Source organism: Poecile atricapillus, chromosome W, assembly GCF_030490865.1.
Source record: "Poecile atricapillus isolate bPoeAtr1 chromosome W, bPoeAtr1.hap1, whole genome shotgun sequence".
Lineage (NCBI taxonomy): Eukaryota > Metazoa > Chordata > Aves > Passeriformes > Paridae > Poecile > Poecile atricapillus.
The window spans coordinates 48,393,633-48,652,720 of NC_081288.1; the positions used below are offsets into that span (position 1 = coordinate 48,393,633).

General features: G+C 37.9%; 1 protein-coding gene across 1 annotated transcript; it reads right to left on the reverse strand.

The window, feature by feature from the left end:
• Window positions 1-20,331: 20,331 nt before the first annotated feature.
• Window positions 20,332-170,354, reverse strand: LOC131592285 (contactin-1-like). Its single transcript, XM_058863696.1, has 23 exons — window positions 170,307-170,354; window positions 95,377-95,506; window positions 86,731-86,860; window positions 83,995-84,167; window positions 81,934-82,029; window positions 80,666-80,872; window positions 79,316-79,412; window positions 78,979-79,160; window positions 77,672-77,796; window positions 75,519-75,636; window positions 74,175-74,325; window positions 73,574-73,701; window positions 70,722-70,897; window positions 59,998-60,118; window positions 57,441-57,599; window positions 54,052-54,201; window positions 50,537-50,607; window positions 47,007-47,241; window positions 43,288-43,391; window positions 36,936-37,122; window positions 35,363-35,475; window positions 34,061-34,217; window positions 20,332-22,886 (listed from the first exon to the last, which is right to left on the reverse strand). Exons 2-23 carry the CDS (start codon window positions 95,483-95,485, stop codon window positions 22,807-22,809), a joined length of 3,069 nt encoding a protein of 1,022 aa, XP_058719679.1. The 5' UTR covers window positions 95,486-95,506; window positions 170,307-170,354; the 3' UTR covers window positions 20,332-22,806.
• Window positions 170,355-259,088: the final 88,734 nt, after the last annotated feature.

Here is a 259,088-nt window from a genome sequence, read left to right on the forward strand (position 1 = left end):
GGCATGCCAGCACTTCCACAGAGCAATATGTGAGTCCTGCACCTCCACTGCCAATCAACCTGTCCTGGAGTCCTCCCAGGGTATGTTTGTTTTCCCTCTGGATAACACCAGATAAACAGAACGGAGTGCCAGTGAGTGTCTGCTTTGTAGGTTTGTGGATGACTTGTGCTGGACAAAAAGTGTCTCCAAAATGAAGTTGTGGAAGGACATTTGCAACAAAGAAAATGTGCTCGCAGCATTTTAAGTTTCTCATAGCAAAAAATTTTAATAAATCTTTTAATTTGGGCACTCTTTTGCATACCATGCTGCACACATAAATGTTGGCGGGTATAAAAGCAGGCTCCTATTGCAGTCACAGGAAGAGAAGCTGAATTATTTACAAGGGGAAACTTTTTCAGTCTGGGAATCATAGTCAAATTAATAAAATTAAAAATCTTGACTACTGCACAGTCCAAAGGGTGTAGGCATAAGATCTCCCATCCCAATTTTTTATGTGGCTAAAGGACATCTATATTCAGCACAAACAATAATTCATATACAAGTGGATGCAGGGGGACCTGCTTTTCCCTGTTTTGACTCTTTATGCATTAATATTTGGTAAATACACAATTCAACACAGAAACTAAACAAAACCTTTGAATTGTTTGTCATAGGCTTATTTTTTCAGGATTCTGCTTCTTCTATGCAATATTACTACAATTTTGTTATCTTAATTTTTGAGAGACAAACTTGCTGGGTGCAACAACTCAGCTGTTTTTCTCCTCTTATTGCTGTATACAGCACACATAACTAATAGCAATGTGGAAAGCATAAAAGGAATGTGGAAGTCAGACAGAAAGCATGCTTTTTTTGTAGGCACATATATTCAAATATTGAATAATATAGATACATAAATAGCTATGCTCTTTGTCTATGTCAGCTCATAAAACTCCCGTTTTAAAGATGCATTAGTGTATTGTAACTAAGAAATAGTAATGAGCTCTTGTGTTCATATTACAGTGACACTATGGAAAAAAACCCAGACTTTACATTCTTTCTGTAGAAAAAAATGTGGTAAGGACAAGTCTCTTCTGTTTATTGGTGTTCACTCCTCCAGAAAAAGCTTTTATTAGAAAAATAGCCTTGGCCCTTACATGCCATCCCAAAATAGGGACCTGAACTCTCCTGTACCTTTGGATAAAGAAAGAGGTGCAGTTGCTTCAGCTTTCAGAGCTGGATTGCACAGGGGACCCATATTTAGATTCACGTGCTACCGCTTTTCTTTATCATAGTAAGCAACTAGCAGAAAAGACTGGGGATTTTTTCCATTTCTAATACTGTGCAGCAGCTCTGCACTTACTTTTGCTAATCTTTCCTTTAGCAGAGGAACTGAGTCCTTGAAGAAATCAAAAGCATGTATCTTCACTGAACCACTGAGTGGGGAGAAAAGCACTGCAAAATGAGAAAACACAGCTCATTTTGGTTTCTTTTTTACCTTCTAGACACTAAACCTGAGAGAGAGATCACAACACTGGCTGTACTCCTTGAAAAACTTGATTGAGAAGTGGACAAACTATACCAAGGAGATCCTCCAAGAATTATTTCCATAAATGCAACACCATCTCACCTGGCAAAAACTATTTTTCATCTGTTAAAAGTCAAAGGAGGAATTAAAAAAAGACAGAGTTAAAATTTGCATAATTTTCTTCCTTGTGCTCTCTCATATCCAATTTCAGCCAAGATCATTAGTGCTTATGAGGAAGCTTTGCTTTAAAAATATTACAAAAAAATCAATTATGACTGCTAGCTTTAAATAAAGAGGCGACACTTGGGAGCAATCTGGATTGCTTGATAAGCTGTGCTCGTTTGAACCATACACACTTGAATACAGTTAACATAATGTCATTAACCTTGACATAAGAACGTAGGTTACTGTTACAGAAGGGTGATTACATTTTGGAAATCAATAACTACGTTAAGGACTTAAGGGTCATCAGTACCAGGGAGCTAATCATGCTTTCCTAATGCAAGGCTGATCCTGATTTCACCATGCATTTGTGCAGAATGTGAAATTAACTCTTGCAGTTACTAAGGTCTAGCTGAATAAGTAGAAACTCCAGCTGGAAGACAGGAATGAATAAGAACATTTTAAAATACTATATTGCTTTAGAAAATATTAACTCAATAGTCAACTGCCTTTGCCTGCCCCCCCAGAATCATGCGGTCATATAAGAATTACAACTTGCATTAAAAGGTAAACAACCCTCCACCACATATTGCTGCCTAGTTCTGATTTCTAGGGAAAAAAGCCTGAAAACATAAACCTTATTTTTATTTAATTAAATCTCATCATGCTTGGACCTGCCATGCTTCCTATACACCAAATAGAGATAATGAAAGCAAGTTAATTTTAGAAAATATAACAAGGAGTAGCTAAAATTAAGACAGCTCTTAATACGAAGATACAATTTTGTTATGGAGTTTCAATCTTCAGTTTGTGCTTGAGAAATGAAGACTAGTACAGCAAAAAAGCTTCTGATTTGGTTTATGTATGTCTGTAGATGGTGAATAAATTAGGATAGTCCCACCTAACTCTAAAGTTTTGGAGCTGTCCATCTTTGGTTTTTGGTTCCAGGCAGTAGAGTAACAGAAGTTCATCATCTGTGCCAGCTGGTAATTAATCAGTTTTGCCAGCTGTCAGCTACAGCTCTGTCTCTCCCAAATCTTGTAACCTGAAGGTTCTTTTGTGCATCAAACCACTAGAGCCAGCTGGTGTTTCTAAAACACAGAAATCGAGGCCTACATTGGGGGACCATTAAAAAAAAGGCACGTTTGGGGCCAGAACTCCTGAGCTATTTCTTTGGGCTGAACCAAGTCCTCAAATACTCACAACACTTAGTCCTGCCACGGAATGGAACCTGGTGACAGGAGTTTTATTCCCTCTGAGGAAAGATCTGGGTGACCAGCATGGACTTTTCTCTTCCAGCCTTGTTTTCTTTCCAAGTCATAGCCTTGCAGCTAGGGAGGTGTGCTGGTTCTCTCTAGACATCACAGCTCCCCTCTGCAAAGTCCCCCTTGGGGTCACCATGCAACTTGCACACCTCTCTCCTCAAACAACAGTTAAGCCATAACCCTGTGAGTCAAAAACCAAAAACTCAGGGGGCCCAGCATCAGGCACACTCTTTCCCAAAAGGAAGACTCTTCCTGTACTTCATATCTCCTTCTGGTGCTCCTGGAGGTTGTCTAGGTGGGTAACTAGAGCCTACTGCTTCCTTAGGCCTCCAGACTACTTGACTTTTCCTTTAGCTTTTTTTGCCAGAGAGAAGCATTTGCAAGGCTTACCATGTTCCTGGCACCCCTCAGCTATGACCAAAAGGCCTTTTTTCCCCAGCAGTCCTCACCAGAACTCCTCTGCCTTTAACTCTCTGTTTCTGTGCCAGGATAGCTTGCAGGAATGGGGCTTATATGAGGATGTAATCGCTTGGGAAAGGAATGTAATTAAAAGCAACATATAAAGCAGTTAAAAAAAAATCTTCTGAGGACGCTCAGCTGGCACAGTGAGAATCTTGCTGAGAATATTTAATTGTTTGCATTATTAAGTGCAGACAGGTTGGTTTTAATTCAAAACAAACATGGCAATTAAATATAAAAAACTATGTCAGTATAACATTGTAGCTACAGAATTAAAAAAATGAAAATGTAGGAAACACAAATATTCAGGCTTTCAAAAAATGGGAGAGACTTACTGGATTAACCAGATAGTTTAAAAAAAATAAAAATAAAAAATACAGTCCTAAAGTTTTATATCAGCTATGTTGTAAAAAAACAGATGAGGCACTGATGCAGCTGCCTTGATCATTAATACTTTTTTATTCCTGTTTTTCCAGTTAAATATGCAGCAGAACATATTACATCTAATTATATCAAGTGCATGTCATAAGAAACACTTGACAGATGAATTTACATTTATTACATTTTCTTTCTTACATGTCCTGTCTTACTATTTAATTTTTGAAGTCTTAGCACATTGACATACTAATTTAGGTTTTTAGTTTCTTTTCAGAGAATATGTGGACTTGTTTTCAAGTTTGATAGAAATGTTTGATAGAGATACTGCCAAATATCAGATGGATAGTGAGGTAATGCCCAAACTGATCAGAAAAAAATCAAAGCTAATTTTTTTTTTAACTAATTGAGGAGGAAATCCAGAATTCCTCTGGAAGATGCTACATAGCTTTATCTACTATGTCTCTTCCATGGATATTAAAAAATTAACTTATTCTTACCTGAGAGAGGTAGAAGCATTTAACCCTGTTTGAGAAATGGGAAACCTAAATAGGGAGATTATTTGGCTACCATAAATCCAAAGAAGGAAACTCCTTTAATACTATTTATTATCAGCTGTTAGGAGCTCTGTATTTCTCACGATCTGCTCAATCCTATGACAGAATGATGCCATCAGATTCAAAGAAAATACTTAATATCTTATTCTCTGGAATGGAATATCATTAAAAAGTGTATCTTCCCCCAAACTGAACACTGTTCCTCTTTTGGAACTCTTTCCCAATCACCCATATTTATTTCCAGTATACTCTTACTCCATTCAGACACTGCCTAAGCCAAGTCTCAACACAAATCAATTTTTCTCTTTTGTCAAAACTAGTCTGGGGAGGAGGGAATGGAGGGTGCTTGGATGACAGTGTTGACACTTGAGCTGCTGTGGAGAATCATAAACATGATGCTCTAATACGTAATCCCTGCTGACAGGTTAGAAATCAAAGCTCATTAGCACAGAAGGAAGACAAGCATTTTAATGCCTCTGGATTCCATCCACTGCAATTAACACCACATACAGCATATTGTTCACCTAAAGCCATAAATCACAGTAAAAAGTGTCATATTATACACAGATCCTGAAACCACAATAAAGAAAATGAGAAATGGCTTAGAAAAACTAAGGAATACCACGTTTTTTCATATGACCAATTGGAAACTAAACCTAGTGCTGAAAATTCTTTAAAGCCTTGTAAGATGGATGGTCCTCATAAATATGTCTGAAGGTCCCCATTTACCTGAATAAACTGCATTTCTGTAATGCCTGTGGGTTAAACCCTACCAAAGCAAGTAAGCAAGAGTAAGGCAATGGTAATCCTGAAGTAAATATATGAGCTGATGTGCTTTAGTCTGTATGGAACTTGATATAATTTTTGGTAGAAGTCTAACTGAATTTTTTAAAGGGAAAATTAGTGACCCTTAAGTTCAAAGGACATCAAAAGCCAAATCTGAATGTGACACGCAGGTGCAGATTACTTAAAGTAGTGATTAATACTGAATATTTCTATTTACAGGAGTTGCACACCAGGAAGGGGGGTTATTAGCTTGTTGTTGCTGTTTAAACTCATCATCAAATCCACCGTGTTCCATTTTTTATTTTAACCATTTGATGCACTGCAGGAGGAGGCAGACCTCTTCACAAGTCCTGTGCCGTGTTTGACATCTTCCTGTGAAGATTGTCACCTAACTGGTCTCTCTTCCTTCCTGTTTAGGGCATTAGGTGTGCACACCAACCAGCTGAGAGAGCTCGGAATTGAGACAGAAAAGTGCTGGAAATGGAAAGCGTAGTTCTGATATGTTTTGCAGCCTGAATGCTGAAATGTGTTTTTTGGATAGCAGATTCAGTGAATAGGTGCAGTTGCCTGTGACAGCACTGGGGACACACATGGCACCCTGATGGCCAGCACACTGCTCAAGCCTAAAAAGGAGGCTTAGGAAGCACCAGCCTGCAGCCTCCACCTGCTCAGCCACGTCCCAAAGCCTCCATGGCAGCCTTGCAGCAGATGATATTCTGAATAATATTTCTTCTTCTACCCAGGTGCATCACTGTGCACTTGTTTCTCCCTTCTGCCTCAGCAAAGAGAAAAGCAGGATGTAGGATGGTGCACGACCCCACAAATTCCACATAAGCTACTTCACCCTCCCCAAGAAGGTTTCTGCTAGCCTATGTGCAAGCAGAGACCAGAAATATTTCAGAGGCCACCCCAGGATAGCTTTGGTTTTCCTGAGGGACAAACAGACCTTATGACCCCCCCTCTTTATCAGACTCACCTCTGTCCTGGTCTGGCCTGTCTATCAGACCCGATCTGAGTGAATCCGTGTCTCAGGAGGGATCGTGCAGCTGTGCAGCTCTGAAGGTGCTCTCTAGTTACATGGAAAATTTCTCAATAATCTGGGTTTGGCTGGGTGTGGAGGAGAGCACCAGGTCTCTTGGGAGCTCCTTGTTGTAGTAGGATATAGGCTTGGCACTGGCCATAAATGAAGAGTGGCTCTTTCCTCTGACTAATTACTGTTTTGAGCTGTGGGCCAGGAGAAGTGAGCTCTTGCTGCCAGTTCCTTTGTGTGCAGCTCCTGCAGAGAGGAGCTGTCTGGATGCCTGCCCGCTCCCTGGGGACAGGAGATTCATCTGAGAGGAGTTCCACTGCCTGCCCCTTGGCTGGGGGTGACTAAGGGACAGCCCTGTCACCCCCAGCCCACCCTGGGACCCTGCCTGTGGGATCAGGCTCCTTATCACTTGTTATTTTCCTGCTCCATGAGCCTTATGTCCCTGTCATCAGGGGCTGGGGTCTGACAGGAGCATGGGATACGAGCCTTTCCCTGTGCCTTCTTTTGAGGAGGTTTTGCTGCCTAGTGGTAAAGAAGAGGCATTATAATGCCTTAGGAGACAGAGATTACCCAGATACTGTCTCTAAGAGAGGCTGCAGATCAGATCCTATCTGAGCAAGAAGCTGACACCACCAGCAACCTCAGCACTTCTGCTCCCATAGGAGACCATTAACCTTGTCATGAATATGAAGGTCTCCATATTCCATGGACAGAGGGACAGAACACAGCCCTGAAGCAAGTGGCAGAAATTCAGGTGCAGTCCTTTGTCTACCATGCCCTGATGGTTACTCTGTCCTGATCCCTGCTTGCTCGACCTGTAAAGCTTTCTGGATCAAGGTTTAAAGGCAGAAATCTTTCCTTGAGTAGGAAATCTAAGTGTCTTACTTAGGTGGTCTAGATTTTCCTGCCAGATACCTCTTTCTGCCTGTTGTAGCTGTCTGCTTCATGTGTTGCAATCTCTGTCTTGCCCTTAGGCACCAGCTAAAGAAAAATAATAATCAAGTTTTATGTCAACAACTGGCTGGTAACAAACATATTTCTAACACACCAGTATTTCTTGTCAGGTGGAGAAGAAAGACCTATAGCACAGCAGTGAGAACAAGCCTCACAAATGCCTCTGCTTTTTTTCATGTTCCACAGGTATGCATACAGTCAGAAACAGGAAATGCATAGCAGAGTAAAGGGTGGCAAAAATTTGACCTTCATGCATGTTCTGAAGTGGTCTTTTCCTTGCTTCTCTTGTATTTCAGTATATTACCCAAAACACTCAATTACACATCTGAATTTCCTCAGCTTGTCAACAGAAATTTAAGAATTTGGCTCTTTTCCTAGAAGGATATGGCTGCAGCTAAAGGAGAGCAAGATTCTTTCCATAGTTTTCTAATCAAGTCTTCTCTGTGGGCAAATATTCCCTGTCCCACCTTTAAGTGTCTCTGAGGAAAGACACATGCTGTCCCACGCTCCACAGTCATCAATTATCTGAGCACTACCAGCAGCATTATTAAGATGGAAGAGAGCAGTTTCCCACAGATATGCTTCTCATTTGATTCTCATGTAAAAATAATTTTCAATTAGCCAAGCAAATATATGCTGCAGGGAGCACATGAAGACTGCTGACCACAGCTGGTGAGGGGATAACTCTGCATATGTGGAGAGGACCCAGCATGGGCCTGATAGGGAGCCCACGGCATCAAAGTACAGCCTGGGCTTCAACCACTGTGATTAATGAATCATTTTTTTTAAACCAGTGGCACTTTGTGAATGGCCTTCAGCCACTTCTCTTTGACTCTCCAGCCTCAGTGACCACATCATTTACAGCTGTAGATCCAATGATCATATGATTGAGTGTGGACAGCCTGTGGCACAAGTCCATTGCAAAGGTTTAGTCATGCTACCGTGCCACAGCCTACAGCCTTTACAGCATCTTTTACAGCTGAACAATCGCAGAAGGAGATTATACACTTGTGTTCGTGTATTTCTGGAATCTGAATGAACCTGTGACAGCTGCAGATGAACAAATGACTCCTCTGCATTGTGGAGAAGATTGTGGCCAAAATCCCTACAGAGTCCTTTGCTTCCCTCCCTGCCTTCTGCAATCATCCTTTTGTAGTAGCCACCACTGGCAGGGGTCAAGCATTTCCTTCCTTTGTCAGTCTTTGGGTAGGCAACCTGTTCCCTCTGTCAGTAATACTAATTTACTAGTGAGCATAGATGGCCCCAAGTTTATGGAAATCCATGTAGAAGAAACCACTAGATTTCTTAGTTGATCCGCATGCCTAAATCTGCTGTGACACTTTTGTAGGCACATATAATGAAGCCAAAAGCAGAGATCAGCCTGCCTTGACCTGCTTGCTGCTTTTAGGACTTTCTCCGCAGCCCTGAAGTTTTGCCTGAAGTAACCCAAATGCCTCTTACATTGTCATACTCATTCTGTGGGGCTCACAGAAGTTATCTGGCACAAACTAACCCAAGACATTTCCAAAAACAAATTAAATACAATAAAACAAGTACCAACAATCAAAGATGCATGGATTCTGTGGGCAAAACCCATAACAATTTATTGGCTGTTTACATTCCTTCAAAAAACTCACCACTTATTCTACAGATGTGTTTTGACGGCAGCATTTTGGGCAGCAGCCAAATAAGGATAAACACAGAGAACTGGTGATTATAGGGAAAGCACAAGGAATAAATGAAGGAAAGAAAAAACTGCACACACACAGAGAAAACCCAAAGGATTTTACAAGTAGATCAGGAAACGGGGACAATATTTAGAAATAAGTCTGTAGTCATTGAGCATTGGGAATGACTTTTCTGAGAGGAGCCATAGCAACATCAGGACATAAAAGGCATAAAAACCCAGTGGGCAGGCAAGTGTGACCTCTGCTGCCCACATTGACCTGACATGAAAGCACAGGCAAGTGCCACAGGCCTGTGTTAGCATGGCACTGTGCTCACGCTTAGAGGCAGCTGTGAGGAGAGCTCTCAGCCCAAACCTGGTTGATGTCTGAGCAGCCTGAGGGTACTGGGGATGCTGGGTTTGTCTGCATCAGTTTCTGTGGGCCTGGGTAAAATAGCTTGGCTGAGCCACGGACTCTTTACAGGCCACACTGGTTGATGAATTGGATGAATTGGTTAAAGTCTAGGATCTCCCAGAATACAATTATTTCATTATCAATCAGAGGGAAGGTATATTTGGACTTTCAAGGCTCTGAAAAATGTTAAAAGTTCTCCAAAAAGGAAAGTTTTAACCATGTCCTTTTCTGACAGCCATTTTCTGCTTTTCCACTACTTTAACTTCCTCTTGTCTCAGTTATACTGCTAAATCCTAGACCAGTGCCACAGACTAGTCCTTCTCTCCATCCTGGATCTTATGAACATTTTTTTTCCCAAAACTAATCTCCAGGTTTTTCTCTGACAGCTGTGCTTCTCACCTTTGAAATAGTTCCCAAATCCAAGCACTTTCCCTTCTCACTTTTCCAAAGATCTTCCTTAGAAACTTCTGCAAAAGTGATGGTTGTAGAGTAGTTACCTAGCTCCCAAAAGTATCTGAACAGATACCCAAAATCAAGATTTGGCATGTAGATGCAAACCTGATATCTGAAAATACCCACCAGTACCACAGAACAGTCAGGTGAAGATATGTCTGGAAGAGAAATCAAAAGTTAGGATGCTGGGTAAGTAGCTTGAATTTCAGAAGGACCAAGTACCCAATAAATTCTACTGAGATCAAGAGAATTATTGTCTGATTGTGGCTGTATTTAATACAAACTCCAATAAGAGAGACAGACACAAAAAAGGCAAGATTACTCCATCTTTGAATGTGAAAGCTGATTAAACGCATTTTCCTCAGTCATTGTTTGATGCTACTTGTCAGTGTATCTACTGATTGCTCATTCCTTCTGCATATCATGCTTGTGTTTGCCATGCTAAAGTACACAGTGTTATTCAAATAGCCCAGATGCTGAAACACAAGCCTGTTGCGTTTTGTTGGCCAGCTGCACAAGGAAGAGACAGTCTATGCTGTGTGTATATGAGGTACTTTTTCTTATCCTTCTATGTAAGGGAAAACAATGTATAATCTCCACCTTTTAGAAATAATTCTCATGCTTTTATTTAAGTCTTCCAGGGCCTTATCTATGAGGAATAATAATTCTAATTCCTTGCATTACTGAACTGTTGCAGGTTTCAATCCATTCCACATGAAATGCTCACATATCATTGTAAAACACTAACGACAAATACCAAGATATATAGCTTGTTACCAAGTTACATAAGTTAAAAGCCATTAACCTGGTTTACCAAACCTACCTATCTGATTACTATAATCTGATGAAAATACAACTTAACCCCAAAATATGTTGCCTCTGGATATTTTAAGATCAGTGACTGACGTTACCTAGAGACCACATACCTGGTTGCTTGTTAGGGTGTGCTGTGGAGAGGACTGTGACATAGTGAACTGCTGCTGGCAGAGGTTTACAGTCCTGTAGTCTAAGCTATAAGTTTAGCTCTGGTCTCATACGCCTGAGCTTTGCTTTTCTTTAAACTTTCTGCCTCAGGAATGCTCCCACTGCCACCACCCTTCCCTGCCCCGCATGCGGCTGGTGTTCTGTTCTCTTGCTGGGAGTCAGTGGGAGAGGCTCTGGATAGATGCTACAAAGGCCTTGACTGTCCTCTTTTTCTTGAGACCAGAGCTGTTCACAAGAACATAATTACAGGGAAATTTAATCTTGTTGGCTTATCCCCCTCTATCTGTGTATCAGCTCAGAGTACAACATCTAATGGAAATCCAGTATTTCCACAGTCCTCAGCACTGTACCTCAAGCATAAGTAGGAGGTGTGCAGGGTGTGAGGAATGTATTAAAAACATATATATATTTGAATGCCTAAATGCCTGTATTTTCCAGCCTTGCCTCCCTTGCCTCCCTTGATAGTCAGTGCAGACAGAGTGTCTCCCCCAGCGGGCAAGTCAGAGCCCATATCCAAGGCTCCTCTCTGAGTCACCCCCAGAGGTGTTACCTTCATCCCCTGACTCTGAAGGAGGAGAGAGAGATTTATTTCTCTATGTAGGCATCCCAGTTCAGTGCATAAGCCTTGTCAGTGTCACTGTTCTCCATCTTCATTGGATATTTTCTATTTTAGTTTCTTAAGGGAATAAAACATAGTGAAAGAACTGCAGGTATTACAAGCACTTGAACTAAACCCAGACTAGAGAAAATAGACTGTTGCCACATTGACTTAATGGAGAAACAAGCCCTGGCCAGGAATGTGTGACAGCAACGTCTAAATCTGAAAGACGGACTGGGATGATCCATGGTAAAGCCAAACTTCCTGACTTCTAATGAGTCCTATGGCATGTATAGGCCCATAAGCAAGTGCTCCGTATATGGGAGGAAACTGGTTGTTTTCCAGTGCATCCTCAACTCTATGTAAACCAGGAGGTGAGCAACTAAAGAAAGATCCAAAATGAGATACCAGATAGTTCTTTCATCCAGTTTTAAATATATGAATACATAAATCAATGTGCATGTTTATGTGTCTGGCTCCAATTAATAAGCACCCGTCCTATGCCTCAGGCCTCCTGACAAGCATCAGAATTAATAATTTAATACATGGAAGAATGATAATCTTGTGGTTAAGTAATTTGAAAGTTGGATCAGTTCTTGGCCCTGCCATAGATTTCCTGTGTGACCGTGGGCAAGTCACTTAATCTCCTTGGCCAAGTACCTCAAAGGTATGAAGGTGCCTGATTCCACCAGTTAGGCGCCACTGCTATCTTCAAAAAAGCATTGCTTAGCTGTTCCTTTAGTTGGTAGGTGTCTGATTTCTCTCAGTAGGCAAACAGGCTTTGCTGACATCATCCTACAAGTTAATGAGCCACTTTGAGGCCTCATTCAATTTCAAACTCATGGGTCCCCACTGTGTCATGGCTGGAAAACTGGCTTTCAGCTCATGGGACCCTGCGTGGAGGCACAGAGGATATGCCTGCCTAGCTGGAGAGAAGCAAGCAATTTTGGCTGGGGAAAGCACTCCTTTTCCAAGGATTTTGGCTGCTAGAAGTCTTTTCTCATCTGGGAAGGCTTTTTCCCATCCATCCCATATCTGGACCCCTGCACATTCCATTAGGTAGCAGGTGATCTCCGTACAGGGGACGTTAAAGGAAGGACAGAGGACAGAGGCGCTAGCCTGGGCCAGGGCAGTGCTCCCTCTGTGCCTCACAGGAGAAGAGCAGCTGTGTCTGGGCAGTGTCAGCCTGCCCACAGCAGCCCAGCAGTGCCTGAAGGCTGTGTCTCTTAACTCACTGTCTCCTCTTTGCTGTCAGCATTCCTTGCCCTCCCCTTCCCTTTCTCTTTGTGCTGCTGACTTCCAAGGGGGAAAGCTGGTGCTCATCACTGCTGCAAGTCCTCACAACAACGGCAATGTTGTTGTGAAATGACTCCTGCTGGGTCCCCAGGGAAGTTGGAGGTCTGATCTGAAACTCGGAGCAATTAAAAATAGAAAAATCCATCAGACATATTTGCGCTTGTGACAGACTGAGGGGGACATTGACCAACTCAGTGAGAGGAAAAATCATGCATTCCTGCCATTTCCAGGAGGAAATGTCTGAGGGTGGTGTGTGAGGCATCTTGGCATTCACTGGCCAGAGCTGTTGCTCAGAGGCTCCTGCCCACCTTTCCAGGACCTGGAAATCTGAGCAGCTCTGAGTAAACCCCAGGGTGCTGTGCAAAGGGGACAGCCATAGAGAACTACTTCCATATTTTGCTGTACTTTTCCATATTCCTTTGGAAAAAAGAATGATGTTTTTCAACTCAAGAGTTTTAGGCTTTGAGGACTGGATTTAAACAAGCCAGTCATGTTGTTCAGGTCTTTAGCATACCTTCTAAGCTCAGCCAGTTGTACTTGATCCAAAGAAAGAATGGGAGAAATTTTACATGGAGGAAAGGAATAAACAGTAAATACAGCACTGAAATTAATTGAGTGGTTTAAGAAATTATTTCAGCTAAAAGCTCACTTTGTCAGCTTTTTTAAGATACTGAAAACCAATCAAAATTATATAGAAAATTAGATTTTCCATATGTGCTTTTATAGTTTCCATAAGAATGTGTAGCTGCTAAATTTCATTAACCACACATGAGAAAATCGAAGATCTCTGAGAAATGAAGGCACTGAGCTGCCAAGGTAAGGAGATTTCAAGCTGGTGAAAGCCATTCCCTGAGGTCAGTGTACCTGTGGATGTGCAGGATGTGCATGTATTGTGGGGGTAGAAGCTTCAGTGGAGGAAAAAGCAGGCTCTAGTGGTTATTTCTTCTCCTGCTGAAAACACAGAGCTCTCTTTTTGTCCCTCTTACTGGCACAGCCCAATGGAGAAAGCCTGTTTGCTGCTGCTGCTGCCCACAAGGATGAGTTCCCAGCACAGGGGATGAAGACCTTTCCCAGGAAAGCTTTGCCTGTCATTTTGTGGACAAATGTCAAACTAACCCCATCCTCACTCAGTAACAATAGCAACTTGATGCTTCAGTCACGGTTTGTTCCCTGTTGTGCAGTTGTAGCTTCTCCCTTCCTTCTGAAGTGTACCCAGGGAGGTACAGAAGAACTACACAACAAATCTCAGCTGTGGCCAGGAGGGCAAAGGCTTCCCCAGCCTTGCAGGTGAGGCTCTGTGAGATGTCAGCTGGGATCACAACTCCCCTGGCTCTTGGGTAGACCCAATTAAGCTGGAATGAAAGACAGCTTTACTGAGTTCATTGTTAAATAGACCAGGGTTTGACAAATGCCCTCCCCTGATACATGTTACAGGAGAGAAGTTAGGTTCAAGGTTTCTCCTGTGCCTCCATGTTGTCAAGGAGTGCAGCATGGCAAAAATGAAAATTTAGGAACTCCTTTGTGACTTTTAAAGTTACTCAGAAGGTGCTTGGGGTGAACAGATTGGGACATTATAATAACAAACAAAACAAAAAAAAAAGGACAGGAGATTCATAATAATAGCACAACATTTAGAAAATAAATATTTTAGAGAGGAAAGCAATTGTTTTATACTTCTGCTGTATGCATCCTCCAGAAACAGTCTGCTGTCATTACTGCCATACATGCCTTCAGGCAGGATCAGGTCTTGTGTTGTCCTTCTGGGAAGGTTTATTTTAATGGATAATGTGATGACTAGAGTAGAAAATGTGTGAGTTAACTCTTTTCCCCTTCAGCCTAATCATAAAAGTTTATTTTTTTTGACAGTTGATCCAGCATACAGGCACTGATCAAATAAATAGTCAAATAAGGAGGCTTAGCCAAGAAATTAGTCTACCTGTAGGTGGAACACTGGTCACAAAATGTGGTGGAAAGGCTCCCATGACAGTGCTGACACTGCCCTGGGCCAAAGTGAAGGTTTTTCCTCTTATTTAACTGGTAAAAATCAACTGTTTTCTTATGGCCCTGAGCCACCTGTTCTAGTGGAACGTCTCTGCTGTGAAGAGGGGTTGGAAGTAGATGATCTTTAAGGTCACTTCCAACCCAAGTCATTCTATGATCCTGTTTTATTGTTTAAAGAGTATATAGCCAAAATATAGCATATAAGCACAAAACACTTTGTGAACTCTGACATTATTATACCTAATGATATGCATTTAAAAATAGTTTATTAACATCTGGCAGTCATCAGCTTGTAATGAGAGTTAATTTTAATACATCCATTATAGAAAATTACTTTTTGATGCTTAATGGACAGAAACATTGCAATCTATAACTGAAGGAATTTTTTAACATCTTCTTTCTACATATTTATTTTCCTTTTTCTTTAAAGCGAGTTACTTTTCACTTCTGGTTGACCACATATTTTGTGAAGGAAAATAATGGAGGCTTCCTGTCATGAGACAAATGAAGTAAAAAACAATCAAAGGTATTTTAAATGGGTATTGTCATAAAAACATATAATGCTTTTTCACATGTCCTTAATGAAGTGTACATTTGCTTTATCTAGATTTTGCTTGCAGTTATACCAGGGAGAAGCAAGGTGATTATATATTTGGTATAGCTACTATTTAATCCCTTTACACTGTTCCTTCAGTGATTTGGATATACAATTAACTTTAAGGTCCTGTCAGTATCTCTCATGGGATGAAGAGCTGCAAGATGTAATTTATTTTTTCATATTCACCCCAACAAGTCATCAGAGAACACTAGGCCAGTGAAAAACTAATATTTAGTAAATCAGGAATATGGAAATCAGAAAAGAAACCGCCACTTCCTACAAATAAACATGAAAAAAGAAAAGATTAAAATAATTTTAGAAAAGGATCTACTAGATGTGAGATCTCCCATTGTATTTTTACAAATGTTCTTTCTCATGAGGTTCTTTTCATCCTGTGTTTTCTTGCATTTTTAAAGGTCAGAAATGGAGCTGAACTTCCCTGGAGTTTGATTTTATATACTAATTCTCAGTAGACATTACAGCTTTTGGCATAATATCAATATTATCGCAGTTTATATGCAATAATTCTCACAGTAGGTTCTAGTTCATTAATTTTTGAGAAACTAAGTGTCAACAAGACTTTGCTTTTTTAATGCAATCATTAGAAATAATCCTTTTACTTCTCGGTTTGTTATTTCACCAGTGGTGTATTTCACAGTAGCAACTCTTTAACGTCAGTTGCCCTGAGTTTCATCTGTGCTAGGATGGTAAAAACTCAATTTCTCTTGAACAGCTGTCCCACAGGATTTTACTTTTGGTATAATAAGGTTCAAGTATTTCTCTGATAATCTAAGTTTTCCAGCATTTCAAGATCCTGAAGCAAAAAAAAAAAAACAACCCAAAACATATAGGTTGGTTGTTGGTTGGCTTCCTTAGGGCACATGATCTCCCTCAGCATCCTTTATAGCCCTAGGAGGTAGCCAGCCACGCAGGTGTTCCCACCTCAGTTCAGCACTGAGCACAGCTGAGGTGAGCTCTCCACAAGCAGAGGTGAGGGTGATCAGCCTGTCTCAGGGTTAAATGATTCACTGCAGCCTGTCTGGCTCCCCAGACACAGCACTGGTCATGGAGATACCTGAGATAGGCTGGAGCAAGTTGTCCATGGCATGTAAATCCTTTCTTGATCAAAACACCTTGTCATTCAACACAAAGCCAAACTCAGGTATATCCCCCATTCTGCTGTGCTGTATGTTAGAATAAGTGCTGGCATCCAAATATCACGTTCGTTGTGAAACTAGATTAGAAATTGCATGTTGGTCATTGGGTAATGCCTAACACATGTTTTTGTTTCATTTCCAGAGCACACAGCTTCAAGTTCTTTAAGATGTCCATGACACTGATGTCAATAAATCACTGGAATATATCCTTGATCCTCCAAATCTGATTCAGAGCTTAGCAAGTTTTACCTACCTCTGCTGGCTTACCTTTGCTGTACCAGAACTATCTGTGAAATTGAGTGCTTGCAAAATCTCTTGGACACCTGGATAGTCATTAAGGGATTCTTCCTTGTCTCAGAGCTTAACTAGTGGTAATATTCCCTACTGATGGCTTTTTATTACCAGTGTTCAAGTTCCTATTCAGTTTTTCTTTTGAGAGAAGGAAGAGAGGAAGGGAAAAGGGGAAGGCAAAGGAGGAAAAGGGGGGAGAGAGAATGGGGAGGGAGGGCTAAGTATTTTGAGCATGGAAATATCCATTTTTGTTTAAGTTTGCTGAAAGGCTGAATGCTGGGAGAGCAGCACTGGCCAGAAGCCACCAGGTTATCAAATTGTAGCAAGGACATCCTGAAAGATGCCAAGTAGGGAAATAAACTGGGTTCTAAAAGTTCATGCTCCCTGTGTTCCTGACAGAGTGAAGGCTTCAAGCTTGCTCAGCACTGACTAGAAAAAGACCAAGCCTGTGATTATGCTGTTTCTATATAAGAAAAATCCTGTTTTCCTACCTCCTGGAATCAATAAACCCCAAAGGGGCTGGTTCTCTTGTTGTATGCCAACACACAGTTACTAACAGTGAAAATTAATGCCATTTTCTAGGTCATTTTTATTAGCGCATTTGGCACTCAGTCTTGAGTGTTTGAATGATTGATTCCTCCCTTACTTACATAGAGTTGTTTTACCCTCTTCTCCTGCACTGCTGTCTAAGTCATCACCTCTGCAGCATCACAGAAGTCTGTAGGTTGGTGATAGAAACCTTTGCTGTGCAAAACTCAGCAGTTATTCTGTGCGCACTTTTTTGACTCTTGGAGCAAATAGTTTAACCTGTCTGTATCAAAGCTGACACAAAAAACTGCAGAGCTTTTCTCTGTTGTTTTGAGCTTGTTTTGCTTGAGGTATTAATTTTTTTCAGATTATGTTACAATCCCAGTGCATGCTTTAACCTACTTGCACAAGGCTCACATATATAAATACACAAGGCCCCCTGAAGACCTTTTTGTATCATTCCATCACAAGATTTTTAGTAGGGATAAATCAGGTACTGAAGCTGGATGAAGGCTCTTGTGATTTGATGCCAGAGGAGACATCATCTTGGCTTTGGCACATGTGCCAGAGCCCTGCAGTGGTACTTTGGTGCTCTGCCAGAGCAGGCTCAGAGGAGCATGTGGAGAAGTGACTGATTTTCAGCAGCTCTTTGAGCTGCAGGTAGATCCATAGGGAGTCTGATATGCATTATTCTGTCAGAGTACAGTTAAATAAGGATCCATAATTAACTGCTTCAGTCCTGTCACAGAGATCTGACAGATGCTTATTTCTCAGTACCTATAGCTAAAAACCTTCTGGGCTGAGAAAACAACATAGATTTAATGAATATTATTGGCTTGTCAGAGACTCACAAGACAGATAATAGCAGTTTTATGTTGAAGCATGAAAGGTGGGTCAGCAAAAGCCCAGGGTCTTTCCCTAAAGCCCTGCATATGTCTCCACTCCCTTTTGGATTGCAGATAAAATAGTAGTATGGACTGAGTTTTTGTGGAACCTACAGTAACCCTGAAGATTTTAAACTGAAAACTAAGAAATCCAACATGAAGCTGGTAGTGCCAGCCCTAGGACATAGACTCCTTCACTGCCAAGTGGTTGCCAAGGCCTCTGGCATGGCTCAGGGCTGTACCATCTGAAAATCAGTCCTGGTAGAAGCACTGGCCATGAACAGTGCCTAATGACTGGTGTGGGTACTACAAGATTTGAGCAGCTTGGAAACGCCATTTGGTTCCACCAGTCCAATTCATCTACCACTCATGTCCCATGAGTGCTACCAACTGCAGGGCAGCCATTCATAGAGATCTGCCTGGATGGGATGGATTCTCTGAATTTAGAGCCTCTGGAATTTGATATTTTTTAATGTGTTTCCTCCTGTGAGAATCAGAAATGAACATCAATGTGCAGCTAGAATAGATATTGGCATGTGGGTCCAAGTTGCTGTGCACTCCTAAAGGTTTTTCACGTCAGGGCTCACTGGATGTTGAAATCCTGCCAGTTCACATCATAAGGACCTTTATGCTGCAAGATATTGGCTTCTCTCCTCCAATTTAGAGAATTCAGTGGCTTGTGCTGGATGTACAGTTTCTGAGGCAGGGCACATGCCTGGCCAGAGGCTTTGTGCTCTAAGGACAGCAGCTCTCCTTGCCTGTGTGCTCTCCACTGCCCTGGGGCCACACCATCTGGGTATTTCCTGAAGGATTTAAGACCAGGCTGCAGTCAGGTAATGACCCCTGGTGCCATTCACCACGGTGGCATGTGCCCACTTGGAGCTGCATGCCACCAAACACCTTCTAAGCTTGCCTGAGCTGGACTGTCTCAATGCAATGGGAACACTTCTCTATGTGCTGATTTCTGCAGGTGTCAACTAACTGAAGGACAAAGGTGACACAGGTAAATAGCTGCACCATGACAGCCATGAGGAGGGGATGATGCCCAGTCAGTAGCTTTATATTCTCTGTTTGGATTTGCCTTTTTGCCAGCAGATTGCATTACATATTGTCATGTCTGCTGCCTGCTTTGAGAAAGAAATTATGTCATACCTTTTTGTGAAGCAGTTGGTGGCTGTGACAACACAGTAAAAGACCAAAAGCATCAGGTGTTAAAGACACAGTTAGATTTGTCAAATATAGACCAGAAGAATCAAATGATCAGCACTCACTGGGCCTGTTGAAGTTACCACCTAAATCACGAGCTTTTTAAGTGTTTTTGAGAATAAAAAACTGGCATAATCTCCAGTGTCATTCATTTATTCAACCAAATAAACCAGAGTCAAGACCCACTAAGGTGAAGAAGGTACTTTTCATGTGTCTTTTCATGATCCTTAGACTTGGTTAATCGGCGTTAAGGTAAAAGATGAAAGAAAAAAAAAGCCTTCTCCTTGAGATGTGAACACCATTTTTAATTTTCCATTCATGAGGACTTTTGTGCATTGTCTCCTTTCTTCTGTTTTTGGAAATAAAATGAATTTTTAAAAAGCAAAGCAAAAGGAATTAGTCATAGAAAAGTTAAAAGGACAAATGGATCATCTCTGGAAGAAATGTAGAAGGGTGCAGAAGGAGGTGGGAAGGGACAGATGGGACAGCTGACCCCAAACTGACCAAAGGGATATCCCAGATCATACGACACTATCCTCAGCACATAGAGCTGGGGGAAGATGAAGGAAGTGGGTAACAGCTGGAGTGATGTCTTTTGTCTTCCCCATCATCCTACCTGTGATGTATCCCTGCTTCCCTTGCAGGGAAAGATGGCTGAACACCTGCCTGCCCATGGGAAGTGATGAAAAATCCTTTGTTTTGCCTTGCACCTGTGCAATGCTTTTGCTTTTCCTATTAAACTGTCCTTATCTCAATCCATGAGCTTTCTCACTTTTACTCTTCTGTTTTTCTCTCCACTCATGATCAGGCAGTGAGTGAACAGATGTGTGGAGCTTAGTTGTTGGCTGGGGTTAAATCACAAAATATATCTACTGGAATAGAAAATATTGCCTGAGAAAATACTCTCCTTAGTTATCTCTTGCTTCCAAAAGTGCAAAAAAGCTCTCAGAATGCTCTCTGCTACTGATTTTAAGAAAATCTTTCTATCGGTATCACCTATAATCAAAGAAAATAATCCAGAAATGCTCTTGAACTCCAGCAATAGACACAAGAAGGCAGGGCAGGGATACACAGGACTTCATTCTATCCACGCCTTTACTATCAGAGATGACCACATCACTGTTATGAAATTAGAAAACTCCAATTCAAAAGACAGTTATAATACTTTGAGTAACATTAATACATTTATTTAATTGTCATTTACTTTTCATTCATAAAAAGGACAAAGCACAGTCCTGTTCTACTCATTTGAAAAGAAAAGATAAAAAGTAACTAAAAAACCAGTTCAATATTCATCAGTATCAAATAATAGCAATATCAATTCTCCTGAAATATAAAGAAACAACAAATATGTCTATCTATATAAACTTTAATTAAGAACCTTGCATTTTAAAGCAGATGATACATTAGTTAGTTTTTCTTGACAACAATTTGAAGCTGAAGGTCCCAGTCAAATTTACACAATTATGTGAAAGAAGAAAAGTCTCCATCTATCTGATCAGTATGTGACACCTACCTCATCCATGTTGCTGATTTAAAAAAAGAGAAGTGGCTTACCTTCCCAGGTCATTTCCATGCAAAAATGAAACAGTTTTGTTTTTTACACCATGTACTAGAAAAGTAAAAGGCAGTCATGCATTTGGCAAAAGATGTACTTGTGGTTGTATATTATATAAAAATGAGTCATACTGCAAAAGAACAAAACCAAATGAAACACAATTAAACACATTTTTTTGTACAGAAGGCTTACAGCATATAAGTTTCTTATGTATGAAGACAGCTCATTTCTCTTTCAAATAATTTATACAATTTATGAAACTCAGTAGTTTTGACACTGACATTCCTCTATAGGGGAGTTATCACTTTTGCCTATTTAAAAAAATTTCATCTTGTAACAAATAGTTAAAATTAAACTAAAACCATATTATTGATATTTATTAATGAAGACTCTACACTTTTACATGTAAATATATAGTACAAAATTATACAAATAAAAGAAAGGGGTGTAAATTATTAGTAGACCTATCCTTGCTTCATGTAAATATTATTATGGACCTCTACAGTATCAGTTCTAAAAAGATAAAATCTATTTCTAAGTAGCTAGCAAGGTTGTGCTAATAAAATATGATTCAAAGCTTATAATTCTTGAAGCATCAGACATTGCACTATTACTTGAGCCAGCTGATTCAACATCACTGTGTTTCTTCATCATTCACACTCAAACTAATTCCCAGCATACCATGGAAAATGAAAGGAATGTGCATTTCTTAAAAAAACCCAAACAAACCAACAAAGAAACCCAGCACTGAAACACTCTAGACACAGTCAGAACAAAAACATTCTCTATCTCTAATAGAGTTCCCATTTCGAAAAGGCCATAGTAAACATGTAGCTTTGACTAACAGTTGGGATCTGACTTTCACGTACTAACACACAGTTGGATCATCCAGTACTCTATCAAATAAGAGAAATGGTCTCAGAACTTTAAAACTCTTATTTACAACACTATGAACATTAGAATAATATCAAGTTCTTGAAAAAGCATATAGTTCTCCCAAATGTACGCCTTCAATACAGGAAGGTAACACCTGGTGTCTGCAGCATAAAAATGTAAATATAATAATTTTTTTTACTGTGCTACTCTGCTTTTGCCATTTATTGTATATCTTTTTCTTTCTTTATATTTTAAATCTTTTCATTTTAAAAAATAACATACGTTTCCTACCATTTCATGGTCCACCTGGCTGATCTTAGCAGGGACTTCATCTCCAAACTCCTGTTATATTGCTACCTTAATAATAACAATAGGAATAAGACTAAATCAAAACCAGTACATTACGCTGCTTCCCTGAAAGCTGACATTTGACTCCCAAAACCAGCAACAATTACCATAAAAGAATTCTTTTAAGAAAAGAATATAATAAATCTCGGGTCAGTGAAGCACAGGTAAATTCCTTTAAGCTGAGCATGCTATCCATGTCTCAGGTGTTCTGAATATATTAAAAAAAAAAAAAAATCCTTATCACTGACTTTTATTTAAATTCCTTCAAATTCTATCCAATAACCTCAAGAAATATAGCTCTAAGTAATGAAATGTTTTTGCTTTGACTGTCTCTCTAAAAACCAGTAATCTCATTAAATGATGACGGGGCTATTCAAAAATATGCAGTACACGAAACATATAGGATAGTACAGACAGACGTAGTACTCTTACATTTATCACATACAATCAACATTTCAATCTCTATTATATTTCACAATTTGTTATTCAAGTTAAAGCACCTACGTATGGTGATTTTACTTTCACTGTACAGCCTATGTTATTGGGTTTTAACACTGTAACTTGCCCCATTGGACCGAATCATGCAACTGTCACAGATCAGCATAAGTGTTTTATAAGGCATATTGGAACAAGTTAAAAATATTTCTTAGCCATTCAAAAGTTGATTTACTTCATGAAGGAGTTCCTGGATGCCTCAGTCCTATTAAAGTTCATAGGAAATCGGTAGGGTAATTCTTTTTAAAGTGTAATTTATTTGGCTTAGGATGGTGCCACAGGAATCAAAAAGAATTGTGGTCCTCATCTTCATAGGGAGTCCTTTGTGTTAGGTGGAGGACAAAGTGAATCCAGCTACATTCAGAATCCCGAGCAGGCAAGGACACCCAGAGCAGGCACCACTAGGACCAGGAGCAGAGTTGGTACTCCAACAGCGGCACCTGTACATAGAACAGAAAACAACACAGTATTGCTCTTACTTGGTCTTACTTGAGTACCACTTGCAGCAGGAGGAATAATCCTGAAGTGCACAGAGTATGGAGGCTGGAAACCAGCTGGCATATCTCAGCACAGCCCCTACCTGTACAGATAATCTGAAACGGACAGAGACTTGCTACAGTACGGCGGAGGACTCGCTCTTTTGTTCTGCAAGAGCTGCATGTTTATGCAGCATGTTTATACAAGAAACAAGGCCATTCAGGACACATCACTGCATTTTGATTTGGCCAGTCTGACAAGCCAGGAGGTTATTATACCAGGAGGCAAAAGGTCAAAGTAAATATTTAAGCATGCGAAAACAAAATTAATGGAGCCTTTGAAATGTGACAAAGCAAAGAGACACCTTTGGAAATGTTAATGCTCATATGAACAGCAATAATCTGAGAGATGTCAAAGAGCCTGGTCCGTTTGTTTACCTGCCAGATTACAAAGTCCAGATGGCTGACTTCTAGCAGTGTGGCATTTACGTCTATTAAAGTCACAAGGCTATTTCTTAAACAAATATTTTAAGACATAAAATATTAATCTATGGCTTACAAACTTTTCATGACTCGCTCTGGCAAACAGAAATAAGAATTGCTATTGTCAAGAGGTTTGTGTTGCGATGATCCAGCTCCCTTTTAAGAAGCACCTATATGAGAAAATAACCCAGCCAAACTGTGCCTGGCTGTCAGTCTTGGAGATGGGCCAAAGGAGCCTGGGAACTGGCTATTCTTTCATCCCAGAGAGGGCCTATCTATGTCAGGATGGTAGATGGGCAGTGCAGGACCCAGCTTACTGCTCAGCTTGCTGTTGAACACTAAGCACAGAAGTACTTTCAGCTGGTGCTGACAGCCCTGAGGTGCTGCTGGAACAGGCCCACTGGTGACATCTCTCCAGAAAATGTTAAATGAAGAAAAACCATACCGAGGAGGTAATACACAAACTGAACAGCAGAGATTTCAGCAGCATAAAAACAAGCACAGCATGACAAACTGTGAAAGCACAGCGGTATATTAATCTTATTTTTTAGTGATTTATGAGGCACATTAATATTTAGTTTTTATTCCTAAATATCAAAGTAGAGGTTCTTAATGAATGAAGCCATAGGGGGGAAAAAAATCAAATCAGGTTTTGTGTTTAAAAATATCCACAGAAAAGATATTCTGCTTTTGTCAGACCAGGATAATGCAGTTGAAAAGACACAAATAAATATTTTGAATGCTTCTAATGGAAGAAAACAAGACAAAAAGTTTGTTGAGTGAAGTTGAATGATGTACAAGTATGAGGAAACATCTGTTTACATGTTGCTATTCTACAAAGAGAAAGGAATAATAAATCATCCGCTGAGATGTGCTTACTGGCTCCAGAATAGTTAGCAATTCACCTCATTATAGGGGTCTCTTACAGGGTTTAGGCATTGTTGCAGAGATATCTTTACCAGCTTTCTAAAACAAGTCCTACCCTTGGACAGAACATTAACAGAACATTAGCAGGATAAATGCACATTAAACAGATCATCTTTTACTTTCTTGTTAGATTACTGACCTACATATAAGGATCCATACCTTACTGGAAACACTATTTGCCATTGCATGACAGCCAGTTCGCTCCTATGGCTCATGAATGAAAGTTAAGAAAACTTTTGACTAAGAACAGACTACAAGATTTAATTCTGTGCAGTAATGCAATTGTGATCTGTCAGTTTTAGGAACCTTGAAAAGCTAGAGAAATGCCAGATAAAGACTTAATGAATGTGTACAAATAAACATGTGGATGTAAATTAAAAGTGAAGGATTATTAAGCTCCCTCTGAAGTCTGGCCAGGTATGAGCTGGATATATGTAGTGCCTAAAGATTCTCTCCTCAGTGTTAAAATGTGTGATCTCTCCTCTCAACCAACATTTTATGGATGAAGTGTGCACGTAATTGCAATTGAAGCCATCAAAGTCGGTGTCAAAACCAAATCAGCATCACATGACCCAACTGCCACTCTAACACACCATGTGTGCACTTACTATCAAGAGTCCTCATTTCTTTTAAATAAACAAAACACCCGTCCTTCAATTTGGCTGGTGGATGTATTTTTTGTTTGTTTTGGTGCTTGTTTTTGGTTTGTTTGGTTTTTTTTCCCCAACAGTCCCAAGCAAAAACAGTGAAATCATGCAAAGGCTTTACTACTGCCTGGTATAGAATTCCTGTAGTTGTTTTTTCTAAGTTTAGGATTCAACTATCTATAGAAACATGTAGTCAGAATGTAATTTAACATCAAATATAATCTGTATGGGATGCATGCAGTTAAACTAACTTTTTTTCTGTCTCCTATTCTCAGAAGCCTTTCTCACACAAGTGGTTGTTTATCTGTCTGAGTAAATGAAAAGAACTGCTGGATGGTTTTCCTTTCAGCAAGATCTTTATGTATCACAGGAACTCCTTGTAAAGTCCCACTAATCCACAGCTTTCTATTAGTATTTTAAATTCTCTGTTTACATCTCAATCACATAACATCCAGGACGAAACTTTTACACTTCTGAAGAGAAATCTTAAATTTTACTGACATCTCGAACAGAATGCAAGTCTTCCAAACACACTCAAAATAAATTAAATCAATGCCTAAATGAACCAGGCATTACAACAGTTCAGACTTTGATGGATTTCCTAATGCTTTGCAACAATTTGTTACATCATTATTTTCTTTAAATGTTACTTATCTTTATATATGATATTTTTGGCCCTTTTTCCAATATCAGTGTCTTTTCATATTGGATTGTCATAAAAAAGGACCTTTGAGCTCTCTCAGACCACAGAAAGCCTGCAAACTCCCTCCTCTCAGAGCCAGCAAAAACTCTTGAGCTTGCTGTGCTTGGAGGACTGCTGATGAATGGCAACGACAGAACCTGGGCTGATAATCCCACTCCTTGAGGCTGAACCCTCTGCCTGTTGAGAAGATGCAAATGCATTCAACATGAGCTCATCACTGAACTCAATGGGAATTACTCACATACTCCTTTAGGTCTGTGTGCATGGGAGTGTGAATAAGCCACAGCAAATGTCCTGTGAGTGTTGCTCTCTTAGATTCGATAGTATGTTAGATTCCTAAGTCAGGCCTATAAGACAGTTACTGATGTGCTTACAATAAATTCTACAGAATATTTTCTTAAATTGTTCAAGTTAGGCTATTGATTAAGTGCTGTTAAGTTTAAATGCTGCTAAACTTTTAGGCTTAAACTGTTGGTCAAACCCAAGGCTAAGTTTTGTAAAAGGATCCCCTTGAAACCTTTTGACACAACCAGAGTCTCCCTTATTCCTTTTTATCTTTACCTCTCCCCATCCATACCTTTTTCCATTCCCTGCCTCCATGTAGATAATTTGAGGTTAATTTTAATTTTAGACTGATTGATTTTAGATTTTATTCTGATTTTTCCTGTGTGTTTTGTCCATCTAGTAAGTAGAAGAGTGAACCTTGCCAACAAACTGTCATGCTTTCATTTTTATGTTAAATCTGCTTTTGCAGATTTACCTTTGCTGGTGATTCTTTGAGCAACCTAAAAGCTCATTCATGACAGTCTGTCTTTGTGTCTGTTTTGCAAAATAGATTTCCTTTTTCCTGGAAGAACGACCAAACTTGTCCCCATTTTCCTGTAAGTAATACTCTCCTTTTGGTCCAGGATCCAAGGACCTATATTCCATTAGGGCTGTCTGTTTTTTATATCTTCTTTTTACCATAAGAAAGGTTAATTGCAAAGCCTTCTCAAATTCTGTTTCTCCTTGCGTCTGAGTTTGTCCACTACCATGCAAAAAAAATAGGCGACCTGAAAAAAATGAAGGGATTTTTGCCTGTTCCAGTCATTAGTTTCTTCATCATTAGGCTTCATTTGTATCTGTATTCTCAGTGTTTTCATATTTACTCAGGAAGAACAGAAAAACAGAAATGGGGGAGAAATATAATTTCCTAAGGTTAAACTGAACTGCATGAAAGAAAGAGGTGGGTTTGTTCTTCCAACTGGCTATTGAAAAGAAATTGCTCTTGTCCCAGCTGGAAATACTGTCTTCATAAAAGACTATGGCAAAAGAAATAGGTAGTATCAGCTGACATGATTTAAATTCTGTTATCCCTATTCATGGTAAATGGAAAATAACTGAACTAATTATAATATACTTATCTTGCATCACTGGCATCATTACTAAATTATGTGTCCAACTTTCCCTTGTCTAGGAAACCTTTGTTTGTGCACGAGGAAATTTTCCTCTTGCCTGTGCCATAAACCTTTCAAAAATGGAGTGATTCACAACTCTGTGATTTGCTGTTTTTGCAGCAGAGTAGATGTATGAGATGGAAACAAAGCTGTCTGTCCATCTTCCCATGCTTTCTGCCGTGCTAAGGTTTGCTGTGCATCTGGGGAATAGCTTCAAGTATCCTAAGAAAAACATATTTGAATTGCTGCTGGTGGTCTGGGTGGTTTTTCCACCCCATGATGTTAGTCTGTCCTCTCCTACTTGAAAATTCAGTCAAGGAAGCATTTTGTTTTGTTCTGGCAATAGCACCTGGAACTTTGGCATTGTCAGCAGGCAGCAGCTGGGGCTTCTTTTCCATTGACTCTAGCCCTGCCACACACCTAGGCTGCCAGCATGAAAAGACGACCTGGACTCCAAGAAAAATCAGAAATATTTCAGTCACTGGGTTATTACTTAGCTGGAAATAAACATAGGTTATTCCTCAACTACCTCTTCCCCTTCACATATGCTAATATTCATTACAGATTATTTTGCATGGAAAGTAGAAGACCGCTGATAATATTTTTTTTATAAAATGTACTCTTTAGAAGTTGTGCACGCAACAAATAATAGCATGAGGAGATTCTCCTGTGACCTAGGCAGAGGATCTTCTTTGGACATCTGGCATGCCTGAGTAAGGATTGCACTCCTCCTTGTTCAAGAAAATAGGGATTTGTGAGTTTTTCTTACAAACAAATTCAACCCATCTACCAAAGGTGTCACTCTTTTTGACTTGCAAGTAGTCCACATTTAAAAAACCACATGGTGCAATGGGCAAACAGCAGAAACTCTTCAGGTGCAAAATGGTGGCACAGCCTCCCTCCTTCTGCTCTCTAAGTACTGCAGCACCACAAGGAATGATCAGTGGGAATAAGCAGCACCTAGGGCTGGAGAGCAACATGAAAAATATGCAGACAATGAAAATAATGGACTGAGAAGCTGCAAAGAAAAGAAAATAGTCCAAAAGGACAGATAGATTTGGTCTTGCTCTTCAGCAAGACAGGAAAAAATCTTAAATTGGGCATTAAAGTCACTGCAGAAAGGAAGAAATGAAGCAGGGATTATCACAGGATAATGCAGACTAAGAAAAAAAACCTAGATATGAAAATACTTCCACTCTCTATCCAAACTTTCAGTTTGAATAAAAGAGAAAATTTTGAAATTAATGAGAACATGGCTTTTCAAAAAAACTCTTGGTCTATCACAGCAATGATTGTAAAGCATGGAACTGTCACCTCATTCAATTCAAACTAAGGCTTGGAAGGCGGCAATACCAATATATTAGAATTGTGATGAAATGAAATGTGATGATGAAGGAAAATCAAGAAAAACACCAGAGAAAAAAAAAATGTTGATTTTAGCATATGTATGTACCAGGTCAGAGGGCATTCTGAGTATTTTCTACTTAATTTTTGAGTAATGAGACATCAGCAAATGCATTTTGAAAATTACTCTTCTTTTAGAAGAGAGGTCTTTCAGAAATACACTTTTAATTTAGTAGAAGGTTTTTGCTATATTCTTGTACCAGATGCATATGAAGTTCCAAGGCAAGTAACAAAGGACTGTCATGCCCTGGCTAAATAGAGTCTGTTTTCTTCAGTATTACTTACGATTTTTACCTGTGTTCTCCTCCTCTTATTACTTCAACAATCTTTGCAACAGATGGATATTTTCAAATCACAATCAAAATATTGTGATTATACCACATGAAAAGTGAATGATCACCTGACATACTTGACACTAATATGTGCAATAAACATTTGTCCCCTTTCAAATAGGAATTGAAAAAAATAAAAGATAAATAATTAAAAGGATTGTGTAAATTAGTACAGGAAAAATTTATGGATTTTTCCTTTGAAAGAGCTGTACTTCAAAGTAACACTATTTCAGGATCCTAAAACATGCCTCTGGCAAATGGAATGCATATGTGTATATATATGTGTGCAGTGAACACAGAGAAACTGTAATTTTGTTCTCTTGCTGAAAGTATATACAATACATAAATTATTCTTTGTCTATGTCATTATTTAAACTGGGACATTAACCTGATTTCACATGTGAAGCTAAAGGTGTGTAGTATTTTCCTTTCTTTCCCAATATTTATCCAAATGAGAAACCCTCTCCTCTCTCCCAGCCTGAATGAAATTTTAAAACTTGAGAGCTTGATCTAAAGCTTTTTTCTTACTCTGGCATAAAGCAACTGCACTGAGGCCTGTGCAGTTACACAAGTGAAGTGAAAAAATAATCAAGCACCATATGGTTTTAGTTCCTACTGATTGCAAGATTGTTCTGATTACACTAATATTAGTAATATAATAAAGCACTGCTATCCAAAAATCATGCAAGAGACAAAAAAAAAATCTCAGCCTTTATTGTATTTCAAAGGAAACAGATAAGCCTATTATTAAATGTTAAAAAATACTCCATTGGTTAAACAAGTCATTCCAACTTTCATCTGGTTGTGGTAACTGAAGAATGAATTTTAAATTGTGCAACTCGTTAATTTACTATAATGGGCTTGAAAAATATCCCCAAGCTCCTTACTCTACAACAGGCACTGGCCAATAAAATATGAAATATCATGGCTGTATTTTACACTGATTATAGCTGTATACTGGAATGCACATATACAGAGAGTGACTTTATGATAAGAACTTTTATTTCAAGATGTTTGCTAAAAAGAAAGGCATAAAAGATAGCTGTGTTTGGTAAACTTCATTTACATCACTCTCAGCTGAAATAGAGCATCCTGTTGGAAGCTGACTGCTCACATGAGAGCAAAGTAGCAGCAGGATATTTGTGCCCCCCTTTTGGCAGACGACTGGGTTTTCTGTGAGACGGAACAGAATGAGGAAAACAAAAAAATCATGTTTTTCCCTTAAACAAGGAATTGAGATAGAAATAAAATCTACTTGTAGTTTCTTTTCCATTTGACTTTCAAATGTAATTATGTTACTTAAAACATGCTAAAATTTTAATTTCTGTTTTAGGACCTCAGGGCCAATTAGTCCTGAAATATAGGATAAAAGATGTCTTCTGGTGTCCTGTCTGGCCTCCACCTGTGTCCTGGGTTGGCCTTATGATGCTGAATTATATTCCCATTCATCTGTTTAGCCCAGAAATAAGCTTTGTGCCTTTAAAACTAGATCTGAGAGCAAAGCCGGGGAGAAGGAAAAGCAGTGGAATTTTTTTGCGGCTATATTCAAAAACATAAAGAAGCTCAGCTCTCTCTCTCTGTGTGCTTTCTGCAGCATGGACATGGAGTGAGACAGAGTTCTCCCTTGCTTTTAGTTATTTTTTTAGCTAGCTGAGGCAGGGAAGTTCCCCGGACTGTGTCTTTCTTTTCCTGGAACTATTCAAACCTGCTCTTGACTGAAAACCCAGAAAGAACACCGGGAGCTCACACCCGTGGCCCACTGGGGCCCAGGATGCTGCATTCCAGCACCAGAGGGACTGAGAGACACTCAGTGAGCCAAAAAACACCCACAGAGGACTCTGTCTAAACTACAGAAGGACTTTCTGAATTTGCCATCTCTTCGAAATAGCAAAAGGTTTAATTGTTTAATATTATTCATTTCCTATGCTTATAAATACTTTGCTTGTTAAATAAGCAGTTTTTTCCACTTCTCTTGAAGGAAGTTTATCTCCCTCACAGGTGGAGGAAGGACTGCTGAATTTTGCCCTTTAAGGAATCATCCCTTTGGAAGTTCCCTTCCAAATTTGTCCCAAACCAAGACAAACTGCCTATCCAGAAGGCCTCAGGTTGCCTGTATTTCATGTCATGCCTGTCAGAATTGTGTGGATGTCCTTAGTAAATTGGGGCATCTCAAATGCTACAGGTTTTTTTTAACATTCTGAATTATACCCTAGATGACAACTGATTATAATGGGAGCTTAGACACCTAACTCAGCCATGTTATGTAGATTACTTTGGATTTGATACCCAGTGAACAGCAGGAAAACACCCATCTGGAGGACACACTGGTGTTGTAGACACTCCTTATTTAAGATCTCACCATTCCTGGTCAGCATATAGGCTATTTGGAACCTATGCCCTAGCTGCTCAATTCTCCCCATTCACTTCTGCACAAAATTAGGTAGGTTTGCAAGCTCTGGAATCAGATGTCTAAAGGTCACGTAAGGCAATCCTCCTCTCTGAGTTTGGTAAGATGCCTTATGTTTTGCTTTAGCTATTGTTTACATCTCTTTGTAAATATGTAACTTCCATTTTAGTCAGCCAAGCACCAAAACAAGCATTCCTATCAAACTACATCTCTTCTTTGCAATTCTCTGAGAAAAAACATAATTAAAAAAAAAAAAAAAGAAAAATCACTATCATTCTTTTGGGGCACTTTATTTTAAACCCTGATGCATTACTGGAAGATTTTCCTAAGAATAAAAATTAACAGACATAATTTGCCATGCGTAGGTGTTAAAACTATACTTCTCCTTTTTGGAAAAGCAGCCTAGAAATAACCTGAAATTCTTGCCTGATTTGCTGTATAGTATGTATTCCAAAGATATTTCCTTACCTTTTGTCTCTTTTTCAAACTTTCCTAAGCTGAGTCCAGGGAATCCTGCCTCTGTCTAGGTCACCAGAGGCACAGTTCCTGTCTGTCTAGCTGGTGTATGGTGGAATTTATGGATAAGAGCTTGTCTGCAGTGCGGAAGACAGCTCAAGTCTGCAAACCAGCATTTGTAGTGTGCTAACTCTCCCAGTGGTGCTAATTCTGTACAGGCATACTTGGGACAGGTCACAGACTTGGCAAGACTGATGGACTTCACATTGTACTGACACAATGCTTTTGGTCTGGGAAGTAATCTACCAGCTGTGACCTAAAGGGTCTTTGCACCACACCAATGGCAGGTTGTAATGCATGCTTGATACAAAGACACTTAGGACATGTCCTGAAGACAGCAGGTGCCTCAACTTTTTTGCAGCTTATATAATATGTTAAAAGAGATTGTCTTGGTGTATGATAATACAACATATACAACATATATTTCAGCTTTTTTTAAGCACTTGACTTAGTACCCCAAAATATTGCCATAGAACATGATACATATGTAGCATGTATGCTAAATGGACTGAGAATTCAGTCACCAACAGATTTCAAAAAACAAGTATTGAAGAATGGCCACTGAATTTCTAGGGCAACCAGTTCCACACTGAACAGCTGTAGACTGAATGCAATCCAAATATTTTTATCAAAAGCAGCAGAAGCAAACACCTACGGAACTAAAATGGCAAATACAGACAACATATTCATATAAAAATTCAGACAGCACAGGGGCTTGAACCACTCAAACCAACTGTGCTTTGTCATAGTCACAGGCAAAATTAAACACAAAGTGAAAAAGAGACATGACACTGTGGTGGTACTCTGAAAATGATGAGACACTGTATTGTGGAAAGCAAGGATTCCAGGAAGGATTAGAGGTGGCGTTGGACAAACAAGATAAACACATAGCCCTGTGCAAGATAATAAATGGCTAATGAAAGCCTTTCATGAATAATGCTGCAAGTAGTTAAGTGTGGAGAGGCCAATAATATCTCTGCAGACAGTTGAGTTAAATCAGTGCATATATAGTATCTACAGTCCTAAAAGAAGTTTCAGAAGCTGGAGAGGTAAAAAAAAGTTGATAAAATTATTTAAGACCTGATGAAAATGTAATCATGGAGAAACTCAAGGCATACTGTCTTTTTAACATTTGATTATTCACTTGGCTGGTATCGATACATTTCTTAATGGGAACAATGTATTAGACACAAAAAGACTCTTTAACAACAGCTATAAAAGGAAACAATGCCCAGACACAAAAGCTAGATAAAAGATAAAAACAGGTAACAACTGTGCAGTTGTTCATTTGAACAAAATACACAAAAAATACAAACTTCATACAAACAAAAATGGTGAAACTCATGAGCTCACACCAGGTGATATAAGCTGTATATATTGTTGAAACCCTGCAGATGGGAGGTCCACTCCTTCAGGAATGGGCAGCTTCCCTCACAGTACAGATAATATGGCATGAGCATTGTTCTTTTCAAAAAGCCACAATAATGATTGCATTGCTTCTGTGACAAGAATATTGTTGACATTTAATCCTTTCTATTCCCCAAGTTCATTTTTTAATGAAAAAGACAAGAACACAATGTAAGTGTTTGAATCATAACCTTGCAAATACACTACCCAATTCCTTGATGTCTATTCATATGTTCTCTTTTATACTAAATATTGCCAAGGAACTACTTAAGATAAAAAACTAACAGGAAAGAGATGTGCAGACTATGTCTGAAATTGAATTTATAATTTATTCTCATTGCTTATTTATAATTTTTGTGCCATAGATGCCCTTTCCACTGAGTGAGAAGCAGAATTTCCCCAGCAAGTGGTCTGTAGATCACTGTGGAGCACACGCCTTTCCTCTATTATTTTCCTTTTAGCAGCAGTTGACAGTGGAATGCGATAGAAGCAAAAGGTGCTAAGAACTATGGGGTTATTGCAAGCTGACACCTAGATCTTGAGGCCTGCACCATGTAGTTAAGCTTGTAGGACACTACTAGAAGTGACAGCCTAACTGGGGCACCAGTAAAAGCAATCTGGTATTTGGAAGATTGGCAGTGCTTCTAGGATTGAGCTGGACTGCTACAGAAGTGTCCTGTGTGTGCTATGAGTCCTCAGAAATGTTTTGATACACTCTTATTCTCAGTACAGTCACTGCTGAAGGGCTACCTTTAACTATGGGCTACCTATCCTAATTTTGGATGTACCCATCTCTCAACAGCACGCAAGAGGAAAAACACTCAGTTCAAGATTTCCAAGAAGCGTGGCAAAGAAAAAGGGAAGTTATCTGCTCACCTGAAATTTTTATTTGGGCTACTTCTCCATCTCCTCCTTCACTGTGTGCTCGCACCTCAACAACATATTCACCATCGCTGGGGACTGGGACCTCTATCGTGTGCTTTCCAGTGGAAAACAACTTGCCTTCATGCTGTCCATCTGGCCTATAAAGTACCTAGGAAAGTCATGGCAAGGGCAAATACAGTTATTGAAACGTGACATTTCCATGAAGATACATTTCTATATGTGCAGTGTGTGAAAAAGTATTAGGTTATTATTAACATGAAACATTATATATATATATATATAAACTTGGTGGCTAATACAACTTTTTTGCAAATCTACACAAGGTGAATCTAGACAGGCTGTTTTCTTCTTTTCTGTCACAAAATTATACCACCTTTTGAAAAATAATTTCAGCACTTACACTCAAAATAAGTATTTAAGTGATGGAGAATAATAATGCAGGGTGGCAGAGACCATCAAATAAAAATATGAGAACTCATCTGGGTTTTCTGACATAAAATTTATAACCATTTTCATAAATGAAACAACTATTAATTTTATTATTAGCTCTCAATGATGCTAAACTATTGCAAATGGGATATCTTATGGGACCTTTAGAAAAGATCCCATTTCTTTCTGAAATAATCTCTGTGAAACACTTAGCAATTCCCAGGAAGGAGTTCAACTCCTCAATCAAATTTTCAAATGAAGAATATGATAATAATTTTCTTATTGCCAAACAAGCAGCAACATGAAACAGGAATAAATATCTGAACTTTTCTATATTCCTTATGGTCTGTATATATACTTGCTATGGTTACAGAGTAACTGCATTACATCCATCATCTAATGATAGTAGAAGTCCCTTCCCTTCCTCTACCTTCCCAGACTTTAAAAAAATCATGTTCCAGGAACTGTAGCCCCTATGGAGGTGGGAAAGGAAAAATGGAACAATGCATACTGATATCAGGAAACACTAAAAAGTGTACAACTTTTCTGTGCATTATATAAGCCAACAAGCAATAAATGTGATCATGTGGGAAATGACATTGTTGCAGCCACTGCTATGAACTTTCCCATAATATGGCTTACCACCCAAATGAATTTCACTGTTCCAATATTTTCTCATCATACTGACTAGGCCCATTGGCTTTGCCCTAGGACTACTGGATGGTTGGCATTGTTGAGCATGATACCTTCCTCTTCAGCATTCAAGTACAAGTAAGTCTGATTACGTACAAGGATTCAACACTGTCCATCAAATGCACTACATGAAGCATACATCAAGATAAAAAATATTTTCAGATATCATACTTTGTATCCTTCAACGGCAGACTCGTTTGACATTGCCTTCACATGATCCCAGGTGATGATGTACCTTGAACCAGATCTTATAGAACTGATAATTCTTGGACGCTGGCTTGGAGCTGAAAAGCAACATATGTATAACATACACATGAATGAGATTTCATAAATGCTCAATGATGTTTTTATTAAGACAAGTAATAATTTAAAAATGTGAAAATGGAAATTAGGCTGCCATATATATGAGTAAGGGATCGTCTTCTTCCTGGAATGAACTGCTACAGCTCCAGCTGGGCCATTTTGGATGGCTTTATGCAGTGTCTGCATTGTGGGTCGGCCTTTCTGTGTTGCCAGAATGGAAGTGGCCAACACTACCCTTCACTGTGTTGCTGACCACAAGTGTTTGCTGGCATGCAACTACCTTCAGAACCTCTCAGAAACGTGGTGTAAGTCACATTTATTCGATGAGATCAAATATTTAATCAACTATTTACTGCCATTTCTACATCACTTAATTCAGCAGAAATAGAAGTACCCCACTGCAGAGATCATTAATTATAACTTACACAATAAGCTTATAAAATGGAATCCTATTAATGAACCCTGCAGGGGCAAGTTGCACAATACACTATTTACTGGCAGAAATCCTCAAATTAGTTGTTTCCATTCTTAGCCCAGATAACCGTGTTTTAAATACACAAGATGCTTTTCTTACATTGCTCAGACAATGTAGTGCTAGGTATCCTCACTTAGTCAGGAGCAATATTCAAAAACTTGTTATGGTATGTTAATTCTAGGCTGAGATTTAGATCACCCACTGCTCAAGGCTGCCTGAGTCTGTTGCTCTGTTGTTGATGAAAATGGCAGTTGGTCACATTTTAATCATCAGAATCTTTCTTGCTATTGATTAAACAAAAAGGCAGTATATAGATGCCTAAATAAGAGCTGGTCTCAACTGCTTATCATTTAGAATATTGTGTCCAGCTTTGGGATTCCCAATACTTGAAAGACACTGGTAATCTGGAGTTAGTTCAAGAGAATACCAACCTGGTGGGGATCTGGAACACTTGATTTGTAAAGGAATGGTTAAAGAGCTGTGCTTGTTCACCCTGGAGGAAAGACAGTTTTGGAGGGGACCTGAAATTCCCCTGTCCTAGCAGGGGGCTTATTAAGAAGGATCTAGGCTCTTGGATGGCATGGCAGGAGGACAAGTAACAAAAACACACAATATTGATTAAGAGTCTCAGACTAGATGTTCAGAATAAGTCAGGGACTGGAGGGTTTCTCAGAGAGGTTGTGCAGTCTCTATCCCTTTAGGCTTTCAAGATCAAGCTACACAAATCCCTAAGCAACCTGATCTGAGCTTGCTCCTTTGAGCCTATAATCTTAGCCTCTTTTCTCCCTTTTGTAAGATAGCCCCATTATACATGGCAGCAAAAGAGAGGAAGGAGAATTTTAGCATAAATTTTCAGACTAAGAAGCAATACCACATGAGGAGAGAACATTTGGTATGTGAATGAGAAGCCATGTTTGAAAACATGATGGACATGATTATACTTAACCTAATACTCCATTTACTTACGTGCTTTCCTGGTAACAACATCAATGGTGCTGCTGGGAGGTCCATAGCCTGCACTATTGAAGGCAGACACATCTACATGGTAGCGAGTGTTAGGCTTCAGGTTTTCCAGTTTGGTTGAATACTCTTGATTGCTCACCTGTACCCGCTGTGCAGCTGCTTCTTTATCATGAGCAGCCCAGTAACGAATCTGTAAGCAAGCCAGTTGGAGGATTAAATTTAACCTATTGAATCATAGAGCAATTTTATAAAAAAACAATGTATTTCTATACTATATATTCAGATATAAGCCAGCTAAAAGAAATATAACAGCAATAGCATGGAATTCCTTCTACAGGCTGTGATTTTAAGCTTTGTATAGGCATAAAGAAAGAGAACTGAATGTAGAATTTATTATGTAAACTTTTCTCACAGTGGTTTAACTTGTTCCCAGCTAAGTCACTAGAAGCCTGGGAGCTGGATAATGCCTTCAAAGAACAAGACTTTTTTCTTCTTGCTCATTTGTTTTTGCATTCTACTCTGAAATTTATTATTATTTCTTACACTAGTAGAGACTAAACTCTGGTAAAGTTTTTGGTATATTTTGTTTTGAATGTCTTACAAATTTAGCCCTTTTGTTCTTCTATATACAGAATGCAAAGTATTCAGTCATGTTAGCTGCATGTGTAGGTCAGTATACATATACGTAACCATTTTCTACAGTTTTTCAGCTAAATTCAATCAAGCTTTATAGCACAATATGACATTTGTCAAAGTAGATGAAGAAAAACATGAAAATACTTAAAATATGGGAAAAACATGACTGTAAGCTTGTAATATCTTAAAAGCCAATTAACAGTACACAGAAATTACATGAGTTGCTTTTTTTTCCCAAGAACTTATTCCATCCTAGTTTAATTCATTATCCATTACAGAGCACCAGGTGAAAACAGTGTAATTCCTATGGAGTGATGCCATTCCATACAGTCCCTCACATACACAGGGTCCTATTCTGCATGGCCTTGTGAGATGCAAATCAGAGTGAAACAGTGTCAGTCTCTGCATTTTGTCTGGTTTATAACCATTTGCATTAAGACTAAGTTACTGCACAAACCTGAAAGAGCAGAAGGCCATGCAGATTGCATTTTGGTTCTCAGTGTTTTCACCCTCAACACTTCTGCTCAGCTTCTGCCTGACTTCATAATGATTTTTGTGCATGCTACATGAGGGTGCTTTAAATTTTTTAGGAAGAAGTTAATATTGTTGGTAAATTCAGGCTCTTGGAAAATTGTAGTTTGTAAGACATTATCGGTGACATGAAGTATACTGTCATCGTCTAAATTGTAACAGCTTAAATCTTCTGAGATTAGCTGTCCATGAAAACTTCATTTAAGGAATAGGTTAGATGAACTGATAGTCTGTCAAAGTGTTAATATCACAGTTCTCTTCTTTACAAGTATTGGGTGCAACCCTTGTTTGATGAGGCTTTATTTTCTCCCATTTACATTTAAATTACAATATTTAATAAAAATATTGCTTTATCTTAGAACACACGCTGTGGTTGAATAAGGAGAGATGCAGGGGATTTAGCAGGGAGATTTCTCTTTACCTACTACAAATGTCTTTGGACATGAGAAGAGTGTTGCTACACAGAGATTACTGTCAACTAAATACTTCTTGTACCTTGTCTCTTGTCAATGTTTTTTGCCACAGTCTTTCCCACCAGTGTTACAGGTTACTCACTCTGATTATCATAAATGTGACATCTTAGTGGCCTTTGTCACTCTTTCCTGCTGCAGGGAGAATCACACTGTATCTGCAGACCAAACTGGCTTCACTTTTTAAGTTCAGCATGCACACCTGATTTTCAGCAGGCACAAAAAGATAACCTTCAGTTCTATAAATGTATGTCCTGCATTCTGTTTAAAAAATATCATCCACTAGCATCCTAAACATCTGTAATGTACTGTAAGTTTGGCAATCACACTCAAAATTTGTACTTATAAAGGTGGCTATTTTCCTGAGTAAACAGCCTTTACCCTAAAATGAGCAAGGACTGTACCCAGCCCATTCTGCAGGCTTCAGCAGTAGAGTGGTAACCAGATGAATGGTTTCGAACTGGCGTGGATCTGAAACCATGACAGCCATTTCAGCTGAAGGTTTGATAGTGATCTTCAAGTCAGAGTTTCTTTTATAGGATTAGAATTAACATACTGTTGTAGATAAGCAGGTCTTGTTGAATGCAACCAGCTGTACACCATAAGGTGTTAACTGTAAATGGCTGACTCAGGTGAGAGAGGGTGTGTACATCAGAAGCATGGAGAACGTCATGTCTTTCTCTGTCTCTAAGTTCAAACAAGTTTCTAGCCTGCAGCAAAAGGACGTCTTTAAAGTTCTAGGTGGCCAAAAGTTTATTAACCATGACAGGACCAATATCAGCTTTCTTGTTGATTTTAGCTGGCCACTGAAAATTAACTAATCAGTTTTTAGTATGATCTATTATGTTAATTAAGTAACAGCTTTAGCTAAAGATGGAAAACACACTCTATATGAAGCTTTTATTAATCATGTGGCATAATCTGAAAGCCTTTGAATTCCTCTGACTTGCAAAGCTTTTTACAATCTTAATGCTCATTTGCAGTACAGGGATGCTAACGGTGTAATACAAGAGTAACATAGAACATCAAAGAAGACAAGTGAGAACGATGAATGAAAATGCAAATTTCTTCACTGAGAACATATTACGCTTCAGAAAGAAGTAATATAATTTAAAAATTAAATAAAATTTAAATCCCAGATACAATTGTTCTTGGCTGCAATGTTGTGGACTTTACTCCCACAGTGTATGAGCTATATGTCATGAACACAGAAAGTTCTTCTCTAATACACAGCCATACTTAAATATTTGGAACATTGTAACAATTCCTGGAAAAGAAAAAAATAAGATTACTTCCCTGAGAGCTAAGATAACTACTGTCTTCTTTATACTATTCCTATATTTCTCACTTTATATTTAAATAATTTCAAACTTTCTTGAAATAATTTGGAAATTTCTTTCTTGCCTCTGGAATTAAATGCCACACTGCTTCAAGAAGTCTCATTTCCTCACTCTACTGAGTAGCCCCTCTCTCTTTTTTTAAAAGAGTTTATATAGTAGCCCCGGACATCCTTCTTATGCCTGATGCTCTGCATTTACTTTGTTAGGGTAATCCACAGGCAATGAATCCCCAGAGGACACAGAAGGGGATTTCAACCAAGCTCTAGAGTTTTTGTGGGAAATAAGCCGATTGTGATTTGTGCGAAGGAATGCCTTAGCCATCATGAATTAGTGCAGCCCTCTGTGCTAAAATCAGCAAAAAACCTGTCTTTCATGGTCTTCCCCTCTATTCAAAATTTAAAATATTCAAGCTGTTTCTGTAAGTGTCATGAAACAAAAGCTCCCATATTCTTGAAAGTTCTACATAGGACTGACACAAAAATATACTTTACTCATATTAAGAAATAATGCTAATAGCATATTTCAGTCAACAAGAGACAATGGTGGTGAGTGGTGATAAATTTGTATAATAAAATAAACCTACATTTATGACATAGAAACAGCATGAAATACGGATAGTGCCACTGGTGCTGCATCCACTGCAGAGATGTGGCTGTTAGCAGTGTATTGTAAGAATACATAAATCTTAAATTCTCTATAGGGATGGAGATAGTTTTCATACTTTATCTCTTCTTTAAGTGTGAGCTGAGGATACTCCTCTGTAATGGCAAAACGTATCAGCTCACACTCATCACCATGAGGGCAGTCATCCTGACAGTATGCATTAGTGTCAGGAAATCTGACTCCTTCTGGTGTGAGAAGCATTGTGTCACAGGTGAAATACCTCAGGTTCTTTGCTCAGGGTACTCCCACCTCTTAAACTCTAGCATTCAAAATTAATCATGCAATTTTCAAATAATAATAAAGACCAAAAGGGAACTGAGAAGGTGATCTGGTGAATGATGGTTTCTATTAACCTGTGTTACACCTGAGCAGTAATTTAAAGGTAACTGTTGTATTATTTATCAATGCAAATAGACACAGAGCCTTCCAGAGATAGTCACTAGAATTTTATAATGCAGTTTGAATTCTCCTTCCACCACAGGTTTTATTGCAACTTCACAAATGCTATCTTCAGCCTTAACCTTCCAGAACAACCCTCTCTATTTAAGCCCTATCTTATGGCTCCTTCAGGGGTTCTGATCTTCAGGAACACAAGTGTCTCTTTTTTATTCTCAGTGAAGAAGTATGGGCTTTCCTTTTGTTGCCTTCCCCTCTACTAGAATGAGACTGGTGATTGCCCTGGGGGAAAAGATCTCAGAATTAACACCTTATTGAGCATTGTGGGGCAGTAATTTGGGACTATCCGTCTGTTTATCGTCTAGTCAGATGGAAATTTTTACACACCTGAAAATTAGAAGATTGTCTTAGAAAAAGAGGGAAAAAAGAGTAGAAATTGATATTCTAAGGTAGCTGTTCACTGTACACGTACAAGCGAGTCAGTTCACGATGGATTTGTGAAAGTGTATTTCTCCAGAAACAGGTGGATGAAACTACACTACTGCTATCAAAACAAGGCCACACCCTGAACATCCATAGTCCATGTAACAAACAGATGGTCCATTCCCAGGATATCCCACCTTTCTAATAGTTATTCTCTTTTCAGCCCAAAGATCCCCCACATTTCTTTCTGATTTTTTTTTCCCCTTCTTTTTTTATTGACTGTTTTGCTCATCCTGGTCTTTGCTGCTAAATCCTCTTCCTCCCTTCCTCCCCTTATGTCCCCTAACATAATTCAGATGTCTTTATGTCAAATAAAGTAAAATTTTAAAAAATGGCCAAACATGGGCTGTCTGTGGGCATATTCTCCTACCATGTACTTTCCACATTTATCTTTGCCCCTCCTGCTTTACTAACCTATTCCCCACTGTAACTCTGAACATCCAGCTTCATGGTCTATCACAACTGTAATCCCAGCCTCTGTCAGCCCTCCTTGTTGCTGCTCTATCTACCAGAGAGAGAGAGCAGCTGTCACTCTCCACTAGTTGCCATGTTCTACATTCCCAGAAGTCCCCTCCTGTGTGCCAAGTGTGTGTTCAGGTTATTCTGCACGTGAAGGCTTCAGTCTCTGGGCAGACTGTCCACCCTGGGAGTGCAGTGCTGCTACAGGGCTGTCCAGGTTGAGCTCACAGATCTCAGCTATGACCATCAATTTGTCCATCCTATTCTAGCTGCAAAATCCCTATGAGATACCAAACCAGAGAGGGCTGCTTTAGTAAATTAGGAGTTACCACTGATATTAGTGCCTTGATTCCAAACCCCAGTGTTTGTAATTTTAAGATTTAATGTCTGCACTGTATAAAATCAACCTTGACATGGGATACTATTGTTACAGTATCACAAAAGTTTTACATAAATCTCATGGAGACAGAAACAGACATCAGGAAATAAACCAAAAACAAGTACTACTTATTTATTCATAGATTTTAATTTTAAAAAATGCATTCCATGAGATTACTCCTCATTTGTATTTGTATTTGTACTTATTTTGGAACATAAAGGATATCTTCAAGTAGCTGAAAACTTAAATCACAAGGCAAGTCACTAACAAACTAAAGACCCAACCCCTATTTTGGGTAGCAGCCAAAGTAAGCAGACTACACTGCAGAGTTTGTCAGCATCCACTGTGCATGGATGATGTTAAGACTTCCCTGCTAGAGCACTACATGGCCACTTCTCACTGTACCCAGTCATCTCTGCAGAAGGACAAGAACAATTTTCACCAGCAATGCCATTGAGATGGCCCAGATGGAACATGTCCCAAAGCTCCTTTTCATGTGAAGAATAGAAACCATCAAGAAAACATCACTGTCTTGCACAATAGCAATATCTCTATAATACCGGATTTTGGGCATTTGTCAAGTGGTCCCACTTACTATAGGGTTTGTGGGTGAAATATATTAATAACTGCTGGTAATTTAAGTAGGCCAGAGTTAGTTAAAATTTCCCAAATGTGTTGAAAATTACACCTAAAATTTAATTTCAATGTTTTAAGAAATTATAGATAGGCATTCAATTACACAAAAGAGACAACATTATTTCATGAAATAATGGCACATTTTGTTAGTTGAAAAGTGCAAACATAGATTTCTTAATCTATTTTAGTAATGAAGTACATAACAAAAATAATCTGTTTCTCAAGATGCAAAATATGCACAGAACATGCTAACTAAAGAGAAATGAACCCTAAGAGATGGAATGCCATAGTGGGAATTAGTGTTGCTATAACTACTGACAGTAAATGAATAAGAAGATTGACAGTGTCACTACTAAACTCACCTGATATCCTTCCACAGATTTATCAGAAACATGGTGCCAAGAAACAGACATTTCAGAAGATGACAAAACTTTTACGCTCACATCTGTAGGTACTTCAGTTGGAGCTGGAAGATGAAAGATATGTTAAACATTCAATCTGATCCTGTGGTAATGTTATACTTGTTTACAGGGACTCTTCTCACTTCAGAGAAGTTATTTTCAGTATTTTATATAATTTTCCTGACATAACTGAGCCAAGTGTTAGTCTTTAATCTGTTTTTTCTTGAGTAAGCTTCAAGTCCAGTGATGATCTGTAAGAAATATGATTCTGTAAAAACAAAGCAATGATCCTGTTATACTTGGCTCAGACTATGTATTTTTACGCTTCAACAGATTTCATGCTGAAATTTGTGTAAACTGAAAACAGCATTTGATAAATAGAATGAAGCATCCAGTGGTCTTTTACTAAATGTGACAGCATCTCACATATAATATACATCAGATTTTTAAAGTTAGCTACACACAAATACTTGTGTATGTCAGTCCTAACAATACAATTTTTTTGTGAGAGCAGATATTAGATACACAGCTGTCCAGTGGCACTTACAAACTCAGACATAGGTGTGAAATAATCCAAAGCACCCTTCTGTAAGGCATACATTGTAAGGTTGATTTTGTTTGCATTCTTAGTTCTGAACAGAAGCCAATGCAGAGTACAGACTATCATAATGTGACAGACTTTCATCCAGGGATTAGAATACTGAGGTCTAGTTTCATTTCACTGCTGAATTCTCAATTCATTGAAATTCATTCACTTCATCGAATTTTAAACAAGGTAAGGAATTAAGAAAGGCATGAATTTAGCAATGTCTCTAAAAGACAAATTTTTCCAAGGTAACAAAAGCTCTCTGTCGTGAATCTTTTCAAACAAGTTGCAACAGACAGGCATGGCAGCCCTAGCTGAGGAAAGCTTTCATATACTTAATCTTCCAACTGGGCACCCAGTCAACTATGCATCAAAACAGCCACTGTTAAGAAAAAAATCACTAACATCTCTCATGAAAAGTATCCTAGGTAACAAAATAATCTTATATGCAAAGTTACCTTTTGTAATTGTCTTTCAATGGCTGTTAATAATGCAAATGTCTAATTAAAAAATTATACATTATTGCAAAATTGTTTTCACAATGACAGGAATTTAGATAAGCAAGAGGCCTGTGCACTCATTACTAGCAATCATTACTCACTACTAGCAATGGCAGATATGACTAGCAGTTGTCAGACATGGAACTTGGCTTATTACATGTGGGAACACAGAAATTCCCCAGTCACTGAAGAGAATAACAATACCCACAGTTACAGCTAGAGAAACACAGATCTATTATAGAATACACAATTCAGTGGAAAAGCTGTCACTATATCTATGTATATATGGATATTTATACATATCTGTATGGAATATTGCATGACCATACTGCATTTTCCTAATACCTTTGAGAACTTGTGTTGTTTAACAGTAATAATATCCCTTGATGACTCAAAGGTACAGAAGTACAGATGGAATAGTTGTGATCATCTGATCTATTCCCAAATCAGTGTCAGACTCTTCTCTATTGTATCAATGACAGAACTTTCCAAAAAATTTCATACTGAAAAGTTTAATCTGCCAGGGCTTTTGATGATACAATACTCTAACAATATTTCATCTGCTCATGCTTGTTTATGAGATGCAAATAATTTACATCCCTCTTTGTTATTTATGTTCTGTAAATACTTTGCAGCCTCTCCTGAGCCAGAAAGATGGCATCAATAGCTTTCCTCCAGCCTTCTGATTGTGTATTTCTACCAATAAAAGGAGAAATCACATGGTCATTACAATATATTCTCTTCAACGGAAATATAGTGGTCATCAGACAATTATCTTCTATGCATAACTACACAAAGTTCAGGCTGGCAGCCAGTAAGCACACTACAAGGTATGGAAGTGATTTTGTTCATGTCCTGATGCCAGGAGACAACTCTCTCCTCAATGCTCTTCAGAGCAACTTCCATTACATCTCCTGGAACAACTCCTTCTAACCTTCCCTGAAATTCCTTATTGGATATAGGCAGTAGTCAGGGTCAAAGCTCTGCACTGGAGCTGTGAGCACTACTGGTAAGGTTTGTACTCTTATGCTTGAAATCAAAGAAGTAGGTTCCCTGAGCTTTTATTTCTTTTGTAGTCTATATCTGGCATTTTTTAATCACAAATGTTTTTTATCAGGTGTCTGGACCTCGCTAAAGTCTGTGTTAGAACATCAGCAGCCACTCAAGTGACCTCTTTATCTGGAAGCTGGCACTACTGCACATTTGCTTTCCCTCTGTCTTTTTGGGCTACAAGGCCCTAACATGCCCCTGAATTTACAGACCATACAAACACACATGCCACTCCTGACATGGTATGGATAATTCTAACATAAACATGTGGGCGTTTATCAGTCAGTTGTCGATAAAGTGTCCGAGCAAGGATGGATACTTAAGTGGTATTTGACCGATACTGCTTTCATTACACCATAGCTATTTACTAACACGTTTATACAATTGCGAAAAAACCCTCTGTGTTGCTGCAGCAGCTGTTGAAGATGATTTCCTAAGGTGTGTTTTCCTGAGAAAAAAGATTAGCATTATCCTCATCAGCCAGCTTGGTATTGAGGGCTCTTTCGTCTTTTCTCTCTGTGTGGCCGATTTGCAAGCAAAGTTCCCATCAGTGCTAATGGGAACCATGAACATAAATCTTCCATAAAGTACACAGAGTACAGAACAGAATCGGAAGTGTGAGAATGTGGCCCTGTTATCATATCCCTCCTCTTGGCTCTTTGGTCTTCATCTGTTGACTTTGTGAAGGAGATTTTGCTCTATGGAAAGAAAAATATTAGCAATCTTTGGGTTTCTGTCAGAAATTAATGAACTGCATTTTTTTAGAACAGGCTTGAGTGATGATAATGCAATTAAAGATGTATATATTTCTTCTGATTTAAGGTAAACTTTCTTCCACTACTTTCTCTCTTCTGCTAAGTTTGAAAATGTTATTTAAACCTCAGTACTAAAGATCACAGCATGTGAAATAATTACAGTAAGAATAAAGAAAAATATTTTAATGGAATCTGAAAGAGTTTTCTATTAAATTACTCACTTGATAGCTCTAACATGCAAACCAGAATAAAGAATGTAACTAGGATAATTTATATGAGACTCTAAATATGCTGGAAATGTAACTAGATACAATTGAACGATCATTCCTTCACAATTTTGGGCTACATTCTAATACTGATCGACTAAAATTCTAGGCTTTAGTGTGGTCTGTTAAGAAGAAAAAAAAGAGTAAGCATATGTCAAATACACGTACTAAGATCACAGAGACATTACTGAATAAAGATCTAAATGTTTTGGGCAACCACTGTGGAGATAAGAATTTATTCTTCTATATTCTTAAATCTTTTAACAAGCTTTGTGAAGAATTTTGCATACTGCTGTTTATTGCTTATTGCCAGCAAGCGCAGTCAAGTGCTCCGCATCACACAGAAAGCAGAAAGTGGAAGTTGGCTGTTCAGAACGAGTGTTTTGTGCGAGCAATGCAGACTTTCCCTGCTGAAGGTGTATCCTGCTACATAAATCAGTGTCAAGGACCAGGTTCTACTGATGGTGGTGCTGATCTGGATCACTCCAAATGAGTGTAAAACCCATTTGGAACATTTACTCACCATCTTGTGCTGAATAAATGACAGCAGTGAGACTGAATGGCCCATCCCCTTTGTTGTTAAATGCTTTCACTTTTACTTGATACTGAGTTGAAGGTGGCATTGATTCATCCTTGTGGACATATCGGCCAATTTCAGGATTAGTAACTGTAACTCTTCTCCATTCTTTCTCACCAAATGGCTTGAAGGCCACTATATAACCAAAGTTATTGCCATAGTGGTATTCTCTTGACAAAGGCTGTAGGGACAAAAAAAATAAAACATTTATTATTGCTAAACAGCTAGTCCAGAACAAAATATAAATTATGCAGAAAGCATTGATATGTACACTGTAAAAACAATGAACTAAACCTCCATTTCACCCTGGTTTCCTTCAATGGCTTGCTTCCACCCCTTTTAAAATAGGCCCTCTTAGATCTGCAGTATTAGTGTATTTTCTAGGAAAACATTTTAAGATCTTTTTCCTCATCTGAACTCAGTGCAACACACATCATGTTACCTACCACAGAAAGAAACCAAGAATAATTCTGCAATAACACAGCTGTAGCTGTCAAAAAAAAAGACCTAGGGAATGAGGCACAGCAGATATTTAACACAGACATATTATGCCAGTATATGGGTCCATGTACATGTGGAGATAGATATTCTTGCAAAAAAAAATCACAGTGAAGAGAAAATCTATGTGGCTGGCCCAAATGATAATTATTTACTGAAAGTTTGTCACCTAGACAACTGGCACAGCTGATAAAGAAAGATGGACACATTCAAAGAATGACTCATCCTACCACTTTTCACTGATGATGGAGGGGATCCAGCTGCTGATTTAGATTACCTAGCTTCTAACTGGTAAATCTTTTCATGAAATGACTCCCACTTTCAGTACAGGAATCACAGGTACATATCCAAAATATTTCTTAAAACTATAGCTAACTTCCTACACCTAGGAATACTGGAAAATATGAAATTAAGGGAGAAAATCTGCCATAATGGATTTTTCTTCTTTTACCGATGCTCTCTATATTCAGTGATCCTTTCTCAGTTCATGGAGCTTTTACCACAACTATTATACACTGCACCCAACCAGCCAAAATCACATCATTCATCTGTGCATCAGGAGGTTGACCAGAAGCATCCTTTGAAAATAAGCTTTCTGCATCACCTTATTACCTAATGGAAACCTCAGAGAGATGAAATAGCTTATCTTGAGGCAAAGGTCTTGAAGCAGTGACACAGTGAGTCATTATTCTCCTTAGGCGCTTGCCCACTACTGCAGCACTTCAGCCAACATGTGTGGAGATATTCTGAGCAAGGTTTTATGGAACTTTGGTGTAGCTGATCTTCTGAATCTATCACTGTAACTAGCTGCTTAAAATAAACCAGAATCCTATCTCATATGCCAAAGTAAGGAGACTAGATGAGGCCCTCGCCTCAGAATGATTTTCAGCCAGAGCAAACTTTAGAAAGCCAGGACCAGCACTTAAAAAATATATTCTAAAAGGTCTTATATGAAGTTTGAAAGCAGCTTTCCCTCCAATGGCTGCACATAATGAGTAGTTATAAGTAGCTGAATAGTTTGCAGAATCCACTGAAAAGTTTGAAAACGAAAATTGGAGAGGGAAAGACAAATGAACAAAACTGAGAAAGAATGGGCATGCCACTCCTAGGTCTCCTTCTCAGTTCCTCTTTCAAAACAAGTCTTAGAAGAGCTATGATTGCATCTCTGGCTGTCTCATTCAACCTGGGCTTATGAATCATAGCAGAAGCTGAAAAGGGGTTGGCAGCAACTTGTGAACCTGCCATACATTTTGTTCTTCTCTTCTTAATTAAGGACTATTTAGAGTAGCATATGCAAATGTCAGCACATTTGGGGGAATCAATATATATTTTTATCTTAGCCTTACAGATAGATATACTGTTGTCTTTCAGACTCCATGAATCTACAGTCTCTATTTAAAAACCCTTGCTAGACACAGCATAGAAGATTCTTGGGAAATAAACTTGAAGCCATGCTTAATTTGTCTGACTAAAGTTGCTGCTCAGTACAGATGTGAAAAGCATAACATTAGGTAAGAGAAATAATGAGAATATAAATCGGCCTGGGTGTACAGGAAATACTAAAGTGGTCTTATACTTCTGATTTTGCATTAGTCACTATTCTCCTGATTATATTTCTTTGTTTAGTTTGGTCTCAGCCAGGTTACAATACAAGTTACTGTATTGGAAATACCATGAGTACCAGTCTTTACATGCAATCCAAGAAGAAGCTCTGTAGTTTTTAAAGTTTTTAGAATAAAAGCTTGTGAAGTAAAATAATCTAGGTCTTCTGCACCTGTCCATTGAATGCGTTATTTTGCTCTTCAAAAATAAGAGACCAGAATTAAGCCAATTAAGACATTTTATTAGGGGAACTAAAATACAACCTTTCCAATATATTGTAACAGAACTGTGGACCTTCATTTTCAGGATCTTATAAACCTTTTCTTCACTGCTAAAATAATTAGGAAGACTGAATAAATATTTTGTACTCAGTTAAAAAACAAAAAAAACCCCAGAACTCCGAAACAAAACCCGGCCAGGAATGCCCAAATCTGATAGCTCAAAGATATGGCTGGCTATTTCTGTCATACTTGAGAACTTTCACAGGCATATGATCAATCCTAAGTACAAAAAGAAGGAAATATGCATATGGAATAAAATCTGCATATTCATAAGGAGAAACCCTATACAACAATACATGCTATTGGAATGATGACATCTTTACATTACTTCCCACAAGAAAAAGCACTCTTCCTAGACATAATTCAGCTGCTACATATGAAACAACTATTCCCCAAAAGACACAAATGGCATAATGTGCCTTATGTATCTCATAGCCTTGTGACAGTGCACAGAGAAGTCAACAGAAAACAAACTTGGTAATTTTCTCAAGCATAACATAACCATCTTTCTTTGCCAGATGTAATGCTGCTGTAACTCTGTTTTTCCTGGATACTGATAGGCTCTGACATGAATCCAACAATTATTTTCTTAAGTTTCTTCTCCCTAGCTTCCCCAAATACCCTGCAGTAGATTTCAATTCTCTCTCCCATGCTGCTTCTGCCTATGAAACTTTGTTTATAAATCCTTATCCTCTCTTGTGCTACCATGTGCTTTCCTCTTACCTTGGTGTCTCCTTTCCCTCCTTGCTTTATCTATATCCACAGTATAGGTAAGTTTTCAAAACCATTGCTTCAATAGCGAAATGAAGGCGTCTTTTAGTGATGCATTATCACAGTCAGTATGTGTTTGATTCTCTTAGTCTTAGAATGTTTTAGATGATATTTTAGAGATGTCCAACACATAAACCCCTAAGGTACTCTCTTCCTCATTCCTTTTCATGTATTTTTTTATGAGAAAAGTCTGGAAATCTATATATTTTATGCAAATCCTTATCTCACAAGATCCAGGGACAAACCATCCACAGGTTTCAGGAGGAGCAAGATCAGATATGTGTTAGAATGGGTTTCATGCCATCTTGCATGCGAAATACTTACCATCCATGTTATTGTCAGCTCTCGATTGCTTCCACCCCCTCCTCCAACATCAGAAGGAGCCACATTAGGAGCTAGTGAAACAGAAGAGACACAAAAAATTACTACAAAGTATGCAGCAGACAGCTGCAAGGCCAATGAGCACACGTGGCACACACAATTAAAGTAATGATGGTGTGCAATCTGCCAAGACTAATGTATAGCTACTGCTTCAGGAAATATGCCAGCTGTAACCATAGCTAGCAATCATTCTTCCTTCTCCCTGTATTATCTACAAATTTTTAATTGAATATTCAAGAATGAAAAATTTCTTGTAAGTCTTAAGAGAAGCACACTGTGTATTGTTCTTGTGCTTTCTCAGATGTTGGTATGCTGAGGGCTCAAGCACCATGGACTTGTACGTGTAATTATCTTAGCAGACTGTGATCAGTTCCACCTACCTCAGTGGATTTACTTGCTATGGTAAGGTTAAACCCATGGGTCTATCTTTGAAGCACGGCAGCCTAATTGATTTCTAGATCAGTGGCACATCTTCTAAACGGTCATGTTCAGGATGGGTAGATGTACCTAACCAAAACTGGCGTAGCACTTTACAATTTACTAATTGCATTTTACACTGACATCTTGTGTAATGAAACACGATGTGTTGATCTATCATTGGTGCACAGCTGGGTGGCAAAGCAGGATACTTTCAAGGACATCATTCCTATATTGTCATTTCTCTCAGACTCTTCACTGAGTGCAATGATTCTATTGCTATTGTGTTTGTATATTTATCTGCTGTCACTCAATACGGACACGCAAAGTACTGAAACTTAAAACTGTCTACTGAAAACTTAGGATATGATAGCCTACCTAAAGGGCATTAAACATTCCTCAGATGTGCATGTATGAGCTACATGCCCTACCTAAATTAATGTGTTTTTGCATAAAAAAATTATGAACAGGATCAGGCATTTTCTCCACTAATCAGTGAAAGCTGTAAGTCATAGTGCTCGAGCACTATGTAAGTCAGATGTTTGCTGAGGCCTTCTCTGAGGGTCAGCTGAAGAGAAACACAAAGCAGAGCAGAACAAATGTTTCCAGACAGGATAAAAATATGTAAAAAAATTGGAAATTGAAATCAGCATTCAATGCATGGTTTGCATTATTTATTTCTGGCCTTTCTGAAAACGAATTAGTGGAGATCAAGACTAAACATACATATAAGAATTTGAGAGAAAGATGGAATTTGTTACTTGACCTTGTAGTCACACTATTATAAACATATAGCTTTAGAGCTACGTTAGAAGCAGAGGGTTGCTAGAATGCTTAAATAGTCAAAGAAGAAAAACAGGCTGCCAAAGAACAGAAGAAATCTGACTGTTTAAAGTCTAACAAGTCATTCTTTTCAAAAGAATCTTTCTCATTCTCTCAACCATTAAATTCAGGTTTCTCTCTCTGTTAAGACCAGGTAACTAACTTAGACAATTACTCTAATGCATCCAGAAGCTAAAATATATAAAACCAGACCTTCACTGAATTTCAAGAAATAACTGTGAAATGTTGTTGATGAAGCAAGCTGTTTCATTAAAAATAAAAAACACTGCACACAGTCTTAGCATGTTAATAAGTTACTGAAATCAGTTATCTACCAGAAGAGAGACTTCAAAATCGAAAAAGATGCTGACAACTTTTAAGTGTAACACATTATTTGTCACCCACATTTTATGACAAAGACCAGCACTGTTTGTTGCTGTTTAACATGGAAAATGTTAACAATAACTACAATATGTGGACATGTCTTGTAATTTGTTATTTACCTTTTTCAGAATTGCATGAAAATGCTCCTGCAGTCGGGCACACTGCTTCTGTAGTACCTTTGACATTGACAGTACAACCCAAATCCTACTGTTGCTTATAACAAATTCCAGATCCTGGCAGAAAACACACTTGGGTGCAGAAGTTATTCTGTAAACTGTAAATTATTTAATCACTATTTTGTCATGGCAAGAAGTGCTGACTGATGCCTAAGGAGACTATGTTACCATTTTGCATGGTTTGCCAAAAACTGTCTCACAGTCTGCCAGAGCATGGTGCTGTGTCTGGGGAATCAGACAACAGACTAAATAGACCACTTCTTGCAAAAGCGGTTTTTGCAAGTGGTCTATTTAGTCTGTTATCTGATTCCTGCTACAAAACTGGAAAGTATGCCATTTTTGGAGAGGCTACAAAAAATGGCATGAATGTGGCACACTGCAAACTGCAGGACATTACCCCTATTCCACCCGTTAGTATTTTTTCTCTCCTTATCTGTGACTTTTCTAACATTTTAGAAGCATCTATTGTGCACCAGATGTACACAAAGAAACATGTGTAGATTTCTCCTGTATACTCTTGGGCCTTCAAATACAGCTCTTGAGTCATAAAACATATTATGCTAGTAGTCAATTTTCTAAGCAGTGATTATCTTTTACTTCAGTATTAAAGTTCTGTGGCTCTTCCTTCCCTATCCAAAACATTTCACCAATTTATTTTCTTTCTCCTCATGCAACAACATTTTAATGGACCAAATTTGTTTTTAATGAATGTTTTGAAATTTACAATGCAAATATATTTTATTTTGAAAATACTATCTAATCAAAGTTATGACCTAGCAGGTGTAATTGCAAAAGTTGTTTTTCACACTTTGGGTTTTCATTTTTAGTTTCAGAACTCAGGCTATAGGAAACAATTGTAAAGAAATCTAGATTGCAAGTGGGTATAGATTACTCTGTGGTGTAGAGGATTTGTTGGATACAGTCTTTGTGCGGTGATACATTACCCCCTAGAACATTGCTGTTATCTCCTCTGTACAGTCAAACCAGAATGTATTATTTGGAATAGTAACATCTAATTCCTCATTTGGGAGAATTCATTATAAAAAGGATGTGCCTGTGCCTAAAGAATATCCTTAATATGCTCTGAGCTATTAGCACTGAGCAACCAGACAGATAAGAGAGTGCGTTATGTTGGATAATGTCACATATGTGACGTGAAGTAAGAAGACACCAGACCAAACCTTCAGTCTCAGAAAATTGGCAATATCCAGTATAACACACATCCTTTCATGTATTCTTTAGTTAGAATACAAACCAAAAGGCAAATGGACATTTTCCTTGTAAAATACATGCATGTTTTTTCCTAAGTCCTAAACCATCGTTCCAAACATGTGCATGCACTCATACACACACACAGCCTGGCTGACAGACACAGTGGAGATCTCTGAAAGATGCAGTCTGATTCTGTTTCAGTAATGGAGACAAATTTGCCACATGACTATGTTTCCTTTATATCTGCTTTGATGCTATCACATCTTCATAGTTTGATACTTGCTTACTACAATCTGGAGTAGTGGGTGGCTGAAAACATATTTCCTGCACACTGAATCTTATAAACTTTTTTAAAGTAAACCCTAAAATTACCAAATTGGTAAACAAAAATGTAAAAATTAAGGAACACATTTAAAAAAAAAAACATGACATTTTCTGTTTACGTACGAGCGCCTTCAGTTCTAATCCTCTGTGATGGCATACTAGGTTCTCCTGTCCCCAGAGTGTTTGTTGCTATTATCCGGAATTCATATTCCATCCATGGAATTAAATCAATCACTGTAGCAGATTCCATATTTCCTTCAATATCTGATGGGTCTAAAAAAAAGAATAAATGCTTTAGAAAACAGCACTTTCACACTTAGGTAAGCAACAGTGCGGTTGATTGTGACAAAACTTGCACTATTCTACAACCACACACAGACAACTAAGGGAAACTTGACATTGCACATTAGGAATATAACATTTTACGAGGCGTACCCACAGCAGTGACTGGGAATTTGGAAACTATGACACTATCTTGGATAAACCCTTATTGACTTCCAAGTTTTAACTGGGTGTGAACTAGTACATCTAGTTATGAGATTTCCTTACTAATTACATATTATAGCTGTAGAATTTCATTTTACCTACAGACAAATGCAATGAGAAATATGTAATGCAGAAACAGTAAAATAAAAATTCATTACATGGTCAGGCAAGGGCTAAACATGTGGGGTTCTATCAATTGATGAGGAGTGGTTTATAAAATGTGGTCCTAATTTGGTGTACTTAATTAGTGAGCATGTTATAACCTGCTATCTGATTCTGATCAACAAAGGTAAAAGTTCTTGTAATTCCTATGAAAAGACCTGTTATTGTCATAAAGATGAGCTTCTTTATCGTATATAAAATGAGTAACTCGTGACTGTCTGCAATTCACAGACAATAGGGGTTCTTTCTATAGCTGTCTGCAGCTATGGAAAGACAGAAGATTTTCATTTATATACAAACAAGAGTTGTTTGTCAAATTAGAGTCTTGTATGTAAGGATGAGAACTGAGAAGGATGAGAACTGAGATATTCTCCACTGGAAAGGCTAGCACAGACAGCTGATTTGGAATTAAAATATAAATGAAATGCTTGCAGAGAAAAACCCAAAAAACAACCAGGCAACAGTAGTGTAAGCACTAGATGGTGACACCACATCCCTCTTCCAAATGAACATTAAATTTCATTCCAAAGTGAGGTCCTAAAGTAGAAATGAACTCACTTTCCATTTTTCTTTCTATCTGCCCACCACCCTCCCTCATTCTTACTTAGATTATTTTTCTATCGAGTCAGTAAAGCTATTGCAAACCTCCCCTGTCACCCAAGTTACGATATAAATTTAACACGCTTTCAATGTCCTTCCTGGGCTACATCTGATCTCTTAATTTAATTTTACTGTCCCACAGATTCCCAGAACAATTATGAACACTTGACACAATGAGAATCTGAACCCCTTAACTGGAAAGAACAACGTAAATGTAAACAACTTATTACATAATCCATTCATACATATTTCCATACTGTGAAGTAGTCTATACTTCTTTCACAAAACACACTCAGTATTGTGAAACCTGAGATGAATGATTTGGTTGGCAGATAATGTTAGTAGAAATAATAACAATATTTCCAAAATGCAATGCCAAAGTATATTTTCTTGTTTCACACATTAAAAATTCACAACATTAATTGATAGCCTAACCATTTGGGGACAGATTAATTCGGACTGCTCATCATGCTTCATTAATCTGAAAGTTAACACTGAATCAAAATGGAAGTAACTCAGCAATTAAGTAAAAGCTTGCAGTAATGCTAGTGATAGTTAGTATGGTAATTTTACCTACTTTTAGGGAATCATCTATTTATCCAAATTCCTAACTGTGGTTCAGATGAAAATGTAACGATTTTGAAAACACTGGAACAGTTACTTCCAACTTTTCAGAAATTAGTAATGTGTATCTTTTGTGTTCGCATCTTTGAAAAGGAATTCAACAATCTAGATTCCTCACTGTCCCACCTAAGATGTAAATCCCACTCAGAATTCTTTAGGGTAAAATTCAAATATTATCTCAGTAATTCTGAGAATCAGAGAACTTCAGAGATGCAGAGATGTTCATCCCATCATGCTTACAACATTGCAACTAGGGAATCTTCCTGAGAAATGAGAAGAGTGGTTTGAAGTCTCTGCTCTGAATCAGACAGAATGAAGATCTGAAAACACTTATGTTAACTCTTACACCTCCAGTTCCAGTTCCACACAGCACAAAACAAAACAGTATTAGTTGCCACCTGAAATTCTTCACATTTCCTTTTCTTTAACTGAAATCTACAGAATGAGTAAGAAATAAAATTAACTTATCCTGAGAAAAGCAGAGGCTAGTCTAAAAGGATCCTCCTTCCTGCATGTATTGTTACTGAACCAAATAATCAGTTAGTGGAACAGCTCTAATTTATACATTAATTATTTTCTTAAAGTTCAAAGAAATCTATTGTACAGAAAACATTAAACAAGATATAAGTGATAAGAAGGGGCTGGGGAACCTTCTGGGTTTATTTTCCAAGCTACTTTGACATAAAAAATATCAGTGCTGGCTGATGGAGGCAATCATATCCAAGAGAACAACATATACTACATAATCTGAAAGAAAAATAAGATATAATACAGAAGGCCTACTATATCTGACTTTTTACTCTAAAAATTTTCAGTTCAATATGTCAATCTACTTCTTACACACCTGTAGTTTCAAGTGAAAAATTAAATGGAAGACAATCACTGAAACTATTAATATTTTTAGTATTCAGAAATGCTGAGTATGTGATATCTTAATTCCACAGGAAAGCACTTAAGATGAAATTTATAAGGGTGGGATAATGAAACATATTGATAGGAAAATTCTGTATAGCTTGTGACAATGCTATCCTTCATAAAGCATTCAGAGATACTAGTAGCTTAATTTTTTTTTTTAAGTTTATGTTTTTATGTAAAATGCTAAAAAAAAAAAAATTAGCATAATTCCTGTGCTCAGGTAGGTTGATCTTTAACTACAATGTTGTGGCACAACGATGACATCCAGTGGTTAGAAGGATAATCTTAGCTATGTTTTCTCTAGGGGTGCCAGTTTTAATGCAATTGGAACTTAGTCTGCTCCCAGGAAAAAGCAGACAATTTTAACCAGCTTTTTCCATAACAAATACAGAAATGAAAACATCCACTTTTCATCCAAATTAACCTGTAAATAAATTTTTGTGATTACACTAGTTGATGTTGAATGTTTCAGGCACAAGGAAAGAGGCAAAAAAACCAGGTAGCAACAACTCTGGCCGGTTCTTTTCTGTTATTTCTTGACATTTAGTTCAGGTCCTTCTAATGCTGGGAACAAAACTGTTGACAAGACACTGACAGGACAGTAAACCTGCAGCAGACATTAATAACATCCCTGGTTTCCTTCTGTGATTACTTTCTGATTAGTCACTTTCTAACAATCATATTTTAAAACTTACTGTCCTTATTACTTCTGGCATTACTCTTACCTGTTTTGGCATCTTTCCACTCTTCAGAAAGAAAGGTTTTTGACTGGATCGTGTATTTAGAAATAGGACTATGATTGTCTGTTCCACGACTCCAGGTAAGTGCTACAGCAGTGTCTCTAATTTCTTCTACTCTTATACCTCCAGGGGGGCCTGGAGGACCTGAGGGAAAAAACAAAAGGAAAAAAAAGAAAAAAAAAGTACAATTAAAAAATTAAATACGCTGTAAATATTAAAGTACATCAACTTTTAATGCTTTATGGAATGATTCAGAGGACAGCTGCTCTTGCAATTTATAACTACCAAATAAAACTTCCATGATTCTTGCCTAATCAATATTGAGATAATCTTAAGTGAAAAGATGATGCTTTGAAAATATTGCTGTTTTTCTTACCAAACCAAACTGAACTCAGAAAAAAAACCCCAAAAATTTTCCTTCGTAAATTCCACCTGATGATGGCCTTTAACCCACCTGTAACCAACACTTCTGCTTGTGCTATATAGGCCCTAGCTGCAAGTTATGCTGAAAACCCTGTAAATTAATTTGGAGAAAAATCATACCTTAAAAGAGATTTCTATAGATCTCTTCCCATTTTTCTTGGCCTTCATATTACCCCAAAGTGGTGAACCCCGCATCAGGTTCAAAGTTCCTACAAAATTCTGGTTTTGTTATTGTGCTTCTGTTTTATATGATACCCAGTTATTTGATACATATTAACTGTTGTGTAAAAACAGATACAATGCATTAAAACTACTGACATGTACTTTCTGCTTCAAAATTCACAGGTAATAATTGATTAATTGATAATAATGCCAACATGATTCAGATAATTATCCAACAACCTGATTGAACAAATCCCAGAGAATATTAAAAAAAACCCAACAATACCATAATATATTGCTCTGCACTATTTACAGAGAAACCACAGAGAATCAAAACATAACAACAAAAAAAAATGGAAGGAGATTTCTACATCAGATCTACACACAGTGTGCCAAATGTGTTTTCAGTTCTTGAGCTGTTTATTTTCTCCATACATCTGAGCAAAAGAACTCAAATGAAATATATCCTTCAAGGAAGCAATTTCATTCCTTGGACCCTCCTTTCAAGGTAAGGACAAAACACCTCACTGCATGTGGAAACAGCTTCTTACTCCTCACAAGGGATGCACAAAGCAGAAGTTGTTAAGTGCTGGTTTTAAGATGAGGGTTGTTGGTCAACTTTCCACCCTGGTAATATGCATATTTGCTATCCCAGCTCTAAGGACACCCATAGGTAAGGTCTGATGAGAGACCCATTCCCCTGCAAGACTGTTCACTTCTTCCTTACTAATGCAGTGAAACTACAATCCCACATTTGTCATATTTCATAAGATATTTTCTCTTGGCCTGGTTAGATGTTGAGTCTTACAGACACAAAAAAGGCAGCCATAAGAAAAATTGTGTTCATTGCATTAAAATCTGAATTTTGAGAACAAAATGAATGCTAATTTCTTCTACAAAATAGTCTCTGAGCAATGACTCTAATTCCTGGGTTGGAAGGGGAATCAGAAGCTTGATAAAGCACCTTGTCTTTTAATTTTTAAAAGGAATTGCTTACATAATACTAAGGCATATGAACAGATCCTACTCTTTTACTTCACAGACCTATCTGTAGTTTCATCACTTACCATATTTGCTTTGACATTTTATCCAAAACTGATGACATTTCATGGGCTGTTAGTACCCAGCAAAAATTAAATGCAGAAATATTTAACTGCACGACAACCTGAGATGACAGAAGTTCAGAACCATGACACTAGTATACTTCAGCTGCTACACATCTCAGTGGGCCAAAACCCAACAGCCAGGCAACACAACATACAAGTTATATCAGCTTTGAATTGTCAGCAAAACAGAGCGTTAGTGCTTCAGAATGTGCTATGCCCACAGGCATGAAAGAAAGCAAAATGCCCAAAGGAAATTAACTCATGCTATTAAAACTTCACATTGTAACAGATCTTGTAGGATTCATACTGTAGGAGCAAGAACAGAATTTTGAGACTGCAGTAACATTTAACAGACATGAATCAGATAAAAATTGAGTGATAAACTTCTCCTCAGATGTCTTGGTTTCTGTAATTTGAGAACTCAGAATTTTTTTAATGTAGGCCTAGTATTATACGCAATAATTAAATCCATACACCTTTATGAAAATTGAGAAGTGACTTAGAAATGTATCCAGGAGATACATTGAAATGATCCTTGAAATCTATTTTTAATAATGAACACCAAATTAAACTATGTAAAAATTGCTTTCACATAAGGAAAATACCCCTAATCAAAAAATCCTTATTTCTTTTCGGAAAAACACATGCTCAGTTAGACCTCTAAATGTCTGCAACCGAATTAGTACCCTGAGTAAACTTTCATGACTTTGCATGTTTATGCACCTCTCATTTTAATCTCTTCCATCTGTTGGTGAGAAATCACATATCTGAAACAATCAGAAACACTCTTGTCTTGGTGTCTTGCCTAGGTGAAAACCAGCCACATTTCTGTATCACCTGGAGAAGCTTACCTCTTACCACAAGGTCAGCTGAAGCTGAGGAGTTGTCCACAATAGTCTGAGCAGTGCACATGTACCTCCCTGCATGCCGCAGCTGAACGTTTTTAATCAGCAGCTCACCATTGGATTTAATCTGTCACAAAAAAAACAACCACTTAGTGAAACTGGCAAACATCCCTGTGCAGCTACATGATACCTGTCTACACATCCCTCCCAACTGATTTACAGTGGTTGCTATTTCTAAACAGTAAGTGCTTACTTTGAGAATGGATCACCCACAAACACACATCTGATTTACAGGACAGCTGTTGAAAGTGTCCTGAGGAGCTGCAGCTCTTTACTGGACATAAAAAAACAGACACCTTAGTAAATGATTATTGACAAGTCAACATTTCCCTCTTACTTTTTGAAGCCCATATCTAAACACTAAATTGAGTCAAGAATTTATTCACAAACCAGTCAGATGATTTTTCTGCACCATTACTTGTGGTTTTTAAACTCATTGGCAGGATAGCATGTCATGGAGAACTACTAACAGAGCAGAATGGTGTTTGGCTCTTCATTTTCAATCCTAAAGCTGTACCTGAGTTTTTATCTCAGAGAGGCTACAAGCACAGCCCAAACACAGGTGCACCAAGACCGGCCCTGTACTCCTCTGCCCTCCCTTGCTGCTGAGGCCCCTGTCAGGCTGGACATGCTCTTCCCCTGGCTCAGCTCTCACTGCACCTTGGCAAACAGCAGGACCCCAGGGGAGCAATTTACTGTTCAACAAGGCTCATACACTCATCATCCCAGACCCTAATCCTTCCCTTAAGACTCTTCACCAGTGCCAGATGACTGGGACATATGCAGCCATGTTTTCAGATGGCTATGTGGGCCACTGGCTACCTTTGGCTGTACAGAGAGGCAAACAGAATATAGTATTTTTATCCTATAACACTTCCAAAAAAAAAAAAAAAAAAAAAAGAAGAAAGTATTTAGATGAAGTGCTATCATCATTGCAGACTCTGGGTAACAAAAAAAGACTTTAGAGGCAATCTCAAATATTAAGGGCTGTATCTCTGCATTTAGACATTCAGAAGAAATGAAATAAAGCTAATACCATCCAGTTTATGTTTCCTGATTGAAAAGGATAAGGGAAGAAAGTAAGATTAAATCTTCTCCAAATTCTCTGAAACTAGAATGAGATCTTATAGTCTATATTTAGGGGAGATTAAAATACCCAGATAACACCATCCTTCTCCTTTCCAGTTTCCAGTGAAGATTTTGGTTGCCAGCTTCAATTTCTGCTGGCAAAAAAATTCAGCACAAACTGAGATCTGTTAAAATCTATTTTGTTAGGTCCAACATAAAAGCTCGCGGAAATTACTGTGGTGTATAAAGAATTGGATGAAAGAAGAATCAAGCACACATGAAAGAAAGTTCTTGATTCTGGCCTGCAATACTTCAGCTGATTGCCTTACAGGGTCAGCAAGAAAGGCAGGTTACACTGTGCCTTCTCTCTTTTTGAGTAACACAAGTGCTGCTAGCAAGGATCAAACTGATCTGATGGATCAGTGAACGATCCAGTATTCCCGATATATTCCAGATCATTTCTTTCTCAGTTATTATTAAACTATTTCCATGTGTATATATATTTTCACACTTTTCACACAGGGCTAATTATCCTTGAGAGTCTGTGATAGTGTCATTTCTGTGCTTGCGCCTCCCCAGTTTATTCATGAGAACTCCAAGGAGACTGCTGTAGCAGACAGCATCCTTTGAAAGTCTTCTGGAATTACTGCATAAGTGAACACTGTCTGGCTCAACACCTGACTAATCACATGTGAGCCCCACAGTGGGATAAGCAATTCTGTCAACAGCTTCCAGGGAGAAAAATCAAGAGTGTCAGTAGCTCTATAGGAACAAATAAAGCAGCTACCTGGTCCTCTGTCCTTCAAAAAATTACAACAAAGAAGCTGCAAAATATCAAACTTCTTGAGTTTTTAGTTACAGTTTTTAACTTAGTTGTTTTTTTGGTATGTGTTGTTTTGGTTTTTTTAAAAAATTCTGCTCTTATTGGTTTTGGTTTTAATAAAAACAAGACTAACAGTTCCCTATTTGACTGCTGTGTATTAACTCATTAACACTAAATGTCATCCTAGAAAGAACCACAGTGCCTGTGATTCTCTGATCATTGCATTTGCATTTTCATCTGCAAATAAACTTAAGCAAATGCTGGGCAAAGCAACAAGTTTTAGAAAAAGACTAGAAATTTCATGATCATTATCATATTATGATAATCATAATCAATAACAAATTCTTACAAATTCTTTCTAGGACTAGTACTCATTAATTTCTATGTTAGTACTTTAATTAAAATGCTTTATTGTATTTATTAATGATGTGTCCATGTCCCTGCTCTAACAATTATTTCCCTTATGGGGACTTGGTCTTATAACCTAAATCCTTAAAAGAAGATGAAAAAAATGTAACATAATTTTAAAAAATCATCAACCCATATATATGGTGTTGTATCTTGTTGCTTCAGAAGCTTTCCTGGAGCAAGGTTTTATGTAGTTGGTGATGAAGCTTTCCATACCTCAAAAAAAGCCTAAGTTCTTGGTGGTAAAATAAGAGCTTACCAAGCAAATAAAGAGCACAGGCATCAGCAAATTCTGTCCACAAATTAGATATGAATGTACTGTATGTTTTCGTCCAAAAACCTCAGCTTGGCTGAATTGAAAAATGCCTTCCTTAACTCAGAGAAGGCTGAATCACAGCCTGGAAGTAGTGATAGCAATACTCAGGGATGTTCCAAGGGTACCTGTGGTTCACCACTCAGTATTTACCAAGTTTCAAGCAAATACTTTCACCATATAAGTCCTATATTTATGATTTAATAGTGATGTCAAAAATAGCATTCTATGACCTATTTCTGATTGTCACTGGTATTTTGACCATCACCTTTGCCAAAAGCCATCATAATGTGCCCCTGTACAATTAAGTATCATTTACAGGAAACTAGTGTTTTGATTGAAAACAGTGTCTATCCACTTTTGTTGGGCCCTCAGAGACAATAATGGAACTTCTGTTAATATAAGACTTACAAGCCCCTTGTAATAAGAAAGCTAACTTGGCAGAAACAGAAGAACCTGGTAAGCAGAGACAGAGTGGGTTTTTAAATTCAGTTTCTAAAGTTAGACATCTGAGCTTCAGCATTGTTTAATATATAGCAGATGTAAAATGGTAAGAGAATCAGTAAGAGATAATCTAGAAGAGATGGGATTCTTGGTGATGAGATCAATTTGTCCAAAGCTAGAAATAATTTAGTAAATTGGTTTGATCCTGCCAGCGCAGAATTAGCTGTGTGGTTGCTAAAACCAGAAAAGATAATCCAACAGCTGTTGAGGTATGTTAATGTAAATATGATTATAGATGTTTTCCTGATACTGACATCAGAGACATGGGGACAACACCATCAGTGCAACACTACTGTCTTAATCCTATTCACCTTAGACCTTGTTTTGTTTTATAAGCCATAGTTACAGATAAATAAAAAACTCAGCAGGATAACAGTGACAGTCATTCCCACTAAAGAATCTTGTCCTTCAGTGAGCTATATTTATATGTAAAGGATATACAGTGTTAATTCTACCCTTGAGATGTGGACCAGGAAGTATTTCCAACAAATATATTACTGTTCTCCATTCAGCATACCACTGAGAATTCCTGAGGACACTGTGCTTTGTACCAGCATCCCTGTGGCAATGGGCCTTGTTATTTCACTTACAAGAACAGAAAAAGCCTAGCTACTTGCTCACTTATGCTCATGGCTCACAGCTTTATGGCCAATGACAAAAATTCACAATACACTGCAAAACCATTTCTCAGGTTCACACCTGGCTTTCTCAGCTCCTGCTATCTAACTACAGATGGTAGATGAATTTTGGTAGCCTGGTAAGTCTTACAAGCACATAAATGTTACAGTCAACTGCTTTTGCAGAGTATTTTTTAATTCTAAAACAGAAGTTGGCAGATCTTAATCTTCTAATGGAATTACAATATTTTGTGCTGTAAGTAGAATAAGTTTCCTCAAAGGGTTCTGCCAGAGAAAACTGCTCGTTGGCTTCGCCCTCAGCATTATATCTTCTGCTTTCCTTCCCGCCCTTGCTCTTAACCACTGACTCCATCCATCTCATTCCATGCTCAGTAGGCTATTATTAGGCCATTGCCTCTAAATACTACTCCAAACCTCCCCAAAATAGGGTAGCTTTGGAGTAATATTTAGAGTGACTTTCAGCTCACTCATATCTAAAGCACCTCCCTAATACATCAAGGCACTGGAAGCAGTGTATTGAGACAGTATCTTGAGAGAGTCCTGGAACTCTCTTTCATAAAAAAACCCCAAACAGTAGGCAGTTCATTTTGTTAGTTGGGCTTCATCGACAATCACCTGCTACCTTAATGCATTCAAAAACTGTACTAAATGAGCTCACTACAACTGCGGCTTTGTTCTAGTCCATAAATAACCTCTTCTTCCTAATCAGTGTGTAACTGAGCTTTCCTATTTTGAATAACCTGATTTCAAGAAGGTGACCTGTTTAGTGGGTGAAGGAAAGGCTGCGTATATTGTCTGCTGGACTTTAGGACTTGGACATCATTTGCCACAACATTATCCTGAAGAAATTGGTTTCCTGTAGCTTGGATGCGTGGACTGTTTGCTGGGAAAAAATTGTCTGGATGGCCAGGCCCAGAGAGGGCTGGTGAATGGAACTGGACCAGCTGGAGCTGGGCACCACTGGGGTTCTCCAGGGCTCAGTACCAGGACCAGTCCTGTTTAATATCTTTATTGACAATCTGAACAAGGGGGTCAAGTGCATGCTCAGTGAGTTTGCAGATGACACCAAGTTGGGCAGGAGTGTTGATCTGCTGGAGGGTAGGAAGGCTTTGCAGAGCGATCAGAACAGTCTGGATCAATGAGCCAAGGCAAATTTTATGAGGTCAAGGCCAGGTGCAGGTCCCACACTTGGGTCACAACAACCCCAGGCAGTGCTGCAGACTGAGGGAAGAGTAGCTGGAAAGTGATGCAGTGGAAAAGGACCTGGGGGTGCTGGTGACAGCAGCTGAACATGAGCCAGCAGTGCCCAGGTGGCCAAGAAGGTCACTGGTACCTGGTCTGTATCAGGAGCAGTGTGGCCAGCAGGACCAGGGCAGGGATTGTCCCTCTGTACTCAGCACTGGTGAATAAGCACTTCAATACTGTGCCCAGTTTTGGGTCCCTCAAAGCAAGAAAGACATTAATGTGCTGGAGCAAGTCCAGAGAAGGGCAACAAAGGATGGTGACTGGGCTGGAGCACAAGCGTGAATGGGGAGCAGCTGAGGGAACTGGGAGTGTTCAGCCTGGAGAAGAGGCTGAGGTGGGCCCTTATCACTCTTTACAACTACCTGAATACTGATGTGGGGGTATCTTCTCCCAAATAACAAATAACAAGGGAAAAAAAATTCTCCATGGAAAAGGTTGTCAGGCATTAGAACAAGCTACCCTGGGAAGTGGTTGTATTATCAACCCTGGAGGTATTTAGATGTGTAGATGCGGCACTTAGAGACATGGTTTAGAGGTGGACTTTACAGTGCTGTGTTAACAGTTAGACTCAATGTTCTTAAAGGTCACATTATTCTGTGATTCTATCTAAATATTTTACTCCAATTCTTCAGTTCTCTTGAACTAACTTTCTATTAATTTCCTAGTCTACAGCTGGAGCTAGACTAAGCACTCCACAAGGAAGATTACCAAGGAAAGTAATGAAGAAAAATGGAAATTAAAATCATTGTATATTTTCTGCTCCAGGTAACAGTTGAATCATAGAATAGTTTGGGTTGGAATACAGATTTAAAAAATAAAACTAAGTGTCTCCATGGAAATCTTTTGAAGCAGGAGCATGCAGTAGAACAACTTTGTCTATCCAAGTGCAGCCAATGAACTGCAATTTAAAATAATGTACAAAAAGCAGGCAGCTATAAATCTCTACTCCTCTAATCTGATTTTTATAGTTCAACTTGTTCTTTGCTGTCTACAAAACAATCAGTTTTGGAGAAGAAACAAACAAAGTGTTTTGGCAAACACTGTCTCCAATCTAGAATTCATCTCACCTCTTTCAGAAATCTGCAGTGTGAATTTTGGTATCTGGACTAACCACCTTTAACAATTAAACAAAGAAACAGGCTATTCCATGTGTTCCCCACTTAAATGAAAAGTACCTGTCTGGTCGTGTATGCCCAGAATATTATAAATGTCATCCTGGAAGACTGTAAAGCTTTCTGTACTTCAAAGAGAGATAAAGTAAGAGGAATATTTGCATAAGGAAAAAGCAAGCTTTTCAGTATTCAGAGAAGTCTACACTACTGCAGGTTAACCACAAGATAGCTGCAGGGATACAGAGTTGGTTATGCACAGACACCTTGGATTCAGAAGCTACTTCAAAGCTGAATAGAGCCTGAGCTATGGGTCCTGCAAATTCTACGATGAATGTATTTGTCTGCCTTTGTGCCATGTCCCTGGAGAGAACACTGCAAACTCAGAATTCACACTTCAGAGTCAGTGTGGATTCAGCAGGTCTTAATTCCTGCTCTGTAGCAGTCATGACACTGAGGTCTGTCAGCATCAGCTTGAGAAATGCCCCTTTCTATGAGAAAAGGTGAGGAGGTTACAAGTCAGTTGTCTCTATGACAAAATTCATCACCTGGCTTTACTCAATCTTTCCATCACCACTCATTCTTTCTTTGAATACTTAAAGAAGAAAGTTATTTGCAGGCTTATCAACTTCCTGAACACTTGCACAGCAATTCAATTTAACTTATTAAAGATAAAATGGTGATATAAGTATCAGGGTTTCAGATTCACTGATATCGCTAAAGACAACTAATACATAATGTAGCAAACAGAAATACTGCTGGTATGGAAAGCATTTTAAAAGGTAGTTGTGTCATTATGTCACTAAGACAACCACAACCTAAATTTGAACTCTTCCTAAGTCTATGTACAAGTTTCTGACTTATACCAGTTAAATTATGGAGTTCCTGTTCTTGACTATCTGTACAAATGGACTAGTGGAACCCATAAGTATTAAAAATATACTTTTTTTTGTAATGAACTTAAAGGAATGTTCTTACTTGGATACTGTATGTATTTTTTAATATAAATATCTTAAAAGTAATCTTTTCAATCTTTAAAAATATATGACAAAAAGCAGAGCTATAAATAATGAACAAAAACCATTTGAGTTTTCCAGATCACTTGAAGAGCTGTATCTTTTTGGGACTTGAAAAGGTGTGCTAATGTTTAGTTCCTCAATCAAATAATCAGAGGAACAACCATACATAAAGTTAAGAGTAATCTATTTAATAGTAAGATTTTGAAGAATCCATTTGACTCTGTGGAAGCAAGCCATTTTTTTTTCTTTTTTTCCCCTTTACATACTGCTGTCACAGGAAATGAAACAGAACTGACAAATGTCCTTTTGAGAAATTAATTTTAATACTAATGTAATGCAAATTAGCTTTGCCTTAAGCAATGATTGAGATACCAAAGCTTGCATTTAAAGAAAGAAGAATTATGCAGGTGTTTATCTGAATTTAATTAGCATTTCATTATGTCTATATGACAATAATAATAGTATTATTTTGAGAACTGAAATACTGTGGCTCTATCAAGTTTCAGCAACTTGATCTGTATAGTCACATAAATTAATAGTGATATTATCAGAGGGACAGATGAGGATCCTTCATCGACAGGAAATTACAGCACAGAGCATATGCTTCATATACCTTTATTCACAGTATAATATTTATCTTCATATTCACAGTAGATTATTTTTTCCTTTTGTGTTTGTGAAGTGCTGGTGAGCACGTTTCAAGCTCGGCAATTTGGGCTGCTGCTGTCAAGGGTACATCAGCTCACTCTTTTCATCCTAGAAAGCCTGAGCAAACCTGCCACCCAGTGACTTCAGCTCAGAACTGCCAGGGAGAGGGAAACTGGCAGGAGAAAAGAGAAAATCCCTTTGCTCACCCAGGAAGGAGAAAGACCCTTAATGTAGCAATACAAACACAAATTAATAGAACAGAAATACAGAAACTGCATATTCCTCTTAATTATAGCCTACATAAACCATTGCATTGGATTAGCTGAATTTGTTAAAAATTCTGCATTTGTTATTACTTAAGCACTGAACCATCTAATACCTACAAATGCAGACTTCAAATGCAATTCTACTGTCCCCTCTGTCCCAAATAAAGACCAAGGTGCCTATAGAAGAGCAATAAAGACTATTTCCACTTGCTTTGCATTTGAAAGCCCAGAATTAAGGCTTAGGAATGTAAAACAAGATGTCTCTGCTAAAAGAATTTCTACCAGTATTGACAGATCAAATGCAAAACAAACCAAGAAATATCTTTCAGAAAGAAGGATATCCTTCTGGGGTTATACACTGACTAGTAAATTAATTGATATTTAGATCTAAACTACTTAATTTTAAAGGTCTAAAGGATTCTTCAGCTTTTGAATCCTGTGAAGTATCCATACCTATAGTTTATTGAAAAAGGAAACATTCCAGGACAAGATCCAACACCCACATGAATAGAAACACCTCTTTTCCCCCCTCTGCAGACCATAGAAAGCTTGTAGACACCGAGGTAGTCTAGAAAAGTTAGGGTAATTTGGTTTTGAAATGAAGCACTTTAATAAAGGGTCTAAAATAAAGGGTCTAAAATATTGTGGAGATAATCAGAATTTTGAGATCAAGGAGTCCAGGACCACTGGGTATGTGGAAGATGAAACAGGTAGCTGGAAACTAAATAGTATCAATGTTCTAAGAGAATTACACATTTTCTGAAGACCTTATTAGGTCCCATATTTGTCAACTTGAAAAGCTTTGCTAGAAAGTGTTCTAAAATTGGTATTATTTTCTCCTAAAAGAAAAAAAAAAAAACAAACACCAAAAAACCACAAGCCATTTATTTCTATTTTCATTATTTGGAGGAAACCCCAAAAGTATATATCAGTGATATAAAATTTTTGTTTAACATGTTCAACACATGACCTACAGATGGAGAAAGATCAGGTTCCTTTCTCTTGCACCACAAACTCGTCTGATAAAACCATTTTTACCTTCCTTCCACAACAAAATAAGGTTCATCAACACTTTCAGTCTGTTTTTCTGTTATATGGAACAAATTTCTTTGTGTGACATCTGTCAGGTAGCTAAAAGCAATCAACTAAATAAAATCTGACACAGACTGATTTTATTTGCTCTTTTACAAGGAGTAAGTTTACGGGGGCTTTACTCTTTAAGCTCTTCTTTTGTCTGATATTCAGACTCATTCCAGCCTTTAAGGACAAACTAACGCAATTAGGAGGCAATTCAAGCTTTTCCAAAGTATTCCTATGCATTAATTACCAGAGTAGAATAAAGACCTGTCAAAAGTGTGACTTAATAGCCGCCTGCCAGAAATGTTTTGAAAGATGCCAGTGTATGTAGAATAACTGCATATTTATTAATTCCCGAGGCAATACAAAAGACACTGCAGACTACTTACTACCCTGCTACTGAGTGTGGACATAGACTTCCAGCAGATTTATTGCATAAACAAGTGTATGTCTTTGGGTTTTAATGTTTATCAGCTGGTCTTAGCATACTTCTACTGGCTTGTTGGACATGTTCTCTCACTGAAAGAGCAGCGTGGCTTCTTAACTATGTCTTACAACTCAGCAAATGAGGGGTTAAGGCAACTCTTGACTCCTCAAAGGGGTGTTTTGTTCTAAATCAGACTAAAAATAGTTACACTTTACACATCTTTTCACATGGAGATAAACAGATACTAAAATTAAAAAAAGGAATCTCTTGGTCCATGGAAAATAAGATAGTATTACCAGCCTATGAGGCACTGGTACATCATTTTGAACACAAAGCTAAATCTAAACGTGGTCCCTGGTGCTACCAGACACTACATCTACCATCAACAACCTTTTCTTTCCATAGCCACAGTTTCTCTTGGGGAGCACAAAAAACCCCCAGGTATCTAAATGTATAATTGTATAACTTAAATCCAGAATAACAGAATAAATATTTACACAAGCAGGCAACCACTTGGAGGTTGCTGAATATTAGGCAAATCAGCATGTGATTAGACATAACAAGAAAGGATTTCTAATAGAGATATTAATTTTAAATAAATCTGATAGAAGACTCTAAAAACATAACCATACATGCAAATAAAAAGGAACTATGATTGTTCTACGTGCCAAAATGAGTGTCTTTGTATTAACTTGTTTAGCCTTCACATAAACTGTTCTTCCTCAGTGTTTACAGACTGTATGACTCCTACCCACCATCTGGCCCAGTTTTGTGCCAAATTCCAGAAATGTTGATGAGAAAAACATGGTTTAGTAAAAATGAAGGCATATGCAAACTTTTTTTGAGGTAATTTGCACCCTGTTTACAATCAGGCTATCTACTTACCAGCTATTTTCACTAATAATCAGAGTGGGATTTCTCTGTGGTACCAAAACACTTACATCAATTTAGATATCTGATTTCAGGCAGATGCCTGCAAGTGTCTATTTATCTGTAAGGTGTCTGAATTGTAATTCTATTTTATGTTCTTGGCCTATTGGACTCAAACCAACACAGAAATGGCAGCTATTCATGACAAAGAAAAATAGGTTTTTATGTATTAAATAAGGATCTATAGTATCTTACCATAACATTCCGTTCATAATGTTCGTGTTCTTTCTCAAAGTCTATTACAAAGCCATTTAGAGACCAAATAAATGTCAGGTCTAACGTGGGATCATGGGATGCAATGCATTGCATGGTAGCATTCTCTCCAACGGTGACATCAACGTTCAATGGAGCTAAAGTAATCCTTGTAGCTTCTGTGAAGTTAAAAGACAAACATGGCCAAGTCCAATAAATAAATGTTTATTCAAATATAAGCTCAGCTCCATAACTGTTTGATCATACATAAAACCACTCCCTCAAAGTCTAGTTTACATGTTATTCATACAACTACATTTCAAAGGACCAAACTGAAGACAACAAAGAAAACATTTTACACCTAAAATACCTGACTTCTTTTTAGCTGTTTAAATCTCTGAGTTAAATTACAACTATTTTTATTCATTAACTATGTCTCAAGTAGAAAGAAGACACATGATGAATCTTACGTGACTTGTGTTGTGTTTCTTGTTTCAATTACAATATTTCCAATGTCTTAAAACCTGTCTCTTTAATGAATGAAAAGTTATACGTGGTTAGGCCAAGTCACATTTTCATTGGAGCATTGCAGGTATTGTGATCTTAATTTATCTACTGAGAAGCAATATAATAGATGCATAACAAATTGTGTAATATAGCTACATGTAAAAAAGAAGAGAAAACAATACAAAAAAAGAAATAAATATGTACATTTCTCAGCAATGTCTCATTATTACAGGAACGAAAAAGAAAGCAGACATCTCATGACACTTGCTCAAGCTCACATACATGAAACTCATATAGCAAATTAGCAACTATTCTGGAAGGAACTCACTGGATCAATGAGACTTTTCCTCTTTCTTACAATTATTATCATAAAACAAAAAGCCACAGAATATCTTCCTTATGCCATGACATGTAATATCTGTCTCACCAATATGACAGTGGTAGTAAGGTATCAAAAGTTGGAAGACAATAGCCGTAAGAATTATTGCCACTAGTTAAAACCTAGGCTTGAGCTTCCTCCAAGGAGCACACTCCATTCCATCTTACACAGAAAAAGAAAATATCCTCAGCAAACCCAGTACTTTATCAATCTGTCTCAGAAAGAAATCTTTCACCAGATCCTACTCTAGTAATCTAAAACCTGCTTAGTACCGAGACTATGAGGATGGCACAACTACTGCTGCCTGCTGTACAGGGCATCTCACAGTGCACTGGAGCAACCTGTTAACACCTGGTCTCCAGGGCTTACACATGGACATGTGCTCAGGATACTATCTCCATCCCAGTGTGGTGGAATGCGTGCTCCACCAGTACCAGCATCACTCTAAAAAGCTGCTGAAAGACTGGGCCAGGGAATGAACAGCACCTGGGAAAAACCATCAGAGTTTGCAGCACCTGTCAGATGCAGATTTAACTTTTTAATTTCCTATGTGTGCAATGTCTGGTAAGTTTTATGTGCCACCCAATGTGCTAGGGAATGCCAGTTTCAAAGCATTCTTCACCAACCCTCATCATTGCCCACAATATGAAAACAATTTTGAAATAAGTCAAGTGACCTTTATGTTTCTGCTGTGATGTCTTATACTCTCGGTGTTCATTTTTAGAGGAAGCAGAGCAGAAGTTTTCAAAATTTAAAATTTCTTTATACTAGTTTATAAGTACACATTGGTTTTTGTTTCACTGCACAAATTTAGTATGGAAATATTCTTTCTGATTTTAGAAGATATAACAATTAAGGGACTGGATATATTTATTTACATAAACTTTCAAAAGAATTAAACACCTGAGGGTAATATTAAGATATATGAAGCAGCAGAAGATAAAAAATAACTGCAAACATCAAAATACAGTTTTACATTTCATTTGGTACAATAAATTTGGAATGTATCAGCCAGAAAATTGCTTTCATATGATGCTACAGACTAATTCTTACATTAGCACATCAGCATTGAGCTGTCACACCCAGTATGATTCTGGAACAGAGATTAAAAACCTATTTGACAAATGTCTCTTCCACTATCAGTGGTACTTGATAGACGTAGGTGTTACAGAATGCTGTCCATTATTTAGTTATTTGACATCAGATTTAAAATACATACCTAAGTGTATCAATACTCAATCAGTAAATAAAAACGCTAATAAAGGAAGATAATTTAGAAGTGCAATAATATGGATATATGCCTTATCACATGAATTTCATACCTTTCTTTAACAGCAATGCTGTCTCAAACATACCACCACCACCACACCAAAACCACCACCAAAACAAACAAACAAACAAACAAACCAAACCAAACTAAACCAAACCAAACCAAACCAAACGAAAACCCCTACAAAACAAAACAAAACAAAACAAAACAAAACAAAACAAAACAAAACAAAACAAAACAAAACAAAACAAAACAAAACAAAACAAAACAAAACAAAACAAAACAAAACAAAACAAAACAAAACAAAACAAAACAAAACAAAACAAAACAAAACAAAAAACCACTAAGAAAGATCAGCATATTACTGTGAGTCATGGCCCCAGAATTACACCTTAGCATGAGTGCTAAGCTACCAAATAGAGTGAACATATTAAAATATGTTGATTTAATGTATCTTGTTTAGCAATCTGTTATGGAAAAATCAGCCCTGAAAACTGAGATACAGTGTTAGAACTGATGCAAACATACCCAGTTTCAACTGAGAAATATGCTTTAAAAGCATCAATTCATTGTTAATGAGCAATTAAATTAGAAAGACATAGAACAGCTTGAAAAAGTAGTGCAGTTCTGGAACAAAAATTAGTCATTTTGAATTAAGGGATTCTACCCATAACAAACTAATGCAATTCTGAGGCTTACCTGTCATTTCTAGAACACCAGTACTATTGGCTTTTCCTCGGTTATTTTCTGCAAAACAAGTGTAGCGACCTTCATCCAGCTTTGTGACATTGATAATTTCCAGGCTCCCATCATCCCAGATACGTATGCTATGGAAAGTGTAAAAAATACACTAAAAGAAATTAGATTTTATATTAGAAAGCAATGCTTCCTGTAGAACTGTAGTAAGTGAAAGAACAAACCACAAACATAATTTGAAAGCTCACACCTAACTACTGGATTTATAAACATGCCTACAGTAAAAAATATTTAAAGGGACTGTGGCATGATTAGATATCTCAGATTGCTGTAACAAGAGAATGTACTTCTATTCACTTGTACTCATTCAAGTATTTTTCTTAGAGTTTTATGGTACAATTCAGTTCTTAAAACAGACTGGGTAAAGTTGCATATCCTGCTAACTCTTTGAATATCCATACTGCCAGCAACATTTTGGTATATTATTTTCATGAAGTTGTACATTTCCCTGTCCCTGAAGTCTGCAAAATGGAGTATCATCCTAGATAGATTCATAAGGTTACATTTTTAAGGCTCAAAGTATTCACTAACAGTCCATACTAACCGGCTCCCATTTACAAGCAATTCTGTTCCTTTGCTCCAGGAGAATTTTGGCTTAGGAGCAGCTTTGGGCTTGCATTCAATGATTACACGGCCTCCTTTAGCTGCTAGGATTTTCTTCTTCATAGGGTTCAGCTCAAAAGTAGGAGGTGAAGCTGAAAGCAAAAATTAACACAAATACTACTGTTAGTGGTTTTAGTGCAAAACAGAATTTGTTTGCAACATACAACAAATGAAAGAACTATTGAATTGTTTACAAATGTTCATTATTCAGACTAGTAGAAAAATATTAATGATACAGAGATGTACTGGGAAGTACAGGGTGATCTACAAGAAACACGAAAAATCATTACATAGTTCTGTGCTGTGTTACACAAGAGGTTTCTTTCTATTGATTTCTGAACTTTCATCTGAGTTTAATCTAACAAGATCAAAGTCCACTAAAAGTTCCTCCCTTTCAAAAGGCCTTTTGATCAGCCCTAATAAAATTCAGATTCCTGGAGATAAATTTCTTTAACAAGTTGCTCACTCAATCATAATTCCAAAGAATAGTTTGGTTTACTTTTCAGTGGTTTTAACCCTCTCTACAAACTAAAATTGTGCCCTTATTCTTTGTGGTTTTGTTTGGCCGGCTGGTTTTAGGTGCACTCTCAGATGTACAAGAGTACTGAGACATGACTGTCATAAGCACAACACTTATGTCTCTGAGACAGATCCTTGCTCATTAACTTGCTCTTTATTTGAAACCAAATAAAAGAAAAAAAGCTTTTAATTATTTTGCATCTTGGCATCTTTAATCATGCCAGAAAGTGTGTGCACAGCCTGAGGAAATATGGCTATTATTTCATTACAGAAGTACAGAGCAAAACTCTGACAAATATCCAACACTGGATTTTGAAAATGCACATATAAAAAGTGCTCATTTTGCGTAGACCAAGCTGGTAGTGAGTACATAGTAATGGAAGAACAGTGTAGAATGAAGCACTGTTGTGCAATGGGTTGGGATGAGCAAAAATGAAAATGCTCCTTAACCAGTTTTGTAAGCTTAAAAATGTAGGCTGCAACTCTGTGTGCTTCATGTAACTTCAGCACTATGAGTTCCTCTGAGGAGGAACAGCAGGGAACAAGTATCATAAATACAAGCGGAAAACATGCCCCACAAGCTGGTAAATTTATTCCTCAAGTTGTCAAAAACCAGCTAGATGGCTCAAATAAACCCCACCTCACCTAGACTGAGTGAGAATCCTTAGTTTCATCCTCATAAGAATCTGTTACCAAAGAGTATTTGCAAATATGTTTACTTCTGTCATACTCAACCCTGAAATAGTAAATAAAGAGTCCCACTGACCCACAATCTTCAGTTCAGCGTTTGCATAAATAATTCCATGCATGTTTTCTGCTATGCACTGGTACATGCCGGCATCGTCAAAGGTCAGACTTTGCATTCTTAGTTCACCTTTCCGGAACTAAAACACAGAATTGATAAAATAACAAGATATTAACATAAACTATATAAGCTGAAGAATCCACACCCATCCACATTCTTTCTTTTTTTTTTTTTTTTTCCCCCTTTTTAATGACATTGGGTTCACCTTCTTTTAAAGAAAGATTCATTGTCATTCAATACTTAAGTTTCTGGAAAAGGCCTAGATGAGTGTCAGTAGACAAATTTACTCTCTAGTCCCCTGTTATCATATCAGTGCAAACACTACTGATTCAGAAATAAGAAACAAGGAATTAAATTTATTTTATGCACATAAGCTTTGTTATGATATGCTTACTGGTTAGTACTTTCTGTTGTTACATCATTGTACAACAGGAAAAAGCCAAATCAAGTCCCAGTGAGATAGGAGATTTTCAGGAGATTCCTCTGGGAGATAGTACAAATTATTTTTTATTACTTTGTTTTAATAGAAAAAGAAAAAAACAGTCCATCAAAATAGCTAGTTAAGGTGGGATATTTTGTAAATTACAAACAGATGTCAATCAGTTTTTGAAAGATCATGTTAATGTATTCTGTTTTTTTATGTGAAAATCAAGCTGAAAGCTTTAACTCTTGTATGTAAGTACATTGGAGTGCATGGAGCAGTGGAAGATTAAGAGAATAGTACTTAGCTGAAAAGAGAAATTAAAAGAAACATATTTACTGACTGTTTAATGTGAAGTTGTTTTAATCACATTTTATACAAGGAATCTTTGTTGTGCACTAAATGAAATGCTTAATTACTAGTTATCTGATTTAGAAACAAATTATATTTTCAAGGCAATTAGCATATTTCTGCTATCTTCCATTTGGAAATCATCTTATCTTAGTAACACACAGCATAATCTGGTGTACTACTGGAGATTTACCCACTGCGTTCTGCAATCCAGTATGCAGACTTTGTTAGTGAAAGCCAAGTTCAGTGGGGACCAGCAAATAACTCACTTGTTAAATTATTTGTCTGCAAGAACTACCAAAGCTAGACAAAAACATTGTTTTTCCCTGGTTTAAGCCACCTCCATATATATAGGAGATGGTGATATCTCTGTTTTCCCTCCAACATCATACATTTTTCTTAAGATATACAGTCAAAAACCAAGCTGCCTCACTGTCTTTTTTTGTTTGCTTGCCAAGATAAGGGTCACCACAGCTCAGCAGATTCAGAGCTGCATTGTGCCCTTGTACTCTCTTCTTTTTTAGTGGCTTCTCATATAGTATGAGCAATAGACTTTGAATACACTGTTGAAATGCCTGAATAGGTTTTTCTCAGAGAAGTTGGGAATGTCTCATCCCAGGAATTGTTCAAGGACAGGCTGGAAGGAGTTCTGAGCAACCAGGGCTGGTGAAAGGTACCCCTGCCCATGGCTAGGGGGTTGGAACTAAACAATTTTTAAGGCATCTTCCAACACAAACCATTCTGTGATTTCATGGTTCTAGAACGGAAAATCTACTTTATTTAAACCAAATATCCAATGTAATAGAATTAAATTATCAAACAGTACTTCTTTAAAAGTCTTTTAAACATCACCTAAACATTTGCAACACTCTGTGTCTAGAAATAAATGTGAGAAAATACAGGATATAGAAAGACTACTGATAATTTAAGAAATTATCCTTATTGTCATATGTCTGACTATTTTGACATATTTTTAAAGAGACATTCATGTTTAATGTTGTAAAAAGGATTAATTTTAAAGTGAAGCTGGTAGACATTTTTTTATCCAGAGAGAAGAGCATTTACTTAAACAGGCCTGGAGAAAAAGGGATATCCACCTTGTAAACATGTGGTCAAAAGTTTAGTTCATAATTCAAAGCTGAATACTAAATAGCCTGAAGAAATAAGAGAATACTGAGATGCAGCTTTAAAAAATAGATTTAATGCCTCATGCAAGTCGCATCAGCAAATATTTGGACCATTGTAATTAATTTTCCTTTAACCTTTTAATAATGCATGCTTCAAAAAACTGTTTCCATGAGCAAACCACTCAAGCCTGTGTTACCTACAGCAATACACTCACCGAGGCACCATTCTTCAGCCACCTAATTGTTGGAATAGGCTTGCCTGTAGCTACACAAGGCCAGTACAGATCACTGCCTATATCCCTTTCTGTGTCATTGATATGTTCTACCCACTCAGGAGCAGCTGCAGAATAAAATACATAAGACATTGTAATTACAGCACATACATATTTAATTAGCATTATTTTATATTAATTCCACTGCTTTTTCCATGATACTTAAACAGGCATCTCAAATGATAACTCAGCTATGCACCAGCACAAAAAAGAAATAAGGTATTTTTTTGTTTTGTTTTGTCTTACAACATAGATTCAAAAAAGCTTCAAACTACTTCTTATGAGAAGAAAATATGGAATTGAAATTATAGTTCCTGAATGACAAAAGACATAAGATATTACCACTTATATTGATCTGTAGATTATTCAGTGTGGAAATTACTCAGTAGCACTGTGAAAATGATTGTTAAATGACATGAAATTGTGCAAAACTGTACGTACGGAAGGGATCTCCAAGAAATTATTCTCATGGTCCAAAGAGTATATGTATGAAATTAATATTGAAAACAGTCCAGTATATTTGCATTTGCTAAGCAAACAAACCAATTTATAAGCTTTACTTATTATAAGCAGTAATAATTTTCCCACACTGATTCTGAGTTTGATCTACTGGAGTTCTAGCACTTAACTGAGGATCCTAACTCAGAAGATCTTCTGTACAGCCAATGAAAGAGACATAAATCTTCTGAGGGTGGTTCAGATGTTATGTGTGACCTATTCATGTCATGATTTTGTGGCATAAACCTCAGACAAGAAGCCAAGTTACTTGGGATGATTTCATTATGAGCAATTGGTTACCTAATTTAACCAAATGCATAAAGGGAAGTGACGGAGGAGGAATAAAGAACTGTGCATAGCTAATAAGACAGAGAGCTAAGACAGAAAACACAAACAAAATGAGAGAACAAGAAATCCTAACAAACCTAATGGTGTCTTTTATTCCCAGACGTTCTTTCACTTCGAGTACTATAAATTAATTTAATTTACATTATACATAAGTTTGTTAACGCAGAACTGTCAAACTGTATCTACCATCTATCATAATCAGACAAATTGAGTAATCTTCCAATTAATACATAAATATCATGCCTGACATTTAATGCAAGAATTTTGATGCTGCTCTATTAACTTGAACAGCAGTGTGTGAGGATGATAGTATGAATCAACACTGACACCAACTGTGAAAACATAGATATTTTCAACATAAGTAAAGCAACACATATCATCAAGAATAAAATTGTTCTTCCTACCTTGTACATAAACTCTTGCTTGATGTTTATCTTTTCCTTTATAGTTTTCAGCTTCACACTCATAAAGTCCTTCATCTTCATACTGAATATTGAAGATTTTAAGAACTGCACCAGACATGCTTATCTCAGCAGAGGCTGGCAAAGGTTCAAGGTATTTACTCCATCTGAGTTCAGGAACCGGACTTGAAAAGGTACAGTAAAGTACAAATCAGCGTGTTCAAGAACTGGCGGTTAAATTGCAGACTACAAAAAGAGCATTTGATCATGAAACATGTATTTTCACTCCCTGAAATATGAAAGCAATTCGTGCTGTACAATAACTTTAAAACACACTTACTTTCCAAGAGCAAAACACTCCAGTGTCACATTTTGCCCCAGGAGAGCGTATGTGTCCTTGAACTTCACCTTGATATCAGCAGGATATACTTTTGCTCCTAATATAAAAAAAAAAAAAGATTCTAAGAAAAGGCATGTCAGAAAGTTACACAGCTATTAAAATTTCCACAATTCAATAAAACTTTTATTAAGATTCCAGACAAAATTCTTCTTTACACTGAATAAGCAGCCTGTCAATCCATAAAGTCTGACTAAGCACTGAACTTTTACTAGTAAGGCATAATTGTTTTACTCAGCAACTAGTTATCTTTCTCTGGATGACAAACCCTAACATTTTTTCCAGAATTTCTATTTGCATTTGAAGCATGATGATGGACTCTGTGTGTGGGTAGACAAAAACCTGTCTGTTTTCCACGGGTTTTTTACTTGATATAATATTTTGAATTATTTTGAATTTAAGCTCAATTTTATCTCAGTAAGGGTATGAAGGAGCTAGAGCAAGCACATCTGCAGTTTAATGAGTGCACAGGGATGTAAATGTAATCAAATTTCCCTACTATCAACCCCTGTAGGAACCCTCTTGCAGCTCTAGATGAAGATGGCAGTGTGAATACCAGAATATTTGGTCAAAGATCATTAATTTAAAATTACATGCATTCAATCAGTAATATGGAAAACTGTACAGATAAAAGGGTCACTGAAAAATTGATAATCAATTTATGAGAATTTAGTCACTGACAGTCTGAAGTGGCAAAGGGAATTTGGTTCCTATTTGGAAAACATGCAGTTTTCCTGAAGAAATGGTGACAAATAATCCAGTAACACAAAGCCACAGAGGTGTTTTAGGAGATTGACCGTGAGACACAAAGCTCTTAGGCCACCGTTGGATAGGAAGTTTCATCAGGGGAAAGGGATTATCCTCTTTCATGGGGGATTTTCTAGGGGGAAAAAAGTAAATCCTGAAGCTGTTCATCAACATTTACATGAAGTTTCTGCTTTACAGCCATACTCCTTTGAACCAATGCCAAGACTAGAAAAGATATTGAAGATTTTGGGATAAGATCAGGGGCTTATCACATAAAAGAGATGGGAATTCTGGGAATAAGAACTCTGTTCTCAGTGTTTTGGAAAGAAATTTGAGAATTAATCCATGGAGATTTCTTTCAGAAAGTTTGCACTGTGGATGGGAATGGTTTGTACTTTTGCATCTGAAATACCAAGTAACATTGTGCAGTAAACATTATTACTTGCCATATAATTCCCCTTACAGAAAGGAAAGTAGGTATGAACTAGGAAAATTATAATACAAACACTTGAAATGCTCTGCATAGTATTTCCAATAAATACTTACGATCAGATTGCGGAATAAGTGGAATAAATTTACTGAATACACTCTTTGTTATCGAAGGGCTGGACACAAAACATGAGTAATTGCCCTTATCTGATGCTTCCACATTTGCAATGTAGAGATTGCCATTCGTCTGTGACACAAATCGTCGTTTATCCAAAGCAATGAACACTGGGAACTCATTTAGAAGCCAGCGATAACTGAGGTCATCTGGAGGAAAATGTTTTAGTCAATATTAAAACCCAACACTATCAGCTACTTAAACCAAAGAATACTGTCTGCATATAAATCATTTGAGTCTGATTTCTAGGTTATAGATCTTTTTTTTGGAGAGGCAACTATGTGAGAGAAATTTATACATCTTTATGTGTATATTTATTTTTACATATCGATTTACATTTATATTACTGTGTCAGCAGCCAGCTCATTCCTGTCTACACTGAACACTGGGGCACTGCTGCTGTCAGGGCAGGTTACTGGGGACCTGTGCACACCTTGTCCTGGGCACAGCCATCCCACAGGAACTGGAGTGGAATGGGATGGGACGGGACGGGACGGGACGGGACGGGACGGGACGGGACGGGACGGGATGGGATGGGATGGGATGGGATGGGATGGGATGGGATGGGATGGGATGGGATGGGATGGGATGGGATGGGATGGGATGGGATGGGATGGGATGGGATGGGATGGGAGAGACAGCTGGGTCTTGACCTTATGCAACTAAGAAGCTGGGAAATTTTCACCAGTCTTGTGATTTAGACAAAACCTTAGAATATTTTAACTAGTAATATGTCTCCCTTCTACAGTTCCTTGCAATGCTTAAACTGAGCATGACAACTAAATCGTTATTCCATTTTACAAGGTAGAAGAGATGCTAACAGCCAATTTCACATCTCATGATGGAACTCCAGATGCTTGAGATTACAGGTATGATCCCTGCAGAGCTCTTCAGTAGCTAATGATGAGAAAAAGTCACTTCCAGAGAGTAAATAAGCTCATCTCTGACTCTCTGGGGGTGCTTCTGCTGTTCCATGATTTTAATAGAAGCCCATGATCATAGCAGTTGAGGTGACTTTACTAGGTGGAATGAATGGGCAACATATGGTCAACAACAAACACATTCAAAACAGAAACCTAACCTAAGTGGTGCTTCTCAAGCAGCACAAAAGTTACTGTTTGAGTAAATAGAAAGGACACTTGCAAAAATAAATATTTATTTATCTTTTGCTCTTGAGACATTGAAAATTAAGCACTTTTAGCTGAATTACCTGGGTAGTGGTAAGGAGGCTCACAAAGAAGCACTGCTCCAACACCTTCTCGCACTTTAACCTCATAACGTTCTTCAGGTGGAAAGGGATCCAGATCTAGTTTTTAAAAAAGCAAGGGGAGGAGAATAGGGATTTTAAATACAGTAACTTTTTATTATTATCATTACTTTCAGTCCGGTAGAAATTAGTATAGAAATGCATCAATACATAGCAAATAGAAACTTGTTGACCCCTAATGCCAGTTTTGCTTATTTGTCATTACCAAATGAATTTTTATTTCACATTATTTTGTCATCATAATTGTAAATGCCAGGGGAAGGAAAAAAGTGATGCAGACTTTATCCCTAAGAGTAGTTAGGTTTAAAATATTTTAATGAGTTTTAAGGCACTGGATCTATAAACTATGTACAGTATTCTCAGATGGACTAATTGACAAAGTATATGAGAGAATGTGGGTTTTGTTCCACAATTTCAGTAAACTTGACAGCAAAACAAAACTACAGCTGGTCAAAACTTTTGAACTCTTCTAAATGGTGGTTGACATTTTTTAGTCAGTTTATGCATAAGCAAAAGAAAAAAAATACACTAAAGATCAGGTATTTTTTATAATAATTTTAGCAACTATATTCAGTTCTTTACAAACAGTGATTGTAGAAAGAAATGTTTTTATAGGTGATCATTAAAAAGGAGAAAGGAAGAAATACAACAGTATATAGAAGAATGAAAGCAGGTGCTTTTTTTTACAGATATGTATCAGTTTTCAGATATCTTTTCACTATTCCTTACCTCTTTGCCCTATTTTAGTTTACATATTGAAATACTGTACATTAGGGTTCTGTTCAGCATAATTTTTCAGTACACTATCAACATTCAGCTCATGCAGCCAGTGAACTGGAAGGCTCTGGAAACATGCCTCAGACTCTTTGGGTTCTATTTTCTTCATGTATTAGGTTTATTGGTTTAATTTTTTTATCCCATTGATAAAAATCCTATTCAGGACTGACACAACTGAAGCCTGCTTGAGGTATAAATAAATATCCCATAAATGGAATGTTGATGTTTTCTCCATCAAAAGGAAGTAACAACCTGGCCTTCAATTTTTTTTCTAGAAGATACACTAGGTAAATACAGACTAAGACTTATCAATGATGATTTGATGCACCAGCTCATGACAGCTTCTGACTTTCTCTAATATTTGTGGTCCCACATTCTCACAACTATCAGAAAGCTGAACTTTTCAGTACATGTTTGATCTTACACAGCAAGGAATGAATTCTACTTATGGAGGCTGGTTAAAGACAAGGGGCACCAAACCCTCAGTGTCAGGGCACCCAGGGCTTTGTGAATGGACCCCAGTTAGAGTGGATTCCTTTTTTGGGGGATTCCCTTTTTTGCCCTCTGATGATAAAATATATCTGGGGAGAAGGTAACTTAAAGCAAAATCAGACAAAAATCCCAAACACTGTCTTAAGTCCATAAAATTCTGCATTACTCTTCATTTAGTACATCACTTTTTTACAATTCACGTATTTGGTGATATGCAGTTCTGTACATGTACATGTCTTCACAAGACTAGCTCCTGACTGTCAGAAGCTGACAGAAATTTCCCCCAGAAGGTTTTTTTCATTGTAGCCTAGGAGTGGGGACATAATTTACTATCAAGTGCTGTTCGTTCCTCCTGCAGTTGTGTTTGCACTACACCTCATCACCATATGCCCTCACTTGAGTCTTTCATCTGTGACTTTTTCCCCTCAGGTCCTACCATGATTTTAAAAGAGTCTGGACATTATTATCTCCAGATCTGGCTCCATGAGTCTCTTCAATTAATAATTCAACAATAACTCACTGGGAAGGTTGTAATGTTATGTCAGCTGAATGCTAAATATAAAATGCTTACAAAGTTATTTTGTGTCAATCTCTGCAGACTAAGGCACTTAAGGTGCTGTTTTTACAGAATAATACATATACAGCACATATTAGCAGAATACACTGCAGTGTAAAACATTGGGCATTCCTAGCTAATCATAATTTTTCTATATTCTGATATAATCAATGGCTTACATCCAAAACTCAGAGTGGCTTCACTGCTTCTGACAGTTCCAAACTCATTTGTCACTACACAGACGTATTTTCCAGCGTCCCTTGATTTCTCTGGATTACTGATAATGAGTCTGCCTCCCACCATACTGTAGCGCTCCTTTGTTAAATCAATATCCCAGTTGTTGAGTTTCCACCTATTAAAAAAGAAAAGCCAGATGTAAGATTTTTCCCCAAAAAGCAAACCTGGTAAAAAACATGATGTGAAAAATAACATAGATTCTGACAAACTATTCAGGAAGTTATTAATATACTTCTATGCAAGTTTTAAGTTTTCTTCCAGCAAAAGGCACAGATTTGAAGTCCAGAAATCTTTTAAACATAACAGTGTCAGTTCTTCCTTCTTAGAGATGTAACTTAGTTAAAACATAGTTGTTCACCAAGCAGTATGAGATACTTGAGATGACTGTGAATGAGCAGCCACCATACACATGGACTTTAAACCTATCTCAAACAAATATCTAAGGCCAGACTGCATTAAAAATATACTCCCTCTGCACTTTTAAAATATGCACTAATGAGAGACTTTTTTAAACCTGCTTCAGATAATGAAAATGTTTTATAAAACATAACATGCCAGTGAAGTCAGTGCAAAAACTGTGGTATGCTTCATATAAGACCTATTTACTGCTACTTCAGTAAATTGCTGGACACTCTTCCCTTAGTTATGGTAAAACCTCACAACCAATATAGTGAATTACGGTAATTTTCACTTAAGAAATTAAGACGTTAATTGGCGGCCCAGTTCTGATCGATTTCTACTCGTATTAAGAAATGCTAAAAACCACGGAATGGGTACCAGGACTCATGATTTATATTTGTGTCTATTACTAAGTCCACAAGAGGGAGCCCGGTTACCTTAGAAAGGACCTGCCTGGTTCCTGTGCACAAATCGCAAAGATGCAAATTTAATACATTTAAAAATCATCAAATCATTTCCCCATAAATATTTTCTTTTTTCATAAGGTAAAGTTAGGAATTAGTATTTGACAATGATAACACACACACCACCTATTCATTCACTATTGAAGATGTGCCAAAATATGCAGAGTTCTCATTTGGAAGTGGAACTTGCAATTGCCATAGAAAGAAATAATAGTAAGAGTGACATTAAAAAAAAAAAAAAAAAATCTAATTAAATAGAAGAATTTTAAAGATACAGAAAATAGCACTTTGATCTGATAGAATGCTAGAGGTATCACTTCAGTCCTGTGAGACATGCTATATGTCTGTGTTAGAAAAAATAAATATATCCTCTGTTCAGAAATATCTAGGTATAAATGTCCTGAGGACAGCTCATCCTGCAACGAAAATGGCAGGAAGGACTTATTTACCTCTGAGACAGAGGAATTTTGGCTTGATAAATGTTAGATGGCTGAGATGAAGATAACGTATTGAGATATACTATATAATGTGTCAAAAAATAAGAAAAATGGCCTTATTCTGTACTGCAATTATCATCACATCACCTATCAGTGCTAATTGTCAAATCTGTACCTAGACAGAGAAGCTCTAGAGGTGCAATGCAATTCTTTGAGAGTGATTTTGCTAGCTCAGATTTTGCTGAGCCCAAAACAGATATAGGAGAATGTCAAAATTTATTTAGAGACTGTAATAATCTATAGATGGTGTGTTTGCAGTCTCGCGAACAGGGTTTGTGGAGTCTCTGGACCAGCTGGAAGGGATGAGGAAATACATCAAAGGGTATCAAATCTTAGTATATGTAATCTCTCCACACTTTCCAACAAAATGTCATGTAGCAGGATCATATTCAAATGGTGGGTCTGTATAGGGAGGCAACCTGTTAGCATCTTTTAAAAAGTGGCAATGAAGATGAAATAAGCTGCTTGGATGGAGGAATACCAGAGCTGACCACAATATTAAAAGAATGCAGATTAAAAGAATGGCCAGTAGACTTGATAGGTTTTTCTGTTCTAGAAACCAGTCTGGGAACACACATAAGTGAGTACTGAGGGCAGGTCATAGGGTAATTTACTGAAATGGATCTCTTTTGCTGGTAAGATCAGATTGTAATTTAGTCACAGTCTTAATACTGATAGTCTTAAGTACGTTTCTCTTTACACAATGAGCAGATAATGGCTAACAAACTCATATGAATGCACAACAAAGCATTGCCTTCTACAATAATATAAATATTGCGAAAGAAGTCATGTGGGAATCTGTATTAAAAGTAGTTTCTGATGTTTATTCAGAGCAAAGTTTTTCTTGTCTTCAGTAGCATAGCTGACACATTTTTGATCACTGCTCTGCAACACATTGGATGAAAAATCAACATGGGATGTAGAATAACCAGGTTCAACAATCAATACTTCTCTTTTCAAAGCAAAAGAGAATAAAAAAAAGCCATTCTGAATCAAAACCAGCAAAGACTCAAATCTCAGTCAACCTGAGGCTAAGATAGAAAGATAACCTCTTTTTTTTTTTAGTTTACATATGGATCAGTGTTTCCTTCAAAAGCTGAAAATATTTAACATAATATTGTGTTTTTAACACTGATTAGACATTTTGGCAAATCAAATCAAGTTGGGGTCTTTCTCAAAAATTGCATATCTCCCCATTTTTTCCTGTCTTGAAGACTTTGCTGCAACCTTGTAAGACAGTCAATTATTTAATAACACAATTTGAAACAGCTGCTGAATCAAACATGCAAGATCTGAAAATCAAAGCAGGAGATGTTACCTGTAAGTAGGAAAAGGAACTGCTCGAGCTCTGCAGTTCATTGAAACTTGTCCATCTGAAGATTCTTCTGGATAGATGGTATCAATAGGTTGCTCTTCAAAAACAGGTCCATAACCTTTGTTTCCTTCCTCTGAAAATAGAACAGAGTTTCAAATTAATCACTTTTTAACTAGCAGTCAAACTGAAGACAAACTTGCATCACACATTCAAGAATCAAAATGTGAAGGCAAAATAGTGACTCACCCGAAGTTAAATTCTGTGTGCTTCAGCAAAACTGGAGCGGTATGGGTAACAAAAGTGCTGTCTGTCCTTCACTGACTCCTGCCTTCTGAGAACCAAAGTAACTCACATTCTGTTCCTCTAATACTACCTTTTGTGCCTCCCCTGATGAAATTACTTATTAGTCACTGTTTAGGCCAAATGTAGAGATAATTAGGAACTGAAGATATGTCCCTTAGAAATACAGTGAGACCAACTTACTTCACCAAACAGAACAAATTCTGATCAAAAAAGTCCACATCCAAAACAACTACTCATAGTTATTCCTTATCTTATAACCTAATCATCGCCAATGATTTTATGTGTTCAGAAAGAATCTTTTTTACATCAGACCAAAAAAACCACCTTATGTTTGGTATCAAAGCCAAAAATTACATTGTTTCTATATCACACCTGTCTTTCCTTTTAAGCTGAGATATGTATTAGCCTCTACACTCCAAAATACAATTTTAAAAGGTCCTACACTGAAAAAAATTTCAGCTTGCAAAGCCAAGCATTTGAAGGTGAATAAATGTAAAATGGGTTTGAACACAAACTGTGGTTTGAGATCTTTATCCTTCATTTGTGGATGCTGTTGTAAAGTTGGTAGGGTCTGCCAACCCCTGCTGCACCCTCTTCTCCTTTATCTCCTCCAAGCATACAAGGTTGCACTTTGGGATCTAAGAAGCAAGACTAAGGGCAAAGGTGGAACATTCTGGGAAAATTCTTAGTAAATCTAGGATGTAACTGGAGTTTTTTTCCCTGTAAAAATGTCAAATATGCATTCTAGGTACAGAATGACTCTCTGAGGAGGCAGTGGATGCTCCATATAGATAAAATTTTGAGACAACACACTTGTCTAATTCTCACAGGTCTCTACCGAGACTGAAATAACAGTTTGGACACTTGTAAACAAATTCATGGGAGAACAAAGGTGAACATGACTGCTAACGGGTTCACTTTCCATTCAAGTTCAGAGCCTGGCACCAAGTCCTAGAGATGCCAGAGACTTGTGAAATGACTGCAAGAATCTTCTAATACAAGGGAAACACAAAACAAACATAATTTTTAACTAATAAGATCTTCAGAGATGGCTGAATAATTTAACTCAAAAGCCATGGTTATGGATGGAAAAATCCTAACTTTTTGCAGTAGTGTCTGTGCTGACTATAAAAATTTGCTACATATCTTGTAATTTAAAAAAAACCTTCTCAGATAAGTAAATAAATTGGCAATGTAAAGTATTAATGTTCTTTAATAAAATTATGACTTTGTACTCATTCCCTTAGAAGTCCTAAAGTTTGGTCCTAAAACATTTTAGACTAAATTAGACAGTTTTTAGGAAACCTATAAAAGAAGAGTCTCTCTATATATGTAAGGAATGTGAATTATACCAGTGTAAAAATACCATATATGCATAAAACACTCTTTCTGCAGATATCTTTTTTACTGTTTCTAAATTCCCTGTTCATAGATGGACACCGGATTACAGCACTAGAAAAAGACTGCAGATAAAAAGCAAGTGCCCTTTCAAATCTGGGGAAGAAAAGTCACCATTTCCGTTGAGGACAGCAGCAGGTACAGAAGACACTGTTACGCTCTGAAATATATGGTCAGGCAATTTAATTTTAAAAAATTAATTAATGCAATGAGAATTGTTTCAAAGAAGCAAAGCAGAACAGCTAGAAAGGCAGAGCTTTTGAACAATGGTCTGTTTTTTTTCCATATTTTAAAGCACAACACAATGTAAAATTCTACATACTGCTAGACCAAAAGAAGAACTAATTTCAGACCGCAAAGTCAAGATTCATGTACTTGCTCAGAGACTGGAATGACTAAGCCAGAAACCTGATGGCATGTTCTGTGCAGTGCTTAAATATGAATACAGAATACCAACAGCCTCTAGCAGCAAATAGCCATATCATATGCAGCTGACTCTTCACCTTAGGACTCAAATGATGTTACAGAGCACTTAGGCATTTCATGGCATGCATTTTTAATGCTGCCAGCACTATTAATTATACTGAGGGAATTCCTGCTTCTCACACCTATCAAATGTGCTTTATAAAGGCACTTCTGCTGAAATCTATTATGAATTTGGTTTCAGGTGTCTGTCTGAGCAGAATAAGATGTGCACACTGAATTTCAGGTGTGGCAAACAATAAACCTTTCATTCTCAGACACAATAATATGAAACAGTACATAGAAGAAAAGAGAAGAGAAAGGTGTCATGAAAAGATCAGCAAGAAATGTTCCCACTTTAAGTGAAGTACCATGACTGTGTGACAAAATTTGGAGGGTGACAAAGGGAAGACTAAGAGTACAAGGAAAAGCATCAGCTCACTGAAGCTGTTCCTACATGAAAAAGAGAAGTAGAGAAAGAAGAAGAAAATGGATATACTAGGCAAACTGAGGACGTGATGAAGCACATTTCCTATGTTTGGGTCCTGCTTTAGACAAGAGGATGGACTATATATGACCTCTCAAACAGTGCCCTATGTTATGGGTAAATTTCTTGTGATTTGTATTTTAAATTGGAGCAGAAGCTATCACCTGACTATTGGAGGTACTCTTCAGTGAATACTGAAACCAAGACTCAGACCTTTAAATAGTGCTAAAATGTATTAGGAAGTTTGTGCAAAGGTCAAGAAAATCTTTTCTCAAGTGATGAGATTATGGATCCTGTACAGGAATCTTTCCCTCTGGAAGGCGGTCCTGTCATCCATTCTCTGTGACATTTTCTAATGAGTCCTCTTTTATTTCTGCTTCCTGTACACCTATCTATTTCCCTGGCACTTAATATTGCCAAAAGTGGCTGCCTGAGACAGTCGTTGGGTGTGAATATTGATCTACCCGAAAGTGTTGTATCCAGTTACATATTTTAACATGAGAAGGGACAAAGATCTGTTAACATGGTGCATGGCTAGATTAACCTTGAGTGCTAAAGGATGCTGAACGTAAGAGCCTTGGAGTCATTCATTATCAGTTTAACTAAGCTGTCAGGCTCTGCATTAGTCTTGCAAGACCAGAAACCATTTGATATTTCTTGTACTGCTTTCAATATGTTAGAGAAATGAGGATCCACTCGTGTCTGAGAAGCTCATGCTCAGAAACAAGATGGTCTGGGAATGAGCCAAAGTACCTCTACCAGGTGTGCAGGAACATAAGCAGTGCACTTCCACATTTCTGAGCACTGTGATCACCAAACACATTATGGTTATTTATTTATGAGTGTGAAACACTTGACAGTAGCATGAAATAGTCTTCTAAGATCCAAGCAGGGATAAGACAGAGAAGGTAAACAGGTATTAAGTATATCGAGTATATTAATCCACTTCTTTTTTTTTTGGAAGAAAATTATCTCTCTTTAGAGAATGTGAATCATTCTGTATGCTGTGATAAAAAGCTTTAAATAATGTAGATTCTAACCCTTACTTCAGAAATGCCTTCTTGAACCTACTATTCTGGAAAATGTCCAAGCATGAATAATTTAAGGTTTGGGGGCTTGATTGTTCTATTTACTTCTCTCAGTCATGTGGGGAAAGTTGTACTTGGCGTTCATGGGAAGCTTATGTGCTGATGCAGTGATGTGCTCACGTTAAAACACTTCATAATGTAGTATCATGATGATGGAGAAGAGAGGGGCACATCATAAATGTAAGTCATCAAGAGGCTAAAGGAAAATCATTTTCGAAGAGCCAGCCAGCACTAAAACAGAAAAGGTAACCACTCCAGCACTCTCACTTCATATTATATGAAAGACTAAGATTGTTTTGGGGAAGGCTGCCTCTATTTTTCAGGACCCAAAGAAGCAAGAGAATTACTTCTATATCCTATGTGCCAGTGAGGACATTGAAGAGCCACATAGTTAATGATGTAGTTTCTCCTTTATAACAAGTTTCAAGTATGAAAAGCTTCAGCCTCTGGCAGAGCAAGTTTCTCCACTTGTGCCTAACAGGGTACAGTTTTCTGGTCTTCTCATACTGCTAAGAGGAATGTCAGCCAATACCAATTAATGTATTTTAAACATATTCCCATTTGCTTATTCAATATTTAAATTTTTAGGTGGTTCTTCCTTAAAAATCTAAGTGTTACTTCAAAAGTGACTGAAGAGCCCAACATGTTGATCCCATGGGATTTGCCAGTGACCAGCAAATTAGGGTTGAAGCTAAAGTGCATTAGTTATTCTGCACAATCTCCCCACACAAGCCCTCCTGGTGCATATGAAATACCAGCAACACACTCAGAAATTCAGCATGCTGTCTAACAGCACCCCCATGTACTCATTAAAACAACTGCCTTGCACTGAGAAGTCTGTATCTTATTGGCTTTCTTGTTTCACCAGCCTCCTCTACAGTTTCAGTTCCTTGTGATTTTTGGAAATTTTGTTGCCTAAAAAGCAGAAGGGCTTTTAACATTTTTACCCCTGAACTATTGCCTCATTTTGCACAATTCAGAATAGTTTACTAGAGTGACAAGCTGCCTTCTAAGGCATGATCTGACCTAAACTCATAGATACTGTCTGGCTTCTCACTATCAAATCCCAAAGCAAAAAGTAGAACAGTTTTATGAGAAATAAGTCATCAGAGGGACATTTTTCACTATGGATTCCTTTCAAAGCCAAATGTAATCTACTATTCATTAAGCACAATAAAATACAGGGTCTTTACAGCTTTTGATTAGTCTTTTGCAAGAACAAAACAAGCTGTAGCTGAAAAACAGTCTTAATTCTTTTGGTGATAGGTTATTATCCCAAGTGAAGATACACTTTAGTTCGCTGCTTTATATGGAAAGTAGTGGATAACAGAAAAGTTTGAAATTCAGACTTAGCAACAGGACAGGAATCTAATGGGGAGTCAAAGGCAACTTGGAAGAGCACTGGAGAAATGTCAGGGGGAAGCGAAGAAGAGTCAAATATTATCAGTAATAGGCATGAAATAACTTTTTTGGCAGTGGACTGACAATCACTGACATGTTCCCTGAGGAGGGATTTGCTGCTCTCATTTGCCTTGCACTACTCAAAGTGCACTCTGAAAAGTAACCCTTGTAACAACTGTCTGTTCTATCAGTAAGTTGAAGACCAAATTATTTATGGCTTTTTCACTGGTTTATATCTGCAAGACTACCTTTCAAGCACTAGTTTACCTGGAAAATAAATACTTCTCCTGTCTCATTGCAGAAGATGATCTCTGCCTATACCTCTGATGCACTGATTCATAAAATCTTTGCTTCCCTTCAGTTAAGTAAGTGCACATTCACCACTGATGAGAAATAGACAGTCAATGCAACAGTTCTCAATTTCTGCCTTTGATTACCACAAAATAGAACTGTCTAAAAGAATTAAGGTGCAAACTCCAAAGTAAACTTTAAATTTCCTAAAAAATTGTGTTTCACTTTGGGAAATTTTTTTAGAATTTCCTGCAGTGAGAAGAAGAACAATTTGAAACCAAATAAAACACCTCAACTTATAGAGTCTCAGAATACCTGTCATCACTTCAGGCCCAATTCTGAACATCTCAAATCAGTGCAGCTTCAGCTTGCCAGCTCTCTGTTTCCCAAATCCTTCTAGCTGTTAAAGTCTAAAAGCTCTTAACGCTCAGTCAAATACATGAATTCTGAATACTTCCAGGTTTTTTGGCTGATATCTTTGAATTTGGGGACACCCATAGGGTAAGGCATCTCAAAACACAATGTATCTGCAAGTTATCAGTTTCCTGGGTCCAGGGTAGTTAATATCATAGTTCGTCTGTTTAGGGAGCACAGACCGCAAAAACCTAGACTACAGAGTCCCAGATGAGTTTGCTGAAAGCAATTTACAGATTAGAAGCACCCAGAATTGTGGATCCAGCACCACAGAAGGCAAGAGGAGACAAATATACTTGCAGAGAAATTGTGTTTTGTTAAAAGGTGCTAAAACAATTTCTTAAATACTCTGCATTCAACATCTGCTTCCAGTTAACTGGTCTCTTCACTCTGGAATGTGGTCCGTCTTTCTATTTAAATGAGAACTCATGCTCTTTACTTAGAAACTGTCCCCAGTTTACATATTCTCCCTTACTGTTGGCACTGCCAGAGTTCCCCTTGATATCATGTGTGAAAGAACACCTCCAACTTGATCACTCTACTTGTGCTCCTTCCTTCTCTTCAGTATCTTTCACTTTTTAACCACACTGAGAACATTTCGAAGCAACCCGTTATATTTCATCTTGGTTACTGCAGGTACATATTTTCTGGATACAATGGCGTTTTCATTGCCAAGAAATATATTCAAAAGGAAAATTTGCTAAGACTAACTGCAAGCAGCTCTCACACCCATTTGAAAGGAGAAAGCCTCCAGCAAGATTCAAGCACTGGGGCTGAGTAAAGACTGCAACACCAGACTTATATAACCTAGATGGGTGCCATAAACCCTAGATGATAGAAGCAGATTTTCTCTGCACTCAAAAGGTTACTTAATGATTTATGCAAAATAGAGCAAGTCCAGGAGCAGAGAGTGTGTGCACAACTCAGCCTTGCAGTAATACACTGGCTGTAACAAACACACTATGATTATATAAAACTAGGAATCTTCCACATTGGAGGGCGGTGCCATACCTTTAGAGACGGTCACAAGTCTTAACTTTGGCTTTTGATGTAAAATGCAAGCAAGTATTTATTCCATACCATGAGATAAGATAGGAAAATTCTTTGAACAGTAACAGCACTATTAGAACCTGCCCTGGATTCACAATCCTTCACACCAAAGGCTTCTATCTTGTCGTGGAATCTAAGAGTGCCAAGAACAGTCCAGTGAGAGATCAAACAAGCCTTGCTATGACAGTGTAAGTGTGTACTCAGGCTGCACGCAGTGTCACGATAGCCCCCTTTATTCTTCCTATGTCACTTTGTTGTGACCCTCATGGCACTCAACCTTCCAGTGCCATTCTCAGGCACTTGCCAGCAGCTATGTTATGGTGCCAAGGTTTTTTTTGGCTAATGGGCACAACAGTGATGTGTATAATACACAATAACATTAATAATTTGATCCTGCCTGTCAAGAAATTACCTGAACATTTTTTCATCTTGATTGACTCTTTTATCAACCAGTATCCAGCACTTGTTTGGCTACTGCAGGTTTTGTTTGATGTCAACAGGTCCAGAGCAAAAGCATGTGTGTAACATTACTGATAGCACTTCACAGTCTTTTTTGTTATTATTTTTATTCTTTCAGGAAAAGACTAGTATTGAATTAAAATGGTGAGTTTAAAGTTGTAATTTTGGTGCTATCAGCAAGCCTCATATCTTAACAATGAAAAAACTCTTGAAATACACAGCAAATATATTGTGAAGGTATTGATTTCTATTAGATATCAGTAAATTCTCCATCCAACTCAGACATGGAGTATAGAACAGCATTCAAAATTACAGAATAAAATAATGTTTCTGCTAAACCAGAAATCATCCCTGTGAGCTCTGGACTCATTTCTTAAAAGCAATGAGCTTACATCACAATATAAATCAGATTTTTTGACTCAATAAAAAGGAATGCAGTCTCATGGTAGTGGAATTGAGGCAACGCCTGAGAGGATATCCCAGATCAAGCAAGTCTGTGACCTTCAAAGTAGGGAAGGATCTAAAGCCTACCTTGAAATGAACCAAAGCATTAGTACACAATGTTGGCACTTTTCAAATATTGGTCAATATTTTGTGCATGCTCTGTTTATACTAGCCTAAAATTAATGCCAGCAACTAAAACCCAGCATTCATTTAAATTGGCATGGAAATCTGAAACAAGCTTTGCAAATCCCAAAGTTGTTAGGAACAGTTGGAATCTTGCCTTTTCACAGACCTCCCTCTATCTCTCAAAATAGAACTAGAATTTCAATTTCAAACATTTCTCTAAATGCAGATGCTACAAATACGACTCCAGAATGTTTTATTATCTATGCCCCACCTCTCGTTATGAAAAAATTTGTAATTTTTAATAATAAATTGAAGTCAGAATATGCAGAACTGCCCCACTGTATTATGAAAACTACCACTACACTGGGCTTCTGAAAAATTACGATGGTGTCAATAATATAGAATTTTGTTTCTCATTATTCTAAACATGTTGATCATCTGTGCACAATAGGCAATTGATATAACTTTTACAATTTAGAGAAAGATTTAATTCTGTATATCAAATTAGACAACGCCAAATTTAAAATCCGTATCTGTCTTTTTTCAAACTTTTTACTATGGCAGGCAGTCTAATAAATATGCTTCCTGACAGTTTAATTGTTCACATTAAGTAATTTGGTGTACCTGCACAAATAAAATAAAGCCATACAAACATTCTAATTGTCCTTGAAACACATAAAACTAACAACAGTTACTTTAATGAATTAACACAGGAGATCATCTTACCTGCCAGGGAGTAGACAAAACAAGGTGTAATAAGATGATAGATGAAAAACCAAATGGATATCTTCTGTTCTGCCATTATCTCAAAAGGAATTGTGCATTGCAATACCATCACTCAGAGAACTAAAAATGCCTGTTACAGAGAAAGAAGAGAGAGTGAATAATTCTGACATAAGGTTTTATCCCATATCACATTTGGCCTGGCAGATTTTGTGACTAAACTGAATACTTTAGAGTTAATATAAGAGAGAATCTTTTGAATAATAATTGGATCATCAGAATTTCTGGATTAAATAAATTATCTCTATTATTCAGAAAGCTCTCAGTTTTGGAGTACTGAGATTTTCTGGTGATAGTATAATATGATAAATATTAAAACTGAACATCCTTTTTTACACTTCTGGGTTCTATCCTCCATCTCAGTAAATACTACATTTCAATTCATGACTTCAAAGTCTGTAAAAATTAGACCACAGTGAAACTGAAGTACATGCATCTCTTTCAGATTCATTTTGTCTAGTATATCATTATTTTAAACTTTTACTATACAATAAATGGTCCTTCACAAAGGTGGTTTTATTTTTTATGAGTTTCCTTTAAAATACTGAATATAATCATTATTGCAACATTGTTTTCAAAGGTTTCTCTCTTCCACAGTGAGAAACTCTGCCTGTATATATACTAAAGCCAAACTAAAAAAGCATGGAGCTTCTTTTGAATAATCTAAGATTTTCTAAATTATTTTTCAGACACTTCTGTAAGATTTGTTACTACATTCAATCAGAATATTTTGCAAGTTTTTGTTTCTTGCTAGGGACTAATATCTATTTCTTTATGGAAATGTGTCATCATGTTTACAGTGTGCAATTCTCTAGGCTTTTTTGGTGGATTTCTTGTCATGAATATATAAATACACTCTTTACATCCATCACACCTTGTTCTTACTTCTTGATTGGTTGTGCTCTAGCACTCGTTAAGAACTTCATACAAAGCAAGGCTCACAGCTTATTACTGACAGAATATTGTATCTCAGGCACATGCTGATATCATCCAGTCTCCTCAGTATATTCATTTTGTTACTATTTCATAATAAAATATGCTTATACATACTTAAACACCTTTCAGTAATACACATCCCAGGACACGGCCCATGCTATAAAAGAAGACTTGTAGATTTGGGACATTGTTTAGTGGTAGATTTGAGCAGTTTTGGGTTAGCAGCTGGACTCAATGATCTCAAGAGATCTTTTCCAACCTAAATTATTTTTTGATTCTAATATTGCACTCTCACTTTTTGCAACGTATAATCTCAATGCTCCTGCTTTCCAGGCCCCCATGCCAGGAGTTGATGACTCTGACAGAGATGTCCACATTTTACCATGACTCTTTCCCTTTCCACATCAAAATTTTTACTAAATTGTTCATTTCCAAAATCCAGATATCTTAGATTTTGTTTTGAAACTGCCCATTTCCCACCTCCAATACCAAGAAAGGAGCAATTTTAAATTACAAAGCACAAGTAAAAATACACTTGACTCCCTAAGTATGTTTGGGATAAATCCTGCCCATATTACAGAGAGCCTCTCATCTGAGCTGCTGCCAGACATGCCTGCTGTAGTGGCTTAGCCATCGGGGCCTTTTACTTGTCCCCTCTTTCTCAGAATAATGCTAAGATGTTCACTTGAACATGCCTCAACAGTGAACTTCCTTAGAACAGAGTTTCAGGAGTGTTTTGATAAACCCTAAATGCAGGAAAATTACAAGAAATATCACAAGAAAATCTTCCAGCTCAGAAATTACAGGAGCTGTTGCATGTCACATTTTTTCCTCTTTTTTTTTTTTAGCAGAATAAATCCTTAATAAAAAGTTAAAAGCTACATGACCTTACAATTATGGCTGTTATATGAAAAGTGAGCTCAGCAAAACAGACAAGAGTTAAACAGTGATTCCCCAGAACTGAGATTTATTTAGAAATATTCCCTAGAAAAAGGCTCTTACATTGGCAACATATATGCTTAGTGTAGCTGGATCCAAGGAGAAAAATTTACTAAACATCTTTACCTTCCCACTTCTGTTGGCACTAAAGTTTCTTGAGAGTCTGTCACACAAATGATATCCACAACTATTTCAGGCATTGGCCTTGACCAATGTATGAACTGCTGTGTCTGTGTGATTCATCCAGAAGACAGTGGTGGGTTAGACCAAGAAATGACTTTGTATACTTTTATAGCAGCCATGCCCTGACTATGACATCCTTGTGATAAAACACTGCCTTCCCTGAAACATTTGTTTCCAAATGACATGAGTAAATTGCATAGTTATGCTGAAATAATTAAATAGCAAAGAAACAGGAACCCTTTAGGGAACAACGGTAATTACACAGCAGCTCATGGTGATAATAACTGTGTTCAAGTGTATTGATAGAGGAGACTGTTAAGAGCACTGTGTTCTCTGAATTATAGTCATAGATGGAAGATCCCTCCTCCCTCTCTTCATCAGAATTTAAGTTCAATTTTGGGAAGATACAATGTTCTCTAGTTCTTAAAAAATCCCTTTTTGCTGGCTCAGGAAAAAAAAAATTGGTTTGAACAATGGCTTCAATTGCAGTAAATAAAAATTGTGTCAGTAAATGCTATAAATACTTCATTTTATTCAGAGACAAAAATATCCACCCTGCCAGGATTTAAATCCTTTCCCTACTCTCACTTGTTTCGGCTGAGTGGGTTCTGTATATATAGCACAGCCATCCCTCCTGATTCATCTCAGCTTGTGGGTGAGAAGCTGTTTCACTTCGCTCTGCTGAATTTTGGCAGAACTGGCTGCTACAAGATGAGACAGCACACAGGTCATCGCTGTGTGTGTGAGGTGCTAGAGCTGTGCACGGTGTTACCACCCAGCCACCCAAGGAGTCGTCCAGCACATCTGAGCTAGCAGCACTGGTGCCGCAGGCAGCACCGTGGGCTGCAGTGCTCAGGCAGCATGATCTGCTTTTGCTTTACAGCTTGCAACTTTTTTTGCTTTGCAGAGTGAGAAGGATATTGCTGCCTAATTAAAAATCATTCCTGAACAAATGATCAGCAGAGTCACTCTTCTCTGAAAAAGCTGACTACATACCTAGACATACTTCCTTCAGTCTGCACAGTACAATCTTTCTTCTTCCAAACAAAGCATCAAAATTTTAGCAAAAAAATAAGCCATTTGAAAAATATGTAATAAAATGAGCAGGCATTTAACTGCAACCATGTCATGTTTAAATACTAACTAATGCTCATTAACACACTTAAGTCCCTTTGGACTGTTCAGTTTCCCAAGAGCCACTTACCACTACAGAGCCTTTCCTAGATTAAAAAAAAAAAACAGGTTCTGGTGAGCTGTCTGGAGTGCAATCCTCCCAGAGGAGGTGGAAAAAAGTGGGGCATTGGTAGCTGAATGGTAAGCACATTCAATTTTGAACACAGGGATCTGCCAGAGTGTTTCTGGAAGCTTGCAGTGTCTCATGTTGCTTCATTAGCATGAGAGGTGCTCCCAGGACACAAGGCTAAACCTGTCTCTCTATATCCAATTGTAAGGATTCTTTAATATCTCAAAATGCAAATTAGGGAAATGTCTACATTTACTGCCATATCCTGTGTGGCTTTCTTCAGATCTTCAGTGCACTTTGGCACTTTTTAAAGAGAAAAAGACACCTATTTTACAGCTATGGAAGCAGTGTTTTCCATCACTTCCCAGCTAAATCCAAGCATGCAGATGACATCATCATTTTGCAAGGACATAAAGCATTTATAGGGTAGACACAAAAAGAAATTACAAACAGCAGTGAATTGAAGTCATTTGAATAAAGATTTTCAAGATCAAAGGCAGTAAAAATAAGGTACATAATCTACCAGATTTGAAATCAAGAAGGGATAGGGATAGACAAGGGACAGCAGAGCAACAGTAGAGGATGCTGAAGGGGTGAAGAGGAGACAGGGTAAAGATCTCAACACTATAGAGGGAAGAGATGTCATGTGAGACATGTAAGTAATCCGTGGGAAGATGGAAGCAATAAACCAACCCAAAAGGGGCAGTAGAGAGAAAGTGAAGGAGATATAGGTAGATAAAGATGTACGAGAATTACCAGTTGCTTCTGTCAGTAAATCTCAACACTTACCATGGAAGAGCCTTCCTGAACCTTGCTCTGGCAAGGCTTTCAGTGTGGGAACACTGTGATTACTGTATCAGCCCCTGACATCCACTCCAGGCTCCAGCCAGGAGCTCCAAGTGCTGAAGGGGAAGTGAGGGGGCAGAAGAAAGTGTCTAGAAGCTCTGGCATGGTACACTTAGCTAGAAGAGGTAAATTGAGATGCCTGTTATGATCTGCATTTCCTGGTATTATGATAATTACAGACATTCAAGTTCTAGAATTGGTAGAGATTCTGTCCAGATTAAACTGTAAATAGATACAACAATCTAGTAAAAATATGTGGTTCTTTACCCTTTTTCAAAAAAATGAATATATAATTGCAATAATTCACTTGCAAATTAACACAGTGGCAAGTTATAATCAAAGTCTTTTAGGAGTCACACAATACTTCAGTCTAATCAGTGTTTTGTATTTGTTTTTACTTCAGACTCTTTCAGTGATTTTTGTAAGCATGTAATTGCTCCTCATCTTTATTTTCTTAACAGAGTTGCATTTTCTTCTATGATAAGTAACTCCTCACAAATCTTACTAGTTGCTCAGTGTGTAGAAATACCACAAAGCATTTTAATTAAAAAAAAACTATTACGTGCATTGCATATTATTTATTTTAGTGCTTTTTGTCCTTTTCTGCTATTTTGTCCTTTGCAAATTAATTTTGTGATCAGTGAATGAGTTCTGACAATCTACATGACATTAAAAAGGGCACTGAATCTTGTTCATAAGTCTGGCTTCTCAATCATCACCCACACACAATCCAATTTACTTCTGAAGCCAGTAATTTAGCCACTAGAATTTATAGCTTTCTCTGTTACTGGAAAAGTGATGACAGTCAAGATCCTTGCTATTGCACAGATTTGTCTCATTCTAGTGGTCTGGGATTGCTGTAAGCAAAGTTCCAAGCCAACCCTGCTCTTACAGCATTGCTGCATCCGCAGAAGATTTTAGGTTTTAGCTAGCTCTCACTTAGGAGTCCAAAAGTGACTTTAGTTCCCTTCATAAAGGCTTGTAGAAATACTTCACTTCCTTATGATTTCTATAATTATAATCTTTGTTTTTGACAGATTTGTTCAAGTGGAAATGGAATCTCAAATCCACCGCTCACAATACTGCCCACTGGCCCAAACAGTCCATCACTAACAGTCGTGCTTCTAATATTTTCCACTTCATCCTATACAAAGAATATAGCTACACCCTCCCTTTCACATGAATGAAATCCAGCTAAAAAGCACATCAATTTGATAGCCCATAAGTAAGATACTCTTCTTGAACAGAATTTACAATTTCAAGGACAATATGCAATGACATAACAAAAAAGCACAAAGTTGGAGCAACTTGCAGTCTAATCCTTCCCCTCCAACAACTCAAGGATTTTTAACTGCTTACAGGTGCTAAGTAACCAGTAATAAAACAAAACAAAACAAAAAAAACCAACCAAGAATCAATTTATTAATATATTCTAAAAGGCTAAATTAGCAAGTGATTCTATCGCTTGAGTTGGATAACTCAGCCAGATCTGTGATTTTGCTTAATAAACACTGACTTGGAAATACAAAGAATCAGTATCTTGGAGGTGATCTGGAATTAAATGTGAACAAAGATGACATGGCAGACAAGAAGGGATTCTTCAACTGCACCAATAACTAATGGAAAACAAAGAATATAATGTGGATCCATTAATAAATGTAGTGGGAACACTGGTTAGAAGAGGATGCTCAAGAAGAGTTGATGGACAAGGCTGGTTGAAATTATCTTTGAAAGGTTGTGGTGATCAGAAATGGTCCCTGAGGACTGGAAGAAAGCAAAGCCACCCCGGTCTTCAAAAAAGTCAGCCTCATCTCAGTCCTTGGAAAGCTGATGTAGTGCCTCATTCTGGAGGCCATCTCTATCCACATAGATGACAAGAAGGCAATTAGGAGTAGGCAACAAAGATCCTGGGAAGGAAAATCATGTTTGACAAATCTTATTGCCTTCTATAATAAAACAACTGCCTGGATGAATGAGGGGAGAGCAGTGGGTATTTTCTAGCTCGACTTCAACAAGGTTTGCAACACTGTCTTGCACAACATCCTTATAGGAAAACTCTGGAAGTGCAGGCTGGATCAGTGGACAGCGAGGTGGATTGAGAACTGGCTGAACAGCAGATCCCACAGTGTCATAATAAGTAGCACAGGGTTTAGTTGGACTCCTGTCACTAGTGTCCTCCAAGGTTCAGTACTGGGACCAGTATGGTTTAATGTATTCGTCAATGACTTGCATAAAGATGCATCCTCAGTAAGTTCACTGACAACACAAACCTGACAGGGGGGCTGATAGCCCAGAGTGCTGTGAGCCCTTCAGGAGGGACTCAGAAGGTTGGAGACAAGGACAGAAGAATTGTCTGAAATTCAATGAAGGCAAATGCAGGCTCCTGCACTTGAGAAAGAATGCACAAACACAAGCTGTATCATCATTCCCATTTTCATTATTTCTGTTTTGTCTCTTTCTTGTAGTTCACACAACTAATAATAAGTCTTATGTGGACATGATTTCTGAGCCTGAGAGAGTTTCAGCCTATCACGGGCTCATCTGTTTCCCGGGGGAAAAGTTCCTGGGAACAGTTTTCTCTCAAGGACTGTTTTATTGTAAATAGATTATATTTCTCAAAAAAATACTGAACAGATGTTCTTAGTGTGTTCTCTCTTATCCCACCAATGGGATGAGAGAGGTGCTGTTCCCTCTACCAATCAGGGTGACCTGGTTGGAGAAGGATATAAGGGTTAAGAAAAGCCCACAATAAAGGCTTTTGCCTCACGATGAAGCAGCTGGTGTGTGTTCGATTATCTGGGGAATCCTCAATACATCGTGTCCTTCAATGACAGTCTTATTTTTGTTATTTGCATCCACCAATTCATTATGAATCAACATTAATTCTCTTCCCTACGAGGGCCTTAGAGCAGCCACACATCTGTCTCAGCCTGCAGTTAACCAACACCTACATAACAAAGGGTCATCTGGTAATACTGTTACAAACGTATTTTCAGGAACATTAGCCATCTTCTAATCTGTGGCAAGTTCAATAACTCATCTTTACTATTAATCATTAATACAGTTTAGTTACTTTTCTTAAGTCAGCTGCAAAAACATCGTTTTGAAATACTTTCAGATGATGAAGTGTTGCTTAGTGGTACTTATGCACTGTCTTTAATTATCACATCAGCAATTAAGGGTCAGACAGACAGTCCCTATCCACACTATTTGATTTATCAGCAACTGGTTGCTCTTCTAAGGTAATAAATATGAAAAAGATCACTTAAGACTGTCATAACTCACAGGCATTACTCACTTTTCTGAAAGCTTGCTGTAAGGCCTTTGCTGCTTAAAGAGTGCCTGGTAAAGTATTTCAGCAACAAAAATTAATAAACCTCCTTTCAAGTCCTGAGCATCCCACAGAACAGTGTATTACTCTGCTCCCATATGTACGAGTACCTTCCACTTGTGTTTTCAAGACTAAGCATTTTAAATTTGACTCCCAGGTAACCAAACATACCCAAGTATCTAAAGTCAGCACAAAAAAATCAGCCATGAATACAAATAAATATCTATTACTAAAATTGGGTATTCCTTCATGATAACAGAGATTTTTAGATTACTTTGGCCAATAACTTTTAAGGGACAAAACACATTACTTCTCCAGAAAAATTAAGTGTATCATTGCTGTTATTTTTTTGAGCCTTAAATTTTGTTAAAGTTTAAAAAAGAAAAAACATATTAATCAGAATATGATATTGAAATTAAATCTCAAAGAGATTTCTAAGAAAAAACAATAATGTTTCAGAAAAATGAAATGAAGACTGTACAAAAATATCATGCTCCTGGCATTTTCATTAAATTTTCACATTTTCTTGAACTTAGAAATACCTTGTTATTCATCAGTAAATGGAGATGCTGGAGTGAATCATGTATATTCAATAAGTTCACAGCAGATGTATTTATATACATAAAAATTTAACAGTTTATCCATATAATCTGTAACTCAGGATACTCTATAAAATACTTCTTATTATACAGCCAAAGACAAGCTCAGTGGGAGACTTCATCTTCAAAATGCATGTTTCCTAGCAACTCTCTTGAAATCAGAGTAGCATTTTTTAAATTTACATCAATCACTTGGAAATGTTGAGAATACTTAAAAACATCTCTTTCATCCTATGAATAAACAGTTTGAATCAGACTAGCAGCTGCAAAAAGGAGAAAAAAGGAAAATCAACTCAATGTTTACTAGAACTTGCTGGTGGATTTTGGAACAATACATTTTTTGTGCCTTTTGGTTTTTAAGCTTACACATTTCAGAACAGATGTTGGTGAGATCCATTGGTGTTTTTTATAGGTTTTAGCTGTCATGACCATCTCAAAGATCCTCTGTGTTTTAAAGACTACTTTTCAGGGATACATACTCATGAGGTAGGCTTAGCTGTACTCTGAAGATTTTAGCAGACAAGTAATGGCTTCATTCTATTGATTTCATGACCTACAACCAAAGCGGGTTTTTTGTAGTCTTCAGATTTTTGGGGAGAAAGCTTAGTTTTGAAAGCTCAGTTTCTTGCCTCCTAATTGTCAGTTGATACTTTCAATACATGAGTTATCTACCAATGCCAGTAGAGTCTCAGAGGCACACCGGAGGTACAGAAATGTCTCTTAACACTTAGTCAACAAGGAGGGATACAGGGACATGCACCATCAGAACAGCCTTTGGAAATCCCTGTGCCAAAACCACTACACCTGACATAAGAAATCATATTTTCCCAAAGCTGTTCAGAATCTTGATCTCATGAATGGACTTAGATTAAATCAAGGAAGGTCAAGGAACAAATTAGATGGGGAAAATGGACAGGCAATGGGACAAAAGGGTCTGGTTGTGACTCCTCTGGGTGGCAGGTCTCTTTTCTGTGTGCATGTGTGTGAATAGCCAAACAGGCGCCCACCACTGGGACGGGACCATGAGCCCAGGTCCCTATGGTGGCAGCAGCAGGAGACAACAAAATGTGTCAGAGGACTGAGTGGTGGCAGCTGGACAAGGGACCACAGGCTGCAATACTTTGTAATTCTTGATTTCCAACTTCTGGATAAAAAAATAGAACTTTTTTTTTCAATTATTTAGGTTTATTTGGGGTTTATATGTGACCAAAACTGTTCAGAAAGCAAGGCTGGTCATTCAAACTGTACTGTTAAGTATTCACACAATATTAATATTCTGATTTTTCATTGTCTGGTACCACAATTGAAGGGCAAGAAACCCATTACCTAAGAACAAGAAGAGCATATAATCATTGACAGACATTGTTCTACCCAGTAAAGGCAAAGTAATCAGCATATATTCTAATATCTCTGATGATATGCTGCTGGATCTACAAATTAGAAACATCCACACTTAATGTCTTTCAAGGAAACAATTTATAGATGCTTTAATCCATTAACTTTTACACATACTTTCTACAATGCCTGCCCATGTCCTTCTTTCTTGACCTTTTCCCCAAAGTGCTCAACTTTTCTTAATTGATCTAATTTAAATGGAGAGGCATGTAAGATACTTTTCACATTCAATTTATTTGTAAAAAAAATTGATAAAACTAACTCCAGATGTACAGCTGAAATGGCAAGAGAACAAAGTGTTACTCACAGTAACCAATACAAAAATTAAATAGCATCATTATGTTTATTGGAATCTCCGTGCTTTCATACTGACGGAGGTATGAGAACACAGTTCAGCATGTGTAAGAATATATTAAAAGGCTATGTGAAGGATGATGCTATTTGTAGGTACCCAGAACTGCTGTATATCACATTCTGTGGTCTGCTAATGCATCTGTCAAATGAATCATTATAGCAACACAAATTTAGCACTTAGTATTTCCAGTTCTCAAAATATTACAATAATTCATCTTTTAAATGTACAATGTACAATGTTTGTTCTGTAACATTCTCTGGGGTATTTGCCTTCTTTTGGTAAAAAAAAAAATAAATTACAATTTCCATCACAGTACCAATATGAAAAAAATCTTCTAGTGGAAAAAAATTCTACAAAATATTCGATATACACAATAAAACTCACCTTTTTCTTCTTGTAAGAGACTAGCTACAGAGTACCTCTATGTCACAGCACAGATAGCTTCGTGCTGATGGTATAACAGAAAAATCCTTTTGTAAGACACTGAAATTTCAAAATAAGTCAGAATTATATATCTTATGGATAGATCTATATCTTAGATATACCATCTTACATTACTATTTGCTTTGGTAATTTATTTTAATGCTGTAATCTTGCTTTCCTTTTATAGCAAACACAGAAATGCAAGGGCAATTTTGAAGAGCTAACATTTCAGTATTTATGATCCAAAGCATGATCTCAAGTCCCAACTTCTGCAGATCATTCTTTGTACTCCTCAGCAGAAACATGACAACAACAGGAGCAATCCTTTGTCAGTATGGCATATTAGCACTGAAGGATTTAAGTAGAAGCACGGGGGAACAAAGGAAATAACACAATTGTTTAAGACCCCAGGACAAAGGTTAGGGTCTCTATGGGAATAAAGTGTTATCAGATTGTCATGAAAAGATGAGGTTCAGAATACATGCAGCAAATATTGAGGCATGAGATCCCCTTAACAAATCACGTACCAAAGAACTGGGAAATAATGTACATTAATATACCCCTTTCTTGTGCATGACGATTGAATAAAAGCTAGACTTTTCCTGGTTTACATGGGCAAACTCTCCTTTGTCTGTGACTACTATAACATGGGCAGATTTTTTTTATACAGACAAAAAGAAAAATTCTCTTCATGTCTGCTCTCATATTTGCCACCTGCGATTACAGGTGAAATTATTTAAGACACCCTGCTATATTCTTCAGTAAATTGTGTGACTTCATACTTGTCTACATGTCTTATCAGAAAAAAAGCAATTAGATTGAGAAGAAAACATAAGGAGAATTTAATTCCTTTGCCTACCATCAACCTTCTTCTGTCTTGATGTATACAGTTTGAAGAAAACAGTCACTAGTGGACAAGTTTACTATTCACAAACTATTATAGCGCTGTGTCAATAACATATAATGTGTCAGATAATTTCATTAAGAGCTCCTGTTAACACCACTAATTTATGCTTCCTGGCATATCTAAAGATTATTTCTTCTAACATTTCATTAGTATTTTTTTTTTTAAAAATGTTTGTGCTTGGCAATTTGAATTTATCTTGAAAAGAATGTGAACGTACAATGATCACCAAATGCATCTGAATCAAATACAGAGAGAAATGGTCAGATGATGGTCGTAAGTGACCAATATCAGGAGCTCTTGGACCTCATTATGTTTTAAAATAAATGTGACTCATCCAGTGTCTCATACATTTTATTGCAACCATTTATCTCAAATAAAATGCAAATACATAATAATAAATTAAAATAAATTCTGAGGCGGGTTATCTGAAAGTGATTATCTGCTGTTGTGAATAAAATTTAATGAATTTCACTAAAATCATATATATTTTGAAGATTTTTTGAATACCTTTGTATTCAAAACTGGATATATACCTTGAAGATGGTTCTAAACAGTTGTTTTGTGTTTGAATATCCAACCTTTTGTTATTTATTTTGCACATTTAATTTTTCATTTCCTATGTTGAATCTCTTCCTAATTCCCAACAGACACAGGTTAGATCTTACAGTAACACTCAGGTGGAAGAAGTCTGACAGCCCTTGTTACAGAAGAACTCTTACAGAAGGCATTGTGAAAGTTTCCTTCAATTCAAGAAGAGACTTGAAAGTATATCTTTCTGAGGCTATGTTTCAGGGTCACTTTGACACAGCAAACTTCCTTTCTGATGTCTTCCCTTTCAGAACTGTATTGATGTTCGTGCTGCCAGGCAGGCACACAACTGCAAGATACAAGCAAAGCTCTGAAGTCTTGGGTCTTTCCCATGTAATAGTGCCAAAGGAAGGACATGGAAAAAGAAATTACATTTCAGAGGAGGTTTTTGACCTGTTCAGCTTGGTAATACTTGTCATTTGGAAGTAAATGTAAATTCACCCATGGTATAATTGCAAATGAAAAAAAGTCTGTTTTTTAAAAAAACACAATTATCAGTAAGTACAAAGCAGCCAGTGTTCTTCCACGCTTAGAAAATCAAGGCTTTCAGTGCAAAAAGGAATAAATTATGGAGGTCATAAACCAGAATGGGTGCTCTCTGGACAGCAGAAACTCTGAAAAACATCTAAGAGATACAGTGGACAAGCAATTTTACTGAGGTTTCCAGGACAATGCTGTAGCTAAAAGAACTGCGTGACCCTTAGGGATTAAATGACTGAGAAATACAATTATCATGTGAATTTGCTTGTTAGAAACAAGCAAATTTGATTTGAACTAGCATGACCCATTTGTGAACACTACCAATAATTGTGATGCTGGGTGATATTTATTTGAAGAGCATGGAGAGATGTAAAATATACAAAAAAATATAAAAAAGGAGTGGAGAAAATGCCTTGTGGCAAGAATTTTGCTTGTTCAACTTGTCTGGCATACCAAAGAGATGAGTGGGGAATATCCTGGTTACAGGACATAAGTATGTTTTGAAAATATGGGAGACAAATGGGTACTGCTATGTTCCTGAGAAAGACATAATAAAACTAAAAATCTGGAATTTGATTCTGGAATGATTTAGATGGGATGTATGGCAAAATTGTAGCAAGGCATACAGAGACATTCCCAGCTCTTGAAGTCTTCAGTAAGTACTAAACCCTTTCTTGCAAGGCAGAAAGTACCAACACTGAGGCAGCTGGCTGAAGCTCACTGACTTACCTCAGAGCTCTCACTGCCTTTCAAGACCTCGAGCTACAGACATAAGGCAGATTATGATGTTCTGGCATGGTGTTTCCCCAGAGTGGGATCCTTTCAGACTGACAAGCCTTGTTCCCTGTTCCAAACACCATTTTTCAGCACCTCCTTTTAGTGTTTTACACAAAGGAAAGTGAAAGTGAGTCCAGAAAATAGTGTCATGCTCCAGTGAGGTTCAAAGTAGATTATTTTTCAGTGAGCAGCAACTTTTATTGCTCCTAGAAACTAAAAATACTCCAATCTACTTCTTTTCTGAGTGAGTATTACAAACAGCTGTGGTAGCTACAAACAAAGCTGTGATCAAGAGATCAAAAATATAGAAAGAAATTATTGTAAAAGAAAAACTTCTTGATAATAGCTACATCAATTACAAAAGGTCTGGAGATGTTATTGGGTTATGAATTATGGTGAAAGATGTTCCACTTGCATAGAAATAAATTATCTGCTTGAAAAAAAATCTTTATAACCAGCACACTCATCATTTCATCAGCAGCAAGATAAAGAAACAGACCTCCACGTATTATGGATAGATCTCACTGCTTCTCTCTTAAAAAAACAAGTTTCATGGTATATTTTAAATTAATGCCATAGACCATATGTCAAAGAGTATTCAGAAACTTTTAACTTGATACTTCAAATGCTACAGGCAAAGATTTTAAAGACTGATTTCTATATTTATTATTAAAAATATACTTTTCAAATATTTTTCAAGTATTTTTGGGTGCTCTCTCTTTCCTCTTTTTTTTCTAAACATTTTACCCATTTCCACCAATTAATTTAACACTGAAACGTCATATTACAGTATTTAAGATGAAATGCTGCTCACTCTATCTATCTTCTATACTCCCACTCTTTCCTCAAACACAATTCACTTCTTATGTCTCATTTTTCACTTTTCACACAATCACAGAATCTCTAGGTTGGAAGAGACCATCAAGATCATCGAGTCCAAACCATGCCCTAACACCTCAACTAGACCATGGCACCAGCAGTATTTATAAATTCATCCAGGGATGGTGACTCCACTACCTAACCAGGCAGACCATTCCAGTACTTTATCACTCTTTCCGTGAAAAACTTTTTCCTAATGTCCAACCTATATTTCCCTTGGTGCAGCTTAAGACTCGTTAAGCTTGTGTCCTCTCATTCTGTCAGTTGCTGTCTGGAGAAAGAGACCAATCCCCACCTGACTACAGCCACCTTTCAGGGAGTTGTAGAGAGTGATAAGGTCACCTCTGAGTCTCCTTTTCTCCAGGCTAAACAATCCCAGCTCCCTCAGCCATTCCTCACAGGGTTTGTGTTCCAAGCCCCTCACCAGCCTTGTTGCCTCCTCTGGACATGCTCAAGCATCAAAACATCCTTCCTGAACTGAGGGGCCCAGAACTGGACACAGCACTCCAGCTGTGGCTTCACCAGTGCCAGGTACAGGGGAAGAATGACCTCCCTGCTCCTGCTGGCCACACCATTCCTGATACAGACCAGGAGCCACTGGCCCTCGGCCACCAGGGCACACTGCTGGCTCATGTTCAGCTGCTGTCACCAGCACCCCCAGGTCCCTTTTTGCCTGGCTGCTGTCCAGCCACTGTCCCCAGACTATAATGTTGCAGGGGGTTATTGGGGCCAAAATGCATGACTCAGCTCTTGGACTTAATAAACGTCATCTTACTGGACTCTGCCCACCCATCCAACCATTCCAGGTCTCTCTGGAGAGCCCTCCTACCTTCCAACAGACCAACACATGCTCCCAGCTTAGTGTCATCTGCAAATTTACTAACGAAAGACTCAATTCCCTCATCCATGTCATCAATAGAAATATTGAACAGAACAGACCCCAGCACAGACCCCTGAGGGACACCACTGGTGACTGGCCCCCAGATGGATGCAGCACCGTTCACCTCCACTCTCTGGGCCAGACCATCCAGCCAGTTCCTAACCCAGCACAGAGTGCTCCTGTCCAAGCCGTGGGCTGCCAGCTTCTCCAGGAGTGTGCTGTGGGAGACAGTGTCAAAGGCCTTGCTGAAGTCCAAGCAGACAACGTCCACAGCCTTTCTAGCATCCACCAGGTGGGTCACCTGGTCATAAAAGGAGACCAGGTTGGTCAAACACAACACACCCCTCCTAAGTCCATTCTGTCTAGGTCTGATACCCTGGCCATCCTGTATGTGCTGCATGATGACATTCAATATAAAATGGTCTTGGCCATTTTTGCCTAATTTCAAGCACATTCAGATAAACACATGTACATCCATTCAATTTTTTGTCTGCATCTGTCTATTGCCAGGAACCAGTAGCATCAAGAACCAGCCTTTTTGTACCTTTAGCTACTAAACAAAAGCTTCCTCCAATAGTACTTTACCATTGCTTTTAGGTAATAGTTGAGTCATTGTAAGTTAAATACTCTATGGTATTCACCCCATATGGTAAGGCACGCTTTCAAATAGTTCCATTATTCTTATGATTTTTCTATGAAGACACTCAAATATTTTAAAATCTGCCTGAAAGGCATCTGCAATGCTTACCTCAATCTTACTGAATATTTCCCATTTTACTGTAATTGAACATCAGAGAAGAATATTTACACATAGATACTGATTATCTCAAAGACTCCCCATGTCTTTTCTAAAGAAATTCACCTCATGGAGATGATAACCTAAACCACAGAAATGTCTGAATTGTACAGATATCTACCTCGGGGAGGGGGAGGAACTGAAAACCCCAGGAACTGCTTGTCTGCCTATATTTCCATTCTGTTCTGCATGGCAGCTATTCAGCATTAAGGAAGAAACTGTTCATTCTTTAAACCTGTTTTTAAAAATCATGTGGCATGCTTTCGGTTCTGTGAAATGCAGTTAATGAACTGTGCACAATGATTTTCTGTTAGATCTTGGCCTTCCCTATTATTTAATTGGCAATTAGTTCAACACACTGCACTGCATGCACTGCTAATGTTACCACGTGACCCGGACACAAAGTATTTTTTTAGAAAGGAGTAAAAGCAAAGAAAAAGGGTGTATGAAATTCCAAGACTGGAAAGGATGTCTGAAACTGCATTACTACCAGCCCTTGGCAAAGACTAAAGAAGGCTAGCAGATTGAAAATAACCTGTCTCCATAGGGAGCATCCTGCCAAAGGTCAGTGTGGTGGTGCACAAAAGAACAGAATAAAGGAGGCTTAAGAAGTGACCGCAGCATTCTTCAGATTTCTTGGCTGTAATCCACTTATGAATATCACAGTTTTTATTAGTTTTCCCTTCTTTAATGAAAACTGAAATACAACGCAATCGCTTATATTTGCAATATCTCTAGCTTCAATGTAACATGTGGAGAATAAGGAAAGAAATGATGAATACCTTGACTGCTGATTTTTCTGCATGAATAAGACCATTATGGCTTTGGACTATAACCTGAATTCTCAGACAAGCCAGTCTAAGCGAATCACAGATTTTGAAAGCGTCCTGAGAAGCCACGTAATTCACCACTGTGCTACTACACCTTCTGGATAAGGTTATACAACATAAAAATAGAAACAGTGCAGCACTGTACTTGAAGTATGTTTTAGCTGTTACAATTTTCTGTTTGTATTTAAATAATTTTTCTAGACTGTTTTGTGGCATAAGAGATGTCATTTCAAGAGTTAAAATAGAAAGGAGATTATTTTAAGCACTGTATGGACTCTATTTTTCATAGTTACAGAATTACAGGCAACAATCTGTCCCAATGTCCTGTAGCAGATAAAGAGTAAGTGATGTATATAACTACTGTGCATCCCTGCCATGATGCAGCTGCTGCTTTTGTATCACTAATGGACTCCTCTCTTGGCAGAGAAGGAATCTTCAATCCTTTTTCAACAGGTGACAGGCAAAAATAAATTGCAGATCCTTAAGTTGGCCTGTCAGGGAGCCAATTACCATTTCAGCTGACCAGAATCACTCGAAAAGAAAAACAAGGAAGAAGAAACATGACAGAAGATGACAAAAAAAATGAAAGGAAAAAAAACCAACAGAACTGGGTGAAAAGGAAAAGTGGATTCAAGGCTGAAAATACAAGCAGTCTCAAAATAAAATTAGTATAGCCTCCTAGTAGTTGTGTTGTTTTCCTTGCTTTTTCATTTGATTGGAATAAATGCAAAGACCAGGCCCCTGTGGATCTTTTCTGGTATCTTAACAAAACACACTTTGCCCCTGGCAAGTTTTTACAGTTCATTATTTCAGTGATTTGGGTTTTAATGGAGTGCTGCATCTTATTCAGCAGTAAATACTGGCATGAACTTGAGAGACAGCATGGGTGGAAGAAGGGGAGGAGACAGAGGGAAGGCTTTCTCATCCTCCCTAATTCAATACACTTCAGCTTCATCAGAGGAGGGAAGGGTACTGGCCTCAGGGACAAGGGTGCAAAGTAAAAAGGGATAAACATGGTGATTTGGCTTAATAATATGCTGCCTACTATATCAAACTGGATTAGATACAGTTCATTTCCTGCAAAGGTTTCCCAAGCTTTGCTTTACATTGCCTTGTGCCAAACTAGAGAGTTGTTTCCTGCTATCCCATAAATGTGGGTTTAGTAGAAGGATACAACTTTAGTATGAAGCTGGCTGCTGCATGGTCCTGATGGTGAGTCTCAGCATATGACACCTCCTACATTAAACCTTGCTCCTAAATTGTCCCCCAGCACCTCTGCTGGGTAAACAATGACACCCAGGGAAGATGACAAAGATCTCTCTCACAGATGCAATTTTACCATATGTTAAAGCTTAAAGCAAACTAATTTAGAGACTGTTTAATGAGTGGCAGTCCTAACAAAATACCTACAGGTTTCTTTCCTTCAGAGTTTGCAGAAAGCATGCCAGTACATATGGTGTTGCTGGCTTCATAATTCATAGTGTAAGGTGTTTGATTTGATTTAATATATATGTAAAAGTGGAGAGAAGCGTAATTGAAAATCACAAATTTGCTTCCAGCTCTTATCTTCACATTGGAATGGGTATAAAATATGAGTCCTTTGGGAAAGGAAATGAGTGGTGCCATTGGAGGCTTGCCTGCACAAGGGTCAAATGTTAGGAAACTCATCAGCTGCTCAGGGTCCTGTCCTTCACCTGGCATCCCACTGAGCTTCCTGCCATTGCCTCCAACAGTAAATAACAGCAGATTTGTGGATTCCTACACAGAGAGCTTCTATCAGGAGGGAGTGGCTTATATTACCCAGATTACACAGAAGCAGCTCAGGGAACTTTAAACATTTGCAGCTCCTGACATGTCTGGTATCCTGCTTTCTACCACAAAGAAGCCTACCAGCTTTTTTCAAAATGTTTTATTAGACAAAAATAAAAATTGCTCTTTATCAGATCTGAAAATACTTTTCAGAAGCTATCCCTAAAACTTAATTTCAGGTAAAAAGATAAGGTTGTATCAGTACTCTTATTCTCTAGCATAGAAACACAGGGCTAGCACTCACTCATTGTCACAAAACGGGGGAAATAATAATGTGTGCTTCTGTCTACCTCTAGAACTTCTGTGCAGGAAATTACCAGTAGAATTGAAAAAGAAGAGCTGGTACTGAGCAGTACTAAGTGTCTAGTAGTAAACTAGTATGCTAAGTAAACCTGGTATACTACTAAGTATACTAAGCAGTAAAATAAAGTTACAAAGTTTCCAAATAAAAATAAATAATAAAAAACCTGAAAATTGTCTTAAAAGCATTATGTTCTTGGGATAGGGGTGCAGGCTACATGGAAAGAAGACAAATATCTATTGTTTTTATAACTGGGATCTATACAGAGTATTTGGTACAAATTGGAAAGTTGTTCAAATTCACATATTTTCAGATGTGATTCACGATTCTGTTTTATCAATGTATATCAAAGTTCATAAGATTATATTAATATCAAATAAACCATAAGTACATCCTCCCTTAAATCTCAAAACTTATTTGACCCATAATGTTTATGTTTATAAAATGTTGACTGGGGGCTTGAGGACTCAACACACCTCACTGTGCCAAGTTTGCCATTAAGAAGAGTAGGGCGAGTTGCTCAAACAGATGGAGCTGGTTTGATTCCATGTCATGCTAAAAAAAAATGCTTACCACAGATTCTGGGGATGTCCTTGATAGAAGTGACTTTTGCTGTTCTTGAACTGTATCTTTGTATTTTGCACACCTCTCTGAACACACTCCATGGGTCCCTAACTCAGTTATGAGAATGGGCTGTGAGAAGCCTCCCCGAGGCCTCCACTACATGTGCTGACCCTTGGGCTGGGGGCTATGCTGCATTCGGGCTCTTGCCAGAGAAATGCTGCAGACACCTGTGCCCACACCTGACCTTGCCTTGCTGACTTCAGTCCAGACTGGCAATCCAGACTCTTGCCTGTTTCCTGATTTCCATCACTGGACCTCCTCTGCTCTTCTTATTCAGTTATAAATAGCGAGGTATACGTCTATATACAAGTACATGTACTGAGTATGGTTTCAGCCGTAAGGAATGGAAGGATCTGCATGTTTGCATGTGTCTGTGTGTATGAAAGGTGAGTGGGGAAGGCTGTTGCAGCAGGCTGAGTATGTAAATGGGGACTGTAATGAGGTGATGCGTGTGGGCAGCACAAATGGTTCTGGTGTCATTGAGGACACTGGCCCAGCCTTGGCTCACGCAGTGCCTTCCCCTGCCGAGCAGCCTGCTCTTCCGGGCCCTGAGAAATTGCATCACCTCCTTCTGAAAGTACACAAAGAGCTGAACTTGTACACAAGGGGAAAGAGACACAGAATAGGTAATTTTTATAGAATGTAACAATTTGCATCAGACATGATGAGGTCAAGGAAAGATATTTTGAATTTATTGTATCCAACAACTTAAATAGCTTATTACATTTAAGTTAAGATGAAAACTGGCTAGCTTTCATAACCGTGAGACACTTCTATACTTTGCATGTCTGCAGGAAATTAAATGAAATTAAGAGTTTAAAACTACTGTGCTCTCTCTAAGCATCCGAAGGATTGTTACAGTTTGTCTCCAGCCAAACTTCAAGTTCCATTTGTAAAGCCAGAGAAGAACTCCAGGATGATCACTGAAGCATTATCCATGCTTTTGTAATCCTGTGGCAAGTTTCCTATGTCATGAAAGCAACTGGAGACTGCTTACTTCCAATGCCCCAATGCCAAGTTTGTTTGTCCCAGTTTCAGAATGTTACAGCAAAACAAAGCCAATTCACACACTTTATTTCCTAGTTTTCTGCAACACTTCAATCTTTACTAGTCTGTTTTGAACTACCAATCTTTAATAAGTGAAGATGATTTTTATCACTAAGGTAGTTGCTCAAAAGTTAATTTTGGAGATATCCATCAACTGATGTTGTCTACTGCTAGTATGTAAGACATTTGATGACAACCCTCCTATTGAACTACCTGTGAAAGTACATATAAAATAAAAAAGGAAAACACACATGTACAATAAAAGATTAATCAAAATTAATTGAGTTTTGCTAGTTTAATGCTCATCTTGCCTGTAAAAATTCCATCATTTTATTCAACCATGAAAATGTTAAAAGCATTCTACCTTTACTCATCATAAAAACCACAATTATTCTTTTTTTTACAAGTTTAAAAAAAGAAGGGTAAACAATAGTGGTGAGAAAAATCTATTCTCTTTTAGCTGATGTTGCTAACTGTAAGCTGCCAACACTTAATTGCCATTATTCTGCACACACTGATAGAAACTATCTACCAAATAATCCTATGGTTTCCATACATTGAGGAATTAGAATAATACTTGTACTTAATAAACAAATAATTTTAAACCATTCATAAACAGTTTTAGCAATTAGTTCAAGAAAGAAAGTATGTATCCACACAGAAATTCAGATGAAGATTCATTCAATGGTTCTGCTTCTCCTTGTTTCCAAAGCTGCAATCTTCTACGTGGCTTAGACTGAACAAAAATCTTCCCACATACTGTATTTTTCTTTGAAGTGTGATGTCACTTTAAAAATCCTGCTACAGTTCCTATCTTTCCAGGAACACCTAAAAACTCAGCAGTCACTGTTCTGTATCTCACTGTTCTTTGTATTATCATCCTATGTATCACCACCACCACTATGTTCCTTCTTTGACACCAAATCAGGCCTGAAGACATGGACAACTGCTTTCCATGGAAAGTAACCACATTAACACAAACTTTTATTTGATGGTAAGGTAGTAAAAGAAAGAAATCTATTTTTGAATAGATAACTGGTACACGGCCTTTTAATTCCCTCCTGAGATTCTAACTTTTCTTTGTCATTCAGCCTGTAAGGAAGGATTTCCCACACGCTTCCTTTTTAAATATCACAGAAAAGCAACTGCTTATTTTTAAAAAGCACAATAAAAAGGTCCATCTCTACAATTTAAAATAAAATTCCATCATGGGATTAAATCTGAGTTCTATCCACTTCATGATGTGTATGAGGTCTTGTACCTCCTCAAAGAAAAATTGCCTTAGGACAAATATACCTTTTGTCAGTGCAAGGAAAGACTCACACAAACCCACAAATTTCCTCTCAAAACTAAACTATAGTTTTTGCAGCAATAAATTAACATTCAGTTCAGGAGGATCATCTGCATTACAAATGCCAAAACAAACCCGAACTAAATAAGGAGGCACTAGTGATGGAAGCTAGATCCTACAATCTGTTTTGTTCTGGTCTCTGACAATCAGAGAGAATAAATATTTTATAGCCTACAAACTCAGGGTGAAGTAACTGGACTTAGCCTGCCATAGCTGCCAAGCCTTGACTGGGCTGTGCCCTCCTCAAATACTTAACTTCCAGGAGACAGTTCTCACTGTTCTGCCAGCAACTGACTGCAGCAATTCAGAGCTAATAAAGGGTGTTGTCATGAAAGGACATTTTCTACAGGAACAAAATCCAGGAGGCTGCCCATCTCCAATAAGAGACAGAAAACGCCTTATAACACCTGTTTTGGTATAACCTGCTTTTATCATGGTGAAAATAGTTGCAATGCCTCTGTAGTTCACTTCTTTGCTATGAAAGTACATCAGAAATGATGGTGATAGTGTTTTTCTGGACCTTAACATTAAGATAATCAGGCATTTCCAGCAAAGTTCACACTTTCCAGCACACTGAGTTGTTCAGTGATGGCAAAAGTCTGCCCATGTCCATCTACTGCGATTTGGTGGGCCTGCAGGCCACCTTAGCAATGCGTTCTATGTGGAGGCTAGCTTTGGAGCAAGCTGCAGGCCCCATGGCCTGCCAGCCCTGCCTGAGAAGCTAGCCTGGGAATTTCATGGGAGGATTCCAAACAATCCTCAAAGACAGAAAACAGCCTGCAGGTGCTGTTTGTCTGTTCCCGTGTTTTCCTTGCAGGAGAGGGTCAGGGGGGTGGTGAACCCCACTGACCAATGATGGTAATGTAGCACTTTACTAACCAATAAGAGTTTCCTTTCTGTACTTTCCACGAACTAGTCTATATAACATGACTGAAGCAATAAACTAGAGATTCTCTCCTGTTCTGACTCCCTTGAGAGTCCGTGTCGTTCTTCCTGCCGTTCCTAATTAGAACGACACTTTCTACAAGCAGTTTTTGCTTTTAAATATGCTATAAGCATGAAGGGGAAAATGATGAAAAGTTCTAGACAGTACTAGAAACAGAAGTCCAGAGTGGTTTAAAAGCAGTAGAGGAAACACTGATGGCAATTCCACCATAATCCTTTTCTACTGTGTTCTGAAGAACAGAAGACAATTGGCAAAGCATCTCATCTGCTGTAGTCAGCAACATCAGATAATTGCAATGGAGTTTCCTACAATGGGACTCTTACATGGTTTTACATGGTTTACATGGTTTAGACTAAGGTTTTACTGTAAATGGTATGAAATTTCACTACGTAACTAGCTGAAAGCACCTCCAATCCTTCACTGCCTCAGCTTTATTATCTTACAGCTATTCACATTTAGACATTTATTCCATTTTATTATCATTGGCACAGTTTCACGAAATTGGCACCTTACAGTGATCCTTAAGCATAATAATTTAGACTGAATTTGGGGACTGAGTCATGGATAAAAATTGATTTGTATAGAGATTTTTTCATTTAAGCTGGAAGATGAACAGTTCCAGAAGTGGAACATGGAGTCTACTTCTTTGATTACTTTGATTTTTAGTAACTGCTTTGCTGTAATTTCTCAGCAGTATCCAACAGCACATTCATATGTTTCTGTAAATAATTTTGGTACAAACAGTAATTTCAGTAGAGTCTAACTCTTGGGCAAATACCTCTTTTATGGAAGGACCTTTGTAAATGTTTGAGAGAAATGGGACTGAAGCCTAGCAAAAGGTATGTCAGTAATTAATTATTATACAACAGAAATTTTCTTAAGGATCTGTGTGAAAAAAAAAAGTAACATACACTATAGTAACAAACTGTAGAGCTCAGAATGTTATTTAAGTAGCATAGGCTCTCTATTAAACCCCTTTTACTTCTTGCTGAAGAAGCTTAAAGGGACAAACTGTAAATCTCATGGCTTCTCCTAAAGCTCTAGAAAGATGTGCACTTACTGTTGAAGACAGATGGTCAGTTAGGTGTGACAAGCCTGGTCCCTGGCTTCTAACACTTTGACATATTAAAAAATGACAGGGTCTGTATCTTCTATTCCTTTTAGGAGCAAATCTGAAAAGAGTCAGAAAAAGTGCTTATAAAGAGCATAGTTTTGAAACCACTTCTGATTCAGTGATAGGGTCTAGTTTACAGATTTATCTTTGATACATAGCATGTCTGTCTCTACACAGTCTCAGTTATGGTCCCTCTCCAAAAAGAATACGGCATTCAACAAAATAATGAAGCTGAAAAATGGAAATAAGTACATGATTTCTCACTTTGCAGAACTGGCCTCTTCATGTAAGATTGTGCCTCGGGGGATAATACAAATAAAGCAATATAATTTCTGTTGAAGAGGCTACTTTCAAGTTTTTATATATGCAAAGCCCTACTACAGTCCAATATTCCCAAGTCCACTGATAGCAGTAAAAAGACCTAACAACACTAAGATACTTTAACTACTCTCATTGACATCTCCAACAGGAAAGAGCAACCTCACGAACTGTTTTCATTAAATTATTTTTGAAAATGTATGCATTTAAAAACTAATCACTCATAATTGATATAATACACCTAGATGGCAGCTGAATGCCAGACAGTTGTTACTGCCATGAAATTTTCATCTACTAAGTGTGACAATTAACATCCTAACTGCATTTGTCTTGTGCTAATGCTGAGTATCAAGAGACCAAATTGAGAACAACCTGTTAAAAACCTGAAGAGAAATTTAATACAGGAATAACCATTTGTAGCCAGCTGAGATTTACAATTTCTCTTACGTAAAGTAGAAGGATATATGGTTTCAGCTTCTGTTGTCAACACTACACATAAACATGAGTTCATCCCTAATAGGCACTGCAGGAAGTCAGCTATGCAATCTTAATGATCCTAGACTCTTTTGCTAAAGTATACAGTGTGTAATCGCAAGCAGATTCCACAATTCTATGTCAATTAGGATATCATGCAGAGCAACAAAAAAGGCAACACCAGCTGGAGGCAGTCATTGAATCTCATTGTCAATGCAGCAGTAAAAGAAATCCTGCTCTTCCAAAATGAAAAGCATAAAACAAAGATAAGATGAATTGGGTCAGGACGTAAATCCCAAACTTCCATCTTCAAATGGCTGAGTATTAAAGATCTTTGGGTAACTTATAAATCAGCAGATTGGGAGCTGTCTAACTGGATGCCACCACCGGATGTCACTGGTGCTTCTACAATAAGCTGCTGAACACACATTTATCAGGCTGTACAGCTTGGAAATGGCAGTGCTGGGAGTTTGAAAAACTGTCATGTTAACACTTTTTATTTCAGTTGCTTTTCCCTTTTATCATTTCTCCGATTTACTCCAGAAGAGGAAATTACTCAGTAAGCCTCTATAATACTTGAAGAAATTAACAAAGAAAATATAATTTTATAGTTAGCAACCGTACTGATGCAATTATCCTAATCCTAACATCATGTTTTGTTTTCCTTTAAAGTAGGTACAGCAGGCCTTCTGGAGTATCATCTGTTGTACTTACTCTTCTGTCTACTAAATACAGAATTGAAAATTTCCTTATTGTGTGCTAGCTTCTTCCTGTTCTATCACACCATGAATTTTACTGGCCAGGTAAAATGTGATACACACTTACCACAAATCTAAACAGCAGGTATTTGCAATAGATGGATCCCAAAAGTTAAAGCTGGAAACCACCAAATTTTATGGATCTACTGTTATCTTTCTTTGGAATTCAGTCATGATACAAGCTTCCTTTCACCTAAAATGATATAGCTATTGTGAAAGCAGCATTTTTGCTCTTCTGATTATTTACTGTAGTCCACTGCCAAATCCAGAAAGAAGGGGAAAAGCCAGCCTAATCATATAAGTGTTGTATAAAGCATCCTTCTCTGCTGATTGGCTCTGTGAAGGATGCAAACCCAGAATCTCACAAAGCAAAGAACACTGGAGACCTACATACAGCCTCTACCCACAGCTAACAGGGTACTCCCCTGGAAAATATTGTTTCCTGCAAGAATCTCTTTTTATAGATAATAAGTAGAAAATAAGGGGAAAAAAGTGTAGACATTATGGGTTGGTTTTGACAATGGAACAAGGGTACCAGAGAGAGATATTTTGCTGTGCAGCAGATCCATAAAGGTGACGACAGAGAGCATAACACTGAGATGATAAAGAATGCTGAAGACAGAATACTCTCCTTCAAGGCAGTAAGATCTAAGCTATCTGTGAAGAATGACAGGAGATCATGATACCAAGTTACTGAAGGTAAAATGGTAAAATAGCAGATGAAATTCATAATCTGATATTAGGTCTGATAATATCAAGTGATGAACACTGGAAAAAGTAACTGCACTACAGAAAAACAGGGTCTAAATCAGCCATTAGCACTCAACCTCCTCCACATTTTAGCATGAGTTAAGTCTCCAAAAATAACAATCCACTTTTCAGCAGGAGTCAAAAGGAACTAGACTTGGGTCCAGTTGTAGCTATGATGAGTCCTAGATAGAGGCAATTGTAGTTTCACAACCAGAGGAAACTCAAATGGGTGGGAAAAACTAAAAAGCCTTCAGACTTTCCAACTCTTCTCTGCCTCTTAGCAGTAGCAGCAGCCTTCTAAGCTTACTACAAGCTGAGAACAATAATTTTGAGTTCAACTTAACTATGTCATGCAGTTACACCATGTTGAGCAGAAAGGGAGTGTTAAGTATGCTAACTCTAATGGGCGGCTTTAAATGAGCTCTGCAAATACCCTGCATGAACTTGCTTTGATGGACAAAGAAGCCTCACACTGTCATATATCCACAGATGTCACATACAGCCTACCAGGAGAAACCATACAGAATAATAATTTACGAACAGTAATCCACATAGAAAAATGATCCTACCTCATGTATTTTTCATCTGCTTCTACTATTCAAGCAATGACTCAGCTTTTCTAAGCTCCTGAATGGAAGCAGCCTCTCCTCACACAAACATACACTGCCACTGGAACCAGCTCACACTAGGGCAGCAAGCACAAGACTTGGTGAATATCTGCACAAACTGCAAACAAAAGTGCTGCTCCGACAAGAACCACCCCTGCATCTGCACAGCCACCCATACATTAGTACAATGTACCAAATACCCATATCACAGGCATCTACCTGGCTAATGCTAAACAACCATTTTGACAAGAACAAACAATTTTCCTTATCAAATCACTGGAGCTAAGCCAGTATGAACATTCTTGTTGATCTGCAACCTGGAAAAAAATTTTTAAGGAGAACACATATTAGTGCCTTGCTATTCCGAGGAACTGGAGAGAATGTGCCATATTACATGCAGGCATCCTCTCCCTACATCTAGTTCATGTTCTCTTAGGTGTCTGTCTTTCAGATAGAACACAGGCTACAATGCAAGTGAAATTCAGCATGCACAGATAGAGAGATATTATTCAGACACAGCAAGCCATTAGCTTCTGCTTTCTCATTTAGAAAATGGACACTTCAATTCTCATAAGCTTCACATTCTTTTGGATTTATCTGCTTTCTACCTCCTCCAGCTCATGAAGAAAACAGCTATCTTTCCTTGAAGCCATGGCAAGGTCACTTGCTGCAAACTGGGAAGAGAAAACTGGCTGCAATTACTGGATGTAAGCACAAGCACTCATTCTCCTCACTTGAGAAACTGAGCTGTTGCTATCAATTACATGTATTTAGCTTTTCCCTGGCAAGCATAAATGCTTGCATACAGTAATTACCGCTGCTCCGATGTCCACAGAAGGAAGTAGGGGAAGTAAAATAAACGATAATAATTTGTTTTTATTGCTTTCCACTTAAGTTTTATGTTTTTAATTACATAATGTTACAATTAATAATTTAAAACATATTTTCTTTTTTTAAAAACAGTTTTGTCTAGTGTTTTGTAAATTGAGGCCACAAAATACTGTAGCTTTGTAAAAGCTTCTCAAAATCAACTGCATTGTTTGTGGGCTCAGAATAAATAACTTGAGACTCATGGTTAAGCATCCTAATTGACTTGATAGACCATATTTCATATATGTGCATTATGTCTAAGAAATTTACCACTGTAATTAATAAAAGTGCAGTAAAATATATTATTTTACATCAGATATGTTTAGTAGTTAAGACACAACTGAAATTTAGTTACTAAGAAGTATTTCTCTGTAATAATTCTTTGTGCACAGACTAAAAACCACAGCATTTTTATATTCCTTATGTGTCCTATATTCTTTTGCAGTCATTGATGCTACATGTTTAGTAAGAGTAAGTTAATTATTAAGAATCGAACACAGAATGTAATGGTATTGGGTTTTGTGAAAAAAAAAAAAAAAAAAACCAGCAAAGAAATTAGCATATTTATGTATGTTATAAGAGAAAGTAGCAATTATTTTTTAAAAAATTAAATCTTCAGTGGAATGGTAACCCTGAAATGCATACAAATTCTAGGATTTGTTAAGTTTGATATACCAGGGAAGATTAGTTGCATTAATTAGCAGGCAACCATCCCTCCCATTTCTGCTGAAGTTCTTTGAGGAAGCCAGCAAGATAATTAACTTATCGCTCATTAACAGTGAAAAAACCTCAAAGCTGATTACTAGGAAAGAAACAGAAACCTCACAAGAAAATGTCATGATGCCATCCTATAGACGCTTAGGTGCTTCAAACATTTCTGGGATTTTCATTCTCCTCCACTCCAAAACACTAGCTGGAAGGGTGTCAGTGACAGACCCTGCACAGACTCCAGGAGCAGTGAGGAGGAAGCAGCACCAGGACCTCACAGATCACACCACCTGCACTTCTGGTGTTCCACTTCTGCCCAGCTCTAGTGTGGTGGCACAACTGAACCCTGGCCATGTACCCTCAGCTGAGGACTCAGCTGTCTGTGGTGCCAGACTCAGCACAGCCCAGCTGTGCAGCCGCTGCTCCAGTTTATCCATGAAGAGTGACAGGAAAGTGTAAAACACTATGTAACCTACAGTTAATGTGAGGTAAGAAAAGTGCAGGAAGAGGTGTTATTGTTGAGAAGGTAAAACACAGCATCACACCAGTTCATAAGGAAAACATAATGGTTTAGAACTGTTAGGCTTTTAAGGTTTAAACCCCCAAGGTTTAAAACCCCAAGAGTCAAAAACAGGACTTGGAAGATGGCAACTCGGGAAGATAATAAATCATCATTTCCCCACACGACTGATGCCCACTGTGGAACATCAGGGCACATGAAACATCTTTTTGAGAGTGATATTCTGTAGCTTTTTTGTTCTATCTATTGCATACACTAAGTAATAAATTTGAATTCCCAAAGCACATATATCCTGCTTGCAGAGTCTCTTGAGGAACAGGTTACTCATGCAATGTGTCCCAATGAGAATATTCATTTAAAATAGAGATGCATATGAAGCACAAGTTTCACATCAGTTTCCTCAGAAGAAACTTAGTTTGTGTACTCCCCATGCCTTTACAGGGAAAAAGGAAAATCTGGCGATTGCTATCAAAGCTCATTCCACGGTAGGCATGTGTACTGTGGATCTCACTACTGATTATGTAAGGATATCAAGTTTCTTTCAATTAATTTAAAAGCAATTACACAATCAAGCAATACAGAAATATCTAAAACAAAATTAAGCCCAAAGATGGCAGCTGTGATTTGGGAATTCCCAAAGTAGCAAACTTCTGGGGATAGACAGAATATTGTAGGAGTACATTATGCAAAATTTTATAATTTTTTTTATACTCTTCCATCTTAATATGTTATTTCAATGTCCTGGAGAGAAAATACTAGGGCAGATAGATAGACTGTTTTAAAATCTTACATAATTCCTGTTTCCCCACAGTTTTGATAGCATATACTCTGTATACAAACCAGTAAAATCTTATATACATGCCCCTTTGCATCCAAAAGTAAAAAGCAGCAGTTTTTTGTTTCCCTTCCATTTTTCTATTACAAAATATGACCTTTTTTAGAGGTGGCCTCTTTGACTTTACTTTGCTTGTCATGTCAAACTGCTGCCTCAGCCAGATACATGATTTTGCTCAAGTACTGCATAGAAGTTATGTGCTATTTTATAGCTATTTTATAGTACTTAAATATATATATATTTATATACATGCTATAAAACCTCTTTATGAACAGTAAAACACTCAAATGTCAGTGTCAAGAAAAGCCAGGATAACCAGGCCTCTTAGTTTAGCCACAATTGCACTGGAATACATCTTTCCTTGCAAGCTTAGAGGACTACCTAACACAGACAATTTCCTTTCAAGACAGAATATTTTTGTACTCTCCCCTGTTCACTCTGTACTAAAATGACAAAACAAACTGAACTCAATACACACTTGTGTATTCACCATAAGTTAAAATTTCTAGCATCATGACCAAATGCTGGCTGTGTGAGACGCTGTCCCCTCTCCAGAACTCCATCCTATGATTGATTTCACAAGCTCCCTGGTAAAGGGAGAATCAAGCTGAGAACAACAGGGTCACAGCTTCATTACAGAACTCCAGGCATTACCACAGGAATAAGGATGGCTGCATATGTACAGTAAGGCAACTGCAATTACTCTTTGGATGCATGAGGTTTGTGTGACAGTCCACACCAGGAAGAAGGACAGGCCTTTGGTACACACTCACAAAAAAATTAGTCCTCCATGGAAAACAACTTTCTAAAAAAATTAGCCATCTACAGAAAACAATTTTATAAGATGCATATTTTGGTTTCAGAGGAGGTGAAAAAGGAATAATGTTCAATCAGGTAATTTCAAAGCCAATAACTAAATCAAATGGATTTGCAGGACAATGAAGGTAATTTCTTCTGTTAAAAGCCCTCATGAACCAAACATATATCATTCCATCTGAAATCAGTCATTTTATCTTTGTAAAGAAAAAAAAAAAGGTTTTTCAGTCCCCTAATTATCACATAAAAACAAATTTATTTCCACTTTGAAAAAAGACCAGAGGCAAAAATATTTGTGTTAAGAAGGGTTGTCTAAAAAGATAATTAGTGTATGGAAACATTGATCTTTTTTGATGATCTGGGTGAGGGGATTGAATCTACCATTGGCAAATTTGTGGACAAGCTGGGTCAGTGTGTTCATCTGCTGGAGGATAGGAAGGCCCTGCAAAGGGACCCGGACAAGCTGGATTGATGGGCCAAGACCAATGGCACCAGGTTGAACAAGACAGAGTCAGGTCCTGCTCTTGGGTCACAACAACCTCAGGCAGCACTACAGGCTGGGGGCAGAGTGGCTGTAAAGTTGCTGAGAAAAAAGGGGCCTGGAGGTGTTGGTTGACAGCAGCTGAACATGAGCCAGGGTGTGCCCACACGGGCAAGAAGGCTAATGGCATCCTGGGTTATATATATATATATATATATATATATATATATATATATACACATATATATATATATATATGTATATGTATATATGTATGTATGTGTGTATATATACATATATATATATATATATATATATATATATCAGGAACAGTGTGACCAGCAGGGCAGGGCAGTGATTATCGCCCTGTACTCAGCACTGGTGAGGCCAGACCTCGAATCCTGCGTCCAGTTCCAGGCCCCTCACTGCAGGAAAGGCATTGGGTCCTGGAGCGCATCCAGAGAAGAGAAATGGAGTTGGTTAAGGGTCTGGAGCTTGTGTCTTACAAGGAGCAGTGGAGGGAGCTGGGGTTATTTAGCTTGGAGAAAAGGAGGCTGGGGGTGACTTTATTACTCTCTGCAACAACTTGAAAGGAGGCTGTGGACAGGTGGGGGTTGGACTCTTTTCCCAGACAACCAGCTGTAGAAGAGGGCTTAGTCTTAAACTGTGCCAGGGCAGGTTTAGGTTGGACATTAGGAAGAATTTCTTCACAGAAAAGGTAATTAGACATCAGAATGGACTGTGCAAGAAGGTGGTGGAATCACCATTCCTGCAGGTATTTAAGGAAAGACTGAACATGGCACTCAGTGCCATGGTCAAGTTGACATGGCAGTGTTTGGTCATAGGTTATACTCAATGATCTCAGGTCTTTTTCAGCCAACTTGACTCTGTGATTCTGTAATTGTGCACAAACAAAGCGGGAGTGCCTGCACTGCTCTAACAGGAGAGCTTCTATGTGATCCAGTGTCAGGTATAACTTGTAGTTCCTGTTTCAGGAAACCTCGGTTCTTAAAGGTAGGTTAAAAATTTAAATATGGTATTTTAAATAAAATGTACTTACATTTTAATGTCATGAATCTACATATCCATTTGGAATGGAATTAGCTTGTCAGCATTTCTGAAAGCTTAATCAAGTTTACTTAAAGATTTGAGAAGCTGTCTTTAAAGGCTCAGAATGGTTTCTTGCTTCTTGAAGCTGCAAATGATGTAAGTGCTCCAACCTCAAAAGGTCCAAAGGTGACAAAGCAAATCCACTGACATTTATCTTCAAGACACCCATTGATGGAAGGCTTCCATTTGATATTTAACACTTCCAATCTATCCATTTTCTAATTTTACTGATCCTATACTTTACTGTGTGCTTTTGGCAATATCACTAGATTTATGTGTAACAAAAAAATGAATCTTTATCTTATTATTTTAAAATAGAATCGTAGAATACCCTGATTTGAAAGGATCCCGTAAAAATCATCAACTACAACTCCTGGCCCAGCACAGGACCATCACGAAGAGTCACAGCATGTGCCTGAGAGCGCTGTCCAGACACTTCTTGCACTCTGTCAGGGATTGGTGCTGGGACCAGTTCCCTGGGGAGCCTGTTCCAGTGCTCAACTACCCTCTGGGTAAAGAATATTTTTCTAATGTTTAACCTAAACCACCCTGACACAGCTTTAGACTATTCCCTCAAGTCCTGTCACTCGTCACCACAGAGATCAGTATCTGCCCCTCCTCCTGCATTCATGAAGTAGCTGCAGACTGCAATGAGGCCTTCCCTCAGTCTCCTCCAGGCTGAACAGAGCAAGTGACCTCAGCCACTTGTATGACTTCCCCTCAAGGCCCTTCACCATCTTTGTAGCTTTCCCCTGGATGTTTTTTAATCACTTCAATTTTTCTTATATTGTGGCACCCAGAACTGGCCCTGGCACTCGAGGTGAGGCTGCCCCAGCTCAGAGCAGAGCAGGACAATCCCCTCCCTTGCCTGGCTGGCCATGCTGTGCCTGATGCCCCCCAGGACAGGGCTGGCCCTCCTGGCTGCCAGGGCACTGCTGGCTCACATTCAATTTGCCCTCAACAAGGACCCCCAGGTGCCTTTCTGCGGTGTTGCCCTTCAAAATCTCATTCCCCAGTCTGTACATCCAGGGTTGCCTCATCCCAGTTGCAGAATCTGGCACTTGTCTTTGTTGAACTTCACACAACTGGTGATTGTCCAGCTCTCTAATTTGTTGAGGTCTCTCTGCAGGGCCTCTCTGCCTCTGACAGAATCATCAGGTCCTCACAATTTAGTGTCATCAGCAAACCTATTTAATATATCTTTGCACATTCAAGTTATTTATGAAGATTTTGAAGATTTTGAAGAGCACTGGCCCTAAAATGCCCTCTGGAATGCCATTGATTACTAGTCGCCAGCCTGATGTCACCCCATTCACTGTAACCCTTTGCACCCAAACCGTGAGCCAGTTGCTCACCCATCACATGGGGTGTTTATCCAGCTGAGTGCTGGACATTTTATCCAGAAGGATCCTATGAGAGGCAGTATTGAAAGATTTACTGAGATCCAAAAAGACTACATCAACTGGCTTCCCTTGGTCAACTGAGCAGGGACAATTGAGCAACTTAGTTAAGTTCTGTAATGTTTTTTTAATTCCATTAAGTTTTAATATCAAGCATCTGTATAGATAACTCTTACATCAATTTCTAATCCATCCAGGCTGCAATTTTGGGAAAAATATACTGATGCATTATATAACTTGAGATCAGAGAGGAAAGTACCCTCATCCAAGCACCTACTTGCAGACAATCATTGGAGACTCTGCAATTTGGGATGCAGCCCCAGCTGGACTCCAACCTAGGGAACTGATGTAGTCTAAAGCATGGCAGATCTGCAAAAGCCTGAAGCACTCAGAAGACACACAGACAACCCAGGGTCTGGCATCACTGCACTGCCAGCTTCCTGTGGTATACTGCTGTGCCCGGCTGTGATACGTGGTGTAGGAATGGCCTAATACTTAATGTCTAAGCACTAACTAATATTCATATAAAACAGATGGGTTGGAGGAGATCCCAAATGCCTGAAGCTCTTTTTTGTCCTCATCCTGCTCCTGCATGGAGTATCTGGCAGCTGTAATCTAATGTTTTCATTTGTTTTGAATTAAACTTCTCTCTGCTCTTGTCCTATCCACTTCTTTTTTCATACTCTGCTTGTGATGCTCTCTGAATGTGTCTGTTTTAATTATGAGTCTGCTTGAGCAGGGAAAACTGGGCTTGGCTTTTCACAGTATTCACCTGTAGGTCCAGTGAGATTTTTTTAAGCCGTACTTTCAATGCTAGATTAATCTGTTACTTTGTTCTACACTAGAGCTTGCTAGAGAAATTCTCTTAGAGGTCTTTAAAAAAATTTTTAACCATGGTTTAAAACAAAATAAAGGTTTTTCTTTTAATATGACCTGTGAATTAAGCAGATGAAGTTAAAAACACTTCTGCAAACCTCTCTGGTTTGTGTAACAAAGTAATTCAACCCCTAATAATTGAGTTCCTACATCTCATGAGAATTCTGTAATTTTCTGAGCTCCTTTTATAAAAGTCTAATCAATCTGAGCACATTTCATTAAAATCAGAAAACATTTCATTAAAAAGTAAGACAGAAAATGAAGGCAGTCTTTTAATGACTCAAGCATGTGTTACACATATATGTGAGAAATTGTGTATATAGATCTAGATGATGTAAAATAAAAAAGACTGACTTGCCTATTCTCTGATCAGATCTCTGATCTAATTCATCACTCATTTATTATTTAAATCTGTTAAGTATCATAGTTTGATTCAATGTCAGAAATTAATTTTTCTATTAATGTTTAATAAGGCATAAAAGTTACCATGAAAAAGCCCCTCTGACCACTGAAACTTACAGTTGCTAGGATTAATATTAAAATGAAATTATTTAAAGAAAATTGCATGCCACTGAATTACTGAAATTTATTTTCTTTTTTTTTCCTGTGCCATTATTTTAAACTGAAATCCAGACTAAGATTCATCTGTATACTATGACTTACTTCCTAATGTCCATTGCAATTCATTCAAGTCCCTCTAGCCCAGTTGTTTCTTTCTCTGATTCAAAAAATCAAATTCTCATATTCTTAACTTTTTATTCTAAGTAAATGTTAATAACAAGTAGCTCAAAGTTGACAGGAATTCAAGCAAGCATGCAGGACAACCTAACATAACATTAGAAAATTTATCTAGATGATATAATAGGCCACTGCAAAGTAGTTAAGTGATGGCTTATGAGCAGGAATTGTTAATCAATTGATTTACAATTACTCTTCTTCTATTAGTAGCAAATTTTGAACTAAAAAAAATAACAATATTTGCAGTTAACCATTTCTTGGAAAAGACAACAAAAGAAGTTTTTCAGTGGTTTTATTGCTGGTCTCCTTAGAGAAAATATTTAATTTTCATTTCAACATCTTTTTTCTTTTTTTAATTATATTCAGATAATTTACAATCTAAACATCATTTTAAAATGACGTTCTGGAGAAAATGATGTTAAAGCATAGTGCATAAATCACATCCTGCACTCTTTCTGGAGAGAGAAAGAAGAACATTGCTTGCTGAATATGAAATCAGCCCAAGTTCTATTACCTCTACATCAAAAGAAATTAAAAGAGCAAAAATTGTGATTCTCAGGGTACAAAGCCTTAAATACGTTCTGCATTTAGTTCTCAGCCTCATCATAAATAACTTATAAAAATCAATTGAGTGCATTTTAAGTAGACTGCTCTACATTGCATGAATGCTGTATATATTAAGAATATTATTTACAGAAATTAGCAGGAAAAACCTTAAAGCTACTCTTAAAGTTTTAATTTACCCCAAGCTATCAAAATATGAATAATTTTAAAATTAGCCAGTTGTTACCTAATTTGAGCTGTTTCTGAACTGTCAAAGAAAAAACATTAATTAATTTCTATTTTTAGGGGTTTCTTTACCTTTTTTAATACATTTGAACCAATAAGAAAACCTTACTGGAATACAGGGGAAGAATTTAGATGAGGCAATTTGCTTCACACTTTCTAACAGTTTGCTTGTAAGCAAACCCTCACCTTAAAAAATGGCTGTGACTTTACACCACACCACTCAACCTCAGCTATTGAGAATTTCTAGTTACATTTTTTATATTAGATCAAACAAACACAACTTGAAGATGCATTTTGGTTTTATTCACTCAAAAGTCATATGCGAGCATGACATATGGTTTGATAATGAAGAGGGCATTGACCTTACCATCCTTCAGATCCTCTGGCTATTCCAGACCCTGGTGGCATTCCCAGAATCTCTCACTCTAGTCACACCACAGGCCACAGCTTCCTGCCAGGTGTGGCCCCACAGCACATCTAACTGAGTTTGCAACCTGCAAAACTGGGTATCTGTCCTGTGACTGAAAAAACATTAAGTGACTAAGTAGACTTTTTTTAAATCAAACTACTCAGTATTTATTAATGACAGAACAGAAATTGGATCAAGTCAGTGAAATGACCACACCCTGAAATTTAGCAATCACTTTAAAACTTGCAATTCATCTTAGAAATCCCTCATTTCAATCTGTTCCACAAAGACATCACTTCTTCCCCTTATATTCTATTAGTCATTATTTATAAATTATTATGAATAAATAATTTCATTTATTTATTTATTCAGTGTTTTGGCTTCCATGAACATATACACCTAAGACATTGGTTTATATACTCTATCTGGTATGTTCCAGCACACACATTACTGCAGAAATGTCTCTGAATAATTAGGTACAGTGAGTGAGTTATATGTAACCATTATCAGCTGAGCTCCACACAGAAAGAAATACTGACAAAGATTATAGAATATTCACAGGAAGAGTTCTGACATCTCCTAGTGCTTGAGAAAGTCATTAAAATCAAGGATCCAGCTATCATCTGAGGTACAGTAAAGTCATAAGACTCCCAGTGAAAGCTCAAAAGCTGATGTTCTGCATGCAACAAAAACTATAATAGAGCTTCCCAAACATTTTATTTCAAAGAAATAAGTTTAATAAACAGGGAAAGAATGAAGCATTTCTATTCTCACATTAAATTTGATGAACTTGAGTAAATCAAGAGCTTAGCATTTTTGATTTGTCCTTCATTGCAACCAAGATCACAGCTCAGTCCTTGTATTTATTCCCTGTGACAAATCCTCACTCAGGAAGGAGGAAGGATTGCACTGTACAGGTACAGGGCACCTACATCTAATGACTCAATTCACAGCACCAGGCCACTGGGCAGGCAATGGGTCTCATTACACAACTGGCAACCTCTAGTGACCATTCTCATTTTGCCATTTACTCATTTGGTCTGAGAACCACTGTTGTCAATCACTTGAAGTACCTCTTTCATCAAAGTTGTGGCTGAAATTTCATTTAATATAAGTGAAAGGTTTTGGATGAGCACAAAAATCAGGCTAAGCATAGAAGGCCACTACAAATGGAAACTATAGCATTAAATGTTTTCTTTCACCCCTGAAAAAAGATATCTGGAGGTTTTTTCTTAAGTCTTATAATAACTTCAACTTTTTAACAGAATTTCATAAAAAAATTATTAGTGCAAAATAATAACTTTTATATAGGTCTCAGTTGTCCATACTTCTTTCAGGCTAAGAGAGAAAACAAACATGGAAAGCACAGAAACAAGCAGAATACATTTGCTTCTTCTCCCCCAGTCTCTGTTAAAAATAGCTGACAGTATAAGGAATTCTATAACTCATGGTAAGATGCAGGCCAGAATTAGGAAAATAAAGTCACCTGTGAAGTGTCTGCAGGCACAGCAGAGATACAGTAAAAGAGAAAAACTCCTAAAGAGTCACCTTGAAAAGTACTAAAGCGCAGCACTCATCTCCACTCTGGGGAGCAAAGAGGAAGCACATTATAGCAGCAAGACACATTGTGGTACTTAAGAGAAGGAAGTTTCTCTGCAAAAGCGCATATTTCTGGTTTGGAGATCTTTTATCTTCATATTTTCCCTATTTGAGGTAGCTTTGACAGAATTTTCTAAACTCCCATTGGATTGAAAACAAGAACATATTACAAGTGCAGAGAGAAGTGTCTTGAGAATGCTTTTCTGAGCATTTGAAGACAGAAACCGGTTCAAAAAGAGATTAAACAAATTCCTGGTGGACAGGTTAATCGGAGACTACTGAACACTCACCAGCTGGCTCTGGATCAGGGATTCTCTAAGTAGCTGAAGGCTGGAATCTGGAAGGTAAAGCAGGGGAAGCATTTGTTGCTAGTGACTGTTCAAGGACTAGACTGAACAAGACTGTTCATGCTGGACTAGGTCTGGTCCAGTAGAGCCCTCCTCATGGCCCTGCATTAGGCTCCCCAAAAACTCTGAACTGTATCAACTTTCACCCAAAATATTCTGTGTGACAAGCTAGTCCTGGGTGTCTCAGAGAGGTACAGATACTCTGAAGGAATGATGGCAGCAAAATAACCAACGCTACCAGTTTTCTGAATACTACCAAATGCTTACTTAGATGAAGTCCTTGGCAAAGGTTCTCTACTAGACTGGAAAACAATGGTTCTCTTTTTTCTCAACAAAAAATTTTAAAAATCTTCATGGTCTGGATTTTTACCAGGCAACCAATGGACTTCTGGTTGCTGTAGCTCAGGCAGATCTTTCTAACAGAAATAACAGGTAAGAGGGGTCTATATTTTATGCCAGATGGTACTCAACTGTTCAGCATCTCCTTCTTGCAAGTGTTACCTCATTAATGACTAGATTCCAGGTGCAAATCAAGGTAGTCTGTTTTATTTTTAAATGTGTCCCAAGCAGAGATTAAAAGGAGAAGATGTTGGGGGGAACAGGAGAAGAGTGTTTCTGTCTTCTTAGTATGTGATCCTAGATACAGCTTCACTATAGTTCCTGCAGTATATGTAAGCAGTACGTTCACACCCAAGTGTGTCTGTGTCCATTTCAATTTGGACTGGTTTACTTTATCTGACTCCATGTGTGAACATGCCTTTGTTTTATAGAACATGCAATGTCTAGAAGGATTTTTCATTACTTACTCTATAAGATTGTAGCAAATGAAGCATTAAAACAAACAAACAAACAAAAAAGTATCCAAAATGCTAACCTCAAAATTACAAATATGATCCTGCTCTGTAAATGTACTAGTAAGTGAGAGAAGGTACACATCCTCTGAAGAAACTAGCACCAATGCCAGGAATAGCAGCCTCCTGATTTTGAACTGTAGTTTTGGCTCGTGACACAACCCAGAAGGTCCTGAGGAGTTTGGCTGCATCCCAATGCCTGTGATCAGCTGCATATGGACAGTTCTACCGCCCAGAACCTCCACAGCACCACACACCACAGCTTGTTTGGCCGTCACCCACACCGCTGGCAGAACCCACACCTAAACACCTAAAAACAACATGCAAAATAACACTAGGGACTAATCTAATCTGCCAGTCCTGTCCATAACAGGGCCCCAGAAAATCTGGCCAGGGTGCTACCCCATTCTTCCCCAAAACACCCTGTCCTTACAGAACTTGAGGATTTTGGAATTTTCTACATCAGAGTTAGCATCTTTCTGCCTAATAGTCTTTAATGGATTGCTCCTCTGCAAATTTGTCTCATCACTTTCTCAGCCTGTGTAAGAACATTTTGCACCTATACACCCTGTAGCAGTAACACAAAAAGTTTAATTGTTCCTTAAATAAAAAATACTTTCTTTCACTTATTCTGAAGCTTTTCTCACTACAGAGCAAGATTTGAATGAAATAATTACAAGAAACAGCGACAGTCATTTCCTTCTGCACACTCTTTATGCCCCTCTCACCCCATTCACCCATCTGCTTCCAAGGCTAAAGACATACTTTACATCTATGCAATTTCATTTGTTTTCCAAGAGTCTGGTTATCACACTTCATAACAAAATTCTTCCAGTTTTATATTTCTTGCAATGTCATATCAGGCTTTCTTCTCTCAGCAATACCAAAGAACTAATTAGACTAGATATGAATAACTTGAATATAGAAAATTATATATGATTAATCAAGTACTTCCCTTAGGTGCTTCCTGTATATAAACTGAAGACCACTAAAATATCTAAAACAAATATGGGGATGATTTGCTTTATATGGGTAAAATTCAGGAATTAAATGCTCCAGTGTACAAGAGTCAGAAACTTTTTGTAAAATATACATGTATGTCCTCTGCTGCAATCAGTGTTAGTCCCACCTCAGGAAACAAGCAAATCTGGAGGACTTAACTGAAGTACAGCTGGAAAAGGCAGAAATCAGTGCCCTGCATTCAGCAGTGAGCTGTTATTTTTGAGGCAGATCCTGCCCCCATCTCTGCAGGCATGGCTAAAGCCATGCTTACAAAAACCAATCCCTGGGCATGAAAGGAGAAGTATCCTTCTCTTGGCAGGCAGAAATGCCCAGCAATGGAGTATTCCAAGTACAGAAAATTGTTGCATTTTCTTGTTTTACTAGGATCATGAGGTGACATAAAGCCTCCTTAGAAAAACTTTATTTACATGGTTTTCCTTATAAACTAATTTTTCTCAATTCTGAAGCCATGTTGTGGGTTGCAGCCGCTTGTGCACTGCCATCAGGATGAGAACTCTTGCCTATTTAGTGAATTAATCAATAAACTACAATTTCATACAGTACATGTGAAACCCTTGGGATGCTAAAAATAGACTGAATGATAAATTTCTTTTTCTGGATTTTTCCATGCTTCTTACTACTAAAACCATGAAGAGAAAATACACAGGAGAGTATAATACATCGTTGGTGTCAAATTACTAATTAGCAAAGTTTAACTTTTCCAATGAGAAAGCTGCCTGTAGATTTCAGAGCAGCTATGCAGGCTAGGAGGACAGGAAGAGAGGAGGGGGTAACACGCTTTCCCCATGTGTTGGAGCTGCCTAGTAAGAGGATGAAGAGCTTATGCTCAAAGGTCAAAAGGAAGGATGATGTGCCATGGCCCCAGCACTGATGCTTGTGGTGCTTTGGGGTCTGAGGTGTTCTCACTACATGACTCCTGGGACAGGGGAGCAGAGGAGGCAGAGCAGAAAGAGAGGTCAGGAGGTTAAGGATGAGGAGTTGAGAGAGGAGAAGAAAGGAAGGAGAGAAACTCAGCAGAAACTGAAGTACTGTTTTTTCTCCTGGTACCTTGGCTCTGATAAATATGTTTCAATGCCTATAGCAGGCTGTCTCAGCAGATTAAATGGACTCCATGCACACACTGTGTGCAGGGAGCCATCATGTGCTCCTCTAATTAGGGTGGTGTAAAAGGGCAAAAAGCCCCACCTGCTACCACTGGAATTCACACACCTTTGGACTGTATAGCTCTTTATTCTTTAGCCTCTAAGGAGACTAGTAACTAACAAGTACTTCTCTAACTCTAGCAGCACAAATACTCCCTTTTCCATCCCGAGGTACTTTTCAAACAGATGCTTCAAATCAGGGTAAAAAAGGAAAAATCACATCAGCAGTTCTAAAAAGATAAACAGTGGAACATTCCTCTTTCCACTGCTATGTTCAGTTCTGGTAAAGACAAAGCATTTGAACCCAGTAAATAGCAAAACTATTATTCTTTTCTGGAATATTAGTAGAACTATATAACTGTTTTCCAGTATTTTCCACTGTTTCAAGTGGAGTATAAAGCCAGTAATGAAACAAAGTGCAGTACTAATTCTATAAATACAGCCATGATCAATAAAATGCTACATTAAAATCACAAATGTAGTAGTGCCTTTAAAAGCCAGATTGGGTTTTCTTTCTGTCTTAAGATAAAAAAGCACTTATTTGTGTGGGTTGACATCACAAATTTTCTTCCTTTCCATGAAAAAAACCTGCATAACTCCCAAGTTATGATACTGCTGCAGACAAGAGATCAGAAGCTACTGGTCAGGATATCAGTGCAGGCAGTAGTAGCCAATGTGAAGACCCTGAACTACAGGTAATTCATAACCAGTTCAGGTAGAGCTCCTAGGCTTGGCTTACAGCCACAACCACATGGACAATGTGGTTGTCTGAAACCTTAGCTATTTCCTTGGTAGGAAATCATCACTATGTTGTGTTGAGGCTGCCACTGCCAGTTGATATTGAGCCCCATGAATCTCAGTGCAGGGAAGCAGAGGAGCTTACATTTCTGTGCCATTATTTCTATTCATATTGAGCTTTGTTTTGAAGTGTCTGATTCACACAAGATGTAATAATCATAGAACAGATTATTGTGCTGCATGGACAAATCAAAATCTGTACACATGTAATTCTTCATAATGAAATACCTGATCAATACCAATCAATGCTATCAGTAATTCATGTACTCCTCATTTGTGATATTAGATTCACAGAATCATTCAGGTTGGAGAACACCCTATCCTAAATTATTATGAGAACCTGGCGAAGCTGTGACTAAGCAAGAGGCACTGTACTCATGTAATAAAACTGCTCGTTATGAGAGCTTCAAACCCTAGGTCAACCTAAATAATCTTCCAATCACTCCAAACAGACCACCCTGATAAGATTTGAGGGAATCTGGAGGTCTTTCTTTTCCTTGCATGGCTTCCTCTTTTCCATTCTACAACCTCTTCCTTCTGCATCACACTGAAAGACTGCAGAAGCAGCAGCAATGGAACCTTCTACTGCTTTCATTCCCATTAAACTACATGTGAATATAGCAGAAAGGACTCAAGTTACTTTAAGAAACAGGTTTTCTAAAAGAAGTGAAAAAAAAAAAAAAAGTGAAACAAAGCAGAAATCCTTCTGATACTTCTGTCCTATTTGGCAAGAGAAAGCTGTCTGCCAGTTTCCAGCTCACAGCCTTTGGCTGTTTCCCGGCTGAGACTTCTCCCTATGGCTGTCCCTGAAATATTCTCATCAAAGAGCACAAGGGAACAGCATGCTCTGCCCCAGGATGAAGACAAAGACTAGCCAAATTTGTGACCACGCTGCAGTCATTCCCTGCAGCTATGTAATCCCACTCATCCCCCACTAAGAGCATTTTCAAAGGGGCTCAGTCTTCCAGACCAGGAAACTTAAATCAAGAGCAAATTTAGGAAAAGTTCTGGTTTCCTACCATGAAAGGCTACGTATCTTGGTCCATAAGAGCAGTTCAACCTTCTCTGAAGAACATAAACTGGAATATGTCACAGGCTCGATACAAGGTCCTGAAATTTCTAAGCATTTTCTGATGATGGTGTCTAACATGTAAACTCACTGTTTTGCCTGTCTAATGAGTTAAAAGACTCAATTTTTTTGAAATGTCAGTGCTTTCCTATGAGGAAATATGGCCTAAACTTTCCCCAATTGTCTGCTGGGATATCAAAGTGAACATCATCACCAGAACTAGATATGTACGATTAATAACAGTTTTTCATTTCCATCAGTTAATCCAATGAAATCTTGTATTTCATTTCTAACACCATTTTCTGGTCAGTAACAACAAGTATGAAGTCTGGTGACACAAAAATGTCAAACTGGTGGCATCCATCTGATGTCAAGAGCAGCAACAACACTTTTACAGTCTGCTGGGTTTCTCCACACAGAAGCAAACAAACAGCCCAAGGGTAATCTATTTCATCCTGTAACAGGGTGCAGTGGGAACAGCCTCCTATCTAATGAATAAGATCATGGTTTCCATGCCTTTGAAGAAGGACTCAGGATGCGAGACTGGTTGCTGGAGTGCACAGGAACAAACATTGCGGTCGTCATATTCCAGCACCCAGAAAAATGGCTTGTGTTTGAACTTCCTATGCTGAAAGGTAAATTTCATTGCCATTATATTATGTAGTACACCTGCTTCCAACATCAAACCTTGAGGAACAGATTTTGCTGTCTATGACTATCTTGTTTTCTGCTATGCTGTTCCTCCAGTCCTTTGTGCTTTACTGTACACATACCTGACCAAGTTTTCAGATACTAAACCCAGTTTTAAAATAAAGAATGCAATGTAGCTCAAGAATCTCAGCTGAAAAATTTTAAGTAATTTCACTGACCTACATTAATCAATGAATTTATAGCCTCCAGCCAACAGGCAGGTGAGTAATTATTTTTATAAAGTAATCTTTAGTGTACCAGCCTATTTTTTTAGTAAAAATGCTACCAGTAGAAATCCTATGACACAGGCTTCTCTTACCAGTTTCTCCTAAGAGACTAAAGACCTCATTTCCAATATACTGAAATATTACTGTACTGTGAATAACGTCTTCCAGCAAATAAGATAGAGAAGTTTTAGTTCTCAGTCAAATGAGTTTTTGGTGCTACCAGTGAGTGAAATTTAATTCAACTCTGTCGTCCTTTTAATTTTGTCTACAAGAAAATGCTAACAGAAGGAAAACTTGCAGATTCTCAGTTACTGCTGAAAAATCAGTACTTAGGGAACAGACTTGTTGAGCAAGCAGGTATTATATACAAATATATTTTTCTGTTTCTAGGCACTGGTAAAGTATCTGTATGTTATGTGCTTTAAATTATTTTATGCAATTGCTAATTGTTAAGTGTCTGAAGACCTATTTAATAATTCAAAAGCAATCTCATTATTCTTAGAGATTATTTCTGAACCATGAGATGAAATGTGAAAATAAATAAATTACTAATAACGGTGTATAATACAGTGAATTACAGGAAAAAACAACACCCATTTTTTAATGGGCTATGAGTAATTTAGGAGTATGCTCCTGCTTACAAAGATACATGCTGAAATACTTCTTTACAGCTAATCTAGTATTTTGCCACTTTTGGAACAATACCAACTGCAGGATAATTTAATATGCATTAATTCCTGTTATTAATTCCTCTTACTAATATGCATTAATTCTGCTTTTCCTTTATAGTAACAAATGAAAACCAGTATCTAGCAAAATAAAAAACTTTCCTTTTACTTATCACAAGGCCATAACTCAGAAGCATGACAATGCTACTTTACTGCAACAGGGAGTGAGAACTGATATGTGTTCACTTGAGTTCACATGATGCCTAAGCATCAGCTCTTAAAGCTCCTGATTATTCTACTAGTCACCCCTTTGGTCACTAACTGAACTGAATGAATCTCTCTACAGCCCAGAGCAAGTACAAAATCAATAAGATTTGGTAGCATGCATCAATTGTCTGATTGTAAATGTATTTATCAAAAGACAATTTTCCATAATTAAGTCCAAGTCAGTTAAAATTCACAAAGTTGCAATTTGAAAATACTAAGTACTATAATTGAATCTTTGGCTTTATAATGAGAACAAGAAAGACAATATTCCAATATGTTATTAATGGACACTTCCATCCACATTAAGCTGGTTTTCTTTCCTAACAATATCCTGCTTGCAAGATTGTCCCTTCTTGACCCTTTTCTCTGTATAGCACTATGGATTACTTACTGGTATTTTAAATAATTACCCAGTTATCTGAGGAGATTGTGGACCAGAACAACATTACCACCACCACCAACAAAAATCTGTTCTTCTCAAATTACCTATATTAACAGCAAATAGTTGCTGGGCTGCCTCTGATTTCCTCTCTTTTTAATCAGGCTGTTTGCTCTACAGTGACTAAAATATTTATGTATGCTCCTCTGAAAAATCTCAGCCAAAGCAACTAATAATCATGGTCCCTAGGCAATTTCAATGGGCCCTGGATACCTCTCAAATGTGTTGGAAACCCAGACATTATTTTTTAGAGAATATTTGTATTTCCAATTCTTTATCTTTAATTAATATATCTGTTTCCTCATTAAACAGGTAATTTAAGTACATCACCTTCAATATGAAAAAAATGAGAATGTTGTTATAAGATCTATGTCACTGTGATTATGGCTGTGATGCTTTTATTTATGACAGTCAAAGAACACAAGCAATGTTCATTCACTGATACATCTTGATATAGTAGCAAAGCACAGCTGAGCCATACTTCAGTAAATCACGTATGTTCCCTATTCAGTATTTGAATGTGCAACCCTTAAGTGCACACATGCGAAATTGTCTCTCATAGATATGCATTCCCATTAATTTACTTAGTTTCCATGAAAACTGGAGTTAGGTATTCCCTAATTAACTGAATGAAAGGAATTTAGGAAGGTTTTTTTCTGCTGTTAGTTATTCTCATTTTTACACCTGTTTTCACAGTCGAAAACCTGTTTAATCTGCAAATTACGCATTTCAGGTAATGTTTCATGGCAGAAGCACAGAAAATGGAGTAAATCCTCCATGGCAAATGAAGACTGACTAGCATGTGTGCGAGTAGCCAGCTATCATACGCATCTTCCTTGTTAGCATCATGTGAGCTCCTCGCTGCTCTCCCCGCCGCCTTCCCGGCCCAGAGCTCACACGCCTAGGGAGGGACGCCTTCGCCTTCAGCACACGCGAGATACCGGCTTTGCCAGGAAGGCTTTTTACCCCCCCTCTCCCCTCTAGGTGTGTTTTCCCTCCCCAGGCGGGATGTCGCTGCCGGCAGCCAGCCCCTCCCAGCCGGGCTGTGACTCAGCACCCGCAGGCCGCGCTCGGGGCCGCCGCTGCCCCGAGCCTTCCCCGGCGCACGGAGCGGGCAAAGGGAGAAGCCCCGGGCATGAGCAGGTGGGGTGCGGCTCCGCACAAGGAATGCGTTCCCAGACACAACGGCGGCTTCAAAACTGCCGCTTCAGTCCGATGATCGCTTGCTTTCAGTCGGGCAATACCAACTACGCCTGATCTCTGGTGCAGCGTTTTTCCAGCTGATTATTTGTTAATTAACAAGCAAACACATACTGTTCACTGAGGCAGGGCTCCGTATGTGTTGCTGTGCGAATGTGGCATAAGGACTCGGGGATCCAAAACTGGCCCATCAGGCTTTATTAGATGCAAATGTAAAATTACAGTGTAAACTCAAAATAAAAAGGCATGTACCCAAGGAAGGGTAGCATCCTGTTGTGAATGCCTGTAATGCTTATTGGCAATGCCTTGCTCTTTGAGATTAGACAGCTTTCAGGTTTATTGAACTAGCTATTTCTCAATACTCTCTGACAATATATCTCTCTGAAAGTATAGCTCTGTCTTCAAGCTACTGAACACAAAAGCTAAAGCGTTTGTACTCCTTTTTCCAAAATACAAAAATCTACAAGTGCAAAAAAATATAAATGATATCGAATATTTCAGCATTTACTGTGGTAAATAATTTAATTTAAAAAATTAAATTTAACTTATCTTCTTTTAAAAGTCAGTATCTTTACTGTACATCTATATTAGTTAGACAATTTTCTTGAATATATTAAAAATGGTCAAATTTTAAAATGTAGAATGCTTTTAATTTTTTTTTTTTTAATTTCCAGCAAATTCCATAATTAGAAATAGCTGTACTTATATGTAAAATTTCTAAGGCTGCATAGTTTTCTGAAGGACAGTAAGGACAGGCTTGTCTATTCACTGAATAAAAGCCCAGATTTTTATTCAAAATGTAACAGTATGATCATCTTCGTTATTTACATGACAGACAAGCAATAGATTCTGGGATGCATTTTCCTGGCACACATTTTACTGTAGCTTGCAAATGTTACAGAAAATGTACAGAAAGAGGAAAAAAGTCAATGAAATTTCATTGTCATTATTCAGTTAGGACCTCTAATGAAATAGATCATGTTATTATATTGATCAGCTCAGTGACTGTCCTGCCCCTCCCCACAACACAGTCATCTACAGCAGACAAAAATTGATCAGAAATGTACACTCTTGAATAAACTGCAGGATTCAAACACAATATATTTAGTCTCAGCAACATTTAAACAACCATTTTAAAATAATCAGACTAGTAGGATCTCTGCAATTATATCCACCTGAGAACCCTGACTCTGCATTCCAGCCCAGGTATCTGAGTCAATGCAACCACACTGCATCATCATAATCTTGTCTCAGCATATTCCCTCTACTGCACTCAAATCCACAAATTAAAAATATCCTTTTTTACCTTAGATGGTGAATTCCTTCTTGTCCTTTTGTTCATAGTAACTATTCCAAGTTTGCATCTTTGAAAAAATACAAGGATGGTTAAACCAATAAACTTCCCAGATCCTCTCCTGCGGCAGAAAGCAAATTACAAGGGAAAAAAAAAAAAAAAAAAGAAAAAGAAAAACAAAAGGACTTCAAACTGTGACCTCAGAGCAGAGCACAGCCGTTAGCATCCCTCAGCCAACCTTCAGTAGAAAGCAGGTTTAGACAGCAAGAAAACTGGCTCTGTACATGGCTGCAAAGCTTTCAAATCAAGCATTCTGTGCTGTAAGCTCAGGGATTTATATCTTCTTAAATAGGCCGTCCCACTCAATGCTGCTTGTGTGCATGAAAATATGAAGCATTTCACTGCAGTCACTTTATGCAAGAAACTACCCCAGTCATCTTTACAATCTCTGTCACTATGCTCTGAGACTAAAGAATGAGGACAGCATGCATAATTCATGCATTAAAATTTTCTGTGCACTTCCTGCAGCAACTGTTACATCCAGTAATGGGGTATCGATCAGCTCATCGCTAAAACAATTGGGGCTGGGCAATTGCTTTGCTGCAACAAACAATATTCCATCCAAAACAGAATGCAGACACGAGCTTCCCCCTGCAGCACTCAAGCCTAACTCCAACATACATGGCATGGCATTTACACATTGCAGAGTGCTTAATCTGGACTCTGTATCTCTTTGACCTCCAAAAAATGCTGCGTTATCTGAGCCTTTTATTTGAAGTCTGTATTCTCTTCAGACTGTTTCTCCTTTAACTCTGTGCAGCATGAGAAGCAAGTATGTTTTCCTAACCCCATGCTGAAAGCACAGTGAACCTCTGAAAACACAGGGCAGATGTAAAAGGTTTGATGACACATTCTTTGCCCTATACACACCTGAACCATGTTTGTACCAGGAAACAAGTCCATTCTCACTTGAATCCTTTTATTAGAGTGCATATATTATATCCTATCTGCATAGACATGCATAGATACATCATGTTCGTCTAGCACAACTCACAAAATTTGTATCTGCCAGATCAATTAAAACATGTCCCAGAGTTTCTACTTCTTCCCACAGATCTGAACATCTTCTAGCCTTTTCAGCACACTCATTTTTCCTGCACCCCTGCCATTTAAACAAGCTTTACCGACAGCATATCAACCCTGTCTTCAGCCTCTGTCTTCAGCAGCCTCTGGGCATTCCCTATCTCTGACTGCCACGTGCTTCTCCTCCCATACACAGGAAAACCACAACTGCCACTGTTTCATAAGAAAAAGATGGACAAAAGGAAAACATAAAGTCATGACTGAAGTGAAACTCCAAAGCAGTATTTAATAATAAAATAACAAGGATCTTTGATTACCCTGGTGTTGCCAAACAGCATAGTCACTGGTGTGTGAACCACACAGACCTGTAGTTTCCTGAAAGGTATGGAATTATTCTCTACCCTTGGCAGTTTGGGTCTGCTCCTTAATCACTAAAAGACATCAACATCACTAAAATAAAGAACTCTTACTGAGGTTTGTTGAAATATATTCAAGAGGCTAGTAAGATAATAATAATAATAATTATTTCTTCCTGGCGAAACAAAAAATCTTGATGGAACTGCAGCACAGAGACACTCACATATTGATGAAAACCTGAATCTGGGCTGAAGTATCAACTCTCCTGCAATTGTACACATTCAGAGTCCTCCCAAGTAAGTTAATGGAAAATTGTCTGGAGCAAGCAGGATTTGGCATACAGTCTGGAAACTTGAATGAATAGAGGCTTTTTCAGCAGAAATTTGGGAAGAAGTTTTCCTTTGTTTGTCTCTCACCAAAGCAATCACCTTTCAGTACATCCAGCATCTACTGCATGCCCATACATTTCAGTGGCCTGGCAAACGTATCACCAAAAAGTTCCTGCATGTCTAGCTGGTAAATCCTTTCTCAACAGCTACCAAAGCTGTAACAGAACAGCAGTTAACTTTGGGATGCATCAAAATCAGAAGTTTAGTTTGTCAAATTCTTAACCCACTACCATACTTGAGTGCTGGGTGACAATAATCTCTGACAAGCATTAAGCTAGAAGTTACAAGTCATATCAGAAAATGTGATGTTGTGAACCTGACTGCTTAATTAATCAGATTGAAATGGGAATAAACCTCACAGAGTTGAGATACGTGCCCCAGGTCATGCAATCCCCATGAGTTCACTCTGGTCTTACTCTAATCAGTTCTAAGTGGGGAATTTAATGGGAAAAGAATGCTCATGTAGGCACTGCAGACTAGTTCATCCTGCACTTACCATTACAATGGACATCTCCCACTTCTTGCTATACTGGGAGTGTGCTCCAGATATATGTTTAAATTTGGACAGCAGCACATGCCTATGCAGAAGTAAGATGCCCATTCTCTGTCAGAAATCTGTCAGAACCTGTTCAACTCCTGTGGTCCATTTAAGGGCAAGTTGAATCATTCTTATGTCTGTGGACTGTTGATTAGATTTCTGCCCAGTAGGGTCAGACTGAGAGCATGTCAATCACATGTAGTTACGAACACGTAGACCGTTCAATTTACACATTTCATTCTGTCACTGTATCCCCTTTTCATGTGGTTTAACAGGGATATTTCCCAGACATAGGGTAGGAGACACGGTAATTTTTGGAACAGGATCACTTTCCCTATTCAAGCTATGTTTGAGATTCCTTAAAGAAAATGAGCAATTGCTTAAACCTGATTTCATATGTAAATGCCACAACACAAGTGCCACATTGGACAGTTCAGTCCAGAATATTGATTTTGATCATTGACTCAGAAAGAAACTAACTTTCCGCATTCTATTATGAGATAAATTACTCATTGAATTCAGAAACTGAAAATGGAAAACATCTCCATGTCAATTGTCATTGGTACTTTAATACATCAGTTAAATAACTATTTGTGTGGGAAAAGACATTTTTAAAATTTCTGCAATACTTGCCTGATATTTTAGAACTTGTATGTAATATGGTGGGTTCCTCAAGGGAAGACTTAGGAACTCTGGAGAATAAAGTAAGTCTTCCATCTATTAGAGAATTTCATAAGAAGCACAAACAATACAAATAGAAACTGGTATACTTTCTTTGGAAAATAACAAAGATAAGAAGGGTTTTACAATTTAGAAGGGCAAGAGCTAGAAACTGAGCAAACTAGTCTTTTCTTGAAGTTACTAGCATCAGCAAACACAAATAGAAGTGTTAGAGGTACCGTTACACTGAAGTACTGCCTAGGTATTTCATTGTGTTAGACAGGCATCCCAAAAAAATCTGACATTCAATGCTGACAAAAGCTGTGACAATATGAAAATCCATGCTGATTGCCTTCTCTGTGTATTTAATTGTATTTTTAGCATTCCCTGATTTGCTAATGATGAAAAGGAGATAATGAAAATGCCCTGCTCTCCTTGCTTTACTCCTCCTATTCCACACTTCTCATGTAAATGAGACATTCTCATTTTTACTGTGCCTAAATAGATGTCAGAAACCCACAAGAAAAACCACAAAGATTTATCATTCATCATGAAAACCAGTTCCAGTACAATACACAGTCTCCTAGCCCTCCTGGCAAATTATCCTTTCAAACTAGAAGCTCTAGAATTGGGAACTTCCTCTTCCATTTGGAATGGGAAAGTACTCATGGCATGTAAGGTTTTAAGACATGCTATGCAGTAGACTGTCAGGTACTCTCAATCACAGGATCCCATTTTTAGCAGAGTATATTCTGAGACCACAAAACCATTTAATGCAGCCATTTCTTACAAACATCTTACAACTCTTCATTTTATTTCAGTAATTATTCAAATACTGCTCTTTCATGCACATTTATTTTTCATTTGTTATTCTCTCTTACTTTAGTCTAACCTCAGCCTTGATTTTGAGAATCATGCAAGCATTTAGGTTGGAAAGATCCTTGTGATCATCAAGTCCAACCATTAACCTAGTGCTTCCAAGTCCACCACTAAACCTAAGAACCACCTCTCACCATCATCATCCTCTTCCTACACTGAGAAAAGCTTCTGTTTTCACAACAAATTAATTCTGTTCTACCCATTTTCTAGTTATAAATCTTTTATTCTACCATTTATTTATAACATCCATGACCATCATTTCAACTCCAGTGCTCAAATCCTCCTTTCTCTTCTTTCCACGTGCCTATTTCTCCAGCAGAAATAATGGCATAATAGAAAGACATAATAACAATTTTATTTTTTTCTTCTACCTTTGCTTTCCCTTTCTTTCCCTACTTCATCCTTGAAGCACAGAAAATGGTTATGATCAATCTATTTGTTCTACTCTCCTTAGAGCCACATGCATTTCAGTTTCCCAGTCCTTCAGAGACTCATTTCCCCACTGATGTTTCATTCTCTTCCCATTCTCACCACTTTTTCCTTTCACAAAGGAAAAAGTAGCCCTAGTGTTTCCCTTAGGCACCAGTACATCTTCCTGCTTTCCTGTTGCTCTTTAGTAGCTTTAAACTGCTGCGTGAAGTTATTCTCTTCCTTTCTTTATGGCTTTTACCTTTTGCACTCAAAATGTGTAAATGGAACTCTTTAAATATCTTTCATTTGCAGTTATTCAGGCCTCAGGAAGTGGGCTCATTTTTCATGCTTTTTAACATACCAATAGCTTTTCATGTTTAGGAGTTTTTACTTTTGATATTTTGGCTGCCCTGGCACAGACTTATCCTGATGTCCCTAACTGTTGCTCTGGATGTCATTCAATGAACAACTTCATGGTTTCTTCTGTGCTTTCTGAAGAATTTTTTGGTCTTTTTTCCTCCTAAAACTTTTATCTAGTATAATCTCATCTATAGACACAGTGTCAAGTACTATCTCCTCTTTAGATGTTGCATTTCTACTTCAATACCACCTCATTCTTTTCAAATTGGTATCTCAGACAGTATTTCTGATACTGTAAATTCAGGCATCAGCTTAGGCTCCACATAGACAAATTAGGGTTTTCATTACCCACCCCCACAAACTCATTCTGCCAGATCCTTTCTGAGTCACTGTGTACAGTCTGAATGTTATCTCTAACCCAAATCATCCTTAGATCATTAAATCCAGATACGCAAAATCTTTATGCATAATATTGCTCATATAAAATCTTTTAATATGCACTTAATTAGTACTCTTGTCCAGATTCTCATCATCTCAGAAACAAATTAATTCAAAATCTTGTCCTCCAGCCTGGACAAACACACCACCTTATCAGAGCGCAGCTGCTCTGAGTGTGTGATTTCTCTCCTTGCCTCCATTTCTTTCTTTGCTATGTCAAATCAAAGCAAGTTCACATTGGTTCCATGGACCACTCTCATTATTATTCTCACTTGGTACTGAACAGCTAACTTACAATTAGTCTGCAAGTTAATTTTCATTATGCCCTTGTTAAATTCTCAGTGAACCACTTCTATGCTTCCTCCCATTACATGCCACACTTTGGAAGAACTCTGCAACACCTGCAAAGTTACTTCATTGCCCTCCTTCAAATCCTTTCTTAAATGTTGTTTGCTATGATAATTGCAAATTAAATTGACAGCATGTAGGCTGCTCTAGAAAGCTGAGACCACTGTCCTCAATGCCTGATTTTCTTTCACTGTTTCCTTGCAACTCCCCATCTGTCTTTGCCTTTTATTTCATGCTTCCACTCATAACTACTATGAGTAATTCTCTCTGGGAGAAGTACAGACTTCTTGTTTGTTCAAAGGGATCTCTGTTTGATGACTCTGACTTTTCAGCACTGCACTAATGGAAAGCACCAGAGGGCACAGAACAATAGAAGTTTAACCAGGAATATGTCACAGAACTTACGGAGTCTGGCATATAATTTGAGCTGGCCCACAATTCCTACTGAGAAGTCATATGAGACTGCCAGTCATTTAAGCTGACCTCGTCTTCTGTGGAACACTTTGTTACCAATACCTAAACATGTACCACAACAAAACCACAGCTTGTTCTGCTTTACTGTTTAAGTCACTGTTCCAAGATGTCAAAGATGCTAATAATATGAAAATGCTTTCTTCAATCATTATTTAGAAACAATCATGATATTTAATACAGTTATATAAATTGCATGCCAATATGACTATCCCTACTACATATACTATACTTTATTCTGTAATACAGCACATGCTTAAAATATCATACTATTTATTTATAGTTATATTATAAAATAAAAGAAGAATAGAATAGAACAGAATAGAACAGAATAGAACAGAATAGAATAGAATAGAATAGAATAGAATAGAATAGAATAGAATAGAATAGAATAGAATAGAATAGAATAGAATAGAATAGAATAGAATAGAATAGAATAGAATAGAATAGAATGGAATAAGATAGTAACCATAGTTATTGGTACAACAGACTACAGACTACTATCAGTATCAGCCATATTTAAAGTGTAAAAGAGATTCTATATATACTGAGAAAAATGCCACTCCAAATGTCCCAAGAGCTCCAAGAGCCAGTTACAGATACAGAGCTGTAGAGAGTACTACTTTCATGTTCTCCTAGGCCTTTGCATTCAAAAAGCAACAAAGGCTGTATCCAAGATAACACGCAAAACTTCCCTCCAAATGGTTTACAGCGTTTACAGAGTGATTTACTTCAAATCACTTCTGATCCAAAACTAGCATCAAGTGCAGCACAATTTGCTGCAGTGTATTCCTCCACAGACTGTAATACTGATGGGAAAATTCTCTTCAGGTCTTCTCTTCACATGGTTTTTTGGTCACATCCTTGTCCTTGGGCCAGCTGGCCAACCCTTAGAGCAACTGAACTTCTTCATACATTTTGAACTTAACAAACAATCTGTTTGATATGTTTTTTTCCTGTATTTTTGATACTGCTGGTTTTGCACTTTACTATGCATGCTTCTTCTATGGTTCCTGACCTCTGGATTGATTGTTCTAGCTGTCATTAGTTAAGAACTCCCTTCATTTGCTTTATTGGTCATCACAGTAACAACTTACATCACTGGATAGACAAAGCAAGCCTATGCTTGACCCGGCAGCAATTCGATGTTGGCATTAAAGCCAGACTCTTTCCCATTTCCTTATCCAAGGACCTACAAAAATTCAGGGTACACCACAGGAATCAACTGAATTATGTGTTTAGCTGAAAAGTAGAAAAAGCCAAGTATCCATTACTGTGACCAGAAATTCAGGGCCACTGCCTGTGCAGAGCATAGCAACAAGTTCAGAGCTGCCAGCTCTTTTTAAGCATGAAGCTCAAGCCAATGAATGTTTCCAGCTGACTGAAATGCTTTAATGACAAGCCTTTTACCATACAAACAAGAGACAAACTGCTGCATCCAAACATTTTGCTGGGGTTGGGTGGGAGGGGGCCGCTGGCTGAGGGAAGGGCATGGTAGCCAGGGGCTACAGGCAGCCCTTGCCTCAGAGACACAAGTCCATGGCCCCTGAACAAGCAGCCTGGGGCTGGGCTGATGGCAGCCAGGGCAGCCGTGGATCTGCATCACTGGACAAGTCCATTGCAACAAGGCAGGCCTGAGGTCGTCCCCAGAGCACAGCACGTGTCAGAAGGGTGAGAATGAAATCATGACAGTGCCTATTGTGCCCACAGTGCCTCTGTCTGCTGCAGCAGAGTGCTCTGCTGAACGCACCCTGCCAACTCCAGAAATCTGGGGAGCAGAGTGGTCCAGACTCATAGATCTTGTGGCCACAGAAATCTGGCGCCCTGAAAAAGTGTTTCGGATGCCAAACCACAGAAATATTAACTTATATTCTCTCTGCAAATTAATACTCATGACAAAGTACACAACAGTCAGAAGGCATTTTCTCCTGCTGACTTTGTAATCTGCACATTTGGATTTTTGTCTCTTTTCTACTCAATCTGCAAACTCAGGGAAAGCATATTATATAGCTGCTTTTTAGAGTGGACTGCTGTCCTTGTCATTGCACTGATGCAGGAAATAAGCAGGCCTTTTCCCACAATGAGCCACTAGAAGGCTTGAAGAAATACATTATTTGCTCACTTAATTTTATTCCATTCCCTACTAATTCTGCATGTCATACTACATTTTTGAATGAAAATGTCAGCGTGATTCCTAATAAACAGCATGAGATAGCATTTGGCTATCTATGTATGAAAATCACAGGAAAACTGAAGGTGGAAGGCCAGTATTTAATCTTCATCCTCATGTCAAACATATTTCCCAGTTGGTACCACCAGGTGATTTCAAATACAGGTCAACCTAGATCAGTAGCATGCCAGTAAAGAAGAAAAAAGTGACACAAAATAGACAGAAAGCCTCCTACTTGTGTGCCACCAAGAGTCTGCATTGTCAGTGAACAATCATCCTCTGCTATTCCATCACCAGCCCTTTCTCCTCTTTGCCAGAGCACGGCTTTTGACTTTTTCATCTATATTTGTTCACAGTTCTCTGAATCAACAGCTCCATCACACAAAACACAGCATTAGCCCTATCTGACCAGAGCGAAAATAAACATAAAAATACAAATAGAGAAAAGAAGTAATTTTCAGCTTGGGAACAACTGTGTTCCTCCAAATAAAAAACAAATCAGATTTGTGTTCTCCTAGGAAGGATCTTCCCCTGCAATAATATGCAATAATATTCCAAATCCAGGAACAATCATGTTTTTAATCTTCCACCTTAGAAATGCACTATGAGAAATTGCTAACTGCAAATGAAGAGAAATGTAGAGTTCTAAATATGCATCATAGATTGCAGGGGGAAGAGCCTAGCAATTATTAGAAGCAAGAAAACTCTGTTATCAGTGAGAATTTAGTGGAAAATCAATTAAATATGTAAATTTTCACCTTTGGGGGAAAACACAAAACTAAGCCAAACCAGGACTGAAAGTTCTATAAAAAATGAGAATAAGAAGTCTTCTTTCCTTTTTTTTCTAACCTATGCCAATGTAATTGGCTTACATGAGTTTTCACTTCTTCCTCCTTAAACTGCAATCCTTCATAAACTTCTTGGGGTCTTATATGATTTATTTTTTTTTCCAACAAAAAGCAGATTTGACCAGCACATACAGAATAGGCTACTTCCATGGGGTGATGCTGAAATCTGAATGAACAGACTAATGTTTAAAACTTTGTCTGAACAGACAAAGGAATAGTAGACAGCACTTTGTGAGAAGCACAACATACGATATGAACTACAAAACATAAGGGGTTGCAACCACTACATGGGGTATGCAAGCTCTTTTGCTTGTTGTAGAAGAAGCTAAAGCAATGCTACTAAAACCAAATTCCCAATTGGGAATTCCTCCTTTGAGGAAGTATGAGCTCAGTTTCTAGTCCCAAAGTAAAATGCTACCATGAAATATACTGTGAGAATATTGTTTTTGAATGAGTAAACAGTAAGTATGTAAAAAAACAAATAAAGGATACTTTTGAATGGGTGTGGTCTATTTCCGAAAGAATAATACTTTTTGGTCCAATGACTGTAACATTCCAGTTTACTTGATTTTAGCAGTAAAAATCAAAACTAAAAATGATGACACAGTATCAGAAATGCATCTTTTGTACACATTTGAATGTTCACCGATTTTTTTAATACACAGAAATCAAGCTAAACATTTCACAGATTTAAAAAACAAAACAAAAAAAAAACAAACCCAAACTTAGCTAATTTAATGCTAAATAAGTATTTCTGATCATTGGTCAGTGGTTTTTTCTGACATAGTTGCAAGACCAAACATTTTTTATTTATATGGTCGATGGTGGGATTGCGGAAGGACTGCAACATCCTCCTGCTGTTTGCAGTGACACTCACACAGCTGCACATAAGTGTGGATGGTGTTATGAAGATAAATTAAAGAAAATTTTCCAAAAGTTCTTTCAGTTACTGAGGTCTGCAAAAACTAACAGCAGCTCCTTGACAAATATAGGAAATGTTCCATAGGAGTTGAATCACCATATAAGACTAAATACTGCGCTTTATGGGACGCAGAAGTTAGAAAACAGTCAAACTTCCCCCCCTTCCAACAGTTAAATTACTGCCTTTTTGTAGTTGTCCATCTTATAATTCTCCATCTGACTAGTGAGATGAATAATTGAAATTTAAGTATTTTGGCCGTTAAGTTGACATAAGTTGTCTGTTAATTTTTTAGTTACTTTGCATTTGAGATATTAGTAGGCATACAGAGACTATATTTTTGAAAGAAAAATGCACAGCATGTCTCAAATGAAAGGCAGCTGCAGTGAACAGCTTAATGGACATATACTGTAACTCCCCATAAGTATCCATGAAGGAAAGTAGCATAAACATAAACAAAAAGTACAAATATGCAAGTCTTCTAGCTACCCCCCATGAAAATTCTTAACTTCTGAAGAATATCAGAAGATACTATCCTTTTGTGTTAGTTAATTGAGTGTTTGGGGGCTATAATTTTAAGGGCTTACAAAAAGTGATGGACTCCATTCTGTGTTTAAAGCTTTTATTTATAACAGCAGTAGAAGCTATCGGTACCGACAAACAATGAATCTATGGCCAAATCCTGAAATAAATTGCAAATATACCATCTGGCACTTAAGATTTAACTACATGTCACTGATACAGCCCACCTGTTCTCAGAAGTTTCATTAAATTGAAGTTTCATCCAGTTTCTTATAGAATTTATTCATTTCTTTCAAGCATCAGGATGGTCTAAAATAAAACAACTGCAAGCATACAACTATAAAAGTAAATAACAGAATTTATCCATTATAGAAATAAATATAAATATATTTAGTGACCTCTAAAGAGCAAATTAAGTTAGTCTTGAACTTAAAAGTGATATTGGCCATATTCCACCTCTTCCCTTTGTTTTCAGTGCACTTTCTGCCAAAAAGCACAAAGAAGTGCTTTTCGTTCCTATCAGATTAATATTCTAAGATAACCTGACAATGAAGGACAGGAATCCTCTAACCAATTCAATTTTGATCTTACCAGTGTATTTCCAGACTACTGATACGTTATCACATCTTAAAAAGCTAGTAATCTTTTGCAATAGGAGCACTGAATTTGATAGATGTCTCTTACCAAAATCTTCCTCTTATTTCCTAAAATAAAACAAAATTGCTGCTGCATTGCAAAAAAACACGGAGCACAAATTAGTGGCATTCAAATGACTACACAAGTTTAAAACTGTGGCCAGGGTTTGAAAAATCATTTTTCTAGCCTACAGGCTCCAATTTTGCCATAGAGCTACTGGCAGTTTCTATAAACTTCAGCAGGACTGCAGGGTCCTGCACTTGTTGTAGTGTGGGAAATGTTTGTTTCCCACAATCAATGGGACAAAAAGACTTTTCACTTACACCTATCTAAGGCTGGACTGAGGAGGTGGGTTTGCACCAGCAAACACTATCCTGCATCATGTGCAGTGTCTACAATGTTCTGACATAAATCTGTGTAAGGGACACCCTGCATGGAGGACAACATACAGTCTGTCAAAACCAAACCCTATGAAACTCACCAATGACAGAGTTTTCACTTGCTCTAGTTGCTCAGTGATATGTGTATCTTAAATGATGATGTTTAGAGTAAAAATACTGTGCATAGTATGTTCTGTAGAGGGCTGAGGTAACTGAGTCAGCTGCCTATAGTTGCACAGAGGAATCTGGGGCCTTCAGAAGAGAAGGAGGGAAAGAGCATGACTTTTCCACAGGCTTTGCTCCTCAAGCTCAACAAACTCACAAGGAGCTCTCTGCCTCCTTGGAGAACCTCTGTCCCAGGATGTCACCTGCCCAGAAGCTGCCTGCCATGCAGTGTGGGGTTAGCTGCTGTAGTAACAGGGGTGTACCAAGCTGGGGCTGTGTAGCCCGAGACAAGCAGGAAATCCCAGATTGGACTGGAAACTTCTTTCACATAAGGAAGGAGCAGAGATGGTTACAAAATGAGGGGAAACAGAGGGAATTGCATACATGTTTCACCATACCAGAGGAAAAAGTCACCTCTGCAAGGGTACAGCAGGAGTGAAGGGTATTCAAAGCCTTTTATTTTTATGTGTTAACCTACAGCTTTTCTTATTTACTTAGAGTTTATCAATTTGTGTTGTAATGAAATGACCTTTTTAGTCCCACTTGGTCTACTTGAGTAAGTCATCAGATAGGGAGAAGGTAAACCTGTGATACTTACCTCTGTTCTCCAAACACAAGCTCGTCACATAAATGTGACTTCTCAGCCCATCTTTCTGTTATCAAGGAACACCTCTCAAAATGTAAGTATGCTTGATACCTTGTTCAGTTTGATATATGGTCTCATCCAAAAAAAAGAAGCATGCAGCTTCTGTTAGAGGAAACCAATAACCAGTATCAAATGCTTGGAAGTGTGGGACCTGTTAGAAAGATGGCACAAACAAGACTATCTGTATCGATATTAAGACCAGAAAACAAACCCATCAGAGATAAACTGAAGAAAATGTGTCTCGTTCAACTCTCTCTGCAGTTCTGCAATGTGTCTGGGAAGTACCTACAGTGCTCACTATAAAATAATTCCCCAAAAACATGTCTAGACATAGGGCAATACAAGTAGTTGTAATATTGCCCTGTGACAGCCTTTGCTCTTCTTACCAAACCAGATCACTTTTCTGAGTTTTCCTTTAAAGATTCAGACTCTGACTATTTTTAAAGAAAAAATCCTAAACCAACAAAACAATACAATTAAACCTAGTTGCATCTCCAGCTTTTGTAGTTCTTGACTTTTTGCTCATTTCTCTCTATGTGTGGTACAACAACACATGACATTTACTTCACATGTAACTCCAGCCACTCACTTTCTCTATGCCCTTTCCAGTATTCCTTCCACAACATTAAGCTTCTCTTAGACAGCAATCATCCCGAGACTGGGAGCACTGCTGGCTTGGGAAGCTGAGGTGTAGGACTTATGATCATAACTTTGGCACCCAAGCCTTGGACTTTATCAGAATTTGCTGCTAGGAGAAAGAGCACCAGCTCCCCATCGTCCAACTGGATAAGGAAAATATATGAATTCTCCTGGTTGCTGACATCCAGAAGTTTCCTTGCAATCATCCTAGGCTTATTAAAATAAAAGTTAAAAAAAATTCCTAAATATTGTTCCATGCAGGCAAAATGAGACCTGCCCTGAACTGTTTCAGCAGTCAAAACTGCCACTGACAGCAACGGACACTTGCAGTAAAGACTCTTGCCTGCATGTTTATCACAGTGGAGAGTCAAGAATCAATGATGCATAAGCCACCAGGAAAGATCAAGTGTGTTAGTGCTACCACTTCTCTTCAGTGTTCACCTCAATAAGCTGTAGAAATGTTCATTGAAAAGTAGGAACAGCTTGTCAAAATGACCCAGCCTTGGTTTTGTCACTATGTAAAGTCATTTTCATTCTCAAATTCTCCTTTTCACTGACACAAAGACCTAGATCCAAGATACATTTGAAGGTTCTTAGCTTCTGGGTCTCCGGTGCTTTTCTTCCTATTGAAGAGAAAGATTTTTACCTTTTAAACTCAGACTGTTCAGACTTTCTTGCTTTCCTCAACAGGGAAAATTTTGCAGATTTATTATCTACTCCTATGTGATCCAAATAGTCCACCTCCAAGTCATAAAGGATTTATTTTTACCAGAAATAGTAATAATTATCAGTAAGCAAGAAAATAAATAGCATTAAGATTGCTAAGGCACATTTATAAATTATTGGAACCAATGAACTAATTCCTATATGCAGTTAGATTCACAGGGGAATTTACACAGTAATAGTATTCATTAATAATTATTGCTATAATTCCCTTATTATGATGATCAAGGAAGCTTTAATTTGAAGATGTAACAATCATCTGGGCCCCAATCCAGCAACACGCTTAAAAATGTTAATTTTCATCATAAAAATAACAAACTGGATTTGAACAGGACTGACATGCTTAAGATAATCTTGACTTTGTTAAGCCTATAATGGGAAAATCAAATAGAAACATTGTAAAAGTAGTCCATGAAGTCCTGCCAGAACTTTGCCTCAATATTACATCATTACTATACATTCTCCAAGGAGCTGCTTTCTGCTAGGAGACTACCAAGTAAAATGAAGAACTTCTATAGGAACTAATTTAGAAGAAAAAGATCCTTTATGGAGCCAAGGACTCTTAAAACAAACATACAGCAAAGAGCCAGATGAATCACAGGATCCATATCTGGTACTTAAGGCCACGATTTAAATGTCTGACCTGAAGCCAAACCCTGAACCAGATCTTCCACATCTGATTTTGAAACATGTTTTCTTTTCCTTTACTCACATTCTCCAAAAAGTAGTTGCAAAAACTCCTTCAGAAACAAAGACTTGGGGTAGGTAACTGCGGGTTCAGTTGCAATTTATGTAAGAAAAGGATGAAACACAGGAACACGTTTTATTTAACATCTTGGTGACATTTGCCTTTGGACTGGGTAGGAGCTGATCACAGTAGTTATGGACAAACTTCCAAGCCTCTGCATTTTTTCTGGAGAATAGATCAAGACTAGCCCTGGGAGAAAGACTTAGGAATGTTTTTGGACGAAAAGCTCAATATGACCCAGCAATGTGCACCTACAACCCAGAAAGTGAAGCATATCATGGGCTTCATCAAAAAAAAGGCATGATGAGCAAGCCATGTTAGGTGATTCTGCCCCTCTACTCTGCTCTGTTAAGATGCCACCTGGAGCACTGTGTCCAGCTCTGAGGTCCCCAACACAAGAAGGACACGGACCTGTTGGAAGGAGTCCAGAGGAGGGCCAGAAAGTTGATCACAGAACTGGAGCACCTCTCCTATGAAGACAGGCTGAGACAGCTGGGGCTGTTCAGCCTGGCAAATAAAAGATTCTGGGGAGACCTTATAGTGCCTTCCAGTACCTAAAAGTTGTCACAAGAAGACAAGAAACGGACTTTTCACAAGGGCATGTAGCAACAGAACAAGGGAGAATGTCCTTAAATTGAAGGAGGGTAGGAAGGTAGGAATCTATATCTCTGATTAGATATTAGGAAGAAATTCTTTACCATGAGGGTGTGAAACACTGGGACAGATTGTCCAGAGAAATTGGGCAGAGAAAAGACTTCCCATCCCTGGAAGTGTTCAATGTCAGACTGTATGAGGCTCTTGAGTAGCTTGGTCTAGTGGAACATATCCCTGCTGAAGGAAGGGAAGTTGGAACTAGACGATCTTTGAAGTCCTCCCACAAACCACTTTCTGATTATATGAAGGGATCCAACTACTTTTATCTTACCTGATACAGCGTGCCGGCCTCTAGCTGTGAGCTTGTCATACCATGTCAAGACTCCCAAAAGCTACCCACTCAACTGCTTAAAAGAAGCAGTGCACCTATTCAGAGCTGCTTATGGAAATATGTTCTCTTTTGACCAAAGACTTTCTTTAGTACACTAGAAATTTTCAAAATATCACCAGACATAGTGTGGTCAGCCTTAAATTTAGGAAAGGCATTTTGGAAGCACAGACCTTCCTTTTTTTTACCACCAACCAGGAAAACAATAGTGGTCAAGGAAGAGTGTCTCTGAATTTCTGTAATAAAATTTAATCTGCATTTAGGTGCAGCAGAATTCTGAATTCTGTAGAGTCCAAATAAATAGTCAGCAGTTTTTGAGAACAACATGAACAACTTGCTGCCTTTTTATTCTACAGCGTTTGATCGTGCACTCCTTTTACTTTGTTCTTTTGCTGTTATTTCAGACAAATTATATTCTCTGATTATATATTTAAACATTTAATTTTATGTATAGAGTCCACGGAATCCATCACCACTATCTGATAATAAAACCTCTGCCTATGCTTCTTGGCTCTTGCCCTATGCTAGACAGAGATTTCTCCTTCTAAATGAATTCAGCATAATTAGGAATGAAACACAATGAGAAGTTTCACATAAAATCACATTTCAAATGCTCTGCCCACATTGCAGACACTTTTATAATGTAACCTACCAAATCTGAAGTGCAGGTTCTGACCTCTCTTCTCCCTGAGTAGCTAGTGACCACTAGATTCTATTCCAGTGTACACAGCATTTGAAGACACACATTTCCTATCTCTCTTATCCACTTCCCATTTATATAACACACATCTTTGATTAGCCCTCACACCTACCTTTATGCTTAGATTCTAGATGTTCCTAAAGAAATGTTGATGGCTTTCAAACATTACACACTTAGAAGCTTTAATTTCAAATCATACCACTTCCCTCTGCCTGCCCAGAGCATAAAAACCAACCAGAACAAAAGGGCATCATATTGAGGAGGCAGAAAACCAGGATAAGATGTAAAGGGCATTTTAAGGTTTATATATTGCATGATGTTTCAACTCTATTAAATATAGCTCAGTACCAGAAAATACGATTACATATATCATTAACTGTACTAAAACAAATTATATTTGAGTTGCTGAAAATATAGTGCACTGCTAGGGGAACATAAGTGGATTGCCTGACTCATTCAGGCTGAAGGTTAATCCTAGAGGTTTCAGAAACTAAATGGGATAAAAGCAAAAAAACACCACATCACCAATGAAGAACATTTCACTAATTATATGCACTTTTATACAGCTCCCAAACTTTCTTTACAAAGAAAAACAGGGTGACACTTTAGATTATGAAGTTTATGTGTGTGCCATGTACTCAGCCAGCTCTGGAAGCAGCAGCAGGTGACCTGTCCCCAGCCTGCTGGGAGAGCCCAGTACCTGATGTGCTTGTTCGGCTACGAGTTTACCTAACACAGTCTTTCCCACAACTGCACTGGTGGCACAAACATTGAACATCTTGAACATGCCATGGCATTGTATAGGTTGGCTCATACAAAACAACCTATATTCCCTATTTTATGACTGTGTTGACATTATATGCCATGCTCTAGCTATGTCCTAATTTGAGATGCTACCTGAATGATAACTCCTCTTTGCTGCCTTTTCTTCTCCCCCTCTTCTCTCAAGGCGCATCACTTTCCTAATATATCAAGTCTGGAAAGAAGCCATGTTGTATTTAAGGAGATCCTCTAAATTAAAACTCTTACAGGTGAAGATTGTTGGAATGTGCACAGGTCCCAAGATCAGGATTTTGGAGAATACCACAGATAGCATGAATGCTGCAGGTATCCAAAGCTTAGCTTCATATACTCCAACATCCTAAGAGCAGAAACTAGGAGCCTAAAGAGAAAAGTGGTTGGATTTCCTCAATGAACACCTTGGTCTTTAATCTTTTCTAATCTTATGCCCGTAAACACAAAGAAACGTATTTCTCTTAATCTCTATCAGGGCTATCAATAATCTTTGGCTGTCCTTTGGAATTTTGTTAACCTCTTTAGATATAATAAACTGTGGTGATAACGTCAATAAATAATTTTGAAAAATATGTTTCCTTTTATTAATTTTAAAATACTTTTGAAATAGTTGGATTACTATGTCACTTCTTTGTTAATATTATTTGAAAAATTAGGTGGAACTTCATATACAGATGGTCAACTTCTGTTGATCTAATTGTAGTTTTCCAATTATACCTTCATTGGAAGTATACAAAATGAATTGTCCTAAACAATTACTTTGCAAAATAGTTCAGCCGTGCACCAAAACACTTCTCTAAAATGTCTACCTATTCATATTTTTGAAGTTATTGTCTAACCTATTCTAGATGCTTTTATGCCTTTTTGCTGACAGATCATCTACCTTTGGTTTTGATTCCAGGTGTCTCTTTGCACTACTTCTTTATGTTTCATTCAAAGTATGCTATTTTTATTAAAACTGATATCCTCTAGGGGCAATACCAGTTTTTCTGTGTCCCTTATTTTACTCCAGGCTCTCTGAAGAGCTGTCTGGCACACTGGTGACTCCAGGAGGACAAGGGCAGGCTAATGGTAGTCACATCTCCCCACACTAGGAATCTACATCTCTGACTGTCAGTCAGATGTCAAATTTAACAAACTTTACAGCACTCATAAAGGCTTTTTTCTTCACTCAGCCTGGATTAGGTGCATTATTTGATTTCCTTTTCTTTGTTTTGGTTTGATGCCAAAGGCCATTCCAGCTTTTATAAAAGCAAAACTTCTGAACTAATGTTATGCTTTGTTTTTTAGAAATTATTCATAGGATTCAAATCCTTTTGTCACAGTATAAGTAAATATATTGATACGAGCAAAAATAAGAACATAAATTACTAGCTTTCAAAAGAACACCAATGGTGAAGGCTTTCAATTCACTGTGACTCCATATAGAAGCCTGATTTTTTTAAATTGTCTTCTGGAGTGTCATTTAATGGGGGCTAATGTTAATCTGTTGAAAGACCAGACAGAAGTATTTCTGAAGCTGTACATCGGACACCTGAGCTGTGTTTCAGACTTCTGTCAGAGAACAAAAACAAAGCATGGTTCACAGCTAATAATTCTAAAGATAAAATATAAAGCAAAACAGCTCTAGCTGCATTAAGTATAAATGTACAGAGACTAATTTTCCACTTGTTCTCATCTCATCAAAAACTACAGGATTGGTAAATTCAGTAATGACGTTACTTGAAAACTGAAACATGAGTGGTGAAATAAAATAAAAAAAAAGTAAAAATTTGGTCTGTGGTCAACAGATGTAATGAAACAAGATTTCCTACAGACTCAAGTCCTATTTCTCATGCTTCTGAAACAAAATAATTTCAGCTTCTCTCCCAGCACATGTACTTCCCAATATCTCTTCTGGGCAGGAGACACCACCTGCTGTATATTTATGTTGATTGCTGCCAAGGAAAATATATAACAGCTTGCCACTTAGGAGGGCACTGACTTGGGTTTTTCCTCTTTACTGAGCCATGGACACCATGAAACTTGTAAGAACTTAATTCAAGGCTCACAGAAAACCTCTGTCCTATTGGCAGAAGCTAGTACAGCAGTTCAAAATTGGACTGACAGGAAGAAAGCAGTTGCACAATCCTTGTGTCCTTAGGAAACAGTAAAATGTTAAACCAAATTACAGTTCCATTACATTAGCAGTGCTGGCAGTACAAGCTCTATGAAAATTTTATCAGCTTATTAAATTATTGAATTATGTAACATAAGTCTGTTATAATGTAGTTAAATATATGTTAAAAGTATATCCTAAAATGCTTATTTTGAATTTTATATGTACCTTGCACACCATAATTTATATATATGATGTGTCCTTGTGTGAAATAAGTCTTCAAAAGTATTTTAATTGCATTTGTGATTTTTTTTTTCTCAGCTGTAGTTTTTCATCAAAATAGAAACCAATCTAAATGGGTGATGAGATTCTCTGATCCTTGCACACCTCCAAGGCTGAGCAGCTGGAGTATGAACTGACAGTGGTTGGTACCACAGTTGCATCTGAATACAGCCCCAGGGCTCTGCCTAAACCAGGTAGAGCAAGGAGCTGGAGTGGTTCATAAGCCAGCTCCAAGAACTGTTCTGTTAGCAACTCACTCATGAGTCTTCACAGCTTCCACATCTTGCTTAAATTTTATGATGAATATAAAGAAGCTTTAGTTTTACTCTGTGTTGAAAGTAAAGTTCAAACAGGATTCATGTCTTTCCCACACTACTGCTGTCTTTTCCATGCCTTCCCCAAGGGTGGACTGGCTTTCACCAGAATCTCATCTCTGAAATTCTGCTCTTTAAGACCCAGAGTTGCTTAAGAATTTCCTTTCTACAACCCAATGACTGTTCATTCCCTTCTTTGTTACACCCTTGAGAAGCAACTCGTCCAGGTTTGGTTTGAGCACTTTGGATAGATAACAATCCTTGTTTGCTTCAGGTGGTTTCCATTCAGGAAAAGCCTCTGAAAAACCTCCTGACACCTCCTGGTTTCTCTGCTTCTCATGAGGAATTTCCAGGTTCCCCTTCCCAGCCCTACTTTGTGAGGCTGAGCAGTTTTGCTGGCAACAAGCTGCTTGTTTCACCTGTAAAAACATCCACAGTCTGATTGCTCCTGTCACAATTTCCCAGATGTAGTCTGGCTATTACATGCAAATGCCTCTTATGAAATGACTATAGAAAGCTAAATGAAAGCCTCCTGTCAAAACAAAGATTGTGATAAAGATGCTGCTTGCAGAACCAACACTGAATTCACATAGACATATTCCCAGCCTGCACAAACATCACTCACTTTGAAAAGTATTGTTTTTCATTTTCTCTAAGACAAGGGGAAGAGATCAGGAATTCTCTCAGGAATCAGGAACAGGTTCCATCTCCCACCTTAAATATGATCTTCAAGACAATTTCTCTAAGAATTGGTTATCAGGAGACAAGTAACTAACAGCAACTTAATGCAGCTCAGGAATGTACTCTTAATAACTCACGCGTGGTCTACTGAAGCACCTGATTTAATACTTGAGCTTCCTAAACAATAGGCCTGACATATCAATACCGTAAATTTCACTCTTCCAGGACTTCTCCACACAAGAATGTGACCATTCAGAACCAATGGTTCAGTATTGCTCAACTGACTTTCACTGCAAAAAACAATAATGTGAATTTTGCAAAGTTGCAGGCACAAAAAAGCGCACACACACAGAGACACACACAGAGCTGGAATGTACCTAAGACACACATGCAGCCACAACAGTGAGCAGGGCTCCACAGCCTAAGCAAGAAGGAGACTTCAATCACAAGCCACAGCTTTCAACTGAGTTTGAACTTAGACATATAAATGAAACAGAAGTAAGGCTGACTTTCCTTAACCACCATCAAATTAAACATATAACATTGTTCTCGGTTTCTATTACTGTTAAATTTAAATCCTTTATTAATTTCAATGCATGTTGTCCATGCATTGTGCATTTTAATTTAGAAGAGTAACTTCATCTTCAAACTCTGCTATGAAAAAGAAGAAGGAACACTTTCAAGATGCAATCAAATCTGTGGCTATAAAGCAACATTCTGTCCAATTTTGCTTTTTCCTGTGCAGACCTGGTAGAGAGATGGTAGCTGATGAGTTTTTCACCCTCAGTGTTCCATACCTGTGATTTTTTATGGAAGAAAATTACTCACTGCTTACAGGATTACCACATTAGATAATTTTTTTCTATGGTTATGAACAGGCTGACAGGAATCTGTGAGATTTTTAAGGGATAGATGTGGTTAAAGAGCCCATACTTTCAATCTTCTTTGCCTTTAGACAAGCGTAAGTGAAGAGAATAATCGCTGGTGGGAGTTTAGTGGCCTAAAATTCTTTTTTCTAATGTCAGATAATTGAGGACAAGATTTCATTGGAAGTAATTACACCAGAAGGATAGAAACAGAGACAGAAAGAGAAAACTGAGCTAAGAAAAATGGGGTAAAATGGAAAGGAGGGGAATGAAACAAAAAATCTCAACAGAAATACAGAGATCGAAGCACTTGGGCCACCTAGATCAGTTTGTATACCTCAGCAGTATACATATATCACCTTGCACAATTTCATACTTTGAATACCTATTTTTGACAGCTCTATAAACAAACTCAAGTTTCAAAATGAAGTTATTCCTAGTAAAAACAATAAGTCACTGCAGGCCACCACCCCTCTTGTTTCTGCAGAGAAGATCACCTCTAGCAGTATTTTTTTTGGCAAAGCAAAAAAACCACTACTCAGATGAAAAATGTGACCACCTCTCCGAAAATGCTCTGCAGTTACAGATTCTGGTGATGGCACACTCAAGTCTATCAAGAACCCCAGCCAATCCAGCTAACACCAGTATCACTGGCTGTGGAAGCCACTTTTCTGATTCATTATCTATGCCATAGTTGATCTCCTGGGAGAACAGCCCACCTGGCTGCTGCCAAAACACTCACTGCTTTCCCATCAGCTCTCCACACAGCTTTTCTCACAAGAACAGCACAGAGTAGATAGCAGATGGTCTCTCTCCTGTCCACACATGATGCACATGTTCACCCAAAAGCGGAGCTTTTCACCATTATTTCAACTGATATTTTTTCTGTTGCTTCAGCAATATCACAGTAAGTAATAATCTAATTTTCAGAAGCAATTGCTTAAATCTTGATGTTGTTCTGGCATTTTCAATGCTCTGCACTTTAAGGGAGATGCTGATAAGTTTTGGAGAAACTTTCAAAGGTTAAAACAGTAGCCAGGATACACTCTGTATTAACCAAATACTTAAAAGGAGATTATTGAGGTTCTCTGAAGCTTATTCTGTGAGAGCAATCAAACATCCCATCCTACTGCATCCATGGGAGTGACTAAAACAGGTACCATCCAGGAGAGAACAATTCCATTAAAACCTCTCATTTGTGTGTATGCATTAATTTATGAGTGTATAGACATGTAGGTATATGCAGATGATATTAAAAAGAGAAAAGAAACAGCACTGCTGTTTAAATTACCATGATGCAGGATTAGCAGAGCACATGTAACTCTGCAATTTGTTATACCTCATCTGCAAAATCAGGTATGCAGTATTCAGTCATTTATAATTAATGTTTGGATCAGATTGTTGTCCTGCTCTCAGCTACAAAGTACTATGCTTCTCCTATTATTTTCAATTTCAGGATGGCATTATTTTGAAGAATAAGCATGAAATCTTATCTTTAAAATGGAGAGCTATATCCCAAAAGGCTCTCAAGCAAAGTCAGCAAGGACCAGGAAACCAGCTGAAGGTGCACTTCTAGTGTACAGTTTCAGCCATCCTTAAAGTGATGAACAGGAGAATTATATACTACTACATAAATATGCTTATTATATACTAACACATAAATATTCTTAGAATGAATATATAATTTATGCTTTTGTATTTGATATAATTAGGACAGTACATGATATTAATGAAGTCATTACTAGTATTCTGCATTTAGTCCTTGAATCAATACCTTAAAAGAATATTTAAGACCAAATGAAAAGTTTAGTCACAGTTGTCAAAACCCGCCTCAGGCAGGACCTAGAGAACTTTAACCAATCTGGTCATTCAAAAGAAAGCTAAGATGAAATTGTACACTCCATGAATACCAGCAGACAATAATGGATTTCATACTATCTGCAGTGGTTTTGGGGGGGATTGTTAAAAAAGTCTGTAATGTAAACAATCTCTGATCTCTTGAGTTACTTTTTAGTGAATAAGCATTTTTAATAATGCCAGTATCAACTAATGGAGCATCTTACATATTTAAAAAAAACCAAAACAGATGCATTTCAAATTAATGTCTGTATCAAGGAAAGGTTCTGTGGTCTGCAACTATCTAGTAATTGCTTTTAGGTCTTAAAATCTACAGTAACAACTGTTTTGCATAATTATTGGAAGGTCCAGTAAGCATTATTTTGCACAGTCAGTCTCTTTATAATGAAAAACACACACTGTTCTTGATGCAGAGTGAAAAGCCACATATCAAAGATATCAGAGTCCTGCAAGGCCATTTGGCACACTCTATTTTCATCCATATGAATCACATTTTATTAACTTGGGAAAACTGGCAACACATGAAAGTGCATTAATGTCCTTGATTCAAATAGATTTCACCACACCTGTGTTCAAACTGCTTGATACAGATGCTTTATTCCTCAACAAAAGGAGGTGGTGTTTGACCCCAGCATCCATTCCAGCGGCTGGCTAGACAAATATCTGGATAATCTTCCTCCCACCAGCTCTGCCTAGGGAGTTCAGAGTGTTGACACATGAACAAAGGAGACGTTCTGAGTATCTGCAAGTATTCTGCTCCTAATCTACAATAAATTATTTTGTTTATGCAAACAGTGCTTAATCTGAGAAAAATATAGTTTAATTTTCTTTTGCGAATGAAGGGCTTGTGGGTTATTTTGGGAACTTGTATATACCATCTCTGCTACTTCAGTTACCATGTTTCCTCCACTGGTTTTTGTTGTCCACTCTTGCAAAGACTTCTCTGGACATCCATAATTCACAAATATCTATGCCTGACACTTAATATTTGCTGTTGTTTTGATAATGATCGTACTCACTGCTTTGCAGTAGCTACTTATGTCCTTCCATACTGTCCTACCAAAGTCAAAAGATTTTGTCAGCACTGGCAGTAGCACTTGCAAGGTGCCTTTCAGTAAGATTCAAGTCAAATTTTAACCCCAAGCAGGGTGGAAAAATACTCAGGCATGTTAAGAAACTGCAGCAGTGACTCCACTGAAGTATGCATGTAGTAAACACAAACCTAAAAAAATTAAATGTCAAAGGTACACAGTACTGCCTGTTTCACAAGAAAACTATTCAGACACAAATACAATTGATTCAGACAATCTTAGCTGGACATACTTCATCTTTTCACAGTCCCTACTGTGTCAAACACCTGAGCAAATTATAATCTTAAACAAAATTTTCTCAAAAGAAAAATGGCAAGATAAATTATCTGGCCTGTTCCAATGTATCAGTGAATGAATCAATAACTCCCCTCTTCAAATCTGCAGCAGTTCTGTAAGATACTGCTGTGCACAGTGCTATTGAAAAAAAAAATCTGTTTGTTTTCTTTTAAACATGAAAATCTTAAAAGCACAATTAACTGCACTGCTGGGAAAACTGGTGCATATCCGAAGCAGCTCACAGGTGAAGATCTTTTATCAAGGAGACAAAGATAGAAGATTAGATAGAAGGTAGAAGACAATGAAACACATTTACATTTCTGCCAGTCTGCTCCATAAGAGAAGCAGACCACTCCAGTAGTAAAAGAATAAGAATGTGGAGCAGAAGAAGCAGAGGCAATTGAGTAATTAATCTCTCTTGAGAGGAATAAGACGTGATTGCACTCTGTACTGGCTGGCACAAACTCTTGAACAGAAATCTACTATGTGGAAAACAGATTGGCCTTTATATTTTGCTTAGGCCTTTACCAAGAGCATCTTAAAACTCTTCAGTAATGTGAAAATAATGCCTCCAATATAAAAGGCAGATGCATAGTTACAGAAATTAATGTGCTATAAGCAGAATCTATCCTATGAGAGCCTTTCCAGGGAAATTATCATTGGCCCTGTTTCTAGTAATTTGAAAATATCCAACAGGAATTCTGCAAGACTGTTGGCAAGTATGTAGTCTGAAGTAACAGTTATAACCAGAGAGATCTAATCTTTCATGCTTAGAGGCATTGCAATGAGGAAGAGACTGCACTGCTTCACAGAAATACAACTATATATGAAAAGCACTAGTTTTGAATGTCTGGATATTTAATTTGCTCATAGCATGCCTCAAAGAGATTTCTAGATGAGATGCTCCAGCTTATGCAATAATTAACACACCACCTTTACTTCTGCTGAATACCTGAAGAATGATATACTTGCATCTCAACCTTCTCTTCGAATACATGAGAGCCATCGTGCTTGGTCTTATCACAGAATCATGTCTCTGAGTCAGACACTCAGGCACACAACAGGCACTTTGTGCCTCTCTCCTGCAGTCTTGGCCTCGGTGTTGAGTTCTGCCAGAGTGCTCTTCAGTGGCAGCTCAGTATGGCTCAGCATCTCTCCCACACCTTAACCAAACACAAATGACTGGCAGATCCTAAAAACACTGGCTAATCCCATAAAGTCAGAGAGTAATAGGGAGGCTGCAGTGTTGCACTCCAGCTGTGCTGCTCTAGCCCCAGCCTCTCTGTCATTTTACATGACAGGCACTGTCTAAAGATGGTGATCAGAGCCATATGCTTAGCATGTGACCTGCTCCCTCTCCTGCATCCCTCCTTGTCTCCTGCATCCCAGGAGCTCAGCAGAGAGCTGTGCAGGAGACAAGTGGCTTACTCCCAGCTGCTTCCTTCCCTGAGGAAAAGTACTGAATTACATTACACCTGACCTGCGGCTCAGTGCAGCTGCACAGACCCACAGCACTACCTGATGAGCTTGCAGGCAGGTGTCCTCTCCCAGAGATTAAGCAATGCTATCTGCCACTGCAGGGAAGTGCACACTCCTGCACTTACATCTTCCAAACCTCTGCAAGTTTCTTAGTTCTTCATTTTCCTGGTTTTTCCCAGGCAAAGAATAAAAGTGATATTCATCTTTACTGATGACAGAAATAAATTAGAAACAGCAGGCAATTGTGGCCATTTTGAATGAAGACAAAAAGCATCAGGTATATCCAGCTGCTCCTGGGATCACGAGCTCATTCGTACAGATAAATAAGCAGTTCTTTAATAAGACAGCAACAGCATGTGTCATGCCAGTTATGGGTTCATAGGTAAGGAAAGTATAACATGTACTTGGAAAATTGGGTGTGAGGAAAGATGCAACAAGGGTGGACATACTCTTTCTCAAACAGAAAAGGAGTGTGTAAACAATTTCAGGGATCTCATGTCAGATAGGGAACAGGTTCCAGGAATTAAAGATCTGTCTCAGAAATACATGTCCCACAGTAAAAAGATGCCCTTGTAAGCACAGAGGAGAACATCTACTTGCAGCAGTGTGCATTTGCTGCAAGTTTGAGAAATGCTAATGGCTCCAACAGATCTGGCTGATAAAAAGTTTCACTTGTATGTGAATCATACTAAGAGCCTGAGCACACCTGTGTAAGGACTGGAACTAATATAGTGAGGTATGATATCATACTCATAATCCAAATAGAAAAGCATTGACAAGCTTCCAGAACTCTGATCAGACAACTGGAATCAAAAATAACTCTTAATAAGTGGCACTTACATCTTTGTTAATGAAGAAACCAGTTTTATAGAATGTAAATAAAAACAGCTTAACAGAGGAGTTATCTCTCTCCAGAAATTATGTGATAAATCAAGGTACAAAGACTGAAATAATTCCTAAAATATATGCCATTTAAATAACACTGAACAGTCATGTCATACTATACAATATATATATTTTAATGAACCGGCATATAATCTACATTTGTCATATATACAAAAAGTCATGTCATAGTAATTTGGAAATGGACAAAAGATCAAAATAAATATTTGACTCTATAAGAATGAATTAAACAGTAAAACTGGGATTCTTGGAATATTTTTCAGACAGGTTAGCTAAGGATGACTAAAAACTCAAATCTGATCTACATTAATTTGTTTAAGTTACAATTAACTGAAGCAGTACGTGAACGAGAAATGCAAGGAGGCATTTCACAGAAAACCCCAAACTGCAAAGAATATGAAGAATTACTGCCATTTGCTTATGTTAAACACATCCTTCGGGTCCAGTCCTAAAGAAACATTCAACAGAACAGCTTGTCAATGTATCAGCCAAAGACACCAAGGTTCAGCCTCTCAGAAAGATTACTTTAAAATTGTATGTAAGAGCTGAAAAATAAAACCACCAACCTCTAATAAGGTAGACTCTGTTTCACTGAAGATCCAGAGGCAGTACCTAGAATTGAATAAAAACCATGTTCACTTGTTTGCTCAATCCTCAGTTTTTCAGTTACCAATTGTTAGAATTTGTTAGGCATATTTTCATAACATTCTCGTACAATCAGCTTTTCTCAGATATTTCAAGCATTCAGAAATATGTGGATTTCCAGTTCAGTCACTTTTTTGTATAAAGATAGGACATACCTATAAAATTCTACTACAATTAGATTTTGAAAACAGTGAACTTGTGTGTTTTTGTTTTTTTTTCTGATTGCTTCCCAACAAGCTATTATAGCCTACCTTTACAAACTGGCTTGGGTAAAGATTTAGCTACTTTTCCAAGTTATTAATACCTTACCAGAAACACTCTCTCCTGAAGTAAATTACACTGAGATGCCTGCACAGACACATACTATCACCAAACTCTTGCTTTCTCTAACACATAAATTCTTGCCTCCGTGGTATCTCTTCTGACCCCTCTTTATATTTGTATCCATCAAATTTTGGCATGGCCTTCCTGAAAAAAAGAAAGGTTACATGACTTTGGGTATGACTTCTTCATCCCAACCCTTTTCTGATTCACAGCTGTAAATGCTGTCAAACTACCTCCAAATCTCAATTGCCTCTCTTAGCACTTTGGGAGTAATATCCACGATACATCTTTATCAGTGGATCAAAAGTAAGAACTACCCTATAGTGGCATTGCTTGCAATTTTCAAATGCTTCAAAGATCTACAGCAACCTCAACCATTTTATAATACAGAGAACTCACTTCAGAAGTTTGCTACATAAAAGGAACAGATTTTCAGCGCATTCCTGTCTCTGCATTTCCTTTTGTAACTGTATTCATTTGTAGGTAGGATTTTTAATTTGTGTTAATAGCCAAAAGGTCAATGATTTAAGTATGTGAGATATGGAATTATTTTAGATATATAAAGTCCAATTGCTAATTCTATGAGTGCCATAAAAAAATTCAGGCACCCAGGCTCCAAAGCTTTATTATTCAGTAGGTACCTTAGTCAAGGTGAGCTTGTTACTCTGTTTCTCTCGTACTCTGACTTATTGTATCACTTTCACTGTGCTGAGAGAAGAAGATCATGACTGTACTTTCAGGTTCATCCCTTCTCTCTGTTTATAAGTCAGTCAGTGTACATGTTCAGACATCCAGGATTAATCCTTCTGCTGCTGCTGACATGGACAGAATATCAGGGCAATTCCTATCTATAAAACTTTATTATTTCTACCTCCTTGTAAACTACTACTGAGAATTATGTGGATAAAACTAATTTTAATAATTTTAACTACCCTTACAGGGCCACAGACAGAAAAAGACTCACTTTGCCATGCCTAAGTTTTATTATCCATTCACTTCTTTGTTGAATATGTATTTGCATGGTCAGAAGTCTTAGTAACTCTAAAAACTGTTTTTCAAGAAAGATATTTATTTTGAGTATGAAGGTCTTGGAGTAACAAGTTATTGGGTGTACCATCAGAATAATGCAATATATTCTGTCATTTTTTCTGCTCGAAGTAGAAAGATGCTTGCTTCAAAATTGATTAGCTGGGTTGGAAAATAAATTAAAGCAGAGAAAAAGTCCAGCATCGGTGTTCTGAATAGTTTTCTAAAATGTGAAGCATTTTAAGAACATATTTTTTTATTAGAGCTCTCTAGGCTAGTTATGTTTTTTTCCTAAAGCAAAGGAATGAGAATTATTTACTACCACATTCAGTGAAATTCCCTAATACTACTAAACAATAGTCTTTCTATAACTCTCTCTATGTTATTTTCCATCATCCCTTTATTTTACACCAAACTTTGCATTCATTTATTTCAACCAAATTCATTTATTTCATTTATTTCAATGCACATATTCATTTATTTCAATGCATTCAATGCATTAATTTCATTTAATGCATTTAATGCAATTCATTTATTTCATTTATAAGCATTCATTTATTTCAGCCAAAGCTTATGACTGCTGTGCAATGTAAGAAGAAAAAGAAGAATGTTAAAGAAATCACCAGCAAATTCAGTCCTCACAGCTCAGCAGCTCCCCTGCTCACACACCAGGACACAGCAAGGGAAAGAGATGCTCCAGCACGATTCACTCCTGGTGACTAAATAAGCATCTTCCACAGACAACTCTGGCAGCCATCAAACCATACTCCTCTTTTATATTTGAGGAACAGCACTGAAGTCAAAGTATTTCTGTCTACTGGTACCTGAATTGAGCCACTGAGTTAGCTGGGAAAGTGATCGTATTCATTTTACAAGGATTCACAATATTGCATCAGGTGTCATGAAAATACGATTTGATAATTTTAGATCATAACATAATGAAGACATTCAGAATATTTTTTTTTTTTTTTAGTTTTACCCCACTTTTCCCATTCACAGTGGGCTGTAAAAGACAATGAAGTGATTTGCATGAATCTTTGTACATGCAAATTTATAGAAAAACACACAGAGTTTTAGAATATCTCTTCTTCAGCCTTAATCACACTGTGAAGCAAGCGAGAGAGCTGTGATGGATAAAGATAACTGCTGAACTCAGTAATGCCAAAGCAATCATAAGGAGACCTTGAAAACACCACTTTCAGACTTTGCTAATCAGAAGAACTCATCAGTTCAGCACCAGGCACCGGCTGTGCACAGCAATGGTAAAAAAAAAAGGCCATTATAAATTAACCTCCACTGAGAGAAAAGCCCTTTTGTAGTACTTGTCACATATGAAAACATTGTGGATGACACTATAGGAGTATGTCATGCAAAACATCACCCATGGACAAGAAACACAGGGACAGTAAGAACTTTACCAAGCTCAAAGACGATTACTTGGTTTGTATCAGAAAGATACTTGTATCTCCATGATCTACTTAGGAATGGCTTCTGGATGGGATACAGTATGAAGAATCCTGCATGAATAAAAAACATGCATTGTTTTTTGTGCAAGTCAGGAGCTTAGATACTCCAAGTTTCAAAGACACACAAAGCTGTTGCCTACCTAGAGATATTAAGGTTCAATTGAAAAATCAATATGCTAGTTTGTCACACTAAAGAAAAGATCTTGGTATGAGCCATTAGACAAAGCATTTCTAAAGGTATAAATTGCATTAAAATTTCAGTTCTGCCTCGGAACAGTAAGGACTTCTGACATCTGACATATTTCTAGTAGCTTTAGTCAAACTGTTAGCAATAATTTCCCACCCTCCCATAAAATCCTCCTCTGCATTTCCACCTAACCCTTTTCTTCCCACACACATGGCCCTTCCAACAGATCCTTCACGGAGCAAAAAAAAAAAAAAAAAAATCTTGAAAAGTGGAAAAAATATTATGTAGCTTAGCTCTTTCTGGGACTATCATGTAGAAGTCACACCAGTGTTCTCCTTAAGCTCAGATGTTAAGTCACCTCATATGCTGAAAAACAGGCACATTCACAGGAAGGTATGCACTGGCATAAAAAATTTCCAATCATCAGAAGCCAAATATTGAGAAAATTCCTTCATAAACTATTAACTGCAGTGTCATGGAAAAAATCATAGAATTATCTACAACCCTAGAAAAACCCCCAAAGTGTAGTACATCACTGACACAGGAAAATACCGAAGGCATGAGCCAGAAAACATAAGTTACGGTGTAAAGGTAAAATCTGTTTTAGCAGCAGTAAACAGAAGAAAAAGTACAATGTGGAACTGAGAATCAATTAAGAAAGTTCAAGTAAGCCAACCGTGCTAGAAAAAGTGTAAAAATGTCTCTTAGTGGATTTATGAGATGGCAGTAAGGGACCCCCCCACCATTAGCATGCCACTTGTCCTTGCACCAGTGTGCTACTGACTCACTGTAACCTCACTCATCTGCCCCTCCAGTTGTCCTTGAGAAGTATTGACAGCATCAGGCTGCAGACTCAAAGGATGCTGAAAGGGTGAGTGTAGACCAGAGAATGGAACACATACCAGAAACTCTGTGTATTAACTGTATCAATAACTGTAAGGAGCTGGACTGAAATAAGAAAGTTAAGACTATACTAAAGATAAACCGTAGCTCCTCACATCACTCAGGATTCCTCTGTCCCTGAAACAGAGGCACAGCCCCTGCAGGCCCAGGCTAAGCACCAGAACCCTGCCTGCCTTCAGCAGAGCTGCTGCCAAAGACATTAAAAAACACATTTCCAGCTGCCACCAAGTTACAATGCGATTAAGCAATTTTTAAAATTGCTTTGGTTAATCATGGCAACATATCATCATCTTCTACTGGCTGCAGGCTGTTCCATTAGCTATTGAGGTCTTCAAACAGGGGCAACCAGATCCTTTAGCAGTGGAGAGCCAAGGTCTCACCCTTCTACAGATGAGCTCATTGCAAACCCAGGCTATAAACACATCAACTCGACATTGCAAAAGAGAACTGTCAGTGTGCTAAAAGCCTCTGCAATGCTTGCTCCCTGTTTATTCTGATTTTCACTCACGGCCGGAGCTTAAGTCACTGCTTTCGCAAGGAATTAAAATTGAGTATTATAAGTTTATTCACACTGGAGGTGCATCACAAAGCAAAGAGACAGATATGGCTCCTGCCTGGGAAATTACAAAGGCGCTTATCCTGAAAACATTTACATATCAGGAACTTTTTTCACATAAGTAATCATGCAGGACCAGGACCTCATTTAATCTTTCTTCAGAAACTGATCCTATACAAACAGCACATGGATGCTGCCTCCACTTGCAATAGCAAGTCATTCACTTTATTATCGTTCTACCACTAATTTAGCTGTAGTGTTACTAAGAGGATTTCCAACATATTAAAGTATTATTGAAATAATATAAACTATTTGCATTTGAAGAGTGTATTGTCTATTCCAAACAATATGGCAGGAGATCCCCTCCATGTATTAAGAAATCTCTAACTAATCACTTTACGGCAATGATGGACCCATTGGACAATATGAAATTCTGTTCAAAACCTCCCTCATACACCATTCTTTATGCAAGACAGAAATGTCTTCTGGCAAAGGCAAAAAGATCTGCCTGTGGCAAGCTAAGTGTAAGTATGAATTTCTGTTGCTATAAATACAAAAAAGGCTAAAAAATACCGACCAAACCAAAAACCAAAAAGCTTGCTTTTTGACAAAGACAGAAAGTTTCTTCTTTTTGATTACACCATCCTTTGTTCTACAGAATCTTGCTTTGTTACTATTGTTCCAGAAACCATGTGATAACATGAACTTTAGTTATGTAAGTTACCGTCCTACCACATACTACAGCACTAGAAAACATTAAAAGTCTCTTTGTATTGTCCTCTGGGTGTGAGATGCAGTATTCTAAATGTCTTAGCAGGGAACAAGTTAGAATCACTCTAAACTGCAAGCTTCCTCATTTCTATTTTAATGATGAAGAAACACCAGAAAACCAAGATAATCCTCTATTTCATAGCTACCTTCACCACCTACATACTATTTATTGACAGTTGGGCAATTAAATAATTTTTTCTAAAAATATAGTAATATTTAAATGGTAACCAATATGTTGCAGGAATTAGTAAATTTTATTCTAAACTCAGCATAAAGAAATTCACTTTATGCTATTTATTGTTAAGTGATATTTTCAGGCTCTGACTTTGGTGATATTTGTGTACCTTTAAATTGCCAGTTCATCGAAGGACAAAACTAGATTATTAGTTATTGGATTTCAGTGATCCAATGAGCATGTTGGACAGACATAGATTTTGCCTATACATTCTACTTAGAGCATTAGAGGGATAAGATTTTGTGAGGTGTCCCTGTTCTAGCATGGGCTGATTATGGCTGGGATAGTTTGTTTTCTTCACAGTAGCTGGTATGGAGCTGTGTTTAGGATTTGTGACAAAAACAGTGCTGATAACACAGGGATGTTCCAGCTGTTGCTGAGCAGAGCTTACCCAGAGCCAAGGCCTTTTCCACCTCTCACCCCACCCCAGCAGTGAGGAGGCTGGGGGTGCACAAGGAGCTGTGAGGGGACACAGCCAGGACACCTGAGCCCAAGTGACCACAGGGATAGCCCAGAGCATGTGGTGCTGTGCTCTGCATACAGAAATGGGGAAGGAGAAGGAGGAGGGGGATGTTTGGAGGGATGGTGTTTGTCTGCTCCAGTCACCATTACCTGAGATGGAGCTCTGTGTTCCCGGGGATGGCTGAACACCTGCCTGCCCCTGGGAAGCGGTGAATGATTTGTTGTTGCTTTGTTTTCATGCACAACTTCTGCTTTACCTATTAACTGCCTTGATCTCAGCCCACTAGTTTTCTCACTTTTACTCTTCTGATTCTACTCCCCACCCTACCAGGCTGCTGGTGCTTAGTGGCCTGCAGGGATTAAACCACAACATAGCTCTGTCTGAACCACAAATGATTCAGACTCCCTCCTGTGAACAAGTTTCATTCACACTGAAGCAGTAACAGCCACACAAGTGAGATCACTCTGTGCACTAGGTCATTATAAAGGTACATCAATAAAGAATTAGGTATTTCAATGAGGTACCAGTATTTCAGCGTAGGGTGGTAGATCCAGTATTTAATACCAAGGATGTTCTTCACCATTTACCAGAAAAATTACCAGCCCAGTTAAGGCTAGATTTGAAAAGTGCTTTTTGTTTCACACAAAATCTATCAGGAAGTGGGAAAAAACCACATGTTTACTGACTCTCTCATTTTCATGTATTGTATTACTACTGTATTTGCTCTGAAAGATAATGGGACAGCTTGAAAAAACAGCTGCAATAAAAGCATTTAATGAAACCAAAAGCATCAAATCAAAAAGGTTTGCCAGAGTGAACCAAGCTCAAACAATTTATCAAGGGCCTCCAAATTTAGGGTTGTCAAAGACCTGTAATATATTTCTCCTAGTACACAAAAGGAAAATCATCTTTTACCCTCGAGAATAATGTTAGCAAAGTGCATTCAACCAGCTCAAGCTGAGTTATGCTAACAGCCCTGTTCACCTCTGGACATGGAGACCTTCAATCCATCACTGTAAAATTTGATAAAAATGTTCTGGGAACTGCCAAAAGGTTCATATTTAATTATCACCGGAATCAATAAAAAGAAATACTGAAGAAAATTACATGTTCTACATCATTTAAGTTTTCTGATTCCTGACTTCTGGGCTTCAGAGGTAGCCTGCATTACCTTCTAAACCCTAACCCATCTGGTTTAGAAAGAGTAATTAGTTTCTACTCCAAAGAACATAAAACTGTCACCACTTCAACGTATGTTCCACAGGCCTGGATTTACTGGGAAGAACAAGGAGCTGGATCTGCCCTTGCTTCTATCATGCAGAACACCCATTAAACAAATGATTCAATTCTTCATTACAGGCTTTTCAACTGGTGAGTCCATGCCCAAGAACTAAAAAGAGATGTGGATTTAGCTATACTTATGAAAAGATAAAGGACATTGTATCAGCCCCTTGGGAACAACAAAAAAATTTTAGTAGGAGTTCGAGAAGAATTGCCTTAAAATTTCTGCCAGGTAGCAGGATACTAAATAACTTAGTCTAAGAACTCCAATTAGAAAAACAAAAGCACTAATAATTCTGCAATCCTTAAGGTACTAATAAGTTTCTCTGACAAAATCAGACGTGATATTCAAAATACTGCTGCCACAAGTACCAAGCCTCGGGAATAAACATACTAGTGCTTAAATGTTATGCAATAAAATAACCTAAAAAAAAAAAAAAAAAAAAGGAAAGTAAGAAGTAAGTATTTAGGTATTCATTTTTATTTTTTTGTGCATGGCACTGAACAGAGCTGCTAAAAGCATGATACATTAAAAGCACTTCATTTTTATTTGTGAAATGCTGTTAAGACATTTTCATTAAGAAAAGTTACCCGTTTACAAGACACAAGAATATACACTTCTAGCTGTACTAGCAAGCAAAAATCTTTTATATCTGACGTGTGCCTCCATCTTGCTTAACAATTCACCTATGTGCACTAAACGAGACAATACTTAGGAAATTTTCTTTGCATTTATTTAGATACTCATAGAGCAATGCAAATTGCTGCATGAGCAGATGACTGAAGATGACTAAAGAAACCTTAGATATATGAATCCTGCAGCTTCTCTTGTCTGCCTTGCCTCAGTAAGAATTCCAGCTCCTTCCCTTGCCCTGCAGAATTATCCACTATCCCACAGCACCTATGACTGATGTCCAAACCCTGTAAGTAAATTGCCCACCAGCTGTGCCCACAAACTGTTGTATACCTTGCTTAAGAACTCAACAAGTGTAGCAGTTCTGCAGGTATGTGTGCTTCCAGCACAACAGGTAACTGTGAGGTAACACTCCTCCTTACTGGGGTCAGTTGCAGTTATTTTAGGAAATTGAATTCTTCCTCAAGCTTGAATTAGAAATTGCACAACAGGTACAAAAGTTACCAGTGGAGCACCAGTGAGTGCACAGTACAGTCATCTATGTCTCATTTCCTTAAAAACAGGCTAAACAATATGCAGGCCCTTGTTTTTCATTAAATGTTTATCTGGAAAACTAGATGCTGATGAAACCCCTTAGCATGTCATGGGCTTTTCTGCCATTCTAATAATGTAAACCTCAATTTATACATAGCCAGGGAAAATCAGCTTCTCTTCGTCTAATAAGCAAAAACTTTTGACCTTTTATAACTTCTCTGAAATTAATGAATTAATGAAAGTATTACTTTATGTAAAATTACTTCACTGAAAAATGAACTATATCATCAATTCCTGTCACATGAACTACCATCTCTAAATGTTAGATATTCATTCTAGTCAGATACTGATCACTCGGACTGGATTCAATCTGAATTAAAATTCAAATCATTTCTATCATGTGCTCCCCTGATCAAACTACCTTTCCATGAAAGTATTTTTTGATGTTAAAAATAAACATAAACCAAAAAATGTTTCCTTTAAGCCTAAAAATGTTGTCAGTAGTAAACATTTCTTTCCTTACTGCCCGATTTCTGAAATGCTGGCTCATATTCTATCTTGAATGATTTAATGATTTTATCTTGGTGCCCAACTAACCGAAGTCTCCTCCATAGAGTGTATATGATTTCATGGTTTGGCAGAATTGGCATTCTAGACCCAGAAAATGCTAATGCTGTTTACCTCATCATGCCTAAAAGTCCATCTCCTCATTTTTCTACTGAGCCAGCCTGCTGGGCTTAAAAGCTGAGTTAGAAATGTACCAATCTATTAGGCATGCAGCCAGGTGAGAGCCTCACAGGACTTCTTGAACCCATTGGAGAATGCATTATACTACCAGAGAGTCATCTCCCTTCTGAACCAATACAGCAAAAACATCAAAGTAGCTCTCTTACTGTTATAGATTTGCACTTAAGATTAGCTTCATAATAAAAATGTAAGATCCTGAGTAACTGTCTGCCGAAGAGACTGTCCTGTGCCCCAAGACAAAGACAGAACTATACACTTTTACACCTGACTACCTCAAAAAATGTTTGAGTGAGTATAGGTGGAAAGGAAAAGTGGATGGATCACATTATTTTTTTTCTGCAGAGCTTACAGCCACAGTTAGAACTTCCCCAAACTGGAGGAAGTGAGAAGGATGACAACATAGGCACTATTACCTTAAATACAGGACAGATAATGTGGGAGAATAACTGTGCTGAAGTTCTGATCATCTGTTTTTCCTTTTCTGCAATTCACAGAAAACAGATTTCTCCACTGGCAAAAATAAATAAAGCACTGAATTTTAGGATTTTGGATGACATCACTGACAGGGGAGAAAACTATGATAAGCTCTCAGGCATATAAATGGGCCCATGAAATGAAAAATAAGATTAGGATTGTCAGGAAAGCATTTTGAGAGCTCTCCTGATTAACATTATGTATATTATGTCAGATCACAGAGTCCAGAGAGACTGGGGCTTTGTTGTCAGTATCATGTCACGCAGCACAACACAACTCAGCTTGTGAGATGCTTCCACCTAGCCGGTGGGGTTTTTTTTACCTGATCCAGAAGATGCAGATCAGCAGTTTGAAGAGTAAACACAGCTCCAACAGTCCTCCTGTACTTGCAAACGGGGCTGCTGCATGCTCTGAGAGAGCATGACAGGAGCTGAGATGTTCCCTCCTATCCACACGTGGACTGCTAAAACGCCACTGCTGCAGCTGCCAGTGAGTCATGAAACTTGGATCCAGCACAGGCTGAGCCATTCCAAAGTGCAGTGCTCAGTCCCCCCATAGTCAGAGGAAGCCAAAAAGACAAATGACAGTTGGGAAGGAATGAAGACACAGAGCAGTGCAGTAACTTGTTTGAGTGTGTACACATAAAATGTCTACTATTCTGATAATAAGTGGATATTTTCTAGTCCAGGTATCATGAAACACTAAGAAAATTCTTACAAAGAATTACAGTGAAATAATATTTAGCTGCTAGTTTGCTCTCATCTCTCACAAGGAAGATATTCTGTGACTGCTTTCAGAAACAAGCTAATGAATTATACCAATTAACCACAATTAATTACCAGTCTTGTTTTGTCCTCTGTCTCATCTGTTTTACTTTGTTGACAGCCATTGACAGCCATTACTTTGCTCACAGCACCATGAGTGCTCACCTGAGGGAAGAAAGCTTCTTTGAACCACAGAGAACTCCCTGATGTTTACCAGGTTAAAAAAAAAAATTACCTTTGCTTTGCTTTCCATCCCTTCTCCTCCTAGTAAGGATAAAAGAATAAAAAAAAAATATAAGGAACAAGCAATAAATCACTACTGAGTATTTATTTCTGATAAAAAAAGGACCCACATCCCAAAAAAGCCTTACCCTTATGTCAGAAGAAAGGAGGGAAAACAGACAAATCAGCAGTGGACTGTGGCCCCCATTTAAGAGAGGACACATTTGCTGCTCTGGCCCATCCTGAGAGTCATGGGCTAAATGGCTTCTGCAGCATTTGCCAGGAAAGGAGCTCTCCCAAACTATCCTTCACCTCCACCTTAGGAGAACATCAGACTGAGTAAATGCATCTCCTCTTCTGCAGAAGAGACCGTGACGGCAATTCCTTTCACTGCACCAACTCCCTCCTATCTCTGAGGAGACCAGCGCTTACTGATTCTCCTTGACAAAGAGAAAACAAAATCCTATGCACCTATTCCAGCCTTTACAACAGATATTCTATGGCTCTACCAAGTCTCAAGAAGTCTTCTTGTGCTTATATCCCATAAAGAGTAAGAATTAGGAAAGCTAAGTACTGATTTCATTATGTAAAGCTATGTTTATGTTACAATGTTCTCTTTTATTTTTAGAGTTATTTCTAGAAAGCCTGTGCCAATAAATAAATCACTTCTTTCATATGGGCTTTGATAAGACTTTGTAAAATAACAGCCAAATTCTGCTCTGACTGAAATCTCGGTTAAAATTTTCCCTGATCTAACTGGATACAACACCCTATAATAACTGTACGATCTCAACAGTGTCCACATCGTCCTAGGTTTCCCTTTAAAATAAGAACTTAGAGAAGGTCATTCATGGTTGCAGATTACAAAAACACTTCAGATATGCACTACTTAGTACATACCTCTCTGCAAACTCTTGCTGTCTCAAGCATGGTGCTTTGAACCTTGCCCTCCTCAACATGGTCCCTTGAAAGCAGGGAGCATATGTTTGTATAAACAAAAGATGATGGATTATATGATGTGGAAAATCTAGATCTGATTTATTGTTTGCTTTTTTCCTCTCAGGAGCACACATACATTAGGTGTATATTTATATATCAAGGCTGTTTCAAAATCAAACATTATATAAGACAAAATAACTTTAAAGAAAGTTATAATATGCCTTTAAACACTACCAAAAGACAAACTTAGCTCTGTTTACAACCCTATCAAACTTAAATTCTGTTTGTGTCAATGCTGAGTTGTGTCTCACAACTGGCTGAACCATACCTGGTGAACTTCCATGCCTCCTGTAAGTCTTGGCCTGGTCTGACTGGATGGCTTATGAAATCTGGCTATACTGCACCAGTTAGAAGGCTAAAAGCCAGAAACATCATTAGAAAAGAACATTATAAATGCACTGTGTTCCAGAGATTAATGGACTTTGAAACATGCCCTTTTTCTCCAAAACTAAGTGAATTTCTTCAATGTGTTATGAAACATTACTCACACTGGGACTGCTTTACACAACTGATACACTGGAAGTAATCTTCTCCATGGCCAAGGTACCATTTTTTATAGCAAGTGGGAACTGGTTTCTCCAATCTATTTCAGATCTCTCATTACTATGTTACAAAATAATTTCTCATGTTTTGTTTACACTGTAATTCTCAAAAATAACTCATATGATGGGGGAAAAAAGGCACAAATTTTAAAATATTTTCCAGTTGGAGAATGGGTTTTTGGATGTAAGAACTTTTTGAGTCAATAAACAAAAGCTTTTTGAAGGGGATTTGTCCTGTATGTTATACACTCACTAGGAAGAAAGTGGAGGAGGGGTAGAGGAGGATAAACCACAAATGATGATAATGAGAACTTTATGTGGATGGGAATTTCTGGAATTTGGTTTACAAAATATTAAGGAAGTGCCTGCTGCAGGAAAAACACTGCAAAATCTGTACAGACAGTTAACGTTTTTTACTTACTTATTTTTAGGACTAGTCATTTAAGAAATGCTTTTCATTTTTTCTCATTTTTAGTCTACCTCCCATAATTATATATTTTTAATTAAAAACTCCAAAAGAAGCTTGTTTCCATTTGCCTGAGTGGTCCAATCTGTTTATTCTTTTATTGCTTTTTTAAATTTTATTAAGGAAGCTGTAACAATCAAACTGAGCAGACCATGTTTTTCTCAAATCTAATTTCTGCTATGCTTTTTCTTTTTCATAGCTTGGAGAATAAGGGAGGGAAATAACTGCCCAACTCCTATGTCTATCCAGTATGGTTTGAAGAGAATCCTGACCAGAAAATCATTTTGCTAGATCACGGTGTTCCCTAGCAAGCAAACTACATTTCTGAAATTCACATAAATAACAGATAAATAACTGCCAAGAAAGCTATGTCTAGCAGAAAAAAAAAAACAAATAGGAGAAAAATCTTGCCACAATTCAGATGGATACAGTGACAGATTCATTGCTAAAATATGGCATAATCCAACTGGGACGGCTTTTATTAGATTTTTTTTCACAGTTTAATCTATTCAAATAAATAAGGTTCTAGGGCAGCTGGGAACCAGCAAAAAATACAGCAAGGGACTAAAATACATTCAGTTTAACTGACATATCACAAAATCTGGAGCTCAGTTCTGCAATGTCATCCGAGAAAAGTATCAACATTTCATGAACTCTCACTCTTTTACAGGTAGAATCCTGTTGTCATTGGTCTTGCAACTTCATCATCCTTAAATTTCATCTTCCAAAACCAAAGATATTTCAGATCAGGAAATCCACTAAGTAGCCTGTTACCTGGGTAAGAAACCAATAGTCCAAACTTAGATATTTTAGCTTTGATTTGATACTAGGTGAGCTCAAGCCAAAGACAAGATATTCCAGGCAGTCTACTGCCTAAAACTGTAAAACAGAGCAGCTTTTGTATAGTTCAACTCAACAACTAACTAAAGCCATCACCTTTGGTTTCTACCCCAAATGAGAATTTATGTTTATCATGAGTGATTTAGAATTGATAAAGGAAAATATCTGAAGATTCTTCTAAAGATTCTTCTTCCTTTATTCTCAAAAAAAATTTATATTCCTTCATCTCACTGCTTTTACCAAGGACTGCCTTGAAAATCTCCCTTGAGATTATAACTGTAGATGGAAGCTGAACTGTACTGCACTTTTGACAGATCCAACTAAACATCAGAAAGCATCCATGAACACTGAGGAATAATATTAAGCTTAGAAGCAGTGTCATTTTGGATGCTCTAAATGCAGAGTATTTAACTAGCTTAGCTGCAAATTTGAATCTTAATAAAATTGCATATAAAGTCTCCTGTGTTTTATAGGAATTTATAAAAACTTCTTTTACAGACTTCCCCAATACATGCTAAATTATTTCTCACACCTTTTAATTGCAATTTCTTGGCCATCCAAGAGATGCCTAACAGTCTGCATTTTAACTCCTCCCACAGTTTAAATATATACAAGTACAACTGTTTCTGCTCAAAGAATTTTAATTGGAATCCTCAGAATCTGAATTAAATAAAAAAGAAAACCTACTTTTCCTCAGTGAAAAGAGATTCAGAATGTAAGGCAGATAAGTCTTGCTTAGAAATATTTCAGTATTTATTTACATTTTTCACCCTGAAAACCTAATGGAAAAACATCCCCTTTCATGTTTTTTGTTTTGTTTTACTTCTGCTGCTATTTACTTTGCAAAAAAAATTTTCCACTATGGCCAACAAAAATCTTTTATTGTGTCTTCTAACTGAAAGACAGGAAACTATTATATTTTTCGCAGTTACTAACCCTGCACCTTTCCCTAAATATTTTCCAGAAATTATGAGAAGCTATTTCTTTCCTGAGTTTAAGTAGAAACAATGCCAATATTAAATCTGTAAAAACCGCCTGTAACTGTAACTTCTACTCTACAGATCCTCACTTTCATATCAATTTGTGGTATGTTTGGCTGCATATTTTGTGTTGTGCAGGCCTTTGAAATAAACTGGTTCATGTAGCATCCCTGAATGCCAAGTGGAGAAAGCAGATCCTAGGAGGAAGCTCATCAGTACTTTTCAACAGCATTTTTATTAAAGGACCAGTAATGTCTTCTATCTCCTTGTAATGTCTTTTAATGCAAAGAAAAAAACAGATACTTACTGGTCACTAGAGACTGAGAATGTAACTTTCCCTCAGTATTTTCTACGAAAATGATTGCTCTACATCTTCTTTGACTGCTTCATCAGTTTGCAGATCGCTGAAGAAAAGCTTCCTATTTTAGGCCATACACTACCTTGCAAAAGAACCCCATAAATGCAGGGAATAAATAGTAACAAGAATACAGTCAGCACACAACAATATTAACTGTTAAAAGGAACCCTTGATGTTCTAAATAATAATGCACTATCCATCTCTGAATTCTGACAGACAAGAGGTGACAAATGCTGAAGTTTCATCTAGCTTTTTGTTCAACAGCTGCTTTTCCAAACCATCCCCAGTTGAAGTATTCCCAGGACTCTGGCATACATCACAAATCCCAGCTTTCAGCAGATGTTGACAGCACAGTATCTCCCCTCACACAGAGACTTTTATTCACATAAAAGCTCAATAATTCAAAACAAACTTGACTATGCAGTAAATGAACTAATACAAATGAACTTGGGACACAGCAAGAACGGTTTATGAAGTCCCCAGGCAGTTATCACTTTACGAAATGCTTTCTAGCACGTGTAGAGGAAGAAGGGCTGATGACACCAGGAGGTGCAGCAGAAGCTGTACAGGACCCTCTGCCCCAGAGTGCAGGTGCCTCCTCAGAGGGAGGATTACACTGACTTCTGCTGACATTGGCAGTCAGCCAGTTCTGCAAGAGAGACACACAGGGTGCCAAGTCCAAAATTATGCTAAACATAGACACAAGGATGCTGAATCACACTTGAGGGATTAAAGTCCTTCTTCCTCCACTCCCTTTTCACATCAAAGTGGGGTCAAATTCTTCGGTTTCTGAACTATTTCTGATTTCTCTTTAGAGCAGCAAGTGCTACTCCAGCCCTCCTACAGATGCCCTGTGCTTCAGCTACCACAAGCTTTTTTATAGCTATTGACAACATTGCTGAAATTAGCCCTGACAAAATATACATTAGACACACCAGTAGGCTGAATTGCAGGGCTGGTTCTGGCAGTTGTATGACAGTTCTATTACAGCACAACTACACCAGAGCTTACGGGAATGAAAATCTGAACAAGATTTATTTTTCCTCCATTGATATAAAATACTTCAAAATTATATGATGAAAATAATGCTCAGCTCCTTGTTGTCACTGCAAATGAAGGCATACATAAAAATGAAATCTGTAAGACAGGCTACATTTTCCATACAGAAACTTTGGCCTGTATTTGGTGTTTCACTCTTCCAGAGTGCACTGGAGAATGCGTTGGAAGCATGAGCAACCATAAAAAGGGCACAGAACAACATGTCAGTGTGCATTTCTGTAAACTATCCTCTTCCTTTGGAAGATGTTAGGTCCTTGAACAAGGCCAACACGCACACACACACACACAAAGATTCAAAATAGGCAAGGAAAAAATTGGACTATGAAGACTACAAATATAAATGACACTGTGCTATCTCACATGGCTTTAACATATGAAATAAAATGAAAAGAGAAATATGAGAAATTAGAAGAAAAAATAGTCAAATAGCAGCCCAGACAGCTGTATGAATTTTGTTAATGTAGTGCTGTAGTGTTTGAATTTCACGCAGCATTTGTATGATATTTCTATATTGTACATAACAAACGTAAAACAATATTTTTTTTATATGAGGCTTTAAAAGTAGTATTTGGTTATTGGCTGCCAGAAGAAAAAGAGGTGAAGCATTCCTTAAACTCCTTGGGAATTCACATCTCACACCTTTTTCAGTCCTGTTTCAGTCTTCCCTATGTGGCTGGAGTATTTGATTGTTTACTGCTCTTAGCAGTCACAAATGCCACAGTCTGGAACATGACTTGCAACTAAACATACGCTTTTACAATGCCTGTAAGCATAAAGCTCAATGACTTGGCTTGGAAAAAAAAAATCCTCTTCAGTATTAAAATGGTGCAAAAGTTCTTCACAATAACCTGTCCATTGGAGACCTCAGGGAGGTGTAATTAGCCATCTCTGATGAAAAGGTACAATGACCAGAAATTTTTTGTTTTTCCAGATAGCAAGAGCCTTTCATTCAGGTTTTCCCTTGTAACTGATGGTGCAATCATTTCTTTGGTGACAACTGAGTCGCATGCAACCAATGCTGGAATTACCAGGCTTTACTTAACAGAATGTCAAAAACAGCTGCTGATGGCAGGCCTCGGAGTCTGCTTCCCCCACAGCTAGGGCTGGCACTTCTTGCCTGAGAAATGACCTGAGGAAGCCACAGGCTTTAAAATACACTGTCCTTAAATGCAAAGCCTCAGGTATCTTAGGAGCACTGTATTTAAAACATAGGATCAGACATCTTTTATTATTGTAGAATTATCAATTCTACACAATTTTGTATACAGGGGGATGATTACTTCCCGAGAGCAGAAATAAGGCAAGCAAACACTTGGACTTAAGCACACACACAGCCTTGCCAAGCAGAGCAGAGCATGCTTGTGTTTCACTCCAGAGCAGCACCACACCAGCAGATTCTACAGCTCCCTCAGGCAGCTTTTTCTAAATAAAAGTGGACTATCTCTGTCAGTGTTATTTCTCTTATGAGGCAGGGAAGAAGTTAGGGTCTGAAGTTTCCCCTGGCAGCTCTAGGCCCCCATTTCCAGTGCTGTTGTCACTGTACATCTGCTGGGGCAGATGTAGCTGGCAGCAATGTCCAAGTGTTTTGCAGCCAGATGTACTTCCAGTCTCAAACACTAACGCTTACACTTCTGAGGCATCTGTTTGGTTTTGATACAAAACAAAAATCTGTGGCTAAATAAAGGGCAAGAATATTAAACCATGCATCTGACCCCCCAGAATGAAATAGTAACGTAGAAGAATTTTCTCTTTGGTCTTGAAGAGACTGATCAAATCCTATCGTAAAGCTGAATCAGAAGCGTATCTTTACTGAGCAAAGAGAATTGATCAGCAATATAAAAATAGGACAGCAAAACAGTAATTTCTTCTCCATTATGGGAATCGTACAACCCAAAATAAACATCTTCTTATCCACCAGCTGAATGTAAGAGTTATTTTCAAGGCTGACAACTGCCTGCTCTATTTATGTAATTTAGAATTCTGAAGTATTTATATTATTAAAATCCAGCATGTGCTAGAGATCTGGTTTTGTTTGAACAGGTCCAGGGCACAGCCTATACTAAGATTAATTTTTTTCTCACAAAAAATGGGAAAATGTGACTTTACTGAATTTCTAGCTAGGAATTGTTTTATTTAAAATAACAACTCAGGTAGTATTGGAAGGACTAGTTTTATAATAAGACAAATTAAATTCAGAGAATTCTTCCTATGTGAATTGGAACACACTGCTGATTTTTTATTTTATCTGATCTTTCTTGGTCATCTGCTATTCTTATTATGTTTCTGTGTATTTTTTTCGTGCAGTACTTATTCTTGTACAGTATTTATTTTCAAAGCAAAATTCTCTTAAAATTAATGAAACAGCTTATGTTAACTGAACTCTTTAAGTGTAGATTGCCTAAATAAGGATATTAGAAGAGAGACACATTTTTGCAACCTTCTCCATATTTTAGTGTGGTTTTTTCATTATTAAAAAAACTCACGAAATTGTATCATTGCTGTTTTATAGAAAATATAAGAGTGAACTTAGTTTTTTGCAATGAAAGTGTAAACTACTGTTGTGCCAGGAATTACTACAGCCTTATAATTTAGTTTTCTGCATGATCCTATCAAATTTCTGTCAAACCTCCCTGCTACCAAATTTTGACCCTGTTTCCAAATTTGAGTGTTAGTAGCAACTTTGGAGGAATGGAGAGTCAAGAGAGGTGATAAATCTCCTCACTTCCTCATCTAGTTTGCTGCCCAATCTCACTTCATATAGGGAACTCAACTTTTTTTTTTCCTAAGTTCACAAAAAGAAGGCAAACTCTAACTCCAGCACAAAACATCTGTGGTTTTGCTTTTTGTATGCTCAAGCAAATTATTAAAATTTTTGTAAGATTAAATGCCAATTCTTTCATGGTTAATTGATATACATTATCCAAAGTTTATTTCTGTAATTTCATTTTGCTGTATTCCCTGCTCATTTTGCATTCTGAAGGAGAGAAGGGCAGTTTTTCAGCTGACCTAATGAAAACACTGCCATGACAAATGAGAAACCAACCTGTGTGCAGTGGAGTCTGGCTGGAGAGAATGCTAATTCTCTGCCTCAATACTGCCTTCAAAGAGATTATTCAAGGCTCCCTCTGACATGGAACACAGTGACCAGCCAGCAAATGCTAGAGATGAAAATAACCTTTATCTGTTTTAACAAAAAGGTGAACTAAAAAAAGCAGTCAGTCTTACCCTTAATGTTTACTATTAGCAATGAACGAAGTGACTTTATTTAGTGCTTATTCAGTCACTTTCATTGACAGAGTTTTTTACTGTAGATTTTTAAATTATTAAATCAGCAAAATTTATCTACATAAGTCAAAAGATGCAAAAAATAAGCAATAGTAACCCAACTTTTTAAAAAAAATTATCTGTTAGTCAGATCTAGAAAATGCCTAAGAAACCTGGAAAAGAGATTTAAGCTACAGTTTTGCCTACAAAAATACATACACCGAAGCTGTGAACTTACTGTCCTTGTCAACCAGGTGAAGTTGACAACTGAGTCTCTGAGTTCATAGACTTCAAGTATCAAATACCCAAAAGCATGAAGACAACTCAAATGAAAAAATGAGGCCCAGCCCCAATCTACCAATGATGCATGAATGAACCAAAGTTAGCAAATTAATCAAAATACTAAGAATAATGAAAACCTTCTTAAGGTGACAAAATGTACAAGTGGAGAAATGACCTGTGATTTCTAAACTTCTACCTGCAGAAAAACAGTGATGCACAGTAAGTAGCTTATGCTACCATGAACACACCTAACTCTTTAGTACTAACTTTTTTTTCCTGAGCAGCATTCTTAATGAATTTTAAACTTACAGTAAGTGCCTAGCCCTCCAGAGAACTGAATCTTGAAACAGGACACTACTGTGACAATTCTATTAGAAAGCACAAGTTTTTAATATCTAAAATTGGTGAAGTAATTTAAATATCTGAAAAGTTGCCAGCCTCACTTAAGACATATTTCAAGGGCAGAACTGAAAATAATACATATTGTGTAGATACAGCAGTTCAAAAAAATCCAAAACAACAAAGAAGTCTTAATACCTATAGCAAAGCATTTGGAAAACTTGCATAGTTCACATTGTTTTTAAATGTATTAAATAAAACTCCAGATAATACATAGTTCTTCTTGAAGCCTCAGAAATAAGGTGTATAATACTGTTTAGGAATTTGTCAACCCCTCTAATAGCCAGATACAGGTGGTGAACTCCATAGCTCAGATGTACTTCACATCCTTTCCTCAGGGCACCCAGCTCTCAATGCTGCTGAGGGTATTAGAAAAATATTGAAACAATTCATCCAGCAACAGCTGTTAACTCTCTCCCAAAATGCCCCTCTGACAATGATAGAGAACACAATGCTTCACTTGTGGTTTTCCAGGATAGATTCCCTAACTTGAGGCATTCAGCCATGTCATATGGTACAGGTCTGCTCCTGTATATTTCTAGAAAGTGTTTCCCCAAACTATTCTGATGCTCTGACAACCATATGTGGATGGACTGTTGTTCAAGTTCACATTCTGTATTACAATGATCAGTTCATAAAGCATTTAATACCCCTCAAGTGGACAACTGCTTCCTGATTCCCAGGAACTACTTTCCAATCCAAGATTTTTATTAGCTTACTGATGGCAGAGTTCTTCTACAAATCCATCCTCCCTATCTTTGGCCTGATGATTGTAAATGTCAAGGCAGCATTACTTGTCATTATTTATACCTCAGTGGTAAACTGATTCCACTAGTTTACTTTGCATTAACTTCAAAGGTGGTAATTTTTAATCATCATGTTTAGTTGTATGATTTGTAGTTTCCTATTATGTTTTCTTCCATTACAGTTATAAGCAGGAAAAGGTAAAAGCACTACCTTTCTACTGCCATTTGTTATCTTCATAACTTTACATCGGCTTTATATTAGCTCTGTCTTGCCTAAATGGTCTTAAGAGGTATTGAACCAAGGGCTTTGATATTTACTAAATGCTCTTTTTACATTATTCATGGGCAACTGTCAAAGCATCAATTGAGAGTCAGTAAACCTTTCTGCACATGAAAAACAGCACAACACGTTGGTGAAAACTGTTTTCTAGGTAAAAGATTTATATTTTGTATGCATCAAGATGGAAGTTTAACATGTTTCTAGGATGATGTGGAACATTGCCCCCGGAACCCTGCTGGCTTTCTTCCCCCCCATAGCAGTTTTGAGCTTAGCCATGGAGACACATTTGACCACCCCATGAGCTGCATTTGGCTGAAACTCTCTGGCTTGGCCAGTTTTACAGTAACAGAAAGGGCAGATGCAGTGGAGTGGAGAGACCTGTTTTCACCTAAAAGTAAAGTAAGAAAAAGGCAACTTGAGGAAAATGCCATTTGGCATTTTCATGTGATCAGAACTAGATTTCATCCCCTGAATAAGATATTAAAATGTCATCCCAGTTCATTCACACGACAGACTGGAACATGGATCATGTAAACTATCCCTTTCCTTCCAGGCATCTACATCTTTCAGAAATTACTAACGAAAGACATCAAAGACCCATCCCACACTGTTTTACCTTCTCATCTCTTTAAGATCAGAAGTTGATACTTGCTTCTGTCTTAGGAGATGGTAAAATAAAAAATCTTTCTTACTTGCTTATTTTATACAGGGAGACACTATAGCAACACTGTCATGAGTAGTCCCATGTCCCCTTCCTCTCTGACACTCAGTGACTGTAAAACTCACCTGTTTCTCTTCTTATTCAAAAATACCTTGACTCTGCTGTGAACTAGCACCTTCAAACACATAACAGGAGACTACTGCTTTCCTTGTGCTCCTGGGAAAATGTTTTTTCTGCATGAGGCAGCAAAAAAATTTACTGTGGGGTACAGAAACAGACCAAAAAGACTTGGACCTAGTTTTAAGAAGCAGAGGTAAGCAGAGGTGAGGCAAAAGCAATAGCTTTACTGTCTAATGGACATTTGGACAACTACACATGAGACAATGGAAATTCACTTTTGCTGCCATGCTTCAGCACTGCATATTCCCAGACAAGAAATGCATACACTCATCATAGGAGAAGACAGAGCAGAACCTTACAAATTCTTTTAAAAAGATTATTTTTGACACAGTAACATGTCTTCAAAACTGGGAGTCACCCCACATGCACATTCCCACAGTTTAGTTTAGCATGTAAGGAACTCATCTGAGGCAGAGAAACTTCAGCTGCACTGGGCTGAAAGTCAGGTCTTCCAGCTCTTGGTTAGTACTCTTCAGAAAAAGACAGCTAACCCATCATCTGACTGTAAAAGATTGTTTCTTTAAAAAAAAACCAACAGGCTGAAACTGTTCTGCATTTTGCCATAGGTCTGCTCTGATATGAAAGCATGAGAGTGTTCTTTGAACACATGCAGGACACCGACCTCTTCAGAGGATTTATGTAAAGCAATACTTAAATCGAGATTCATCCCATCTCATTACAGCACTTCACAGAAGGTCCAAATTACAAAAGCCATCATGGTCTGCAGGCTCATTATGTAATGAGTGGAGGGAGACAGGAATTTTCAGGCTGTGATTCATGTGTTAGGTATGTATTGGCAGCAAAGAATAGGAATGTTTCAAGATGGAACAAAATCAGTGTAGGAACCTGGGGGATTATCTGCTAGAGAAAATGCTCACTGTATTAGAAACCTCCTATTAAAGCAGGGATTGAGATTTGGGCAGCAAGCCCATTATTAGATAGAGCTCTCATTTAGATCTGTTCTTTTGCCTATTTCTTAAAACAAATTAAAAGATTAAGAAATAGAGTAACAGCAAAATTAATCAGTTTGTTACCTGGATTTGCAGATAAAGATGCAGTAAGTACCCTGGGCTTGACTCAATTTATAACAGTGTGCTAAGCCTTTCAAATTCTGAGGGCAAATATCAACACTGAAACATCTTATTCTGCCTATGTCATCTCTTTACTGCTAAATTAATATTTATTATTGCACAAAAATAGCTGCAAAGTGCAACCACTCATTTAAATTGTCTTTAGGAGTTATGAATAATGACAGGTACAAAATGGACTATTAACTTATGGTCAAAAGCCATTAAGGTAAAATTACTTTATTTCAGAGTAAAAATACAAGAAACAGCAAAGCTTTAACAATGAATCAGGTAGGAATTCAAGTAATAAAATAATTATTTTCTGGCTACCTGCATCTTCCCTGAACTTGTAAAAATTTTTTTGACAAGTTATTTTGTATCAAATAAATTTGGACAAAATATGTTCTTATTCAACTATAAAATAATAACTTGCTCTATGCTGGACAGTATATGCAATGCTGACAAATGATGACCCAATACAAAGATTCCAGAGCAGGAATGCAGGAATAGTAGCACTGTATGAATTATAAATACGTGGTATTATTATTGTTTGTAATATTAATACAATGTATGAATTATTAATGCTATTAATATCCAGTTCATAAATGACTCTGATTGTGTACTTGGGGACTGAAACAGCAGAATGTCTACTTCACCTCATTAATTTTTTCTCAAAATATGATATATAAGTATCTAGTAATGAAAGCTAGGTAGTCACTAATAAAATACTATTTTAATTAGCTCAGTTAGAAGATGGCTGTATTCAGTGAAAGAAAATGGCACTGCTTTTACAAAACTGTATAAGAGAATGATAACTCAATATGCAGCACTCCACCTCTAAACTGCTTCTCACAAATTCTTAAATTCCTTTTTCTGTCATTTGCTGATCAGTTGAATAAGTTAAAAAATTGTAATGTCAAAATGAGAATTACTCAAGAAAGTAGAGTATTAAAACTGCAAAGTTCAGAGCGGACATTCTGAGTACAAAGCAAGGCTCTCATCTAAACACTGCTGCCTAAAAAAGCTAAAAAAGATGTCTGCTTCATCATCTAAGTCAGTCATCTGCACTGTTGAACACCTGGAGGAAGGGCTGTCCTATGGGGGAGCCTCCTTCTCACTGCTGACTACAGAGAAAGCACAGAACAGTAGTTTAACTGGACACACACCTTCAGATGATTAAGATTTGCTTAAATGTCTAGATGAGTCACTGGTTGCCACCAGCACCATGGGCTCTTTCTAAACCATTTTTCCTTTTAACTGCAACAGTTCAATGATCCAGATTGTTGTGAGGGCTTCCAAGTACTAACACCAATATAAGCCAGAGGACAAGAAGATCCAGCTAAAACCAAGGAGGATGCCAGACCTTCTCTATTGATGGCAGAGCAGATTTATAGAAGAATAAAGAAAATTGCTTCTCACAGTACAAAGAATGCCATTATTTTCTCAGTGTTTTTGGAGCAGAAATTTGTTCTGTCTGTGCAAGCAGAGTAGCAGTTTCCACTTATAAGCAGAAAATTCTGCTTCTTAGTAATTTCTAATAGTTAAGTTTTCTGATGTTTATTTTAATTAATTAACTAATATTATGAAATAATATTTGATGCCAAAATTATACTCAATTAAATACCATTATTTTACTTGATCGTGATCAGTGATCTATATATAATTATACTTTTTATCACTATTTTGCAGGCAAAAGAAAATAATCTCAGCTTTACAGCTCTAGAAAACTACAGTTCTAGAAAAACCTTGACAGTTTTAAAAAGCATCAGTATCAGATACAGGAGTCATCACTATCAGATATGGGAAGCTAGATCTTGGAGCTTTAAGCAGGTGGATGGACTAAAATGACACTGAAGAATAGAAAGGAGTTTGGGTCATTGAAGAAATTGTCCTGGTGAATATGCAGCCTTATACAGTTACAGTCTATCAGCTACAACACGTATAACAAAATTCTGCAAGTTTGTTTCTCAAGTTTCAGAAATAAATGCATGATTTTAAATATTTAATTTTTATTAAATATAAATTATATTACAGGTATTTAATACTTTAAAATATTCCATTTATTTATTTATTTAAATATTTTAAATATTTAATTATAAGCTAAGGAAATTACAAAATCTGAAATGTTCGTGAACAGCAACACAAGTTATAACTAGTGGTCTAGACAACAACTGGCACAGGACTAACAGTAGCCCAGCAGATAATAAAGGTGGCAACAGTAAGATTACTCACAATGTGCAGCTGAACAGGAACTGGCAACATCCCACATATGTGTTAAACAGCTGGAAGTGCAATCTTTGCTCCTGCTCTGGCACAGGGCTTCTAACAGCATCCTTAGTGTTTACACCTCATTGGGGCTGGAGAAAGGAGGGGTGGCAGGGGAAGCTGGCAGCAGGTCAAGCAATGCTATGAAGGAGCTGTACTATTGCAATTTCTTCAAGGCATTAAAAAACCTACATCTCTATTTTTTGGGAGAAGCAGCTAGCCAATTGTAAAGGCACAGCACTCAGGACACCAGCTGGTAGGTGGTGCATGACCTGGAAAATAAAAAACCCACCCAAACATACATAGAGGAGAAATGTAGCTCAGGTGTAGGCAGCTAGACCCCACAGAGCAGCTCTTCAGCTGGGGGACACAGTATTCAGCTATCAACTTATCTCAGATAAAGAAGATTTTGTGACAAATCCAGGGACTATTTCCAGACAATACTGAATAAACCTAGTCCCAAGAAGAGAGAGGACAACACACAAAGAAGGACACAAAGCAAGTACCTCCTGACTGCACCTAGTAAACTCGCAGCAGACCAGAGCACCAGCAGTGGAGCATGGCCCTGGCACAACCCACAGGGGCCAGCAGGAAATACAGGCACAGGAAGACACAGTCAGAACAAGAGTACTCTAAATTCTGCAAACAAGCTTGTCTCCAACAATGGCCATTGCCAAAATGAGATGCCAGCTGTAGGTGGTAGATGTAGCTGATTCCCTCTGAACACTTCAGTTCAGGCAGAGTCCATTGTTAGTGTTTAAAATTTGGGAAACATAGCTCCCTCCAAAATCCACATGCTCCAAGGAGTAAACTGAGGGAACGGATGATGAGTACTTTGCTGGATCTGCACAATAAACACTTTGAGAAGCAGGAAAACAGAAAGAATTACAAAACCAGCAATGGAGTCAATATTGCAGAACAGCTGTCGAGGCAGCTTTGCAGATCTAGCTTCAGATGCTAAGCAAGCATAATGGCATCAGTTACACCTAATTCACATTTTAAAAAATCCGAGTGCCTACAGAAAAAGTACCAGTGGGGGAATGGTATTCTACATACTACACTGGACAGTAAGTTTCTTCAATTTCTTCAAGGAACTGCACTCTCTTCAAAGAAGATCCAACAGAAGATACTCTAGTCTCAGTATTCTGACCCTTTAGCAAGGGACAGGAAGCAGTAAACACAGGGTAGTTTCTTCAGCCTGAGGAGAAAGCTCAATAAAACAAGCATGTATGTAGCCACTGGCACAAACCTCCAGCTTCTCAGTTACTGTACATGAATCTGCCTTTTTTATCTCTGTTTGATTCAAAAGCTTCTCGGCTTGAGAAGACAAAAAAGAGACTTTTGAGAGACTGAAGAAAACAACTTTCCCTCTTCCCACGAGTGTAGTTTCCTCTCCACACTCTTCTCTGTTCCATTCACACAGAAACACAACTAAGGACCTTAACTTCAGTGAGCAAGAAAGTCATGTGTCAGCCCTGCCCCCATAAACCCCATGCCATGTTCCACTGTTACTGCCCGAGTTTATCTATTCAAATCCAGAAAAGGATTCGTTAGCTTTCTGCATCAACAATTAAAGATTATATTCACCCTACTCCAGAGTGCCAAAGGGTAACCAATTATTCCCAGGGAGCAGACTCATCACACCCACATCTCTTGTCTTAGCAAGCAATCACACATGCAGAGCTGATCATCCCACAGACAGGATGATACCTTTTATTCCCATTAGTGAATTTAATTTTCTCAATTTAATTCTGAAGCTCCCCTTAAAGGTTTCCTTAATTTACAGACTAGGCTATTTTTCATGCCACCATATCAGTGGGAAAATATGTAGTAACAAATTTGGTTCCATATAATCTATTTGATGGGGAGAAAAATCATTGTACCAAGCCCTTGTACCACTAAGAAAAATAGTAGTTTGTTTGCTTCATTTAGTAATACTGAAAATTCATTCAATTGATCATATATTAAAAAACATTGACTAATTTTCATAACAACTGATTAATTACAAAGATATTTCAATGTAACTGAGTACACAATCTTTGCAGCAACTGTCAAACTTTAAAAATAGCAACCGAATATGTTTCCCTAACCACCAGCTGGAAGTTTAATTAGTTAAATGGTAAGTTTTAACACTTACTTCCAGAGAGATAAGATAAATATTAATTATTTTTTCCAGTAATGTGCATACTATGCATGCCACTCAAAAAGACAGTGAACGCAGTTTGGGAAAGTTTGCATCCTGTCATATCCTTTACCAACCCCTGAGGCACATATTAAATATAACGAGGGTTAATGTTTTTTTAAACCATTTATTTTTCAATTTATTATGACTTCATCCTTGGTGACGCCATATTTTAAAATTATACTAGGTTGGTTTTAATTTAATTTTGTAATTAGTTCCATATAAAACCCAACAGTCTTATTGAACATAAAGTAATGACATTATCACTTCAGAGCACAAACTGAATTGAAGCTACCTAATAATTCTTTGAGCGAAGACAACACGAATCAGAGAGAACATTATTCTACCATTAATTTTTATTATATGAGCAAAAGTAGATCATGGCAGCTCATGAGCAAAAAGCAAAGCCAGATGCTGTAATTGTGAGCACAGTGTTTTAGCTTCTGTTAGTAAACAGAAACACTAACAGGTTTTTATGTGTTTATTATGTACATTTGTACGTAATATTTAATCTGAGGTAACTGGCACTTATCTTGGTAAAATGGGAGCCTTTTGTTCATTCTGCACACTACTGATGAGGAAAAATATATTACTCTGTTATAAGCAATGTTTTACAGCATTGCACATTATTTGTTTTTAAACTCTACTCTTGAACAGTTTTAACAGCACACAATATTTATTATCTTAGCCAAATAAACCCTCAATCATTGCTAATTTTATTTTAGATTTCAAGAGGAAAATTCCAAAAAAGCACAGTAAGGAAAAAAATAGAAAATACTGTCACAAAAATAACATTTTACCTTTTCTCATTTCATAGCAAAACACTACTCTATATCAATCAAAATTCAATTGAGATTTCAAAGAACTTTATATTCTGTGAATTAGCTGAGTTTATTTTAAAAGTGATTCTTCATTGTCTTGAAACTCTGGACCATCAAGTTGAAAGACTAGAATTTACATGCTAATAAAATCACATAAAAACACCCAGATAAAAAGCAGACTGCAAGAGCTCTGACAAGACTCAGTGTTACATAGCTATTTCTTCTCATTTTTTCCTCAAAAATGCCAGTTAATTTGCTGACAAAGTATTTCTAATAAAGCAGTATCTCTATGCATACAGTATTTTTTATAATATGTAACCATGCTTACATACTTACATTACTGCATTCTCAGTACAATTTCAAAGCACTCCACAAATAAATAGTTCAAAACTCTCACATGAAAACTTTTCTGCTATGTGAAAAATTACTAAAATAATTTATCATGCAGGTAATCTCTGTTCACCTTATACTTAAAATTTAAAAAAAAAATAAAATCAAGTACATCCAAAATGGTAACTTCAGTACCATTACAGCAGCCTTTTATACACACAGAAAAGCAGTAAGGAAATGTTTTACCAGGTCACACAGAAAAAATCCCGATCATCTTTCTTAGTCGAATCACATTTTAAACCTCAATAACCACACAATGTAAAAGAAAGCCAGCCAGCAAAGACTGGTAGAGCGGAAGTACTTCTTACTGCTAACACCACTAGTCATATGTCCTTTTGCATTAAGTGAAATCTTCAGTCAAAAAAACAGAGAAGGAATGGCAGTGAGGAGAGATGGACAGCACTGAAGTTGCAGATTGTGGTGGAAGAACATTCCGGACTCCCAACGCCTGGATGTACAAAACTGAGTTGGTGAATTGCCCTGAAACAGCACAGCAAGGTGATTGGCAACACATGAAAAGCAGGCCAAAAATCAAACATTTAGCACACTCAAGCTTAAAGATCCAACGCTGCATTTTCCGGCAGAGCGCTCTGCACAGCAAGCCACAGGCAGCCCCCATGCACGAGGTTTGCTGTGCGAGCAGGAGCCTCCCGTTCACACCGCGCTGCTCTGAACCGCTGAACACGTTCAGAACAAGCTGCACAGCACGGCAACATGGCCTAATCAACATAGAACAAAGCCATCACTGGCACTGGCAGCTCATCATTTACAAACATGTGACTAACATGAACATAGTGGTATCTTTGTTCTCATTCTCAAGCAATTATCAAAGAAGATTCAATGTGGAAAACTGACATAAAGGCATGTGCAAGTAGGAAATTCTTCACGGGATTTATGTGAACACAGGGTTCAAAGACTAGAGTTTCTCATTTAGGGTCTTACTATCAAAAAAAAATAGAGTTCAAACTGCTTCATTGTTCTGAATTCACAGAATGATAATGAACTTGCTTTGAAAGGTTTAAAATAGAATTATATGTTTACTTGACTTCTATAATAATATCAATTTAGGAAATAGGAAAACTGTGACTGCATGCTTACACCATTATGAGGTTAAGTATTTCAGTTAGAAAGTTCAAATACTGGCTTTTATTTGGAAAATCAGTTTAAAATGTGAAATATCAGCAGAAGCTGATTTATGACATCACTATCCTGCTTCACTAATTTCAAATGCTCATCTACAAAGCAAGCATTATCCACCTGTAGCTCAGCTCTTTATTTCAGAAGTCAAAGTACTTCAGTGGTCTGGTGAAAGCTGTTCTTCACACATCCAGAAGCAGAAGAGAGAATCCCAATGAAGCTCTCCTCCTCCAGCCTTCAGAGTGTGGAACATGAGATAGTTACAGTTCTGCCTACAGAAAGAGCTCTACAATTGACCTGCTAAGATCATTCTTGTGTGTGATGAAAGGTGAATCCAGGTTAGCCATCTACCTGCTGATCTGGATTAAAAATCTTAAGAGTTTATCACAAACTAATATCAGACTACACAGATTGACATATTCTGAAATGCTTATCAAATAAGTCCTAAAAGAGGACCAACATTAATAATAATACAAAAAAGGAGTGGGAAATACTATCACTTCAGAGATCTTTCTCTGTCCCTTATGTTCTCAGCCATTTCTAAAAATATTTCTGCCAACATATTGTTTTGTGCCACATAAAAACTGAAGACATTTGATGATATGATATTTGGTTTTTATGCCTCATTGTTATAAAATTAGCCTCAGATTCATAATTCAGAATAGGTTTTAAATGTTAAAGCATAGTGTGCATCTAATACTTGGACCTGTGTTTTACCTGAAGCACATTTTGCATCCTGTTTCAGCCCTAGGAATTTAATTTTATTATCTTAAAAAGAATTAACATAGTTTTGACTGCAGGAAAAGAGAAAAGCCAGCCTACATTAAATTTTTAATGCTGAAACAGGTCTGGTATGCAAGATCACTGTGCACAAATGCCTAGTCTATTTGTGTTTACTTTCAGCACACCATTTCAGAAACATTTTTCAAATAGCCACAATATTAATATCTGTTCTTCATTTATTGAACATTCATATTGAATAGTCCCTGAATTTTAAGAGTGTACTAAACTTATTTATTTTTCTATTTCATTTTCACGTACTCACAATTCTAAATTTCATTGTACTGCAGCAGGCATTAAAAAAAAAATAAAAATGTTCTGGGCTGGTTGGTTGGTTCAGGTTTATTTAGTGAGATGGGGGAACAAATGAAGCAATTGTTTTTTGCGTGAAAATCTACTACAGTCCACTTCAGAATTAAAAGCACAACCAAATCCATCTAAAAGTTCTTTCAGTATGGGCACAATTATGGAATGATCTTTCAGATGTGTATAGATGCACCTTGACATCAGCAAAAGTGTGTTTTCAGCCTTCCAGGCACACCTGCTTCAGGCCTCACTTAGCATTGCAGGACTACACTCCACAGGACTTTCTGCATGCTTTCAGATTGTCTGAATAAACTGAATGGTTTAAGTAATGCATTGGACTATTTAAGCATATTTATCACCTCCTATAACCAACTTACTTCCTTCAGAATTCCTGTTCTGGAGAAAGGGTATTTCCTATTCAGATTCTTGGCCTAAATCACACCCTGACATAGTCCCTCTCCCTTTCACCATGAGTGGGGAGTTAAGAGTATCACCCAGCCCTCTTTTATGGCAAACCTGGGCTAAACTCAGGTAATGCAAATATTGTTATCATGTATCTGCACACTGGGTAGCTTGAGATTATTTTAAAACATTAAGGTGAAAAAAGGCTTGAATTCCTCTGACCTCGTCTTTATTTTTTTTGTTTTAAAATACATGGGTCTTAGGCACTTACATTCGCTTCATGTTCAGAGAAAACTGGGTTAAGTGAATCATTATGGAAATATGTCTGCTCCTCCTGAGTGATTAACTCAGACATAAATATCTACATTTTAGATGCCTCAGTTGGGTTAGATGAGTATCAGCAAAATACTTAAGGAAGTATTCTGAGCAATCATGAAAACATCCCAGACCTCCCCACGCTTCCCAAGGCCTGAGCACAGAACTGCAGAGGAGCAGGGCTGCCAAAAGCAAGGGGAAGACAGCAGCAATGGCTCCATACTGTGGACACTGTCCAGATTTTCTCAGCTTCAACCAAAAAGAGAATTCTTTCTTTGCCTTTGAGACTCAGCTGACACAACTCTTTTGCCTTTAACAGGAAGATAAAATCATCTAAGGGCACTAACTATGGAAAGGAATCAGTGTATATCTCAAAGAAATCTTTTCTCACTTCCCCTGTTAGACAGGGTAAAAATACTTCACATTTCCAAAGAGTTAACATAATTTGTTTCCAACCTGTTTATGGACTATTATTCTCAAGAGATTAAATTTAATGAGCAAAGTTATGTCTAAAAGGAAAGGGACTACAGATCTGAAGGTACTTGACTGCAGCTCTCAAGCAATCAAGCATATGAAAATATTTAATAGGCATGGAAAGCTGGATATAAATGAACACTGGAGAAGGCATTTTTATTCAGGCAAGTAAATTCATAATGAACATGAGAGTAACCTGATTGGGATTCATGTAGTTTAGTATTTTTTACAGTATAAAGGCTTTCTCTTGCTTATTAGATTACTGAATTAGGTGGCTGAAGTCTAAAGAACTCTAATGTTCTTACAAGAACTTAGGTGAAATTCATGAATTCACCTGATTCTACTTTGAAAACTTCTCATGAGCTGCTACAACTCATTGTTAACTGTAGCATCACGCCAAGAACAACACTAAATAATATGATTAGAGGTTTCTCTGGCTACTCTGAAAGAATCTACTTTTATTCTGGTATTTGCTGTGTCACACGAATTGTACTATGCTGAGGATGTTGCATACTGTCACTGTTTGTTTAACTACTGGAAAATTGCCAATAGAAAGAAAAATGGGAAATTGTTTTAATAATGTAGTTTCCTCAACAATCTTGGATGAAAAATCTCTCTCCATATGACTTGAGCTGTACCTCTATCTAATACTAAATCTCTATACTTCTGTAGTCTATATCATCTATATCATTTAAGGATCATCTAAGGAGCTTTTGCCAATATTTATTACACTTCACAGCAATGTCATACGGAAAGAAACCAATCATATCACTCTATAGTAAATAAACAATGAAAATGTTGCAAAGCAAGACAACATTATGGTGGATTTTAAAATACTTCACTTTAAAAAATCTAGGCTGTTAGGTATTAGGTTTGTTTTCATATAGTATAGATTAAATTAATTACATAGATTACATTGAATCTTTTATATACAGATTCTGATAAATTAGGTTTTCCAAAACTGGTTTTCTGTTTGGACTAACATTACCACAAATCCAAGTTTAGTGCTTTTGCCTGTACATCTCAGCTATGAAGCTGAGTACTACTGCTGTACTACTACTGTAATTTGCTTTGCCCATAAACTGCCATAATATACTATGAAAAACCATATATGCCAGAGAGAGGGATTCTTGCTGATATACAATGCAGTTAACACTAAACCACAAATTATACTTTTAGTTTTCCATAACAACAAAACAGAGCAATGACAGGACCACTGGGACATGCACTTGAAAAAGACTCTATGACCAAAACAGCCATAGTAACAGTTTAATGCATAGTAACAGTATAATGCATGTATAATGCATACCACCAACCATCATCAGTAATTCTTGCATGAAAGTCTCATAACTTCTGAAAACACTAACACACAGCTTTTATTAAATACTCCATCTTAAGGTTAATCTAAGAGTTACTAAAAATAATTAATAAAATTAATCATTTTCTCTTTAAAAAAAAATACATTTTACTGTACTTTACTGGTATTTCTTGCATTTTCAAATTCCAGCTTTACAGTCCTGCTGCACTTTGTCAAATTACAGGGCTCTCTAACAGTAGCTTTCTCTTCCCAGTGCAGGTACTCACAACCTTTGATCAAGTCAACTCTGAACTCCTCTTTTTAAACTAAATAAATTGAGCTTCTTAAGTCAGTCACTGCAAGGTGTTTTTGCCAGATCACAAAATATTTTTGCATGAGCTATAAGCCTTCAGATCTTTCATAGTAGTGAAAAAATTTCTTTTGCTTTGGAATGTATGTGCAAGAAATAAACAAAACACTAACATAATTTCTTAATAAAGTTTGTATTTATTATTTCATATGATTAATAAATTAATTTGGAGACTTCTCATAAGGCTATATAGGCTTTCACATAGTTGTAGAGAGAGCTGGATTAGATAGTTCTTATGGCTCCCTTCCAACTCCGAATATTCTGTGATTCCATGAAGCTAAAAAGTCTCCTTTTTCTAATTCATGATTTCATATGTTCACATGAACATAATCCCATACATGTACACAAACACTTCATGTTTAACAGTGCTGATTCAATTACTTACATTTCACAATAACTTCAGGATTACTATTAAAGTATTAGTAACATTTCAACCCACAACACATCATATTTCCTCTCTGTTAAGGAAATCCAAAGGCTCTTTCATTTAATAGATTTATGGAGTATTAAATGCAATTAATGAAGCTTTGAAGTAATGAAGGAAACAACCACATTTTCACAGGATTAGCAAACTTCAAATTGTATTAAATCAAGAAAAGCATTAGTCATATTCATCTACCAGCATCTTATAATTTTTTCATGTGATAGAATTTTTGCTTCATCATTAATTTCCAAGAAACATGAATTACACTGTTGTGGATGCATTAAGTCATCATAATATTTACTTTATAAATGTTGCTTTATTACTAAGGACTTAGCTGTATGTATATGGAACCAAAATTAAATTATTTTTGCAGCTGTCAATGTGTCACACATTTCTACAGTACCAGATAAATCCATAATCACACTGCTGATTGTCAGCAAAACTACAATGGGCAGTTTTATCACTGCTGGAAAACAAATGTCACAGAGTCCTCTGAGAGCCATTCTGTGCCATGACTGCTTCATGCAACACACTGGAAAATCGTATCTCTGGAAGGGTTAACCACTACTCCCCTGCCACTAAGGACTGAAGGCCACATAAAAAATGAGATAATTGACAATTAAAGTGTTGGGAGATTGTAAGTGGTTCAGTCATTATTGGGCTTGATCCAGTTCTGAAAGAAATAACTGGAAGAATCCCCCTGATGATGCAGACTGTAAATAACCCTACTAAAATAAATCCTATTCAAGTATAGGCTTGAAGCTGTCTTCTATATTTTACACATATAGAACTACTAAGAAAAGCCAACTGCTACTGCTTAAAAGTTTTATTTTTAGCACATATCCCTCTGAAATACTTAATTAGGTAATCTAATGTTCCACTTTACTACAACATTTAGCTCTGCAGGAACACCAATAAATGCAAATTAAATGCAAAGCAAGGCTGAGGTTTTTTATGACACCTCTTCACAAGGCACAATAAACATCAACCAGTTCACAAAATAATTAAATATTGACACTTCACCTATAAAGCAGTATCTAGCACAATTGGTGATGAAATTAACAGGAACTAATACACTAAGAACATCCATCATTGCTGCCTGTGGTTTTTTTTTATCCTCTTTGCCTCTACCATCCTTTTTAATTCTTCATCCACTATCTGTTGTGAGCAAATGGCTTACTTTAAGGACCTTGAGGGATTCTCCATGAGCACACCTAGTCTTTCACCTGTTCTAAGTGATAGTGCTTTCCCTTAAAATAAATGTTACATTCTGGAACAATTTCACCAAGACCAAAAATGCATTTTTTACTTTAGTATCAGTTACATTAGGCCTTTCTGAATAGTTTTTGCTCAAACATATGGTTCAAGGTCATTTATTCAGAATATCATTTCATCCTAAAATCGTGTAAAAGTTAATGTGACCTACTTTATGATACTTGTATGCTGACACTGCTTTCAAATGAACATCTAAGTTGTACGATTAATGACACAGGTGAAGAGTTTAATGGGATATGGGAATTATTCACCCCGAACTGAACAGGAAAAAAGAAAAAAATCACTCCACAGATACACAAAGGAGAGGTGTCTGTTAGTGGGTGAGGTTTGCATGAACTAATGACAAAGCCTGGAACCTTGTTATCTGAAAATGTTTATTTGTAGCTTCCCCCTAATTTTTTTTAGGCAAAATTGTGCCAACTTAACAGTACTTGTTTTCTCTTTTATATTGGAGTATGCCACCAAGACCTCTGTGTGGCTCTGTCCCAGTTAATGCAGTCACTATCCTGGAGATGACAAAACAGAAGTGTTAGCTCTTGGCAAAAACAATGCCAATCTGCTTTGGCTAAAAGACATTCTTTCATAACAAACTAATGTTTTAATTTTATGGTACCATTTCTAAAACTACTTAGATCTGTGCTCTGTGCAAAATTATAATTGCAGCATATTTACACTATCTAGGTGCATTGTTGACAATTCATCAGTGTGGTAGCATGGAAGAAATTGTTGGTTAATTGCTCAATAATTTTTTCAGAAGCACAGGCATATTTCGCCGTTATTGTTGAGCATCATTCTCCTAGACTGTCTCCTTCGCAATTAACCCAATTAAGTGAATTTAAACTTAGGTCATGCAGGTTTATGACTGCTAACAGTACTGTTTCTGACAGTGGAAAAGGCACCTGCTGTTATGCACCTATATTGTCCTGAGTTTCCATGGGATGTAGTTTGTACTGAATTTTTTTTCCCGAAACAAGGATGACAACTTCCTAAACCAAAAGGATCACCACCTGTAGCTCTCTAGGAGCCATACATTTCCAGAATAGTAAGCAAAATAAATAACAGACCTTGAAATAAATTACTGAATTTCTGAATTAGAGAACTGAGGGAAGGGGGGAAGGGGCCAGTGTGGGTGAGGAGGGAAGAACAAGAAATTCAAGTGGAATTAAATAACTAAGAGCAACACAATTTTATCCAGAAAAAAACTCTTATATCCGGCATGTGGTCAGTGAATTACACTTCACTTGAGCTAGAGAATATTAAGGATGCAGTCTCTCACTCAGACTGTGCTGAAAACAGAGATGTGGTCCATGCAGATGAGAAGGTGGCCATTCCTTTTTCCTCATAGCTAGGGATGTGCCATTTTGCCTTCTTACAAATGCAGAGTGTATGCTTGGCCAACAAACACACTGAATCTAAATACTGAAAGTGACATAATCGGTATAGCTAGATCTACTATGCTGTCCTGTTTGTCCTTGCATAGGGTCTCTTAAATCAGCTATCGCATCTTTTTCTCATGAAGGACAACTCTTCAAGTGTTTCCTTGTATGCACTGCAGTTCTCCAGGTACTGGAACTCTCAATTTGTCAACACGACTGTTGGTGTGACATGGATTTGAGTTTGTCGCAGGCTGTGATACCACACTGTTATTTGCCATGAGTCTGTAAATCACTTCAGCAGTGTCTCTGAGTAATTAAAGAGGTGGTTAGGTCAGAAGCACAAGTACCAACTCAGAAACTTTCTTTCTCAAAACCCCTTCTTCCTCTTGAATCAGAAAACAAGCTCTCTTATTCATAGGAAGATATGCCTTGGGAAAGATCAAGTTCTAGTGTCATCTGTCAATCCACAGTGAGTCACTACAACTCTCTTCAGCTTCAGAACAAACTCCCAAAGAAAAATGTGATTAGCAGGTTGTTGGCACAGATAAATCCACACTCACCCAGACTCAGGAATTTTGTCTATGAATAGAGAAAATATTTCTCAGTCTCAGTCATTAACTTAAAGCAATCGCAGATGGCCCATTACATTGCATATGTATTTATAAGCCAACAAACACAAAGAAATGCCTTCTGTAGAATAATATAGAGCCTAGTTACCAATAAAAATTTTCCAGAGTGAAAGAAGAGAAAATTAAACATATTGTTCTGAGGGGTGGAAAATAATAGTGACAGATTTTAAAGACCTTCATATATGTGTCACTTCTGCTAAATATCTGATCAATGCACACAATACTTGGAATTTTTAAAAAATTTGGTATGTTCTTCAAGTTAATCTGTGTTATACAGCTGTGTCTACTTTAGAAATTAATGATGCTCTGAACCGTATTACCTGACATAGAGTTCCACTACCATAGCCCATATCCACACTGCTGCAACCTTACACACCAGAGCCCAGCAGACACAAACTCTCTCCTGGGAAATGGTTTGGGACCATATTAACACCTGAACTATGCTAAGGATTGTTTCTGCATGTCCCAGCAAGAAACCCTTCTTCCAAGTTAGCAGGACAAGCAGCTGAACATAGTTCTCTTGATTAGCATAGTACAGTTACAAGGCAAGTGTTCCTAAGGTTATTTCCAGCAAGAGGTATGAAGACTGAATATTACTCCTAAACATTTCCATATTAGGCAGAATCAGTATTCCAAAAATGCTGTGGTTAACAGTTTGTGATTCTGAGCACTGGTAGCACCTTGAGTCTAAATGTCTAGATACTATTTGTGAAACTTACTTTTTCTTCCATTTAAAAGCTCATAGTTTTCTTTGTTATCAGACTTTTGGCTAATCTCATTGGTAATATTCAAATGCTCACCCTTTTGTGTTCATTAGAGGACCTGCATATACGATTTCAGATTAGTAGCAAGTCTAACCACACAGAATTTAAGATTTCTTCTTTACCTATAAAGCCCATTAAAATTTTGAATGTTATCTCAATGTGGTCTCAGCATATAGACTTTTTTTGGTACCCACCCTGCCTCAGTAAAGTCACCACAATAGAAAATGGAGATACTCTGGCTGGCAGTGCTGAGATTGCCTTAAAGCTGCACAGCATCTGGAAGCAATAAGCATGCAGTTTTCATACAACATGCATACATCAATACACATGTATGAGTGGCAACATGAATTCTTAGCTCATGAAAATGTACCTAAAATTTGAAGTACAAACTACAGCATCATTACAAATAATGAACATTATTAACTAAGAACTATGTATCTATACATACTTCATATCCAGATGTACAGAGATATTTGTAGATATATCTACACATCTGGACCCCCACACTGAAGTCATTGTGCTCTGTGTACAGTCCATTACCATATGTATTGTTCTCAAGATAAAAAAGAGCTTGTTGTCTGTCCCAGACTACTTTCTCTGTAGACATTAACTTCCATCCACAGTCACATCTTTACAAGAGAATAAATTTTTAATTACAAAATGTCACTTCAAACACAAAAGGCAGTTCTTTTGGTCTTTCCACAGTAAAACTTAAAAACAGGATGAATATTAGAACTAATAACAGGACTTAAGATATGTTTCAGTTACTAGCAAAGCAAAATAAATTAATATCTCAGTATGATTCATGAAGCAATTTCTTTCAACTTTAATCCAACTTATGCACCAAACCACAAACAGTCACTCACTAGGCTCTGGTTGGAGAGGGGTGAGCAGGCCAAGAGCTGGCATGGCCAATGGAAACACTACAATCTTCAGTGTAAATCCAGACAGTGCTTAAATAAATAAATCCATTTATAAAGCAAAACTTAGATATGACAAATAAGAATAGAGGTGATCTTTTTATGCATTTTTTTTTCTTTCAGGATAAGAGTACCTTTACACTGCCATTGAAGAAAGTGAAAATTGCTCCATCAGAATGAAATAAAAATATACTGTTAAAACCTTGTTCTACACAGAAATTGATCAGATTAAAATTATCTTTAGAAGGTCACATTTCATGTTAGTGACTCCACAGAAATGAAGATATCTAAAAGATCAGTAATTATGCTGCCAGTAGCCATGAAGTAATACAAAATATGTAAAAAAACATAAATTTGGTGTAATACTAACTTTTCTTAAAGATAAACCAGTTGACATTGAGTCAAGTTTAACATGACATTAAAAAAAAAAAAAAAAAAAAAAAAAAAGTTTAATTCTCTCTTGGGTAGAGGAATTTGACATTCCAACCCTGCATGGTGACTCATCTACCTGACCAGAATGCACTGGAATAATTTGCCTCCAATAATAACAAGCAGCATATTGAGGCAATTACGATCAATTTGACTGTAACTCCTGTTTTACAGATCCTCTGGAATATTCTTGAGGAATCTTTTTTACCAGAAATGTCACAGGGGTAATGACAGGGAAAAAAGTAGTCATACCCCCTGGATACTAGTATAGTATATGAAGCATTGATTATATTAAATTAAACTACAAAATAAACCTTATGCAACAACAACAGAAAAACAGTTTTGCCTACTAAATTCATGAACAGCCAGCAGGACTGAAATCAAACCATTTATTTAAATAGATAGCTATTTGTCTGTATTAAAGGTTTGGCCCAAATCTAAGCTATAATGGAGCTGAAAGCACTAATGGTTAGAGAATCAATGTTTCTCCTAAATGATAAGGCAGAGAAGGTTGCAGAACATTTACATGTAGCTGAGATATTAATCCATATAATCATGCGGTTCTCTGTTTCCATGGCAACCATTACAGAAGAGTTTTCACCCTGAAGGAATTTTTCTTTCATGGTACTACTGGAAAGCTGCTATTGGAACAGTGTTGGTTATCTGTTGCTCAAAGCACAGGAAATTCAAGGCTATAACTATATAATTCAAGGTGTAATTACGCTCTAACCTTGAGAGAGGCTGAGCCCACTGAGACCAGAGGGGAAAAGTCAGGCAAATCCACATGGCCTGGAGTATCTAACTTTGCACCCCCTTTCACTCAATTTGCCCCCAAAACCCACAACTGGAAATAGTTGCATACAAGTTACGATTCATTTTACCTGAACAAGACCATCATAAGGAAAGGGGAACAAATTTGAAAGAGTAGAAGGAATCCCATGTAAGAAACACTTGGCATCATGTACGAGCAGAGTCCAGCCCCTCCTCCAGATGTAGTTTGTCTTGCTCTGGCAGTCTGGCCACCTACACCATGGGGGCTCCTGGCCACTCTGCTCGGGCGCCTCTTCTCTTGCAGTCCAGCCAGCCAGCCTTCATTCAGATGGAACGGCTGGAAGGAGCCAAGGCATGAAGTTTGCATATCACAACTCAGGAATGAACCAAGTAGCATGCCATTCTCACATAGTGTATTAAAAAAAACCCAAAACACAACCATTTTTATAAGGACATGATTTATGGCACCATAAATTAATGAGTTGAGACTTCCACAAATATTAAAGAACTGTAGTTTGAAGATGAAAAACTGTCATTTAATGTTAGATTAAAGCAGCTTCCCAGGAATTTGTCCTATGCTCTGCTATAGCAAAAGGTAGACATAGCAGGCATCTTCTTTAAGAACAAAGCCCCTGGAATGCCCTCTTCTGAAACATCTCCCAGACTTCATCTCATCTCTTGAAAGCTTTCTCATACCCTCCCATAGCCTGAATTACCAGTGGGGCAAGAGCTATTTACTGATGCCTTACAGCAGATCAAAGAAGACAGGCTGAATCTCAGGTGAAAAGTTTCCTGAAGAAAACATGGTAAAACTGATTAATCAAAAACTCTACAAGAAAGCCCATATATTAAAGCTAATTGTGATAGTTGTCCGTGGCAGAACAGCATTTAACAAACCACTGCAGAGTCTGCACTCTTCCATTTTTTGAGGCAGATCAACAGCTTACATTATGAAACAGAAATCATATAACTACAAATCATAAATATTCTCAGACTGAATAGGAAATAAAAATGTCAGTGACATCGGATTTTACCCCATAATCTTATTATTAATTTTTAAAAAAAGCAAATGATATTAAGGTATCATTTCCCCCAACTATTTAAAACAGCAGGTCATCTAAAAGCAAAGCGTGCTATCATACTGACATGCTCAAAGTTTTATTAGGAAGCATGTGTATTTTGCACTCTTGCCATTTATGTGTGATAAAAATACCAAATTTCTGTCCATTAGTCTACTGTCACCAGTACACTAATACTGCAATATGTGAATTCTATTAACTGAAATAACTTCTAGCTTAAAAGTATGACAAAATAATACTTTTATAACAAGCATAAAGTGGCAACTCAGACACGCAAATGCAAAAGATGTAAACAAAGAAAACCAACTACAAGAGTACAAAACATTGCTTCCCCACTGTCTTATGGTTCAGAACACAGAAGTTACCTGTGTTTTCTTGCTATCTATGCTGGAATACAGGATAAGAAGTATGCAGAAGTCTTTTTAAAAACAAACAAACATCACAAAAAAACCCCACAAAAAACTCAAAGAAACAAATCTCCAGAACAACAACAAAAAATCTGCACACAACAGCCTCCCACAAGAACCAAACACTTCAGGGGTTTTTTTTCCAAACAAACTTCCATTATTGTCTTTTATTTCTAAGATCACTTCAGATGCTTAGACAGAAAAGTAGCTGGTTTTGTCTTTCTAAATTAAAGAGAAACATTAAACTATCTCTACCACAAAGATGAGAACTCACTATAAAATATATTTTTTTAGTCAACTAGTTTTTTTAATGTTTTTCTAGGCATTTTATTGTACTTCTTGCTAAGTTCTACAGGAACTCACAAACACAGTTTGTAAACAGAATTTAGTTTCTCAGTTCTCAGCAGGACAGAAATATATTTCTAGGGAGCAGAAACAAGAAATCTATTACCTTCCCATTTATTAAAAAAAAAAAGTTGAATACATTTCCACATCTTCCACACAAATACTCAAAAGGAATGTAAAATTTAAGCAAAATATTTTAATAACTCTACAGTGCATCCATTTTGATTCAATGGGACATGTTTTGTGCCTCAGGACTTCTAGACTGCTGGTTGTTCAGATGGCTCACTCACGTTTATTTGTATCAACAAATAAACAACAAATCTCTACCAGGGGATCATTTCAGCAGTCTGGGGGTGGTTTTTCTGTTTTGTAAGAGATCTCTAAATGAGGTCTCTTAAGCTGTAATAAGTTGTACAAGGTGACAGTTTTCTTAAGTGATTTCTAATGTATTTTTCCTAGAATTTACCAAGTCATTAAAAAGGTGATCTCTATTAAAAAGGAAATTCTTCATATGCAAATAAACTGAAATCAATTTCACATCCACGTAGTGGAAGAAAAAGTCAAAGGCAACCCTCACTTATATTTGACTAGAAATTCAAGTTGAAACATCATCATCTCTTTTCTCATGAAACCAAATCATGTAAATACTTAATCAGTGACCTGACAAACTCCTCCTCATGACAGTATCAGTGTCAGCAAATGATGCCCTGAGGTTTCAGTATGCATTGACTTTTCTATTACTCCACTAAGTGATAAACCTAAAACCAGAACATAAACCATGACCTACTTCTTCCATTTTACAGATTTCATTTACTGCCTCTAGTGATAACCAGAAGACTAGTCTCCAGGGGCTACATCAGCATCTGAATCCGAGAGGGAAAATGAACGTAATCCCAAACTCTAAACAGTCAAAGCTGAAATGTAGTCCCTGAGAAAAGAACATCCTTAAATATACTGTACAGGACAACCATCTGTCTGAATACATTGACAGAGAATATTTTTGTCTGAACAGATACCAAAATCCCCAAACAGAACATAGAACTTGCTCCAAATTGAACATAATAAGCATTCTAAAACTACCATTATGCAAAAGAAACCCACCCCAAAACAAAACAAAACAAACCCCTGCAGCATTACTTATTAATTTAAACTGAAATAGATCTTCATGTCATCAGGCAATGAAATTCAGTATATTTCCTCCTACTTTGCATCTATGATAATTAATCAAACTGTGTTGTATTTTTTTCTGTGCCTACATCTTTAGATAGCTTTAAGTACTGGGGAAAAAAGGGGAAAAAAATACAGGACATCAACAAAAGCAGCATGCTCACAATCCTCCATGCAAGTATCTACAAGAGCATTACTTGGTATATCATTCGTGCAAGGACCAGAAACCCGTATCAAATGGGTTCACAGGAGATAAAACACTGTGCCTAGAAAGATAACAAATACAAGCACTGTCTTTAGGGGATTATGTGGTGAGACTCTGCATGTCTGTGAGCTAAACCAAGCTACAGAGGCAGCTGAAAGGAGATAAATGACACTGACATATAGTTTAAGGGAACTTGTTATTAAAGGACCATTGAGATTTGCATTGTTCAGACAGTAGTTGTGGGATCAGTGTGTTATTCCCAAAGTACTCAAACACTTATTCATAACATGTCCATATTAACAGTGGTGACAAATTCTAATTGTTTAGTTACATTAACATAATAACTCCAAACAAAAATTAAAAAAAAAAAACAAAGTAAGACACAAATATTATGTCCCTGAGAGAATACATCTTTTATTTAGTTTTCATTAAATCTAATTCTCTAATTTACTTGCAGGTTCTTAAAAAATTTCTAGATTCAGAGATATTAATATGCCATTTAAAAATAGAGTTTAGTAATTCCGAAAGAGCCTGAACTAGATTTTTTTTAAGAATTAATGGAATTCCCACTTCACTGTAGAGTTGCAAAGTATGGAATGACTCCAGAATTACCGAGCTACTCATCACATTAAATTGACAACCTCATATAGTGAAACCATCAACTGAACACTACAGACAATATGCTCAAAGGAACGTATCAGATCCAAATGGTTCAGGTAATTAAAAATCTAGAAATTAAATTAAAACATCATACTATTTCTCAGTCTATATCTAAGGATATCTTAAATACTAAGTACCCAGGAACACCAAAAAGCAGAGACATAACATACTTCTCTTATACAATGGTAAATTGAACTAGTTTTTTATCTCCTCCCAACACTCACAAGAAATTCAATTTTTTTCAGAGGTGGAAATCAGAACCTATACTTACCTGCATTCTCAGCTTTTACGACCCATCAGTAATGAAATGCATTAGATAATAAGCAGTATTTTAAGAATTCTTCTTCAAATATAGTAATTCCATTTGCAGCCAAATCAACATATGAAACAGAACTAGTGAAATGTCTTTTTCACAGTGATAAACAATTTCATCGTTGGTCTGCATATCTATCTATGGAAAGTGATAGAGTACTACAGGAGAAAACTCAGAGATCGTCTGATGGTGATCATAATGATGATGATCAATACATGTTCCGTATCATGTCAACAGTGTTTGAAAGAATCTACACTGATACCTAGAATGACCTCCCAGCAGCTAAGACAGTGGATTATAGGGGGATCGTCTTAGGAGAGGGTTTGGATATTGTTGAGGCATATGGAAATGCAATATATGGGAATAATTTTATGTAGTAAAAGTAGTTGATAGAGCAATATTGAATAGCATAGACAGAATAGTAATTGTAGTGCTCTTAACATTTACAGGTCAGATCTTTCCATCTTGAACAAATAGTACTTTGAAAGCTGTCCAATTAATAGCAGCCAAAAAGCTGAATTAATCTATACTTTTGTGGACAAAATAAGATGTTATGTAAATTACTTCTCATCTCCAAAGTTGTCTGCAGACAAAGCTCATTAAAAATAGTTTTATGCCAGTGCCGCGCCCTTGATATCACCTAAATTATTCCCAATGCATACTTGCACAAGTGTGATTAATGTCAGACCTAATAACCAGCTAATATCGGTGAAAATCCATGAAACCTTCTTCTGTATCTTTCTAGGAAGTACAAAACTTCAGAGGGTGGAATGTAACTTAAATAATGGTAAACCACTAGATTGAGCTTCTTTCCATTTTTAGCATCAACTGGAAGTCTCACAGTTGCAAAAGCTTCAGTGGCAGAAATTAAAAATAGAAAAGTTTGGAAAAGAGAAAAATAATTAATATTGGTGATTAAGAAAGGGAAAGAACAATCTCAAAAAGATTGCTTCTACAGAAATAGTTCACTTGGTTATAATAAATATATTTGTTTTGGAGTTGCATTAAAAGGTTAAATAAAATTGTTATGAAATGCATTTGACATGACGTGATGTTTTTTGTTAGTATTTTTGTAACAATTGAAAAATGGAATTGAACTCGGTCGCAGTGGAACAAATAATAGAACCTCCACAGAAGTAAATTAGAATACAAAAAGGAAATTCAAAATTCAAACTTATTACAGCTCAATTCTAAATATAATAGTAAGATTGAAAGAAACTTGAGAAAAGTGTTTCACAGGCCAGAGATATCCCATTGCAGTTTTTCAATGAAGTATCAGTTGTAAAAGGGTTGTGTTGCCATAAAAATCCAGTTACAAGCAAATTACCATGCAAGTATCTGCTTTTAATAATAGCCTTATTCTATCCATAGTAAAAGCTTAATTGATAAAAGTTGTTCTAATACATTTTCACTGGAATCTATCTCTCTCTGACTCACTCCCTTATCAGAGAAAAGAGAATTTACAAGCATATTTGGATGCTCTAAATGAGACCAGGAATTAATCTCCTGCATACCCTGACATGCATTATGACACCTCCAGAAAAAAGTATTTTGTCAACATGTAATTTTGTTCTTTATACAACTTGTCTCTGAAAATGTGCTCAAATAAATGGGTTTTTCACACTTACATTAAGAATAAAAGGTACTACAAACTCCAAGACATGATCAGGTCAGATGTACTATCTGATGCATGAAGAGACTCCACTGGCATAATGACAGATTCCTCTGAATTCTGTAATTCTGGCAATAAGTGCACTGCAACTTTTATCCATACACATTGCCACAATCTCCAATAACTGTTCAAAGCAAAATACACTTTTAAGGTTCTCTCAACAGTAATATCCCAAAAAACAACTCACTATTAACTTCACTGTTGCTCCATTACAAACAAATAAAACAACACACAAAGAAAAAAATCCCAACTAACCAAAAAAAAGAAAGAAACTAAAAATGAAGTAGTAAAGAATCATATTTTCAGATGCACAGTATAGAAATCTGATTTTTAAGAAGAGGAAAAGAAGACTTTTTTTGTATAACTGCAGACTGACAACTTTTTCCTTCCTTCTACAGCAATATCTTTTGCCACTCATTTAATTTCACACAGGTACCCCTGAAGTTTTTCCCAATCAGCACCCTCTTCAATTTCCAAACATTCTTAAACTGGTTTTCAGAGATAGAGGGGAGACTGAGCTGCTGGCTCTTACTGACACAAGTCATTCAGAGAGCGAGTACTTCTTCCTCATGCTGTCCACATGCATGCCCATTTCCTTCGAGAAAATTTAATAATGGTTGATTTTCTCTGGAAAAGGAGAAGAGAAAGAACTTGTCTTAGAAAGCCTGTATTGTAGCCTAAGAGAAGGAGGCAATTTCCTTACTCAATTTCTATGCCAATTTCCAAGCTGTGCAACTTACAGCTCTCACTGGGAGCCAGCACTTGCCAACTGTCACTAGACCAACAGAGAGAAGAGCAATGTTTTCATACACTTCTGCAGTCAGAATTAACAAAATTAAATATTTTTTAAAAATCTAACCAAAACACTATTTGCAAATATTTGTAAAATTGTAAGAGAGTATTTCTAAACATCTGCAACAAATATTTGTGCTTTTATATCCCACTGCACTGAGAAAACGGTGTCAGCAAATTTATGAGCAATCCTAATCCAGAGTAGAGCAAAATCAGACTAGTTTTAAATTGTTGATGTGAATTTAAACTCATGCAAACAACTCCAGACTGAAGAACAGAACAAGCTAGGTAAATTAAGAAATGTGCATTTGCCCTTGTTAGCTACTGCCTCCTCTGACCCAGCTTCTCATCACTCCCTATCCTGAGATGTGAGATTACATCCACCGAAGTTCTCAGGCCATCAAGAGAACTTCCAGGGAAGATGAAAGAACAATCCAGGATGAAAGCCTGGTTTTCAAGTTTTAATGAGCCTCGAATTTGGAGACAAGCATGAGGACAAACAATGCATCAAATTGATATATCCAGCAACAGAAAATTTTGCTCTTTTTCAGGAAGATTAAGTTTTAAAATGTTACCCAAATACACACACCGGAATTTTTTCATATGTACTAAACAAATTCCCAGGTAAAGATCCCATAGAATGGGAATAATGAAGTCAGAATCAATAAAAATTACCCTGTAAATTAAGAGACATAAACCCACAAAAATAAATACACTTTTTACGTAAGTGCTTAGCAACATCTTGAAGGATTGTTTAGTGGAAGCACAAGTGTCTGTGTTTTGTGAAGTTACAATACCTAAATATTGATATTCTATACTATGGTAAACACCTTCAGCCAGAGAGAGCTCAGTCCAATACCAAAGTTGCATCTGGATGATAAAGGTTAAAGGACAAATGTTTACAACTAAGAAAAAGTCCTCTCATGTAAATTTACCTATTTTTAACTCTGAACTTTGTGTTCTGACAAAACTTTCAGATGAGGAAGATCAAGCGACAAGCAAAAAATACTGAGAATGTGTATTTAACAACTGATTCTCCCAGAACAGGCAAGAATTAGCCCCTGGACTCTTTGGAATGATTACCTATGCTTTATGAAGCTGAACTGCAATTTCCCTGTTGGTACACCAAAATTTCAAAAATTTAACTTAGTAGCTACACATATAACCATATTTCCTTTTAAATTATTTTATTATCTTAGATTACAATGGATCCAAGACAAATGCCAAATAATTGTCCTTTGGCTGCTTGCACACCCCATTAAATAGCGCAGTATCTAGCCAGTACCCACACAAGAAATGTTTTATCCTTTTAGAAAAGTACTTGGTACTTATAAAAAAAGGTTTAATACCTCTTAAAACATGACAGTCCTTGAAAAATAGGCCAAGAATATCCTAAATGTTTGGAGTGCTTCAGTTTAGACAGTCACAAAAAAGTATCAAAACTGTTCTACCCGGAAGCATGCTAACCTTAAGCGGATGTCTAGAGAAGGTGCTAAACTGCTGGAATAGAAACTGCATTGCAAGGTGCTCTATGTCCTTCACTGTCCTAATCCAGTTTTCCTTCAAACTGGTCTGGAAAGAATATCTGAAAGCTGATTAGTTCTGTTCTATAAAATATGTAGGTGCTTTGGTAGTATTAAATAATCACAGAACAGTAAATTCTGACCTGTTTTCACTGGTTTAATGGTATACTAGCACTTTTTTGACAGTAGCTGAAAAACCACATATATTCCTTCCATACTCTCTTCTCTTGGCACTTGTACCATACCAGCGTGCTTGATGTTCAGTTCGGGAGTTTGGTTTGTTGATGCTTTTTAAAAACAAAAAACCACATAACACACACAGAGGAAACCTTGGTGACTATTTGCAGGCTTTATCCAATCACTGTCAGTTTAAATACTATGTTAGCAACATTGCCAAGGATAAGATCAGCTAAAAATATTTAGTAGGTCACAAAAGCCTGCTACATGTAGGCAAATAAAATTGAGGTAATACGTAAGTATATGGTAATGCACTGAAGTATATTTCTTTCAGAGCTGTCCTAGTCTAAAAAAAATAAATAAATCCTATGCAGCTACTCTGTGCTTCCTTTCAGTATATGCATAGGCAAAGTCTGGATTGTATGAAGATGCCGTAACTTCAGATACAAACATCACATTTGGCTGGAGTTAACCCTTCTGAAGAAAAGAAAAAATAAAGCCTTTTTATCTTTTGAATGCTTCAAATAAGATCTCATAGAAATGAGACAAAACAGGTTTTATGGTTCAGCCACATTTAAGACTGGGTCAGCTGGTCTGTAGAGAACCCACAGAATATATTACTATAAAAGAATGTGAGCGGAAGTGCCAACAGCTGTGCTTTATTACAAACCTGAGGCTGTTTTAACTACAAAACTTTCTTTATGCCTTTAGGTTTCTCTAGCAATCTCTGCCATTCTGAGCACCAGATAAGTAAACTCTCATTTTCACAACAAAATACTTGGTTTAATCAAATTTGCCTTTTTTCTATGTTTCACTTATACAGTTAAGTGAAAATTAACCCTTTCTTCTCACATATACCGCTTTCCTTTATGCCCCAAAATCACATTTTGGGATCACCCAGCCAAATAATAAATGAACCAAAAAATTGCTGGTAATAAAAATGCAATTATATCTTTTTCACTCAAACCCCTTTAGTTATTTCAACTATTCTTAGCTAATAAAACATAGATCACTATCACTTTAAAAACAAAAAGCTATTTGCTATTTTAAAACAATTATTCACTCTACTATCCCAGAGGGACAATTTGTACTGTTCTTTCTCCTGTTTCATAGTCAATGTGAAATTTCCAAGAAGAAACAGGGAAAAATCCTTCAGTCCAAGAAATTCCTTAAGTAATGACTCATTTTTGCACATATTGACAGAACCCCAAAAGAATAAAAAGCATCTTCTACCAAGTAAATGTACTTGTTCATTTCAGTAATAAAATGCTATTAATTCAAAGTAGTTTTTACACTGGCATTTTAATAATGAATATAGTAATTTCTAAATTCAATTCTTCAAAATTATCCTACTTGAGATTATCTACTTTGCTTCACTTTTGTTTTTGGTAGTATTTAATAGAGGTAAATTTCTTCTTCAGTTCAGTATCTTCAAACAAATACGAGTGCATGGGGGAAAGATCTTGTATACAGATAAAGTTTGAGTATATGAATATAAGTTAATGTAATAGTGACTGGATGAGGTCAATGTGTCAAATAAGAGTTAAGTATTTTTATCAATTAACGTTTTTTTAAAAATATTTTTGATTAAGTTTTTTCAGTGCTTTCCCCAGACTCTTATTTTATAAATACCAGCTACTTAAAAGGAAATTAATTCTTCAACTAAACTCATATATGCTTACACATATAATCTCTTTATAAAAAGACAAGAATTATCAGGTAAATTGGTTGTGAAAGGAATTGCCACACACATGCATTTTTCTGTTAATGCATTAATAAAATTTGCAAAATTATACTTTTGAACAGGGCAGAACACCAAGAAATGAAAGAGGCAATGAACAATTACTAAGAGGCAAAGGAATTAAGATTTTATTCAGCATTGCCTTAAACTCTGACATTAAACCTTCACTCCTACACTGACTAAAAAGAAACCCCAACTAAATCAAGAACCCACAACCAAGGTACCCAAAGAATCCATCTAAGAAGGACTTATGCAAAACTGAAACAGAAAATGTTTAAACAACAAAGTATCACCCCAGATGTTTAGAATGGAAGTCAGCATTGGCACCGTTCCAATAATTACCCTTCAATGATTTTTGTTTGGGTTTTATTTGCTTGTTTTACAATACTTGCAAAGTACTTATGTCAAGAAAGAAATTAAAGCAATCAAAACCAAAACCATACATAATTTTTAAAGTGCAGTAAGTGCTGAACTTTCACCTTTATTTCAAAAACAACCTATTACAGTCAAGTTGTAGGCTCATTCTGCCATTGCGGTGGCCTGCTTATGCATTTTTCAGGGATATCATGGCTATACCTAGTCTAAGGGGCAGAACTGGATATTTCTTCAAAACATGTTAAAAAATTTTGAAAAATTTCAGTGTCAGGAAAAATCAGAAGGAAAAGGTATAATAAAAATACAGAGCAAAGAGAGTTCAGGAAGTGACAACAAGATGGGGAAAAAAAGGAGCATTTCAGAATGACTGGCTTCCCAAGATCTATTTCAACAGCATCTGCTCTCCCTGGGAGCTCCTTTATAATGAAAATCTGAAGTGGACACTGTTCAATATTCCAAAGTTCATTTTTATAAAAGAAGTAAACTGTAGACTGCTGATGAAAGGGGAGCTGGGCTTCTGGCAATAGTACAAAAGAGAGATGACCTTATTCTTCAGAAGACATTCAGAAAACAAAAAAAAGTGTTATTTCTAGCAGCTCTTTCTCATTTATCTTAATTATTTTCTTTTTGCTTTGCTCAAAAATGATCATAGTGAAAAAAATGCAATGCTTCCTCTAAAGCAGTACTGCTAGTAACAGCAGGGAGTTCACATGTCTAGAAAAAGCAAGCCTTATCAACAGGTACATTATGCTTCTAGGCACTTTTACAAGTTTGCTTATAATATTTGGAAAAGGAAAATACAGCCTTGCTCTACAACAAAGATACATTTAATCTATTTTTAACTTTATTTAAGGTGTTATCAGTGAGTAGCTGGCAGGACAACTGATTGCCTTTTTCAAAACAAAGTCAGCTTTATTCCAAGTTTCAAAGAAGGCATTCTAGTTGGACATACATGTAACTAGAAGGAAGTCTTCATCAATAAATATTTGACATATATGTCAGCTTCTCTTTTCTTATAGAAAAAAAAAATGGTTTATTTCTCCTAAGCTCTGATCAATCTTAAACATTAAAAACCTCAAGAAAAGACATAGTGAAAAACAAAACTATATGTGAAAGGTTAGTTTATGGTATTCATAAAATCAAGACAGCTTTCAAAAAGTTACATGTTCATCACTACATCACATATTCATTGAATTAAAAGTAGGCACTAAAAAAAACAAAAATCACTGGTTTTGCAGTACAAAAAATTAAAAAGTACATGGATTTCTCTCTTGATGGTGGAAAATACAAAATTTCCCATCTCACTGAAGCTGATGTATTATAACCAGTCACTCTTCTGTTGTCCCTGTGCTTAAGATAAGGGACCTTGTCATCTCCCCATTCAGTAAATCCCAATCATTCCCAGAAAGATTAGCACCATAACTAGGAACAACATTGAGACAGCATGAACAGCCTGCTCCACTTAGCAGCATCAGTGTTTGTCTTAAATATTTACATTCAGATTTTGAGATTTTGTATGAAAAATATAATTTTCATAAAGAACAGCTGTATCAATAGACCTGATCCTTTTTTCCTATGAACTTAAAGATGAAGAACTATAACTTGTTACAATGTGTTAATTGGGAAGCTTCTGAATCCCACCCTGAAAACAGACCTGTAATAAAACATCAAGACTAACTAATCCACAGGAAATCTAGTAGTACATGTAAATACAATTACCAATAAAAACTATAAAGGGAATTCCATCTGTAACATTACTTCATTCACACATTGAATATTTTGTTATACAGCTATCCATCCTTTCAGAAAGTACTGTTCAGACTATATATTGACTTTCTCCCCCTGCCCCCCGAGAATTACAGAATAACCTCACAGGATATTTCAAGATGTAAGAGAAGTCAGAAAAAGGAATGCCATAGAATAATTCATAGTGTAAGGAACATCAGGAGGTTTGCAGCCTGACCTCCTGCTGAAAGCTAAGACATTTGGTCAGGTTACAGGGGCTTTATTTTTCCAGCCTTGAAAGCTTTCAAGGAGAGAAACTGCACAACTTCTCTGAGCAACCTGTTCCAATGCTCGACTGAACACATAAACATAGCTCTTTGATTTTTACAAACAAATTAAATTTAGCAGCTAGTAAGCTGAAGTGCATTATTCATATTTTATGGAGAAGAAAACCAATTTCATGCAGAATCTAATGCAGCAGTAAATTCAAGTCCACATCTAACAACTCTGAGTACTGGCTTGACAAGGAATAACTGATGGTAATTCTTCTGTTCAACTCTTGCTGAACTGGAGAAAATTGAATTGTCTATGGTAAAATAGGATGTTTCTAATAAAGCTGTAAAAAGATCACTCATTTCATGACTGTATCCTGATCTCTGTGCTCCAAGCTAACTCATTTGCATGGGAACAACATATAATCTGTCCACTATGTGTCAATTATAAAAAAAATTACATAAATAAAAGCAAAGAACTTGTCAAATATGTTTATTTGTATTTCTCCATTTTAACATACTGTGTTATACTAATTATTCTGTCTGTAGTGCTAACCATAGCTCAGCCACATCCCTTATTTCAGACACAAGAGCTACTAAGTTATTGCAAATACTATTTTACCACATCCAAAAGACTGCCTTATGTAAACAAAAACACTCTGGTGCAGTTCTAGTTCCACCAGTGTTATCCAGATCTCAATTCAGTGAGATGCTTACATCATCTTTTTGTAAGTATTTGTCTCAAGAGGTTGCAACAAATCCTTGAGATGAAATGAAAGAAATTAGTATGAATACAAACAAAACCCAAATCATCTGTTATTTTATTTGCCAGCACAGAACCCTGCAAAACTCAGCTGAGTTAAGCAAAAATACAGGATATGCTACAGTCAGAATTGCTGATTTCTCTCCATAATTAGGACTACTGAGGTTGCTTAGTATTTCTGTAGTTTACTATTACTTACAAGTTTGTAAAGTCACAAAGTGTCCTGTCCGTCCTTGCTCTCTGCCAATGCATATAAAACATACACTTACATGCCACATCAAAAAATTTAAGATTTTAATTTTTAAAAGTAACAATGGAGGAAAACCACAATCATTTTTCTTCAAAAAATGTTTGTGACTATGGCTTGAAGCCATTGGCATAGACAAGATTCAAGTTAATGCTATGCCCTTTCATTTATCTCTGAAAATATAACAAAGACCAACCAACTTCTAAAAAGAAAGTACTGTGCTGAATGGAAAAGAACAAAAGCCACCTTACAGTCTCTGAAGAGGAATAAAAATTGAGAGCAATGTCTGCTAAAAGCACAGAAAAAGTGACTGGAGACTGAGGAAAGGAGACTAGACTGGGCTGACATAGCAAATCAGGATAAGGAGGCTCCAAGGAATAAAAGCAAGTAAATGGAAGGAAAACTGACAGGAAAAAAGCAAGGAGACAGGACTGGGTGAGATACAAAACCAAAATTTGGAAAGGTCAAGACCAGGAATACATAAAACACTAAGACTGAGACCCGGCACAGGACAATAAAGGTGCCGTCATTAGGATACATACAAACAATGAAGTGAAAAGGACTGTGCTTGTAGAAGTCTAGCAAAAGAGCCCTCATGCACCACAACACATTCTAAAGTCTACAGTACAAAGAACTTCAGTCTTCCACCACTTTTCCACTACCCAAGCAAATGCACTACAAGTTACGCCACTGCTGTACGTAAGAGGGACTGCACTCTTATAATATCACTCATGATGGTAAAAGTTCAGGAGCTTTTTGCAAAGGATTAAATTGTTCTGATTCTCTTTGTAACCACTGTAGGTCCAATACAGTAAAACAGTAGGAAATTTACTTGGAAAACTGATTTTTTTTGGCATTTTCTTGGTTTGTTGTTTGTTGGCATGTTTAGTTGTTTTTTTTAAATTCCCTAAATTTATTTTACTAGGTTTTAAGTATATTTGTAGGATATGCATGTACGTTTTACTTCACAAACAACACAAGAACATTATTAAGTTTACTAAATCAAGCAGTCAAAAGGTATATAATGACAAACTGTTGTCTGTGCAACCATAATCAACTACCCTTGAGTGCATTTTTTTTTTTTACAGTACTTGAATAAACATGTGCTTCTTATTCAAAGTTACCTTGCCACTGAAGCTGATACAGAATTTAAGGCAGGTAGGACTTTTGTTTTATCTACTGAAGAACTGAGCTTGAAGAAAGAATAAGGGGAAGGGGCTCTGTAATATGCCACAAAGACTTTAATGGCTAACATTCTCTCTATTGTAGTTTCCTCATTCCCCTTACTGTCATGCAGCAAACCATTTAACCTAAAACTTCCGTAGTTTGTAATTAACTGTAAATTCCTCTTTTTCCCCATCCACTCTGCAGATACACTCACAGATGTGGAGCAGTCAAGACTGCTACAAAAAGCAGTAGCACATTTAACTTGAGCAAACATATTTACAAGAATTGTAGAAATTTCAAACTGGACACCAAAAATGGGTGAATACTTTTCACCTAACCCTCTTTGTGCCTTCCTTCACCATTTGTAGAAGCGTTGTCTCACCTCAGATAGTGTTTGATAAACTACTAATACTTTGTGGGGAATTCTGATCACATAAAGATAAGCACTTTAGCAAAGCTCATACAGATGTTATCAATTCTGTCTTCAAAGCAGAGCTGAGTAACACAGAATAAATAAATCATGGGCTCGCACAACAATCAATGAAAAATACTGAATTCTCTTAAGTGAGATCAATCTATCTCATGCAGTGAAAGATAGGATTCCTGTGGAAAAAAAATATAGTATGTGATCATGTAATTAAGACTGTATCAGAAGTATATGCTCAAAAAGGCACTTAAAACCTCTTTGTTCCATAACTTTAATAATGTGGGATTTCTCTATAAAAGGTGTTTAAGATACTCAATTTAAAATTCTATAAAATCAAGTAGGTTCTTGCATTACCATGAAGTTGTGTTGAGGTTGCATTACTTTTTAGCACCTCTCAAAAGTGAAATTGTAAATCTCCTGCTGGTTTAGAACAGCATTGTGGATAATACAAATATGGACCAAGACAGAAGTGTTTTGATTAGGTTACTTTTATTTTTTGCCAAATTTAGAGATGAAAAAGATATATTTTTTTTATGATGACAACTATTAATAAAGACAAAAACAAAGCAACTGATTACATATAACAAATAACACACATTTAAATGTAAATGACCAAAAAAAAAAAAAAAAGATTCATACTATCAACAGTTTTCAGAAACATTGAGCTCTTATTAAAGGAATTTTGTGTATCATCATTTATACAACATGGGCCAAAGATTATTCTTTCACAGAGATTTGCAGTATTACACTATTTGCACTACAAGGGCATTTAGAAGTTACTAATTGTAGACCAAAAAAACAGAATTTATATAACTTCAAGTTATTTCAGAAAGCTTTCCCCTGTCTTATGTAATTGCAAGGCTTGTGTTCATGATTTTTACTGGTTTACAAGTAATTCTATACAAAAGAGTGAAACTAAATAACATTCTTAATACCTGCTTTGACACAGCCACCTCTGCACAGGTGGCTGCATTTTAAAGGCTTATTTTTCTCTAAGTTGTACAGCCTAATAATTACATAATGGCTTATTTTTAAAACGTTAACAAACCCTTTTTATGTGCTTTAATATAACTGTATTATAATTGTTACATAACTATGACTGTGCTAGAATATAACACTCAAAAACATTCGCAGCTCGGAGGTCACAGTTTACTTTCATTATCAAATGGAGCATAGTTGATTAACTGCATAGATAATCTCCCGTAGATTTCATAAACAGAATTAAAGAGCGCTTCATAGAGCAGCTGCAATTCCTAAAGAGCCGCTCACCGAGGTGCAGCTCAGGCGCGGCACCCTCGGGCAGGCTCAGCCCTTCCAGGTGCCTTTAGCGGAGCTCAGCAATGGCATTTCTGCCCTCACCAGCAGCTTACTACAGCCGCCCCGAATTACTGACATTTGCGGAAACGCGGCGCTGAAAAAAGGCATTATTAGCATTTTACAAGGAGAAAACAAAGTGAAACGCTATTATTTTTACTGCAAGAAGGTGCATCAAAAAAACAAAAACAAAAAGCAACACCCTTTTCAGCCCGTCACCACTAAACACACCCAAACCGCAGATAAATCAGCGTAGGACGCAAGGCTGCGGCTGCTCCGGCACACAGACCATGGTGCTGAAATGATGCTGGAAGACCACGGTACGGACGCGTTTTTACACACGCTGCCAAAATCCATACGTGCGCCGTAGGAATCGGAGAGGAAACCGCGCAGGAGGCTTCCCCTGCGGCAGCATCCCGGTCCCTCGCCAGCCAGCATCCCCTGCCGAGCCCATGATCGGCGGGGACAGCATTCGCCGGGGGATTACCCGGGGCAGGCGGCTCACTTTCGGCAGCCCGGGGCGCCGAGTAATCCCGCGCCCAGCGGGCAGGCGCCCCGGGAGGGGGCGGCTTCCCCCTGCCCGCCCCGCTTCCCGTGCCCGCGAAGGGCCGCCGCCCCCGGCCGCCGCCAAGGAACGGCTTCCACCCCGGGCCGTGCCGGGGCTCGGGGCTGGCCCGCCGCCCCGCACCTGCCCCGGCTCCCCGGGCTCCCGGGCCGCACCGGCAAAGTTGTGACTGCCCGCCGCTGAGGGGACCCACCCGGGGCGGCGCCCCCTCCCCAGGACCGCGCGGTGGCGGTGGCCGCGCGCCGCTGTCACTGCCGCTCTAGCTCGGGACCCCGCTGGCGAGCGAGCCCTGCCCTACCTGCGCTGTGCCGCCGCACGGCCGGGCTGTCACCCGCGCCGTCCCCACCTCCGCTGCGCGCCGGGCACGTCTCGGACGGCCCTGCCCGGACGGCGCGGCTGGCTCGGCTCGGCGCGTCCTCGCCCGGCTCGGCTGGGCTGACAGCCGCCCGCGCGCCCCCGCCCCGGCCGCGCGCGGGGCCGCCGGGGCCGAGCGGGGCCGAGCGGGGCGCGGGGAGCGGCGGCGGCTGATTGGACGGGGGTGATGTCACTCGTGCGCGCGCGAGCGAGCGGGAGCGCGCGCGAGCGGGGCGGTGAGGCAGAGCGGGGGCGATGAAGGAGGAGCGGGGGAGCGAGCGGGAGCGGGTGCTCGCGTCCCCTGTTCCCGAGGCGCGGGAGGAGAGCCGTGCTGGAAGCAGTGTGGTGAAAGCGGGGTGAGGAATGCCGTGGGGTGGAGGCGCGCACCGGCCGGCAGCTCTGGCTGCGGTGGGCGGGATGAGAGGGGCCTCTGCAGAGCGGGAGGGGCGACGGTGAGCAGGGCCGGGGGCGAAGGGGGCTCCCGTCCCTCCGTCCGCGCCCGTCCCGCTGGCCGTGACACAGGAGTGCAGGTGGAACAGCACCCCGCGCTGTCCAGGGAGCTTGTGCGGCAGCGGCTGCTGCTCTCACAGACACACACACACACACACACACACACACAATCACGGACACACAGACACGGGCACAGACTGATACAGACACAGCCACACGGGCACAGCCGTGCGCGCTGCACATGCCCAAACGGCGGGTGAAGCCCAAGCTGCTGCCCCCACCCCCGAGCGTGGCTCTCAACTGCGCCGGCATCCACGAGCAGCATCAAAAATAGGCAAGAGACGGGATAGACCTCAAGGGTGCAGCTGGGCAAGAGTCGTGATGCTCGGGATCCCCGAGGGATGTGCTCGGCAAAGTCAGGGTCAAACTTTCAGTCCATACTCTCCTCACAAACTAGGATAATGATTTTGAAATGACACAATTTGTCTTCAGCCTCAACTTATTTTCTGAACTTTGTGTCTTCTATGTAGGACCGTATTTCTTAATTTTTTTTCACTACCACAGACTAGCTATTTTTTTTAAAAGCATCTACTTGTCCCTTGAGCCCAAGTCTTAGAGTATTTTCCACATTATAAATTGCAGAAATCAAAACTCCCAGAAGAGAAAAAAAAAAAAAGACAAATATGTCACTTGCTGCATACTGCCTTGCAGAAAGCAGGTCCAGTATATTGGCACAGTATATAGTCATGAACAGGTCCAGAGAAGTGGAGACGTGATCCACTGAGGAGTCATGAGCTACCAAATTTGTGACAATTGTTTCAGGAAGGACCCATGAGGGGCAGAACATGAGACCTGCAAAGTTTTGAGACATGAGTTCATGCTGTATATGAAATGCAATTTTTGATGGTATCAGGGGCTGCAACCATGACATTTTTTATTTACAGAGAGTGACAGATAAGACACAGTTACTAGCAGGCACAGCAGAAATAACACTTGACTAGGTTGCACCACCTGCATGACAGTAACAACCAGAGAGTGAAAAACTTCAGCTAGTCCAAAGCCTTCTGCCTGAGGCACCTTATTTCTTCATGATCAATCCTTATGGTGGGAGTAACACCAAAGCAACATACATTTCCCCTTATGAAAAATCAGGTTTCTGCAGTTTCTTTTCTTCCCAGCCACCTGAGGTAAGGAGGGGAGGACTACTTCACTTATAGCTGTCATCTTGGGTAGTTCTCACATGTCTGAAAGGATATGAAGTCTAAAACACAAGATATCACTGACTTTATGGCTTTACTGTTTTCTGATTGCACCAAATACGGTTATGTCAAGTTCAGTGATCTCATACTCTCACAACCATATGGATCTGAAGCTTGTTCAAGAATAAAAAAGATAGTTCATAAAAAACCCCAACCCAATAGATTTTCATTTAATCATTCCAGTTGGAGATTTAAAAAACTTGGGTCTTTAATTCCTGTGTCTTAAACCAATACTGACCATTGTATGTGTATAAAAACACTCAGAAGAGAAGAGCTGTCACCACTGGTGTGCTCTCAGAGCAGCAGGGACAGAGATTGCATGCCAGTGAGAAAACTGGGTGGTAAAAAAAGTGCAGAAAAAAATGGGAAATAAAGACTAAACAGCATATTAAGGTAAATAGGTTAGATTATGCATAATGTCCCAGTATATAGTCATGAAACAGAAGGCTTTTGAAGTATTAGTGAGCTTTGAATCTCTGGCACAGACCTTACATGAGCGTCAGTTTTTAGACACCTTAACTGCCTTCTTATGGTGAGGACCATGTTTCAGCCCTTGCCAGGATTTAGAGCAGTCTTACAACTGCTCTGAATGGCATTCAGTTGCCTCAGGCTGCATCTGCTGGTGGAAGCTCTAAAGCACAGAGTCAGCTCTAGGATGAGTTGGTGCAGAAGTGCTGTGGCATGTCCCCTCTGATATGCAGCACGGGCTGCTATATACTGCCACTGTGCATTTAACACTTACAGTACTGTCTGACGGCTCTTCCTCCCTAACATTCAGTAATTTCACTTTATGATTTCCTTGCCAGAAGTTAAGATGGCTGTCTTACACATTTTGAAGCAGGGTAATTTTTTACTTAAATATACCAGTGGGTGTCTCTGCACTGCACAAAACATATCTGTCTCTCTCTTTGCTTGATTCAAATGTCCTTCACTAGTCAGGGACTCTGTAAACCAAAACAGGATCAGAACACATGCAAAAAGCAGAAACAGAGTGCTTTCATCACCCTGTGCATTTGTAATCATCAGCTGCTTATTATTCTGTAACACTCTCCCTACAATCAATGTATATTTTAGTTCATACACATACCTACATCTCTGGGTACTTAATTCCTGTGAGGGGTTTGCTCCCTAGAGTCAAAAGTCATTTGCGATCCAAACATAAGGATGAAACAGACATATCTTCAGCCTGCAGAACTTAATGGAGGGACAGCAACCACTGACCTCACTTCATATTTTTACAAAACTCACAGCATCCACCATAGGAGAAGTGGGGGAAGGGATTATGAAGCAGGGACAACAGCTTTCTGTTATTGTAATAAAATGGAGACAGAGGCCAACATGAGCTTTATATACTCCTACCCAGTCTCAGCAATCTTTTAGAGGATTAATGAGATTAGAAGCCCCTATTGTTTTGCTTATGGCTGTTTATTTGAAAAATGGCTTTTCTTGTAAACATACAGATATGACCATATGTTACTCCATACTCCCGTGCTGCCTTGGGATACTACTAAAAGCAAAGAATTAATATCATGTTCTAACTGCAAATTTTACAAAAACCAATTAATTTGCCCTTCAACTCTGTCTATGGAGTTTTACCTGGTTGAGGGTAAAGCATTATAATAGATTAAGAGTATTCCTTTGAAGAATCTTGCTGCATCTTGTGCTGCTGAAAGTAGGCTAGCAATGCTAACAATCCATTCTAAAATCCATGGTTATTTGAATTCCACATGTATATTTGCAGAGATAATTTGAACTCTGGCTATACCCAAGCCTGTCGTCCATGAAATTGACACATGCATGTTCCTTTTGATTGCTTCCAAATGTTCCAAAATATTTCCCATGACATTAAATATTTTCAGATGAAAGGAAGTTTTCGAGTCAGACTTAACTGAGCTGAACACTACTCTTGTTGGATTCCAAGCTTTTCAGAGTGAATGAAACACAGCAGAAAGGTAATTTTAATTATAGAACTTAAAATAGAACATACGGCAAGACTTAAGGTTGAAATTAAATTCTCGATCATATGAGTCTATTCTCAATAGCTTGAAGTTTAATCATTGAGGCTGTTATTTTCTATGCTTGATCTCTTTCATGAATCAAATGTTTCTGGAAAATGGTTCAGACATTTTTGAGGATGCTAAAGGATAAAATTAGATGCTTTTAATGAGAAACAACTTTTTCAACCATTCTTGTAATGGCAATACTGTCCCTATATCCCTCCTCAGAAGGGATTAAGAACTCGAGGTCTGGCAAAAAAAGTAGCTTAAAGCTCAGACAGGTTTTTTGTACAAACAAAAATATTAATATCTGACAAGGAACTGGAGCAGGAGAGAAATTAAGAGGATGACATGATAATATGTTTATAATCACTGTTGATCACTGACTGGTCCCATATGCTCTGGATACCAGTCCAACTTTGGTCATTAGGTTGCTATAAGTTGCACTGGAGTATTTTTAAGGAGCAGTCACATCATGTCATGGGTTGGGTGAATATAAAATTAGATTTTCCTCTCAGCAGGCAGATCTCAACTTTCCTGTGAATCTACCCACAAATGAAAATACTGAGCTTTCCCTTGAAATTCTTTTCTCTATGAGCTATTACCAGGATCCCACAACACAGGCGACTCAAGTGCAGCTTCAGAGAAGCGGAAATGGCTCAGATTCTCTCCAGAGTCAAAAGTACAATCTCTCACCAGTCCAGTCCATATTCCATGGATGCATGTAGGCAGATGCATAGACACAGCCTTCTCACAGCAAAAGAAAGGAGGAAACCAGAACAAACTTTTTTAGAAGGTAGATTGTGTGGCTCTGTATCAGCCATTTCTCACATGTCACGTTGGTTCTATTGATTACTGTTGATGCCCACAGTTACTCATTTAGCCCGGGTGTCAGACCATCATCTCATGAACACAAAATTCTGCAGTTTATTCACATTTTCATATATAGGGAAGATACTTCTGTTTTTTTTAAGTATATGTGAAAATTGGCATAAACGCTATGGAAAAAGAGTACTAGTACTTAGTGCTGTTGCAAGTCTTTAAGAGGTACTGTGTTACCATAGTCTTTTTCAGCCTAATTTTTTTTCTCACCCTAATCTTATGCATTAGAGTTTTGCAAGGGCTCAGTGGGTTATCTTCTAAGCATTCCTGTGTCATTCACTATAAAAATTGAATGTATGTGATACGGCATCTGTGTAGTATTTCTTTATGTCCAAAACAATCAACTGGTTCATGCATAATTTACAGCTAAGTGGCGCTAATAAAAAAATTCCTCTTCTTTTTTAATTGTGTCCATGAGAGCATTTCCTGATGTTCTCCAAGGTTCCCATCTTCAAAACCTTTCTTCCAAAGAAACAGGTATAACAAGATTTTAGTATCTTCATTTCAGTATATGCATCTAAGATACAAAATGACATGTGGAAATTATTAAATAAATTGCAAATATCTCAGCAACTGGATACCCTGTTTTTTCAGAAATGCTAAACATTTTCCATATTCTTTATAGGCAAGGGAGAAGGTAGATAAGATTACCTAAAATCAGGGCTGAGACTGGCACTTCAAGCTGGTTGAATGGAGAATAAGGAGCACATCTACTGTCTTTGAAAATAAAAATGACTGAAATGGCTTGCACCGTAACACAAAGACTGTGAAAGACATGTAGTTTAGTTCTCCTGTCTTGATAACTTCTTTTAAACACTTTCTGCTATTGAAATTGTGCTGCAGTGTAAGGCATTCACAAGAAAATACACAGATTTCAAAGAAAGTCACTTCGTTCAAACCTCAGTAACAATGCAAAACTAATCTTTACTTTGGACTCTGGATTTTTTGTATTTTTTCAGCATCATTTGGTGAGGGAAACATATAATGCATATTTCTGTGTTACTTTTTATTTGCTTTTTAAAATAAAATATTCATTAGACATACAAAAAGAAGGAATTAATTTACTTCAAAGAAGAGGAATCTCTGTGCAGTAGGGTTCTGCATATCTGTAGAGGCTACAGCATGCTCCAGTTTTCTGAACAGTACTAAACAATTCTTTGATGATATTTTAAGAAACTCTTCTAGAAGGAGCATTTCTAGTGGAAGACAGTCACAGAAGGTACTTGTGTATTATATATTTAATATTAGTATCAGATGCTTTCCCTTGAGGTGTGTCAGATGCCTTGGACTTCTACAACATTTCTATTTGCAGTAGCCTGCTAGTCATTGCTTATTAGCAAACCTCCTCTTCCTAAATCTTATCTGAAATCTGCCTGACAGGACAAGATACAGAAGCCGATACAGTCCTGCCTGATTGTAGGAGGAAATGGGAGAAAGATTAGCGCTAAAAATTGCATGTCCTTTGTTATCTCTGCTGTTAGTTGCCATCAAGGTCAGTACTGGGTGGCTTTTCTGTTACTGCCATTGTCCTCAGCTGGGGAATATGGGCATGTCCGTGTCATGGCTGGAATGCTGCAGTGCTTGCAAAGCTACTCTGAGAATATTTTACTATTCAAATGTCTAAAATAAATCAACCACAATATCAGCTCAGCAGTAAAGACACAGACAAGTTTACTGCTTGCCAGGACATTTGCCTGATGATCACCAGTACAGGAGGTAAGATCTATCAAAATGAGGTACTGGAGCAGCATCAAAATACATCATCAAAGACTACCATCATTTTCACTTAGTTTTAATTCTTAGTTCATTAGCAGAACAGCCCTGCTTAAATATCACATTTTCTCTGTATCTTTTTTTAATTAATATCCTGTCTTAGGTAACCTAACCTCAGCTTTATCAGATTCAAAAGTTGTACTGCAGCTTTTCTTTCCTTGTGTATGATAAGATTGGGCATTGTGTGAATGCCATGGCAAGCTTTTATGTGACAATGTAGATGCTGAAAACCCTACAGCTACAACATGAGGGACATAGAAATCCATCACATATATGCTAGTGCTGATGAAAAGGCTACAACCCTGAAACCTCCATTCATATCTGAAATCTGTTCACCTGGTCTTGACTGCATGTGCATATAGGTGAAGATATAGCTTGATGACAGAGGTGATATTGAGATAGATACAGGCATGTATGCATGTTCCTGTGTTCAAATGGATTTAGAACAATTTTTGACTGGAAGAAAGTAACGAAAAGGACTATGTCCTAATTTTCATCCAAAAATCTTGTTTTTTGAGCTCCAAAAAAGTCTTTAATCTTCTCAATTAAAAATGACTACCTTAAAGAATTCTCATGGGACTGATGCAAATTGGTTGCTCAGTACTTGAGATCTTCTAATAAAAGGCTAATCTTTAAACTCAACCAGAAACTTCCACTTCAAAAGATTATATTTTTTTCGCTCATGTTTTTTCAAGCAAGGTATTTTTCTTCTAAAATGAAAAAAAAAGTAAATAAATAAAGGGAGAGGTAATAAAAAGCTCCACTGAGGGTTTGTTCCTTGGTGGTTTGGTGTGATTTGTGCTTAGCAGATACAATACCTCAGGGGACAAAAAAACCCCAACAATTACAGTTGACAACGAATGCTTCTCTAGTTCCTAACATTTTTGTGACTAATCACAACAAACTGTGTTGTTACACTGCAGTGCACACAATTCCTCTGTTCAAAGTCTAGTTTGGAAAGAAAAATTTAAATTCAGCCTGTTATCCATCTGTTTTGGGCTTTTTTTATCCAGTGACATTCTAATAGAACACTGTTGTGAACATCAACCGGAACTGGAAGGTCTCTGTCCAGGATAAATGACATAATTTCGTCTTCTTTATTTCTCTCCCATTAAATCCTCATTTATTTTCCACAAAGCTTCAGCTGGAGACTCTTAATCCTGCCAGGATTTAGGAGCTAAGTGTTGCTGGGGTGCAGGCTGTATTTGGAAAAATACACACTTCCAATAAGAAACACAAAATCCAGAGAATTTAAGTTATTACAAGCTATGAGTTTGTAAGATACAAGTTTTAGATATCTGAAATGACAGGTGGCACTTAGGTCCTTTTGTTAACCTGCCTGTCTGCTTCTCTGCAGATATGTCAAGACCAAATTGTAGCAGACTGGTCTAACCTTCTCATACAGCTGCCTAACCTATATTGAGGCATATATAAAAGGCAGCTGATGTTAAATACTAGAAGTTTTTTAAGGTTCCTCATAATAGATACTGAGAAAATTGGGGAGGATGATTTAGATAAAAATGCTGTTGCCTGCCTACAAGAGCAGTTGGAAAGGAATACTCAGGGTAATTAGCAGTGACTCAGAGTCAAAATGGGAAGGTATCTGAGAGATGTGACAAGGGCCTTCCTTGGCATGGTGTTAATACTTACATTGTTGGGAAGAGCAGTAGAGAATACTACATGGCTTACAGTGGCAGAATAGTGGCAAGAAGGCTCTTGGCCAGACATGAGAAGTAGGACACAGTGATTATATGGATGACTGTGATTAGATTTATTGCTAATACAGTATCTAAATATTGCCAGTGCAGCATGTAAATAACAGCTCTATCATCTATTACATGGATTATGGTGCACTCAGTTTGTGGTCCCTCCTGTTAAGAGCTTCAGTGAGACCCACTTGCTTTCTAAACTTCCAGGTGTGGCACAGTCAACTTAGTCTCAGATTTGGTCACCAGTTTATTTCTAAAGGGTTATAATACAGGCCAGTTCAGCTAGAAACATACAGGTTCACAGTCTTTGGCCTTTTAGAATTCACAAATAAAAGCAACAAAACATCTGTGTAGCTACTTCAGGATTTTATCTCCCTGTTTGACTGGATCTTGATGCTTTTCATTCATGCATACAGCAGGGAGTGTTTCCTGTGTTTGGGCTGAACACACCCAGCAGGTTTCTCTGCCGGGGTGTGTGTGGAGGGAGCTGTTGAGCTCCAAAGTAAATGGCAAACTCTTCATCTCCCCCCATTGCTGAAGCACGTTAATTATGTGAGCACCTAGATGGTTCTTCCTGCAATATCCACCTGGTGTTTGCATCTTTGGGCAAACCACACTGGCCATCAGAGATGGAGAAGGGGGTGGGGGCATCAGGGGAACAGTGCATGCAAAGACCCATGGTCTAGATGGCAGTGAGTTAGCCTGACAGAGGACAGGGTACTTCAAAGTAGAGTGGACAAGTGAAGAATCCATCTGAGGAAAACCAGTGTACTGCAGGAAAGGATCTGTGGGTCATCTGAGATGATTTCCAAGCACAGGAAAACAGTGTCATAGTGCTGCAAGAAAAATCAAACGTTGTACTGGGAGTTAGACAGCGACAGACACAATCTGTGTATGTTATGCAGTCCTTCTACCCACCATAGGTCCGGCAAAGTTTTAGAAGAGTACCATGTTTATTTTTGGACATGACAACAAATGGACATGGAGCAGTTGGATGGAGCTGAGACATGCTGAGAAGAGTCACTGTGTTTTATAAAAAAAAACAGACAAAATGGGATTGTTTAGCTTAGAGAACAGGGAATTAGCTGATGATGTGACAGCAGTCTGTTACAGAAGAGGTGGAGGAGAACCTGTTGTTCAAGCCCATAGTAGAGAATAAAAGAAGTAGTGGATATAAATTACAACTAGGAAGCATCAGCTTAAATGTTAGTGGTTTGAAGTTTCCAACTTGAGAGCTTTGTAAAGACAAAAATAATCTCACTAAGGATGACCTTGCCTCAGGAGTTTGTCTGTAGCAGGTGATCTCTTTAAAGCTCCTTTAGCCTTGATTGATTGTCTTATTGATGTCTAAATCTCAGCTAGACTGTTTTCCTGTCTCAAGAGCCACAGGCAGTAGCAAAACGAATTCCTGGGTATCTTCAGTGCCAATATTAGGTTGTCCAGGCCATAGCAATACTGTATTCTCAGGCTGTAAAAGTTTCTTTTGCCCATATTACTTTGCATAACTGAATGATGGTGAAAACACCTGCTACTTTCTATAAGAAGACAGTGCAACACAAACAGTGGCTATTTCATTTATTACCCTGCCTGGAACCTTCTCAGCCATACCATAACCTGTCAATTTTGAAACAGAGAAAATTGCTGGAAATGCCAAGGCAGTGTCTAGATTAATCTCACCTACCTTCCTGTGTCTACTGTATAAATGCCTACAACCACGCAACTCATGCTGATCTTCATTCATGGTGAACAGAGAAACTAGGCAATTTTAGTATGTAATTAATTTAACTTATTGTAGATGTCCATATTGGGTGAGATGAACAGAAATGCTTATTATTCTCCATTGACTAGAGCAAGATTTGATGAACAGCTCAGATGGAGACCTCTCCATGGTGACTATCCTCATTCTCTAAGAAAAAATGTATCTGGTGTGTCTGTATTCAGAGTCCAGCCGTATTGACCTAACAGTGTTAGATAAACAACTGTGATGACCAGCAGCTGTTTGAAAGACGTAATAAGGAGACCTCACTCCATCTCTCAATTAACTCCTACAGTTTCAACTGCAGATAAAACTAGGAGGTAGAAATTATAAAGATGAAATGACTGAGCCTGTAAGAAGGATGTGTGCAAATGATGTTAAAACCAGAAAATTAATATTTAAAATCAGAGCAAATGTCTTTCAACTTAAGAATCTGTTGATTGAAACTGATGTATACTGGTGTTTATTTTGAATTAAAATGACTGCATAGATTGAAAAGCATACGTCTCCTTCCCTTGGGCTCTCCAGATGAAGTGTGAAGGTTAGGTCTATGCTATGTCTAGAGTTACATATTCATTATCAGATCATTGTGTTTTCAATCTTTAAAAAATAATCTAAAAAGAAGTAGCATGTCACTTCTAGCCAATGAATTTTTTTCTTGAGAATTTCTCCCTTTCTTATGTTTGGATTTTCAGTAAAACACAATTTTTAACTGAGAAAAGATCAGAATGCACTCTTCAGCCTCCGTGTTTGAGTATTTAACCCTGCCTTCCTTTACAAAATCAAATTTCTTCCTACAAGATCACATAGTTTTCTTTTCCTCTGGACTCAACATCTGTGTTAAATTAAACAATATAGCATTGAAACCTTACCAGATTGTCGTGGTTTTGAACCAGTAATTAACAAAAAGGGGGAAAAAAGAATTATTTATTTCTTACTGTGAGATATGGATTAAAATAAGAGCAAACCAGGCATAAAACTTAAAAGGAATAAAGAAGAGTTTATTGACAAACTACAAGAATAAGAACACCAGAATAAACTTTTAGAAAAACCTTTTCATTTCTCACTGCTCACTATTCTTTTGTTCACATGACAACAGAGACAAAAACTGTATAATTTTGATGGTTTAAACAGTTCTAATCCTTTCTATAGTCTTTTCCTCAGTTTCTGTAGAGAAACAGAAGTTCCTTTCTGTTAATTTATGGAGTTTCTCACAAGAAAGCTATTTTGTTACAGTTTTCTGTCTCCTTGGTATCAGCTGCTCAGAGCTGCTGCTATCAAAGCTCACTCCTCCCATTCCACATCACTCTGAAATGTGTTATGGGCCATGAGTTTGAGGATAGCATTTTTAAGGATAAGTTAGTCAAAGGCAAACAGTATTTTTTATCTGTTTCTATGCGCTTCACTAGAAAACAGTTTTCTCATTGCCTCTCAAGGCTCCAAATCTCCCAGCACTTCACTATACCACAATTACTCTGCTTTTTACTCAAATTCACACTTTGAACACTCTATTCCTCCCCATACTCTATTATGAATTAAAGGAGTTCCTTTCAGGACTTCATTGTCCATCTCCATAGTTTTAACAGAAAGATATTTCAGCTTAATTAAAGCATCTTCTTAATTCTCTACCTTTCTTGAAGTCTTTTTTCTTTCTTGCCACTAGTAGTTTATAAAGTCTCTTTTCATGTTGATCACTCTCCTTTTCTCTCTCTGGATGAAAAGATTAATCCGCAAGTCTTATCTGGATAAGACAGAGTTAAAATCTTGCCCAAGCTTTTGTAGATGGTTCGGTGATCTCTGCTGAACAGGAGCTAGAGCTGTTTGCGATGAAAAGTTCCTCATAGCTGCTTTAGAGCGTGGTCTCCGTCTCTGCTTGCAGCAGGCTCAGAGCTCCTCTCTTTCTTTACTCGGCAGTTTTCTAGTGAATGTAGTTACAGCAAAACCCTGAAGCCGAGCCAGAGATCGGGCCGGGCCCGGCCCAGCCCGACCTGGCCCGGGGCAAGCCTCATCTCCCGGCCGGGAGACGAGAGACGCGGCGGGCCCGGCTCGGCCCCCGCCCAGCCGCATAGCTTGGGCAGAGAACCGGAGGCCAGCCGGAGCTCCGCCACCCTTCACAGTCAGGAAACAAAGAACCCCACAGGCTTCTGGTTGTACACTTTAAGGTGGGGTTCACAAGCTGATTCTACTTTTCAATGGCTAAAACTGCTGTCAATTCTCAGCAATGACTGATAATTGGTCAGGAGAAAAGACTCCCAGGAGTCCCCAGCAACTTTAACTTCCTTAAAGGTAAACTAACCCCATGACACAGATACACAGGTTTTTACCAGAGATTCCCTTGAAGGACCAGGCATCCTGACTGGTTGCATGATTACTGACTGTTCCACTTCGCCCTTCTTTCTTCTCACCTGCTCCATCTTCAACATTTGCCCCCAGTATATTTCTCTCTCTCTATTGCAATGTTCTGTTCTGGGATTGCCTATGACAGTCAGATCCCATGAAAATGGTTGCAGCATATGTACCCACTGAGCAGAAGCATTTAGTTACCAGGTTCCAGTCTGAATATTACCTTGCACAATGCTGGAATCATTCTCTGTCACTTGCAGGAGAAAAATAGAAGAAAACTGTTAGCTCTGGGGCTACTAGAGACAATGCTTCCTTGAGTGCATAAATTTTTAATTGTTTTTTATTGCTTGAGGATCCAGACTACAGAAGCCAATCAAGATGAACAAAGATCAACCTCTAGAAATTTTCCCTACACACAGACCCCTGAAAATATATATGGCATCAAACTGTATTTCTTTTTGCCATTTTAAAAAACCCCATCAAGTTTGTCAGGAAATAAATAGTTTGTATATAACACAGAATAAGTTCAGTTAATGGAATAACTAGGTATCACAAGAAGATTTCTGAGAGTTCAATGTATATTTCCCAGATGCATTAGAGTCCTGAAATAGCAGGTTGAAGAACCTTTCTCTGTACAAGAGGGTGTTATACAGCAGTCCCTAGAGCTTCATTATAAATGTGTTTTTAGATAGCTACTTGGAACTCGTGTTGAAATGAAAAAAGACTATGTGCAGAAAGAGATACTAGTTAATTCCACTCCTTTTATAACAGCTACAATAGTTTCCTGTTCTTTACCATGAAATTTTGACTCCCCAACAAGTTTCTATGGATTTTCCAAGGCAAAACCGCATAATCTTGCTAAAGGGAGTAAAAAAAATAAAGTTACCATACCTTATAAAGAAATATTAAATGTTTTTTGCAGTGTGGAATGTTTGCAAATTTGCTGTGCAACACTATTGCATTGTAACTACTCTGACAGCACATGCCTGTATTTCCTAAATATCAGCATAGTTTTAAAAATTAATACACTGAATGTGGCTTTGCTAAAATACATTTTAAAGCTGTTGTGTTCCCCTAAACTGCTAAGCACTGAAATTCAGACATTGTTAGAGAAATTTATTGACTTTCTTGTCACTGTCTTACACAAAGATTGAAAAGATCCTTACACACAAAGGCCTCCCATTGCCTCCCATTGATGAGGTTAATGAAACTACCTAAAATGGTGAAATTTTCTGTATCAAGCTCCTAGTTTCCAGCTTAGCATTTTAAATACAGTAGGAAAAATGATTCATCAATATTTAACGTGCATATTTACTTATTTTCCAGTGACCTCCAGATAACTGACATGTTCCAGGCTGCAGTCACTGAAATTGCATTATAAATGAACAATATAGAAACAAAAAGCCAAATGCACAGGTGGGTAAATGAGCAGATCCCAGAATGCCACAGGGTTATTGCTCTCTGGAGTCAACACTGAAAGCAACAAGATATCGCTGTACTATGATTTAAATTGTGTCCTCAAAACAAGCAGGTACACCAAGCAAGAGACCTAAATAGCCGTGAGATATTCCATAACACAGTAGGAATACAAAACAAACAAAAGATCAGGGAACAGACTGAGTGCAAATCAGAAGGGACGGCAAAAGTCTCTGCATATTCCCCCAGTGTTTGTCTCAGGTTGAAGCAAGATGCAGATGGTTCCTGTGTGGAAAAGCAAGGAACAATCCAAAGCATCTGCCTTGGAAGCAGACAGGGGCAAACACTTAGGGCTGTGGCCAGGCTACTTCTGATCTGGCCTTTGCAGTGCCAGTGGCAGAGAACACAATGAGACACCATATAACAGGCCCCAGAACACCCACGGAGCCAGGGTCATGTATGACTCGACATCATGTGTTATTTTTCCATTCAGTTTCTGGCTTTCAAGCAGAATCTGAAAATCAGCTGTGTCCAGTTAAGTCCAGCTGCATTAAAGACTTTTAGACACACGAGGACACATTTCAGGCATCAGCAGTGACACTGTCATGCTGTTAGGTGATACTTTCCAACAGACACAATCATTTCCTCAAAATGCTGCAGCTACATGCCAGAAAGGCTCCTTCTGTGTACAAACCTAACACCAGTAAAGCATAAAAGATGGAATTGCCAGTAATGGTCTCATAGCAAACTAGGATTTTAAAGCCATATAGACAGAAAGCAAAAAATCAAAACCAGAAAGTCACTGTTAGGTAGCAAAATAAAAAAAAATTAAAAATCCAGACACAAAATCCAACAAGCTAGCAGCCTGGCAGCAGTCTTTTTGGAGCTCTATACTCGTTTTCAGCTCACAGCTGCTGAACACCAGCTGCACACACCTTATGTGGCAGCCCACATGCTATTCCTGCAGCTTTCCGAAGGCCCCCCCTTGGTGAGCTGACCTTTTAGAGAGATTCTGGAGAAGGAATGAAATGCTTTCTGCCTGACCAAAAGGAAGGCAAAGCTGCTGAAAATTAGGGCTTTAATGTATCCCAAATATAAATTACTAGCCCGCATTGTGCTGGAGAGAACAGAGGGGCTGCTCACACCATGGGTTCAACACTGCTGAGGCTGATAAGCTCTCTGTTGCTGTGCTGGTGGAACAAACAAAAGTGAGTGTAATCTCTACAGCCTTACTAGATTACATATTCCTTATGCTAAAGAGCTTCCTACAGGTGTCATTATTGGAGCAACTGTACTACCAATGTCATCTTATATTTGCATTAGGAAATTTTATTCAGCTTGCTTCTATTATTGCCAAACTAGGATATTTTTAGGCATACAGCTTGACATTTTCCATGCCCAAATACAGTCTTTAACAAATTCCTAAAATGCTGATGTTTCTCTTTAGGAAACCCTAGAACTTTATCCTTTGGAAATGGTCTTGTCATTTGGTGGGGGATGTAGTTTTTGTGCTGTTACTTCTCTAATTTTGGTCGAACTGAGGCAAATGACTGCCCAAGTGAGTAAAGACTGACACTGTTTTACAGGTTAAAGGTATAATGTGTCAGGGCACAATAAGCACAACCGAGTCAGAATATATTCAGGCAAAAAAATTAAATGTGCCATGTCTGGTACAGAGACCAGCTGGCCTGACATTGCCCATGGCATCATTATAATCTCTCTCTGTACAGCAGGGGGGCCTCATTGCTGCTGCCTGCTGGGAAAGGTCCCTGGCTGTGCTAGTTTCTGAATGGTGCCAGTGAACTGTTTCTCAGAGTGCTTGTTGGTCCAGATCAAAACTGTGCCATCACTTAAGAGTGCAGACAGGTGGGTATCAGTACCTCTAGACCATTTAATATACTAGTACAGCTTGGACCTCAGAGGTCCTATGTGTCTTCCTCACATACAAACATGCTTCATACTCTCTGATCTATAACAAGCTTGAGTTGAATGAGCAACAGAGAGGGAATCTGTGTTTGCCCAGAATTAACCTGTAGCAAGCTGAACTTTCCTTGAAACTGCTTTTTTTGCCTAACTTTAGGATGCCCTTTTTCTTACTTTGGGGTTCTGGTATTGTGCTAGAAGCAGCCTGAGTCAATATCTGCTAGGTTTGATGTGCTGACCAAGGTGGTACTGGACTAGACAGGTAAAGGGGGACATTGGAGAGCTATCAGTTAGAGCTACTGGAGAGACAAAGAATGCCTGGGCAGGGGAAACAGTATCAGGTGGACAAAACAGATTGAAGCTCTGTGAGTAACATTTCCTGTTAAATAATGCCAACCCATTCCCAGAGTATGTCCACAGTGCTACTTTGCATACTACTTAGCACATGTTCAATGAGACAACATCTTGGTGGAGAAAATAGTTGATGCCTATTTTGTAAAAAATTACTATAATCCATGCATAAAAAAAGCAAATTAAGCTTGAGCAGAAAATTTTCATTTTAGCACTTTGTAACTTTTTAGTGTTTGTCTTTTCACATCAATAATGCAATTTTAAAACAGATTTTCTGACTTGACATTTAAGATAAAATGCATGAATATGTATTTATAATTTCTCTACAGAGATGCTATGAATATCCTGGTACTATGGCTAGGTCAAAACACTCTAGAAAAGGAAATTAAAAATTTAAAATTTAGGTAAAAATATTTTCATTTACATGGTTTAAACATTTTCACCAGTTTGTTTCAGACAAAATTGCCATAGGCTATCCTTCAGGCTGAACTCAGGAAGGATGGCACATGTACAGTTGCAGTGCTCTGTTTGCCCCTCCAAACTTTACCAACTTACAGCTGCAGTAATAAGCTGCTGAAGAGCATGTTGCTTTAGTATTGGAAAAATGAGTTTAGAACAAAGACAGGCTGTTGTTAATTACAAATGCACTCAATGTTCGCATCTGAGAGCTCTTCAGCAGTAATGAGAGCAGGTATTCTATATTTGGCACAAGACATAGTAAAGGAATTTGACAAGCTGTCAGTCTGTCTGATGGTAAATTAAGGACTCATTGACTCTCCAGGGTGCTTAGAGTTGTAAAGAATTGCTTTCAAATAGATTACTTGAACTCTTGTGTTTTGTACCAGTATCTGTGCAAAATCAAACCTGAGGAATTCAGTGTTGGTTTTATCCACAAAGAAGTCTGTCCTCCAGCAGCCTTTCCTGCTTTTCTGTTAGGGAAGCTGTGTCAAGCTGTCTCAAAACTTCACCAAGCTTAACATATGGAAATAAAAGTGATGACCTGAGAAAATACAAATGATATTTGTATCTTTTAAATATTACATCAGATGGATTATAAACTAATTAATATAATCAAGCCTTTGCTTTGCAGTAGCAACATAGGAGATAACTGAGATAATAGGTCAGAGAAGCAGACTTAAAAGGAGGCTATCTTTTAATACAGAGTTTATGGTAACTTTTATTTATTCATCAGATCCCTTACTGAAATTATGAGATTTGGAGGCACAATATGTACTCATTCTGTCACGATGGCATAAAACCTCCTTATTGTTCAGGCTCAGTTGTAAGTGTGTGTATTAAATAAAAAGCTGATGCAAGATTAAAAATTAGGTTAAAACCAGGGTGATTACATTTTTTGTCACATCTGGCATTTGGTGATTATTTCAGTGTCTTATAATGAAAGAGACCAATTCCATAAGAAATGGATTATCCATGCACATATCATGAGGCAAACCCAGACTCCCTCCTCATATTAAAAAATGTTCCCTTATCTCCCAAGAATACACTGTAGATTCTCCAAGATTCCACATACCTGTTGCTGTATTTTTGAATCAGGTGCAGTGATGAAATTGCAGCGCCACTGTGAGGACACAGGTTTACATCACCAGGAGACATCACCACCCTCTCCTGACCTTTGTTTTCCTTGACCCTTTTGGACACATTGGTCAGTTTGTGATTGGAATAGTCAGCGGGTTAATGAGGATTTGGCTGGCAGCCAAACAGCCTGTGTTCCTGGGGTTCACACAGTGCCGGTACAGGGCTTGGGGAAGTACACTTGATTCAAGGCTGGGAAAAAAACGGTCACAGTTAAGATTAAAATTCGAATGAATTGTGTCCACATGCTCACAAAGGGAACAGTTTGACAAACTGCATGGTTTTGCAGGACTGTATTTGTGAGAAGTGCTCCCAGTAAATACTAGAGATTAGCAATACAACTGATAACCCTTCAAACAATTTTTTTCAAAATGTCTGTCCCACATTAAAACCAGAGATTTCTTTTCTCTCATGTGTTCACTCTTTTTTTCCAGGACTCATTTTTCAGTTCCACAGGACCCTTATCCAGGTGCTTTTCACCAACTTTGTGACCCAACTTCTTGTCATCTTCTATGCAGCCTGAACCCTACACAGCTATTCACGTGCATCATTAAGGATTTCCGTGCCTCTTAAAATCTGGGCCTTAAATGGTTAGATGTATTTTCTTTTTATCAAAATGAATGTGGAAAGCCTCTGCAGGTGCCAGTGGGAGGTCAGAGGGTTAACATGTACTGTGTATTCAGAGTTGTATGACATGGGGAGAAACTGCATCTTAGATTTCAGGTTGCGTACAAGGACAAGCTGAGTGTACACGGGAGCATCTTGGAGGCAGTCCAGATTCCAGGTTCTCTTCAGGTTCCAGATAGCTCAGCTAAACATAGAAGGAATGATGGGGTCACAGTGAATTCAAACTTTTGAGGAAGGGAGCAGGTATTTTTATCAATAGGCCCTTTTTCTCACCATCTGCACCTTTATACAGTACTGCAATATCTTAAAGACCAAAAAAGGGAACAATTTTAGGCTCTACTTTTCATTGTTTCTACACAAACAGACACAAAGCACTCTCTGGAAATGCAGTGGTTCTAAATATTATCCTTGGTTGCTTCTGAGGTTGTTCAGGAAGTTAATAGCTTCCAAGTATTCATGAACAACTCTGCAGATCAGTAAAGGGAATACAAAACTGGTTAGAAATGGTGTCTCTACATAGAGCTGAATCCCATGTAATTTGGGAACTGATGAGTGTTTCTTCATTTGTAATTATGAGGGATGCCTTCTGTTAGAATAATATTTTGTCCAGCATTACACATTCCCTTTATCTAGGGAGCTGGCAGGGAGAGAGGACAGAAGCCCTTCCGGCAATAGAAGTTGAATTTAATGGGATTCACAGAAGAGATTTAAGGAGCTAATCATCCTTATAGCTGCTCAAGTTCAATTTTTATCCCTCAAAGCTACTAATTTTTTAAGCATGTATTTTTGGCAGTGCTTTGCAGCAAATATCTCCCCTTGGGGCACATTGAAATGTGCAGGCTGTATTACATAAATGAGCTTCTCTGCCATCTCAGTAACCCATAAATGACAGTGACACATAAAACTAAGTATTCCCTCATCTCAGCAGGCTGACCTAGTCCTAGCATTACACTTAATAAAGTCAGAGTAGGACACAGTGACAAGCAGAGCTACAGTTCTTAGATGGCAGGATCCAGAGTCAGAAATGGATCAGTATTGGATGCCCACAAAGTACACCTTCCAAACAAGAGGAAGGCTCTACACCAGGCACTTTCACCCTCTGTCAGCCAAAGTAAATGCCATAGATGGCTGTATGTTGGATATTTCAAACTTATATCAATATACATATGTATTCCATTTAGAAGAAAGGGGGTTAGAAAGTGCAAACCAAGGAAATTATTTTTTTGCATACATTTATCCCTCCCTCGGTTATCTCTGCTATGAGTTCAGTGTTATTTAATTTAATGAAGTAATAGGAATATTGTCCACAATTTGGGAGTAGATATTTTGGAACTATTTCAGCACCCCTTATGCCTCTGACACCTTGTTCTCATTAACACAGTGCTTGTCAAGGAGCTGCAAAGTGCTTTTAACAGGGAGTAAATAGGTAGAAAAGTGAAATAATTATGAGTTTTGGGGGTTTTATCAACTCACTTTAGATGGGAGAGATACACTGCCCTGCTTCCCTTGAGTTCCCAAAATTTCTGGCGTCTTTGAACCTATCTTGAACAAGTCTACTATCTCCATAACACATCCTCCTTAAAACACAAGGGCATTATTTTAGCATACTAAATGCAAGGACAGCTGAACAACTCACCTCACAGCAGTTTCCTTCAAAAGGAATGCGTGTCCTGTCTCTATATGGCAGAAGAGGGTCATTCATTGGTGTCTGGGCTCACAGCCCTGCACTGGGAGACAGCCAAGATTTCTCTGAGGCTGGCGGCCTTGCTGCCAGGGGAGGGAGGCTCTGGAGAGTTTCTCATCATCTGATAATTACTGCAGCACACTGAAAGAAAACTAGGGCTGAAATTGGCCAGATCTGGAAGGGTTGGGATGCCACCACTGTTTTCAGCAAATCTTACAAAACTAAAGGCAGCCCACCTGCAGATGTCAGTCTCCATTGGCTCTGTCTCTCCAGGAGTCCCAGAGGCAGAACTCCCAAAAACTCCTGAGCAAAGGAGGGAACACACTCTGGAAACACACAAGAGAAAAGTCCTTCTGCTGACCTCAAGTTCCATTTTAGACAGCTGCATAAAAAAAAAAAAAAAAAATAACATGGGTTTGACTGCTTCGGTTTTCAGAATTAGCACACAACCTATGCAATGATCCTCCCAAGAGGCGTCACATTCCTCAAACCCTCCTATGAGTCCTTACAGTTTTTCAGCTATGGAGTTCTAGGCAACACTGTCAAACATTTTCTGTATTTGTTTGGATAGAAGCAGTTTGAATCTTGTAGGTTAAGTACTGGGACAAGGCTGTGAAGGTTAGTAATGACTGTGAAGATACAGTGAAAAGCACTTGGAAGGTATTGGGAGGTTATACAAAATTTTTAGTGATTGTGGAAAGGCAAATAATAAAAAGACATCTTGAATAAATAAAGTAAATGAAGATGAGGAGCCAAGGCTATGGGGTCTTCCACCTGATTGGTATCTTGCATGTAGCAACTGTGGACATGTTGAGTAAGGCAGAAAGAGCCATAAATCTCACCAGATGAATAAAGATGGGGAGTTAAATGCCAGAGAGAATTCCTGGATATTTTCAATGTTTTTTAAATGTGTTTATCATGTAGCCACAACACTTCATTTATTATATCTTTTCTACCTAGATAGAAGGGCCACTCCTTAACCTCAAGAGAGGCAGGTCAATGTCAGTGTATATTGCTCATGCTACCTGAAAATAAAATATATCCTGTTTCAGGAGCATCCCTCTTTCTGAAATCCTTATCCTTACACTTGAAGAAAAAGAGATTGCCAAGATTGTCTGTGGATTCGGATGGTAAATTTGTATTTATCCCTGTAGAATTTAGGAAATGGGATGTTTCATAGCAGTTTTGAATTATATTATTTTAAAAGTTTTCAATTTATTTTCTTTGTGCTGCCATGTTGATAACCTGGAAGAGATGCAATATCACATAAAATAACAACAGAAACAACTATTACACTGGTGGCCTACCAAAGGCTTATTTTATCCCATTTTTATAACATTAAAATGCTCATTAGAATACATGATCATGTATATCAGATGAATGCCAAAACCCAGTAATCACACAGTCACTAGGAGCTGCTCCTGCAATCCCACAATAGCTGCACTCATTTACTTCCAAACATGTGGCTATGAGCCAGTGTACATGGGCAGCCTAAAATTATTAAACAAGGAGCTGCTTCTTCAGTTGTGAGAATCTAGCTGGCTGTAGACCTTAGGTAACTTCTTGTGCCACTAAATCAAAAGCCTGACACAATTCCTGATTCTGTGTGGGAACTTGCTTAGACTTGCTTCTTCTCACTTAACCAGAGTAGAGCTTGCAAACCTGCACAATTTCTGTGATATTTGTAAACTGCTGATAATACAGAACTATACTCATCAAACATTGTTTTTCATTCTGGTGAGAAAAATAATTAGCATAAGCATATGTCTTTAATTACAGTAAAAAGCTTTGCTTTTCATGGTGATAAAACTTATTTTTAATTGGATTTACAAACTGAATTAATTTTATATAATTGCCTTGGATTCTGTAGTTCAGCTGTTAAAAATCATTATCCCAGCTGGCCCCTAGCAGTCTTTCCCCATGTCTGACCAACCAGTCCTGAATACAGACATGTGTGAAGTGCTGCCTCGTGCTCCAGGGGCTGATGGAAATGCAGGAAGCTATCAATAGCCAGTTCAGGCTAATGAAAGCACGTCTCTGCAGGGCCTGAGCAAGCTGATGATCGGTTGTTAATTATATGGGGCAAGTTCAATGGCATTTCCCTGCAAAAGGTTATGTCTGCTTGACCATGATATCCACTCAGTTTATACACCCATTTAATTACATTACCATTTTCATACTGGCAAAATGAACAAACTCCTATTAAGTGAATAATTCAGAAATAAATGGGGTTTATGCAGTCTTATCACATAAACTCATAAATAATTATCACTGTGTGTGTATGCAATGGAAATATGAATGTCTACTTACTGTTTTGGTATCTAATGTCTCCAAAAGAGAGTTCTCAGCCTGTTCCATGTAGCTCCCCTTTCCATCCTCACCTCTGCATTTCTGCCAAGCACGCTGTCTGTGACTGCCCCTGAAAGCTCCTCTGCCCACATTTTTCCTTGCTTGTGAAACTTCTCTGCACAGACATTTTTCATTATTTATGGTGGAAGAAATACTGTGTCATGCAACTCAGTTTCTCTTTGCTTTCAACACATCAACCATTATATATTTACTTGGTAGCTCATCCTATGTGAGTTTTTATGCCTCTCTCTGTTCAGACTTGGGTCTCATCTTGTCTCTCCTTTGTCTGAATCAGAGTAACAACTCCAGACAGTAGCTGCACTTCTCTGACTCCCTCATATTTTTTTCTCTCTCCAAATATTAGTAGTTCTGTCAAATCTCTGTCCATCTCTTTGTCTCTTGGAAAAGGAAAGTTGTCTTTGTTATAGTAGAAATAAAGTCCTTTGAGGCCCATGCATTTTCTGCATTTGGTAATGTACAGCTCATGAAATTGGGAAGGGACTATTTTGGACCAGTGAGAGCGTCTAAGGGCTCCTTTGACACTGCAGAGTCCAGATTTGTCTAGTTTCCAATGCAGAGAAAGAGTGCCAGTCATGGAGTAGAAGCGATTTACTCTGGTATGTTCACTTAAGGTAGAGCCACAGGAAGTGTCTTTGCCCCTGAGACATGGTCTGAACGCAGCCAGCCCATAAACAAATGCTAAATGTTTCAGCTGCAGGTCTGTCTTCCCAGAAATCATTTTATATGTAGCTATGAAAACATTCCAGTTAAGCAGTCAGATGTGTTATCATAGCACCAAGCTCTGACCCCTGGGGTTACATAGGATCTGCCGAGAACAGGGGTCTCAATAATGTTTTTTTTCCTACTCTTTACAGACCTTTATACAGCTTCCAAATCTGAATCACAGTAGCTGTATTCAGTGCCTGAAAAAACAGTTTCTATTCATTATCATCTCTCCAGTACTCCTCAGGCTGCCAAATTGCCACCAGTGCTTTTACTCTTCGTTTGTATGTATCTTCCTGTCCCACTGGCTCAGCTTCTTCTTGTGTCCTGTGTTCTTTTAGAAATGATAATTAAAAAAGATACCATGCATTTGTTTGAAATAATACCTTTTCTCAATGGCACATCCAGCTGCTAGGGTAGGGTATTGACCTGCACATTTCCTACAGCCATTCATCGCAGTACACGACTATGAAATCACACCACTGATGGCTATGAACCCACCATGGCAGAGGGCTGTGGGACCTCACTTCTTTGCCATGCCAATTCAAAACAGAACTGGGCTCCAAGGGCACAAAAGAGTCAGGGTTTGGAGGTTTTCTTTCTACAGCTGTGTGGGCAAAACTAGAAGTTTCATGAAGTATTATTTTTTGTCCATCTTTGGATTTTGCATGGTATCTAGACATTCACACTTGATAACTAAAATGCTGGGTGATGGATTGTTGCCATCAATAAAATCTTGAAAATTTTTGTATGATACCCATGTGTGGTTGTAGCCATTTTATGTTCTTGGGCACAATGTCAGACTATTTTTCAGGTACATATCATGATTTATGCCTTTTCTCATAGAGTGAAACTTATTTCACGAGAGTAATCACAGTTTCCAGTCTACCTTTTATCAATGACATCAACTCATTCACCAGCCTAATGCTGCATTATCCAGGAAAATCACATTGTTGTGGTATTACCTTTCCCCAGAGGAGGCTGAATTGCTTTTATTACTTCCTGCTTGAACAACTGCTAATCTCATTTCTGGAGTTCTTCCAGCAGAAGGAGTATACTTCTGACACGATGGATTCAAATCACCCTTGCCAGGATTTAACAGACTGAAATATCTTTCTTCAAGGGCAGAGATTTGATTTCCTACAGAATCTGTGATTTAAGGACAAGTGTGTTTTTTGTACAGTCCCCTTTTATCCTCCTGTTTTAATGAACTTGCCCATATTTTGAGTTCTCTGATTCCAAACTGATAATTAATTGCACCTACAACCAAACTCTATAAAGATTTACAACCTGTAAGTTTCATGATTTCTGTCCCTATTCAAAATGTAAACTACCCAGAATTTGTTGTTCCTGCTTTCCTGCATTAATTTTCCAGACTGTAACATTTTAGTTTGCTAACCTGAACTGCTAAATCATCTGTTTATTTTTAAGTCTAATATTCAGATTCCCGAACTTTATTGATGTACAAAGAAGGTCTAGGGCCAAGAGTTTATGAGCAATCACAGGATAAATCCGTATCGTACCCAGCCTTCGCCAAGGTAATACTGTGGCTGTACCCTCAAAATACACTGAAGGGACACTCCCATTTCTAAGATAAAAAATTAAATTCCCCTGAGATTAGGCAGTAAAACTGCAGCAATGAACTTGTATTCAAAAAGCTTTCAGCTTTCACATTGAATACAATGCGTACAACAGGGCTCTTCTGGGCCTGGGGGAAGAAAAGAAATCTGAGGATGGCGGCAGAAGAAAGCAGGAGCCTTTCCCTTGACCACTAAAAACTCCTCCCCACCCCCATCGTTCCCCTTCTCCACCAGCCCTCACACAGTTCTTGCAGTGACAATTACATTGTATGCCAGCTTGCTCAGGGATCTCTAAACAATATTACTGAATAAATTTGCGTACTTTAACTGCTGCTTTTAGCTGGAGGTGAGTATATTTTTTATAAGAATCTGTCCCTTAAGTAACACCCTTTCAGTTCTTGGGGAAGAAAAAAATTAAGCTGGTTCCTTCTGCTATGAGGGACTGATCCAAACAAACATCTAGAGAAGTAACTGGATAGTGGAAAGACCCATGGGTCCTGCTGTGTCTCTATTTCCTCTCCCAGTCCATAATATGCATTTTTACCCTTAACAGAAGGATTTAAGACATGGGCCTGAGACTTACAGTCTCAGTTAAAGGCTGCTCTTTAAGAGAATTTGTAAAATAGGGGAATATCTTATCAGTGTGTCTTGTGAGAGGATAAAGATGAATTTAAAGTCAAAAGCTAAGTTGTTTTTTAAAGCAACTTAAATTGGATACAATGGGCCCAATCACATTTTTAGTATCACTTAGTCACTTAAAAGATTGGGATCTCTAAAAGCCTCACTGTGATTTTGTACCACAAATAATAACAACCAAAACAGATTCCTTCTGTTGATGGATCTGATCTCATGGAGGAAAATCAGACATAAGACAAGTAAAGAAAGACTTATTTAATTATGTTAAGATCTCTTTTCCAAGTTGCCTGAATTCTGACAGTCCCGGTTTCTCATTTTCATAAGGGGATTGGACCTTGGTCCAGCCTGTTCAGTCCTACTCAGTGGGAGCAGTTTGACATGGACTGAGGAGCATCTCTGCTCTCTTTCAGTACCAGAAGGGCACATGGTGGTCAGGGCAACACAACAGCAAGCTGAACTCACTGGAAAAGTATATGGTATGAACAGTGAAAATCTGATCTTCTTTCCAGTAACTTCACTGCCATATAAATTTCAATTTACCCTCCCTTAAGGTTATTACCCACAGGAAGTTACTAATTTTGAATAGCAATAGCATACATGCCTGTAGTCTACCACTTGTGGTTTGACTATCCAAAACATAAAGCGGAGTTTTCTCAGTTCAGAGGTTTTAGTGCTGTGTGAGCCTCCAAAGGGGGCTGGATTCTGAGAAAAAACTGGGCACCCAGATATTAGGTCAATTAACAGTGAGTTGCATTTCTAAACGGAGAGTGTGACATATTTGATTATCCATTTAGTGAGAACATGATTGCTGAATACCCTTTAGAATAAAATATTTAAATCAACTCAATTCTCCATGAATGTCTTATTAACTACTGTTTCGTGGAATGGCTATTACTTGGGTCTAAAATTGTTCTTTTCCCTCTAACAAAAACCCATGTTACAGCATCACACAAGTGTACATGCAGCAATGGGTAGGCAGTTTCCTTTTAGGCTTGGACAGTCAGCCATTCATCTCTTGCTTTTTGCTTCAAGGTTAATGCTTCCTTTATGTCTTAGTGGCAATAAAGTCTTTCTAGGTGGATTTATTCTTGTCTATTCATAGAAAACCAATGTGAAGATCCTATAGATTCATTTCTTTCAAAGCTGCAGAAGTTAATACATCTGTGGCAGAAAAGTCTTGTTTTGGTCACTTACAGTTTTCTTATCTCTGCCTTTTTTCATTGTTCACTCATCATTCACTGTTGCTTACCTATTTCCTTACCATCCTCACCCCTCCTGTGCTCTCTTCTTTGGCTCTTACCCCTGAATTCTGTTGGGGTGTTAATGCTTGAATCAGTGTGTACGTGAAATGTACCTTAAATTGAGTACACGTACATCATTTATACTGGCCACCCTATGTATACAATACATATATATACATATACATATATGCTCTGATCTGTGCACTTTGTCCTGTTCATTTTTGCTGTTAGTTCATGTCCTTAAAAACTAAAATATTTTGAAAAATAAACTTTAAATAGACGTCTTTAATAGTGATGATTTCTTGTGTCTCAAGCAAACAATGGAATTTAATTATTGTTGAAGGATCCCTTCTCTCTGTCCCCCTATCTCCCTTTCCAGGGTAGCACATTTGTCACAGTACCAAAGAAGTGCAGCTCTGTGTATGTCCTCAAACTAAAGAAGGTGTAGGATGAGGTGGTAGCCACAAGACCAAGGAGCACAGACCTGGTCTTGACAACTCTGAGTAGACCCCACTTTGCAGGGGATGAACTGGCCCCCACTGAGGCTCAGCCTGACCCTCCTTCCGTCTCCCCAAGTCTAAAGCTGTGGTAGTGGTACAGAATCGACAGGATTCTTTCTGTACTGCATGACTGTAGTACATCCTATTTGGCATGTGGAATGTGTGGAGACAGCACTGAAGGGAGCCACAACTCACACTTTGCCCAGCTTGGGAGCTGTACCCATTGCCAGCTGGGAGCAGGCACTTCTGAGACGCTACAGAGCACTTGCAGAACCCTTCAAGACAGCTTGGTAATGAGCTGACAGCAGTTCTGTGGGGCTCTTTGGGGCCCCATAATTGAGCCTGGACCAGGGATGCTTCTAATTAACATTAGAGACAAATCCACTGAGGCTAGTGCAGAGTCAACAACACTCCAAATGCGTGTTTGCATTAGGGCTTAGCTTTAGTTTGCTCTAGTGCAGAATGATGCAAACTAACATATTCCAAAGCTACACTGAACCTTAGGAACAAGGGGAAGCTTCAGCACTTGTATGAATGTTCTAAGAAATTATGTCTGAAAATACCTGGGTATATGTATATTTCAGTGGAAGTAGGTACACATGCTGAATGTGGTTTGAGGATAGCTGTTGAAAAATTAGGGGTGCAATTGTTAGTTAACATATTACTAACACTTGGCCACATGCAGTTCAGCTATGTGCTATTTTAATCAGTATATATTTCAATTTTATCTAAGCTCAAATATCATTTAGCCTATCACTTCAAGGTGAGCCATGTTTTCAGCTTATTAGTATCTTAGAAGGTGAAAAAAAAAAGTAGTGGATAGATTAATGAAGTTGACAACCTTTCTTGCAAGGGTGATGCATGGACCCATGCCAAAATGGAAGCAGAATGCCTGGGGCTATTCAATCTGGACAGTAACCTTTCAACGAACATATTTATCCAGGCAAACCATTTGGAGCGAGCAGCTGTGTGGTACTTAGTTGCCAGCTGAGGTTAAACCCAAAGACATTCAGTTTTAGAAGAGTTGCATTGATGCATTTTTAGTTTGTTACCTGTTGCTGTTAGGAGCAATGAAACACGGAGAGACTTACAGATCTCCTGAGCAGCACTGTGATTCACAGCCACCAACCTGCAGCATCTCAGGAATATACTCATTTTGCATGACACAAGCTCTCTCAGGATTTAACTCTCAGAGTGTTTTATGCAGTGAGAACAAATGCTTTTTTGCTTCATACAACAAAATTGCATGTGTGTATGTGTGTGGGTGGGTAGGTGTATACTCATTTCTCATTTTTTGGAGGTGAAGATCTACTGTAAAGTTAATGTGCTTAGGAAACCCATGCTGAAGTCTAAATTCTGGCTCCTTTACATGGGTTTCAAGTGTCCCTATCAGAACTAAAAAGCCAAAAGTTAACAGAATAATTCCAAGTGTTCTGTTGACCAGCATGCAAGGTAAGAGCACAGCAGTGCAATAAAAATATCCTGTTTATTACAAGGTCAGTAAGGAGCATAATGGGTGGTCTATTAACAGTATATTCAGGGGTTCATTTTCAGTATTCAGTTTGGCTGTCCTATCCACAGCTACTGCATCAACACTTATTACCCATAACAATGTGAATTAACAGAAAATCACACTATCTAGTCACTTGATTTTATGTAAGTCACAGCTTATCTTGGGAGTCAACCACAAGATATGTGGCAAGACAAAAGAGAACCCAAGAATGACACATGGCTCTCCACACCAAAGCATGCCCTTCCTCAGCAACCACAATACCCTGTTTTGGCATAAGCATTGTTCACTTGTGATCAGTAATTCCAGGCAGAATAATTCAGGAGGGGTTCATGCACATAGCTCCAAGTCCTGCTCTGTCTCCGTTTTTGCCCTGCAGCAGGGTTAGTGGATGCTTGCTGTGGTGGCAGCTTGACTGCTAGCACCAACATCACACTGGCTCAGAAAGATCTGGACACTGGGTCATGCTGGTTTCCCCTTTTTCTCTGACCAAGCAGGCTCTTCACATTCTGGCAAAGGAAAACACATTAACTTATTCTTTGGAAATAATGCTTTTTGCACGCTTTCTTTGAGTGTGCAAAAGTGGCTTGGGGCCATTCCCATGATGAGGAGCCTCATGACATTGAGTAGGCTGGTCTCTACTAACCTTGGTAAATGTTCATCTCTGTGCCAGTGCAAGTCTCTTTTTTCTGTGTAAGGAAAAGGGGTGATCTTGCCAAGTGAGGTGGGCATCTTCACGTGTCTTTGATTTTCTACGTGGTAACACACTGGTTTATTTGTATTTGCTGGGCTGAATTAAAGGTGCACAAAGCGCCTTGTTTTACTCTCTATTCCTTTATTTTTTTGTATGAATAACTCCAGATATGTCAGATCTTTAAAAAGTTGAATTCAAAATACATAACAAAATATTTGTTCAAACAAAGTTAAACCGAGTGGCTACAGCCACCCTTTTTGCAGGAACAGTTTCCAGTGTGTGCCTGGTTACTGTGTGAGACGTTAATTTAGCGTTTTGAAGGAGTGGAAAATCAAATGTGCTTCTAGAATTAGCCTTCCTTTAGTGACCTTTCTCCCCCATAACTCTTCCTCTCTGGGATGGTGGTAGGATTTGGCCCTGGTGAGAGCCCTGCCTCAGAACAAAGCTGGCTCCTTAAGACTGTGTGTGGGGTGCAGGAATTGTAGCTTTTGATGTGAGACCAGGACATAAACCAATGGCAAGACTTTTAGCAAGGCTATAATTTCTGCTCCTATATGCTTCACTTTAGGTTATCTTCAATAGAAATCAACCCACTAACCCTCTCATAATTTAGTGGTTTTTCATTTGTCTTGAACTAGAGCAATCCACGTGTTTCATTCATTAGCTTTTATCTTGCCATTGAAGTAGCTGAACATTGCAAATTCAGTGTCTTGTGTATTTTTATACCAATTCAAATCTGAAATGGAAAGCTTCTTTGGCATTAAAATCCGAGTTACAGGGAAAAACTTGCTAAATGCAGGACTAAATGTTGTGCTGATTGTCACATCAGATTTTCGACAGACAAAGTCTTATGGTATACAGTAACCTTTCTCTGAACATCTTACTGAAAACCTCATCATCCAGCAATGAATAGATGTAAATCATTCTTGAAACCTATCCTACTACATGTATTAAAAAAACAGAAAAACCTGACACAACCAAAACCAGAACTAAACCTGCAGAAAAGCTTATGTGTGATACTGAAATTTATCCTGTTTCTTCTCTTATTTTTTACATGGAACATCAAATTCCAGCCATTAAAATAGAAACTTTTATCCACAAGCAAAAAAGATATTGCAGTGATTCTCTCCAAGCTTTTATGTGTAGAATTAAAATGTATACCCTGAGGACAGGTCTCATAAAAACATGGGCTATGATTCTGCAATTGGCCTGTTACATTATTTTTATTATTACAAGTTGTTTGTGAACAAGTGATGAGCAATAATCTCACCAAAATTAGGTACATAATCGAAGTGTTTTGTTTTTATAAAATTTTTAGTGGAATGTTTTTCAGTTGCAGGATGAAAAAAGTGATTTAGAAAGGAAAGATCATAATTGTGACAGATAACTGTCTCCAACACGTAAACTGGCTGTGGCTGTGATGTGCCCGCTGGAGGCTGAGGCTGCTGTCTTTAGTGGAGAGACCTTGACACTTTATTAGACAGTTACTCACTAAAAAATATTCATTATATTCAAAGCTCTGCCTGAAGACTGCTTAAAATGTCACAAGCACTAGTCTCAACTGGTGTAAATGAAAGCAGCTTCAGTGGCTTTGTCAGGGTGGAGACGCCTGCTCCATCTGAAACAGCTGTCCTGGGTTGTAGTTTACAGCATCTCTGCTCTCACCACCAGCAAAAAGAAAAAACTTGCTAGATTGTCTTCACTGTTAATGATTAACTTATGGCTGCATTCCCATCTCTAAAGCAGCATGCACCTATTTGTTTGGTATGATGCTGATACACAATGATTTTTCTATGGTAGTGTTTGAAAGCTTCTGTTATTTTCTTAACACCTTGGGCTTTCTTGTTTTATTCTACTGCCTCGATCCCTGCAACTAGTCTCCAGCTACAAAGCTGAGCACACCCTGCAGATGCTTCCCCCTTCCACCCCTCACTGCCACCACCAGGACGATGTGATGCCAATCCCAAAGGGCAGAGCTTCTGTCCTCCTCACATGAATGGGCCTTGACGTGCTGAGCTGGTTCCCGCAGGCAGAGTCCTTCTGAAGATGATGCTGTCTGACAACGTGAATCAATTCAGCATTTCTTTATCTCATTTCAGAGCAGCAGGACTCCTGGGGCTGCGACACTGAAAACGTGCCGTGTGTTACCCATCCTGATCAAAACACTTAATGGTGGTCACAGTCCTGGACACGCTCTAACAGGAGCGGCCTAAAGACTGTCAGAGCCGGGGGCGCGGAGCAGGCGCCGCGCTGAGCCCTGCTCCCGCCAGGGAGCAATCTGCTGCCTGACGAGATGTTCCCATCTTCGTGCGTCAAGACCTTAAGCTCCTCTTCTTTGACACACAGATTAAGGGCAATCCCAACAAATTCAAAAACAGAT

What these genes read in the sequence shown, in the direction of transcription:
- LOC131592285 (XM_058863696.1), bottom strand. Translation starts at nt 95,485, where the DNA reads ATGGTATTGCAATGCACAATTCCTTTTGAGATAATGGCAGAACAGAAG. An exon ending in GAGTGTTTTGCTCTTGGAAA is followed by an intron (nt 79,161 to 79,315) that starts GTAAGTGTGTTT and finishes TACCTTTTCAAG; the next exon opens with TCCGGTTCCTGAACTCAGAT. An exon ending in CGCTGAACTGAAGATTGTGG is followed by an intron (nt 74,326 to 75,518) that starts GTCAGTGGGACT and finishes TTTTGCTTTCAG; the next exon opens with CTTCACCTCCTACTTTTGAG.